The 204,495-nt window shown below is 41.6% G+C and overlaps 6 protein-coding genes across 7 annotated transcripts; 3 read left to right on the top strand and 3 right to left on the bottom strand.

Annotated features, from left to right (window-relative positions):
* Positions 1-30,649: 30,649 nt before the first annotated feature.
* On the bottom strand, positions 30,650-83,158 carry mtnr1bb (melatonin receptor 1Bb). 2 transcript variants are annotated; one of them, XR_003932346.1, is made up of 6 exons: positions 82,223-83,158; positions 49,079-49,197; positions 48,640-48,984; positions 46,869-48,026; positions 36,598-36,601; positions 30,650-30,660 (listed from the first exon to the last, which is right to left on the bottom strand). XR_003932346.1 is itself a non-coding variant. In XM_030101804.1 (4 exons), the coding sequence occupies exons 1-4, from the start codon at positions 82,428-82,430 to the stop codon at positions 47,604-47,606; spliced, it is 1,095 nt and encodes a 364-aa protein (XP_029957664.1). In that variant the 5' UTR covers positions 82,431-83,158; the 3' UTR covers positions 46,373-47,603. The 2 variants fall into 2 exon arrangements, 1 of the variants encoding a protein (XP_029957664.1); XM_030101804.1 differs by lacking the exons at positions 30,650-30,660; positions 36,598-36,601 and having other exon boundaries at positions 46,373-48,026.
* Positions 83,159-91,117: 7,959 nt separating this feature from the next.
* Positions 91,118-156,084, bottom strand: fat3b (FAT atypical cadherin 3b). The gene is made up of 53 exons (XM_030101819.1): positions 155,870-156,084; positions 151,829-154,815; positions 151,590-151,724; positions 150,989-151,190; positions 145,188-145,306; positions 143,625-143,823; positions 137,403-137,464; positions 135,953-136,267; positions 134,615-134,825; positions 133,767-133,838; positions 131,708-131,844; positions 130,862-131,137; positions 130,408-130,618; positions 130,107-130,321; positions 129,729-129,887; positions 128,600-128,721; positions 128,298-128,480; positions 128,103-128,217; positions 127,679-127,960; positions 126,961-127,311; positions 125,851-126,024; positions 125,181-125,711; positions 124,184-124,548; positions 123,734-123,887; positions 123,058-123,165; positions 122,771-122,954; positions 122,259-122,479; positions 121,301-121,753; positions 119,738-119,872; positions 119,237-119,630; positions 118,199-118,395; positions 115,880-116,033; positions 115,544-115,777; positions 115,158-115,336; positions 113,077-113,290; positions 112,616-112,830; positions 111,127-111,264; positions 110,796-110,939; positions 110,524-110,721; positions 109,685-109,962; positions 109,025-109,587; positions 108,548-108,679; positions 108,068-108,225; positions 107,396-107,927; positions 107,017-107,170; positions 105,205-105,361; positions 103,709-104,125; positions 101,511-101,766; positions 96,273-96,362; positions 95,508-95,567; positions 95,188-95,226; positions 93,940-94,005; positions 91,118-92,603 (listed from the first exon to the last, which is right to left on the bottom strand). Exons 1-53 carry the CDS (start codon positions 155,985-155,987, stop codon positions 91,852-91,854), a joined length of 14,517 nt encoding a protein of 4,838 aa, XP_029957679.1. The 5' UTR covers positions 155,988-156,084; the 3' UTR covers positions 91,118-91,851.
* A 249-nt stretch (positions 156,085-156,333) lies between these two features.
* chordc1b (cysteine and histidine-rich domain (CHORD) containing 1b) lies at positions 156,334-165,196 on the top strand. Its single transcript, XM_030101805.1, has 11 exons — positions 156,334-156,506; positions 159,900-159,949; positions 160,029-160,085; positions 160,215-160,375; positions 161,009-161,109; positions 161,414-161,472; positions 162,229-162,299; positions 162,575-162,680; positions 162,840-162,959; positions 163,052-163,114; positions 163,728-165,196. Exons 1-11 carry the CDS (start codon positions 156,443-156,445, stop codon positions 163,914-163,916), a joined length of 1,041 nt encoding a protein of 346 aa, XP_029957665.1. The 5' UTR covers positions 156,334-156,442; the 3' UTR covers positions 163,917-165,196.
* A 758-nt stretch (positions 165,197-165,954) lies between these two features.
* LOC115396060 (tyrosinase-like) lies at positions 165,955-169,012 on the bottom strand. Its single transcript, XM_030101821.1, has 5 exons — positions 168,188-169,012; positions 167,598-167,814; positions 166,772-166,919; positions 166,498-166,679; positions 165,955-166,319 (listed from the first exon to the last, which is right to left on the bottom strand). Exons 1-5 carry the CDS (start codon positions 169,010-169,012, stop codon positions 166,054-166,056), a joined length of 1,638 nt encoding a protein of 545 aa, XP_029957681.1. The 3' UTR covers positions 165,955-166,053.
* Positions 169,013-171,350: 2,338 nt separating this feature from the next.
* Positions 171,351-191,619, top strand: grm5a (glutamate receptor, metabotropic 5a). The gene is made up of 18 exons (XM_030101783.1): positions 171,351-171,542; positions 172,454-172,746; positions 172,836-172,969; positions 174,515-174,776; positions 175,299-175,413; positions 177,558-177,807; positions 184,339-184,574; positions 184,719-184,840; positions 184,919-185,043; positions 185,131-185,299; positions 186,786-186,912; positions 187,540-187,657; positions 187,963-188,149; positions 188,898-189,056; positions 189,142-189,267; positions 189,419-189,601; positions 189,704-189,873; positions 190,576-191,619. Exons 2-18 carry the CDS (start codon positions 172,549-172,551, stop codon positions 191,477-191,479), a joined length of 3,585 nt encoding a protein of 1,194 aa, XP_029957643.1. The 5' UTR covers positions 171,351-171,542; positions 172,454-172,548; the 3' UTR covers positions 191,480-191,619.
* A 3,818-nt stretch (positions 191,620-195,437) lies between these two features.
* rab38b (RAB38b, member of RAS oncogene family) lies at positions 195,438-200,972 on the top strand. Its single transcript, XM_030101814.1, has 3 exons — positions 195,438-195,683; positions 197,773-198,050; positions 199,602-200,972. The coding sequence occupies exons 1-3, from the start codon at positions 195,455-195,457 to the stop codon at positions 199,749-199,751; spliced, it is 657 nt and encodes a 218-aa protein (XP_029957674.1). The 5' UTR covers positions 195,438-195,454; the 3' UTR covers positions 199,752-200,972.
* Positions 200,973-204,495: the final 3,523 nt, after the last annotated feature.

Here is a 204,495-nt window from a genome sequence, read left to right as displayed (position 1 = left end):
AGTATTTGTATTTTACTGAAAGAGTCTCTCCTAGTGGTTGTCTGAGGCTGTAACTGATCGAAGACATTCTGCCGTCAAGCAATTGCAGTTTGAACATTTAAGCAGTTGTCAAAGGTATTTTGTTTCATCTTGCAAAAGCCTCAGTGAAGTCCCACCAGTAGATAACGGTTCTTAAAGCTTAGCAGAGCAAGGTGCTGATGGAAAAGTGCTATATTACTGCACTTATCCACAGAGTCACACATTTACCATGACAGTTTTCACCCGGTTCACCTTTTCCCCAATTGTTCCTCTTTGTATGTTTCACTGTTTTCCTCATTACTCCCGATGTTTGAAAGAAAGTTCAGCACATCTTTTGAAGAACAGACGGATGGCGACAAAAAAAGAGCGGCGATGACAGAGCGCTGGGAAACTTTCTGAAAGTATAAATTTTGTAGACTACTGGGAGTGGGAGAGTGAGCGAGTGAGGGACAGACAAATAGAGTGAGCCATTGTGTTGGATGAAAATGAGTTTCATAACGTGTCAGGACCATACACAATGGGCCTCAGAGCGAATGGTTTACAATGTTGAATGGTGTATGGGGGTGTAAGGTGGGATAGCAAAAAAAAAAAAAAAAAAACAAAAACGTGGCAATTTATTCATTACTCATTCAGTCACCCACCTCATAGGGAAAAAGTGACACAATGAGAAGCACTACCAGCAAAATGGCTAACGTGAACTCATCTTAATCAATATGGGATATTCAAATTGTTTTACTCACGGTTACACTATTTTCAACATATCATAGCCTCAAAACATGAGCGAGTATAAGCCTCATGTCTTCAGGGCCACCAAAGGAAAGTGACCCTAATGCAGCCGTTTGTGTCATTTTGATGAACACAGTTAGTTCTGCACGTGTGACTCCAAATGTAACACACCATGAATGGCAAAAAAAAAAAAAAAAAAAAAAAGCCAGCAGCAGTATGTGATTTTCTTCAAAACAGTCACGGAGAAGCCAAATTTCTCTAAATAATAAAAATGTAGTCAAGTATGTGATGCCTGTACAGATGGGTTTGGGAAATTGCACAAATTGTCATGGTTCGAGGCCGGCGGTGTGACAGACAATGAAAGCTGGATGAGGGGCAAAGGCTTTTTTTACTGATTTTTTTTTTTTTACTTGATTACAAGGCATCTCAATGGTGGTTCACACCCTCGCCTTTCAGAGAGAAGGAACTTTCTCACTTTGCCTTTTTGCTGATTGCTCTGTCTGTCAGGTTTTTTTTTTTTTTTTTCTAAACCAAAATTATTATTTCAGTCTCACAGAGATATGAAGATTTACTTCTCTTTTATCCCCAAAACAAATAATAAAATAAGAAAAAAAAAAAAAAAATCTGGCCACATTGAAAGGAAAAGTTGCAGCTTTTCTTTTCCTGATAGAGTTGTGCACAACTTTATCTCAGTCAAGGATCATGTCTAAGAGTGTCTTCCCTTGCTAGTGCTGGGATTTATGGCTCTTTGAAGGGAGCCGGATCGTGAGGAGCCGTTCCTTTCAAAGAGCCGTTCAAAAGACTGGCTCCTTAACCCGGACTCGTCACGCACACAAACGACACAAACGACACGTGATTCGTTACCCCTCACACAGGTTCAGGCACCACACAGGAAAATCCACCGGTCTGGATCCTGTTTCCTTTTTTCTTAGAGACCTAACTTAAGCATCTTCTCACAAGCCAGCAGGAAATAAGAACATTAAAGGTGCAGCCCCGCTGCCACCTAGAGGATGCACCCAGTGTTGGTTAATGGCTGTACAGCGTTATAAAATGAATACCAAGTTCATATATAAAAGTATAATTTGACTCAGCTTGACCATTGGTGTGTGATTGCACACTGAAATACAAAGTAAATTCATATGATTTTACTTAACAGATTCAACTATTTTTATTGAAATGAACTCTAAAACCTTGTACAAAACTTGAAAATAAATGATATGAGTGAATTTCTGGCAAGCAAATTTAGGTATGTTACACATGCATGGGTTTTCTCTGGGCACACCTGCTTCCTTTCAAGGTTTTAGTTGCATGTGACTCCATCTTGGACACACTTGGCACAGAAGATAGGTGGATTATTATTTTACATTTATTTATTCATTAGATTTGTGGGACAAAGATTTAATCATGGGTTTTGTGAGGTTCCTTGCACCTGTGGCATAAACATTGTCCATGGCAAGAAGCCTTCTCATCGCTGATCCACGGCACTGAAAACAGAAGAAAGACAAGGCAGAAACAAATTCCCTGACAGCTGACTCCAATCAACTGAACAGAACAAAGAATAAGGGAAGTTTTGTATGCCAGAAAAAAATATAATTTATAAAGTGGCCAAAAATCTAAAGCAGGCCTGCCGGCGATTTCCTGCTATTTATACAATCACTGACAAATTCCTACAAAAATCTACAGCTTGATTGAAGCAAATAATAAAACAAATAGTTTTCATACAAAACAAGGCTGATTTACTGTTGGACAACTTTACTTTATGGTCATTTGGTGCCTTCAAACATACTTCCCCCTGCCACAAAGCCTCACATTGTGTTTTATTCCAGGAAGCCTATAATAAAGCTAAACTTAGAAACGCATCGGTGGTTGTCTCAGCGTCCTTTAAAAACCATCAAAATGCCAGCTGAGAGCTGATAATCCCCAATTATCCCCTGGATATGAATAAAATATCTTTATCAAACAAAGCGTACAGGGTGAATAAAAGTGTGTGTGACAGAATCTTAGAATTTGAATTTGGTAATGTTTCTCTGCACAACAAAAGGAATGGCAGTGAGCCACTTTCCTCCAGTGGTGAAGAGGAGTTTATTTGTGGTATATCTAAAATTGTTTCTTGAGCTCCCGATGCCACTGAAAGAAGAGCTTCAAGTTGGATTTCCGCTACGTGAAAGGCGTGAAATTCTCTTATTTATCTTAATTCCTTTTATTCCCATTTTTTACCCCTGCAGTGGGAAGTGCTTGTCTTCTCACTGTCCTATGTATTTACAATGATCCCTGTCACAGCACAAAGAGATTTTGTTGGCTTGTACTTTTGTTCAGTTATAAGCACAATTTATTTTGCGGTACAACAACAGTCAGCCGTGTAATGAGTTGTGTTCACCGAAGTGCCTCAAAGTAAACTCAAAGTAGGCTACAGGAGTTTTGTTTATTTTTTTTAACAGTGTTTTTCTGTAATAAGGATCCCCATTCTTTAATATCTTGGGGCTCCTTGCTTGAATGAAGGTTCCCTCGGGAACCTGATTTCACACTGTGGAAGAACTAACCCAACAGATGAGAACCTCAGGCTCCAACTGTTAGTTTAATATACGCAGCTCTTTCACACACCTTCTCCTCCAATGAACATTTTACAGCGCCTCTCCCTCTAATAGCATGTTCTCTCCTCTGAACATCATCCATTGATTAAGGCTGTATGTGCTTCAACTCTCAGGAGACGTTCTTACCGCATGACGAATTTCAGAGTAATTTACCATCATTAAAACTGTTGCTCAACACCGGATCGGAACTCCCGCTACCATAAAGAATACAGTTTCTTTAAAGGAAGGTGGCTGATCTTATCAGTGGAAATTTTTCACCCACAATGGGCAATCAAATGAGCCTGAAGCTATACAGCGCCACACTCGTGGCGTTGAATTCGCTGAGACGCTTCGGCTTAGACAGCCGAGCTGCACGCTGCGGCTCTCGCTTGCCGTTTTACAGCCGGAAAATATAATGTATGCTCCAATCACGCGGCTCCCATGAACCTGGTTTCCAGCAGGAGCAGGCAGCTGTTTTCCATGAAAATCTAAGGTCGGACCTCTGGGCTTTGCCCGCCCAGTGAAGAGACAGATAAAGATAGACATGATCAGATATTTTTGTTAGGACTTTATGGGGAAAACTAAATAGAAAAGAGACGGGATTTGTTATAGGAAAAAAGTGTGCTTATATCACAGTGTGTTTCATCGGTGTGTAAAATGCCAGTGTTTGCTAATCCATTAGCCTTGAGGGATAATTTTGCTTGATTCTGAAATTATAGCATTTTAATGAACAGCGAATATGCAAACCATATCTATCCATCCATTCATCGATGGACGGAGTTGTTCGGGGCAGGATAAGCCCTGGACATATCCTCTGCCCCTTAACCCTGAAAGCTCTACAAAGAAAAGCATCCAGGACTGAAACTGGGGATATTATTGCTATGCAGCAAATCCACTAACCACTACACTGAGTGTGGCTGCATCTAGAGTGCAAAAAGCCTCAAAAACTTTTCCATCAATAGTTTTAAAGATCTGTTTATTAAAACACCCAAAGGCAGAAATTAGCTGCCTGGAATGGCCTTCACGCTAACCGAGTTAGGGACTTCCATTTGAAGATGCGTAAACTAATCAAATAAGAAGATCTGCAGTGCATTTTCCTTGCCAAAACCACAACAAGCCTCTTAAGAGAAAGACGTTTTTTCTGCTAATTAAAGTGAATAGCACTATTTAAAACACAGTCACCCACACACACCCACAAACACACACACACAGTGTTTGGATCAGACAGTTGTCACAGAGGTATCTTGCCTCTAATTATCTATAATGGCATTTTGAGGGATTTATTATTGTGACAGCTTGTCTTGAGACTCTGAGAATGCACACTGTGGATCAAGATGAGGAGATGAGGGTGCATTTACAGTATACCCATCATTTTAGAGGACTGCTGACAAAGAAACCCACTCTGCTCTTGCTCAGAAATGTGTGTATTCTCCCTGTGTGTGTGTTTTTGTGTATATATGTGTGTGTTTTGAGGGTAGCGGACAAGTAAACTACTCCCCAGCCATGTCAATCAAAAGGAAGCAGCAGTGTTTGCACAAGCGTGTTGGCTCCTAACTCATGTTACATGTGATTTGTTTTTGATGAAGTTTTCCATTTTATAGTGGCATTAGAAGCAGTGAACAAATTGTTGCAATGACTGAATGAAAAACATTTCCATTTGCTACAACAGAACGACATTAACAACCACAAATACGCATCTTTCACAAATTCTTCTCTAATTGTATTGTTAATTTTTGATGAGCTGAGTTTGTGATGGGATTCATCTTTGAGGTCATTCATTTGTTATTTCATATGCACATCAACACACTGGCATTGATACTCAGCCTGGTAAAGATTGTGCTTAAAGTTCCAATAACACAGAAAACAGTGTTGTTTTTTCATCACATTGATCTCCCAAAAGGTCCTCTCCCACTCTTTAACCACACCGTGTTAAATTTAACTGAAGAGACGGCACCTCTAAATTAATATAAAAGAACTGGCTTCAAAACCCTTTTCCGCTAAATAAAAGCTCGACAACCCGTATAGACATGAAGCTGTATCGCTGTATTCGTAATAAATGCATTCATGCTTCATGACTCCCTTCATAATTAATTCTTTTCTGGCTTAGGTTACATTACAGCAGTTTAGGTTCAAGCACTTCTATTCACATGCTTTTTACTTTAATAATTTGCTTAGTTTCATATCGATCAAGTTTGCATAATAGATGTTTTATAGCAAAGTCAGGGTCTGAAAAAAAAAATCCTAAAATGAGTGTTATGCTTCCTAACAATGATGAAGGTCACTCATTTCTCCCCTGTTAAAAAAAAAAAAAAAAGTAAGAAAAAATAAAGCTGAGTAGGCACAACGAGGTTTGTGTGGTTCATTAGGACTTGCAGAAGTGGGCAGAGAGTTGCCAATGAGGCCGCGGTGTTCGGAGTGGCATAAGGTGCTGCAGTGCTGGCATGGTGTAGCGGAGTCACATTGAGACATGACTCATTATCATGGTGGATCATTTCACTTCCACTTCTTCACAAATCCCGTCCTATTAGTCGTCATGATTGTCTGCACTTCAGCTGGGTCTGGCGGAGAAATCTTCTCTACATGTCAAACATCTTTTCTTATTCATACATTTCATTATGCGTGTTTTTAAAAAGCCTCGATGACAAAGCTTAGAGATTCTATTAAATTTGGTTTGAATCTGTCTGTTTTAATGTGTCTGTTGAAAAGAAGTATTCCACTAGTTCTCAGAGGTTGCCACAGCATTCATTTGTGCTTTGTGTAGAAGTGTTTACACTGGTTCCCTCTGCAACATGAATTCAAACAAATTTTGCAAAAAAAAAAAAAAAAAAAAGAGAAGAAAAGAAAATGTCAATTAAAAAAAATGTATTCTGCCATAAATTGATTTTGAATGGAATCAGATGAATAGTTTAAGTTAAGTTGTATAAAGCTCGAAAGTGCAGAACGAGATAGTTCGCAGCTCGTGGATATACCAGACAGTAGATGTTGGAGATGTTGCTGCCAAGCCGGAGGAGAAAGAAAGCAAGATCTCAAACATGATTTATCGTGGTAATAAAGGACTTTGAGACGTGTAACAGCAGAGAAAGCGGTGATAGGGTGAGATTGAGGCAGACGATCTCCTGCGGCAACCCCTGAAGCAAGCAGCTGAAAGACGAAGACGCAGTCAGCAGAGTTTAATCATTTCTAATCCTTATGTTAATTTCAGAAAAGTTAACAACATGGACAAAGCTTTATATTCTTATTTTTAACGTCATGTTTCTCCACTTTCCTTTTGTTTTCTTTTTTGTGGAAACATCAACTTGTGAAACAAGCATCACTTGTGAAACATCAACTTATGCAATGATTAGTACAGCCACTGGAGATGGTGTCAGAATTTAAAATGATAAAACAATGACTTTAGCTGCTTGTAATGAAGTCCTTTGGGTCTGTTTATATTGAGGCAGGAACGAGAATCACACAAGTCATTATGAATATCTGTAACAAATCTCTTGGAAGCAGGTGTTGAGGCGTTTCCCTTACACTCAGAAAGGCTGGGCAGCTCGTGGACATGTCTAAACGTCTTGGCAGTTGCTTGATGTGTTGAACCAACAAGGCAGAACCTGAATGCGTTCGAATTTCCCGAATATCAATTAGTATTTCCATCCTTACGTTGCTTTATTTGCAGAGCCTTTGTGTATGTGTTCAAAAGGAGGATCAATTTCCTTCTGACATGTGGGGGAATAAAGGACTAAAAATTGAACAAGTCCTTCCATCAGTGAATGAAGAGGGTGATAAAAGTCCTTGTTCACACTGCCGAGAATCCTACTATCAACAGGGCTCAGATGGCACTTAATGATAGTGTGTACTTTGTGATTTTCTTTACCAGAGGGGATCCTTCTTCCATGCCACATCACTTTGGAGCTGCATGCAGAAGTGTTCACGTTTGCGCTTGTGTTACACAGCAGAGGTGTATTTGGTTTGTGAAAGCAGATAGAGGACAAGGTGGAGTGGATTCATGCTGGCATCTTATAATTTACAAGTTTAGTCAGAGTTCATTTATGACTTGTTTGCTCGGAGGCTTCAAATCACGAACACAGTATCGACAGGTCACCAGTGTGGCTTTCCCCGAAGATCTGAAAATGTAAATGTAAAAGCACAGAAAATATCTGGCAGTGTTTCGAAGCAGGTACAACTTTAATGAGCCAAAAGCATCAGGTCTTTTCTAGGTTGAGCAGAATATGGCAAGAAGTGGAAGAAGCGACTTTCGAAATCTTAATACCAAATTGTCCTTTGTTTGGATTTTGTTGAGTTGTGAGCTTCAGTAACTTTGGAAAATTAGCAGTTCTTCACAAAATTGGCAGTGATTTGTTCTTTTACTCCAATAATTTGCTTCCCTTCTCGAAGTTTAGAATAGAGTGCACCGTTAAATAGAATCACAATATAACATACAGTACCTTGTGTCAGTTACATAACCTTCTGGAAACCGACCAACAAGATGTCACAAAAAAAAAAAAAAAAAAAAAAAAGTTAAACGGGAGCGTTCGTCTTTCTAAAAGCTGCCAAAGACAGCAAATGGGACGTCAAAGACGATTACACATTAGACATCTCAGTATTACAAAGCGGGAGCTGTGTCTGACTCCTCTACCCACACCAAGCCTGCTTATGCAACTACCACTGTTCTTGTTCAGGCAAACAGCCAGTTAGTTCATCTCTACAGCGCAGCAGCAACAGCAGTTCTGGTATCCACGCCGAGCCAGAGCGTGGCCGTAATATGTGCATCCTGACTTCCAGCTGATTAGCTGGCTGCTCTTTTTGAACTGTGGGCAACATGCCAGTGCAACAGACGGACAATAGGGCAGCCAGCTTACACACGAAACAGAGAGAATATAGTAGGGGTGGGTGGGGGATAAAACATTAAATACACCATGAGTAAGAAAACACAATACAAATAACTCCTCAGAACATTAAGGGATAAAATTGTTTTGTATTTCTATGTACACATATGGTTAGTGCTTTTCGTAGATTTGCTGTTTTTGGAGAAAAAAAAGGGGCAAAGGGTTGAGGTATCATCGTTTGCCTGCTTGTTGAAGATTATTAATGTACAGTATATCCCCATGTGTCGGCAGTGATAGGAAGAGAAAGATGACCATTGCTGCAAGATGATTTATAGACTTGTTTTTTTTTGGGAAATAGTTGAAAACAGCTGCATATCTTTGTGGAGCATTAATAGCCATTTGATTGTAAGTATGACCCATTACTGCATCTCAGATTGATTTATGGAGGTTGTTGTAAATCACTGCCTCACATACTGTGTGTGAAGATGCACAACGATGGACTATGATGAGCGTTACATTACGCGTTGGCCTCATAACTTCGATAATTCTATAATTCAACTTAGCAATTCATGGTTCAGATAACAAAAGCTGCACATATAATAAACATTTCTCTGTACATGATTCGCCGACTCGTCTCCTTCATATTAGTAACCCCCAGCCTCCGCTGAGACTCCGGATTGTGCTGTTGTGTCATGCTTTTGTTGTCCCTGGAAGTATCATGTGACGAGCCGTGGCGTGACAGGAGCTTGCTGTTGCACCGCAGTCCCAAATGCACTCAGTGCTGCTCCCCCACCAGGGCATGATCCGGCTGTCTCACTCGATGAAGCACTGGGTTAACTGCATGCAAGAGAATAACTCTTAATGAACTGTGCACTGTGGGATTGCTGAAGTGCTCCTCTCAGCCCTTCTACTTTCTGGAGCTGCTCTCTTGACTGTTGCTGTTTAAGTTCGTTCACGAGTCTTTCGGTGAACTTCACTTCTCATATATGTGACTGTACTTTTGCTCCAGTTATTGTTTACTCATACTTTTCCGCAGATACTTTTGTTTCTCTCATTAATATATTTATTTCTTTAAGTATGGAAGTACCAGGGGGCAGTATAGAGTACAGGGAGCATTTTCATCCGGGTATTGTCTTATTATTATTTTTTTAATAATTGATAAGCTTTGGGAGTGTGACGGAGTCACTCTGACGGTGGCCGCGGCGCAGCGCTGGAGCTCATTAAAACACACATTACACTCACCTGTGTCTTTTCTCCGTTTGTCTGCTCCGTTCCCCGCATAGTTGGACATTGTTATTCACCGCAGTAGTCGTGGGTGCACACTCGACCGCTGCCAAATCATCCTCCTGCCATAATCTATCACCCTGCAAACTTTTTCACCAGTATTCATGTCCCATTCACATCCTCCCACAGCCAAACCGAGCGCCGAGTTCACTTCCTGTTTATAGCCGTCAGATGGGGAAACCCGGAAGTGACGTCATGATGACGTCACCGAAAGGTGCAAAGTTCGGCATGAAAATAATTTATTTTTGTTTCGGGCCTATTTTGAGATGCAGTGGTTCGACTGTTTGTTTCTGTATATTTCTGAACAAATTACCATGAATTTATTATGGGGATTTATTATGTTTGGTGGGAGAAAACTGTGATTCCCTTGTTAATTACCTGAGGGGAGGGGCCTGTGGTGTTAAAAGGCCCATCTCCACCTGGAGAGAGAGTGAGAGTCAGACTTCCCTCTGACTGAGAGAGAGTGGGAGCCTGCCAGTGTTGGTTTTGCGTTGTTACAGTGGAGGTGACAGAAAGCCAGTGAACATTGTAAGAATTTTCTTTTTCCTTCCTATTCTTTTCTGTAAATAGTTTTTGGAGCTCCTTGTTTTTTCTGCACTTTGGGATTACGTTTGGTGAAATAAATCAACTCAACATCATCATCACCTTTGGCTGTGCCATCATTTCAACAACAGACAAGGATCCGCATCACATATGGTGGCAGCGGTGGGATGGCAAGCCGAAAGAAACGTCGATCCCAACAGAGGAAACATGAGGAGGAAGAGATGGCTGTCTGCGATGACAGTGAGAAGCCTGGAGCTGCTGCAGGAGCACAGGAACCGATGGGGGAGCTCCTTGGCCTAATGAGAACTTTCCTGACAGAGCAGCAGAGGAGAGAGGAGGGTCTCCAGGAGGAGATTCGCAACCTCCGCATCTCGCTCCAGCCAGGCAGTCCTGTTGGCAGCGATGCACTCGGGGAGGAGCTCTTTGATTCAGCCAGCCCGCGAATGACGCTGCCCATGAAGCAACCTGCAGGAGAGACCGCCACTGTGGACCAGCTGCAGCATGGTGGAGACTCGAGTGTACTGCAGTTGCAGCCACCTCCGGATCAAAGACTATACACCATGGAGCCGAAGATCCCACCGTATCAGATGGGGGAGGACATTGAAAATTATCTGCTGCGCTTCGAACGCATCGCCAGGACATGGAGATGGCCGGAGACTGAGTGGGCATGCCGCCTTGTGCCACTGCTGTCTGGGAAGGCACTCGAAGCATATGCAGCGATGGACGAGGATGAGGCGCACTGCTACTGGGAGCTAAAAGCAGCTCTGTTGGCCAAATTTGACATTTCCCCGGAAACGTACCGGCAGCGGTTCCGGTCCACCATCGTACCATCGGGAGAGACGCCCACAGAGACGTACCACCGGCTGAGAGGACTGTACAGACGATGGATCCGACCAGACCAGCTCACCAAGGAGCAAATCGGGGAGCTCGTTATCTTGGAGCAGCTTCTCCGGGTCCTGCCTGCTGATGTCCGCACCTGGGTCCGGGAGCATGAACCTGAGGATGGCCTGACTGCAGCAAAGCTGGCGCTTCAGTACCAGAATGCTCGTCGAGCAGCACCACCGCGCTACACCAGTTCGGCGCCGCGACCTCACCATTCTGCACCAGCCCGGCACAGCAGAGAGACTGGCCCCGATGCACGAGGTAACCTCAGCTCACCTACGAACCAGCCAGCATTAGGTAAGCCTCTTGTTTGCTATTATTGCCAGCAACCGGGACATAAAGCCTCTGTGTGTCCAGTACGGAGGGGCAAGCTCACTGGTGCCTGCTATGCACCTCGTTCGGAGAGTGAACTCTGCTCTAACAACGGTCTGAAGGAGCAGACACTGCGAACTGTGACTCTGAATGGCCAGCAGGTGACAGCACTGCTGGACAGTGGTAGCTTTGCCTCACTGGTGAGGAGGAGCTTGGTTCCTGTGAACTGTGTGGATTATCATCTGAAAACTGACATTGTCTGTGTCCATGGTGATACACACGCGTACCCGACAGCTGAAGTTACTCTGATAATTGATGAACAATCTTATCTGCTGACTGTTGCTGTGGTGGAGAACTTGCCTGTTGACCTTGTGCTTGGTACCGACTTCCCTGTACTTCTGAATCTTTTAAAGAAAACAGAATGTGATATGGGTGAGGTGAATGTGATTGATGTGGCTGATAAGGTTACATGCCCTGTGGTTACTCGGTCACAAGCTAAGATGGGTCTTGAACCTCTGCCAGACTTGGACGACAGTGTGTTTGAAGGGGGCACCAAAGGTTTTCGAAAATCAAGGCGTCAAAGGCAATTTGAGAAACAACTGGGGTTGAGCAAACAGGATGCCGAGAGTCTAAATGTGGGTGACTTGTGGAAGGTACCTGAAAATATTGCAGAGTTACAGAGGCAGGATGTAACTTTAAAACCCTGTTTTCAAAAGATCGGTACTAAAGAAAATGCAAATGCCAATGTCACGGGTAAAGAGCAGTTCCTTATGGTGGGTGACGTGTTGCATGTCTGTACCAATGATCAGAAACGAATGGTTGTCCCTGCATCTTGCCGACAGTTGGTCATGCACCTCGCACACACACTCCCATGGGCGGGGCATTTTGGGCGCCATAAGACTTATTTGCGTGTGAGTTCTCGTTTTTACTGGCCCGGCATGTATAACGACATTCACACATACTGCGCTACATGCCCTACATGTCAAAAGACTGCACCAACACGCAAATCGGACAGGGCTTTCCTTCATCCACTCCCAGTCATTACCACTCCATTCCGCAGGATAGCAATGGACATTGTTGGGCCGTTGGTCAAGAGCGGGCGAGGCCATCAGTACATCCTCGTAGTCTGTGACTACGCCACTCGGTACCCTGAGGCCTTCCCATTGCACACCATCACTGCTCCTGCTGTTCTCCGTGCCTTGGTTCAGTTCTTCTCCAGAGTCGGGATCCCAGACGAAATCCTCACGGATCAGGGAACTAATTTCACTTCTCGGCTGTGGCAGATGTTCCACAAGCAGCTGGGGATCACGGCCTTGCGAACGACACCGTATCATCCACAAACCGATGGTCTGGTAGAACGGTTCAACCAGACACTGAAAAGGATGCTGCAGAAGTTCGTGAGTGACACTGGAAGAGACTGGGACAGATGGCTGCCCTTTCTCCTCTTCGCGTATCGAGAAGTGCCACAGGCTTCGACTGGATTTTCACCCTTCGAGCTCCTGTATGGTTGGGATGTGCAAGGACCATTGGACTTGTTGAACAAAGCATGGACTGCAGAAGAACCGAGGTCCAGCGAGCGGGGGATTGTCCAGTACGTGCTGCAGATGAGGGACCGCTTGTCCAGATACCGAGATGAAGCCAAGGAGAACCTGAAGGAAGCCCAGAAAAAGCAGAAGACCTGGTATGATCAGCAGGCTAGACAGAGAGAGTTCCAACCTGGTCAGAAAGTTCTGCTGCTCCTTCCGTCCTCCAGCAGCAAGTTGTTGGCCAAGTGGCAGGGCCCGTACACCATCACCAGACGGATGGGGCCGGTTACTTATGAGGTGCAACAACCGGACAAGAAAAAGTCTAAGCAGATTTACCATGTGAACCTCTTGAAGGAGTGGAAGGAGGTTCCACGGGATACGCTGGATGCGGCATTGCTGGTGAGGAAGGTGGAAGAGGAAGAGGAGGACCCCGGTGTTCCTGTAGTGACCGAAGCCTCAGAACCTCTTGTGACCCATCTTCCAGCCAACCAGACTGCTGACCTTTTGAAGGTGTTCCAGGAGATGCCTGCACTCTTCAAAACAGAACCTGGCAGAACCACCCTCACCGAGCATGTGATCAGGCTGAAGGACCGCACTCCCATTCGCCAATGTCCGTACCGTGTCCCTCAACAGCTTGTGGCGCAGCTCAGGAAGGAGGTGGAATCGATGCTGGCACTTGGAGTCATTGAGCCATCAACTTCAGAGTGGTGTAGCCCAGTGGTCATCGTCTACAAGAAGGATGGGTCCCTGCGCATCTGTATTGACTTCCGCAAGCTCAATGCCATCTCGGAGTTTGATGCATACCCAATGCCCAGGGTGGATGACCTCCTGGACCGGATTGGCTCAGCTTCATTCATCACCACTCTGGATCTGTGCAAAGGTTATTGGCAGGTACCACTGGAGGCTTCCAGTCGGCCCTACACAGCCTTTCGCACACCTGCAGGACTGTTCCAGTTTATGGTGATGCCATTTGGACTGCATGGAGCTCCAGCAACCTTCCAGCGCCTGATGGACAAAGTGCTTCAGGGCTGCGAAGCTTTCAGTGCAGCTTACATCGACGATGTGGTGATTTTCAGTGGCACATGGGAGGAGCACATTCAACACCTAAGACATGTCCTGAAGAAGATACAAGCGGCTGGGCTGACCCTGAATGTGGCCAAATGTGCGTGGGCCCGCCATGAGACTCGGTACCTTGGCTATCAGCTGGGAAAAGGAGAGGTACGACCTCAAGTGGATAAGGTGGAAGCTATCCAGAAGTGTCCTCGTCCTCGAACCAAGAAGGAGGTGCGATCCTTCCTGGGCCTGGCTGGATGGTATCGACGGTTTGTCCCACAATTCGCCACAATTGCAGCACCGCTCACTGCACTCACCACGAAGGATCAGAAGAATCCTGTGACCTGGACCGAGGAGTGTGAAATGGCTTTCAGCACTCTGAAAACGCTCCTCTGTTCCTCTCCAGTGTTGCGCAGCCCAGACTTCAACCGCCGGTTCCTGGTGCAAGTGGATGCCTCGGAAGTGGGCCTTGGGGCTGTCCTTGCCCAGGGGGAGCAAGGAGCTGAGCAGCCTGTCCTGTACCTGAGCCGCAAGTTACTTCCCCGAGAGTCCAGATACTCGGTTGTGGAGAAGGAAGGACTTGCAATAAAGTGGGCCCTGGAGAGCCTAAGGTACTACCTACTTGGCAGGGAGTTTGATCTGGAGACGGATCACCGGGCCCTCACCTGGATCAACTCGATGAAGGACCACAATAGTCGACTGACACGTTGGTACCTTTCACTGCAGCCATTCAAGTTTGTGATACGGCACCGATCGGGAAGGAGTAACCTGGTCGCAGATTATCTGTCCAGGTTGCCAAAACTTTGTCAACCTCCGGGAGGAAGGGGATGATGTGACGGAGTCACTCTGACGGTGGCCGCGGCGCAGCGCTGGAGCTCATTAAAACACACATTACACTCACCTGTGTCTTTTCTCCGTTTGTCTGCTCCGTTCCCCGCATAGTTGGACATTGTTATTCACCGCAGTAGTCGTGGGTGCACACTCGACCGCTGCCAAATCATCCTCCTGCCATAATCTATCACCCTGCAAACTTTTTCACCAGTATTCATGTCCCATTCACATCCTCCCACAGCCAAACCGAGCGCCGAGTTCACTTCCTGTTTATAGCCGTCAGATGGGGAAACCCGGAAGTGACGTCATGATGACGTCACCGAAAGGTGCAAAGTTCGGCATGAAAATAATTTATTTTTGTTTCGGGCCTATTTTGAGATGCAGTGGTTCGACTGTTTGTTTCTGTATATTTCTGAACAAATTACCATGAATTTATTATGGGGATTTATTATGTTTGGTGGGAGAAAACTGTGATTCCCTTGTTAATTACCTGAGGGGAGGGGCCTGTGGTGTTAAAAGGCCCATCTCCACCTGGAGAGAGAGTGAGAGTCAGACTTCCCTCTGACTGAGAGAGAGTGGGAGCCTGCCAGTGTTGGTTTTGCGTTGTTACAGTGGAGGTGACAGAAAGCCAGTGAACATTGTAAGAATTTTCTTTTTCCTTCCTATTCTTTTCTGTAAATAGTTTTTGGAGCTCCTTGTTTTTTCTGCACTTTGGGATTACGTTTGGTGAAATAAATCAACTCAACATCATCATCACCTTTGGCTGTGCCATCATTTCAACAACAGACAAGGATCCGCATCACAGGGAGATTTTTGTTTTAAAGGGATACTTCAACATTTTGGCAAATTGGCCTATTTAGCGCAATTCCTTGGTCATTTCGAACAGCATACTTACTTTTTTTGTGAGGGCGAGCTATTGCTTATCCAGAGGTGAGTCGGGGAAGGTTTTCGGGACGGACACAATGGAAGTGAATGGTATTTTTGGTTCCCCTCGTCAAACTCATCAAATACAAAATCCAACAACGCCAAAACACTTTGGTGGACACGTTACAATCCGCACATTCACTACGCTGTGGAACACCAACAAATAATATTGTAGCGTTACGACACTGAAGCAAATACTGGGAACTACTTTTTCTTTTGAAATCACTACGCCCAGACGCCATGTTTAGTAAGTAGTTCCATCTTAGCAATCTTCGCATAAACAACTCAATCTGGTAATTTTGCATTAATATTTCACAGCGTAGTGAATTTGCGGATTATAACGTGTCCCCAAAGTGTTTTGGCATTGTTGGATTTTGTATTTGATGAGTTTGACGAGGGGAACCAAAAATACCATTCACTTCCATTGTGTCCGTCCCGAAAACCTTCCCTGACTCACCTCTGGATAAACAACAGCTCGCCCTCACAAAAAAAGTAAGTATGCTGTTCAAAATGACTAAGGAATTGTGCTAAATGGGCCAATTTGCCAAAATGTTGAAGTATCCCTTTAAAATGTCTGACATGGGCTTTCCATGACACTTTGCTGTCTATTATAATGCTTAAAAAAAGTTCTTACTTTCATTTTTGATTTGTACACTATCAATCATTTTCACTTATTGCTGAGAGGAAAATTGAGTGTGGATTCTTTGTAATAGTTTCACTCCATTCGTCAGTTCCCTGGTCTGAAATTTTGCCAGCTGGATCAACATTTAACATGACCTCTGCTCTGGATGGTCTTATACTTGAAACCATGTTTTAAGCTGCTGTCTTGGCCAAACTTCCCTTGAAAAAGAGATCACAACAGGACTAATATGGTTAAATAAGAGCTAAAATAAAAATACATTAAAAAAAACCCAACATTTTGCCAAAAAGATAATAATACTGTTAATTCCATCATATGTTTTATAATTAACACCATTCTTGTCGATGAAGGGTATGTTTCTTTATTAGATCCTTGTTTAACTAAGCTATCGAGTTTGTTGCCGGGTTCCTTTTACGTTATTTGTTTTCACAGAGTTTCTTTTTACAATAGAGGTTTTTACTAGTAATTATTATGTCTGTTATTTTTTTTCTGTAGCTCTTACGTCTTTGTTCAGTTTTTTTCTTTTATTGCTTAATGAACTACTTATAGAGATTATTTTTCTTTTTACTCACATTTAGTATTCCTTTTGTGAGCCAAGGGCTTTTTTATTTTATTTTCCTTTATACAGCGTTCTTCAGCAGGGCAGTGTGTGTTACACAGGGAGATCAATATAGCTGAGAAGTGACCATAAGCAGCTGTCTGTCTGCAGACTATACTCTGATCTCAAAGCATTAGATGACACTTGAATGTATTGATAGTTTCTTCAGTTTGTTTGTAGATAACTGTTCTGTCATTTTTAATTTCCTTGAAATCACAGCCAAACAGTGAACACAGGGGAGTGGTCAGTAATGTGACATATAAACAGGCCACTGTTGGTTTGGTTTCCCAGGATCAAGATGTGGTCTTTGATTGTGGCACTGCGTGACGGTATCCTAGTTGGCGTCGTAATTATTGGATGCAGGGAAATACTGTACATTGTGTTCAGGAAGTTGTCTATATTTTTTAGTTTCATTGGATTTAGTGAATCGATATTGAAATCTCCACAGATAAATAATGTGTTTTGGTTTACAGAGGAAAAATACAGACGTGATGATTATATTTTTCTTCTTTTCATTATGAATTTCTACAGTCAGACATTCCATTATTCCATCCATTGCACATGTCGTATTTGTTAAGTTTTCTTCTTGAACTAATTACCTCAAACACAGAGCAGTATTTATAACAAGGTAATTTATTTTTTTCTTCTGAGTTTCCCTGACATTTACTGAACATTGCTGAGACTGTAAGGAAAAAAAAACTCCACAAAAAAAGCCTCTGTTTTTCTAATGGACAGCATCAGATAAATGCTTCAAGCAAAGAACACTTGCTTTAATCTATGGTCAACAGTATAGCACCCTCCCTGCTCTGCTGCCTCTCAAACAATAGCAACATCTGGTCCCAGCTGGTGGATGAGAAAACATCACACTCAGTTTTACACCTTAAACAGGCAGAAGCTGTGAATGTTTGCACTTCCCTGACAGATGAACACGCGTGTGCCGATCGTAAGAATTCAACACCTTTGTCAACTCATACACACAGAATCCATTCAGATTATGCAACAGGCTGTTTATTCAGTTACCGGGTTCGAACTGTGAGTCAACATTCAGGGAAATAGAAGAAAGAAAAAAAAAAAAACGTATCGAGTGGGAATAGGCTGTTCCCTGACTTGGGCTGTAAAAACAACCATGTCCTCATTGATTGCTCAGTTCTTAACTATGTTGTTAGACCTGCGGTGAGTAGCAGCTGGGAGACGGGCTAATTTTCTTTGAAATGCATAAATCATGTTTATGTTCTTGTAAATTCTCCAGGAGACTCAGACCATTTGCGTGCTGGTTGATGGTCAGTGTCACAGGGAGTGATCGTAACCCTCGTCACCCCAGCGGCTGTGTTTCTCCTGCTTTCTTCTGTCCTTCACAGGTAACAACGCTCTCCTTCCTCCTCACACGTTTTCAATGTTTTTGACTCATTTTGTTCTGCAGCTCAGTTTTCACAAACTGTTTCACAATCAAGGAACTTCTAATAGAGATATTTGGTAAGATTTAATCTGAATTGCATAACTGTGACTGACGGAGCTGAGGTCAACAGTCACAGAGTATTACATTAAAGTGAGTGAAGTATAAGCGAACCAGACAGACACGTAAACCAAGGACTCCGCCATGGTCCGACACACACGTCTTTAACTTGTTCTCTCTCCCTCTTCACTTGTTCCTCCCAGTCTCCCCATCCTCTGTTTCCATTCTTGTGGATGCGCACTACGTGAGACCTGACCCGCAAGTCATTTATTCTAATTAGACTCCACAGTTAAGCTGGAAAATGCTTTAAATGCAGCGTGTGGTCTTTAGAAGATGATCAGAATTTAATCAGGGCTCCTAATTATGGACTTTGTTAATATCAGAGAGGCGCAGTGGCATTTTGAGGACTTGTCCCTTCTCGTTAGGCGTCACATGTTGTCCTCTTTTCATATGCTCTTTTTGCTTACTTATTCCTTACTTTCTGGACTTGAAAATACCCTTTTTTCGAATATTTTTTAATTTAGAGATTGAAAAAATTAAAACACTACTTTTTTTGTTCCATTATTACATTGTCAGATTTATATGCAGACCCTGCTCTCCCTTTACTCCAGGTGTCTTGGCAGTACACAGTGCATTGTGCATTGGAGCAGACAACTTCATGAAGGGAAAAACAACAATAATCGGCTGCTTTTGCTTAAGTGCTACCATGCATTACAGCTTCAAACACCTGCCGTTTCATCAAACGTATTACTAATTCACAAAGGTGAAAGAACTGTACCATTTTATCTGTTGTGGATTATCTACATTCAGAATTAATATGCAAATAGTGGAAATTTCAGTTTTGCACGCAGTTCCAAGGCACATTTCCTTAAAAAAAAAGTGTGAATTGGCACGTCAATCATCTGTACAAAGTTTAACGTTTGATTGTACAGAATTCATTCAGTCGCTGTGCTCATCATTTTCCCCCCTTCTCTGTGGCGATAAAACAAATGTGTTATTGTGTCAGCCAATTAGGTTTAGTCCTCCGGGTGCTGCCAACATCCATAGTCAGTCGGGCAATCAAATGCTATTCTTGATTTTTTATTTGAAGGGAAATGGAAGAACAAGGCGATCAGAAGGAAAGTAATTGTTGTTGCCAACAATAATTTAGCCATCGTCTTAATCCCTTTCTGATTTACAGTGGTGGCAGAGAAGCTTCATGAGAAAATTCCTAATATAAATGTATTCATATTACAGGGCCACAGAATACTTACTGTCAGTGTTACTTGAATTGCCTACTAATTTATGTTTAAATCACCTGTTTCCAAAATGACCGGACCTACAAGGCCATACTGTCGAATATATTTAGTTGATTAAACACCAACATAATATGCAAAGTCATGGCTGCATCACAGGAGTCAGTAAGTCTAAAATACAACTGTTCTGACAGGTAAATTGAATAAACTATCAAGCATCTTGTCCGTTACTCCTCTTTATCAGCAAGTTCATGGTGTTGGAAGTGAACTCTGCAGACAGAGTTACCAGTAAATTACACAGAGAGAGATACCCAACACTTCCACTTGAGAACATGCAAACTCTCTATTTAATGACTTCCAATAAAACTTTAACTAGGGATGTAAAAACCTGTAAACCACCGTCATGCTTCATTTATCAGTCTCACTGATAACATAAAGCCCTGAAGTAGTCAGAAACTGTTCTACATTTAAGTTACACCTGAGAACAACTCATTGGCATTCAACGAAAAAGCTGAAGCAAACATCAATCCGTTCTGTCACTTTCAATTTCAACACTTTTATTGTCTTCTCAGTTCAAAAATCAGTTTCACGCTTTCTTATTTTAACTGTTGAAAAGCTCCAAAACAAATTGCAGACCACCTGTTTAAGACATGCTAACAGCGAGGTGGTGAAGTCGTTGCAACATTTATCAGTAAAACAGTGTAACATTTCTCCTATAGGCTGACAGACCATTAAAAGATTTGTACTGAACTGTGAACCGGGCTCACATTGATCAGATGACTGCACACATTATTTTCAGTGTCACCTGCGATTACATCTTCCAGTCCCCAGATAGAAGATGTTTTGTGAGGGTTCACTCCTAGTTTGCTATTTGTGCAAACCTTTTTGTCACCTTTATTTTTTTTTAAATCTCATGGTTATGCCGCTTGAGAAACTGATCTTCAGTTTGATTATGGTTGTGGGAGGTTGGTAGTCTTTTATAATCAGATGAGCTGTAACATCAGATTGAGCTAGTTAAATCATAAGCAGCGGTCACGTTTGCATGGGCCCTGTATAATCGTATTGTAAATCTGTCATATAAACACCTGAGTGGATCCGCTTCACTCGGAGCGGATTGCATTTCGGATCCGATTGTGTTATATCTACGCCGGTCGATAATCCTATCGGTGTTTTATACGTATAGTCCTTGACAGCGAAGCGGATTAAAGGGGGGATTATTTGTTCCGCGCATGCGTTCCCTCGTACATAGTGACGTGATGACGTGTGCAGTAAACGGGAAGCAGGAAAGTGAAAAACTGAATATTTATTAATATCATACACATATCTGTATATTTGACGGTATCATTTGAACTGTTGTCTTCTGGCTGTTTTTCTGTACTTCCATATACATAAATAAATATACTGTATAATCACTCATTTTTTGTTTTTATCAATGTCTACTACATTGGACTCCTTGATTGGTTGCCAAGCGACTTTTCAGTACTCTTTACGAATGCATGTGTAATAACAATAATTTTGAATCCTAATCCTAATCCTATAAATCCCAACATAAAGGGCAACAGCCGGCATGTCACATCCAGACCAAATCAGTGTAACGTCACAGTGAATAAGCAGAGAAGCATTAAATTGCTTGGATTTGGATGATATCATGTGTGAGCGTACTGTAAATGTGCCATATGAATTAGGCCAGCGGTAATGTGGAGTCGGTAAGTGGCTTTCATTCAGTGATATGGAAAAAAGAGGATCATTACTAAAATATACATCTTTACAGTTTTCAGCGTTTCCCTTTTTTGCCATTTATCTGTCATTTGTCATTATATTTTTTATGCAGTTTTTTTTCTTTTTCAAGGCTACACATACGGAATTGACAATGACACTTTAACGTGACACATGCGTGCACCCTTGTTTGTCTCCTTGTCTTTGCTGTGAGTTTATGTAAGCGGGATTATGTCATGCCGTGGTACGTGTGTGCGCCAGTTTACCTTGTGGCTGTTATATGTCACAGACAGCACCACAACTAATTGTGATTCATGCTGTAAACGGTGTTTCTTATATTGTGTATATGTAGGACACACTCGAGCGTGCAAGAAACAAAGCAGGAGTGTGAGTCATACCCCCCTGCACACACACACACACACACACATTGGGATTCACACATGGATGTGTGCATAATAGTCACCCTGAGCAGATTGTCGCTGGCTGATTTCCTTTTGCCTGAGTAAGTTTTTTTGTCCTGTAATACACACGTTTTGTTTACCAAGCCTTTCTCAAAAGGTTTTATCTTTTCAACCCGGAAGTGCATATCTACCTTTTTACAGGTATGGATGACGCAGGAGTGTAAAAGCTGGGAGTTTTGTCACGTTTTTTTTTTTTTTTTTGCAGCTTGAAAAAAAAAAGCCGCATTCATGTACACTGCAAAGATAAACACCGCAGTCGTATTTACAAGGGTAGAAAATCTTCACTATTCTGAAGTTGTGAAGTCTGTACATTGGAAAGTTATAGTCGGATGAGGTGTAAATTCCCTGAAGTTCAGAAATGCAGCTGTCAGGGTTGCCGTGTGCGGATCATGTGGGGGAACAGGATGTCAGGGCTTTTTGGCTGTCGTTACTGCCGCCGCACCAGTTTCACGAATCTGAAATAGTTGAATTACATGGAGTGATTTAGCAAAACATCTTGTTGAATCAACGTATTGAAGGTCAATTAACCTTATTTGCTGACTTGATAGTTGATTTACGCCAAGCTTTTTTGTTAAACTAATTTAAATTAAATTGATTTGAGTAACCTTTGACATTTCAAATTCTCTTTTACATTGTGAATTTTCTTGTCTGGATCCATGGCAAATTAAAACATTGTGAATAAACTCTAAGTATCTGTGCTCTGCCTTCGCCCAAAAGCTGGAATTGGCATTTGCACCTTGAAACCTTAAGTTGAATAAAGCAATAACAAGATGGACGGGAAGCTTGCTTTTATTCCACCATTCATTTGCTTGTCAGTTCAAACACCTCTTTAATATTACTTGAAGATACCTGCTGGAGAATTTTGTCTCCTAACCCCTTCCCAAACCCAGGTTCTTTAAACTATTAAAGCACAAAGTGCACAGTCAGTCTGCCCTCAGGAATGAATAATGTGGGTTCACACAGTGGCGTCGTGGCAGCAGGAGGATCTGGGAAAACAAGGAAGATGCTTTGCATACTTCCTAATCTTTCATGCAATTTTCTTTGGCATTTTCTCACTCAGTAACAATCGAATCGTCTGTTGATACCGGAACAAAGACAGTTGTAATTACGGTTAAACACCCTATATTTCGATGACAATGACTTAGCATAAATATCCGGACCCTCCCCAAGTTTTATATTTACTTCCTGTAAAACTTGAGCAACTGTAAATGTTTCCTCTCCCTGCATAATGAAATTCTTTTCACAAGCGCATTTCCATTTTCATACCACAAAATCAAAATTGCAGTTGTGGAGTTTAATACTTCTTTAGAAATATCCTTTTGAATGAGGAGAAACACAATTTACATTTTTAGCAGCTGTCGCAGGTTGCTTCAGAAAAGCGTGTGTTTGTTCAAAGGAACATGAAACGGCTCCAGAGTCGATCGGGATGCTTGATTAGTAGCAGTACAGATGTTAGGTTCTGTCTTTTACTGGTCTTTTACACTTTGAACATTTACATGTGAGGCATGATTTTAATGGAACAGTTTGTTTAAAAAAAAAGAAAAAAAAACATCTGGCTAATTGTGTTAGCTGTAAGTATGAATTTGCCTCAGAATACTCAAATTGCGGTCATTTAATAAGAGACGGTCGCAAAGCCAAGCTAATTTGTTTTACACTGTTTTTAAGCATAAAGCAAAGTGTTTATTGTGACGATTCTCTCGAGAGTAAAATGAGAACGCACAGTGAGCCAGAGTGAGGTGAGTGAGTGATTGCATAATGACATGTCATTAATGAGCCTGATTTTTTTTTTCCTTCTTTGTCCGATATAATCCATCCTTTCATTATATATTCCTCCGCAGCTGAGGAGCTGAAAGTCACAGTTAAATACTGATGGATACCTGCAGAACGATATACAGCCCCTAAGATTAATCACTGAGTAACCTTGCTTCAGAGCTTAATCTGGGATTAAGGTATGATGCCTGCTGCCAGTACGTGACAGCTATGCATGAATTTAGGAGGTAATTTGAGGTTCCAAGACATTTTCTAACCACAGCAAGAAGAAATACTACTCAGTAAAAGCTTGTATTGAAGAATCGGGTTCACACTGAGTTAAAAGCAGCAAATACTATTAGATTTCTTCTCATTCGTCTTTACTTCTGAGTGATCTCTCCGTGCTTCTCTCTGACTCATAAAGCACTTATTTATTCAACCTTTACTAGTTCAAGTAGTTTATACAACTATGCTTTGGGTTCATGAATAACAACTATCGTTTCAATTCCAGCGTGAGAATAGATGGCACGTCACACTTGACATTTCTTGTGTGTACGTGGAGGACCACGGCTCACACACAGCCTCGCTTTCACCGTCACTTTGGCCGCTCCGATCTCTGAGGGTGTGTACGAACTCCACTTGATCGATGATTCCTCCACTCTTGTTTGTTTTTTTTTTTTTTGTTTGTTTCTTTTTGCTGCACTTTGTAAAGCTAGACAGTGTGCATCCCTATTTATTTTTCATGTATCCTAAGTTCGGTGACTGCCCAATGTCAACCTGAGAGATAGTCTAATCAGCCGGAACAATGAAAGGAGGAAAAGCAACGCCACAGTGATTGAACAAATGCAGCGCAAGTGAAAGCGGTTTGAATTTCCATTCATATGAATTTGGCTGATGCCGTTATAGTTATGCCCTTCTCAACTTGAATTCTAAAAATGAATCTCTTCTAATAGAACACCAATTACTCTCTTTTATCGCAAGCCTGACTCCTGATCACAGTATAAAATCACAAAGGGAGGAAATGTTCACTGATCAAAGCTGTTTTTACAGCTGAATGAAATCAATTTGCAGACATAAACTGGTTATCATGCTGGAAGCAAAAAAAAAAAAACATAAAAACTGCTGTTTGTCCTTAAGGGCAGAAAGTGAGGCTCCAGTGAATTAAAAAGCAAAAACACAATATAAGACTCCACAAGGGATATTAGAAGACACTTAGAACTCTTATTAATCTTTTTTTTTGTTTCCCCACTCTATTTCAGCTCAGGAATGGATTTTATAATATAAAGGAGGCAGGCAGCCGGAGACTTCCAGGCTGTCCTCTCTACTTCTCCTTCACCTTCACCTTAATTTGTGAATGAAATAAATCTCCGTAAACACCTGTTGGTGCAGTTCGCTCTTTGTCTTGATTGAACAATTGCTACGTTCCGAATCAGACGGGAACGTTATTTATTAAAAAAAAACTTAATAAGGAAGGCTAGCAAGTAGAATAGTTCAAATTAAGTGTAACACATGGAAGACAAAAGGGTTCAACAGTTGATTTATTTCATTCAGTAACCCGCTTGTATGACAGTTGAGTTCTGATGTGTCTTTTACATCTTTAAATCCAGCCTTTAGCAAACATTTATCCAGAATTATCGTTCAAGCATGCTTTCAGCTGGAGGCCGGATATGTTGACACGTGAAAACAGGCTTTCATTTTAAATCTGTCCTCAAAATATGCAGACATATGTTTAAACTGTAGGCATTACAAACACATTTAAGAACACCATCCTGTAATGTTAGGATAATAAGTAGATGTTGATTTTGTAACTCTTATGTTTATTGAATTTGGACTGTTGTTTCTCGTGTTACCTCTTATGTTTCTGTAATGGTTTCAGCTTAAGAGAAGGTCCAAACACAACATATTTGACAATGTTTTCCATAAATCAACAAATTCCCCTCTATTCGAAATCAGATTAGTGATGTTCTGGCAAAACAGAGCTGTTTGTTTGTTTCCAGTTTAAAATGAAAGGATTGAAAGTTTGTTTGATGCTGTGAGTAAAATTACGATATTGAAATCCCATTTTGGAAGCACAGATTTGATATATCTAAGATGTAATTTAATTTCTGCTTTTTATTCTGGAGTCAAGATAAAACACCCAATCCATCATCTGGCTTTTTCCACTACCTCACATAAGAGTAATGCCATCAGTACAAAATTGGAGGTTGTGTGTCTGTGTGGTCTTTTTTTAAGGAATAAACTCAGCTGGCCTGTGGGAATTTTCATGTCAAATCTCACATGGGCCACATGTTAATATTAGCTAGAGGTGCTGGAACAGTTGATAAAGTATGACCTGAGGATGTTCTGCTGCTTATGGGATTTGAACTACTTAGAAAAAAGTATGAATAAGCCTGAGGAGGAGCCCCTGCTCTATGAGTAGACACACATATTCACCTAGATAGAGGACACACACACACACACACACCCACACACACACACACACACACACACACACACACACACACACACACACACACACACACACACACACACACACACTGGGGGTCATTGCTTTAACTTCCATTGTTTTCTCACAGCCATATAACAGCTTTTGTACAGTGTTTACTTAATTTACTTAACACCACAGCTTTGTGATTTACAATAACTAGAATCTTTAACCGTCTGCAACGCTAGATCTGCATGGTTATAGTTAATTATTCTGGTCCCTCAGCATTACCGAAAAAAATATGATAATTAACTGAGAACAACAATAAAACTATGAGCAGAACCCCCACTCCCCCATATATGAGTGTGGTGTGTATCTTATTGTATTGCTCTTTCTTTCTTTCTTTTTTTGGGAGGGGGATTGTGGATAGGAATGGATTGGGACCTCTGTTTTTTTTCTCTTTCTTCTTTTGTTTTATGTCGCCTGTATACCCAATTCTGATGATTGCAAATGCTGAAGGAAAAGGGCTTTATTCTGTATTTTGTTCTCACCCCTCTCAAAAAAAGAGAGAAAACCACAAACTGCCACATCTGTTAATCTGTTTACTTCGACGGAATTAAAAGAAAAAAGTTCTGGTCAAATGCTTCAACACTGTAGCAGATTTTTAGGTTTTCATATTCATCAAAATGAATAAAACAAGAATAGTTTTGGATGTTAAATAATTTAATTGAATATTGTGTCATCTTACATTAATTTCCTGCTGCAAGTGTCACCTTGATTTTCATCCTGAGAAGGATGACGGCTACTCATAAGATGTTTTATTAATTTTATATCCCCACAATACAATTACAAATACATGTATTCATGAATTCATTGTCATGTGGCTTTTCTTAGAGATGTGAACATCATAATGATTCTCCCAAATCAAGAAAACAACTCTTTTCATAATTCAGTCTAAACATTTGTTAAGCAAAGAATGACAACAGTCAGGCTTTGTAAACTTCTGTTACCAGCAGGCTTCAATTAGAGGCTGCAATGCATAATATTTCACAATATTTATATCTCTTATTAGGCGTATTTTTTCCTCATTGACCCATTTTTTTCCCCCATGATATTGCCAATTCATTCTTGCAGGAAAAGCACAGACGTAATGAAACTGCTAACAATGGCTCACTGGGCTTATTTTAATTACATGGAGCAGAGCGCAGCCTCCAAAATGCACTTTTGGAGGAACTGCTTGTGTTTTTTTTGTCTAATTACAAAGCAAACACATCCGTGTTTGCTTTCACACCTCATTCGCTGAAGTCAGAAGAACTAACCGCGGCTTACTTTTTCTGACCCGCTCCAATGATGCATGCAAACATCGGGCCGGCCGCTGACAACTTAAGTCAATTAATTTGGTGCTGGAGGTCAACAGTGTGAATTTGAAGATAATTTCTGGAGGATCGGTGCCAGTGGAATGAAGAGAAGGTGGCAGCGCGCCGTGTTGAAGCACTGCTGCTGAAACGCTATTATGAGGCAGAGCACAACAGGATTATTTGACCACAAGAAGACAAGAAATCCCAATCCGGCGTGCTGTAATGAAGATTTTAAAGAGGCCCGAGAAAATCATCAAAAAATCTATAAGGAAAAGAATTGAAACGTATTGCTTCAAACCTGGTGCAATTCTATTTCCACTTTACCTTGATGACCTTATGATGCACAAAATTTACAGGCCTGAGAGTTTTTTTTTTTTTTTTTCCATTACCTCGTCTGACTCTTAACAAATAATTCAATTAGTGTCTTCATTTTCAGTCCCGTATTCAAGTGACAGCTACTTTGTCCTAACTGCGTCAGCTGCTGATTGGAAGGTGGGGCGCACAATAACAGACATCATTGACCTAGTTTGTATGTGGGAAGAGAAATGAGACTATATTGTTGATTAGGGTCCAGAGCTGTGACTCAACGGTCTCCTTTTGTGAACCGTCTGTGTCAAGATTTGTGCTTTTGTTCCAACCTATGTAACAACGCTGCAGTGTAGCTCAGGGTTGGAGTTTCTGGAGATATGTGTATTACCTGATGTTTTTTTTTTTTTTTTTTTTTTTTTTTTTTTCCATTGGATGCATTACACAAGGCTTCAGGGCAACACAACACTCTTCAATGCACAAGTTAAATATGTTTTTTTGTGGCTGTTTGTAGTTAAGGACACAAAACCTATTCTGTTATTCAACAGTGTCATTCATGGACACAAGCAGCAAGCAACGCTGTGCCGACTGCAAATATTCTTGTGGCTGTATTGAATACCAAGATGATATGCTGTTTTCAGTGTGAAGCTGTTATTTTAGCACAGATGTTTGCACTGAACCGGCGCAGGTAGCTGTGGCCACAGACACACACGGATCTCACTCAATATTGCACCTGCTATTATAGGTTTAGTTTAGTGTCTCTGCAAAAAGAAATACATTTCCTGTTTGCATAGGTGTGAATCAAGATTCAGCTCTTATCCTTCAGCAAAACTCAACTTTGATTACACCGGAAAACTTGTTTTATGCTGTCCAGTGGGCAGACATGAATAAAATATAACAAACATATTTTGCTTTGAGGAAAACTTTGGTGAAATAGCTCCCTGCTAGAGGTGGGTTATGAACTGCTATGCCTTTTTCCTACTAAAAGGAAAATTCAATCACCTTCATCTTAAGATATTTTGCACAGCTATGTATCACCTGATTGGTTATTTGCTTCCCAACATATTCCTCTATACTCAATTTAGTGTGTTTGTATGTTTACAGATATACATTTAGATGAAAATTGTGGGCCACAGATGTGATATCTTCTATCTTTTTTTAAATCCATCCATCTTCTGTACTGCTTCATTGTGTTCGGAGTAATTATGAGCGGGAACAGAGTACAGTCTGGACAGGTCACCAGTCCATCACAGGGCAAACACACAGAGACACACACTCACACTCACGCTGAGCTGTTGTTGGTCAGTGCCACCGCAGTACGCACCGTGCACCGTTTCACCAGGATGGAGCATGAGGCCAAGGAGGCTGCGAAAAGGGACTTTCAGATATCCCCAACCTGGTTCCAAACAAGTGTTCAAATGAAAAAAACCTCTGCATCAATCTTGTGGTAAGTTGCAGTGGGTAAGCAAGCTATTGTGGAATGATAAGCTAAATTAATTGGGGGAATTTGCAAGGAGCCCTGGGCGAGCCGTTTTTCAATCTGCCTGTACTCCAGGGCACCATCAATTACAATGTCCATTAGTATTATATCAAGCCCACCATAAGTCCGACTTCTGTTTAAAAACATACAGTGTGATGTATTATCCAGACAGCACTGAGCCGAGCACTTCTTTTGCATTCATATGCGAAAACTTTGCCAGCACATTTCCTGCAGCGTGCTGAAAGTGAGGAGCCAAAGAAGCAATCAAAGTGTGAATATTTTCCATTTTACCGTCTATTCTGCTACAGAAGGAAGATCAAACTTTCCACTTTATCTTTTTCTTTTTTTTTTTTTTTTTTTTTTATGATGAAATGTCTGAAATGAAACATCTGTTTGTTTGAACAGGGGGGCATTTCCATCAATTATAAGTTTTTTTTTTCTTTATATATACTGTACACTTTCTCCATGCCCTATGGTGCAAGTACTGGTCTTGATGCTTTTAATGTCTATTTGACACGCTCTTCACCAACTCCACACTGAATTCTCTCCTGATGGAACCCCCCACTATCACTGGCTGGAGGCATTTTTTTTTTCCTCCTTCTTGAGCACATCCTTCTTTGACATGAATGAATTTATTAGCATTTTTATACCTACTTTGGATACTTCTTAAACACTTCTGAATCTCTGATGGAAGTTCTGCTGGATCGAGTCGCCGCCTGTAATGATCTGACTTTTTTTTTTTTTTTTTTTTTTTTTTGGCAAGGCTGCGATGGATATTGATGGTCTTCAGTGTTGGAAACAATGGGGGGCAACTGTATCCCTGAGGTTACATTTCAATGCACATCTTTAACCCTTCATGTAACCGAGAAATGTGAAACGTATATGTGCTTCCCTGAGTGAACAATGTGGGAATATCAGACAGAGCGGTACAAAAATGTCTGATGTTTTGAAGTCAAAAGACAAAAGGCACGTCTGAAAATGCATGCTGCAGTGTGACGAGTGAACCTGAACATACAGCCGGAGTCAAACAGAGCCATCAGGAACAACAAGAGGAGCAGAGGGTCCGGGAGCAGATGGTATGGCCCCCTCAGAGCCTTCCCTCCACATCCTCCAAGTCAGTATGGGATCGCATGAAAGGACGGCTGAGATCTACACAACTGTTTTCAGAAATGCTCTGAACAAACCTGCCGAAATTAAGCAGTGCGTAATAATGTAGCTGTCCGGTCGCTCCTTATGTTGTTTTATTCACTGTTTTGTTGTTGTGTTACAGTTTCTGAACAAGCATGTGCAAGTTGGTCTAAAGTTATCTACATTTATGATCCTTTTTTCCTTTTGTAATAAGCGGTTAGAAAAACTGATCGGTACACAATCGACAAACATTTATGGATTGTTTTTTTTCTGTTATCGCACAGTTTCCAGGTTGTACTTGTTGTGGGCTGGTGGGAATTATTGCGCCACAAGTCAGATTCTGAGAGACTGCTGATGATGCCCGATCATCTAAACATCAATGTGTGGTGGGTTTTTTTACACCGTGTAAGAAAAAAAACAAACAAAAAAAACCTGCAATTTGTGGAAAATTCAGCCTGAGAATAAGAGAAAGTAGTCCTTGTCTTGTATCTGTTGAACAAATTCAATCTCTCTTCTCTAAATACTCCAAGCTTTTGAACAAAGCATTGTGATTGTGTCAGCTTTGGCAACCAGTCTTCGTTTTCGAGAGAAAAATCCACCCATTATTTTTCTAAAGATCCACAACTTTCTCCTTTACTGAGAACCTTTGTGTGCTTGTGCTCAAAGTAATACCTTCTTTTGATTCCAAGCTACCATCTGAAAAAGTTGATCTGAAGTTAAAAGAAGCTGAATCATAGTACGACTAAGAAAATACATCAATAAAAACGATAACACCAGTCGAGGTCTAAATAATTGATCAAATGCCTTAAAATGTCTATCGCCAATGGCGTGCTTTTGGCAAGTCTTGACGCATGTTTAATCTTTGAAGAGTTATTTAGTTGCGCTAAGAGAGCCTGCTACATGAGGAGTATTCATATTGGTTGCACCTAAAAGACAATAAAAGGGGAAATCATTTTCCAGACACAGGGGAAATGAGTTTCTTTGCTAACCATACAGACGGAGCAGGCTTGCTCAAAGCTTGCATGTGGCCCAAATTACCCTTTCCTTTCATTTCATTTTGCAGATGAGATGAGATGACAGACTTTTACTTGCATTGTTCTTTTCTTATAGTAATAAACCTTTTCTAAGCAAATGAACAGGCGGACAGACTGAGTGTCCCTCTTCAAACCTCTGTTCAACGCCTTCATATTGGAGATGAAATCTAACCTGAGTTAACTCCTCCGGTTTTGGTCAAAATGTAAACGGGCTTCACTCCCTGATGAGATGTGAGGCTGGTTTTCAGCCCACATGAAGCCCACATACGACCCACCTCCACTCGCTCCTGAGGAGAAGGCATGCTGCAATACTCACCTATTATTTTAATTTTTAAGATAACTTTGTACCTGGCTGGTAACAAGTCAATACCCAGTGGGGCGGATCGATGCGGGACTTAAAGGAGGGTTCAGTCATCATGAAATAATGATGTCTTTTTCACAACTGAGCCTCCTGAGATGCTTGTTAGGAACCAGCTCTGAGTGCTGCTGAGTTCACCCACCTGCAGGAACTTAAAACGTATTTTCTGCACTGTTGTCCTCACTGCAGGTACACAAGTCTTCACATTGGTAATTTCAGAGTCACAGTTAACCTTGAAAGAAAGTTTTTGGACTGTGGAAATAAAGTCATACACACACAGTGGACTGGTAACGGGGATAGTTGTTATTGTTAATCTGTTATTTTAAAACCTGAGTTCCCTTCATGAAAGGATTCATCCGTTCATTCTGCAACATTCTGAGTTGCCCCTCAAAGTCCTGCAGTTCGCCGGCAGGTTGTTAATTTTTGATGTGCACCTCAACGTTCAGTGGCGTGCAATAAACTCCCTCATCCAAAAAAGGACAAGATCTCATCTGGGGTTTAAGGTTTTATTAACATCCGCATAGCCATTCAGGTTTTCCATTTTTTTTTTAATCCACTGTGTAAATCCTGCTGAGCTTCTCTATTAGGGTGACATTTGAAAGTATCCACAGCCTTGATGCATGTACTGCACATCTTCCACTCAATCACCTTTATTATTTATTTTTCATCTATTTAGTCACATTATTTTCCCATCCCAAAAAAAAGAGTATTAATCACAATGCTTTTATTAAAGTGCTGGCACTCTTAACTGTTTCAATAGCGGCTAAAATGTCCAAATGTTGCATAAATCACAGTCATGTAAGGACAAGGACGCATGAGACTACATCCTGTTGTCGACAACAAGCTGAGTATCGTTAGATTAAACTGTATGCAATTTGGCAACAGTAAAAAGTATTACATGAATTGCTCTTCACAGCTTGAAAAAGGAAACAAAGTCCAAAAGCTTATGATGGAAATTCTCCATATGAATTGTCATGGCAACAATACAAAGAATAATATTGTCTCCCAGACAATAAAATAGAAAAGTGTTTCCAGATAAATAATGACAAGAAAACCGATGAGGTTATGCCGACAGTTCTTCAAGACACATATGAGAACCTTTTTCCTAAGCGGCAGTGTTGGTGTGTGTCTCAGTGTGTGCAGCTTTGCGGAGACCTTCAGTGGAGAAAATTGAACAAATGACACAAGTCAGCCAGGATTTTCTAAGCTTTCCTTTGATCCATATGGTCATTGGACCGCAGAGCGTGCTCACATCAGATTGATTGTCCTCTGTTATGTGCCTATATCTGCCTCGGCTGTTGGGTGGCATTCGCCTGTGATTTAGAGGTGCCAGGTCCAGACTCTGGCCATGCAGTGCTCTACAGTCTGCGGAAGGCCCCACATGAGAGTGTAATCAGACAGTTGGCCCTGACCTCCTTTCTGAATCAGTTAACCAGTCATACAGCTTTATTCTCCAGCCAAACAGTTAAGCAGCTTGTCCCTCGTCCTCTCTGAGCCAGTCCACCAAACTTGAAGTCTGATAGAAAAGCCAATTAGATGATGGAGTCCTCAACATTTTCAATAGTCTTCTTTTTTTCAAATCATGAACTTCCAAGGTTCCCCCATCATATGGCCAGTGGCTACTTATAGTCTCATAAGGCAACCTAATAGTATGGCACGGTATTTCCAGGAAACAATCAACAGATGCCAAAAAAGAAAACCCCTCAAAAAACGAATAGCAGTCAGGAAAAAAATGCAATACGACACATTATAACCGAGAAACCAGGTTTTTGCCACGCTCTGTTTTCTTGCCACAGCTTTTCAGCTCATAGTCACGGTTGTGATTAAACACAAGGGTGTAGATAGCATTTCATGTTAACATGCATGTTGTACAATCAAAAAAAGGTTTGACCAGATGTAACATGCTTACAAATTAGGATCTCAAATCACGTCACATCCTAATCAGGTGTTTATTTCTGATCATGTGTGAGGGGATCAAAGTCACGCGGCATTATTCATTTGCATGTGTAATTTGCATTATATTGTTATTGATGTATGTGTTGTGGAGTCACAACACCAAGGACATGATTAATCAAAAGGGACAGAGGTGGAATATTGAATTTGAGGAAGGACAAAACACAGTAAAAAAACATATTAATTTTTTACTGTTATTGTGGGAGCACAAGGGAAGCAAAATCTCAAAAATCTCCATAAAACTAAATTATTACATGTCTTCACAAGATAAGACAAGAATAACAATTTCTAAAACCATTTTAGCCATTTAAGATGTGCCGGTCTCGCTGAGGCCCGATTAGATAATAGCAAAAACAAATAAAGATTTAAAGTGATGCAGGTGTCTTCGGAGGGGGAAAAGACCAAACCTTCGATAAACGCTGTCTGATTTTGATGCTCTGCACCGGAGGTTTAATAATGAAACATGAATCATGCTCTGTTAGAAGTTAATTAGGGGAATAATTTGAGGAAACTGTTGGCGACGGTGCACCGTGGAGTGACCGGTTGACAGCTTCTGTCATTACCCGAATGGATTTTTTAACTACATGCACTGAACTGACAATAAAACTCGGGGATTGTTTCCATGGTCCGAGTTGCGCTGTGATGAACTGGCTGGTTTGTCCTGCAATCAAGAATTGAATTACATTGTGTCTGGATATATGGTTAGCTCCAAAGTTTACTGGCTGGTATGAGGAGGTTATGATATGAATGATTTAATGCAACTCAGTGACACTCATTGTGCTGGAGTCATTTAGCTCCGTCAACAGATTTCAGAGCCTCTCTCCCTTCATTCAACTTGCATAACTCATATCCATATTTCCATTTTATCAGGGAAGCTGTAATGAACAGATCTGAGATTACTGTTTGATGTCGTCTTTAATCCTTCTAGTCAGGCAACTGAGACACCTTCTGGACTGCCTCTGCTGAGCAGATTTGGATCAGGAGGGTTGGGACCACCTGCCAATCAGAGGAGGGAATTTTAAGGAAGTGAACACACACTCGCATGCATTTGAGAAAAAGCTTAATAACCCCGGTAGTCATATCTGAGAAGTTCCAAACATACTCTGGAACATCATGTTATTTGCAAACTGTTTTTGGCAATGCTGTTGGAACTCAGGTTAAACAAGAATCCGTGGACGAGCCGTACGATTTACCTGTGTTTTGTAGAGAATGAAGAGATATCCATTATTCATTTCACAGGTGTTTCCAGGGCTGGTTCTGCAGATGTTGAGATGGTCTCATAGATCTACCTGCATCCCACTGGCACTTAGCATGCCTGCATAGTAAATGGGAAAATAATGACAGCGTAATTACTACTGACTTTAGCTGTCATTTTGTGAACGATGAAAATGAGATGAAATGTAAAGTGTTTTCAAGAAGAGGAATTTCATATGGACATTCGTTTAATGATGTTTCATGCATATTTAATCCATGTTGGGGTCTAAATGAGACTGTGATGATCTATGATTATCTGCGGTGATCCCAGCTGAGTGGACATGGAAACTCCAAAAAAAAAACAAAAAAAAAAACTAACTAACAGAACTTAAAAAAAATACCCTGCATCTTTATTTTAATCAGGCACATTAAAACAAATTAGTGAAATTAATAAATCAGTGTTAAGCTGCAAAGAAAGTTTGATTGTCCATACGGCCTAATTTTGAAACTCAAGTCAAAAACATCAGATAAGACATCTAATTCTTAGTCTCGAAATCAGAAGAACTCTCTGAAAACTGGATAAGTTTCCACCATTGCAGCAGTGATATTATCAGTTTGTAGCTAAATTACGCCAGGCTGCCAGGTCAAAACTCACACAGACGTTCCTCTGCTGATGTCCATTTTCAGCAGCTTTTGAGTTATAGACAAAGGGGCCAAAAAAGAAAACAAAGAGAACTATGACACTGAAATAATAATTAAAAAAGCTGAACCTCTGAACCACTTTTTTTTTTTTAACCCTTGGTGTATTTCAAATGCATCTCAGAAATGAAGGGCTAAAGTAATTAAGCTGACTTTTGATTGAAATCTTTGACATAATGTTTCTTTAAAAAAGAAAGTATTTCGTATGTATTGAAAGAAGCGTAGTCATTTGCATAAGGTTTGAAGAGCCAAATGGACGTACTAAATGCCCTTCACACATATTTATTCAAAAAACTTAATCTTGGTGTTAAATCTGAAGTTGTACTGAGGATAAGAGAGGTCAGCGTCTAATTTAAATCCTGTTCAACTAATTACTTCACCTGTTCCTGATGAAGTTTTACATGTAGGTCAAAAAGTACACAAAATGCCCCTTTTGAGTTCACTTCTAAAAGAAATACATTCTTAACACTCTTCAGAGAGAAGCATTGATATGCATTTCACATATCGGTAAATGCATAACTCATGTGGCATACTGAGGTCTGCACTAGAAGTTGTTGTCCGAAATCCAAGCAAGAATGAATAATTAAGGGCTTCCAGTCCAAATGTCAAAACAAATTCTGTGTGGAGATAAACACATGTTGTCCAAGCAAACCTTCTGATCTGTATTTACAGCGTCGCTTCCACTGTTTTCAGCCACCAAACCAAGTTCTTTCTTTTCACGTTTTTTTTTTTTTCTTTTTATTGAACTGATATCAGATTCTTTCACAAAACATGCCTGCATCTGGGTCACAGTACAAGTCACTGTAATAAAATACTGCTGTGGCTAATAATCAAACATATTCTGCATGGCAAATAAAAGTGTTTGCTTTCCGTGATCCATGCTGTAGAGGAAGAGAACGAAGGGTGACGGAGTGGAGACGAGGCAATTCTCAGGGTGTGAAGTGGTTCTTGAAGAGAGAAACACTTTATTTAGGCAGAGAAGAAATTGTGTTTTTGAAACAATACCTTCAGTGAGTCACTTGCTACTGATTGCAGATATTTATTGTGAGCTCGATTAACAACCAGTTTACTTAAGTCGTGAGAGGTACAATAGCCTAATTGGTTCTGAATTAACCAAAACGTGCTTTTCCTTTCCCATCACACATCCATCCATTATCTACACTGTTTGTCCTTTTCATTTCAGGGCCATGCAGTGCTTTTGGCCGAGCATGCCTGAATGGGAGTGTACCCCCCGCTCTCAACCGCTGTGCTCACGGTTTCCGGTCTATCACAGCGAAACACAATCACACCTACAATTTAGGGCTCCCATTTCATCTGACCTGCGTGTCACTGGGCTGACGGATTGAAATGGTGCACCTGCTGGAAAAAGGCACATAAACAGCCTTCACAGCTCAGGAACATACAAACAGCAGCAGTGCTACTTTCCCACCGCTATATGTATTCCTTAGTATATATAACATGTTGGGACAGTGTAAGTATATGATTGGAGATTAAAGTCAGTGTATCCTGCACTGCCTCCTTTGCATCCTCGTATTTATATTCAATATTCTTTATTTTATTTTCTATCATATCACGCAGCCCTTCCACTAAAGTGCAGTCTTGCAAAAGCAATGATCATTCCAAACAGCTTTGCATTTTTAAATTCTTAGACTTTCCTCTGCACCAACACGATTGAGGAGAGGTTTTTGTCCTGCATGCGCATCAGAAGGAGCCGACTACGTGCCTGATAGATTTACACTGAGGGGAAATGTGCTCATTCATCAACAAGAATAAGAGAAACAGTCTTTGAATGTTGAGAATAAATGTGACAATCAGATGTCGTTTTTGGACAACCAATTATTTAACATCAGACAGAATATGAGCTAATTGACCCAGCCTGCAAAACAACAAATGGCAACAACAAGCTTTTTTTTGTTTATGATTTTTTTTTTTGTTTTTTTTGGGGGGTGTTTGAAATTTGAAATGGTACATTTTCCTCAGATGCCAGTGTTGGGGGTTTGATCCGCCATGTTGCCTCATCCATGTGTCTGAAAGGCCTTTGGGTAAGAACTGAACACCAGATTGCTCTTAATGAATGCTGAGCTGCTTTGCACGACCTCTGTCGATATCTGATCATGTGAGTGAATGGGTTGAGTGGATAACTGTCACTAAGAGTCTCACTTTCAATTTTATATATTAGCGCTGTTTTTGAAATAATCGGTGTGTGTGTGTGTGTGTGTGTGTGTGCCTATGAGACTAGAGGCCAAGGCTTTACACTCCTCTAGAAACATGCTTTTGTGTGCGTGATGATCACTCCCATGCGTTCCTCCTGTGATGGATTGGCGTCCTGCCCAGCGCGTTCCTTGGCTTTTTCCTCCAGTCAGCTGCGATCGGCTTCTGTCTGCTGCAACACCCATTTGAATAAAGCTTTATAATCGCAAACGGCACGTGTTGCTTTATTAGCAGAAAATCTTACTTCGCAGCAGCAACCACAAAGAGACCTCTGGTGGGGCCTGAGGTAATATTGATGGCACTGGATAGCAGCTGTGACTGCTGACTTTGACCACTGCGCTGTGATAAAACAAACTGAGAGCACATCGCAAGTGGTGGACTAGCTAATCGTCACCTCCGAACGCTCAGTTAGATTTAGAGGAGCATGACAGGTTGGCTGCTTTCCAGTTTCTGTTTGTTTAGGGACTGTTGATTTTGTTACAGAGAAGGGATGGTGTCGGCCCGTGTCTGTTGTCATGACAACCAGAGGGAAATATTGGAGGTCTCAGTAGTTATCAGTTGTCTTCAGGCTCTTGTTGTCCTCGGCGAAGAGCAGACAGCTGACTCTTGTAGCGGCTCGTCAGTGCACTCCTGGCAGTTGCCGAGTGGAGTAATTGACAATGTTTGAAGTGGAGTGGTGATGATACCGCCATGTTTGCCGTTCGGCGGCAGAAGAGGAGTCGGCTGGCACAAGCTGCAATCGTGACGAGGCCGCTCGGACTCGGTGGTTTTCGGACAGGGTTTTCTCTTGGCCGTGCTTGTAAAACTAAGTCTGGCTCTCAGAAAAATACTTCAAGTGCGGCTGTTAAGACTTGTCTACCGTGTCAAAATGCCAGTTCCGTCTCGAAAAAGACAGTTTGTAATAATTATAGTCATCCTGTTGCGGAAAGAAAGGCCATACCTATTTTCATTGTTACAGGTCAGACTTATTCAACCCCTATAACAATCTCTGGCGGACCGGAACTTAACCACTTCAAACTCTTTCTGTGCACCTGAACATTGTTGCAATTTCCTAACTGTCTTATGAAAGTACTAAAGTTTCTAAAGATGTCAGTTAAGTTAGACTGAAATTTAGAGTGAACACAAGAAAGTATAGACATAAAATTTTGTCTTTGAATTAAATATTTTGCTTAGTATAAGAATGTAATTTATTAATGAGAAGCTCACAAAGAGCATTTTCATATTGGTTTCAAAAGAGTTAAACAAAAAGACATTAACAGTTTATTAAAAAGAGACATTCTGATCTGTTTTAATTGAAACTGAAATGATACACAGCAGAACAATGCTAAGGTTGTGAAAACATCCACTTTCTATTTGAACATAGAGCTATTATGACAGGACTGGAAAAAAAAGGTAATTAAAAAAAATTACTCTTCTATTCCTTTTGTATTTTTTAAAACCTGATGCTGTCTTGCAACACATGGGAGGATCGAGGATGCTATTCCTGGCTTAAATGTGAAGGGGTCAAAAGGCCACACGTGTTTCTGAATCGTTAGAGCAGGGCTATTTTTTCCCCACAGCCTTGGTCAAGGTCAGAAATTCTCTCAGTTACAAGTAAATAAAACTTCTCAAGTAAAGAAGTCGTCCATATATTTCCACCGCAGAGTCTGTGACAATGTTACTGTAAGCACACGCTTCTAAATTATAAAACATGACAAATGGGTGAAATGAATACATGGATTAACAAAGTTAATCTAATGCATGGATTATCTTTGTTAATCCATGCATTAAGTGCAATTAAAGCCCCCCTTTACACATGAAATGTTAATCAGAATTATTAATGGCACACACAGCCAGTCAGTTAAGCCCGGGTAAGAAAATTGCCTGCCCAGTGGGAGACAGAGTCATCATTTTGAAATATGAGTGCGAACTCTTTGCTGATCTGTTGAACTTGTGATATTCACGGTGGCCTCTTGCCAGCAGACACTGCACACGCTCCCGCTTTTAGAGAGTGCAGAACAGTGGGAGTGAGAGAGCATTCAACAGTGGAACAAAATTAGGATACTTGCCCTATTAGCCACTTTAATATCAGGTGACCACGCAATCTGAACCAGCATATTGTGCTGTTGTGGTTTGCGGGAATGCGGTTCTATGCAAAGGGCGCCAATTATATGTGGAGCCGTGAGGATGTGAGATTAAAAACTGTATTATCACACCAACGGCAGAAATGACCATGTCGTCCTTATCCCGCCGTTCCATATGGGGAATATCTCATACGAGACGAGAGCTGCGTGACATCACGAAATTATTCTCTTGAAGATGTTGATTGACTTTTTCCCTCTAATATCCTGTTATAGCAGTGATATGTGTGTTGAGTCTGATTATAAGGATGAGTCAAGACCACCATCTGGATATCATCCCCTGCAATTATTCATCGGGAGGAGGAGGCAGTTCTCAGCACCACACCCTCCTTTCTTAATCATAGTCTTTGCCTCCGGTGCTGAATCACCTCCAGCCACTTGCCCGTGTCCTGCCGTCTGCTAAAATCTAATCTGCATTTACTTCTCCGGGAGCCTCATTCTGTCTGGCAGTCCTTTCTTCTCGCACACTCTGCGGAGTGATGTGAGACTGCAAATGAGCTGAGAGCATTGTGGATTTTTAGGGAGAATTCAGACGTCAGGTTTTGGGATGAGTACAGAAATCAGAAGTGAAGATTTGTCTTTCCACAGGGGTGAGCAGGCATGTCTAATGTGACCCAACTTTGCATGCCCTTTAACTCCACAAGTTACTTTCCTCTTTTTTTTTCCAAATCCGCACCTTTCTCCACAACTGAGGGCAAAACGCTTTCTGGATCAAACTATCTATCCACGTCCCAGAAAAATATAAATAAAAAGCAGCGCTGCAAGTGCAAAAGCAGCAGGGCCTGATGGCATCAGGGAGTTCAAAGTATGCACCACTAGCTGGCAAAAAGCTCTCTAACTCAAATTCAACCTAATTCTGAGCCTTAAGAGGGTACACCATCAACAAGTAAATTACCCACAAAAAGTATGGCACCCCCGGTCTATGAGGAGAAATGTTTTGGTTTAAGGAAGTCCAAGCTTTTAAAAAACCTTTCAAGCCTATACTGAGCTATAAAATATGAAACACAATGTTGGAAATTAAAAAAAAAAGAAAAAAAAAACATCCGCCTTTCTTGAGTGTTCTGCTTTCACAAATGAACGAATCCATTTAACTATGATTTATCAGATTTTATTTTTGTAACATTGTGTTGTAGGGCGAACTGTACACATAATGCATATCTTTTTACACATAGTTCATTTCAGTGAGACTTAGCGTCACGACCAAGTCTTTTGAGTGTTGAAATTTTTCAATTCCATTACATTCCACAGATTTCCCTTTGGTTACTCAGACCGTCCCCTGGGCATCCTGGCCCGCCCCGCTTCGCAGAATCTTATCAATGAACATCAGTCATGAATAACATCAGACAAGCATGCACATTCACACAGCCTCTGCGACAAAGAAAAAAAAAACAAAAAAAAAAAAACATTTATCATGACACAAGAAGTCAAGTGGCATAACGCCTGAAATGCATGTTCAGTAAATAATTTCCATTTTAATTGTTTTGTTTAGTCAGGCGTTCTTTACGCACACACACACACACACACACACAAAAAAAGTAATAAAGCTTTATAAACATTTTTTTTTCTTTTTCACAAAAACCATTGACGACATTAAGATACACACCCAGTTGCCACATTTAAGTTGTTACGAACCCTGTGAAGCCCACATCCTTTGGAATGGATGTTCTGAAACAGCATCAGGTCTGCAGGAACAGGATGTCACGTGTCGCATCTCAAACATATGATTTAAACATGGCAGAGGGGTTACAGCAGACGGACGGAAGTATCACCTGCGTCTGATGAGCTGCGCGCCGTTGGGTGGCCGCTGAGTGTAAAGCATAATCAGACGAAAAGCACTTGTGCTTTGCTTTAATGGGCTTAACAAACGAATGTTTTCAGGAGACGGTGGATCAGTTTCTTGATTGTAAACACTCCCTGGCATCCACACACATCTGTATTTCACTACATTTATGGTCTGTCACTGTATTTCTCAGGGCATTATGCTGTAAGAGTGTTCAATTATGTTCCCGAAGCTAATAATCTGACTTTCCGTTTTCATGAAGGTGCCTTGGACGTAATGTGATCAGTGGACCATGTTCTTGCTCCGTAACTGTCAGCTGGCGTTATCATGCTGTTATATAATCTATTGAACACGCACGCACGCAAGCGCAATCAAATAAAAGGCAAATAGCTACATAACATGTTTGTCCAGATCGGTTTGCACAGGACAGAACTAACAGAAGCCCCAGCAGACACTGAATCAACACGGTGTCGAGTATTTCTTCTCAGCAGCCTCCTAACTTCACCGTCACCTCAGCTGAACTGTGTTCGTCCCAACCTAACGGCACCTCAATTCATCCAGTTTTTCTCCATTCTGTCCTCATCAAGTTACCTGATTTTTTTTGGGATATCTACTGATATGTGGCGTGGCCTGTCATGAAAATATCAGTCTTTTTAAAATATGTAAAGTGAAGCGACTGTGTTTAGTTTAGCGGCTGAGTACGTGCTTTTCAAATGCAAAACAGCAGCTGTACCTATGCTACTTCTTCCTCAAAGAACCAATCGCAGACTGAAAAATAAAATAAAAAAAAAATTCGAAAATTATCAAGCAGTTTTCTCTTTTAAAAGGATGTGTTTCCATTCAGAAATCCCACATACATCATTTCTGGGAAGGTGTGAGAGGGACTTAAAAATCATAATGTGGATGAATTTGACAGGTAGACAGAATATGTCACCTTACTGAAAACAGCACTCAAAAGGGTTTAGCTGCATAAAGGAACTGTAGCTTTCTGAGTGACATCTTACACTTTTTACTTCCTTGGGTAGTTATAAATTGAGGCAAGATTATATTCCATCCATCCGTTTTCTGTCCCGTGCAGACAGCACAAGGTCATGGTGGAAAAAATCAAGAGCAAAGATGAAAAGAAGAGATTTACAGCATTAAAAACTGCTTTGCCAATTAACATCCCATAATAAAAGTCTTTTAGTTTGTTGCTTAATTTAACTAAAGTGTTAATCAATTTACACACTCCATAAGCCTTTTCTTGTCACACCTATTTTACACTTTGCTGCACGGTCTCACCTGGTGTGAACACTTGTACGGATTTATTTTACTTTTGCAAATGAAGCAACTCACACATTCCACAGAAAAGAAACAGGATTTTGGCAAATCAAACACAAACATCCTTCTGGTTTGAAGTCTGACATTATGAATACTAAGCCATGATTACAGATGAAAAACTGATTGTGATCATTAAAGTGTGGAATTTTGGATTTTGTTGAATGACTGAGTCGGTCTTAGTAAGTCATCATGGGAAATTTTGCGCGTACTTCTTGTGATGCTTTTGCAGTTATTAGCATATATGCAGTTAGCGGCCATAGATTGCTTAAGATTAAATATAACATTTCCTTAAAATGATTTGCCGTACGGACTAACTTTGAGTTGGCAGGATTGTTAATTTTCACCAGGAATTACAATTTAAAAAAGTGGGGGTGAATTAACTGTCTTCGTCCACTGAATTTATTGTCCGATGTCAATGATGGTGAGTTGTTTTAGAGCTAAATTATCCTGTTTGAAATGAACTTGTAGGTAAAATCACATACACATTTCCACCTCTCGTCTCACCATTGTATCTGAATTCAGCAGAACAGAGTGGAACAGACGAGACGAGGTTTTGTAGCCTCAAAATTTGCAGATTTTTTTTTTGTCATCATTAAAATTAGGACTTAGGTTGTCAACACCATTATGAAAATAAACTTGAAACAAGAATTAATTCCAATTTTGTGCACTTCTAGGAATAAAAACATTATGTGTCTCGATATTCAGGCTTTTAAATAGTTACCTTATTTGAACGCAGTAAAAACACAGTTATAAGTTTGCAAAGTTATTAGTCTCAATGAGTTTGTGCTGTTTGTGATGAAAAACAGTGTTTACATTGCAAAAAGAAGCTGAATATATCTTTCATGCTCGCGAGCAAGGTTTCATAATTGTTGGCATTGAGGATGGCCCCAAGTAAAGGCTGACACAGTGAGCTCAGGGAACATAAATGAACATAGTTACATAATTTTGCCATTGGGTTTATGGAAGGAATACACAAGAGAGAAAAAAGATAATATTTGTTCTTCTGTTTCGGCAGTTGAGTCTCCTGCCTGAGGTCTGCATATGAACTTCAGCGCAATGCTGCAGAGAAAACTTTCTATTGACACTTGTCCTGAATACATAAAGAGAAACAGTATGGAGGCAGGTTTCCTCAATGGGATCGCTGTTTACAGAACGTATGGCACTTGCCGCAATATTTTAAAGTTTGACACGATTGTATTAACTGTAAGGCAGTAGATTTCAAACAAAAAAGAAAAGAAACAGAAAGACCTTAAAGGACTGAAGATGTTTTAAAAATTCCCTCAAGCAGTCATCATGACAAAGTGTATGCCTACACCCACCGTCACATTTAGCGTTTCTTTGGTTTGAATTGAAGTCTTTTTCCCCCTTGAAGTGCATCTAAAACACACTCTGGATATTTGTACATCGGATTTCGTTGTGCATCTGTTTTTTTTTTTTCTTTCTGTTGTTGTTCAGCTCTCCTGCTTGCCTAATGGAGAACCGTCCTTCCCGAGCCTCTGTTGGCTGGAGAGCAGTCCCTCCCTGTATTTATCCTTTTGACAAAACCTTAATAAACCTGGCTCTTCTACCTTCCTCTGCACCACAAATTTTGCTTCCAAATATTCCTACATCACTCGCAACCCTCTCACATCTGTCCTATCAATATTTAAGGGTATGACTATTAACTTTGCATCTGTTGTTTTACGGTAGCATTTGTAATCTATGGCTTTGCACATTTTACCCTGTATTATACCCATGTGCTGCAAAATGAGTGAAAACGTTACACAGGATAGGAAAATCTAAACTGTAACATTTCGCAGTTTGTTTAGCTAGTCTCTGGTATTTAATTTGAGAAATTTGAAGTTGTTTATCACTGAAAAAAAAAGTATTTGTGGATATGTAATGCCTGTGTCAAGAGAGAGGTTGTTTTAGATGCACTTTACAACTGTAGTGGAGTTAATGGAACGAGAGGTTAAATATCATCCAATAGTAAACAGTAGTCATGTGGGATTTTCTGAGCTTCAGATATTAAAAAAACAAAAACAAAACAAAAAAAAAAACACATTTTGAATACATCTCCATTAACAATATACCACAAGTAAAAACCACAATTACACTAATTTACAAAATATTCTTTTGAAATGTCTTCAGATTCCCTCGAATGGCAGCTAAGAAACTGCAAATGTTTCAGACACTTTATATCACAACAAAATGTTCGCTAGGCACCCTGAGATGGGAATACAGATATGAGCTGTACCTTCTCCACAATCTACATCGTTACAAACACCATTCACTGAAGAGGCAATGGCTGTCACTTGACTGTTGAGTTCAATACAACAAGGATATCAGCTTCAACGAAACACTTCTGACAATGCGCTCTGCTTGTTTTGTTTCCACAGTGAAAGCAGCAAAACTTTTTCCTGGTGATGAGAACATAAGAAAATAAATGATTTACAATAAAAGCAGAGATTATTTTATCAAGATGAGTCAAATGGAACGCTTTTGCATAAGTATTTCTGAACTGGAATTGAAGTCACCACTGCGTAAGACTTGCACAGACTGTAGAACATATGATGAAGGAGGCAGAGGAAGCTTCGGCTAGTCCACACGACTTTCCGCATGTTCGGTCACTGTTTTTTGTTCTGTCGTCTTTCTCCGTGACAGAAGCTTTACAAACAAATAACAGCACGGCTGCATCCTGACCTGGTCATGAAACCTCACCTTTCTGTTGTTATGTTTACTACAGAACAGCATCATTTTCGCTCAATTATTAATATCCTTTGACATCTTTTTAAAATTCAGGCAAACTGAGGACGGGGAGTAGCTCGGGAAACTCTATAGTAAATATCAGATGCGGTTCGTGTTAGATATCTTGGATTGTGACTCCTGCTGTGTTTTGAATTGCATAGCAACTTTTAGTCTGCATACAGAATGATTCATGCTGCTGCGTGTGGCTAATCAAACAGAGTTATTGCATTGAGATTTCATATCGAACATGCTGTTGATGTTTTGTGAATATGCTATAGGTGGCGGAGGATCAGTATGAAGCTTCTACCTTACAACATGTTCAAAAAGATCAGTATCATCTTAATATACTTAAACATTAAAAATGTGTCATGTGAAAAAAAATCAGATTACTGTATGAGCTGTTATTTGTGTTTTAATATTCTAATATCTTGTATATTGAATCTGATAAAGGGGAAGGTGTCAGGAATGATCGACTTCATATACTGCTGGGTAGCTTGTGAATCAGTTGCAGGGAAATGCCTCAAACCTTCATGAAAGTAGTGCCAGGGTAAATGTCAGCCAACTTCCACACCAAAAACAATCAGGGTAGTTGTGACTTTAGGATATTAAACGACCCGCCGTTACTATTTTATTTATTTATTTTTTTTTTAATCCCTCTGCGGTCACATTGAGCTTGATGGAAGCAGTGGAGGAAGTCAAGTGATAAAAGCGTAACGGGGAAATTGGGAAGTGAGATGTGGGTTTGGATGGACAAAAACATAATTGAATGCCACAGTTTGGGTCCTTTGTAAAAAACTAAAGTCAACCTAAAGTCTGATTATACCAGCCAATGTTGTCGTTGTTTTGGTGGAGGTGTGTCTGTGGGAGCAAGCATTGAAGACATGCTGCTTCACCCACTGCAGCAGCCTCAGACCAGCAGAGATCATCATAAGCCAGCATAGATCCGCAACTAAATCACTCCTCATGCATGTGATGATATAAACGCAATCACACATGAAGCTCGAATAGTTACTTAAACCAAAGCTACAACGTTTTACAAGGAGTCTTGTAGCAGTTATGTGTTCATTATTGAAGCCGTGACAGCACAGTTGCCTTATTTCTTTCTTAAATCACAAGTGCTTAAATCCATTCATCCATCCATGTATTACAGCCACTTTAGCCCACGTAGTGCTGTGGGTAGCTGGAGCTGATCCCGGCTGACTGGGATACACCACGGGCAGGTCGCCAATCCATCACAGCTTATGCTTTTGTAATGGCCTGATGAGAGTCAGTGAAAATCAACCTGCTGTGTTGTTTTGTTACAGCAACGCTTCAACCTGTAGGTGTCCTCTACATGCCTCATCACATGCCTGCGTACTGTGGGACTTTCAGAAACGAAAACCGACATGTTCATCGGCACATTTCTCAGGGTTAGGTGCCAGTTTTCCGACAGCTTCATCCAACTCTCTCACCGGTGAATTAATATCCTGAATTGATTTGCTAAGTTTATTACTAAGTTTCTGTTTTTTCATTCTTTACAGTGCAAGAAGGTCAGACCAGGCAGTATGAAATGTCTGCTTCTGCAGCATTTAGGCTTAGTATATGAATATGACTCATTTTTATTACCGTCACATAAAAATCTATCAAACATTTACTGTATATCATAAGCAGACAGGCATTATCTCCTCTTCTGCAAGCATTCCAGTGAGGCGAGTCGTTTTCTTTGAGGCTTTTGAAGTTACTAAGGAGAGGTGCATGTTTGCCAGTGGTTTCCCAGTTTTGTGAAATATGTCTAAGAGTCTACGGCAGCAGACATTAAAGGATATCACTTTTTTTTTTTCATGTAATATTAATGTACCATTCAGATTGTTAGAGTAATAACAACATGAAACTGCAAAACATGGATCAGTTCTCCCAGGACAGAGCAACGCCTTTTAAGTCTGTGCTCTCTGAATGTAAATCGCAATTTGAAAAAACATTTTGCGCTTTAAAAATTCCTGAACTAATCTTACGAATAATAAATGTTCAGAAAACACAGTGTAATAATTACATGAATATGCATGATTCTACTGTAAACTACCAGAAAACAAAGCCATGTCCTTCAGTTTCATGTGTTATTTATTACTCTTTAGCTGCACAACTGCCTGGATATCACATAAAAACAGGAATTACCATATAACAGGCTCAAGAATCCCGATTTCATTCTTTGTTTACGCGATCTCTGCCTGACTCGTTGTTGTTCAGCGGCGGAGGCGGCGACTGCTTGCTCCTCATGCTCCTGCCGTCTGTGGCGGCGCGCGAAGTCTCTGTCACAAAGAGCCGAGTCACCCAGACCGAGGTGACGATGCGTTTGTACTCGTTCCTGAAATTCCTATTGAGCAAGCCGTAGATGATGGCGTTCAAGCAGCTGTTGAAGTAGGCCATGAAGTAGCTCACCACAAAGAGCCACTCCGGGATATGGGGGCCCACGCGGGACGGATCTATCGCCACTGCCAAGCCAATCAGGTTAAGTGGCGCCCAGCAGATGGCAAACAGCACAAATACCACAAACATAGTGATGAAATTCCTCAAGTCGCTTGGTCTGAGTCGTGGGCTCTCGTCGGTCTTCACCTTGCGTCGCACCTGAAAATGATGGAAACAGACTGTAATAAACTGGAAAAGGAAAAGGCAAACCTGCCTGTGCCTCACTGTTTTACACACATTTAAAAACACAGAAATGGCCACAAACGCACCCAGAAACACATTTAACTCACACTTATAAAACCCATTAAAGGATCTTACTCCTCTATCTGCCCACCAGAGATGATAATAATATAACTTAAACACAATATTTCCAAATTTTGAATAAATTTAGCTTCTTTTAGGGTTTGTTTTAGAAATGCGCTCACTTTGATAGCGATAAATGTTATCTGTCAAACAGATATAAGCTCGCAGAATGACATCATTTGTAAGCGTATTGTGGCATTTAGAGAATTTCATTCATGCAGCAACAGGTCAATTATTAAAGGTCAGTTTCAGAACTTGAAGCAACCATATTTTCTACATTACAGGTTCAACCTGGCTGAACCAGGAACACTGATTCCCACTGACCCGTCTGATTTCTGTCCTATTTAAAGCTCTTCGCATGGCCAGTTTATTTTTTCCCCAACAGCATTATGTCGCCTGAAAAGAATATTTCCTGCAAACAAAAGATGCAAAGACATTAAAAACCACATTGCAGAGAATTCAGACATACCTGAATCACTAGCACCCAAATGCGTAGATAACAGAAGGTAACCACTGCGATGGGAACCAGGAAGTGAACCACTACGACCGCCACTGTGTAGGAACTGCTGACATTCTGGGCGAAGGTGCATGAGTAGACCCGTGGGTCATAGCGCAGGGAGCCAACGAAGAAATTGGGCACGATGGCCACTATTGTGAGCAGCCAGATTAAGGCAACAAACATCAAAGTGTTGCGATAGCTGTACAGCCGACTGTAAGAGAAGGAGTGACAGATGTAGCAGTATCTGTTCACTGCAATCCCGGTGATGTTGAAGATGGAGCCGATGACACTCAGCCCCATAAGGAAACCGCTGATCTGAGGAGAGAGGAGGAGGAGGAGGAGGAGAGCAGAGCGTTTGAGTCGGACAACGTTGGCACGCTGAAATAAGCTCCGAGTGAAGTGTTCTTACCATGCATTGTGTGTCTCCCAGCGCCCATCCGTCATGGAAGAGAGCATAGAGAACAAGGGGGTAGGGGTAGAAGGCGACCACCAGGTCAGCAAATGCCAGGCTCACCACGAACACATTACCTGGAGAGGGAGACACCGAGGGACGGGGTCAGTTCTTTAATGTACAGGAACATTATCGGCTGTAGCATGAATCATGCTTTAATTTGTGACAGAAGCAATAATAACTTATATTTATTAATACCATTAAATTCACCCTCCAGTAGGGCATCCATAATTTCACCCGTTCTGTTTTAACCTCAGTGCAGTGAACTTCCCCACATCTCCTCTGTTTTATCTCTGGACACCTCCTGTTAGAACTGGAAAATGGTTCCACACATCACACTCAGTTGGAGTTGGAGTGATAAAGTTTTCGGACTTCTTGTCATTTATGTCACCGGCCAGTGGGGATAAGCCTGTCCAGCCTTGGATGAAACTATTTCGTATTGCTTTGTTTTAGACTGAGCATTGTCTCACCCCGGCAAATAGTCGCCGGTTGCATAGGATGTGATTTTCAGTGCGCTGGAAGCCTATCTCAGCACGTCCAGCATGGTGTGATTGTTGGCTGAGGGGGCCAAGATTACAAAAGGTTGCTAGTATCTGCCCCACGGCTGATTGCCTCGCCCCCAGACGAAGTTTTATCAAGACTGGCAGAGGCGCTGCTTTGACAGAGTGGAAGGACAAGCATCTGGACACAATCGGGTCCCATTCCAAAGAATAGTCGCTTCCCAAAATCTGGCTTGTGCGTCACAGAAATGACACGTTGCTTTGTCACAGCGAAACCATCGCATTTTCTGACTTCCTTCACCTGTGATTTGCCAGCTATTCATGTTGCCACAAGTGGCTTTGATTGAAATGTTTTGTTGATGCCAAACTTTTCCCAACTTGCTGATATGTTTGATGAAATCGTCAAAGCAAAAATACAACAAAAATATGTGTTCGTATTACAATGACATTTTATCTTTTGGATTTCAACAGTCAATTGAAATATAATTGGAAATTTCTCTGGAACATGGAAAACTAAACTGCACAGTTGCTGTTTTTTTTTCTTTCTTTCTTTTTTTTTTAATAATGTGGCACTATTAGGAATTTATTAATATTTAAAGGTACTCATTATTAGATCTCTATAGCTACTTGAGGAATGTTTCATGGCCTTAATTTATTTTTTCTTATGTTAATTCTTTTAATGTGTTTTATCCGTCACTTTTGCGATGATTATTGGAGTCAGCCCATATAACCTAATCTATTACAGTGTTGCTCATTTCAGCACTTTAACCTTTTCAGGTTATAGTTTCATTGACTGAAATAACTTTCTCTAAATGCTATTTGGTGAAGATTATTTCCTCCATCAGCCTCCTTCATGACTTATTGAGCTTTGCCGGCAAATATTTAACCATTCGCGACTTGCCTCTGACTGAAACACGTGTGTATGTAAAAGAAATTTGTGACGCAGAAATAAAAATACGCTAAAGTATCAACAGCAACTTTTTCAACTTATCAAAATGATTCACTTTAATTAGATGAGGCGGTTTCAATAGAGGAGTAGAAAGGAAGTCCCTTTGTGCACCCGTCAGTGCTTTTCATGCACCCTCGCCATAAAAACAACAACATAAATTATGTGACAGTAAAAACAAAAGAGGGAGACTTGACAAAGTTAAAACGACATGTGATGTCTAAGATAGGGGCATCGTGTAATTGTAAGCCTATTGTGGAAAGTGAACCACACTGACAGCGAATTCAAAACAGTACCATCATCTGAATCACTTTTTCAACTAAAGGTCATTGATGTTCTTCATATGCATGAAAACATGTGAAAGAAATGGTGTAATGTAATTCTTACTTTCTTTATAGTTTGATGTGCCTCATATACACTGGAATCAAAATTTTGCATTCAGTCCACCACTACTGACCAAATACCCAGAAAAAGGCACTATTGGAGACCGACCGAAGTGGTATGTGAGGCTGTTAAGCACCTTGAACTGTCACACAGCTGCTCCTCCATCATTAATTTTCACTTTTTATCTCAACACTGACCCATAGCTTCTAAGAGTGGTACTGCACTCTTGTCCTATAAACAGAGCATTCCAGGAGATTGACACAGTCGAGGCCAAGTGTGGACGAAAGTCTTGGGTTGCTTTAGGGTTGTCGGGGGCTTGAGCCAATTTCAGCTGACACTATGCAAAAGATTCTAATCTTCTTTTACCCCAAATCTCTGGGGGACACACATCCCCAAGGATGTGTGTGCTTTCATGACTTCTGCCAGCCTCAATGTGTCTCGTACAATCGTGAAACATTTTCAAAAGTCCATGATCCAAAGTGCAGCAAAGATTCATTTAAAGTTATATCATGCATGACAAGCTTCGAAACACGTCTTTTTTTTTTGCATGTGCACATATGGCTTAGAAATGTGGCCGTCAGCCTAGAAATGTCAAAGATTCACAAAGTGGGAGCAACAGTTGAACATGAGTTTTATTTAAAAAACAAAATGAGGACAGTAAAAGCATGTCTGCCAAGCTGCCGGTGCTAATGTTAGTTAAGTTAGTGCCATGTTTAATGTCAGCAACATAGGAAATTATCTTTATATTCCCCTGGCTTGCTCATCATATTAGGACATATATGTCATGTATATATAATAAAAACAGGCCGTTATATGCTGATATTCACAAGTGACTCCCATGATCAGGCTGATGTGGCAGCTAATAACAAAATTAACTGTAATAATACTGGCTGCTCTGGCTCTGACAGCCCGTACACACTTGATATCAGCCACAACCCACATACACTGTGTGTGTCGATAAGGAAAATATCTGTGGACAGCAGCATATGTGTGGGTTCACAGCAAATGCACCATGACATCTTCAATTACCATATGATAAGACTTCATAATCCCGGGCCGCTGATTCTTCCCAGTGTCTTTGAAAATAAATTAGATATCTGTGTTGAAAAGGGGGTCGATGTGTTGCATCTTTTTAAAATCCTAATATGGATCTTTTAATCACGAGGCTTTCCAAATGTGATAAAGGAAAAATGATCTTTTTGGTCTGGAAAGATTAATGTTCATTACCAGCGGCTTTGTGTGAGTGGGCACCAAGTCCCACACCAACAATTAAATTAGGCAATGAAGAACGGCAGCTTTAAATCATGGAGATGCAAGTATAGAGGAATACAGGGAGATAAATTAAAGAGAAGGAGAGCATTCTATCATTTTATAATATAGAGCACAGTATGGAGCACAGCATCCTTCCTCTGGAGATGAATATATATATAAATTGCCTACCTGATTATTCCTATATTTCTGATGCATGGAATGACTGATGTCTAACATGACTCCTCAAATACATGTGTCACAGTTGGTATGTTTTCTATTCCATCTTTTATCTTCAAGAGTTGTTTTCTCTTCACCCCCCCCCCCCCCCAGGGCCCTTGTGATTCAGGTCATTTCATGTTGTACGGGTTCTGGCTGTTGCCTGGCTTGATGCTGATGTCTCGTTAGGTTGTCATATTTACATTATCATTATGGGTTTCTGATCTCTTGTTTTGTTCTTTAGTCATAGCTCTGATTCCGATTTGTACAATTGTTTACACATAAAAGAAATTCGTTCTCTCTGTTCCAGAGCAGACACCGTGATTGATACTGTGCTGGACTTTTTTTTTTGCATGTTATTTGAAAATTATTCTGTGATTAATCAGATTCATGTAGAAAATTATACATGCCAGTGCTGTTCACTCATGTCCTCCCAGGTGTACTGCAGCTGTTTCTTGTGAGGTGTTGAACATTCTTGTTTATTTTGCCACCCTAGTTCTTGTGGAGTGTGTATCCAAATTATTGTTCTGATTTTATGCTTTACGATTTGTATTTATTGTGTTTATTTTTTAAGTTTCTGCTCGTGCAGGCTTCTTTTTATCTAGTATTTTTAGCTTAAGGTGAAACAAGCGGGCAACAAAGAGGTGAAAAAGACAGATAAACATAGAAATGTGTTTTGTTTTTGTTTTTTTAAATTCAAGTTGTCCTGATGCATGTTCCATGTCGTGCCTTTGGTCTGTGTTCATGTTAATGTCTGCCTTCAGGTTCCCTGTTTGTGTTAGATCTCTGCCCTCAGGTGTCTTTCTGCTCTGCCATCCATGTGCCTCACCCTGATTACACATGAGTGTTGTGATCTTTACCGAGCTGTCTCCCAACTCCCTGAGCGTGTATATATACACGTGACTTCCTCAGTGTGTTTTCAGTTGCCAGTTCATTTTGCTATGTTGCCCCATCTTTGTCCATGTTCTGGTCAGCGTTTTCAGCCTCCTACTTTTCCATGTCTGCCTATTCCTTTTTGAAGCTATGACCCTGGATTGATTTTGGACCATGGTTTGGATCACCTCTTTTGTGCCTTTGACTAACTGATTTCTTGTGTTGTGAAACTTCCTTGTTCTGTGGACTAAAGGCTCATTCATGGATTTCCCTTCATCCCTCTGTCCTCTGAGTTCATTATATCCATATTTCCATCCTTCTCTTTGAAGCTTATATATATATATATATATATATATATATATATATACATATGGATCAAACACTGCAGTTCCATTCTGAGTCACTGGCCAGTGTTGAGATTAGAAATTATCATGAGAAACAGCAGACGTTTTCAGCGAGCAGCTGAATCGACATCCCTTGAGATGTTTAATTGTCATTAATGTTGCCATGTTAGTTATTACTGATTTCCTCTCTCTGCAATAAATACTTGTAATTTGTTTGGTTTCTGGCCAAGAATGGTAATTTCAAGCGGGGCCCTCTGCTGGATAGTTTGCCAAACAGTCATTCCAAAGCAATTGGCATATTAAAGTATAAAGGCAGTGACCTTTGCGTTGTTTTGGGTGCACATATCTGTTTTCATGGGAACGCGGAGCATAAATGAGCCTTGAAAATAAAGTGCCAAAACCCGCTCTGTCTTCTGTCGCTGTGTTGGAGTCTGCTGTCCACGCTTCCTCCTTGTAACAGGTTGATTTTTCAAGTGTTGAGCCCCGCAAAATGCATGTAGTCACCTTTATATGCATTCAAAAAATAAGCACTCTGCTGGTGAAGCCATGTTTTCTATTAAAAAACAAACAAAAAAAAGCATTTAAATGGTCAATCGTGTGACCTTTTGATGACCTGCTGTCTGCTGCTTTGCCATCATGCTACATCATCAGTAACAAGGATTATATAAACCGGTATTTAGCTGCACAGCTTTTATGAAGCTCTTGCTCAGGCATGCTGGTATTTTTGTAACATTTTATAAACATGCATCAGGAATGGCATACAAACCCAAGCAGACTGAGGTGTAATCAATACATAAAAAACAAACAAGCTGAAGAACTTTTAGTGATGATACTAAAGCCCAGTTGGCATTAGTTCATGCACACATTGATAAACAGGTCCATGTCTGCATGCATGAGGGAGGTGTAGCTGGTCACTTCCATCAGCCTGATGGGAGACGGCCCACATCCCACATTTGACACAGCAGAAAAACCAGAATCCCGCATGTGAGGCGCGTTCACAGCTGCACGCTGACACACCTGTGAGAATTTTTGAACCATCTGTTCACTAAGCTGGAGATAATAACCATGATCGCATTTCATAAATTATTGAAAGACACGAGTCTCAGCTTAAACACAGATATGTAAGCTCCAAGTTTAGCCTAATAGAAACTATGGTTCGATTATACTACAACTTAATTTACCCAAAAACCCCTTGGGCATTTGGTATAATTTCAACAACCAACTTTTTGGAGACCTGGATTTTTTTTTTTTCTTGCTCTTCCTCTTCTTCTTCTTCTTCTTTTTTTTTCCCCCCTCAAATTTCCAGATGAAAGCACATACACGCTCTGAAGTGTAGAATTTAATTTGCAGCAGTAACATATTTGGCCAACACCAATCAAAGAGGAAATGAGCAATCTTGCACAGTACAGAAATAACATTAATTTGTGCACCGCTGCTTGTGTCCCAACCACACACACACGCACACACACACACACTTTTTATGCCTAATGGATGGATCAGATGTGCGTAAGACTGAGGTTTGGACAGCTCCCCACCAGATCACTCACATGTACATAATTGCACATGGGATTGTAGACTGAAAGCTAATTGACAAAAGAGTTGCGAGAATGATTACTGTAATGAACAATATCGGAACCAAAAAAGAGTTTTGCGCATTTTCGCTCCATGTCTATAAGGAATGCCTTAGGGGAAAAGATTGCAATGATTTTCCTCTCATTTTCTTTTTCATGTCTTTCCTGTGGGAGGACATGGAAGGCAGATTTGCCTTGTTTGCATTTAAATTTGTTTTCAGTGAAGGAATGGGGGCAAAAAAAAAAAAAAAGATGGTAAGGGAATGATGATAGGAATGGGGACTGGGTCCAGAAGGGAGTGATGTGGAGGGGGAAAAGTGGTCAAGCATGATAAAAGCTGCTTTTTCATGTGGAAATGCTAAAAGTTAAAAGTGGGAAGCCAATCTCATTTAAGGGGGCTAAATAATGCATTTCCCACAAGACATGATCAGGGCAATTAACAGCTCTGTAATTCTAGAATGGAGCCGTCGTCTCTGGTTATTTCTTCGGTCTGTTAAGTGGAAGAACGTGGCACCGAGAAGAAAAGAAAACAATTTCTCACTCAATCTGCCGAGATGAATGAACAAAGCTGTCAAGAGAAAAAAAGTAAAGTGATAAAAATGATTAGACATAAAAGAAGAGTGAAGGTCATCCGAGGATGAGGTTGTTAGCAGTGGAAGAGCAGAAGGAAAAATATGTTGATGAGGCAAACCACAAGATAAAGGAGTACTTTTCTCTCGGCGCTGCAGGCAGAGCACTAAACAATCTTGTCATTACCGCTACATGTCGTCCTCTCGGCGGCACATGTCTATCCATGTTGGCAGCTCTCAGCGCCAGCAGCTCCCTCCATCCACTCCACTGCCCTGCCAACTGCCTGGTCGTACAGATCATCCTCAGCCTGGCCGCTCTGCAGCGCTTCAGCCACTTTCTCTCTTTTTACTTGGTCAATTCATATGGCTGCAACTTATTTTCCTCAACAAAAAAACCCCACATTTTCTTAATAAGATACAAACCAACGCTTATTAATGGTCACCGTCTCATGGCATTTGCTATATTCCGCCTTGTTTTTTCTTTTCTTTTCTTTCTTTTTTTCATAAACTGAAAGTGTTTCTCTGTGAAGAAGTGGCGAGACACACGCTGAGATTATGAAGTGGCGGTCAGGCTGCGCTGCACGCCCAAAGAGGGTTGGAATGAAGCACCTGGCAAACGCGACATGGGAAAGAAAATGACCTTAAAGTGCAGTTTATCACTCTCTAGACATGTTGAGGAGTTTTCAAAAGAAGAGAATCACCAACATGGTTTTATACCTGCTTGCCTTCTCTGCTTGTTTTCGTGTTTTTATGTCTTGCAGTGTAAAGTGTTTTTGAGTGTCTTGAAAAGCACTACACAAAATAAATGTATTATTATTATTATTATTATTGTTATTAATACGGTTTTATCAAATCCAATGTGGTTAGAAAATGTATACCCTAACTGAATAACACTCATCACCTCAAGTAAACATTGCACTATTAGTTAATCTGCACATAAGCTTGCCAAGGGCTGCCTGAAAGTCCCTAGATGTATTTTATTCATGCCTCACCAACATATTTGGCTTGACGCAAATTCATTTGACCCTCAAGTATATTTTATCTAAAGTCAGCCTGGTGGAGTTAATTGGTGAAAACAGCCCTCAGGTCGCACTTTAATTAGAAATGTGTAGGAATTTATCCAGAAAGATGTAACAAGTCCTATTGATTTGGTTATCTTAATTTACCTGGAAATGAGTACTGGTCCCTGATCAGTTCAAATATGTCAAACAATGATGGTCACTGCACGGAGGCGGTACGCCAGCTTAAGATTATTAATAATGCTCCAAACTATCAAAGTAATTTTGCTTCAGAGGCTGCACACTCCCAAATGACAGCATGGTGACCAACAAACAATGACAAATGTTTTGCATTAATACAAGTCCCAGTATATTGAAAAAAATAAGAACATTTATCATACTTAAAAAATGTATGAACTTGATATTTCCTCTTGAAAAAGCTCATCGCTTCACCACAGAAGATAATGTCATTTTTTTTCTGGTAAAAAGGTGCTTTAAACAGTGACAATATCGGGAATGGATGTTACCTTGCTGTACAAATTATTTTTACATAACGTAGTACAGTTTCAACACTCTTGGGCTGGTTTTAGCTCACAGTCTGTTTAACACTGGATCATTGGGCAATTTTTTTTTTCAAGAACAAGAATCTGCTTTATTGAATAGGGGTCAAAGCACACTTACAGTGTCAACGTTTCTACAACCGCCTGCCCTCTTTTCACGGAAACTTTGCGGCGCTGTAATGACGTTCCTCTACATCGGTCTGTACCGCTTGCTACAGTGTTGCGTTGGGAGGGCGTATATTTCTTCAGATATCAATAACATGGAGCAGAGATAAATGCGTTTAAAGTCTCAAAAACATCAAAGCATTTCATAGATAAGAGTTATACTGACACCACTTTGATGAAGAACAGAAAGCTTTGCATGCAGAATCAATACCTTTAGATGTGAAACGTTACTAACAAATGACTCTTTTGAATTTAGAAAGGGAAATACAATTTCTATTTATTTATTTATTTTCATTTTTTTAATTGAAATGTAAAATCCTGTGAATCTCTTTTGGGAGGAGAAGCTCAGTTATTATTTTACCAAGCTCCAGTTTACTGGTGAGGAAGCCCTCAAACACTCCTGAATTAACTCAAACCTCCTGCTGCCGTCTGCATGTTGGCCGTTTATCTCAGCTGTTTTGTTGCTGTTCTCTCTCACCAATCGCTTTTCAAAATTCAGATGGGGTAATTTCTTCTAACTATCTGGCATAACTTCAGGCAAACATAATAATTTGAAGTTAGACTGGTCCACACAGTTATGTGTCGCAGTAATAATCTAGCAATATGCAGAACCAAGTGAAGGAGACAGTTTTGCGGTAAGACATAACTAGTTGTTCTCCAACACATTTTCAAGAAACAGCTTACAATTGAAATCAATTCTTTATTTTCAGTAACTTGCACAACACAGCCTGATAATCTTTTTTACAATCTTTTTTTTTTTAAGTCTGAAAATAACTTTAGAAAGTTGTGATGACTTTTTTTAAAGTTATATTTTGCTGAAAAACCACCAGCGAAACAGCAGAGACACACGAAACCTTCCCTTTCAAGTGCAGCGAGAGCGGAGCCGGGTTCATCCTTTGTTTGCCGGATGCCGTCTGTTGCACCGAGGTGCGCAGTGCGTCATGATTTACATGGCCGCAAGAGGTTGCTTGTGGGGAGAAATAAACAATAGTCACGTCAAGCACGCCAGTAAACACCTGACACTTGCCACTGTGCGAGTTCATGCCGACGAGTAGGCTGCAGAGCCGTTTCAGGCAGAAGCACCTCTGATCACCCCTAACATCATGTGGGCTCCATCACCTCTATCACAACTACTTCACTGCCACACTTCAGCACCGCGAGGTCAGCAAGTATTCTTAAGCTGCTGTTAAGTTACTGTAAAAGCTACGGAGCCAACAAACGCTCTTCGGCTGGAAAGTGTGTAGGAACTGGCTGCTGAATCTTTCAGTAAATATGATTCAGCGGTTGGTCGGCTGCTGCTTTGAACCCGGCTTCGCACTGAAGCTCTTCTTTTAACAGCCTCCCCCAGGTCCTTCCCTCTACGCTCGTCGCCTGCCTTTATGTGGCTCCGTCATAGATTGTTTACAACGTAAACAGCATTCAGCACTCAATGAGACGCCTCATTTGAAAACCACATTAGCCTGAAGTAAGCAGGGATGAATGAAGGCTGTGGTACGAGCAGCTAGCTGTGCGATATCTAATGCAACATGATGAAATTTGTAATAAACACTTTCCACAAGGGGGGCATAAATAATTTGCAATACCTTATATAAACATTAAAGTGCTTCCAAAAAATCTCCCATAACAAGCATAATGGAAGTTTATTTCTCTCATATTGTTGAAGCTTGATTTTTGGGAACTTTCTGTTTTTGCTTTTCTTTATGTCACGTAGATATGCGTTTATTTATTTATTTATTTATTTATTTATTTATTTTGCCATTTCACCCCTGAGGAACAAGGCCAACTTCACCACTGCACTTACAACAAGTGTAAAGGTAACAAAACACACTGACTGCACAAAAACAACTCTCCCGCTGTACTCTAATTAACTGGGAAGCAATTAGGTGTCTCGCAGCACAACCCTAGTTTCAGGCAAATATGCAAACCAGCTATTACTGCTGAGTATATCACCTTCATAATAATAAGTCGCAACTCCTGCTCAGCCAGACACCAAGAAGGTGCCAAGGATATGCAGGGAAAGACCGTGGAAGTGAAGCTATGGAGAAACTGGAGAAGTTATGTGGGGCGGTTTTATTGTGACATTGGAAGTGTGTATATATTGGATTTATCTGGAAACAAATAAACCCAACATTCTTTATGAAAAAAGTTGAATTTAGTTATCTCATTGACATTCCGACAGCTATGAGTCCGTATTTTATTTACCAGGCCCATTAATGTTTGCCCACTATTTTGCAACACGAGCTTTATGATGCAAATAAAATGATCTGTTTGCCCCGCTGCACAATTTGCATATTAAACTACAATCAATAGTTGGTTTGAGTCTTTGGAATTATAGGTCACTTTTCTGCCCTTTTATTCGGTTTTGCTCGGAGTTAAAAAGCCACGCCGACAACAGTTTATCACAGTCATTCATCGTCTTTGTGCAAGCATCAGTATGTGCTGCTCGTGGTAATGTTATCTTCCTGAGTCCACATTCGTCTGAATAGCAGTTTACACGTTGTGCCAGTGTACTCAGCAGTGGGCGTCTGTGTGTGCTTTTTTGCACAGTGGGGATAAACGGTTTGCACATGGGCTAAATTGCTCCTCTTAACGGCATCTACACGTACAATAAATCGTTGAAAACGCTATCTATTTATGTGCAGTGTGCGGAAAAAGACACATTTGTGGTATTTAGACTGCAATACTCTATTTCTCCACACTTTACACAACATTGATTTTCACCACGCAGCAATTCAGAGATAAGTAAACTGGCAGGTGATCAAGCTTGCTTTTAAAATGGACAGTTTGGAGCCTTATTATTAAACCACACACACTTTTTCCCCCCTCGGTAGTGAAACACATGTGCTACCAAACATCAGAGGTGGCGTGTTTTTTAAAAGTGACGATAACTTCCCGTGTCATGATTCATATTTTATTCCTTGTGTTCTTTTTGAGATTCTGACTCTGTTCCGGGTTCCAGGCTGTCTGACTTCCCCTCCTCGTGTCTGATTGCTGTGATGTGTTTCACCTGTGCCTGAGTGTGTGATTGTCTTCGGGTGGTGACACCGGTGTAGATACTGGGCGTCTTCTGTGTGTTCTGGTTCTTTCTGTAGTCTATCAGTCTGTATCCTGCTTTAATGCGTCTCAGCAATTACATGTGGAGTTGTTACTGGATGTTTGAATTTTCCCTTTCTCTTGCTGGGAATAAAGATAAACATGCATGTGAGGTTAATTGGTGACTGTATAATTGCGAACGTGAGTGTGTGTGGTCATCTGTCTTTGTTTGCCCTGTGATCAGCTGGCAACTTGGATGGATGGATGGATGGAACAAATATGAGGGTCTGTTCCACTGGTGGAGTTGTCTGGCATCCTGAGTCCTGCTCTGAGCCAAACTTAACATCCCATCAAAATCTGTCTCAAAAAGCTAAAATTCAGCTTGACGTTTTACTTTCAGACAAGAGTACATTAGTACAATGAATGATCCACATTCAAATCAAGATATCGGGATGACAATATTAATATATTGTTTTCACAAAAAAATTATGTAGTGGTGTATTGTGTTTTGTGCATTCCCACCTTCTGATGATTAGTTTTTTTTAATCAGCATATTAAGATTATTGTATTATTGTATCACAATCATTGCATTCATAGTTTGTTTGCACATTCAATTCTAAAACTTTGTGTTTAATCAGAATTTTTTGATTCAGTCCAATGCTTTTTAAATTGTGATCTGTAATAAAAACCACAACAACCTTTTGATTTCCACATTAATTGCACCGTGCGAACGGCTCATTTGTTTGCCACCATAAACATCTACCAGGAGCGCTAGTTCATTTCTGTGTCTATGTTTACACATTGTGAGCAGTCTAATCGTTATCAAACAAATGTTATATAATGTAACTTTTGAAGAACGCAGACAACATCAGGAGGACAAACAACACTTCCTGTTCGTGCCGTGAGGATCATACTTGATGAAGCACTGAGCAGACAGATGGTCCTGTAGCACGTCACGGCTGGAAAATGTTGGTGAATTTCCATATACATGAGGGCACACGGAGCTGGAATTACATCAGAGGAAAAAGTCTGAAAGTTGAATCTATGTTTTCAACTCTGCACTTCGTCAAATCAAAAACGTCCCCTTTGGTTTCAGCAGTCAAGGTGAATTGCTCCCCCATCTGAAAGCACGATGAAGTGAGGTGGTGTTTGGCCTTCCAAACACTGTCTGGCCATTGCATAATTAGTGCTGCCAGTGCATATGGCTGTTCTGTGTTGAGGCATGTGCTTTGGGGGTTTGTCTAGGCCGGGCCAACACACGCTTCACGCTGCACGAGAGCGTGGGCATATGGACGTTATTGGAGGAATTACGATACAGTGCAGCGGTGTGATAAAAAGCTTGTCAGGTGAAGGGATGAGTAAAAAGATTTACTGCTGGTGATTTTATTCTGCACACACACAAACAGCAAAACCCTCAGGAGCCGTGATGCCGAAATGTTTTTCTGTGTCACGGCCGCATTCTGTGATGTGCAAAGTGGGTTTCTAGTACATGAATCATTTAACCCAGCCTTGTATATGTTGCTTTGTTTATATATTTATATTTTTTGATATCATACAAACAAAGAGACTTTTCAAACAACTGCTGAGTCAGCATTCGCGTAGCGAGTACTCAACTCACTCGGGCCACTGGAGGCCGTCGCAGAAACAAACTGTTTCTACAAGCAGCACATTTTACAGCGACTCGAACTCAAAAAAGTTTTTGGACTCTGTGGTGTACATATGATTAGCGAATTGCTAATCAAACAAATCCCAGTAACGCAGTACACACAAGCTAAAAACTCCACCTCCAACGCATAGAAAGATGTTTTCATGCCTTTGCCCAGTAATGTAGGTCAGACGCATTATGTTTTCGGATTGTCAATCCCATTCTTGTCAGCACAAGAACTCCAACATACCTTCAGGGAATATGTGCAAATTTGTTCGCCCAAAGATTAACTGCTAAGATGTGGGCAGCTGAAAGCTAAAGGTTGTAGTCACTGTGACCTCAGATATGTTTTATCCTTAAAAATACAATATTAAAAGAAAACCTCAAGGGATTTATGTCCTGTTAACTTCTAAAACAAACAAAAGTCAGTCAGATTGTTAAAAAAGAATGTTGTGTGCTCATATTTTTTCTCCATTTTTATAAGTTGTGTCTGAAAATCAGCCGATGATACTTTTTTTTTATGTTCTGTTTCTATTTTCCATGTTAGACCAACATTCGTAACACTTGCTTCATCCAGATTAGAATAGTGCTCTATAATATGCCCGGATGAGAGCTGGATTACATCATGGATGTGTCTCAAGTCCATCACAGGGCTACCAGGAGTAAAATACAATCTTGAGGCAGCTCAGTGGTAAAGTGGGTCATCCTCCAGTCCCAAGGTTGGTGGTTGTATCTCCTATCCCGCCCTGTCCATGAGTGAAAGTGTTCTCGAACAAGACGCCAAACCCCCTGTTGCTCCCAGTGGTGTGTGCACGTCAGCCCCGAATGTGTGTTTGTGTGTGTGTGTGTGTGTGTGTGTGAGGGACAGATTGTGTGAATTGCATTGAACTGAAGCAATGAAAGGAGCTATAGAAGTACCGTTCATTTTCCCACACAGGCGCGCATCTTTGGCCAAGTTCGTCCCACCAATCAACCCTACACACAAATATCTTTGGATTTTGGAAGGAAGCCACTTTACAGAAAAAACAAAACAAAACAAAAATAAAGCAGGCACGTGGGGAACATACAAGCCCCGCACAGAACGGCACAGTCAGCCATCAGGTTCGATATGAGCTATATCAGTTGAAAAAGTAATATGACCAGCAGTAGTTTTGAAATAAATTACTCGGGGAATTTATTTAAAGAACTCAGGGAACAATCAGGGCATTATGTAACGCTCAGTAAAGCGGCTATATCACTTCTCGCCACTGAACAAATTTCCAGATAACCTCCACTTGACACCTAAAGACAAATCTCAGTAAGATAATTGCTTTTTCATTAAATGCACCTTAAAGAGAAGGTGAGAAGAATACCTTGTCAGTGTTTCTATGTTCTGCGCTGGGAATGTGTTGTCTCTTGTCAGGTACTGATAATGCCGTACGTGGCAGGTTTTCATGTGAAAATCCTACAAAATGGTTGCTGCCAAGTGATTTCTCATCATTTGTTCTGAGAAACCAGCTTGATATGAAAGCGCCAGCTTCAAGTACAGGGTGTTATGTAAGAGCAGCGGAGCCACTAAATACAATGAATGCCAGGAAAGAGAAAATGTTGAAAAAAAAAAAAACAATGTGGAAAGCGAAGTGGATATATTTGAAAGATGTCAATCATATACATTAAAACACTTTAAATTGTCTATAGTGCTGAAAAAAAATAATATCTGAGATCACAAAAACCAGTTGTTTTATCTTGAATTAACTGTTTATGATTTCGATGTTGACATATAGTGACTCAGTGCAAGCGTCACATATGGGGGACTTGTGGTTGATATAGTGTTATTGTAAAATCTATACTTAGAGGATGGAAAAAGGCGTGTGAGCGAGCTCTCGGTAAACTATCTGTGAAATTCAGAAGTTAAGAGACTGCAAAGTCGAAATGCAGTATTGATCAGGAGAATCAGTAAAGAACCATCCGACGTTTCAAGGACTCTGTGTTGTGAAGTTCAAGTTCATCCAGCGTGTGCACACGAAACTCGGCAACGACCAGACAGGAAGTTTAAGTTTATCGCCTTCTCCCGCTAACATCGCCACACTTGCCTTTCCTGGCTGACGGAGCACAGGACGGAGATAATATCTGGGGGTCTGAGATTAAAGCAGCTCCTCCAGACCCAACAGGCTGGGGATATAAGCATCGAGCGATACAATGCAAATGATGGATGGGAATTTAACGACACGTCCCTCCTAATGTTAATTGCAAGAGTGTAAAAGTGTTTCCATGCACAATTGGTAGACTGAAAGTGTCTTTCCTCAGAGCACTTTTATATCTGCACAAATTCTTGTTACAGCTCCCCCAATATAAACAATCCATCATTCCCACTTCTATTCTGTAAACACATTAACTATTTAAGGATGGGCTTTAACTGTGAAGAACTCTGCCTAAATATTCTTTAAGTGGTCGTGCTTATTGAAATACATTAATATAAAGGCATAAACTGCTTTTTATTGCTTTTAAACATCCTGCATATTTAATGCAATGGCTGCTATAGAGCTGTCCCCAATACTTCTTCATCCCAGTTTAATATGAGCCACTGATGTAAAGCGGTTTCACTTATGGTGAAAATGTTTATTTTGTGGCGTTACTCGCCAAATTAGTGTATGTTAGTGCAAGTGTATATTAAATTGGTGGAAAACTGAACTGCTTTTTATTGTAAATGTTATACAAGAATCAACAATTCTCTTGATGAATGAAAAAAAATTAAAAAAGAACATTTTCAAAGGCGAGCTTTCCTGTATATAAGAGGAGAAAAGAGTGTATGAATCCTCGAAGGCCCGACTCACACAATAACATTTTCAAGTGAAAATGAAAACTCGTTGGTGAACACAGCTTCCAGAGTGTAACTATCTGTTTTTTTTTTTTTTCCAGGGAAAATGCAACTGAAAGGCAAAGTGCAGACAGAAAATGCACTGCGGTCGCCACATTGATCAGTAACGTCATCAATTAAGATTATGCTCATAATGTAATGTACAGGTGAAGCACAGAGGTTAAGAGGAGTTCCACACATGTAGAACTGTTAAACCTGAGGGGGCAGCGTGTTTCCATTTTTTCATCATTCAAGGTGTGAGCTCCCCGCCAACCTCCAGAAGAATTATTCCTGCTTGCCTCTTGTTCCACTTGGCACTTTGTTTACTTTTCAGTATATCTTGGAGGAAAGTTTTGCACCCACCCCCCCCCCTCACTGTCACGCATGTCGGCACTTTTCTCTTTGTGCTGAGGTCAGCAATATAATTCAAAGAAAAATAACAGGTCATGGAGAAATTTGCAGCAACATAGTAATTTCTTTGGCAAGAGCGGGTAACTGCGGAGCGAATAGTGCCTGTCAGCTCTGCCTGTTAGTTCCCAGCCGTCCAGGACTCGTCAGCCTCGCCGAGGGCCCGGCAGGCCTCTCACCGGCTAGGCTAGCTGCTACCCAACCGTGGGCTGCAGCGTTTTAAACCACAGCCTTCCTTCCCTTCCTTTTCGTGCTGTGTACATCGGTGTGTTTTAAAGGTGGCACTGTGCCAGCTTTTATATATATATATATATATATATATATATATATTACAAAGTTTGATTTGATACCTACTCCACCACACTACATGTCTGTCTACAATATGTGCTGTGGACCAACGTCATCAAAACTGCAAAAATGTGGGTATTTCGAACATTGCCCTTCACTTGAACTGTTTTGTACTTTCAGTTTTGGGTTTTTTTTTTTGGTCCTCACCGGTGACTAAATGCTCTTCATGCTCGTCTGCCTGTCTCAACTGAAGTCAGTTTGGCTGCTGTGCAAAGCTGGAGCATCTCTCTGTGACAGTACGAGAACAGAGCGAGAAAAAGTAGTAAAGTTGAAGACTGGAAATGGAAGCAGTGAGAAACAAAAAGCAAAAATATATATTTGGCTTGTTTGCTTGCTTTTTTTTTTTTTTTTTTTTTTGCCACCCACATTCTGCTGCAGCTACATAAAAGCATTATCCAACCCTTTCTGTTGTATAGAGCCGGACAGATTCATTGGCTTCTCCGATACACAGTGTGAGGAGTTTTTGAGGGTTTTGAAATAAATGCAAAATGAGTCCGTATTGATAAGGGTGTTTGATAAAATACAGAAAGTCATTAATGACAGTAAATGTGTTTTCGCAGGGAATGGGTTTAAAAGTGAGGATATATGTTCAACTCAATTATCACGTTTTGATTAATTAGTCCTTCAAAGATGAAAAATTATCATTTTTTTCTATAATTTTTAGTTATCATCATTATTATTAATGATCAGTATTTACATGACCTCAATTAACCAATGGATGATGATTATTCTGCATGAAACGCAAAGAATCAATTAATTTTCTCACAACAGCGACTATTAAAGACTCACTCAAGTGCTTTGGAAATGCTATTATCAGAAAAAAAAAAGAGAAAATAGTAATTTCCAAAGACCATAAGGTAAAAACTGCATTTGAACAGCTAATTATGGGAGCTAATTAAGAAATCTAGCCCAGTGAGAAAAGTGTAAAGTTTCATGTGGACTGTGGAGGACGCGCACACACATTCTGATGCCCTTTGAGGACGTTTTAAAGATATATATAAAATACTCGCACAGCATCTTAAGGACTCCAGGTTGACCTAAAGTAGGGTGAAAAGCTGGTTTCAGTCTGTACCGTACATTGCACACTGAAATGAGCAGGATTTTTGTTCGAGAATGCTGAGGGCAACACTACTGAAGCAAAGGCAAACATAATGACCACTAATACCAGCAGCGTTTTGTTAAAGAAATCTTCAATAAGCTGCAGTCTTTTTGTGATAACGAACTGAGACAGAGTATGAAATGCATCTGTTTGTTGCCACAAAACGACGCCCTTGAGGAAAAGAACAACTTGTTTAACTGTTGACAGTAAACAGGAGTGGAAGTTCTTTCAAGCTTTCGGGCTACTTTTACTGCCTCCGGTACTACAGGCGCACGGAACGTATTACAGAAATGAAAGTAATCTGGAGATTGCAGAGACATTTTTGAACAAAAACTCTTACTCACAGCGCTGCGAAACTAGGTTTGAGGCAAAGGTCTTGGGTTTTTCGGCTGAATCATGACCTAACAAAAGCGTCAGGCTGCACAAAGGGATGCTTGAAAAATAAAATAAAAAGGAAAAATGGCAGTTTTAAACTGTCGGCAATTAGTTCTGACCTAAATTCCACAAAAGTAAGACTTTCAGAAAGCTGAAAACTGCAATTGCAAAAATGGACTCCTGCAAAGTGAAAGCAGCTTAATCACACGGCAGTGGAAGAGTGGCAGAAATTACCAGCCGACAAGTGCAAGAAATGTTTGAGGGCTGTGTATGGGGTAGACTTTGCACTTCAAAACACACACGTACACGAACAGGCCCATAGAGTCCAATGTCTACCATCATACATCAGACCCAAGGTGGTGGATTTGTCAGTGCCTGCCGACAACAACATCAGAAACAAAGAGCACAAAAAGGTTGATAAGCGCCAAGTGTTGAAGGAACAGCTGGAATACGGGTGGAGGGCGAAAAGTGACGTGGCATCCAGGAGCACTCGGGGCAGTGACCCCAAAACTCAGACAGTGGTTACAACAGATCCCAGGAACAACATCTGATACTGCACAGAACCCGACCTTAAGGATGACACAGATAGATACCTCCCCACAAGGCTGAGAGAGTGATTTTTTTCTTATATATTCTCCCTGCACCTAATCCCAACAGCAAGACTTTATAGATGTAGCACTTCCCCGTCGCTCACGACGCTTCACCTCCTCATATTATTCTTCAACTTGCTGTACAATGTACATAGGAGGGCCCCCTCAGAGAGCAGTTTGCCCTCTCAGCCTTGAATAAAAAGATGCACATGCAGTAGATAAGCATGTGAGCGTGTGCTTGTGAGTCTGCATGAGGAGGAGCACAAATGAGCATATGTCAGCGTTTTATTTGTTGATCGTGTGGAGTATCTTCGCTTTTCTTTCCTTATGAGGGATGAACGCGCATAGATCAGGAGTTCAAATGTCCCACTACGGGACGATGACTTTGCTGTGACTACCCAATGAAGAGAATCTGTCTTTTTAGCTGGCTCATCAAGACAATAAAACGTGGAATTATAAAAACAGCGCATAAATATACAGAGGCTGTTTCTAGAAAAAAAAAAAAAGGTATAAAATGTTGTTTTTCTCTTGTTGTTGCACAACAAATTCTGAGTTCAGCTCTGCTTCAGGCTGACCGTTCATGTGGACATCGCAAACAGCTTGACGGATACATGGAGCTATTGTAGAAAATATAAAAGGTTTAATTAAAGATTTACACCTTCCTTGACAACATCTCACAAAATCACAATGTCAGTAGCATCAAAGCCCAAATAAAACCTTGATTCTCACGGACTGAAAGGTGTAATGTTTTCCACTGAGCATAACGGAGTGTGTAATTAGTAATGAAATTATCTTCTGATCATATTCCTGTTTCTTTTTCCTACCACTCCAACTTCTTCAGGCATCAATTTTTTAATAGGCACCATGAATGGTTTATGTCATCTTTTCCAGTTCATTGTCGAGTGACTTTGAATTTGTTTCTTTCATGCATGCCACATTAGTAATGCTACTCTGCCACTAGATTCGACTTGAAGTGCGAGTGCAGAGGAGTAAGCACAGCCCAAAACTAATTCTTTGAAGTATCAATATATTCCACTGCCACATTGTAGGTACAAATTTGTTTTTCTATCACCTGTAATTAAACTCCATGTCCCCTCAACATGCAGCGGTGCCACATATAGTCCGCGTGTGCCCGGCAGAAGCTGTCTTCCTGTTGTCGCAATTGATGTGTTTTCAAACGGAACGGCAGACTCCTGAGCTGCGACTCACTTCCAGTGTTGGGAGGTGGATGTTTGTCAGGAGAATTAGCAGACTTCCTTGGCCGGGGCGGATGTGAGCAGGGATAAAATGCTCAGTCTGGTTCAACCAGTGCGTTCTCTTGCAAATCACCACAATTTGATGGGCCTGTGAGCATTTTTTTTTTTTTTTTTCCTTTTGCTTGAACTGATGGAAGACATAGTCTGTGCTCACTGTGCTGTTTAAAGCACACCAGGTAATTATATATGGATTTCATTTATGTCCGTATGGTTGAACACAAAAAGCCAGGTGATGGTTCATTTACACACTGGCTGAGGAAACACGTTGAAAAGCTTTCGTGTTCATTATAGGAAAGTGTTTTTGACATTTTACATAGTTAAAATCCCTGCCTTGTGTGACTTATCTTCCTGACGTTATTTAAGTTTCAGTCAGTCTAACCGGCTGTCACTTCATTGGCTCATTTAAGACTAAAAAAAAAAAAAACCTGGCGGCTTGCAGAGTTGAAAAGCAAACTAAAAAGTTATTGGTCACAGTTGCACAGGCTGGGGATATGGAGATGTTGCTGCCAACTGTTTATCTTTTGCAAAGCTGTTAATCCAGCGAAAGCTGCCTCCCAACCCAGATGAAATCTTTGAGAATATTTTGTACGACACGTAACATATGAGAAACTGTGCACATCGCGGGCTCACAAAAGATTGAGTTCATTTGTTGTCATCTGTTTGGAAGCTTTTGTTTGAGTGCAGGGATGAACTCAGATCAGGACAATTCACATTCCTGATGCACTGTGTGGATGCTTTGCCCCCGGGCAAACCGAACGCTCCGCTCCCCCCTCCACACATTTAGGATGCACAACGCTGGCCCCGGTCCGTTTTGCCCTCTATTCCTTCACATTAAAAATGCCGCTCTGTTCAGTCTAGCGGCACACACTACCAGGCAGAAGATACCCTCAAAGTTTAGAGACGGAGTGAGGCGTATTAGTAGGAGTTCAGGTTCTAGTTAGAAAATCTGATAAAACAAAAAGCAAAAAGTGTGAATTCTTCTCAATTGGAAGCATTGTCATGCAGAGTATCACTTTTTCTGGGCCAAAAATGTTCTCCGTCTGGACGACAGATTCTGGTAACACTGGACCAGTGATTTGGTGAAGTTGCATGCTGTTATTCTGTTGCATACTGGCTTTTCTTGTGAGTGCAGCAGACAGACATTAAGTCTGGTTAGTCCTCGGAGATTGACCTTTGAAGTGCACACTGAACTGTAAGGCAAAGCAGATGATTAAATCAGAAAGCTGTCTTAGCTCATCATTATAACAGTGAACACTGAGAAAATAAAAGTCGGTTTTAAAGCTGGGCTGCACACAGGGAGAAATGACTATTGGCATTATTGATTATGAAACCACCAAAGATGGTCTTTTAGGCAAAAGCTCTTTCATTATGTAAAATATCGCCTTTGTCTTTCCACATGATTACTTACAGAATTACGTCCAGCTGACCGAGCGCAGCCTTTGAAGGGCTTTAATTTCTCTGGGCATTTCTGTGTTTGATCAGAAAACTTGGCATTTTGGATGCTCGGCATTTCAGCGCTCAAACCGTCTGTCCTGACTGCCAAGTTATACCAGAGCCGCAAACACACTCTGATCGCGAGCTGTGAAACAGTCCAACAGAAACCCAAGGACATGTCGCCCTCCCAGGAGAGAAAAGTCACTTTGATTGTTTTTTTTGTTTGTTTGGTTTTTTTTTTTTTTTTTTTTTTTATATGTTTTCACTCTCAAATTCTGAAATCCCTTCTGCGTACTCTTTTGTAACCTTGGTGTGATTTTAGCAAAATTCGTCCATGAGCTTTATTAAATGTGTCTCTTTCTTGAACACGTCTTAATGAGCAATTAAATTAGCAATTATATTGATCTCGTTCACCGTCTATGCCCGTTCAGCTTCTCAAGAAAAAAAAAAAAAGTTACAAAACTTTTAAGCTTAAAATAAAGAAAAATTGATTGATACATGAAAAAGTTCACGTTTTGCCGCTGAAGTCTCGAACATCTTCAGCTACGCTTGAAAGACTGGACTATGCAAGGCTCAAAAATCAATAGCTTTTGATTAGGTATTCAATTCAGGGTATTTGAAATCAATCAGAAATGGAGCAGAAGCGGTAGTTCTGACAGGCACGGAGTCAAGCTGCTGGCCGAGCTCCCACGCATCAGGGGCGGCCTTACCACCTCACGTCAGGTGATCAGTTCCCCTCCCAGGCAGATCAGCTGATCTATTGGGTGTGTTTTTAAACCGCCCCAGTCTACCTGAGTGTCTGGCCGTCATCTGCACGCTGCTCGTACCCACCTCCTCCCCAGCTCCTCCTTGTGTTCCGACGGCTCATATCTATCTCCTCTTTCTGTCCCTGCACCCAACCGGAATAGCAGAAAACCGCCACCTCTGAGCCTGGTTCTGCAAAGGTTTCTTCCTGTAGAGGGAGTTTTTCCTTTCCACAGTCGCTTATGCTTGCTCATGTGGATCTGTTGGGTTGCGCTGTAAAGGTGTCTAGAATCAACCAGGTTGAAATTGGTAACTCATATAAGCTGACTTGAATTGGATGCTTGCTCTGTTCTGGGGGTTCTTGCTGCTGCTCTCCCTCCCTCGTGCCCCTCCAAGTCGGCACTTGGAAGGCAGGGGGGAGTGCTCTCCCTGCCTCAAGGCTTTCCCCACAGGCGTGGGGAAGGGGAGGGAGGTCCCAGAACAGAGCCACACCGCCAAGTTCAATTTGCTGCTTAAAGCTTTGTAATTCCTTAGTCATCTTTTACTAACGCAACATTATTGTCATGTTATCTAATGATGGATTGTATTTATGTTGTGCATATTGTTGTTCCAATGTTCATGCTTTCTGGATTGTAATAAAATTTTGACAAAGTGATCCTGGCAGAAATAGATTCAGTTCCCTTTACACACATTTCTCTCTGGAACAGACTTACAGGTCTGCGACGACATGCATCTTAACGGCTGAACTTTGATAAGGGCTAGTTGAGTGAAAGCAAAACACTTTTCATCTTTACTTATTTATTTATTTATTTATTTATTTTTTTTTTTGATGCAAGGCACTCAGTGTCATAAATACCAATGTGACACAAGACTACATTTGAATGATTTGAGCAGCGCTGGGGCACAACACATCAAAGTGACACCACTAATCTGTTACTGAGTGGGTTTTCTGTCAGTACTGAGCTTGAAAAAAACAACAAAGCTTTACATTTTGTTGTAATTACCGGTACTTGATGATTGTAAGATTATAGCTTCATGTTATTAGAATATTAAAGCAATCATAATTGTACTATGGGAGTTTTTTGAGCACTATGATTATGGCTGTTAGAGCCTTTTTCCACCTGCTAATAGGCTTAAGTATCGGACGCGACTGTTGCAGAGTGCAAGTGGGGGACTTTTTGTGCCTTTATCGTTGATTTAATGACGATAACAACAACACTGTCGCAGTTCGGTTCGGTTTTCAGGTATTTAGATAGCTTCTTCCAACTCAGACTTGAAGTGGGTTCAAGCCGGTCCCTCCCTAACTCCTTTAAGGGAATTTCGAGTCACCAATCAGCCTCAGAATCTGAAAGTAGGTAGAAAATGGAAAATCATTGGGGAAAAAAGCAAAAACAAACAACAACAACAAAAAAACCTCTTATTCCCAAATCAAAGCAGTGAAATTCTTACTGTGAGGTAAGAGTGCTAATTACTACTCCACCATGTGGCCCCAGTTAACTTTCACATGTATAATTACTTCAGCAAGAGTTTGCCTTTTTTTCCGGTGACACACTTGAGGTTTATTCACTCACCACACACTGCATGATTTGATTTCAGGGTAGATCGTGGTGTTCCCTCTGAAATTCTTTAACCAAACACTACTCAACACCTTCCTGCACACAGTAAGTACCCTTGCCGTCACTCCCAAACAACTAATTATTTCCCCTGCAGCCAAGCATGTATCTCTAAACAACCCCAAATACCTTCACAGATGCATTAAAAAAAATCAGCTTTGTGCTTTTCACATCTGGCCTCTAAGCCTTTATGTACATTCACCATCTTCATCTGCATCTCTGTCGGGTCGCGTCCAAGAGTGGATTACGAAGTGACTTCCCTCCCGCTTCTCTGTCTCTCGCTGCGCCTGCCTGCAAACAATCCGCCTGTCTGCCGTGTTTACGGAGTCGTCTGTACGAATACGGTTCAGCACTACTCGCCGACACCTCCCTCCCCCTCTTTCTACTCTCATTCTCTCATTGTAGATTGCCTGTGATATTTCATATCTTCTCTATTTCACCTCCCTCCCCCCTTTTCATTCTTTTTCCTCCTCCTTCTCTCGCAGCAAATCCCTTGCTTCTTCCACCTCTTCACCCACTGCTGCCGGAGGGTTTTCAGAAACGGTTACGTAATGCACTTCAAATTATCACAATGCATGCATTATGGATATGGAGTAGAAATGACATGATTGGATAAGGAATGCGAGAATAAAATGACCGATTGGTCAATCTATCGCTTTCATGGTAAGATTAAAGGAGATCACTCAGTCGGTTGCTGTGTGCATGTGTATGCGCAAACTTGTGCTACTGAATCATCCCCCATCCAAATACAAAAGTACCGACGACGGCTGGGTGACTGATGACACATGACAGTGGGTCTTACATTGTCTTGGCTGCACATCTCCAACGCTGCATCACTCTCTACTTCTCATAGTAAGGGATTTTGGTGCTCCCTTATCTAAATGTCGGGGATGTCTCTCTATATGTAATAGGCTGTGTCCTTATCATTTTGTTCTGTTTTTGAGCTGATTCTGAACCTTTCGTTCTGATTATACACCCTCACCCGCCTCTCCCTCTCTCCCCCCTCTCCCTGTCTGTGCTTGCTCTCCTCCATCTCACTTGTGTGAGCTCCTCCGGTTTCCTTTATCCAGCTGTCTGTGTTCAAGGGAATTACAGAAGTCTTGCTTCACCCAAAAGACACAGGACAGTGCCTGGGCACAGCTCAGGCAGGAGAGGACTCCCGGAGCACTTAATGCTGCTGAAAACATCCCCACCAGTCATGTCCAACCTTCACTTCTGCCTAAATACTCACTGGGTAAGACACTCACCCACGAAAAAAAGCGGAAAAAAACAGTAAAGCCAGATGATGAAAGAATTATATGGCGAAGCCTAACACATACAGAAAATCCCCCAAATCCCAGCAGACACTCTTCTCCCATGCATTATAGATCAGTGGTAACTCAGCTCCCCTATGGATTCTACATGAAAATACATAATGAAACCAGACTGAGTGGCTAATATTTGTCACAATGGGATGTATAATGGGATGTCAAATGCAATTTTCATGCGCAAATCCAAATGATTCAGTATCAAATAAAAATGGATTAATTCAAATCAAACTAGCAACAAAAGCCCCTGCGTCTAATCCCCCCTCCCCTCTTTCTTTCTGAGCTACAGCTTAACATTCCTCCATTTCCATTTCATGTGCTCTGTGAACTCTCACTCCCCACGTGCTTTCCTCCATCTCCTCTGTTTATGCACATGAAAAGGTTTCCGATAGGGTCGCCGGGTGCTTGTTATGAACCTGAATTCAGCTGTCTGGTCTGGTGAACTTTTTTTCAACTTCTCGCTGCAGCTCAAAGTTTAGAGAGCTGCTCTCAAATAAGGTACATCTGAATATAGCTGGCGACCTGTACGGCTGGCCTACCTCCTGCTTTGATTCTAATGAATGAAAATCCAACACTGAGTGCCCCCGTGGCAAAAAAAAAAGAAAACCTTGGTTAAAGGCATGAATTATAGTAGAAACCAGAATGAGCCGAGGATCTGAGAAGAATGCCTACTGGGTCATAGTGGAAAAGAAGGGCAAAACTGTGGTTTAAAAGTGATGAGCGGAATATTAAAATCCATTTTGAACCGAGGAGGTGAGGAAAAGAGGCAGGATCAGGCTGCAGGGATTTTTGCCCGGCTAAAGTCTTAGTTTCAGCAATTTGTACACTGCGTGAGATACGTGCAGTGGGAATAATAGTGGATATACCACTGAGGTGGCGAGGTGAAGGCTGCCAGTCACTGGTTTTGTGATACAAAATGCAAAAAAAAACACAACAAAACAACAACAACAAATAAACTAAACATTAGCTGCAAATTGAATCTTGTTATAATTATTTTACCAGTAAAATTGGGGTTGTTATCCACTTTTTTTTTAATAACATCTAATCCTAATTTTAGCTGACATTAAAAAAAAAAAAAAAAAAAATTACTTGTTCCTCAGTCACAAAAAGGAGACATGTCACTGTTAATTCTTCTGAAATCACTTAAGTCATAGTTGGAAATGGCTTCCTGCTCGGGCTGACAGTTAATGTACATGAAGCAACATTTATGGGTATAGACAGGGCTGCAGGGATGGCGTTAGTATTCAGGGAGTTTGTCGGCAGTAGTCTGCCAAAAGCTGTATGTCCTGTCAAAATGTCTTCGCGCAAGACGTAGAAATCCCCCATACTTATTCACTGGCAGAGACTCTGGATTAATGTGTCAGCTGAATGCCTAAAATGCAAAGATGTGAAATGTAAAACCAAAAAGCTGAATTTGTTCATTATCGACTCAACACAAGTCCTCTCCCTGTCTCGCTTGTCTCTCATCTTTCTCTGGTCACTCTTGTAAATTTCTCACATACCTCCAGCCCTTCAGATACATTTATAGGCAGTCGTAGCCATGAATACCTGCTTCTTTTTTTTTTTGAAATGGCAATAATAGGAGTTGTAAGAAAAGGTTGGTGTGACTTTAAATCAGACTGATCGCACATGTATCTGTGATTTTAAAGGTTTCTCTCTGCTGTATCCATATTTTAGCTCCTTTTTCATGATTTAACCATGAAACAATAGATACCTTAGACAAAGTCGCCGTGGGATTTACTGTACTACAGACTTTGAGTATTAATGTTTTAGCATAGTGAGGAAAGAGGACAGAGCAACACATTTGGACTTAATGAACTCTAAAGAACAGACGCCTGGATGATGCTCTATATGCAACTGGAGCAGCGGAGATCCTGCTGACATGGCAGCGCTGCTGGGACGAGGCTGCACCTCGGTCCAACTGCACAACTCCTCATTGATGCAAAAGCTGGAGCTGACGCCCGCTGACAGCCTTTTGTACTTGTGCGTGTGTGTGCATGTGCGTTGGTGGGGGGGGGGGGGGGGTCGTTTTAGCAGCTTTAATGAGATTAGAACTGAGCTATGAGTCATTGATAACATGGCGTTCTAGCCATCCTTCTTCTTTACTGCTTTGCCTGAGTTAGGGTCACATAGCGCGATACCAACTTTGTTCTGTTTTTTTTTAGCGACATTGGCTTTTACATGGGTGAGCCTGCAAAGACAACTTCAGTGCAAAAAAATAGTAATTCCAATCCTTTATATTGAGTTTCAACATGATGTATGTCAAATTTTACTTTTCATAACACTTTCTTCTTCAGGGTGAATATGGTGAGTATCTGGTAAATCTCAGTATAAATGTGAAATTCTCTGATTATTCCTTTCCGTAGCTCTTAACATAAAAGTTTTGTTTTTCTGCTTTCTCTGCGACACTCAAGTCAGGGTCATCTGTAGGCAAGTCATAATGATGTGTTTTTTTTTTCTTCTTTAAAAGCCTTTTGTGTTGTTGTTGCATTATATTTGAAATGGTTGTCATCTTGGACATGCAAGGCCTCTCAAGACTTAAAGCTATTCTTTTTATTCAATATCCAAATTTGCATTTATAGTACCATCTGTTATTGCCACTTCTCTTTCTAATGCCGGCACACTTCAATCTTTATGTTTTACATTATACAATTGAAGTGCTTTTGACCAGGTCTGTACAAACAGTGTTTTAATTTCATCTTCGCAAAGCACGTGCAGCCAGTATTCATCCGTCTCTCCTCCATATGCTGGTTTAGGAGCTATGAATTACTTGTTGAACTCGGGCATTTTACTTCATACAAAGCACTTTGTATAGCTTAAGGAGTCATAGTAAAACCAGTTTAGATAGATCATTCTGCCATCAAGTGTAAACCCATGCGTTTAGAATAATAAAAGAATCAATCGGCATTGTGACTGACTCATCACCGTATAGTTTTTAAGTGCATGTTGCATAAAAAATAAATTGTGTATGAAATCTGTTTCTAAAGACATTCCTGCAGCTGTTCTACTAGTGATAGTATAGGTTTTCCTTTACGGCCATATTGCACCGCCAGTATCGACACAGCTTTCATCTTTGACTGATAAAGCGTTCTATCCAGTGGAGTCGGTGTGTTGTGCAGCGTTGCTAACTAATCAGCCCGCATTGTCAAAGCCATATGTGCATCCTATCTGCCCACAGTAGCACACGAGCTGGCGAGCGGCGTGAGTGACGATGGCGTCTGCAGAGCTGGTCGAGGAAATTCCAAACAAACGCAGTGTATCAATATTTTTCGATCCAAGGCAGCAGAAACTCAGCAAAAATGACGCTTTGCAAGATGAGTCATGGAGCCATGGCTGTGGCAAGAGGATGTGCAACACGTTTTCACCAGCGTTTAAAAAACATCACTGGCATATTCAGTAGGGATGTGAAAAAATACTGATATGGCAACATATCGCAATGCTCAGATGCCCAATATAATATTTGTTTAACAGCTCGTATAGTTTTTTATATATATATATATATATATATATATATATATATATATATATATATATATATATATATATATATATATATATATATATAATGATTCATGTCTTAAATGCGCTGTGGATACAGTAGGGCTTCCGAACCTCCACTCTAGTGGACTCAGAACAAAACCCCTCATGTTTCAGTTACTGTGTGAGTTCGCTGTACCTGCTGCAGGTGATAAAACTTTCATTGTACTTTTCAGGAAAAACAGAATGACTGTTACTTTGAGACATTTTCAGTCAAATAGTTTGGGCTCAATTTGCCCTCTGTGAATGATCGATATCACCTGGTAATATAGTGCAACTTGTGCTACCTCTATTTCTATTTTTTCAGTTAACTGCATAGAATATGACTATACATCGTATTTTCGCGACCCAAGTATCGTGATGCATGTCATATCGTGACGCCTCTCCCGATACACACCCCTGATATTCAGGCACTTAGACACTATAACTAATGATGATAAGAAAACACTGATCAAGAACTCAGATTTGAGTGTTCAGCACCACAGATGCTGATACATGATTCAGGTTTTTCGGGCTTCAGCACCTTGGATAGAGGCAGGCGGTGAGCAGCTGCTTATGAAACTCAGCACTGTGTAGAAACATTTTTTTTTTTTTTGAAGGCTCAGTCTTAACTAAGGAATATTTTAGGCATGATTCTGTACAGGCAGAGGGCTTTAGAGAAAAGTAGCTGGAGAAGGAATTGGGGGTGTGGGTGGGAGTCGGGGGGAGGGGGGGGGGTTATGATGTAAATAAAGTCTCTTTGAAGAGAGTCTCTGTAATGTGTGATCCTGTCTAACGCTCTTTGAAGGTTTGCAACACCTAAGCGCCTTCAAAGACAAATCTCGGGGGACAAAAACCTCTGCCCCACACAAATGTACAAGGTAGTACATGAAGGCAAAATATCAAGGTAGCATTTGTAGCTTTGCTGTGTTGTATTTTCCTGAATGTGTTGTCCCCCCCCCCCCACCCCCCCCAAAAAATCATCCTGTGAAAGAGCTTTTGTTGAAATCACAACTTTTACTGTTAAAATGCGAAAAAGAAAAGATTTCATGGCAAGTGGCTCTAATGGATCATGGGAGCATGCTGGTGGCCTGTGTGTTTGTGACGCATGCTTGCTGATATACAATAGCACATGATGACAGAGAATGAGCCCTTAAAATCAAACAGAGAGGTATTATGAAAAGTGAGGAACCAAAAGGTAATGTGCTACTCCTCTTCCATCCCAAAGCAATTTGCATGAACACATCTCAGGGTCCCGTCTTCTGAGATTCACAAATATCTTGAATTATGTCTCAGAAGCATAGTTTAGACTGCATATATAAAAAGTGTGGCTAGGCAGGAATGTGACAGGGTGAGCGCCTGTTAAAATAATATACTTATCGGTTATTTTACTTTGTCCACAGTGCCGGCAGGGATTTATGCGAAGCGATGACACCTGTAGAGAGGAATCATATGCTACGCTACGCTCCCACTGTGACTGGTGAAGTACTAAGTCAGGTGTTTTCCCATCTTAACAGTTGAGTGGGTTGTTCAGTATACAGTAGCCGTCCTTTGAGTTCACGGATGTGGGTTCAGCGTGCTTTCTGAACTGCCGAGTGGGCAGCGTGAGTTAAGAGCGATCGGCTTTAAGGCAGAAGTGCACCTGTGAGCAGAAAAAAACATAAATACATAGAATATTTCCAAACATACCCGCTAAGGCCATTTTATTCGCCAGACTTTTTAACTATCCAACTGTCCGCGAGCCCCACCGTACATCCTGCCTTTTACAAGGCTCTCATTGTTCAGGTTTATGGCCATCAGCGAAGGTAATTACTTATATGAATATGAACATATCTCACTCTTTTGTTTACCCTGAGGGTGGGACATGGTGCAGCGTCCTCTCACAGCAGGAAGGCTTCTGGTTTGAGCCCACAGGGCCAACAAAGCCTTTTTTGTGTTGAGGTTGCATGCACTCTGTGTGCTGCGTGGGTTTTTTCTCCAGGTACTCCAGCTTCCACCCACAATCCAAACACATGCATGTTAGGTTAATTGGTGACTGTAAATTGGCTGTGAAAGTATGTGTGGGTGACTGCCTGTGTCTTTGTGTTAACCCTGTGTGGACTGACAATCTGTCCAGTCCAACTTGCTTTTGAGCCAGGCATTTTCTAAAATGTGGGTCACTCCACGAGCATGAGGAGTTCTGAATGCCAGGAACTCGTCTTGAAATTATGCAGCACAACTAAAGACCACTGCAAAGTACAACCTCAAGAAAGAACATAAAGTTGAGAAAAAAAAAAACTCATTGCGTTCTCAAGAAAAAACAATCTTTGTAAAAGCAGAATTTAATGCAGAAAAAATGTTCCTCACATCCAACTGAACAAATGTCCTGAATAAAGTGTGGTCGAGTGTGCTCTTTGTTGACTTTAGAAAGGTGCTAAAATCAGGAAAAGGATAAAGAAAGGTTGACCCATGACACCCGAGATGTCAAACTTAAATCACGTTATATTTTGTCTTGTGTGTTGAGTAAGCAAATTCATTAATTACTGATTAAAATCAACAAGTTCCTCAAACATGCAGCCGACAAGCACAAGTTTGGTTGACATTCATGCAGGACGGAAAATGTTGCCAATTATTTTCACCTGGGCCACTTAACTGCATTTACCAGTACATACTGTACACTGTATCATCGGAGCCTTCACTGAAGATTATGCACGTTTCACATTTCAAAAGAGTCTGTGGAGGGATTCCATGAGTAAAACTGACAAAGTGCCGCTGTTAATGACATCAAACGTGCCAATGGTTACAGCAATCAACAAGTCATAACCTCAGTCTCATTCACTGAAGAAGTGGGAAGACTTCAACTGGATTACTTTAAACTCTGTAAATGCAGCTTTTTAAAGTCTGTCACTGTGCGTAATAATCATTTACAAAATATGTTACGGCCACGGTAGTCAAATAAAATCACACTTTCCATATTGGCCCTGTAAATAAACACCTTTTTTTTCCATTTCTTAACTTGTTGAATTCCATTTTTTTTAACACCTCCAATCAATAAATGACCTTGATTCAGGGCAGTTCAGAGCTATGAATAAGATGATCCTTACCTAAACCTTAGTTTACAAAAAAAAAAAAAAAAAAAAAAAAAATGCTAGAGCACAGAATGTGGGAGTCTGAAAAAAGGGATGCATTCAAATATGCCAGTGATCACCGTGTCCATGTGACTGAAAGAAGAACATGCCCAAATAAAAATATTTTCTATCTGAACAAACTCAAGGACATCTTTACGTCGTTCTTAAATGAAAGGTTGCAGCTTTGACAAACCCATAGGGTTTTTCTCACACTGAATAAAAAAAAAAGGAAAACACATTCCGGGTTACATCTTACCAGCAGAAAAAGACTTGCTGATTTATGGAATATGCAAATAAATGCACAATTTCTGCCCTAATTGTTACCTGATAAAGCACAAAATAGACAGTCAGCACAGTGTGGCACACTAAACTGCATAAACCATCTTGCTTTAAGTCATCTTTGTCTTTAAGCATTTTTTTTCCCCAAAATACTAATTTATATGTGGTTTAGTTCCATCATTCTTACTCAGTTGTGTAATAATAATGGCAGTGAACCTCAAACAATAAAATAAAGTGCATGATTCACTGAGTTTATTGAAAAAGCATTGAAATGATTTTCATCTCTGTTTTTATTTCACCTGACACTGAGGGCTGGCTGAAAGAGTTCTCCCATGCTGTGTGATGGTAGATTACCTTTCACTGAAATGCTGCATAGGACCGGCTGCACGGTAATTTGACACATTCATGTCAGAATATGTTCATCAGACACTATTGTACCCCTGTTCATTTGAACTCAAATGTGCCTAACTTGAGTGCATTACAGAGTGGGGTGGGAATAAAACCTTAATTCTGAGGGCATATGACATAAATCTAGATTAAGAATCAGCTTCATTGAAATACTGTAGCTATACAGTTGTGGAGACATGTGGCCAGCAGAGCCTTACAGTACTATTTCAAAACTAGAAAGTGAAAATCATTGTGTCCACAAATATACCTTGTTTATGTGTCGAAGCCTCACAGCCTGAACATGACTCTGGTGGCAGAAGATGCTGCCAAACAGTCGCACTGTTACAGTTGATTTGATTTTTCAAGCAGGCGCATATGATGAGGTAGACACTGTCCACATTGTATACATTACCTGAAAAAAAAAGACCTGTTTTCTTTTGTGAGTTGTGATAAAATCTCTACTTGTAGTTTAGAGGCGGTGATAAAACACACACAGCGACATTATGGAGCAAAGCGCGCGGAGCGGTAAAAGCGCACCAGCAGCGCAGAGAGGTGAAACAAAGTAATGGACTTCAAAGCTTGATCTGCACTATATTAAACCACAAATTCATCCAAACATAGTAATGGGAGTGGTGCAGAGGAGCGGCAGTCTTTTTGCCCCCCTAAAATAATACGGGTGTTGAGTTCGTTCAACCTTTTTGTTGGACACTTGTAGAAAAATCGACCCACTGTCAAGCAGATCTCTTACCGGAGTTTCTCAGCTTACGGTTCCTGAAGACGGAGATGATAACCAGCAGGTTTCCCAGCACATCCACCACCGTGGTGAAGATCAAAACACTGGCCAGGATGGCTATGACCCAGGCGGGGCGGGCGCTCCCCTCCGTGGCCAGGGTGCGCTCCAGCTGGCCCAACCTCGGCTCTGTCCGGTTCTTTATGAGTGCTAACGCGTCCGGCATCACTGGCCCACAGCCGAAGCTGCTTCCGAGTCCCAGCCGTGTATTATGTCCCGCAGGTACCGTCGGTACCGGCGTGTCCCGAACGAATCATGGAGCGCACCCCGACGAGTTCCGCGAGCGCGCGTAAAGTCCGCTACTTAAAGGCGATGAAATGAGTCATCGATTAGTCCTAATGACGTGTGAAATGCACATATAAAGTTACACCGACTCCCGACTCTCTCAAGATCTTCTTGCAAAAGTCATCCATCCATCCATGTGCCGCCGAACGCTCGGACACGCGACTCTGCCACACCTCCTGCCTGGCGGGGAATGTAAATTACTTGTCGTTTAGACAGAAAAATCTAAAAGCAAACTAAAAAAAAGAAGAATAAAAAAAAATACACATCCCTCATAATTCATATCTTCATCTTCCTGGTGTCCTTTGCTTGCTCGTTGGCATCTCTAACTCTCACCGTCTGCGTGCGCCCACGTTGGAGGAGGAAAATAAAAAGGCGATTTCTCTTTAAAATGTCAAACCATTGTACCGCCTCGGGATTTCTCCTGATTCAATTTGCTATCCTCTGAGCAAACGGAGAAACAAACTGTCTTTCCTAACCATTCCTGATGCCCTTGCCATGCTCTGAAATACGCCGCAATCGCTGTGCTTGGCGAGGCAGCGCTGTAACAAATATGAGCGATGCCCTCAGTCAGGCGCACATCAGGATGTGGAGAAATCCACAGAGTGGGGACGCGGGGAGACGCGCTTTCACAAACAAAGCGTGCGATTCCGACTGGGCTTTAAGTGTCTCCCCAATTCTCTTTCCTCTCTTCCTGTTTGGACTTTCTCTCTTCATCTCCCCCTATGGAGAGGTGTGCCTGCAAACAAAGATTTGCCTCATTTTCCCCAGCCTATTTCCCAGTGTGACCTCCCAGAATCTGTCTTTGATCTGAGCACAATGCTGGGAGGATTCTCTATAAGTGTGCACACAGATGTAGGTCGGCCTGGGAAGTCCAATCAGCACACACTGTGACTTATGAGAAGCATACTGGCCACAGATGAAGGTAAGGACATTTCAGGAATTAAATAATCAAAGGGGGAAAAAAAAAAAAAGTCAAGCATTTTTATTTAGTAGATTTTTGAAGTTACCAGCAAGCACTTAAAAAGAAAAAAAAAAAAAACAGCTTTTATGTCCTCAAATTTTCATCAAAGCCTAATCATCAAACCGCTGTATTTCATTTACAACACTGTATTGACTGAATCAATATCTTTTCTGTGAATACCTCCAACAGGTTTCCGTGTTCGAGCCCCTGACTTTGATTCACTTTGTGCATACAGACCACCTTTGGGGGGTGGTAATGTAATCCCACTCATCCCCAGCGTGGGAAACTGGTGGCAGCTGCACGGTGGCGCTCCCCAACAGATCCAGACGATTCGTATGTCATCAATACTGTCAGTGCCGGTGGTGACACATTGAGGCCAGCCCCGCTCTCTTGTTTAACTCTTCTGCGTTGGATATGGCTGCAGCGGATGCCCTCAAGCGCAGCAGCAGGAAGAGATTAGAGTGGTCCACTGTCAGCCTCAAAGCAGGGTGATGTGTTCCAGAGGCCTGATGTGATGACCAGGAGACAGACAGCTCTGACTGTGGAGGTCGGCCGGATCGCCACAAACAGTTTGAATATCGGCAAAAAAAACCCTACAATAGGGACATGGGCTGGATGGCTGCGGTACGCCATCGGGAAAATCAATGGCCTTGATTGTATGGAGTCCAGTACATGGATCTTCTAATTGAAAAATTTACCCTCTTATATTACTAAGCTCACTTGGTGTGCTTCACTGAATCCAAAGTTACATTACAGTGTTTTCCCTCTCTTTCAATACACATCAGCACTTACTTATACCAGTGAGGCATGGTGTTGTGACAATGATCACCGAAATGGGAAAGAGGAGGAACAATGATCTGACACACTGTCCACAGCTACTCCATGTCATAGCCGCCCTGTACGAGAGCCAGGGCTCACTCGTCCCTCTTCTTTTGAGCTGTTTTCTGTGAGACAACGTGCTTTATTAACATTGATAACAGTCTTTGTTTTCCAAAGACAGAGTTCTGCTAAGAGCTTGGTGAAAAATCACCAGATGGTGCCTTCAAAACAAATGTCTGGAGAGCAGAGTGTAAAGAAAACAAGGGAAAATAGCCAGGCAGCACTGTTGGCATGTGCTGTATTTTCTTTCTTTTTTTTTTCCTATTTCAGAAGAGTTTTTGGAAGTAATGTAACAAGTGTAAGCCTATTTGAGTTGCAGGCTTGGATGCAGTGCAAAATAATTGATAAAAGTTCTGAAGCTGAGAGATGTTGCAGTTATTATGACACAGTTCTCAGATTAAAATGTGTTTCCTGAAGATTTGTGGCTTTGTGGGGATCTTTTGGGCAAATCTAGACAGAGATGAAGAGGCACAATCATTTGGGTTCACACATTCATTGTGTACAGAGAATGCAGAGAATGAATCTCACTGACTGTTGCAATCTCTGCTGGTTTCGCCTTCAGCCCCACCATTAGGTCGAAGTTGTTTTTGGGTTTTAATTAAATGTCTTGACAACTATTGAATGGATGCGTTTATTTTATTGCAGTTGTGCCAGAAGCAGTTCAGTATTTTCACTTAACGGCTCACTTTACTGTGCAGCTCGGAGTAGAACTGTGCCAAACTACTCCCGAACAGAGCTGCTCAGATGGCTGCTGGCTGCAACTGTTGTCGCGTTGTATTTGAGTGAAATTGAAATTGTAATGGTTTGTGCAATATTACTGCGGCTGGTGTATTCATTCGCCTCAATGCATGGATACTGTACAACAGCCAGAGCAGCTTTTTGGCTGCTTGCTCTTTGTCTTTATTTATAGCCTGATGTGGGTCAAATGTGGTGTCAGCATCATATATGAACTGATAATAATGGTTTGTTTTTTAATATTATTTCGAAACATTAATTTTATAAATAGGATCTTTGCCAGATCACATCATACAGGTCAGCATTTTATTTATTTTTTTTATCAGTGTGTCAAAAAAAAAGCTGTACTTTTTCATCTAATCTGACGCTGGAAATGATTGAGTCGTTTTTATTTGTAGTTATCACTCTGTCTTACACACATTCATGCACGTGCGTGCACGCGTAAGCCTGCACAGCGCGTACGCATGCATGCACACATTCCGACTGAGATATTTGCCTTCTCCATGCCTCCAAGGTGTGTTTGTCGCACAATGTAGTGTGTTAAGATTGTTCTCACACTGAGTCATCAGATGGACTGTAAAGGTTACCACCACAGGCATTTCACGCTTGCACAGTTCAAGGAGGACCTAATAAAAATCTTAGTCATAGCAAATTTAGCAAATGTAGATGTTTATTCTGCTGGTGAGCATTAAAAAAAAAAAAAAAAAAAAAAACCCTGATGATCAAAGCACAACACAGAGCAAGCCTCCTTCTAACCAAAATCAGATCTCAGCAATCTCGAGGGTGACAGCGTACCAATTCCTTCGAGCTAAAGCAGATAACAAGCTCAGCTCTGAGGGCCATGATGCAGCCAAATTTCTCAGCAGCAAGTTGATCCATCATTCTGTCTCACCTCTGTTTAAGGCAGCATTTCTTTACAAGATCAGAACAAAGTGAGGAGCGTTGTATTGAAGTCCGACAGCGTAACACTGAGGGGCTCTGTCAAATCAGCATATCGGGGCTCAAGCCGAGCCTCACGGAGGGCAACGTAAACATGTCCCGGAAAATGGGATTCTGTTTCTTTTTTTTTTTTTTTTTTTTTTGTTCACTTTTCATAATGTGCTAACTGAGGCTGTGTGGAAGAGGAAATTTCCTCAAAGTCTGAGGCAATTGTATTTTAATATTGTGTAAATGTGACATAATCCAGTGGCATTTATGCACTTTCATCACATAAGGAAATCCAATAAAAAACATGAAGTGCATGGTTAACTTCCCTGTCTCGCACATAGCGTTTTTGCAGGCATATGCCAAAGGATTGCCTTAGTAATAATCTCCTAAAACAGCAGGGGAGGGGTGTGATGGGATGGGACTGGCGCACAGCTTCCACGACAGACGGCTGAGGGCAGCGCTCTGATGTGAATTCCTATCCTCACGCATGTATATGGATGCCACATCTTTCCATTCGATTTTCCTGCCTCCTTTCCGCCTTGTTTTAGCAAAGCAAGCAAACTGTACCTGGTGATTTCCATCAGATTAAAGTGTAAAACACATGTGGCGAAATCGCCTGAGACACTGACCGCATTTGCGGCCGTTATGGTCCCAGGCCTTTTTTGCTCATGTATGCCTGGCGTCTGCATATTTATGTGTGTGTGTGTGTGTGTGTGTGTGTGCATGTCTGTGTCATCAGAGGCAGATGTTAGGCACATAGATTAGGTCTGGCTGGGGTGTGTAATCCTGGTGTTACTGAGAACAGCGTGGATTTATAATCACCCACACAGCTACCCCTCAACAAGCAGGAACGAGGGAATGGTAATCTCTCGTACTTTTCCCACTTCTCCTCTCATCTCTCGCTTTTCTTACACGATCTATCCTTCAATCCCCTCCTCCTTTATGTAACATCTTTTCATCCTTCTGTCCATCCTGTTCCCTCCCTGCTGCGTCCATCCAGATCTGGAGGAAAGTCATTGTGCAAAATATGAGCAGAGAAGAAGTAGAAGAAGAAGAAGAAGAAAATGAAGGGGGTTGTGGGAGTAGAGGTTTAAAGTGGCTTAGCTGACTTTATGGTGTAAATGCCAGATGGTTCAATATAAAGCTACCACAGCTAAAGGGACTGGCAGGTCTTCATCAGTTCTCTCTGATGCACGATGAATGAACACAACAGTCACTTTGGCAATTCTCAATTTCTCTTTACTCGCACGCACCCTCGTATTTGGTCTGACCCTGCGCCTGTCACTATAGGACAGCCGGCACGTACAGACGGCGATAAACAAGCATGGTAGTCATCAAACGAGTTTACCAGAGACACTGTGCAAGTTATTAGGACATGTTGCATAATCACCGCCTGGAATAATTCACGAGGCTCCAAATCAGTATGAATAAATTACTCGCAGTATTCCCCCTGTCTTTGACCGGGCGGCAGGGATGTTTCCACCTGTAGAGCGTTGTTTACCGTTTCAGATGCTGAGTCTGTGTGCACCATGCATGCACGCTGGCAGAGAGGTGATGTTATGTAATGCTTTTGCCCACTGTGGCAATGTCCTATGGGTAATTACTCTTCACTTTCTTTTATGTAAATTTAACACCAAAAAAAAAAAAAAAACCCCTCTAAAATGAATGAGGTGAATCAGAGAAAGCTGACATGCTATCTCCCCCTCGCTGTTATCACTTGAGGAATATTTAGCATATCATGCTAATTGAATCAATGTCATTTTCTGTGTTGCCTTGTTGTGACAGTTTACGCTAAGAAAAGAAACATAAATTCAGGTGCTGGGATGAAATTAGGGAGGTAAACTGGTGGATTATTTTTAGACGGTGAAGCTGGTAACAAGGTTTATAATATCCCTGCAGTCACGGGTTTCGTCAAGTTTTATGCGGATTTTATGCAGTAATCCAGAATTTTTGCTTGGGCTCAGGAGGAATAGAGATTTGTCTCCCTCGAGTTCTGCCTTGTACCTGTTTGAGTCTTTTGTGGTTCTTGGTTCCTGCAGGGAGAGAGAACAGAACTGGAACAAGCCAGCCAGCATTTAACTACAAACTATTTTCATCTACTGCACCGACACAAACTGGCATGCACCACAATATATAGATCCAGTCTTTCACTCCAAAATTATCTCTTATTATTTTAAAAAAAATGGAACAGAAAGTATTTCTGTCTTAGAATTACAACTATACCTGCAGCCATTATTCTGAAGCCATTTTAAATTGTGGATATGTTACCGAAATGTTGCAGGTAAAAAAATTCAAATCACATTTTTCACTTAACCCATGACAATCAGACAATAGTGCTTCCACGGAGAGCTGACCTGTGCATCCTGACCTGCCTGCATACTCTAAATAGTGCTTCCAGTTCATATTACATGTTTGCGAGTGGGCGAGTGGACAGACAACAGACAACTCTGCTCTACCCCCTCTGCGTCGTGCTGTATCTAAGAAGCGTGAACTATTTTGAGGGCAGGTGTGTTATCATGAACAGCAGCAGAAGGAAAAAAAAAAAATCCTGTACAGCTGTGAAAGCCAGGCCACTCATACAAGGGATACACACCTGGATACACACACACAATCTCTCACCCCCTTATTTGGTCAAAATGTGCTTCGTGTGACAGGGAATTATAACACTGAGGCGGTTATGTCTTGTTGCTATGGGATTTTTTTCAGGTAGTTAGATCGGCAGCCTGTTGGTGTTTATACAAGGAGAGTTAGATAACAAGGACAAAGTTTGTCTGTACTCCACGGGGGGTGGCGGGATGGGAGTGGAGGTGGGGAAGGGGCGCAAGAATAATAAAAAACCACAAAGGTTCCTCGCTACGTCCTCTACCAGCTGCAGAGGGTGCACATCGAGTATGTGGAGCACACTGACCACTGCATACTTTCAACCTTTTGTCATCAGTCAAACATTGATTCCAGATCGTCTTTTAGGGATTTCCATAAAGTTTTTTTTCTTTTTTTTTTATGTCAAATTAAAGTTTCTTTACTGCAGATCTTGCACACCCTCATAGTCAAGTGCAACACTTTCCATTGTGAAAAGTTGTAGTCTTCACGGCTGATGGCTGCCTGTACAGGATTTGGGAAGTTTTTAGCAGACATATCCGATTATAGATGGATTTTTCGGAGCCGCACACACTGCATAATTTTGTTATAGCGGTGGGACCGTATGGAAGAAAACTCACAACAATGATGAGTCCCACACAATGAGCCCGATACATTTATTCAAGTCACCAAACAAATCAGTTCCTGAGGTAAACAAAAAACGCATAATGTGAAGATTATGCTAAAATCTGCTCAACTGGTTGAGGCCAGAGCAATCTGCGACGTAATCGTACCAGCTTTTTCAATTGAAATCAAAATAAAGTTTATTGTTTGACTCATCACAGCATTTATCACATTCCAGAAGACATTCTTACGCCTTCATGTCTTCGTGGGAAATTGACGACTTTAAGCTGCGCTCAATGAATCTGCCAAATTCCAGTGGGGAGGGAAAGAAAAACATACAAGAGGCGTGACAAGACTGACTTGACAGGATTAAATATTTTATGGGGATTATTCATCTCACGCAGTCTGGGTTGAGATATTGCTAACCTGCTACAGCACATCAGGTACATTATCACCCAGAGGACACCTACTCCTTACTTTCTAATGCAGTGTGAGTCTGGCTGATTGGAGCTCAACCTCAAACCTTCTAATCACTTTAAATCTACTGGAATTCACATTCATACCCGATAGATGGCAATATCTTCGTAAAACACAGCAAGGATGGCTCACGTGTGAGAAGAGTTGATTCACAGTCTTCCCGTTGTGGGTTTGAAATGTCAGCCTGTGGAAGCTGCTGTTGTGCGTCGAGCTTGAATGGCCTGGCGGTATTCCCGCGGGGCTCCTTCAGGTGCCCCGGATTCCCCTCCGCAGTCCGCCGACATGCAGTTCAGCTGAACTGGAAACTGCAAAGTGCGCACAGGTGTGAACGTGTTTGTCCACGTGTTGACCTGTCAGGGACGTTTCTCTTCTGTCTGCTTCTTGATTTCAGTCCGGAAATGCCTCGGCGGTCCACTTACCCGGTCGGCCTGAATGACAATAGGTGAAATGAAGATGAATGGACGGGTGGACTCCATGCTGTGAGACATAAATGTATTAAGTGACATGAAACCTAATGACCGTGTTAAGGTCTAGCATCTGGCATGAGGCCAATGTCAGACTGCAGAGTGAATCAACACCCTGGCTTTCTTTCTATTAGACTAGCTTTTCTGAAACTAAAACTCACAACAATGTGACCTTGTAATTTCATCTCACGTAAATGTAGATAGTTTGAACTAATGCAGCATCGCTGTTATTTACGAGAGGACAGTGCTTTTTTTTTTTTTTTTAATCTCACCTATGTTTACCAGCTGATGTAGCACATGACAAGCGGGAGATGAAGGGAGGCCGGTGCAGCTGTTTCCATTACAGTGAATCTGACGGTTCACATCTGGTCTGGCTCGTTCCCAAACCACAATTATCTTCAACTGCCATTTTGAATATATTTACCCGACAAAACCCTCCAGTTATCTTCAACCGGCTTATTCTCTCCGTGCTTCGTAGTCGCTTAACACAGAGTTTATTTCCATTTGTATTTCCCTTTGTGGTGTGTGTGTGTGTGTACGTGTGTGTGTGTGTGTGTGTGAACTGGGAACACAGCAGCATTTCCACTCTTGTTATCAGTGAGCCAACCATGTGCACATGTCCTGGGTGAGTGACTCTGTACTTCACGGTTGCATTTCCACACAAGTCTCTAAGCCTTTCGGTACATAATGTTTGAAAACCCATCCCACATGTTAATACAAGGTGCAAAGTGGACGCAATTCTATCCGAAGCATATTAAACACTTTCACTTTAGTAATATATACAAAATCCTCGACGTACTTTGACTGTAGTGTTAGAACGGGTGAACCTGTGTACACATGTATTGTGAGTTACACAATGGGCTGAATCTATTGTTGATCAACATAATGAAGGCTGAAGTATTGTGTTGAGTCACAGTAATATAAACTGAATACCCAGGATGTGTGTGTTTGTGAAGAGGTGCAAATCACATAATGAATAGCAAAGTTGCTAAAAAAAAAAAAAAAATCAAAGAATAATTAAATGATTAAGTGTAGATCCCCTGGTATCAACATTTGCTAATCTTAATAACAGCTCTCAGGCTATGTCTGAGATGTGGGCGGATGGTTCTCTGTGAAACAACCCAGAGCGTGACTCAGAAAAAATAATAAATGCATTAGGCGTTACATGGTTGACTTAACAAAGCAATTGCCTATGCCCGTATGTGTGTGATCTAACAGAACGTGAGGTGAAATACACGATAACTTATGTGCATACGACGGTATGATCTAAAACAGAGACACATGGGCTCCAAACGACGCGCTTCAGCAACTCTAAATAATAAATGTAAAACAATTGATTCACAGCCAAACTCTCATGCAGCTCAGGTGAAGGCGTCTGGAGATCACATCTATTTCCTCTTATGCCTCCAGCTTATAAATGAGCCAAGGGATTGGTGTTGGATTAGCGTTTGTTTACACCAGGATAATAACGTGGGATAGTAAAAGTATATATGGTAATTTTCTTCTTCAATTATTTTTAGACAGTGGACCAGTTGTGTATTATTATAAATGTCAAGTATAATCAAAGAGGATCACACTGTCTCCTCTGAAACGTAAAGGGAGTGGGAGGAGGAGATAAAGGGATATTGAGTTTGTATGTTTTTAACAGACTGGTGTCTTCATTTGAATCCATCCCATCCTCCGGCGGGTTCAGATCCAGTCGACGCTCTGTTTGTTCGTGTGGCTCTCCTCGCCCGGAGCGACACCAGGTTCAGTAGTCTCTCCAGCTCGTCTCCGGAGCCGGTCAGATTGCTGGAGCCGAGCGTTCCGTGATCCTCCTCCGACTGCCGCCACTCGCCTGTCTGTAGATCCCACGCCCGGAGCGGAGGCAGAAGTTGAGCCGGGTGCAGGTTGAGGCCCGGCGGGCTGGACGGGTATCCTTCGTACGCCCGCCGGGTTGGAGGTAGGGTGTCGTAAAGGCTCTCCCTGTCTTCATCTTGCTCCGGATCGCGCCCCGACTCTCGGTATTCCTCGTAAACGGGCGAGGAGCTGTCTTCGCAGCTGTCGTGGTCGTGCGACTGCTTGCGATCCCGGTGTAACCCCAGGTCTCTGCTCCTGACACCTGCGTTCTTTCCCGCTGCGTCGTGCTTCCTCTTTTCTTCTCTGTCGACGGCGCGTTTCCTCTCCCACTCGCCGGACTGATTCCTCTCCCACTGGAAAGCCCTCCGCGAGGGCTCCTGTCCCGGCTCGCGGCCCCTGTCGCCGCTGTAGCCCATCACTCTGTAGTCCAGCTGCAGAGAGCGCGTGCTTCCCCCACGCCTGATGTTCTGCTGCGTGTCACTGAGGTCGTAATGCGACGCTGCTTCGGGCAGACGCAGACGTGATGGAGACACCCAGCTTGAAGTCTGACAGGAAGACTCCCACCGGTATGCTGTAGATAAAAGCAGCACCAGAAAATGAATGTCTTCTCAAAGTTGAAACCGTTACAGTGACAAACAATATATTTTAACTGCGAGTTAAGGGAGAAAAAAATGGAGTCTTGCACTCTCACTTAGCCTGCGGGTTTATTTCCTGGACAAACTTCTTGCTGCTTGAACCACTAGAAGTCTGTAGATTTTCACTCGACTGTATCGTATGAGACAAACTGCCTCTCGGCATTTCACAGTGTGAGTAAAAACTAGATTATCTGTTTAATAGGATCAGTAATTGGCAAAAGGTGCCATATCGATAGATCAACTGCACTCCTAAAACAACAGAATCATTGCAATCTTATCTGCAGGGAGGCAAAGTGGGAAGACATGAGTGAATATGTGTTTGTGTATCAGCTACTGGAGGACTGATTTTCACAGTTACTCAGATCAGTGCAGATACCATCTCTGCCCTTGTAAAACCCCATACAGAAGGTGCAGAGATATGGAATTTACTGCCTCCCATTAATCAAACTACCTTACATAAAAGTGAGGAAAAAAAGCAAGCCAATTTCCACGGCATCAAAGAGCAGCATGCATATTATCTGACTTGTGTTTGTTTCTATTTCTTTTCTCTTTAGTCTTTTCCTGTGCTTATTATCGGATCCCTTGATCTGTTTTATTTTTGCGGAAAAGTGTTGCTTGTTAGCTGCGTATGGGAGCGTGTGTACATGCTGCATGTTTGAGAGTTTGTGTCCGATGCAGCGGGATGCTGGTGAGTGGCGTTGTTCCTCACTGTGTCACTGTCGAGCTTACTCTGTGTACTGTGGGATCTCTCCTGCGTGTTTACACTGTGTAATCACTCCACTTCTCATCTCATATTTATTAATGTACAAATAAACTTTTCTATTTTTTTTTTCTTTTTTTTGTTTTGGCATTTCAGTTACAGTTCATGCTGTTTAAATGGACTGACACAGAACTCCCCGCTACCCCACAACTTCCAACAAACTACAGCATGCAAGCTGCATAATTCATGGATAGGTTAATGAGCTGTGAGTGAAAAAATATCATATTGATGAAGTGGGAGAAGCCGGAGGGGTCACCCTCTGTGTGGGATGGAGAGTACACTTCATTAGTGTGCTGGAGAGCTGCAGCTCCTGGTATATAATGCATGACACATGTGTGGACGGAGGGATCTAATAGACAGCCATGCCAACAAACCAAAAAAAAAAAAAAAAAAAAAAAAAAAAACATTTGGGAGCTCCGGCCTCCATGCTGTGGAAGTGTTTGTTTCTGTCTGAATTATTATCAAGCGAAGGGTTAAATGAGGGAGGGGAGAAAACAAATAAATGCTCTTACAATCCACAATGTACTCTTTGATGAACTCTACACAAATTTCATCTTTGCTCTGCAGGTGGCGACTTGCTGTCAGCGAGATGGAAAACAAAACAAATAGGACAAGAAAGCTTTGATGATGAAACCCGCATAAGAACAAGTCAGTGCAAATGAATTACACTGTTAAACCATTATGATACAGACGCATCAAATAAATGGCGGGGGGGGGGGGGGGGGGGGGGGCATGCAGTCATCACACACACACGCTGGGTCAATAACACAAAATATTATTTATTTCACTCGGTATGAAATAATGCTGCTTGTGCTCCAGTTGGTTGGCAGAGACGGGGAAACAAACACAGCCTTGCTCTGGGTACGTAACGAAATGCTTTGTAGACCTAGTAAATTACATGCAACTGAGAACAAACAGACTCAGTAACGAAGAGCTAATTAATATTGATTTGTAAGACTGTAGCATGAGCAACTGACAGGGACGCCGGGATCTTTAAGGACAGGTGCAATTGGACCGAGCCTCTGATGTCTGATTGAAGAAAAACCATGCATTTAATGAGATGGGAAAGCCTGTGTTCGGACTGTGGATGGATGCCCCATTTAGGGCGAAAAAAAAAAACAAAAAACAAACCCTCAGTGTTTTAAGCTGCCTTTCCCTCTGCTGGTCTGTGCAGATGTGAGGCTCGGCTCAAAGTGCCCCTAAAACCCACTGAGGCCCCAACGGCTATAGGGTGAAAGCTTTGCTTTGCTCGGACTGAGGACTACTGCAACTTATTAAAGCATCATCGTAATTCAAATTATTCTAATTAACCACACAGTAGAATACAGAACATAATAATTTTTGACCCAGTGTGTTTCTTTCATCATGGTGAGTTGTTGGAATGATGCAGCATTTTCATAAAATTCTCCCCTTGCAGGATAACTTTCTAGTTTCTATGTGAATGCGTTCTCGTAGTCTGTTTTTTGTATATGATCAAAATCCACAACAATGCCTGTGACCTGTTTGTACTGATGGATAGATTCAAAATGGAAGTAGCTATCAGAAACCCTCTACAGGGGTTTCTTGTTCTACGGCTCGGCTGGAAGCCGACATATTCAAACTCTGAAAACGAAAAGGAATAGTAATGTATATAGGGGTATGGTAGATAATATTGTAAAGAATATAAAAGGCTGGGTTTTCAGGAGCAAAAGCCTGAGATATAAAGTCAAAGGGAAGGCAAGTTAATAAGATGTTTTTCAGTTGCTTTGCATCTCGCTCACCAGGGCTGTTCCGACGCTGTTCTTTGTCCATGTTTGACACTACAAAGGGAGCGAGAAAGCCAAAGTCAGAGGAAGACTGAGACAAACAACACAGAAACCAAAGGGGAAAATTGAAACACAGAGAGATCCGGTGTCAGAAAATGACAAAGTATTAGAAATCTAAGCAGGATGGTTTATTCTTAATAAGAAAGGGGATTGAGCAGCAGAGGCTTGGCTGAATTCTGCACGTTGCATCTTTGTGCTGCTCCGCTGAGCAGACACTTCGGCAGAAGACAGACACAAAGGACATAAAGGAGTTAACGGAAAATCTTCTTTCATACCTTCACTTTCAATGTTATCAACAGCATCGTTGACGAGACGTATGACTGTCACTATGGAGGCTAGAGGGAGCAGAAAAAGAGGAGAGAACAGGAACAACGTCAGTGCGTTGATGAATAGGGTGAAGTTCCATTCGCAGGGTGTGACGGTGATGATACGGAGGATGTATATGAGCGTACGCACGCCGAGAACAATATGAGAGACGTGTTAGTCTCTGAAACATGTTTGCATGCGTGTGTGTGTGTGTGTGTGTCTGTATGTGTGTATGTGCGCATGTGTGTGTGGGAGTCGCTAGAAACACAAAGGCTACTTTCTGTGCAGCTACGCTAATTAGACAGGTAGGAGGGGAAAAAAACACCGACATGGATTTGCTGTCTAAAGAACACAACCCCACATACACACGCACGCACAGATGATCATTAGGGTGGTTGACTTTCACTCGCTTATACTTAGCCAAGAAAAGATCAATGGTATTGAGTTATCTGGGAAAAAAAGCACCCTACACAATTCAAGAAACTTTTATTTAAAGGATTACTTCCTTTCACAGAAAACCTTTACATTGCTTTTGATGTATGGATCCGGTTGCCTGAAGGTGGCTCCCAAGAAGCATTTCCACTGATTTATTGTCTGCTTGTTTTTCAGTATATTAATTAATGCCCTGTTGTTAAAAAAAAAAAAAAAATAACAGCATCCTGGGAGTGTGATCTCCAGCAATGTTTTCCAGAATTTCAGTCTGCAAGGGAAAGTTTGAGGAGTTCGAGTCTCACCGTTGTCGTCAAAAGACTCCGAGGTGTAGGAACTGAGAGACCGCTCCTCACAGGTGGAGTCTGACAGACTGGGCACCTCGTCCGCCAGCTCTGCGGCGTCTAGGAATCAAACACAGAATTTAACACCAGAGTCCAGCGCTAACCACTGCACCACCACACAGACTGCAATAAGATGTTCCACTCAAAGTTAAGCAAATATGTGTCTGAAGAGAGTCAGTCATCTTATTCATAGTCCATCTTTGTACTGGTGGAGTCACTGGACTTCAGGAGTTTAAAGTTAGTAAATTAGAACAGATGAAGCATTTCCGATGAATATGAATTCAGAAATATAGGACGTTTCGGTTTTTATATTTATCTTAATCCAATACAGATTTCCATATGAACATGTTTCCAATCCTTTATTTCAGCAAATGTGAAGCTTGGGAAGTCCAAGTTATCTAAATTGAGTTGACATTTTATAAAGTTGCAGTCGTCTTAATACCCTCCTCAGTGACTCAGACAGCTGAGGCTTTAAATTAACTTTGGTTATTCAAAATGAGGATATCTCCCACAGCGGTCATTTCACAACGGAGATGGATTGATGAGTCTGCCAAAACCATATTAAGCGGGCTCATGGGAAATAAATCTGAACTGAAATACGTCCACCTAGTCGCACTCCCAATTGCCCATTCATTTTCTTTCTGACTGACTAGTTGACAGTGAGTGTGGGGCATAAAACTGCCACTCACTCAAAGAAATCAACCAAAACTTTATGACCACTGTGTGTGTGTGCCTCGCTCAGGCGTTTGCAGTAGTTTCTCCCAGAGCCAGCATCCTGGAGTCGTGGCCTTCGAAGGCTCGCTGCTTCACGCCAGACTCGGTCCTGATCGAATGGTGTCCAATTCTCACACTTGACCATTGGTCCTACTTCTAAAGGCCTTTAATATGTTGCAAGAACAGAAAAATGTGTTCTTTGGCCAGAACTAGGACAAAGTTCTAGTTTGTTCTTGCAACCGAGAAAACTAATTTGTGTTTTTGTGCAGTGCAGGCACAAACCTAAACAACAGGTGCAAACCTGATACTGTACGCAAACACATGAGGAAGAATGTCAAAAGTAGTAGGAGGAGGAGTAAATGCTAATAGATTATTGTTCAAGTCACAAAGTGATCTACAATTTCTACAAATGTTTGCTCTGCTTTAAGAGGGAGAATTTGGGGGTAGTTGTATTACAAGATATTTTAGCTGTTCTACATCCTTTCTGAATAGTTTCTGTTGCTTTTGGTATTCCCACAGCTTCTGTTTTCCATGACATTACACTTCAATTTTCTTGTGGGTTCCAGTCAATCACGCCATACTGAATTCAAACAATACTGGACTGCAAAACTCACATTTTAATACCTAAAATCAGTACCAGTGTGTTTTATTTTCTAGTCTGTGGTCATAACGTTATGACTGATTACTTTATAATGCAAACTGTTAACGTCTAAAGAGACATCCTGACATCCCAGTTCGACCACTGCAACTCCTCGTCTCCTCATTTCAGGCAGGAAGTGTCAATGAGGGAGAGGGTCTCAAGTTGCTACATCCAAAGAACAGAAAAACTTCTTATCCTTGTTGTCAAGAAAAAAAAAAAAAAAGAGAAAGCTCAGGACGTTTCATACTTCACAAGAAACTCAAGTGCAGAACTCTGGACAAAATGTTCTGGCGGCTGCTTTCTATGAATTACCAGTCATTTGTTCATCTCTATATGCCTGAGAAGTTGTGTTGTATAGATTTTTGTGCTTTTTCAATCATTACTGAGTTCAACATTTCATGCCCGTGCAAAAGCTGCAACTCCCACAATTACTGCGCCCGCTTTAATTTTCTGACCAATCACATGATAGTTGTCAGAAAACATATGAGAACAAAGTTTTGCCAGGACAACACATTGAGAACGGACCCTCCTTCTCCTTTCACAGAACAAATGTCTCTGTTCTTGTGAAGTATGCATCGACTTTGACTCCTCCAAACAACATGTAGATGGTAATAACACATCCCAGAGAAGAACAAATCACATTACAAGGTTCATCTACTGCACTGTGACAGGCGAGGTGAATGTGGCCGGATGAAAAATGAGAAGCTGTTGCAGTCATCTGAGCCGGTATTTGAAGTTACAAACCTGACTTTTTTTTTTTTTTTCTTTGAAAGAGTCAAATTAAATTTCTTTTGCTGGCCTTAAGATCTCCAGACACCTTTAACCAGTGTGCCTGTGGAGTCCTCAATAATCCGTGTGATCTCTGGCTCTGTTTTTCTTCCTTGAGATGTTATTTGGAGGATTGGATCCTTTCAGATCACTCAGAATTGCCCCTGAGTGATTGTTTGTCAAAGCACAGCCAGAGGGCCAGAGCAGGTGCTCGGGTGTTACAATAACTTTAGATAATGGCATGTGGCAGTGAAAACTGCCCGAAACACGTCCCGCGAAGCCGCAAGAGCGCTACGATGCTGTACCTAATGGTCTAATCCAGCTGCAATAAAACGCCTAGTTTCACTTTATTGCTCAAGTTGGGAAAGAAATACAGAACAGCAACAAAGCAGAAACCATGCGCTCGAAAAAACAACTTCACTTGCAAAAAGAAAAAGGTAAGAAATAAAAGGTGGCAGGTTCAACGATGTGAAGTGAAGTAACTTTTAGCAAACTTCTGGCAAGCACAGGTATGTGTTGCCCCAGAGATTGATGAGAGTGATTGAAAAGAAAAACAAAATAAAAAAAAAACCTCTTTTTTGCTGAATCGAAATACACTTTGTAACAGAAATCTGAGCAGCAACACATGCGCAGGGAGAACATATAAACTTCTGGCAGACTCAAAATGCTGCTTGTGCTGCGAGAGTGGTGACAGTGGTTAGTGCTCTCACCTCATGGCCAAAAGGTCATAGGTTCAAATGCCCTTTCTGTGTGGAGTTTGCACGTTCCCCCCCAGTGTGTGTGTGTGTGTGTGTGTGTGTGTGCGCTTGTGTGTTTTTCTTCAAGCACTCTGGTTTCCTCTCACAGTCCCAAAAACATGCATCCGAGGTTAATTGGTGACACTAAATCGCAACAACATTTTCTGTTGCTTCCTACACTTTTAACTGCTCCTTTAAACTATTAGATTGCCTTCCCCTGATTCACACGGCTATAAACTGCAGTTTATTATGGCTTCAATAAATTTTGGGATTACATGTAGTTTCTCTTCAGACGTGAACACACATTTGCCTTGATAGTTGGATTTCCTGAAAAACAAAATCATCGATTTTATGCTTCCCTCAGTACATTCGGTGATTAGATTTCCTGGCCGTGGTCCACCTTGTGAGTAAAAGTGTTGTACCCGCAACCACATCCAGGAGGGACGGCACGTCCGGGCATCAAGTTTAGCTTTCGATGTCGGAGTTGCACGGTTACAGTTCAGTGCGTTCAGAACAAGTGAAACGCTCCCGCGGGAATATGAGCAGTAAAACGGCGCCATCAATCAAACTAAATAAGAGAGGCAGAGCAGCAGCCACCATCTAATTCGGCATGCCGACTCTATTTTTGGTGGAGTTTTTTTTTTTTTCTTTCTTTCTCTCGCATCCATTTGTGTCTTGTCGTGCAGGTTATGCGCAGTCATGTCAGCTTTCGCTTCATTGTGATCTTCAATCTAATACCCATCGAAGCCATAATTCTCTAACTAGTCCCAATTTTTATGTTTCATTAGTGATTTTAAAAGCAGCGAATCCTCACTGAGTCACTGACATTTGTTATGAGATTCAAAATAATCACACCATAATTCTACAAAAAACCCAATTAAGGTAAAATCACTGTTGATAGAATTTATTCCTCAGTAAAATATCTAGCTTGGCGTTCTTTTGTTTATTCTATTATTTTCATTTCTTCCCCATTTCAGGCGGTGTGTGACATTTTAATTGAAACACTTATCATTAACAGTAAGCCACACACAAGTCCAATCCTAACTCCCACTAGATTTAACACCAGTTTCTTCTCACCAACAAAAAAAAAACCAAACTGCTCTCGGTGATTGACAAAGGAAACATTTCTGTCTGAACTGGCATTCGTTGAAAGAGTTCACTCTGCAAAACATCTTGTATTTTGGAACACTGTTGCCAAAACCGAGCAATGCGGCCCTTGATTTGTTCGCAGTGTTTTCCAAGTATTAAATTATTCATTGCCGTTTATTTATTCATTCTGGCTCTGGTAGTGGCAGAAAATGACCGGTACGCTCCCTTGTTAGTCGGCGTTTCACTTGTTGAGATGTGCCTGTGGAGTAAATGTCTCGTCCTTACGTGTTAAGGGGTTTGCTGTAGTGTGAATTATGAGTAACTTAACAGCCTCCAATTGATTGGTAAAACTGGCACTTAACACATGAGTCATTAACACAATCATCTCGACGTCAGCTTGCTGTAAGATTAATTACGCTCCCGTTAATGAACTGTGGTGTAGCTGCGAGCTGGAGAGGGACGGAGCGCGAGTCCCTTACTTCTGCATACGCTCGGCAGGGGAGCAAAAAAATAAAATAACCTATTTCCCATTCCCACAGGAAGGAATCAATAATTAACAGGCAGGAAGTTCACGCTGCCAAGCTGTGTTATTCAAACAACAGGTCGGACAGACGATCGACGTATCGGACGTCTTACCTGAAACGCTGCGCTGTCATTTCATCGACTGAGCGGAAAATGTGAACAGTGGACTTATTGACGGAGTTGGCAGCGAATTATCATGCTTGTGGCAGACGAAGGTACATAAACCTTGGCCGAAAACAGGGGAGAAAACTTGGCAGAAAAGTTCACTATCTTTGTATGGAAGCGCTCCAGCTACTGGGAGTTTGACTCAACTTTTCTTTGAGCGAAAGTAGGACAAGACATCAGTTCTGGCTGATTACCCTGACCATCCAGACAGAAGTGCACTGGAGATGGGAGGGAGCTATACCAATACAGGAGGACATCTTCGCAAATAACTGCAGCGTAATATATTCCCAGGGAATAAACAGTAAAACGGAATTGAAATGATGGCAAAATATAAATATTACTTTATAAGTGCTCTTGCTTACTGTGGACCATTTTCTTTGATGTGCGTGATCAAAAGGCACAGATCGCTGTGAAATAAGCTCTCTCAGTGAAGATGATGGTACGGCTCCAACACAATGAGTTCACGGCCTTTGTACTCGTTGGCTTTTTGATCAGTTTAGAAGCGGCGCGTGCGCGCGAGCGCGCGAGCGTCGCGTCTGTGCGTGCGCGCTGTCGCAGTCTCACCCTGCGGACTGTTTCCTCTCTGTGTTCTCTCCAGCTCAAAAGCTCTCTGCCCCCACTCTTCCTCCCGCTCGTCTCGGGGCCTCTCCAGGCCCTTCTCCCGCGCTTCTTCGCCTTCCCAGGACACCTTGTGGACGGGGCTGTGTTCCGGGCGGGCGGCCGCGGCCGACGGCAGGTTGGGCGCCACGCTGCACACGGCGATGCCCCTCCGGTTCGCCACCCCTCGGATATTAGACATGTCTGAGAGGAAGCTGCTCATCTGTGGGGACGGAGGACAAACATTTTATTATGTTTTTAAAGTAATTAAAAGTCAATAAAATCAACAATGAAACTACGAACAAATCTGTTCAGCGTAAAGTTTGCCAGGGGAGATATAAATAATTCTCCCTTGTCTACACATAACACCTTTTTTTTTTTTTTGCATTATTGTTTTTATTTAAGGGGGATTATAAAAACGACCTCTCCAAGTTATTGAAGTTACTTTCCTCGCAGCCTCAACAAAACTCATAAATTATGTGCTAAACAATCCAAGCAGGGCTGTGAACTCTCAACTATCAAGAATTAGATTTATGCTATATGTTTAAACACTAATGCTTTATTTCTGAAGGCTTTTCTTAACCATGTTTCTGAATGCAATAATAGACATAGTCATATTCAACCAAAATCAGCAGAACTTACTCTTCACAGCGGTGCTTCTATTACTTGTATTCTCCTCAAACGACTTAAGTTACCAGCCATAGAATGCATTAAAAGTTGTTATTGCTCGCGGATGCTGGGATTCAAGGACAATAAAAAGCATTTGCTGATGTGAGCAAATACTTACGCCTGCAACTGTGGCACCTGTTATTGTTTTGCATGTCTAATTTTATAGCTCTTAGTTTGTTTTTATCACATTTAAGAAATATCTAGTTCTAATAATGGACTATTTACTGTTAATATTGCTAGTTTTACACTATGCAAATAGTTTTTCTAAAAGTTTTTTTTATTCCTCAAACGTGACATGAAATAAGTGAATATCTTCTACCACTGTACGTCTGAAACATACCCTCCTCTAGTTTGTTGAAAACTCTCACTCTGTATTTACATGTAGTTTGTTGTTGTTGAAATATATCTTTCAGTCCCATAGATGTCTTCTGTTGTTACAAATCTGTACCAAAGCTGTTATTCAGTGCTTTATTCCTTTGTCAATATATGTCATCAATCCCACATTGTTGGCTCTGCTGATATGAATTTAAACTGAAATCTCAAAGAAAAAAAGAATGCACATATAGCCCTCCTCCAGTGTCCGGCTGCTATTCAGAATTTACCACATTTTAAAAATAAAACACAATAATGCCCAACTAGTTGAAGCAGCTGATGAAGTAAGGATGTGTTTAATCAAATTTAATTTGGCTTGTGTATCAATTTAATCCATTCATTCTATAGTTCCCTAGCTGGACGAGCGTTCTTAGAGTTTGTTTAGTTACAGTATTTACAAACCAGAATAACTTGTCCACTGCAACTGTTGATCTCATACTGGAATTGATTGATTATAGTATCTGAACTCGGTCCTTTGTAGCCTCCCTCGCAGTGCTGGAGTGACGCCACTGGACTTCTTGCATGTGTTTCACATAAAAAGTCACCCTGTGTTCACGGCTGTACTGTATTTTGTTTGGAGCCTGTGTATTTTCTCTTAGCCACAATGTGGTTGTTTGTCCTAACAGGCTGTTTGGAATAAAAAGAGTAATTACAGGAAGTACTATTCGGAGTTTCTTTCACATGATAAAAGGAATCATCAAAATTGCAGAAGCACAGCACCAACAAAAGGGACCCAGGAGACGGAAGTTACGCTGTCACAACATACATATTGATATTTTGATGTAAAATTGATTTTGCTGGGAATTTTCACTCTCGTGGCTGCGTAATAAATGTTCTTATCTTAAAGGCTGCAGGACACTTAAATGATACAATGCCCGCATAGTGATCATGACAATAATTGTTTTGCTCAAAGATCCTGTCAACCATGTCTGTCTTTATCTTGGAGGCAAAACGATAACACTGACAGAATATTCAATTTTGCAGTGTGTTTGCTAGTGTTATGACTCCCTGCCAGTTAAACTGCCTTGGCAGAACCTTCCAGTCCAGTGAGGTTGAACATATCGTGTTGTGATGTAAGAGGCAAGGAATTAATTAGAATACATGTCAATGCGCTTCGTACACACCTGGCTGCTCTCGCTGGAAGTGGTCCTGTCTCCATCCCCGCCCCTCATGCACGGGTTGCTGATTCCTCCTGGTAGTGGGGAGTGGGCAGTCGGACGCACCATGACCTGCGGCGGACCCCCGGCGCCGCCCCCAACTTCCCCGTACGTGCCCGTTGGTCCCGGTGAACCTGACAGTCGCACGGCCTTGAACTCGATCCCCTCCGCCCCCATGCCGGTCTTGCGCAGCATGTAGCTCGTTTCTGAGGAAATTGCTGAGATGCCCATCGCGGCCTGAGCGCCCGGGCCCGGGTCTGACTCCTTCCTGAACTTGATTTTTTTCCGAAAGGCGACGAAGAGTATGAGGAGGAAAATTATGACAAAGCCCAGAACCCCGATGCCAATTATCTCTCCCGGTCCAACATACGACAAAGGCTCAGCCTGGGTGAGATGAAAAGGAGAAAAATCAGAAAGGCATGGGCAAGGCATGTCTTCTATTCTGAGTGTGAAAATGCAAAGTATATCACAGCCAGAGGGAAGCACACAACGTCCAGGGCCGGGTATTTTCTTAATTAAGATTCTCTTTCATTTAAACAATATCACACTTCAAACTTGGCCAAATGTTACCATGACAGATTCAAAACGAACCAATGTTAAGGTACAAATCAGAATTGTGGAGTGAGGTGGGCTTCCTTTTAAGTCGAGTTAGTCAGGCTGCCACATGGCAGTAATGGCGTACATGCATGCTTGTTAGAGAGCCTTTCACCGACAAATCTTTGTACCACATGTTGAAAGTGCAACAGCCTTAGCAACATCTCTGAAGGAAAATCGTCTTTTGATTGATAAAACAAACATGAATTTGTTGGCGTAAGCCTGAATAATGGAGTGTTGGAGGCATTTGCATTTTTTATCTACTCACTAGTGTGAAATATTACAGTGACACCTCTGAGCCTGCTGTCCAGAGGAAATGATTAATACCAATCCTCCCATTTTTTATTAGACAAGAGATGACTAAGCTTAAATAAAGTCAACCTCCAGCAAAACCTGTTTTATAACTTTGTCCAGTATTTCAGAAAAAGTAGAGCACACAATTAATTGCAAAAACAGTCCTGGTTATTTCTTACAAAGTGTGTAGTTACTAATCTATTAATTACATTGGTTTTAGGGGGGGATTACTGAATGCACCGTGCTTTTTAAAATATGGAACATTAATTGTGTTCGCACGCTCGACACAAGTTGCCACGTACTCCTCTATAAATGTCAAGAGCGTAACAACTTCAAATGGAAACCGTGATTTACCCATTACCACACTCTCATTCATCTGCCGTCGAGACAAAGATACAAAGCAAGAGTGTACGCCTTCTAGGAGGATGCTGCACACTCAGAATTCTCAACAGCATCACTCTGTATGTCAAGTCCAATTAGGAGTAAGCCCCAAGTACAAAAGCTTCTTCAAATAAACTTGAGAGAATCCCTTGAGGGTGCGTCTATAGAAAACCAGGTGGTGCTCGTGGTTTTACCTGCGTGTCGTCTCCCGGATCGCCAGGCGTCTGATCGCCACAGAACTGACCCTCGTATCCGTCTGAACAGTTGCAGTAGAACGACCCGAACGTGTTGACGCACGCTCCTCCGGCTCCGCAGCCGTCCTGGTCGCACTCATTCAAATCCTCGTCACATCTGTAAAAGGCGCAGACAAATAAATTGCTATGCATGAGAGCAGTGGAGATGATCCGTATCAAAGTGAGAGGGGAGAGTCAAAGATAAAAGTGTGCCAGCGAGTTTAAGAGACAGAGGGAAAAGAAAGACTTTTAAGATCATCTTTTTCAGAGAGCTTTTCTGTAGCTAAATAAGGGATTATCTCTGTAGATTCTTTTTGATCCGCGTTTACAGTGTGTTGTTCAGAAATATGGATATATCTCCAAATGTAAAACCCTCAACACATTCTCTCGGATAAAGGCTCCAACTCCGACTGAACATCATAAATGTAATTTTACTCCCCACACATACGTGCTCTTCTCTACTTGTCATTTCAAACACGGTGTCCTGCTGTGAGGGGGATAGAAAATACATGTGTCTCTCTTTTCAATTTTTTTTTTTTTTTTCCCATGATAGGATTTTCAGAACATTTTGCAAGAGTTGGAACGACGAAGGAAGAAAAAGCATTTTGCAGTATGCTTCAGTGCGCATCAGCTACTCAGAATTTGCTTCAAACAATTATAGAGTAAGAAAATACTGAGTGTAGTTCACTTATTAAGGTTTTAATCTGCTCAACAGTCACACATCACATGCACATTATTGATAACCAGAATAAAAATTGACAAAAAATGGAGATAGTAAGTTGCACATGCTATTTTCAGGGTGTATTTTATTTAAAATTGTGATTATGACAATGGGAAATTATCTTTTTTTTCATATAATTTTCTTTCATTTCAGGTTCACTGAATGCTCAGTCAAAGTAGGAAGGAATTGGAAGTATTAGTATGAAGATGGCTGAATTGATTTTTATTGTCTGTTTCACTGACTGTTTTTTCAACTTTTTCGTTTAGTCTTTTGCGTCCTTTTTCAAGGTCGTAGTACAATTCCAGTTTAACTAGGTCAAACTAGGTTTAACTAAGCTGTGTGTCGGTGTGAATGGTACAGTTTACACAAGGGACAAGAAAGTCACATGTGATAATAACAGAATTCATTCATTCTGATAACACACACAAATATAAAGCTGTTAAGAATAATGTATTTCTCTCGGCTGTGGCCTCAATCATTCAATTTAAAGGTTACCTGAATATATTTTGAAACTATAACCTATATGCCTGCCTTTCATTCACCTAAATAACAATTTTATTTGAACTCCATCATTCTGATGAAGCGTCTGCGTGGGAAAATAAAAGAAAACTCAGAGTTCTTTTCTCTTTTGAGTGAAACCTGCCCTCTAGTGGTGGCTCCACTGAACAGCCAGGCTGCAGCGGTTATTTCAAAGGCAATTACGGAGCTGTAATTAAGAAGGCAGTCACAGAATAATTAAAGGCTTTTCAACTGAAATTATGCTGAATTAAATTAAAACCACTAATTAATCCCAAACAGAAACAACTAAAACAACACAGTGGATACGGATGTGCAAATGTGGGCTAATGAATGTGTGTTTTCACCGAGTCCCCACCTGCTCTTTTATATTTGAATGAAAGAGGGGATGCAGATGTTAAAATGTGTCTTTGTGTTCATACCGTCTCCACGTTGCTCACTGCTCTCCATCAATTAACTGGTTATATTCATTTGTTCAGGCTTAAAAGTGCGTCTGTATGAGTTGAGGCTTTTTTTTTTTTTTTTTTTTTCCTTACACAATTCCCCCGAATCCTCCAGGACATCCACAGACAAAGGCAGAGCCCACAGGTTTACAGTCCCCACCGTTCAGGCATGGGTTTGGCATGCAGGACGTCAGTTCAACTTCACAGCGCCCCCCAGTGAATCCAACACTGCAACTGCACATGAACCCTGGAGAAAAGATCATTACGGTGTCACTTCATAATGCTATGTAATTCAAATTTTACAAAATATGTAAATATGCAGATTAAGACATAATCTAGGTTGATTGACACTATTGAAACAACTACTCAGAAAAAATTCTAACATATGATGACAGGTTTGAATGAAATGCATAAGTAGAAGAGCATAACTACACCCACACACATGCACATGATCTCCTGCATGCACACAAACCTCCAGAGGGCAGGCTGCTGCAGATGGCGCCGTTGAGGCAGGGCTGGCTGATGCATGGATCTGGATAGAGCACGCAGCCCAGCTTGACCTCGTTGAGCCCGGCTATTTCAGCGTAGCGGCTCCTCTTATTCTGCAGCGGCAGCTCATTACCGTTCAACATCAGCGAGCCCAGGCAGCCCTGGAAGCCGTCCTGAGCTCTCGGAGGACCCCTCGCCCCCCGATCGCCAGGTCCCGGCACCGCTTGGCCCCTGCCCGGCCCCGGGCTTGGCCTCTCGCCCTGCCCAATCAGTGGCCTCACTTGGGCCCCAAAGAAAAATGATGAGTCTGGAGCCAGAGGCCAAAGACGCACGGGAGCCCGGGCTGCTCGGCGCCGTTCCACGTAGCTGTCATCCAGCGACAGGAGGGTGTAGTTCCTGGTCAGTTCCAAGGCAACTGAATGCCAGAGGCCATCATTTATTGGCCTGCCAGAGATACCCATAATGCCAAGGGTGTTGTCACAGTCTAACTGGAACCAGAGTCGACCGCCTTCAATCTGTACAAGGAAGGAAAAAAAATAGAAAGACCTCATGACTAACATGCTCGTTTTCCACCAGGGGAAAAAAAAAAAAAATGACAGCGTGTGTCTGTTCAAGTAGAGAAACATAATACCAGTACATTCAATTTCCAGTTCACCTTGAGCATAGTGCAGGGATTAACGCGCGTGAACATAATGACGCCTCTTCTCTGAAGTGTTCGTATCCTCAGGCCGAGCTTCATCTCGCCGCTCTGGCCACTCGCCGTCACTCTGTACTTGATATAACTGTTTCCAGAGAAGCTCAGAGAGGTTTGGCCTACAAATTCCCAACAGAAACGTATTATGGATGAAAAAAGCTTCAAAATCGTAAGAAAGAAGTAACATTAGTTATAATGGAAAGCAGAGCTGTCACAGTCAGAGGTCAAAACCACATTTCATATGGTAGCAACAGCACAGTGTTTAACTTTAGCTTATTATTTTTGTTATTCAAGTCAAATCAGCTTTGTTAATGTAGTTTTTTTGTCATATGATTTTTTTGTGTTCTATATAAACACATTAAATCAAATGTTAATTATTGTGGCTTGAAACCCCTGATCGACACTGAGCTGACCCAGTGCGAAAGCAGATCCTGATCCTACCTGCACAATCGTCCAGCCTCTCGGGCTGACACTGGCAGACAGATGGTGCTGTAGGACCAGAGCGGACACACTGCATGTCTGCCGGACAGGACTGACCTTCACACAGCTCCACAGGGGTGGGGCATGTCCCTCCTGTTTGGAAGGAGACAGATACATAAATATCAGAAAGTAATTTGTTCTGGATGTCAGTATATTATAAATCATTACATAAAAAAGCTTTTAGATTGGCTCTAATGTATTCATACATCTTTGTAAACAAGTAAACAAGTTGTTTTTGAGCTGGATGGTTTAAAACCACGTTGACAGCTTTAAATTCTTAAACAGTATGAAAATTAACATTTTAAAAAATTAAATGTGTCACTGAGTATCCTTGTTTTATTTTGTTATTTTTCTTCTTCTATGACCTTGTCATTTTCCAGTGTGGCATCTCTCCAAATATCTATCATTTTAAAAAAATGCTTCCATTTCAGTGCTCACCAGGGCAGACGCAGGTCTCAGTGCGCCCGAACCTCGGCAACACCAAGCTCACCCTGTCCGTGCTGTAGGTCATAGGTGACCCGCTCTCCATTATCAGTGTGTTTTCACACACTCGATCCCCACACTCCAGCTCCCCGGAGCAGGCACTGCTCACCGCCACCGCCCCGGCCAGGACCCCTCGGATCAGGCCCCGCGCTGCTGCTTGCTCCAGCTTTGCGGACAGCTCCAGCGGGGAATAGAAGCCCCCGACTCGCCCGCCGCCCAAAGTCTCCGGCCTTTCCATCGCTAGGAGCAAGTCGGTGTCTGAGGTTCCCGTCACCGGCTGCAGACTGAGTATGTGGAGAGGATCTGGCTGTCCGGGTGACCATTTCCAACCTGCCAGTCCGCGTAACGTTAGCTTGATTTGGCTCAGGTAGCGACTGAGTAGGTTGTCGGGGGACAGGGAGCTGAACCGTAAGGTGAGGGCACTGCGCAGCAGGACGTCCGTCACCTGCTCCACCTGGACCGACACGTCAGCTATCACAGCAAACCGTCCATCGCTCACCGTCGCATTCATCTGATATCTGAAAGAAGACAGATAAATCAGTGTAGTTCCACGCCAGACCTTTTTTTTTTTTTCAGAATGTGTGTAATTTCCACTGCGCTTTGTTTTTTTTTTACCTGCCGGGCTCCAGACCCGGCAGAGCCACAATGCTGCCATCCTGCCTGTTGATCTTGAACATGCTCTTGGGCTGAGGTTTCTGAGTAAATGACAGGACGTCATTGGGGTCACGGTCGGTTGCGTAGATCCGACTAACTGGGCCACCCGGGAAGGTATCCGTAACCATGACAATGAAGATTTCTAACGGGGAGACGGTGGGCTTGTACTGACTGTTCCCGATGACTCTCAGGAACACCCAGGACGACGAGGCGAGACTCGGCTTCCCGGAGTCTCTTGCCTAAGAAACAAATACAAAGTTAATGTCAGACATTGAGCTGCTTTTGGTCGGTCACTGTGCATGCATGCTCTTTTCAGCCTCATTTTGTTTTTTGTTGGTATTTTCCCAGAGCTTCAAACCCTAACAAGTAGAGCTTGTTCTGAAAAAAAGAAGAACACTTAAAAGTCAATGTGGCTTGTTCCAGATTGTGTTGATATCGGAAGCTGAGCACATAAGGATGTCCCTTACACGCAGATCTGCCAGTTTGATCTGTTATCTGAAGCCGCTGTCAGTGCAGGAGACACACAAAGCTGCATTTCTATTGAATGCAAAATGAGAAAAGCCCCTTTGTAGGTAGTCGTCTCACATTTGAGAGGAAATATGATGTGGAAATTGCAAAAACAGAGCAAAAACAGTTTTACACATATCGAGAGAAAAACAACATGCCAAAGGACACCATGAACATGCATATTTTGCTTCATTGGATCTTTAGTATTTCATTTGTTTGTCGTCTTCGTTCCACATGTCGGCCATCTGCACGGCCTCCCTCTACGCCTCTACAAATCCAAACCAGCCGCTCACCTGAATTTCAAGAGTGAACTCTCGGGGTGCCTCAGGTCCCAGAACCCGGCTGGACCTCAGAGTCCCAGTTTGATCCAAGGAGAAGAAACTCCCCTCGTTCCCAGACACGATGCGAAACTCGAACGGAGGCCCGTTTCTGGGAGAGTCTTTATCGCTTACCGACAGCTTCAGCAGGGTGCTGCTGGCAGCTTGGTTTAGCTAGAAATATGACGAGAAAGGAGCTGAGATTAAACAATGACCGACGCGCAGGAAGCAAGCAGGCACGGACTAACCTGTATGACGGCGGTGGAGTTGGGAGGGCTGAAGACAGGAGGGTTGTCGTTAACGTCGGAGATGTCGATGTTTACCGTGACTGTGGACGACATGGCAGGAGAGCCGCTGTCGAAGGCCTGCACCGACAAAGAGTACCTGGATACCTAGACACACAGGGGAGGATACGGGTGCCACATCTGTATGTATCAGGGAGGCAGTGCTTTGTTTACTTAATATGAGACTTCATTAGCTGTTGACCTTGATGGGACACTCTGCGTCCTATCTGTGCTCAGCAACCAGAAAATTACGAGCGATTGTTTACGAGATACTGTACGTAAAATGCATCTTTACCAGCTCTCTGTCAAGCCTCTTATTGACTTTGAGCAGTCCTGTGACGGGGTCGATCCAGAAGTGGTTACTCCGGTCACCTTTCAGGATGGAATATGTGATTCGCCCATTCACCTGGCTGTCCAGGTCCTCTGCTGAGACCTAAATGACACAAAACACAGGGCGAAAGAGGAAACTTGGTGCAAAGAGGTACAAGTAATCTGTAAAATGTTCTAATTTATTTTTCAAGCTTTTTTTTTTTTTTTTGACAGACCACGAACAACCTGGGATTTCGTATGAAAAAGCAGTGAAAATGAACTCCTATCTGACAGCGTTTATCTTCAGACTAATGGAGGCAAGAGCCTGCCTCATTGGCCGCATGATATCTGCAGCTTTCAGCATGCATAATTTCACAATTCCCATTCACACACGTAGCTTTTACCATTAAGTTATTTCCCCAGCAAGTAACTATCTTTCACTGCTAGTGGAAAATACGGGGGCTAAAAGTGTTGCAGTCAGGTGGCAGAGGACTCGGCGCCACTCTGAATCACAAACATAAAAACACACTCATAAAAAGTTTTTGCTTAATTGGGAATCTTTCTCAGTGTTATTTATTTTAGTATCTGTTTATGAATCTGGTACTTACTGTTGTGAGATATTTGGCTAAGATTTATGGATAGTTTCCTGCTGCAGGCTAGGTGAAAATGGCAGATGGTGCAGGTGATGAATGTTTTATTTAACATTAATTGTGTGAATCTTGCTCCTTTATAGTGACTTGTCTTTTTTTTTTATAACAGAAACATTATTGCGGTTGCTCTTCTTCCAGTGTTTATGAACTTAACTTCCTAGTCACTGCTGCTTAGGTTTTGTGGCTGTTTCTCACAAGATTATTTTCATTAACAAATTTTGCATAATCAGACTGATTGACTTTAACTTCTGTAATCTGTAAATCTGCATGTGTTTATTTTGCCCTTTTTAATTTTTTTTAATACAGTATGTATTAACACATGTTTCCATAGCTCTACTAACATTTTAGGCATATTACTAAAAACTGCAGTGAGAACAAATTATGATAAATTATGATATGCAATTACTTAACTCAGAATATAAGTCTGTATTTGTTTTTTAAATATTTTTTTTTTTTCAAATTCCTTCCCTGCAGGTGTTTCTGGTATTGGGCTTACAACTTGATGATCTGCGGTTCGTACTGTGTATCTATGCTTTACTGCTGGCTGTACCACAAATTGCCCCTGAGGAAAAATAAAGTGTGTTCTGACCTTGACCTTGGTAAATCTTTCTCTCCTTATTTTCCCTGAACCTCAACAAGACGGGGCAGATGGCTTTCACCTTTGAGTCTCGTCCTGCTGGAGGTTTCTATCCCATAAAATAGAGCTTTCTCTTTTCACTGTTGCTTACGGTATATACACAGTGATGTGATGTAACACTGTTTTAATTAGCATTATATAAATAAAACCAGCCTAAGCCAACCAAAATGCGATTACAAAATTTTTACCTTTGTAATTGTCTGCCCAACGGACGCGTCCTCGCTGACCAGCACGTTGTAGATATCCTGACTGAAGGCCGGAGCGTTATCATTGACGTCCATCAGTTCAATAGTCACCATCGTAGCGGTGCTGAGAGGCGGGTTCCCATTGTCCCAGGCCTCAATTGTGAGGTAGTAATCCTTACATACCTCAAAGTCCAAATCATCAGCCACTGAAATAGATCCTTCACACACACAGACAGCGCAATTTAATATCATCAATTTAGCCGTTTCCCTGGCAGTTTTATTGTTGTTTGTTACTTGTGGGATTTTGATTCACTATGAATGTTGAGAGTGGCAGCCAAATCAAATAATTCATGCTCACTGAGGCCGGATTCATTTTAATTGAAGTCACTAAAAAAAAGGCAATACTTCACCGCAACATGCACTAAATTCTGAGAGTATCAAACCTCACATAGAAGCCAGCTCACCCAGTTTTCTGTCTATGGAGAACTTCCTCAGCTCGTTTCCTGAGCGGATGGTGTAGGTGATCTCTGCGTTCGGCCCGATGTCGGCGCTCGTCGCCAACACACGCATCACCTCAGTCCCCACAGCAACGTCTTCGGGAACGGTAACAGCATAGTCCCTCCTCTGAAAGACTGGAGCGTTGTCATTCACATCCAGCACCAGAATGGTCAAATCAACCTGAAGAAGACACAGAGAAAAAGACGCTGCATTGCTTATATTTGTCTCCCAACAACGGCAGTTCTGCTTCAGCACCACGGACAGTAACCCTACAACTGTTGATGGGGGGAAAAAAAAGTATTTTGTTATATTCACTTCTTGTCCTGTTTTGACACCTCGAACAAACTACTTAAACACAGAAAAGAAAAAATAAATATTTCATGACAAGCCTTTTTAAATATACATGGAATATTGAGTAATAATAACTAAAGTCTCTATTTCCTCTCCATCCATCCCTTTCTGTGCTTGATCTAACTCAGGTTTGAGGAGCGCTGACCCACATCGCAGGGCAAACATAGACACACACACACACACACACACACACACACTGACATGCCATGGACATTCAGAACTACTGTTATTTTTTTCTCATGAATTAATCTTAAATGCACGTTTTTGACTGCATAAGTGAAAAGTGGAGTAACTGGAGAAAACTCATGCGTGGACAGAGAGAACATGCAAACCCCACACAGAAATGCCCCCAAGACCAGAAATTTTATTGACAGATTTCATCTATGCAATGAAACTATCGTTTCCTGATCTGCTGCTGACATTTTAACCAAAGCCTGAGAAGAGAGTCGCGTGTCTTCCAGACTGATGATCTGAAATCTGTAGCATTATAGAATCATATAAATCCAAGTCTTTTTTCCGTGATGTCGACACTTTGTGGTATTATCGTGATCCCTGCTCCACTTACTGCAAATAGGATGCCGCTAATACTACTAGCTTTGGTCGCTGCACAGCTGTTGTGTCACTGCGTCAACTACAAATGCTGCTACATCCCTTAAAGCCTTTGCTGCTATTGCAGCTATAGCGTTTTGTATTAGTGGCGGTTGCTGTACATACTGCTGTAGATAGAAGAGCTCTGTTTCGGCTTCAGTGGTCAGTGAACCTCTGGAAGTCATAAATTCCCGCAGAAGTGATAACACCTGAACTGACTTACTGACTTCTAGCAGAGGTTTATTTTCAGCTTGTATTTGAGGCTTGTTTCAGCAGCATCAAAGGGCCTCAGGATGAGAAACCTAGTGGGTGCGAGAGAGTCAACACAGTTCAAGCTTTTCTCATATTCTGCTCCCTTGTTTCTGCGCTGCCTCCGTCTGGGTAAATCTCACCTCCTTGAGCCTTCCTATCCCCTCCGCCGCATGATTTGATGGCGATCTATCTTAATTAAAATCTAGCCGCTTCCTTATCAGATCTCCTCAGTAAACATGTTTTTATTCACTGCCTTTTCATTTGTTATTCCTGCAAATAGACAGAAATAGAGTGAAAATCACAAGATTGTTAGACTCCATGGCCCCAAAAAAAACCCTGCAGTTTCACATGTAGAGCATAAATTCTAATTATTTAATTCTGTGCAAAGGAGATAATTACCACAACATAATTTTTTTTTGTTTACTTGTTCATGGAAGTCATTTAGCTTAATGAGCTGATGAGCGTATTTTCTGAGAAAAGCATGATTAGATCATGTGAAGCATAAATTAATGTTGTGAATTTCAATGAGATTGAAAAAAACCTGCTGTTTCCTTCTTCTTCTTCAATCATACAATATGTGGTGTGGTGGTCAGTGGGGGTTGTTATGGGTATTTCTGCAGATTTTGCATGTTCTTCCTGTGTGTGAGGTCTTTGAATTTTCTCTCCATACTCGGGTCCAAAAGGTCGTTTGAAAAGTGTCCTGTTCAAAGCATTCGATCTGCCTCGGTGCCCTGTGACCCTCATTTGGCTCAGTCTGTGCAGAAGATGGATGGATCATCTCTCTTAACACATCCGGAATCAGTGAGAAGTATCGTAAATCTAAGATTGAATTTGTTCATTTGAGCTTCTTACAAACCTGAGAGGATAGCGCCCCCTGTTGGGCGGCTCGATCGGAGGCCTGGACGCGAAGACGATAAGAATCTCTGCTCTCTCTGTCCAAAGACTTCTCCAAAATTACTATTCCGGTAACAGGATCGATGGAGAACACTCCGCCGACTGAATCCAACAGGGAATAGATGACTGTGCGGTTAAGACCTGGGCAGAACAGATTATAGAAATGGTCTGTTTTACATATACTGCACACAATGTATCATTGTTTTGACTCACACCGTTGCCCAGATATTGATCGCTGAGTAACACGACTTGAACTGCATGTCGTGTAAAAAGGAAACGTTTCGTGTCTCGCATTGCCTCACATGTTCCACGTCCAATGAACAAGACGTGGAAGATCACCAGTCTCACCTTCGTCGGGGTCGCTCGCTTGCAATCGTGTGAGCAAAGTCTTAGGGGCGGCATTCTCATATGCACTCGCCAGGAAGTAAGAGGAAGAGAATGAGGGGGCGTTGTCGTTCACGTCCAACACTTTGAGTGAAATGTCAGACCGGCAGAACAGTCCTCCCCCATCAGTTGCTTGAGCGATGAGTTTGTAGGTGGGTGTCACTTCTCGGTCCATCGCCGTGGCTGTGCGCAACTCACCTGGGAACAGAAAAGGCGAAGTGTTGCAAAACTTTGAGTAAACTATGCCTCGCTGTAATTTTTTTATTTTGTTTTAATTACACTAACTCTAATTTGATGTACCCGTGTTTGCGTCCATGTAGAAATCTTCTACTCCAATGCCAAACAGGGAATACTGAATCTCAGCGCTGGAGCCTGAGTCAGCATCTGTTGCCCCCACGGTCAGAATGCCCTTGTTAGTGGGAATGTCCTCTGGAAAAGACGCACTGTACACCGCCTGGAGTAACACATGCACAGACACATGAGCACATGAAGAAACCTCTGGATGGATAGATAGATAGATAGATAGATAGATAGATAGATAGATAGATAGACAGATAGATAGATAGATAGATAGATAGATAGATAGATAGATAGATCGGCGCACGCTCTCTCTCCAGATGAGAAAGTGCATTCGACTGCAGGGCACAGCATCCATTATCCCTGCCACTAGAACAAGCTTCACAGAGCTCAACGCCCTTTCCTGACCCCGCGTCCACTACTGTCATTGACTGCTTCTACAAATGAACTTAGTAACCTCAACAATTTCAGCAAACACGGAACACACAGTCTGGGTTGCTCCAAACAAAGCCTGCTGCCGCTTCTGTTGCTGCTGCAGTCCCTAAAAAGAAAAAAACTAGACTCATTTATTGACTCATTTATTGACGTACAACAATTTGTCAATCAAATAATTAGATGGCTTTGCGAAAATAACAGCAAATATTTTAGAAATTGGATTTTTCAGGCATTGTGATGGAGAGTCTTTTCTACTTAATTGCAGCGTGAATATAAATGATTCAGCTGCTTGACGTTGGCAGACAAGACTTGCTGCTCATCCCACAAATGTGACACCAATTAAAAGTGAATTAATCAGGCTTTCCAAAGGAACAAGATTTATTCATGCAAAGCATCATTACAACAAAGAAATAATGTAGAAAGTTTTGACAATTTAATGAGAACTTAAGCAGGCTTTTAATTTGAGCCCTAAGATATTCAAGTCATCGTCAAGTAATTGTAATTGCAGTTTCACAATAATTTTGGATCAAATTTGACATTGCATTGCTCGTTTCTCACTGAACTGATCACTTCCGCTTTTATAAGTCAGAGAAAACCCACAAGAACAATTTACAAACGAGAATTACAGCGGAGTCTGACCCTTTGTGCTTTCTGAGGCATGTGATGCTGCTACCATGCAACATCAGGCTGAGCGCTTTGTAGTTTGAGAAGCTCTGCTCTCTGAGGACAGAGCGACCATCAGACAAGAACGGGGAGGCAGAAAGATTCCAACAAAATTATTAATGCTTTTGAGGGAAAGCGAAAGTTTCTCACCTAATCATGCAAAACTGAAGAACTTCAAAATACCACTAAATGGACCTCCAGTCTCTGTCTCTCTCTCTCTCTCTCTTGCTCCCCTGAAAACCCACTTTTCAAATGCTAAGTTAAATGTTAGAATAAGTCATAATGCTGAATAAGAAAGGAAGAGGGAAAGATTTAGCTTAATGAGATACACTTATCTGTCTAAGTCACTGATTTATCTCATTTTCTTGTATGAATTATGTAATTTGTGCCATTTAAAAGGCACAATCAATGGGTTTTTGGTATTTTTTCAAGGTTAGCGCTACAATATACACTTTATAACAGTATTATCTTAGAGTCAAGTTCGCCATAAAGTACAACAGATCCTCTGAATTATTGTACAGAGATAATTTCTCTGAATCGGTTCACACAGAGTTTGTACTTTGATACACAGTGAAACAGAGAATCAATATTTTAACCGAACAATTTCTGCTTTACTACGGCGGCCCCGGTCTTTGCTCTTCTATCAAGGTTATAAATATGCAAATTTCACCATTACTCAATATAATAACTTCCTGAGCTAAGCTTCCATTAAAATCACTAAAAAAGAAGTTCATCATAGTGGTAACTGGACCCGCTATGGTTTCTTGACACGTTGTTAATCAGGAAGTCAACACTGTATGACAGTGTATTTTGTCACCAGGTACTAAGCCATGACAAAGAGAATTTAAAAATATGATAGAATAATTAATTTATCCCTCGTTGATTAATGACTTACTCCTGCAATATGTTTGACATAAAAGAGAACGATAAAAAGAAATAGAAAAAGTTTGACAAACAGGCAATTAGGCTGTCAGTTTCACAAAACCGTAACTAACCTCTTCATTAATGGTTATTTTACTGTCTGGGATTATGAAATTTAAAGAAAAGGTTTACTCTGGAAATAAAATTTAAAAAAAAATCCAAAATAAGAGAATGAGATGCAAATAAACTCTTTTTTGCACATTCCACAAGCATTTTATACAATTTCAACTCTTTCTGCAGTGCTTAAATGTGCAGAGAAGAAAGGTGTTTTTAATCATATTGTAATTTTTCTTTATCACTAACCTGGTTGCAAATGGGACTGTTGTCATTGGCATCCATCACAGTGACTTCCACTGCGGTGCGAGCGACGTAGAGCCCGTCGCTGGCCGTGATGTTCAGCAGATACCAGTCCTGCTGCTCACGGTCCAGCAGACCGCTCACATAAACCTTCCACTCCCCCTGCACCAGAGCCAGGCCGAACACGCCCCGAGAGTTTCCCCCTGCAGGAGGTGAAACGTGGAAACGTGGCGAGGGTTAAAACACACTGAACTAAAATGTAAAAGGAGAAGTTGATGTATTGTAGCAGATGTGAACAAACTGGAATAACAATTTCAACACACACACACGCACGCACACGTACCCTTTGCAGCAATCAATAGCCATGTGCAAACTGAGCGATGGAGCAGCAGCTAGAGCCTTTTAAAGTTTTGAAGTTTGACCTTTTTTTGACCAATGCCTCTATTAGCTCAATCTGTGTTTTTAAATGTCACAACACAGGTTCTGACCACATCGTCTACTGTGGTCATTATCAGACAGTGTTATGTGAATGGAAAACATTATAGTCATTATCAAGGTAAGAGCTTGTTGGAAAGGCCTCACAATGATTTTATTACTCTTATTTAACAAAAACAGAAGAAGAAATGGAGTGGAAAGTGAATCCGTAAAAACACTGTTACTCGTTTTGGATTTTCCAGATGATAAATCTTTTGGAGCTCAGGCCTGGATAATTTCATATGGGGCACTTAAAAAACAAGTTCACAGTTTGGTTTGTTACAATTAACATTATGAACAACACTGTGAATGAATAGCATTGCTTTGTCACGCTTGAAATGTTTTAGTGGTATACTGCACACTATAATTTTAAAATAAACAGAAAACATCAGACTAAAAGGTTAGTTGCATCTGACATTTGAGCTAAAATTAATTTGAATTTTGACCTTTTTGTGATACAACCCCATTAGAGCAGTGAATAATTGTATGCAACACAACCTCATATTCCTCTATGAGGAACAATGCAGAATGTATTGGATTACATTGAGTTAGAGATCTCGACTTCCTCACCAGTGATATAAAAGCTGACCAGGCGGTTTTGATCCGTGCCGTCTCGATCCTTGGTTTTGAGGACGGCCACCACCTCGCCGAGGGGATCGCTCTCCTTCACCGCACCCCGGTACAGCTCCCGCTCGAACCGCGGCGGGTTGTCGTTGACGTCCGACACCGTGATGGTGACCACCGTGGTGGAGGAGAGAGGCTGTATCTCGGCCAGATCAAAGGCCACGACTTCAAAGCTGTAGCTGGAGCAGGCCTCGTGGTCCATCTGACTCACCGTGGTGATCCAGCCAGTTTTACTGTCGATGGCGAAGACTGAACTTGAAGTGATAGGCTCAGTGGGGGAGCCTCCGTCTTTTGTCAGGTCCCTGTTGTACGTTAGTAGAGGCCCGAGGCTGTAGGTTACCTGCGTTAAAGAAAAATACACGTAAAAGGTAAATCAAGAACAGTTATGTTTATTTCAAGTGAAAAACACTTTTGGAGAAATACACAAGTTACAGTTGTCACACACACCTGTCCATTGGAGCCCCAGTCTGGATCGAGCGCACGCACTTGAACCGCTCTGGTCCCTAACGGCATCCCCTCCATCACTGTGGCCACGTATGTGTTCGTCTCAAACACTGGCTTGTTGTCATTCACATCTAGAATCTGTAAAATAATCAACGACCAATGATTCTGACCAGTAAGTTCAAAAAAGAGAAAATAAATAAATAATAATAACCTACTGTGAAAACACAAGCTGGGGCATGATCAACACATGGCTGAAAAGATATGTGGTACTTGGTAGACTGTTTCAGAAGGTGTGCAGAGATTCAGCCATCTGCAGAATGTTCCTCCATCTAAACTTTCTAATCCTTTTAAATTCTGACCATCAACATATCACATCATCAAACGATTCAGAAGATCTAGAGAAATATCTGTGAGTAGTGGACGTAGCCGAGGGTCAGCATCAGACACCTGTGATCTTTGAAGCCTCGGGCTGCAATGTTTTATGACCAAAGTTAGAATGAGGACTGAAAATTTGGACTCAGTAGAACTACTGCTTCACTGCCACAAGTGCAATCAATAACAAGCAACAGTACAGTTGTTAAACGCTTCTAAAGTGAAAGTATAAAGTACTATTTAGTTACTTTTCGAACACATTTAATTGCATTTTGAATAATCTGCTCTGGTGGAACATCAAGCTAAGTCTTGAGCTTAAGCGTAGCGGACCAAGTTCGAATCCCACAGCTGCTAGAGAAAGGACAGCAGGTGTTTTTTGCATTTTCAGTAGCAGACAATTAACTAGTTTGACCCCCTGATTAAGAACAGAGACGATCCTGCACTTGGATTCAGTTACACTTCCAAAGATAATTGTCCGTAAACAAAGGCAATTCATCTGCAATCCACAAATTGAAGCGGTTTCATTCAGGAAGACGCCATGCAGTTTGTGAACATCTTCCAAACGCAGTGTCATTGCATCTGGGCCAAAGCTCATTAAAATGGATGGAGACCAAAAACAAACTGCACTATGGTGGGATGGAACTAAATCAGATTTTTTTTTTGAGGAAACCCCAGATGTTCCTGCTGATTAAAGAGCTGAGCGACCATCAGATTATCAGCGCACATGTTCAAAATCCAGTTTCTGTGTTGGTATATGTGCTTTGCATTACTGCCAGCGTTGCTGGCAGCATATGCACGAGGAAGGCCCTATCGCTGCTGGAAAAGAGCATTAGATGCTCCTATTCAGACACATCTTTCAAGTGAAGCTTTGCAGGCTCAGCGAAACGTTCCTCGAGCACATACTGCATCCGTCACAAAAGCACGGCCTCGCAGTAGAACAAAACTGGTTAATCTTGAAACAATAACACCGCAAATAAGACCCAGATGGCCTCCCACATCAGACAAGAATGAGCGAGCATCCATCTCCCAAACCTTCAGCAACTGGTCTCTACAATTTTGAGATGTTGAGACATTGTTTGTTCAGACATCTGAGTGCCATTTGGTTTCTGTTTCATTTTTCATTCGTCCCAAACACCGCATTCACATCAAATGAGAAAACTGTTTGCAGGCTTTGCTGCGTGTTGTGTCACCAACCTTAACCTCCAGGTCCACGGTGGACAGAGACTCGATCAGATCTCTCCTTGTTGTCGCCGCAACCTTGAAGCGGAAAATGTTGACTTGTTCATAGTCCAGCGGCTTCACCAGCCGGATCAGGCCCGTCTCCCTCTCCACCAGGAAGGTCCCGTCCTTGTTGCTGTCGACCGTCTCTCCTCCGACCACGGTGAAGAACCCCGTCTGTCCCGGACCCATGTAGACGGAGCCCAGGGCCGTCCCCACGGCGGTGTCCTCGGGGATGGTGAAGGAGTACTGAGGCTGGCTGAACGAGGGGACGAATGCATCGGGTGGGACGACGTGGATGAAGGCTGACACCAGCGAGTGTTTGGGCGGGGAGCCTCCGTCAGTGGCCTTGACGAAGAAGGACAGCACGGTGCCCTGGAGGTGATCCACTGTGCTTTTAGTCATCATCCAGCCACTGTCTGGCTCCACCTGTTACCAGCAAGACAACACAACCGACTATATCAGATCTGTAAACAAGAACAATCAGTATTTCAAACATCAGTAATATATTTCATCATTAATTTCATTATACTTTTGCAAATTGAGCAATAATGAACTATTTCAGATAAATTTGAAACTTTAAATGTAAATGCAATAACCAAAAGCTGTTAAATCCCACAGCAGGGATCTTTTGTGCTTAATTAATTTTTAATTATGTTAAAAAAAATAAAAGACCAAAGTATGTGCTCTAATGTAACATTTTTAGTTCAATGATTAAAAATCTATAATCTACACTAAACAGATGGCCGTGTATTCTCTAAAATGGGGACAGAGTGCTAATTGAAAATACACTGTATTCAAAGTAACTGATGCTGTGCTTTACTGAGGTTTTAACACAAGGTTTTTCTGGTTATGTTTTTAAGTTTTGATTCCATAATGACCGAGTGAGCTCATGAAAGGCAGGGGGAACGAATGAAGAGTGACATGTTCTGACCTCCAGGACATCCACCAGTGAGAGGCGCGCTTCACTGTACAGGGAGTAGGTGATCCTTCCATTAGAGCCGGCATCAGGGTCAGTGGCCTGAATTTGAGTGACCAGAGAACCTTTGGCAACATTTGCTTTAATGCTCATGCGGTACTCCACCGCTCTGAACTGAGGAGCGTTGTCATTCTCGTCTGCGAGAACCACTCGCACTGTGCAGAACGACGCTCGGCCTGAAAAAATTAGGATAACCTTTTAAAATTTAACCAACATTTCCAATTAAAAAAAAAAAATGTACTGTTGCACTCATTGTAAGTCTTTTTGGATAATGAAATGTAAAAATATTTGTAATGGATTTATAAGTCCTCAGGAGTGTAGGTTCATATTTAATACTCCATCTACAATGAATTTATCAGAAATGTGACCCTGCATGCATTAAGGTGATCTGACACTGGAGCTGTAAAGACTCATATTAGCTCATCTGAAGCTTCACTCAGAAGAGTCTAGTCGGTGTGAAACGATACCTCCGCCATCCAAGGCCATAACAGTCAACACCATGTCTTTGTTGAGAGGATTTTCTCTGTCCAGTTTTTGTAGAGTTGATATGACCCCATCTGCATCGATAGAAAACTGAGTTTTCCCCAGATCATTGATGAAGGAGTACGTGATCTGGCCATACAGCCCAGAGTCTTCATCTGTTGCACGGACCTGGATATTTGTAAAGAAATGAAGTGAACACAGTAAATGAATGAAATAAATTAAAAAATAATATCAAAATTACAATAGATACATTTTCTAGAAGTGAAAATACCTGAATGACCTTTGACCCTGGGGGAGAATTCTCCTGGACCTCAGCCAGATAAAACCTCTGACTGAAAACTGGGCTGTACAGGTTAGCGCCCAAGACACGTACAATGACCTGTGAATCACAACATCACGGTCAATCCATCACTGTCTGCTGATTCCAATAAACACAACTGATTCTCCAAACATGATCAAATCAACACGGCAGGTGCATCACGCTAACTAGCAAATGGACAAATAGCCATGAGTGAAAGTCTTACTCTGCATAACTGTGTGGCCTTCACAGCCTGCTGCAAGCGTAAGCTGTGTTTACATGTGGAAGAGGACTGGAAGGACATGTTACTGCTTACAGAAATGTGGGAAAGGAGAGCCAAAAAAAGGCCCCAAAGTGTCCCACTGGTAATTACCACTAAGAGACAGATGTGAGCATTTTTTCCAGTTGGCAGCTCATCCTCATAGTAAATCTGATACGGTACGACATTAACCTCCAACCGAGGAGCGGCTCGGTAGCCAGTAAGAAGAGGCAGCCGTTATACAGGACAGCTGTGACTGCCTGTAATAAATCGAAGCGAGGGCTCGCTAAAGAAGGTCATCCGGCTCTCTGTGTATAAACACCACCGAGGTTCAGAAAAGAGCAAATCGCTTGATGGAGCTAAATTGTACGTGTCAGAAAGTTTCCTCACCTGAGCAGTGTTAGTGAAGACTCCATCTGACACGGACACATTGAGCTGATGCGCCAGTTTCATGCCTTGTCTCCTCTTGTTAGACAGACGTAGCACCCCTGTATCAGGCTCCATCAAAAAAGTCATTTTCTCATTCCCTGAGAGAACACTGTACCTGGAGGCACAGAGGAGTACAGTGTTCTGCCTGATGCATAAAGTAATCCTCAGAAAATGCACGAATTACAAGCCTTTCCTTGTTTTGTGAAGAAAGAAATTATGACAATTGCAGAATAAAAAAATAATCGTTTCAACTGAAACACAAAAACTTTACCTGGTAAACATTATATCTTACATAATAAAACTTGAAAGTTTGTTCCAAAGTTTAACTGTCAAACTTTATTCATCATCCGCTGTAAGACAGCGTAACCGAGAAAACACAAAATCGAAAACTGTGCAAATTGTTTTTCTTACCTCAGCCTGCGAGCGTCACAGATGTCGGCGTCGGACGCCTGAACACAAGTCACGAAGTGTCCTCTCGGAGCGAGCTCGCTGACGAAGGCCTCGTACACCGCCAGGCTGAAGTTGGGCGGGTTGTCGTTTGTGTCGGTAACAGTAACGGTGACGCTGACGTCGCTGCTGAGGGCAGGCTCCCCGCTGTCCGTCGCTCTCACAATGAAGTTGTAGCGCTGGGTCAGCTCATAGTCGAGCAGGCGTGCCGTGAATACCAGCCCGCTGCTGGAGTCGATGCTGAAGTAGTCGGTGCTGTTGTAGATGTCAGACAGGATCTGGTAACTCACCGCAGCGTTTTTGTCTGAGTCTTGGTCCTGAGCGAACACCTGCAGGGAGAGAAACATTACATTCTGTGCTATCTTATGCATTATTCAAGATAAAGTCAGATTTGTTTAGCCTGGCACGCTGTAAAGCGACAAAGCCATCACTGAGGCTGCAAGGGAAAAAGGAGAAGTTCGAAGTTTTACTGAAACTCTGGACACATTCACTCCTAAAACTGCATTCAAACACGATCCAACGCTCAGAGCAGGGGACCAGTTTGGAAGGTAATGGATCATTCGGACTTGATAAAGTCTAATATTACTGCTAATTAAAAGGAGGCACAATTCAGGTCTTGGTCAGATTAACGTATGATTAAAGTATGATGATGTGTCCAAAAAATCCACAACGTGCATTTCCATTACCTGCTGCTGAATGAGTGAGTTCAGTAATATTTTCTGTCTTGTGGGAACTCACTGCAAATGGGCTCCTTTGTAGAACAGCAACGCCTCTTAAAGGTCAAGAGAGTCCACTGGGAAATTTCTAGGGAAATGTCACTCTATCGTCTCATAAATATACAATTTGACATTGAAAGTCCCTCTACAGCACATCTGAGTTGAGCCTTACGAGTAAACATTCATTCAAGTAGGGTACACATTGGGCTGACTCGATAAACACACACATACACACACACACACACCTGTAACACAGCTGTTCCAATCATGGAGTTCTCTGGCAGCACAGCAGAGTATGAAGTATTCTGAAAGAGCGGCGGGTTGTCGTTCACATCCAGCATCACAATGTCCACGTCGACCTCCGACTTGGCTCCGGTCAGCGTGTCCGTAGCTTTCACCGTTAGCCGGTAGTACTGCGTGGTCTCGTAGTCCAGCGGGTAAATCACACTGATGATTCCCGTGTCGAAGCCGATGTCAAACTGCCGAGAAGGATCTCCGTCCGTGATGGTGAAGATGATGCTCTGGCCCTCCGGACTGCTGGCGTTGATACACAGAACAGACGTGGCGACGGGCACGTCCTCTTTCACAGTGACGCCGTAGAAAGGCTTGTCGAACACCGGCATGGCTTTGTTCACTACGGTGATGGGAAGCTCCACCTCGCTGGACAGAGGGGGGAAGCCGCCGTCGGTGGCCACCAGGGTCACGGTGTACTCTGCAGTAGACAAGTCTGCTTCGAAGGCTCTCTTCAAGCTCAGCTCTCCTGTCACCGGGTTCACCTGCAGTTCATTTGCGAAGGGGATTTTAACATCAGTGTAATATCTTAAAGTACAAATCAATACATTTTTAAGCGCATTAAATGACACAGCCTTTCCATGAAATGAAGGGAATTTAAAGCAGTATGGATGCAACTGCCACCTGAAAGTTCCTGTGCTGCTCCTTCAGGCTGTAAGTCACTTCTCCGTTCAGGCCGAAGTCTCGGTCTGTGGCCGAAACCCTGAAAACAGCTGAGCCTGGCTCAGCCTCCACCTGCACTACAGCGTAGTAGGGAAGGTTCACGAACTCTGGGGTGTTGTCGTTTATGTCCTCCACCTGTACGGAGGCAGTTCAGAACACAATCAGGCTGGGAAAACAGTCACAACCGCAGAAGCAGGAGCCAACATCGTTGTTGAGAACAAAGTACCGTACAATTCGGTCTTAGTCCTCAATGCACCAATTAATTGACCAAGCTGTCTTTTTTCTACTGGGCAACTTCAAAATGTAACTGTCTGGTTTATTAGAAGCTCCTGATAACTGTAACTGATTCCTCCTAAATGGGATCAATACAGCAAAGTTAAACTTCATAATTTCGGTATTTGGAACAAATCCATTTCATTACATTCATCAGCCTGTAAGGTTGTTTCACATTTCAGCTGAGAAGCATTGCAAAATTAACAAATCTGTGACTAAAGTAAGAATGGAGATGCTTATCTTTACTTTTCTGTGCACTCATCCTACACTACTGTAATACTTGTTTTATCTTTAACACACGAAACTGCCATGAACCTTCTCCGAACTGTTCAGAAGGCGGCGGCTCAGCTTTCAAGTAGTCACAGTTTAAGATCTCACATCGCACCAATTTTATCCTCCTTCCTTTGGCTTTCACTCCACAATCACTTTAAAATTCTGGTGGTGACGTTCGGAGCCTCACGTGGCCTGATACGCCAGTAAATTCCACCTCGCCTCCCCCCCTTACACACTTTGTGCACTCAGGTCTGCTGATTTAAAGCCATTATTCGTCCCGTGGGCCCCTTTCAAAGCCCACAGTGACGGTGCCTGTAAACCGTGCTATGCCCTTCTCTTTTTCCCGACAACCTCTTCAGTCAAGTGACAATTTCACAAGACGCCTGAATAAATGTTACCTTTGAACAAGTGTTAACCTCGGGTATTTTATCAGGAAGTTACGCTGAACTGAAATTTAACCCTAATTTAACCAAACAGAAGATATTTACGGGTATATCGACACACAGAGACGGTTCGCCCACCCACCTGAACTTGCACCAGCACCCTGGCCACCCTCAGTATCTCATCTTCTCTGCTGACCTCCACCACCAGTTCATAACTCCCCCTCTCCTCCCGGTCGAACGGCACGCCGGTGGTGAGCACCACGCCGCACGTGGGCCGGATGGTGAAGCGCCCGCCGGGGTTCAGCAGGTTGTACTTCAGCGGCTCGTTGAGGCGGTGGCCAACGGTGTTGACGACGGTCACTAGAGTGACGTTGGGCGCGTTCTCTGGGATGGAGGCGGAGTAGATCGGGAAGGTGAAGAGGAAGCCACTGTCGATGGCTTCTCGGACAAGCACTGTGACCGAGGCGATGCTGGAGTAGCGTCCATCCCAGACCTTTAAAAAAAAAAAAACAAGAGCATCATGATGTTGTATTACATCACTGATGTAGCTCATGTGATTATTACAAGAGCTTCAGTGCAGCATTAGTAAGATGTTGAATATATAACCCTCTATATTTTCTTGGATCCAGAGCAAAATAATCTGGGTCATAAAATGCTGCATCGCGCAGCTGGAGCGCACAGCATTAAGACATTGAGTAAATACAAGCTCGGGGTGCACAGCTCTGCTGCTGACCCAGTGCTCCCAACTCTCCGTGAAAATAATTGTTACATAAGTGAACTGAAGCCAAACTGTACGCTTGTTATCTAAGACGGTGCCAGAACGCAGACATTCTGAGGATATGTTAGGTCCGGCGGCGTACCTTCACATTGAAGCGATAACGGTCTTTACTCAGACTTTGATTGATGACGGTCACGACTCCAGTGTAGCGCTCCACTGCAAAGTACTCCACACTGCTGTCCACCAGAGAGTAAACAAGCCGTGATGAGGTAGATTTGTCAGAGTTCAGGCTGGGGTCGGAGGACATGTCGGGGTCGAAAGCCTCAACCCGAAGCACCTCGACTCCCACGTATGTCGGCAGCAGGAGCACCGTCTCGTACGTGTCCTGGAAGAACTTTGGGGGTGAATCATTGATGTTGATCACCTAAGACGGAAAGTGACAGAAACGACAGAAGAGGGAGAAAATAATGTTTATAATAATAACTGCAATAACATGGGAGTCAAAGTGAGTCAGAAATGTTCTATGAGGCTGCGGAAGCTGAATCATAGGTTTGTCATTTGCTCACTTTTATAACCACTTCTGCTGGGCTGTCTGCGGTTCGAGCCGGCTGACCGCTGTCTCGGACGTGAACTCGGAACAGGAACTCGGAGAACGTTTCGTAGTCTAGATTGGCGATCGTTCTGAAATTTAGGAAGCATTTACACACCATAACTCAAGAGTTCATGAGCGGGTGCATCTGACCAGCCGCGACGCCGCCTACCGAATCGACCCTGTCCCGGAGTCCACGCTGAAAAACATGCGGGCCGTCTCATCTATGATCTGGAACACCAGCAGGGCATTGTGATGGCGGTCTTTATCAGTTGCTTGGATGACCAAAGGGTTGCCGTCCTCTCCAAGGACCACACTATTGACCGGAGCAGCTTCACTAACTGCACCCACGTACCTGATGGGGAGAAAACAGATCGTTGCTCCACGATTATAAGCGATCGACAGCAAACAGAAACAGTACAGCTTGTCATTGATCTGCTGTTCTGCCGCTGTACATTCGACCAGCGTCGGTACCTGATTTGCTGGAACACAGGCGGGTTGTCGTTCACGTCGCCCACTTGGACAATGACAGTGGTGCTGGCCTCCACTCCAGCCATGCTCAGGGCATGCACCACCAGAAAGTAGGATGTTGTTTGCTGCCAAAACAAAGAAACAAATGACTCCAAGTGCTGAAAATCATCATGTACATAAACTATTTTTAAAAGGTAAAAAACTATTAAATGTGTATATGTATTAAACTTGACTTACACAATCTGTTAATTTTGTAATTTAATGCAAACAAAATAATGCTAAATACTCTGAATTTGGAGAAAGGGCTCATATTTGGTTGAATTTTTTCTTGATCTAAACACTCCATGCATTAGTGTAAATGTGTGTTTGGGTCAATATAATGCTATGCAGTAAATATAAGACTCAGCATATGCCTCCCATATGTTAATATTTTGAGTTCCTGAACGTGAGGAATGCTCTGTAATAATAATAATAATTTTGTGTGATTTGTGACGATCAGCAGTTCTGGTGTATGAGCAACAAGCACAGAAAAATACATCAAAAAATAATAGCAATTTCATTAAAACACAAAGCTTTGAAACTCAAATGCTTCATCAAAAAAAAATTATTGGAATAAACAACTTCATATAATACTCACAAAATGAAAAAAAATAATACCAGAAAATGTTTCACATGCGAAGGTTGTGCAGACATAAAAAACTACTTTCGAAGCCGTCATCCATAAAAAAACGCTATTTATTTTCTTATGGATCAGCTGTTAAAAAAATAATTTGCTCTTTTGAAACCACAGGATATCTGGTATTCGGCCAAAATTCACCGCTTGGTGTGAAGCAGTAAGCAGCCTGAATGTGAGTGAACTTTTAATTGCCAGAGTGTAGCTCTTAATGCGTGAGAGGTAACAGCTCTGCTTTACTGAGAATTAAAGATATTTGTTTGACCTTTTTCAGTCTGCTGGTGAAGTAGCTTTAATCACAAGGCAGGAAGATAAATTTTATCCCCGCCCTGCGGTAAAACCAATTCAGCAGTGGAGGGGGGGGGGGGGGGGAATAACCCACCTCTGACCTCTGGTAAATAGTCCACACTTAACTATGGCAAATGTCACAAAAATCCGCATCTGAGCCACTAAACACACCTCAAAGTCGAGCAGCTTGCGAGTCATGATCACGCCGGTATGATGGTTGATGAAGAAGTAGTGGCCCTCGTTGCCTCTGGTGATATCATAAATAAGGGCAGAGCGGCTGAGAGCACTAACGGTCGTCACATGTGTTCCAATCTTGCTGTCCTCCATTATCTGAGAAGAGAAAAAAAAAATGACACCAGAGAAAAAGATTTGAGGCACTTCAGTGAGTTATGCCCTCAAAATTTAATTTAAGATATTTATCACCTGCACATCTGTCAAGAAAGTAACAATCCATCTTTGTCTGCCCCCCTTCAAGCATGTCTTTATTGCCGCGCTCTCTCTAAAGGTGGTGGCTAACCCGCCCTCCCGTATCGGTCTCATTCTCCTCACCTCAGCTTGATACTCCTTCTGAGAGAATTTGGGCTTAGAGGAGTCAGAGAGCACCAAGGATATTCGAACCGAAGCCGTGGCCATTAGTGGAGGAAATCCGCTGTCTGATACGCGCACGGTGAGGGTGTAAAATCCCACCAAGGTGGGGTCCAGGTCCCTGGCGATGACGATAAGGCCTGTGGCATTATCAATGCCAAATACGCCACCGGTATTTCCTGAAAGTACCAAAAATATTACAGATATCAGCACTTGAAGTCAATATCCCTTATCTTTTAGATTGTAATTTATTGCCGCACCGCACCTGCTTCCATTGTGTAGGTGAGTTGCCCATTAATGCCGTTGTCTTTGTCTAATGCTGTCACTTGCAGTACAGAAGTGCCTGTAGGAGAAGTTTCATAAGCTATGGCATCATATATGGTGCTCGTGAAGAAGGGGATGTTATCGTTGGAGTCCTCCACCGCCACCAGGATACGAGCCAGGTCGCGGTTAAATGGAAACTCCTGATCCTTGACCTGGGGCAACATCGGGCAAAATGAAAAATGAATATGGATAGAGCTGTAGGAGACATTAAATGAAGCAAATCAGCTAAAATTAAGTAAGGCGGACGCCGTTGCCAAGAGGAAGATCATTTAGTGAAGAGCACAGGGACACACACACATGCACACTCCCATAAAAACTCATAGAGAGCGCCAGTGCACCGCACACACACACACACACACACACACACACACAAAGTGATTTTCCTCTCCTCTCACCATAATAGTGAGGATGTGCTGCGTTCTGGCCTCATAGTCCAGTCTGTCAGCAGTGTAGACGACTCCGGTGCCGGGATTGACCCTGAACAGCCGCATGCTGGCCGGGTCCACGCTGCCGTAGATGGAGAAGCTCAGGCGGGCGCGCTCGTCCATGTCCGCCGCTCGGACCCGCAGCAGCTCCATGTCGACGGGCACGTCCTCGGAGACGCTGACGTCGTACGCCGGCTGTGAGAAAACTGGAGGGTTGTCGTTGCTGTCCTGTATTCGAATAAACACCTGAGTGACAAAGAGACAGATTAGGGAAGCTGCGAAATCAGCAAGAAAAAGTACAAACAAGAGCTGCACACAGTACAATACCCCCTGACATTGGGGATCTAGTGTATAATTAGTTTTTGTGACTGATGTAGTGCAGAGGGAAAGCTCCCACCTGAATTTTTTATTTGCTCGGTGAGGATACCATTAAAACGCCATTCATGCTTATGATACTCTCTAAGCTGGACAGTTTTTCAAGAGGAACACAAGCAGTTTTAGTATTTATCCAAACGCTTGACCTTTATGTTGACATAGTAATCCCCTTAATCCACTAATATCAAGGGGGATCCCTTGCAAGAAACACCTATGAGGCCAGCCAAGACAAGAGGAGCACAGGGAATGTAAGAGACACAGCAACAAAAAAGAGATTTCATAGTCAGTGTGAGATAATTTCAGAAAAAGGGAGTTCAAGCGTAGGAAGGAACGCAGAGTGTAGACAGCTCCCCGAGGAAAGAGGGAACAATAATTTAATTTGATGCGGGTCTTGAGTGTATAAGAGACAGTGCCAGTGCATAACAAATCAAAACTCTGTACCTGCGCTGTGGCAAAGTTGGTCCCATCTGTCACTTGTATCGTCATGTTGTACACAGATTGCACCTCCGCATCCAGGGGCTTGGCCACGACCAGAGTCCCCACCCCCACTTGAAGGTCAAACTGCATGTCAAAGCTCCCTAGAATGGTGCACACACATACACGCAGACCGTCAGTCGTTTAGTATTCACCAAGCGTGCTAAACTCAGGTGCTCTAAGTTATTACTGTGTAATTGTTTTGGCCAGGTGCCTCCGTCTGGAGCTGGAGGGTCTGTGAAATAAAATGAACTGAAATGCAATGCGATGTAGCACGGGGGCCCACTTGGCAGCCCGAGAGCTGTTAACAGCCACACAAACATCTGTCTTATCACTCCAAAACACAACCCATCTCAGAGATCAAAAACCTGCAGCGGGGTCTTTTCCACGGGCGGTGAGTGTACAGTTTAGTTTAGAGGCTTAATGTTTGATTAAAGCGAGGGAGCGGATTGATACGTGTTAGGTATTCTGTGCCATCCTTCGTCTCATTCCAGCTTCTCTCTCGAGATACTTGGGAGCTTGAGCTCCCCTCAGCATATGAATACTGATTGGGCATTTTTCACAGGAGCACTGATGCGTGTTGAGTGGGAGCAAACCACAGGGACACACACTTTTTTGTTTTCCTTTTTTTTTTTTTTTTTTCCTGATGAGGCCAGTCAATATTACACTACAAGGGAACAATCTCATAGCATTATGGAGAAAAAAGTATCACAGTATGTGGCCTAATAAAAAGAAGAAGAAGAAGAAAAAGATCTCTCTCTCTGATTCTTGTCTGATTGGGACTTGGAGGGGGGGGGGGGGGGAGTGGTTGTTCGTGCATCACATTTATTTTTGTAGCCTCTCAGTATTTTACAGAAAACCACAGAGCTATCTAATCTCTAATTAGAATTACTGTACTCATCATAGAGAAAGCTTTTAATTATACTCTGTCTGGTTGTAAAACAACCACCGACCGTGACTGTTGTCAGCAGATGACAGCCATGATTTACAACTTTGCACAAGTATGACGAGGAGATTTGGCTCCACTGTAGTGCTGCTGACCGCTTTCAGTGAGTTGGACCCTTTGATTATTTGTGTCATATTTTGTACCAGCAGGCAAAAAAACATAAACACCATCATTTACAGAAACGTAAAGATATACTGTACACGCCACGCATTATAAAACTGATGGTGAGAACAACTTATTCAACTGCTAAACAAGTGTATATTTTGTTTTTACTGTCATGAATATGAACAAGCTGCACTTGGAATAATGTTTTCAGCTGCTTTGGAAGAGTTAATGTCGTCATTAACTTTATAGTTGAACTCATTAACACAGTTGTTTATGCGCCCATCCAACAGTTACAAACATCATCAGCATTCTGAGGAGCGGTCACCTCGCAAAACTGAGGCAGCAGTAACATTCCTTTCAGCCGTGGTTTTGGTCCCAACCAAAATACTTTTTCACTCCAGTACAACGTATAAAATTATGCAACAGAGCAATCAGACTTCCTGAATTCAGCAATGTTTACGGCTAAACAAAGTGCTAAAGCTTTATGCAGCTTTCTGAAATCAAAGGCCATCTGCAAGCCTGTGATGACAGCGACAGCTTTCACATTACAGTTAGTATTGAACTATAAATTAGCGCAGCTTTAAGTGCTATCTAAAACTGTGGAAGGATCATATATGTTTAATCATTACCTCAACATCAAAACAAAATCAGGAGTTTTATAAAAAGATGTGCTTTCATCTGCAAAAGTCTCTCGGAGGAGGGAACGTTACAGTTGGAGGCAGACTGCATCACAGCCCGTCCGCATGTAGTTTGTGTAGCGTTGCAGCTGAACTAACGACATAAACCCATGCTGCCCGGGCAGCGATAACAAACCAGCGCTGTTTGAGCGGATCTATGTGAGAAACTCAGATCAATCAATACTGCCTCGGGTTAAACAAGGTCACGGCCCCATGTGCTACATTTCCTGAGTTCCCGAACTTCCCCAAACCGGGGGCATTTGAGGAAAAAGTGTGACAAGCTTAGCTCAGACCAGACCTGTGTCAAGTGAGCAGTTCCTTCCACACGCATTCTGCGGGATGTAGAACATTTCTCTGGCGAGACGTCCCCCTTAACGAGAGAAAGAAAGAGAGAGGGAAAAAAATGAAAATGAAATTATCCATATTTATTAAGTTAAGATGTTCTTGTGATCAAAGGTCTGACTCATCTATATACAGCTCTACGAAGTTGACCTCTTGACTTCTTTCACATTTTAGTGTGTCATTAAGTAATGTAGATGGACTTTTTCAGCAGAATACATTTGCACAGTGTGGGTGAGTCGGTGATTGGTCGAAAAAGTCTCGTTCTTAAAGTTTTATAGAATAGATAACTCTCCCCATACTTTTACTTGATGTGGAAGATATTATGAAATAATAATCTCCTTGTCTGTTACAATGATTCTGCTGACATCAGCTTTAAAAGTGGAAAAGGACAAAATCTGCAAAATCTGCATATTTTTCTTCTGTCTGCATGACCTGTGTCACTAAAAAAAGAATCAACCACTGATCCAAGGAACATTTCTGCAAACATATAAAACTGTTGAGTAGCAATTAATAATAACGAGCTAATCACCAATTATGCTGTCAGAGAAAATTCTTATTTTGTGAAAAACCTGTTCTTTGGTTGAAGTTTATTCAAAACTGACATGAAGTTCAATCAACATTAAACAATTTAGTGTTTTAAGTGTCATGAAGCTAAAACGTTCATTCAGATTAATGTGACCACTTCCTACACCAAAAGAGTTCACGAACTGGATGATTTCTATTTTTATATCCAGCTCATAAATATTCCCATCATCTTCTGTATGCCCTGATCTGTGCCATGTTAGGATGTTAAACGATTCTTACCAATGATATTGAACCAGACAGGTGTGCTTGACTGGCTGACAGCCACAACTCCCACCGGCTGGGCGACCACAGCCGTCTCTGAAATTGAGAAGTTGTAGTGCCTCTGGGTAAACACCAAGGGCAGTGTGGAAGGGACGGGTTTACGGATCCATTCCACGTGGAGCTTGACGGTTGACCATAATGGGGGATCACCACTGTCCTCTGCTTTTATCTGCCAGAGAGAGAGAGGAAGAACAATACTGAGAAAACAAGACACTAAGCTGATACATCCAGGAGCCCACATGGCTGAAGGAGAAGGATTTATCACTTACTGCTTGATCTAGTGTTAGTATGTATGTATTCATGCTGAGCAAACACTGTGGTATTAGAATTCCGCTCCTTCCACTTCACAGATTGTGAGGATCAATCCTGATCTCTACACTAAGACGGCACCTATGGCACATCGACTGCAACTAGACTTCAGCTGCAGTATCCCAACTGAAAGTGCATTTTTCCAGTCTCGAAATGTCACAGCAGCAGCTGCTGTTTAAACTCATGCATGTTTGGCTTTTGGGTTTGTAGTAATGAAAACCAAAATCCATAAGTCAAAACTACAATATTTGCCTGGAGGCAAATGTTACGTTGAAAGCAAGGAAACACAATTAGAGAGGAGAAGATTGCCGTGGCTGCTGTCCATGTAATTGGAGGATGTTGCCTTTGCAATTCAACTATGACCTCTTTTTCACATAACTAAAAACAAACAAGCGAATGGATCTGTTGCTGCATGGGCGGTACCACTGAACAAGTGTGAAAAATTAAGCGAGTGTAGGGCATTTGTAAAAAGGATGTGAGAAGAATTTCATACAGATACTGCAATTTGTGCTCATGCTGGTGGTAAAAGTCTGCGAGAGGGGAAACATGAGCCCTGCATCATGCCAGGATACAAATGCACCGTGCCACCTGATGCATGTAAACATAACGGTGCCATTCCTCTCCTCCTCCTCACACATTGGCTCGGCAGTATTTATTGGCCATGGGAAAATGTGTAAGCTCAAATATCTGGGCCTGTGCCTGGTGGAAAAAAAAAAAAAGAGCAGTGGAAAAATGACTGCAATAGAAGGAATTGAAAATGAAGCGCTGAGGAACAGCTCTCCCAGAGAAGATCACAGTCTTTTTCTAAGTAAGCTCATTTGTAGTTTCCAATTAAGATGGCAAATTGACATGTGTGCTTAATCTGATATATGTATTATGAGGCATGTCTGGACCAAACAGCATCTAAAAAACACCCTCATTAAAGCATATTCCATAATAATAATACATTTTATTTGTAAAAGACTTGCTTGTTCTCATGAAACTCACGGTGAGGATGTCATTGCTGCCCGCTGTCACCATTTTCTTTGACGACACCATCGCCGTCCTGGGATCAATGCTGAACTTTTCATCCTCGTTACCATCTATTATGCTGTAGGTGATATTGCCATTGGCCCCAAAGTCACGGTCATAAGCGAAGACGCGGTAGACGGGTTCACCGCGTTTGTTGCGGTCTCGTTCGGGCAGGCTGATGCGGTAGGTGACCTCCGGGAACGTGGGCATGTTGTCATTTTCATCCTCGATGTGAACTATGACCCACACAGTGGACTGGCGGGTCGTCACTGGGCCATCAATAACTGTCACCTTAGGAAAACATACAAGCACACGTGCACACACTATCTTTTGGAAAAATGGAGGTACTTACTGCAGAAGTAAACATCTTTTAGCAGTGCGAACGACAAGCATGACATGCTGAACTATTAGCAGGGTATCTGGGATATTATTAGTGCATGCATACATGTATCGACACCCTAAAGTCTTGCTGGCGCTCGGTGCCTGCCACTGTGAAAAGCAGGGCCACGTGGGGCTGAGCTCACGGGAAATCTCTTTGTATTATCGATCCCCTGGAGGCAGAGGCAGAGGTCTGATCGCTGATCAATTGGATCAGATAAGGCTGAACATCATTGCTGCCAGCCCGACTGCTCTCTAGACTATTAATTACACACAGGCAGCACAGACTGGCAGGCAGAGCAGTGGGTGGCCTTCATGGACTGGCATTCCTCTTCGAATCACAGGACAGAGGGATGAAATGACAAAGATTTCTCCACCCCTAATTTTAAACTGCTATTGGACATGAATCGTCAACATCGGTGAAGGCTCTCAGTGCCTTCACACACCCCTTTCTGCTTGGCTCGTGGGAAAGTCCTGTAGTTAAACAAAGCAGCGCCAGTCCCGACAGGTCAACCGGCAATTCTAAAGTACAATACAATACATAACAAAAAGGTCAGGCTGCAATGCTGAGGGTCAACTGCAGGTCATTTCATTCTATTCTGCAGGAGGGCAAAGTGCTTTTAGATCCAACAGCATTTAATAAGTTGTACGAAAAGTCCAAGGAAATAGAAGTTTGCTCATGTCTCTAAAGTCAAGAATCTGTGATTATCAGGTTCATCTGCATGCAGAGCGGCAGGAGCAACAGGAATGGTAATCACAAAGCTATCTGTATGCCCAGTGTCTGCACTTCAAATGCCGGGCAGCACAACTCCTCTCCTCCCTGTTCCCATCCTGAGTGGAGAAGATAACCAATGATGAATGATTACATTTAGAAAATCCTAAACCTGGGGCCCAAAACTACAGTCATTCATCACAGTTTATGGAGCCTTGAGGGCCTGCCAGGGTTGTCCTCCACCATGTCTTTGTTAATAGTGGCCTGCAGCAGGTGGCAAGACGGAATAAATTATAATATTATGAACCTATGAACACTGTCCAGGTTTTACTGTACCTCTAAAAAGTGTTCCGCTTGTTGCTCTCTGTCCAGTTTCCTTGCAGTTGTTGTAATCAGACCTAAAAAAAAAAATAATAAAAAGAGATATTTTTACATAACAAACACAAATTATGATGTTACAGTTGTAGTGTCTTTACTAATATATGAGCTTAAAACACTTTGAAATGTGTTTGATGCAACATTTATCGAGAAAGCTAATTCACATGAAGAGCCACTGTGATGATGAGCAAATGCCCACATGTGCATATTCACATATTGTTCCAAAAAGCCACAGCCTGCGGTCCTGGCGCAGGCAATCGCATTTGGCACATTCATATGGTACAATTTAGCTGAGGGTCACACACGTAGCCAGCGTGTCACCAGATCAGAGGGAAATGAGCTGTGCGAGCTATTAATACATTTTTGATTGGACAAGGGTATTCAGATGACGTTTAGATGGTTTGACAAACTCCAACTAGCTTCACTGGGAATCAGAGGGAATGACAGCTCCATTTGCCACTGTCACTTTTTGTTTTCCCTTTTGATTTCAGTGTTTTCGTATTGTGTCATTTGCTTGCTGTCTCACTGTCACCGCACAGCTACAAAGGCCCTTCTCACCCACACACACAGTCATCTTCTGCGACTTTTGAGGACATTGAACCTGTTTCTATTAATTTCCTCAAGATGTGGCCTGAGGGAAATCCTAAACATTAGTTTCAAACTTAAAAAAATATTGTATTTTAACCAAAACCAAAGTTTGACTAAAGTATCCATCATGAAATATAATCATACTATCAAGAGAGTATGTTCTGTATGAGTTAAAAATAAAAGGCAATCCCCCACAGTGTGGAAATGTAAACAGAATAATTAACTTATAACACTGTTTCTAATTATGCCTGTGAGTTTTAGTCAGCAACACTTTTCAAGTTAAACAAATCAAACGCTCCCATGCTGTTATTCTGTTGTTATATACGAAAAATAAAACAATAGAAAGCATTAATCCAAAACCTGTCAGCCCATTAAGATGCTGGAAGTCGACTTCAGTTTTCAACAACTTTTGCAGGAACTTCCACTGTGTTCAACAACTCAGAAAACATCCAGAGGTAAACGAGGATGGCTCTGCCATAAACCAGCCAAGGAAAATAAATGCCTTGATGTGGTAAAACCACAGGAAGAAAACATGTTTTTCCTCTTGTATCAGACACCAGAACATCTGTTATTCGCAGCCTCCTTATTATCATTCACAGCAGACACTCACAATCAGCAGATAATCACAGTATAAACACACGCACATGCAGCTGAAGACATTGATATACGCACAGGCACACGTGAACATTAACACCACACAGTGTGAAATTATTTCTGCGTGGCTTTTAATGCAGAGTGATTACAGTAAATGCGCTTGATCTTAAATCACGGTGGCCTTTTTTTTTTTCCCTTTCGATGCACTGAAGCATCACAGTGATATAGGATTATTTTTCATGGCTTAAATACTGTGCAGTGGGCGCTAAAATCACAGTGCACACATTCACTCACTCATACATTCCCAGGCTAGCACATATCACAGTGTCACCTTGAGCTTGTTACGCAGGCTAACTTCAATTAAGCAAATTAGGAGTAAATCTAGAGCAGCGGTCACAGGCTGTAGGAGAGAGAGAGAGAGAGGCGGGGTGGGGCTTGTTCAGCAGAACACACAGCGAGCCGCGACTCTGATAAAAATCAATGATCTACAGGCTCAGAGCACATCTGCAGTTGGACAATACTCCACTTTAATTGGGCATGAGGAAAATGGTCCTGTGGCCAGTGGGAAATATTATTCAAACGTCTGTTAATAGCTTTTTTTTTCTAAGCCACAAACGTTCATTTTCATTTTCCGGAATGATGCAAAATAAATTACACCACAAATAATACTCATTTGAATCACTTTCCATTTTAATTGTAAGACTCCTCAGAGAAATAGTCCAAGTATCAGTGGAGATGTTGCATGATCATTCAGTCACCTTGAAGTTTAATCACCATATGGTTCATTACAAATACTTGCATTTTCAGATCTTCCATTTCTTTTAGAGGATGAATAGAAATTAACACACATCTGAATAATGGGTGTTTTCCTCTGATAGTAAATGAAATTCAAAGTAAACTAAAACAGGGTAAAAATAGGAGTTACTATTGGTTAAAAACCAACTTCCATTGCCACAAGGACTATGACGGTGTAAGCAGCATGAATTTACCACAATATCAGAAATGCCAAAGTGTCTAACCAGTTTTGTAGCATTCAGATGGAAACCATCTCCTTATCTTTGATGACCACTTAATCCAACTTTAATTGAGCGGGAGCTACAGCTGAACCCACTTAACGCTGGGATGGAAGCGGAGTACACACAGAGACCTACAAGCAGTTTGGAGTCACAAATTAACTTAACATGCATGTGTTTTGATTGTGTGAGGCGGACCCAGAGCCTGGGATGTTTGTTCTCGCTTTAAGACAAAATTATGAATCCTCTCAGCACCATGCACGGTCTCACTGATAGATGTATTATCTGTCAGCACCTGCAGCAGATTTCCATTGTGTACAGTGTGGATTAGGATTTCCTTGGTGGTCGGAGGGAGTGATAGCTTTCCTTTCTTACTTCTATTTTTCTAAAGTTGTATTCTCTTGCTTGTACATGATAAGCTTTTGCAGGTGTCCACTGGTATGTGACTGTGCTAATATAACTGATAAATATGTAGAATAAATATGTGTTGTTTTAGAATTATGACAGAAAGTCAGAAGACGGTGTTGATGATCCAAAAAAGTCCAAGTGTCCCTGTAAAACAAAACCAATCCAATAAAAAAAAAAAGGTCACATTGTCATGACTGCACTCGGCAAACATGCACGCTTACCCAAGAAGAGCACCATCTCACACCCTGTGTCAACACTTATCTGTTGTGTTTTCCTCCCCAAAGGAGGCAGACTTCTCTCACACAGCCACAAACCAACACACAGCACTGTAAGCTGTCACAGCACATTTACACACTTTGCACTCATTCAAAGTTCTGCTTCAATACATTTTGGGAATTGTTGTGGTACCTCAAACCCATCACGCTGACACTTTGAGAGTGAACTTGAAAAATGAACGAACCCAAACCTAGTTTTAGAAAAACAATTTGAAACTTGAAGAAGTTTTTTTTTTTCTTCCTGATTCTCCAAGCAGAAGTGTTGCTGACACTCGCTTTGTAGAAACAAATCAATCCACTGGATTCTTTTTAAACAACCTATTGAAAATAATCACTCTTCTACAGGAAGTTTTTGACTGGATAAACAATGAGGAGTGATTCATATTGAGCACATCTCCCATTCTCACATATATAATCGTCAGACTAACAAAGTGAGGCCGTCAGTGAAATTATAATTTAAATTATGACATGATGATATATTTGAATTCATACTGTGTGACTCTGCTTTTGTGAAACAGCCCCTAAAGAAACATAGGTCGATGTTATTTATGGAGCTTCGGTTTGCTTGGGAGAGGGGGGTGGGGGGGTGGGGGGGAATCCACAGTGAAGCATTACCCCAGAGAGAAAAGACTTCTCGAAACGGTAAAAACCAATTGCTGAGTATTGTCGTAAAAGATCATTTATCACCGCTTGAACAATATCATGATCAATATGAGCTCCCTTGCATAAAATTAATGACAAACAGATAACAAAATAGTCTGCGTCCTCAGCAGAGAAAAAACAGCAGGGCTCAGATGGCTAAAAACTCTCCCCTGTGGTACACACACACACACACACACACACACACACACACACACACACAACCATGACAGGCATGGAACTGCACACACACACACACACACACACACACACACACACACACACAGACAGACGCGCACGCCATAACGGCAAATTATTTTTATACCACTGTGTGTTGTCGTCATCTTCATTGAATCATTACAAGAGAACTTCCATTCCTAACACAGTGCTGAAACCAATTAATGAATTGATTCGACAGCAACACAGAGTCTCTCGATCAGCCGCTCTCGTTCCCACATGGACGCTCGGTCACAGACACAGGACGTGCGTCCAAATCTGCTGTAACACTGATGGACTCAATATAATTTTGAATCTGCATTAGTAGAAGTTATGCCTGATGAACGCATTGCAAGCAAGCACACTGAGCCACTATGACAGGTAAGATAAGATATGCGAGGCAATCCCGGCATGTTGGATTCAGTTTACATATTCATGAGTACGTGTGTGAGGACCAGAATGGCTGTATTGGAATCAATATTTGCCTTCTCGCCATGGTTTAGTCCAGTCTGCTTCCCTGCAGAGTGTCAATAACACAGCCATAATGCACAAAAGTGTATTCAAAGAGAAGAAGAAGATGATAAACAGAAAATATTTCTCTTTGATTTGAGCAGGGACGGCGTGCGGCAGCATACCATCAGGATATTTCTGCCGTCATGACTGGCATGCTGTATGCTGCATATAGGCCATCGGTTTCCGATCATTATATTGACATTACTGTGAATCACAGCACTGGTCCCTGTAACCACTGAAATGTTCATATTTGTCTTTTGTTGTTTATTGAGAGGCTCATAACCTAATCTAGGGCAGAGACAGCAAAGACTTCACAATATTTTTTTCTTACTCTGGGTTTGAATAAAACATTTCACCTCTTCAATAATTCTTTAATGGTAACTTCAAGCAGGGCTTGTTCTGCAAATGCATAGGGACTTCCCCAGACTTCAAACCTTGAAGTCAAAACTGAAACACACCAGATTTTTTTCTCTCACTCTGTCACAATGTCTGCATTTTACTGAGTTATCCTGTGGTTATATTTCTTTTTGTTTCCCAATGTGGCTATTTTGTCAGTATCACCAAATTATTAAGTGAATTATTGGGAGGATTTTTTTTATATATTTTGATATTAAACCAAGGCGGTGAGGAGTACGGGATCAAAGCACACTTTGACAGGGATGATATCTTTTTACACAGAAGATTCAGAGTTTAATATGACAGTCAGGCCTGATGCTGTGAAACGATATTCGGTTCAAAAGCTACAGCTGCAAATCACCTTTTGTGAGAGTATGAGAATTGCAGATATTTCTATATGATCACGTATAAAAATGTGCATAACTGAAATTAACATAAGTTAATGAAAATAAATATTAATATTTTATGAGAATTAAACAAATGAAAATATTATTCAAACGGTGCTATCACAAAAATACACCACTTTCAACATTACCTATGAGTTTGATGTTTTTAAAGGTCAAATTAAGACACAAAGTTCTATCCTGTTAAATTTTACTACATTATTATAACAAAAAACATTATTACATGAATTAAAAAAAAAATCATAATTAGCTTATAAATCAAAGACTGCCTTACCTATTTAAAACTTTATTTTCTCCTATTTGTTTTCATACTTTTTCACATAGGTGATAAACAACCACAGGCTATCTGGGCATCAGCTTGGATGTTAAAACCCTGCCTTGATTTAATATATATTGGAGGGCTTACATTATGAACCCCTATGGTGCTGGGGTTAAATTTCAACGTAATTGCTAATCCAAAGTAATACTCTTGAAACACTGAGCCAACTTATGTTTTGGAATTTTTTACATTTTTTACCAGACTGGGAAAACCATGGGCTTTTTTTCCTCCTTGCTAATGTGAAAATCATTACAGGCTTTAATTTATACTTAAAAAAAAAAAAAAAAATTGAATTTGAAGACATTTTACTTTGCAATGTTAATAAAACAGTAAAAGTGTTCTCACATCCTGTTAGGACCTTAGGTGACATAAGTGTACCCTTCCCTTGAGAGTGAGTTGCGATGTGAGTGTGTTTCAGATGATCCCATCATTTTCCAGACCCTTGACTGATGAAATGCAGTGCGATTCGCTGAAATACACGTGGGAAACGTCTAAATCACATCTAGCGGTGGAGGGAAAAGCACACAATCATCACACCTGGTGTGGAAGGGATACACACACACGTTGCCTCAGGTTGTAATCGGTTCAGCATATGGCAGAGAGCTTATGCGTTTCTGACTGGATGTGTGACTGTGTGGAATTAAGAGGCTTCTCTGCCTTATTTTACAGGCAGTGAAAACATTTTGTTGAATGAGACGTAACTGCATTTATCTAAAAGTACAAATGTTTGCTGTTTAGAGAGCTGCATGAGCAACTCCATCATTACATGATGAGTGCATACAAATGATGTGAAATCACCTTTTTGTCAGTCTCACCTGTTTTGGGATTGATGGAGAAGAAATTCTGCGGGTTGCCTGCAGAGATCCGATAGCTCAGCCGGCTGGGCGTGGCAGTGAGGTCAGGGTCTTGTGCCTGAATACGGATGACTGACACATCCTTTGGAGAGTTCTCCATGATGACTGGGTGGTAGATAGGATCTGAGGTGAGGGGAGCATTATCATTGACATCCTCCACCTGAAGGATAAAGAAAAAGGAGTCAACAAAGAAAAGAAAGCCAGACAAAGAAGGGGGAGAGAGGAGGAAAAGGCAGGGGTTGGTTTAGGGACTGGAATAAGAATTGCCTGTAGTCTGTTTAAACTGTTCCTTATATGTAGATGGGATACTGCTGATAAAATATAACCTTCAAACTCAGCATGTATGATAATATCCCACTGGTGTGGGAGAAAATCTATGTGCAGATTTTAGTATCTTTGTTAATCATTTGAGACACAGCCTGAGCTGATCGGCTATCAATCAAGAAATGGAAATTTATTTACCAGAAAATGTCATACATGTCACACTTTAAATGCGCCGCAAATTAATTTCCCTTCTAACAGCATAGATCTGGAATATTTATGGCAAACAGAAGCTTGATTGAGCATTTGCTGGGAGGCACAGAGAGCCAAGATGGTTCAGCCGGTGAATGAGAAGCACCTGCGCCTGATTAATCTCCCCCGTTTTGTCTGTGATGAAGAGGCCGGGAGTAAAACACCCAATCACACAGCCACACGTGAATATCCTGAAGCCAGAAAAAGGCTGCTTTGTTTCATTTTTTTGTTTCTGTTTTTATCCACGGCTGAACTCTTTTCTTGCACTGGCGTAGCAGTTATGTGTGTATTTCAGTGTTTAGACCATGGACTGCTAAGTGCCAAAGAAATTGGAATAAGTCAGAGTAGAATTTCTGTAGAGTGTATCTCTGATTCACAGACTGAGCACTGAATCCAATTAGCAATACTTATTCTTTGGCAGCATAACTTTAATTTGGCTGTGATGCTTCACAAGCCTTTATAACACAAGCTTCCAAACCTGTCTATAGATATATAGTCATGAAAGATTTTGAGTAACAGACACACACAGCTTTAACGTATCTTATCAAAAAGTTTTGAGTTATCAAATATGACATTTTTATCTATAATAAAGTTACGAGGAAAAAATGAGCTGAAATGAAGCATCTTAATGCTAATGTGACTTCAGAGCGTGATTGCGCAGGAGCTGCTTTAGCAAGATGAATGGTGGCTATAAAAACGTGGTAACTTAAGTAATTCAAAGAGATTTGTTGTTTCAATCAAGATACAACTAGCATAGTGTCAGGACATTCGTTTTAAGATGATGAGTTTGGTCCCTACGTATAACTCAGATGGCAATAAAAATAGCTAAATGTATTAGTCAAAGCACAGTAATTAGTTTTTATTTAAAAGTGAAGCAACCACACGTCTTCAATGCTGCACACTGCATTTAAAAATTCATACTTAAGGGTTAGGCTGCCATCATTTTTTGCTGTTTCAGACCTCTTATGCATGCACAAGATAAAGTGAATATTGGCAGGTGAATGTCAGTACCTGTATGAAGACCTCAATAGAAGCAGACAGGGGTGTAACCCCTCTGTCTGTCGCATAGACAGTCAGCCAATACGAGTCTTTGGACTCACAGTCCAGAATACCGGCGGTGTAAATCACCCCTGTTGAAGCAAAGAAAAAGATTAATGCACTTGTAACTTGGGTTTGAGAATACAAATCAATTAGATGTGCGTACTTGAAGGAGCAGGGCAGGTGTTATCAGCAAAATACATCCTTTAGAAAACTCATGGGAAAAGTCTTTGAATACTAAGTTTCCAGAGGCAAAGACACAAATCCAGGCTCCACTCTGTGTCCCGGCTTCAGTGACATTCACAGGCATTAGCGGCGCCGCTGTAGTCACCTTCAATGTTTCAGCTTCTCTACAGCTAATCACAGCTGACCAAACTGCTCTCAGTGCTATTTGCTTAGTGCTAAACGTACCCTGAACTGCCCTACACCAATAAAGACACACACACACATGCATCAACAGCCGAGCACCGACACGCAAACACCAAGACACTCAAACACACGGACGGGTGTGTGCTTGGTGGCCTTAAGGAAGATGAGTAGCTGACAGCTTTGGTGACCTCTCGAGGGACAAAGACAACGCTCACAATGGACGACACGTGGGTTCCCCTTTTGTTAAATCAGTCATGCAGGACTGTACGAGTAAACACTTCAGAAATGACCCACACAGCCTACTTTATATTTTCCACTTACGTCTACAAGGTGCACACAGCACTTAAATACAGCGGTACAAGGTTATGAGAATCACATATCGTATTTAAAAATGAAAATATCTACAAAAAAAAAAAAAAAACGCATTGATGTTAAATCCTTTTTATCAAAGGGAATGAGGACAAGTTAGCTCGGCATAAATAAAGTGGACTGATCATAAGAGACAAGATGTGGTTCTGCTGAATGCATGCCGATCTTTTCAGGATCATCAGTTTTCTGTTAAATAGAGACACTTTGAAAAGACACACGAGTCTGTTACTGCAACTCAGCCGAAGAAACTCACTAAGTGCTGAAACGAATGAGTCTGTGCGCAGCATCTGTGGTCAAGTGCACATCCTATTAACCCCAACCAGATGCTCAACGGATCTCAGAGCGGGCATGTGTGCAAGTAAACATTTACTTTGGCTCTTTTACGGTGAGTCAACCTGAAAAATTGCGATCATGCAAATTATCATGATTACACTTTGAATGAAATTTTATGCTTTTAAAAAGACTTATGGTGTTTGTAGCATAATTAAACTGTGAAAAAAAGGAGGAGGGTGCAAAGTAGTAGAGGTACAGATAGCTGATTTGCCAAATGGCTGATATTCCACAGTCACAATCATGTGACTATTGTAGAAAAACAACTCGTGTGGTACTCACAATACAAAATGAGAGCATAGAAAAACTAAAATTTGATTAAAAACTGTTTTCCTGTTATACAGGACTGCCGTTCTGTCAAGGGTGTGCCCTGCTTTCAGCCATCGCCCAATAGGATTAGCCCTGGAAAACCTGTGTTGGACAAGACTGTACTGAAGAAGGATGGATGGACGATGCTTCTCTGGTAAAACGAGACCTCAGTGAGTATTTTTATTATGATCAACACAAACAAGCGAAGGCTCCGGAGTATAATTCAGTAGCGACACAGCAGCCCAAAACAAGTCAAAAACATCTCTTCTGAACATGTAATTGTTAATATCCTCTAACCATAAAAAGGTGAATTTCATGTTAATGTGTTTTAGTGGGCGCTTAAAAAATATGAATAATGTATTCCTGCAAATCTGAATTTTGTTTGGACCACTGAAGAACCACATAAACATTATGTCAAGCAATCAATAATAAAATGCATTTGTGTAGTGTTTGTTCTTGGGGGCAAGAACACTTTAAATACTGTAATCTTGTTGAATAAAGGTCAGCTGCAGCTTAACTCTGGTTTTCACTGAACCACAAACTCTGTCCACTCAGGCATCGATCAAGAAACCAGCTGCTGCAGGTGTGGTGGTATCACCAGGAGTGTGTTACTGTCAGATTATGACTAAGCAGCTGCTGGAGGCATGCACAATGCATAGTAAAAGTGTTTGCTGAAACACATCCTTGCCCTGTCGTCCTTGACCGTGTCCTTTTCAAACCACATCTCATCTCTGTCAGAGCACTAGACAGGGAGACAAGGAAAACAGAGCTGGCTGTTTCAAAAGCTCTTTGAACTTTTAAGACCGACAGGCAGTATTCAGTGGATTCGATCTAAATTTGATTTGACAGCATCCATTCTCACCATAAATAACACACTTCAAAGAGTGAACAAAAAATTGAAGGGTTACGGCACATTCTCCAGCTTCGAAGTTCACGCTACGCTGGGGTTTACATCCATCTGTCATGTCCAAGTCCATTCAACTTCACACTTATTTGTGAAACAGGCTTGCGAATCACATTCCAATTAATTCCACAATCACGTTATCAATTCCAGGACTGAAGATGAATTATTGCGCGAATTTCACTCTTGAACTGACTACCACTGCGTGTGCTTTCAGAGGCGACATCAGAAAAATATAGCCTATTAATATTTTATTAATGCAGAATGACTACTTTTAAAACGTGTTGGCTTGTAACTTAGAGAATGCTTTATCTTGACTGTGACAAATCCTAGAGCTTGCAAGCCCTCTAATAGAGGAGCAGTGCCTTCTGACAGCTGTCCAATGAGAAATGCAGGGCTTGCTTTTCCCCTTACCAATGACAAGAATACCAATTTTTGTTCAAAGTGCAAGAGAGTTAAGCATATAAGCCAGAGAAGACTTCTTTTTGGAAAGCTTTTTTCTTGTACTTTAAATGCAGATAGTATTGAGTCATTTTAAACAGTCTTAAATGTGAAAAGAAAGGTCTGCATTCATAAAAAGCAGCCGTGACAGACAATGAAGGGTGACATGGCTACACACCAAGAACCAATTTACCAAATCCAAGTGGGAGGAGGGATAAGAGGGCGCATAAGTTAGGACCACGCTCAACAAAATGGATCTCTCATTCTTTCTCTCACTCACTTTGTCTCTTTCAGTTTTTCTCAAAGTCTGTCTTGTTCTCTTTTCACATGCTTAGCGTTGGCACTAAGAGCCACGGATTGACAAGCAGCCAGAGCGCAGTCACTCAACATTGCACTTAAATGTCCATGACCTGACAACCCTGACTTCTAAACTATAGGATTAAAAATTAAAACAAACACTTAATAAAGCACTACTGAGCATGGTACTTTTTTCTTTATGATTTGCCATCATGAAACAGAAATACATATGCACATGTACAGCGTACAGCATATATAGCATATGGAGGCTTTGGAAGGAGAAAGCATTATTTTCTTCTGACAGTTTTTATGTACTCCAGACTCCCCTGCATCCTCTTTCTTCCCCTCTTTGCTTCACTTCCACTCCCCTCTCCCTTCACTTTCTGCTCTAACAAGCAGTCTGATTTCCCCTGGAAAATCTGCACTCAATAAACGTTCTCACTGGCTGTGATGCTCCTTACTGGAGTTTTAATACTATAGTGAAAAACTGCACCAGAAACTATTACAAAAGACTGCAGGGATCTGTCTGGGGACTGTAGAACTAATTTGTCTGCATGAGGGTATAGTGATACATATATTTATACGTAATATGAGAGAGACGTAGGCAAAGGAACACTATGACGATCCATCTGTTTCTCTCGACAGTCAATACTAATTACCCTGGTTAAATGTCAATACTGGCCTCCAGTGTAAGTCATGTACAGTAGGGAACCAGTACAAGAGGTGAAGAGAAAGGCCAGAGGAGATGCACTGTAGTTTGTTCCATAAACTCAGTGTGCCAACAGCTCACCTAAAATAATCCAACATGTCCATTCACCAGCAATGCTAATTGGCTAATTCCAAGAAGTCATTACTAGTGGCTGCTCCAATACACAATTACAAGCTGTGGGGCACAAAGGCACCTTCTTTGCTCTCCTGAAAAGCAATTTGAGGAAAAAAAGTTAGCCGTGCTGATCATTTTAACATCATATTTTCTATCTGCTGGGTAACCTGATGTATGTTTAATACTTTATTCATATGTGACTTCACTTTACTCGTATATGTGACACATTTGTGTTTGTGTAAAACACTAGAGAATTTTTAATTTATAATTGAATTTATAATTGGCACAGGTCACAGATGTCAATTTGAAACAACCATCCCTTTTTTTTCCAGAGCTGGAATCATCCAACTTATCATATAGCAAACATTAGATTTTTTTTTTTTTCCTTAAAAGACATGGATATTAAGTCGCAATTCTATAATCAAACTAAGCTTTTTGTTGTCATTCTACTAGTTAAAATATAAATACGATTGTGCACTGCAATTCAAATAACAATTAACAGAAAGTAATTTATTTTTATTGATATAATTAAAAAAGCAAACTAAAGTAATAAAAGCATGATAAGCAACCTAAAAACATGTCTTACTTTAGTAACTAATGAAATTATATTGAGCTGGGCAGTCTTTGGGGTAATTGAATCAATGGGTAAATAGTGAGTAATAATGAATAAAATAATTGATATATTAACTACTATGAATGACTAAATAGCTACTGGAGCCAATGGCACTGCAATAATGTCAATTATCTAGTCAGACTTCAACAGAGAATTTATGCTAACCACTACTGGCACGACTGTCTTAAACAAAAGAGTGACTTTGACCTTGGGCTTTCAAAAGTTCTTCAAATCTCACCATGTGCATTCACAACTGTGTTATATTAATTATTCGTTCCAAAAGAGTTCCACAAAGGGAAAATACAATGATCGAACAAAGGAATGAGTTTGACATTTGAAGGTTGGAAGTTTCAGCACCATGGAGAGAGACACACTGCTAAACATCAGGTTTAAAAGATTCAGGACGACAGTCGCAGCCAAAGACTGCAACAAACACTGAAGAAACAGAAAGAGTTCTTACTGACATTTAATTAACAGTCAAATATTCAAGCTGTTCAAAAGTCATATTTCTCTGATTTAAAATATGGCAAATTACAAGATCTTATCTATGAGTTAATGCAAATGTCTTTCTGCAGCTCATTTTTCTCAAAATCCTTTCTTCTGTTTTTGACCCAATTCAACCTAATATGACCTTCTATCCTCCCCTGCTTTTATCATTGTATTTGAATAATTGTATCTTTCATGGCTTTTTTGTCTGAATTATTATTTCAGCTGCAATCTGATGATCTCTTCACGACAGTCATAGACTGAAAGTTTATTTTGGGTCAGATTTCTTTAAATAAGTAACAGTGATTTCTCCATACTTGGAAAGGATGGAGCCAGTGGGTAGGAGAGCCTTGATCAATGTTATCCACACAGCACTGGATCAGTTGTACCGAGAGCGGCCTGAGGCCCAGCCAGTGTAGCTGCCATGCTGCCCTCATTACAGTAATGATCTCCCAGTACGCAGCTCCCACGTGAGAGCCCATCAACACACTGGCTATGGCTGCACTTCACTCACTCTTCACCTCTTTCTGCCCTACTCCAAACATACATATTCAATCACAACAACACGCTGTTAACTAGTGGTACTTCCTGTGAATCACCTGCAAAGCAAAACTGCTCGAGGACAAAAATCACAGATAAAAGCATCATTATAAAGAGTCAGACAACAATTCTCCAGATGTGAAAGTCAGCATCAGTGGCATATGGAGGAGTGATATTTCCTTTTAATATGCATCTATTAGCAATTCAATTAGCTCTTGATATGCTACACATGGTGCTGTACATTATTGAATTTTAACTTTACATAAATAGGCTTTACAATTGATCTTGTGTCACACCTGTGTCTTCGTCAATGGTGAAAGTGCCCAGGCCGCTGCCTCCACGGACAGAGTACCTCAGCACACCGTCTCGTCCCTTGTCATCATCCTTCGCGCTGACTGTCAGGACACTTGTTCCTGCACGAGAGTTCTCCTTCACTGAGCCCCTCACAGCAAAGTCAGGGAAGTAGGGTGCATACAAATTCTCATTGACATCCACCACCTGAAGATGAAATTGCTCGCTGTAATTATTTAGGTTTGAACAGGTATCTGAAGCATGCAATCGCCGTCACCACTTACTCATGCATATATCATTTAAAAAAGAAAAAACAAACAAACAATCGCAATTGTTTTGGAAAATAAAAGATTTAGTTGGTGAATGTATCTTTTCAAGCCACTCTAACCAAATGAATCTGAATTATTAAACATTCACGATTTCTTAGATGTATTTTTTATTTGTGTCGCTGCTTTCTTAAAGGCATTTAGTGAACCTTGATGTAATTACTTGGATGAAGTTAATTGAAAACTAGTTTTGAAAAAAGAAATTATTAAAGCATCAATGTTATCAATCAAATGAAAAAACTGATCATTACAAAATGTTAACTTATATTGTGCTACCCACCTCTACTTCCACAAATGTCTGGCTCTGGAGGCTGGGTATGCCTCTGTCTTCAGCAAGCAATGTCAGATTGAAAAATTGTTGCTTCTCAAAATCCAACTCCTTCCTAATCCTCAGTACTCCACTGATGGCATCGATCTGTACAAATCATTGCATCAGAAAGACTCTCATGCATCATAAAATGTCAATTAAAGCTGCTTAGCATATGCAACAGTATTGATACACGCTGTAATATCACCTACCTCAAAAGTGCCGTTGAAGTCATTAGTCAAGGAGTATCGGATTTGTCCACCAGGACCGATGTCCGGGTCCTGAGCTTGAACCCAGGTAATTACTGTCCCTGGTGGGAGGTCCTCTAATACTCGGGCATTATAACTGTTAGGAATAAAAGCTGGAGAGCAATCATTGACATCTTCCAGTATTATGCTTAAAGTGGTCACTGATGACCTTCGAGTGCCTCTCTCAGCTTTGTCTCTCACTTCAATCTTCAGTGTGAAAATTGGGAATGCTTCTCTGTCCAGGTGGCTTGCAACAAATACGCTTCCAGTTTCACTGTCAATACCAAACTGAGGGATACTGGTCAACATTACGTAGGACAGCTGTCCATTAGGACCCATGTCTATGTCAAAGGCAGTAATGGTAATGACTTCCATGCCGATGGCCGCGTTTTCGGAAACAAGGGCTGAGAAGCTGTCCTGATAAAACTGAGGGTCATTGTCGTTTGCGTCCTCGATGATCACAGTCAGTAGTCTCCAGTTGGACATTTGTGGTACCCCCTGGTCATAGATGGTGATATTAAGAAAGTAACGGTCCAATCGCTCACGGTCCAGTGGCTGTAGTACAGTTATCAACCCATTTTCCATGTTGATATTGAAGCTATTTTCTTTGTTGCCATCAGAAATGGAAAACAGCACGTGTCCGTTGAAGCCCGTGTCGCCATCTCGTGCTCGTACCTGAAATACACTCGCACCTGCAGCAAGGTCCTCTCTCACCAGAATGCTTGTTGGTAAGGCCTCAAACTGTGGAGCCTGTTTGTTTGCAGAGAAGAGGTCCACGTATCTCTCATCTGATCTTGATCTCGCCATAGCAGAAGCTTTAGAAAGCATTTTTTCTGCCAACAGTTGGGCTACCCGAGTCTCCCTGCAGTCGAACCCCTTAGCTGGCATCCTTCCTCTTACCACTGATACATTCACAAATGTAGGATCAGAGAACAGCTCTCCATCCGTTGCTACTATCTTCAGATTGAAATTCCCACTTTTTAAACTATCCACTACTAAGGATTTTTTCAATGACAGAGCACCTGAATCTGGATTTATGTTGAAAAAATCTAACTCATTTCCAGACAGTATCTTGTACATCACCATTTCAAGTTCATCCATGTCTACAGCAGACAGTGTGACAATAGTCTGATTGACAGGGAAATCACGGCTTATCATCCCTCTGCAAGACACCCTCTCAAAAAGAGGCTGGTTGTCATTGATATTTATCACTCGAATGGTGATATTCACCTCACTCTCTCTCCTGTAGGGTGAACCCCAGTCAGACGCCCGCACTGCGAAAGTATAGATATCATCTGATGACTCAAAGTCTAAATCCTTTGTGATTCTCACCTCTCCTGTGTCCTGATCTATGGAGAATGGAAGACTTGGCTCACCACTGATGGTGTGAGTAACATACCCATTCTCTCCTTTGTCAGCATCCACAGCAGACACTGCAAGGACTACAGAACCGACAGGCAAGCTCTCATTGACTGCAATGTCATAGGATGGCTTGTTGAATACAGGAGAGTTGTCATTGGCATCCTCTATGGTAATATGGATGCTTGCTCGCTGCTGGCTAATAATGTCCAGTACCTCCATTATGATGAAATCTTGTGATATCTTTGTCAGCTGCTTTATGGTCATGATAACACCAGTCAAAGGATTTATATCAAAGTACATTGGATCTGAAAGGCTGCTGAAGCTGTAATTGACACTCACTGGAGCTGGGGAGATTTTCACCACTTCTACTATCGTGCCTGGGGGAGCAATTTCACTCAGCTTGACTACATAAACATCTTTCTCGAAATTCGCCGGCACAGGCTCTGGCTTTGTAACCAACAACTGAACAACTTGGGTATTGGAAAACTTAGGAGGTATGCCCCTGTCTTTAGCCTGGAAAGTTAAGTTGCAGCCATAGGGGAATGCATCCCAGTTGACCAGTTCTGATGCTTTCACCCTGTACTCATGCCCAACAGGCGATCGATCCAGCACAAACTGTTCATAGGTGTCACCCTCTATGATGGACACCCACTCTATCTCCCCGGACACCCCATCATCTTTGTCCTCTACAGTCACTATTACATAGAATGGGTCCTTGTCTTCCCATGATGGAACAACGGCAGCTGCAGTGAGAACAGGGGCAAATTCATTAATCTGCTCCACCTTTATGACCAGCCTGGCAGTGCTGCTGATACCGTTGTTTCCATACAGTTTCATTCCTCTGTCGACCACCTGGACCTCCAGCTCATATCGGTCTTGTTTGTCCATCCTGGGTCGACCTGTCAGGGTGATGACTCCGCTGGTTGGATGAACAGCAAATAGGTCTGTTCTGTTCTTGAAGAAGTAGTAGAACTCTCCATTGGAGCCCACATCAGCATCTGTGGCTGTGACACGGCCAACACTGGCACCCAGGGGGGCACTTTCAGAAACAACAAATGAATAAGAGGTAGGGGAGAAAAGGGGGCGAAGGTCATTTGTATCAAGGACCTTGATATATACTATGGTTAAAGCCTCCAGACCTCCTTTGACAGATGCCTTTACTGTCAGGGTGTAATTGTCCTGTACTTCCCGATTTAATGTTGCACCGCTGCCTCCATTCGTGCATATCCGAAGAAAACAAAAATCTCCCATTACGAACTGTTCAGTCTGGAAGATGCCTTCACCATCTCCAGACTGAATAGAATATTTAATGTCTAAAGTCCTTGGTGGTCCGAGAATTATGCCCATCTTGACATCACTTCTGGTATACGTTCTTGCAGCAGAGTTCTCAAAAATGGAGGCATTATAGGCAGGCTGCGTGAAGAGCAGCAGCCCCTGTCCTGCTTTAGGTTCTGACAGGAGCTGGGCATAAGTTGATGGGAAACAGAGGAAGAAGGAGAGAACAAAATGGAAAAGCAGAAAGATGCTGGGTAGAGAAAACATTTTCTCCCACCGATTAAGCTTCATCATTATTCCATCTCCCAGTCGCCCTATATTTGGAAAGAATGAAAAAAGAAAAAAAAAACTGGATTCAGTCTGTGACTCGTTTGAGACAAGTACTTTGCAAGCTGAAAAATTTGAGGACCCTGTGACACAAGTTAGAGATATTTCTGGAGACATGATTATCACTACAGGAATATGATTGCACATTCAACAGTGGCACCAACAGTTTGCAGTCAAACACTGAGAAGCTGCACCCAAAAGGCTCTGAAGCAGAAGAATGACATGTCTTTAAACAATCCCCGTCTCAGTGAAAAATATCATGTCATCCAGACAAAATAACAAATATCAGCAACAATCGTTATTTTAAAGCCGCCTAAAAGTCACAAGACAGCTATTTTGCTGGAAATGTGACACGAGTATAGATGAGAAAAAGTAGAACATGTTCTGAGAAACATCAACATCTTCTTACAAATAAAATCCTGGGGTTCTTTTCAGGAAAGAGTTTCACCTACACGTTTTGATATATATATATATATATATTTTTCATCTAATCTAATAATATAATAAAAAAAGAGTTCTCATCAGAACAAAATATATAAACCAAAATTACATATCAGAGAATAAGATCAGAAAAGGAAACACAAAAGTATTTTCTTTTGATAATTATAAATGCTTTATAAATATTGCATTATGCTGTTGTGTGCATCCCATGCAGATCATGCATTATACAGTAGCGTTTTCCTCTTGGAAATTTCAACTTCATCACAATTCAAACAAACATCTGATGATGAAATTGAGCAGAATAACTCTCCGAAAATGATTCAGAAAAAAAAAAACTATTATCGATTATCATCAGCATATCTAAAAGGCTGTCAGAAATCAACCACTCGTATCAACATTCCCCTCTGCGAGACTGTCCCAGGAGATCTTGGGATGCACTTGTCGTCTCCCATGTTGATGCAGATCCACTGAAGCTCGCCTTCATTGCAAAAAATTTACGAGTTTATCAACCTCTAGGCAGCATCCACCTTCTCTCGCTCGAGTAACACTCAGTGCACGAATTTTCAGACTTCACCCGCACATCGCAAAGTGTTTTCTTACCTTTAGAGCTGATATCGGTGGAAGTAAATCCTTTTCCATTCTCTTCTCCACATTCATTTAAAATGAAAAATAAAAATTTAAGAGTCGGTGGTGATGCGCGGAGCAGAAAATCGCTCATACAAATCCCGACAAGCAGTTGTCTACTTGACTGCAGCCATCCTCGCAAAACTATAGCTATTGCCCCAGTTTGATTCACCTCACTACTGTAACCCTGAGTGCAGCGTGCGTCTTTGTCCAGATCCGCAATAGTTTGAACAAAACTGGTGTTTCGGCTGTCAGATGTTCGTTTGCTGGAAGATGAAGCTTCGTGATGAATGTGATACGAAGAACGTGTCGCTTGAGGCAAGTTTAAAAGCGGTCAGCATCAGTTGTCGCTTGTATGGGACCACGGTGCGCAGGAGGCGGCGGGCACTTTCCGATCTTTGCCGAGTGCAGCCGAAAACACCCGGAAGTGTTGCCGGTATCATGCACTGCACTTAAAGGCATCGGCTGCGGCTCCGCATCTCTCTCACACGCGAGTGTGTGTGTTCAGTGGTCATTCTTAAACTATCGAAACTCTTTTCAATCTCCAGCATGTCTGTTTTGTGTTATAATAAGGGCTGTGGAGAGCGTTTTGATCCAGCGAACAACCCGGACGGTGAGTAGTGTTTTGAGTTCACATCGCTGCGTTCGTACCAGGCTACCAGTGAGCTAACCTCTGGAAATTTCTATAGCAAACAGGCCTGCTGGGCCCACGAAGCTAACTCGGTGTTAGCATGTCCCACACTGTTACAACTTCATTCATGAACCCAACCACAGGCAGCTGAAAACACGTGGAGCTATGGTGAAATATTAGCATTATCGCTGCGTTGATGTTAGCATGTGAAGCTACAGTAGTTAGCAGGAGGGCAACTCAAGACTCTGGAAAACTAATGTCCTGACAGGACACACCGTTAGTGTGTTAAAAGTTTCAGAGGGACGTCGACTTGTGCTTTTATTGCTCATGGACGATTTAATGCATATTTCAAATGGTTACCTGTGAGGAAAGCAATGTGCCATTGAGAAACATAATAATCACTTTGAGCACCAAAGTCAAATCAAAAAAGTGTCTCTGGGCAGAAAAACAGTTGTGCACACCACGCAACAGTCAGTATCGCAGCTAGACTCCCTTTCATTAAGTTTAAATTTCAATTCAAGTATAGCCCAGTAATGTTGTTGTGGAAACTATCGTTTATGATGCTCAGTTAATTTCACCTAATATATAAGACAACTATTGAATGCTGAAATAGCAAACACAAAATGCACCAGGATTTAGTTTGTGGTATAAATGCCATAGTAGGGATTTTGTTTATATGTATCTGTCGTATAATTTTGATTATCCTTCTTTCTAAATGAATTATAAAGTGGTGATGTCTTTTAAATGTTTTTTATGAACATTTTTCTTCTTATTTTACAAGTTCTTTGTATTATATTTACTACTGAAAAACTCAATATCCTCTTAAATTTAAAGAAAAAAACCCCCCAATAACTAATAAAAATAGAGAAAAAGAGACTTTCTCCTGGATTCTCGGATTCCAGTCCAGAGATGTATCACACCTTTAAAAGCCACTGCTGTACACCAAAAATGCTACTGTTGTCCCAGTCACAGCAAGCAAAGATGGCCTGTAATGACTGTTTTCAACTGTTTTATTGTTCTGTGTTATATATGGCAATAGCGTCCTGAGGTCGAGAAGTCAAAGTGTTTATGTAATTTCACCTGTAATGAGATGTGCTGGGCAGGTGAAAGTAAACTAAATATTGCAACAGATAAGAGGCCCTTTATATACTCTGCAGCAAAGCGTTCAAGTAAAAACTAAAATCGCTGTTCACTTATTGACTTTGCAGAAGTTACGGAATTGATAGTGGGTGGCCTAGAGGTCAGCAAAGCGAGCAAATTTGAATTGAACTGTGGACGAACACCACCGTGGGTCCCTGATCGAGCCCAGACACCCCGGCTGTGCAGGTTGCTTCAGGAAAAGCATCTGGTGTAAAAAGAGAGCAGCCAAAACCAGCTCTCTCCTCTCACAAAGAGCCTCGACAGAGCCACAGATTGTGGGCCATTGCTCACAAATAGGAAAAACACTTGTATATACATACATGTCATATATTTAGCGAAAATATTTGGAAGCTTCCCCATTTTCTGAAATCTTGACACAGGCGGTTCATAATCCATATTCCTCTTAAAAACAACAGCTACATGTCAAATTGGATCAAACAAAAAGGACTTTGGAAACAGAAGCACTTTTAACATCAGCTTTATATTTATTCATTCAGCTTTGTGTTTTAGGTGACAAATCATAGTGCTAGTGCTTTCAGACTCACACAATTAAACATATTGTCTTGCTTGTAATTTGCTATTGCTGTATTTAGGATTAGTGGACACCTCTTGAAGAGTAAATAACAAATTGTCTTATTTTTTAGAATTGTTGTTAACCTTATAAAATATACACGAGCAGTTGTGTAAAGCAACAAATTCCCAATGTGACTGTAGAAGTGGAAGTCCAGTCCCATGATAATTCTCTAACATACATTGTATTTCCTTATTCAATTTCATAATGAGTTTGTTTACTGGATGATATATTGTTGCTATGGAGGTGCTGATTTAGCTCTAATTGAACATTTAGAGTAGCATTGTTGTTCTCAGCTCCCATGATGGAAAGCAGTGAATCCCTGCTTTTCTTTCATTAGACTTGCTGTGTGTCTAGGAGTGATACAGTATTGTGCACAGCCACATACTTGATGCAGGACTCGAGTCTAATTTCCATTTTAATAGGATTCCTCTTTTTCACAACTGTGGAGTATATTGTTATCTTTAGGGGTATCTTGGAGGTGTATCGATGGCGCTGACATAAAAAAGACACAACTCAGGCCGCCCTGAGGCTTGATTTATGATTTCCTCTCACAGTTTCCTTTTTTTTTTTCCCTCCAAATTTGTTTCAATATGATTTGGTCTTTTAAGAAGCTTCACTTTTTATTTAGCTTAAATATTGATAGCCAAATAATTTATGTATAGTCATAAGTGGCTTTTGGCTGTTTGCCACATACCATTAAATAGCCATGCGTCCTCCATTTTGGAGGGCAGTGGTCATTTAGAGGTTAGAGAAACTGCCTCTGGATCAGAGATTCACAGGTATAAATCCTGCTGCTGACAGGTCACCACTGTAGGTCCCTGGAGAAGGTCTCTGACCTCCAGTAGCTTCCCGTGTGACAGATATTTCTAGTAAAGGCAATATTGGGAACCTGAATAGGAAATGCAGTGAAAGAATTTCCCCAAGGGGATCAATATCGTATGCTGTCTTTCTTTTATAGAAGGAGGGTAAAATTCATTTTTCCAAGCTCATTTACTATTCATGTCTGTGTGTGTATTGCATCGTACTCCACTGTGGACAAATTAGATTACTTCTTTGCCTTTGCTGCCGAGTTAAATGGAATTCAGCAAAAGGAAGTTTCTGAAGGAAATTCCTGGATAAGTTTAAAACATGAACGTACGATCTTGACAGGACATTAACATTTCTTTTTTTTCTCTCTGTTTCCGTGATTTGCTAAGTCCGTAGAACTTAGTTGTCGTCATTAATTATAATGCCTCAGTCTTTTTGATGCTGCACTTTCTCCAAAGAGTCTCTGAACACAAAGTTCTTCAACGTCTTTCCAATCAACTATGAAATTTCCCTCGGTGAAAGGGAATATATACATGTTTCCTTTCCGAGATTTTATCCTACCAGTGTGAAGGCAGCGCAGTCAGCCCTGCTGTTGTGATCCGTTCCAAAGAAAGAGTCATCAAATCGGTTAGAAGTGACTTGGGTTTTTTTTCTTTCAGCATGTTGATATTTTTGAAGCGCACTGAGATCTACACAGACTGCTTTTCCACGGCTTAACGCAGCCCTCTGTAAAATAAATGTGCAATTTGCTGCAGAAGCTGTTCTGGATGAACTTGTAAACAGCCTCCGTTTCCCCACTACCACAACATGTTTTTCTTCCAAGTTTATCGAAGATGTTTGTTTTGTTTTGGCAGACGGCTGCACCTATCATCCCGGAGTCCCAGTGTTCCACGATGCCTTGAAGGTAAATTGCCTGGAACTGCACATGCTAGCTTGTTTCCTGTTTTCCCAGTCCAAGTGAATGTCACCTTAACTTCCTGCAGGGATGGTCTTGCTGCAAGAGGAGAACTACTGACTTCTCAGACTTCCTGAGCATTGCTGTAAGTTTCCTGTTTGGGTCACACGCTCCCTCTATTCCCCACGGTCTTTGTAGTCTATTGTTTCATAGGTATTGACTGCCACGTTTTGCTGTGTGACATGAAGTCGTATTGTTCACTTTCTCCACACAGGGCTGCACAAAAGGTCCACATAACAAAGAGAAGCCCCCTGAGCCGGTGAAGCCAGATGTCACCTCGTCGGGAGAAAAGAAAGACCTAGAAGACCAGAAACCAAAGTTTAACGAGTACATCATCTCTGCACCAAAACCTCAGGAGGCCATCCACAGACCGAGGTTTGTTTTTACACATACTATTGTAATTTAATCAGCACAATAAGGATGTTCTAAGCTCCTACCATTTGTGCAGTGTGTGCCAAATATAGACGTGATTTGAAATGCAATTGTTTGTCCTGGCGTCGTCGTTCAGATTATAATTGAAAGCAATAATTAGAAAGGTCCTTGTTTCCATTCATTGCATGAAGAAGGCTTCTTTTTTTTTTTTCACTGTCTTTCTCCTTTAGATCACCGATCTATGTTGTGCTCAGCTTTTTTCTGTTCTAGTATTAAATGTATGGGAAGGTCAGGTACAGAGTCAGAGGTATTAAATCAGCCCGAAATCATCAAACGTACACTGAGCGGTCACAGGATAATCTGAGATGTTCTCCAGTCTTTTTAACCCGGCTTCAAAAGAAAAAGAACAGGCAAGTGATGAAGCGATTACTGCTGAATAGTAAGTCTCCTTTCAAGTGGAATATTGGTCTGAGTCAGGCTTTGCACAGGAGATCTGGTTTTGGAGTGCCGTTGCCAATAATGTAGTTTTAACTCAAGCTGAAAAAAAGATATTACTGTGAATAGTTTTAAGAATCTCTTTAAAATATTCCTTCTACACTTGCTGAAAGTTTTGTTCCTGGTGTCTTTCTGTTTCAGCGCCGATGAACCGATGGTGAGGTTGCAGCATAAAGTCTCCAACTCTCTGAAGCAGGCTTTGGAGAAACTAAAACTGTCTGAAAATGCTGCAGAGAAGAAAGGTGAAAATAGAACTTAATCTTCCCCCTTCTTCCCTTTACTCCTGCACCTCTGTTTTTTAATCTTTTTTTGTCATCTTCATCTTAGAAAACCATCCATCCACAGCTTTTTATAGGCGACAGGAAGGTCATGTTGACAGTAGAACTTAATGGATGGCCACTGGGAGTTTGCCATCACCTGTGTCATTCACATCATGGCAGTGGAGTTAATGCTGACAGGAAGAGGACAATGCCTTGTTTCTGCGGGAGCATATTTAAATTCTCAATCAATCCTTTTGTCTTTCCCCTCCCGTCGGTGACTTTTTAGAGGAAGACAGCGACGAGATCAAAATTGGAACATCCTGTAAAAACGGGGGCTGCACTAAAGTAAGTAATTCAGCTATTGTAAAGTGGGATATTCTGGAGGACATTTATGCGGTGCTAAATGAGTGACCAGCTTTTATTCATCCTGCTATTATCATCATCGCATAACTTTGGGTTTAATGTTTGAAGTTTGGCTCAATTTTTCGCAAAAAAACTTAAGAAAAAAATGTTTACTGAAGTAAATCTAGAACAGGTGTAATTAATAATAACATTTGATAAGTACTCAACTGGGTGGACAAGGCAAAGAATTCCTTCCACCTCCACTTTTCTGAGGACTGATATGGCCCGTCAGAGCCAGAATCCAAGATTAGAAGCTAAATGGTGAAGAGAATCTGCACTGACATGTTTGGTAGATACTTGGAGTGGGAATTTACTGATTTACATAATTGCACTTTAACTGATGTGATTGAAAGCCATAAGACAATTTCTCCAGGGCAGCTTACATTCAGTAAGTAGTAAGTTTGTAAGTTGGGGTCTTGGCAGAGGTAAAACTTCTACTTTTGGGTCTTTTAATGGGGAATTAATGGCTTTTCTAGACAGTGATACATTGATCTTTGTCATCGTGGTAATATTGAAGGTTGTAAATCTGATTTCAACAAGCATTACGCTAAAGGCCTGTCCTTTTCATCCCTCCATGAAATTAACAAAAACTTCTGCAGCTATCTTTAAAATGCTCTGCGAAAATAAGCAAAGTGCTTTACTTGTCGGAATTGTGCCTAATTTGTAAAAACCTGACGTCGAGTGTTGTTGTGTCTTCAGAGCTTTGATGGACCTGCCAGTGACTCGGATGTGTGCTCATTCCACTCTGGAGTTCCCATCTTTCACGAAGGGTGGGTGCCGGTGATAGTCTTACCACAAAATTGTGCAATGAATTTTGATTTCAAATGTAAAAAGGGCCCTTTTCCTTCCCCGAGTTTGTTTCACGACAGGATAGAGGAGATATTTCTGGAGCGGTAAAAGACTCCTGCAGAGCAGCACTGATGTTTTACTGTTGTGTTTCCTGTTAGTCGTGTTTACGGTTTCTCTTGAGTGACAAGCTCTTTACTGCCAAAAATAAAAAAAATAAAATAAACCAGCGAATGTTCTGTCCTTCCCACATCTCCAGGATGAAATACTGGAGCTGCTGCAAGAGGAAAACCTCCGACTTCAACACCTTCCTCTCTCAAGAGGGCTGCACCAAGGGAGCACATCTATGGAGGAAAAAAGACGCGGTACGCGCCCCGTATCCTCAACAACCAATCGTTCATCAAGTCTGTGTGAAACACCTCAGCTGTGACTCCACCTAGCGGCGTGTGGCGAACGCTCACACGGCCAACGGAGACGATCTGTGCCGTATTTTAAACACGGCGCCGTCTGAAACCTCTCCGCAGGGTAAGAAGGTGGTGCCGTGCCGTTTTGACTGGCATCAAACCGGGACGCAGGTCATCATTTCCATCTACGCAAAGAACGCCGTCCCAGAGCTGAGCTTTGTTGACGCCAACAGCACCACGGTGAGAGACGCTTTTGTCTGTCAGGTAAATAAACGGTTTTGTAAAAATGCATTTTGTCTCAGTTGACTGTTTTCTCATCTTTTCTGTTTTAGCTCAACATCCACATTATATTTGAGGGAGAGAAGGAATTTGAGCAGAACATCAGCTTGTGGGGAGTAAGTACCCTCTCACTTTTCCTCTAATATGAAAACGCTCCTGATTCTTGCATCCTGCCAGTTTGAATTTAGATTTCATTGCTTTTTTGCCCTGCATTCAAAATATCCTAATTTAGCATACTGACATGGATGATATCTGTTTGTTTGTTTCCACTGATATTTACTAGGATCATTTTCAGGGCACCAATACTCCCTTTTTGTAAAAATAAACACGAGAACTTAAGGCCGACTTTGAACTGCTCATAGCACAACTGCACAGTCGGCTCTAGTCTTTGAAAGTTTTTTGATTTATACATTCCGCATGTGTGTGTTGTGGTCAGCTCCCTCCCTCACAGAGTCTACATTAAGGGTTTTTCTCGTTGGGTCTGAAAGCATGTGATTGATTCTAACTGGTTGCTTTAAAAAAAATTCCCCGAGGTGTAAATGCGCATGTGACTGTCTCTCTGATGGATGTGCAGCCTGTCCACCCCGCGTTTGTCCCTGATGTTTATAAGATGAGTGAATGTTTGTGCGGGAAAACTACAAAGTCGTGACAATTTGTTCATTCTTCAATGAGCAGCGCTGAGCTTATTTCCACATTTCTCTTTTATTCCACACCTTTGTGTCATTTCAGGTAATCGATGTGAGCAGAAGCACGGTGAACATGATGGCAGCCAAGATCGAAGTCGCCATGAGAAAGTCCGAGGCGATGACCTGGGCTCGTCTGGACCTGCCCCCTCCTGTCCCCCCTCCGAAAGAGAGCGAGAAGAAAAAAGAAGACGACGATGAAGATGACGACGATAGCGAGGATGAGGACGAATGATGGATTTCGAACTGAAGAGGTAGAATGTATGATTAGCTGTATCAAAGGCAACACGAGTCTCATTATTTACGAAGAATTGCCACTAGCTGTGTTGAAACTGTCGGCCTTTACATCTCTACGTCACAGTGCGTCCTCTCCCGCTCTCAATCATCCGGAGTGCTCCACTCTGACTATTTTCTGAGCTTTATTAGCTGCGATGCAAGTTTGAATGCTGAGGGATCATTTAGGATTTCTACAACACTTTTTTCACAGTAATTAAAAATGTCCATGCGTTTCTTAAATTGCACTGAAATCTCTTGGGGAACCACATCACACAATAAATATGAGTTAGCGGTGATCCTGCTTGTCACCTGGTCATATCGGGGATCAAGAAACCTTACTTCACTTCAGCCTTTTTCTTTTGTCTGTTATTAACTGTATGACAAATGCTAAACTGTCATTTTTTTAAAAAAAATTGTTCATTCCATTCATTGGGTTCATGAATTCATTCATCGGTTGTTTTGTCTCCCTGTGTCAGATCGGTTCTAAATACGTCGCATTGCACTACTCAAAACCCCACAACCCCACTGTTTGCTTTTTTTTAATTTTATCTTTCATTATATCACGTCCTGGTATCAAACCGGTAGGTGGGCTTGAACAATGTGCTTTACACAACCATGCCTTCTTACTTTAAAACAGAACAATCAAAAAACACAAAAAAATAATCTTAGCTATAGTCATTCCTAATTCCTGGAATCAACACAATACTGTCAAACACCTTAAAGGGTGTGAAAGCTTTTTCAGGACCGTCTTGGTACATGTATTCCAATTTTAATCCAGTGTGATCAAAAAGCAGTTCATTAGATTGAATTGGAAATGTGTGTTGTTAAACTGTCATTTGTATAAAATTGGATCTATTGAGGAAGAATTATTGTTATACAAATTAAAAAATTTCCTTGGGACTCATATGTTAAGTTTCACTGTGTTCCTTATTAAAATTATAGATTAGTTCTGTTTTTGTGTTTTTTTTTTTTCCTGTCAGATATGATGTATACGTTGTACAATTTTGCATTTTAATGCTGTATTTATCTTTTTTTTTTCTGTCAAGACAACATGATATGGAGTTTGAGTAGAATGTACTGTATTTCCTGCAAATGCCATTCGAATACATTTTTGAGCCAAGTACTGTATTATATAAAAAAAGTTATTCTTGACAGCATGTGTCCAGGCTGAGAATGTATGACGTGTATTTGCTGATTGATTCCCCAACTCAAGATTAAATGATCAAGAAATTATTTATCTAACCAAAAACTGAACATTTGACTCGATCCTTAAAAAAAAACTTGGTATGCATCATGATTTATACTGTATCTCTCCATGAATCTGAATGCAGTCCCACATTCTGAACAGGTTTTAGTTCAAATGTCAGATTATTTCAAACATTTGTAAAATGAAACACTTGAAAAAGTTAAAGTAGGTTGACTTTTCAAGTTAATGTTTTGAACTGCGTCTGCTTTTCACAAATGTCAAGTTTTTATTTAAATTTGGCAACTCCAAGGTCGGGATGCAGAAGGAAGTCCTCGTGCAGCTGAGGCCTCAGATCTTGACTTTCAAGTAGAGATCATCATATTCTCTCTCTCTCTCTCTCTCTCTCTCTCTCTAAAAGCATCACAAACATAAATCAATTCAAATATTAATCAAAGTGCGTCTTAGTCGACTCCCACACGAAGATAATAAAAGACGGCTCCCCAAGGCATCTGTTGATGTCTAAATATTTTTGTGGTTTTTAGTGATTGTTTGATACTCTTTGCCTTGACTGATGCAACACATTGCAGCACATAGTTTTTTTTTAAGATAATCTGCAAAGAAGAAAAAAAAAGCTGAACTCCAGAGAATAAATTTGTGAAGTCTTGATGGAACATACACGTGACAGGCAAGTGTGAAATGATCTAACGGCTCAAGTTTGACAAGTTACATATTGTGGGAGGGAAAAGGTTCAACATGTAAATCCATTTAAAAGAAAAAAAACATGCTGCTGCTTCTTTTTTTTTCACTTTTTTAATACAGTTTTACCTTCAACAATACTTGTAGATCCAGGCAGACTTCAAAGTGCTCAGTAAGATTCATAAATGGGTATTTCCCTGCGCAGGCTGTACCTTCACATAGCTGTTTGGTAGTTACGGTGGCTGGTTTCCTCTGTGTCATTGCTCCAGATAAGTGGCTGTCTTTCAGGGAGAGAAAATAAGTTTTTCCAGCTCCTCCCCGGCAGGAAAGACGAGCCACCGTATCGCCGTTTTGCAGTTAGGACCGCGGCTGTGACGGCTATTGCCACAATCCCGCCGCAGAGTGCTGCCAGCAGCAGCCAGGGCCACGCCGCCTGCAGCTCCTCCAGGTAAGGATGCAGAGATTCCGCCAGCCTCTGGCCTAATAAGAACAAAAGTCACAGTGAAGTACCTCATTATTATTTTACAGGGACGATATCGTTAGATGAAGAATATATATCTGTTCCATCTGTAAATTTTCTGAAGGGACGAAGAAATTACAGACGAATGAAAGAACCAAGTGATTGTCTGAAAGTCAAATGAAATGAAAGTGAACTTACTGGCACCCAGCAGATTAGAGTATTCATATCCAAGATCCTTGCTGGAAATGAAGTATTCTCTGTTGCGATGCAGGGGCATGAATGGCGCCATGTGATATTCTGCATTGTGCCCGATAGGAGCATTGGACCCTGGGTACTGGGACGGTGACGGCCTGTGCCTCCTGAGCCACTGTTCATAAAGGCTTCCATGGAGGAAGAAAGAAGTTTTATTAACACTCCCAATGTCTGCAAACAGATACGTTTTGTAAACAACATAGATACGAACGCGTCTCACCTGTCAACATATGCGTGGTGGAGAAGAAATATGGGGTCATTTGCGGAGCCCTGCACCGAAGACATGGATCCATTCATGAACACATGCAGAGCAGCATGCATGCCCAAACGAGGACTGCTCCCTAAACCAGTCCGAGGGTCCCCGAATCCTGCAAGATGGAAAATATTTTAAAACCCAAGCAGCTCAGGTTTCATCTCATCTAAAGTACAGACTGGAGTTCACCTCAGATAACAGATAATCACTGAAATCTGGAAGTTATGAATGAGAATGGCTCCATTTAAATGGTCAAACAAGAAAAAAAAATCATCCTTAAGTGAACCTTTAGTTTTCTGGGAAATAGATATGTGAATATTTTATGATCTGGTGGGAATCTAGACAGGCCATCAAAGCTGCAATAATATAAATGGGAACATCTAATATTAATATCCTGTCAATACACTTGAAAATAAATGTTTAGGTTAATTATGTTAGTTGTCTTCCTACAATAGCTAAATTTGATTAATATCTAAGTCCATGACAACTATGAAATAAATTCAATCCAGCCAGTATAATATAACTATACCATTGAGATTCAAATGTGTATTTTAGTGAAGCACAATTTAAGCAAAGAGAACATTTCAATACTCGACCATCTACATTTAAGATGAGAAGGATTCCTTTGCAGTATTACAAATTCACACAATGTCAGATTGGCTGGGTGCTTTAAAGGAAAATGAATAGTCAGAGGACTCTTCATCTTGGAGAGTAACAGAGTGGTGGTTCAGGGTGGTAGATCTCAGAGAGAGAGAGTGTGTGTGTGTACTGTATGTGGTCAGCCTTATCTGACCTTCCAGAGTGTTCCGGAAGCTCATGTTGGCACTGCGGTCCATTGCCCCGGTGTCATAGTCGGGCAAACTGAGAGTGAACTCCACCTCTGCTGAAGTTGGGAGTCGTTCCACCAGGTTGCGGTTGTGGTTGCCGGGGTTGCGACGCAGTGGGCCTTCTGCCCTGGCATCACACAGCACACCTCTGTCGTTGTAGTCAGTGGCTTGAGAGCACAGGACCTGCAGATGCAGATAGACAAGAGCCAAAACACATTCCAGCAGCAAAGTGAACGCCAGGACAAGTGAAAGTGAATACAGAGGAAAATATCAATTTAATATGTGAGCTTTTTATTGCTTTGCTGTCACTCAAATGCAAGGACCCTGGCATATTCTGTTATAACTCTGATTCTCAAACAAAACAGAGAGACAGCTTGAAATAGGTGTGGGGATTTTTAAAAGTAAAAATCTGTGTTAATAATTTAAAACTCCTTCACGCCTTGAATGTTTTAAGAGAGAAATAATTTTACTCATGAACACTGCGGAGAGGAGCAGACAAGAAAAGACAAGCGGAAAAAGAAAGAATTCAGATAAACCCTGGTTGCTGGTTCATTACCCTCCAGGAGGAAAAAACCGAGCCGGGGCTGATCAGATCGGGGTCCTGGGGACTCCGGCCCCCCATCAGCTCGTCCGTGCACACGGCGCACTCCCGGGCGTCTCTCCAGTCCCAGTACGGGATGGTGAAGCTCGTGTCCCCGCTCAGCTTCCTGATCTCGTGCTCCCAGTGCAGCAAGTAGACCCGGTGCCAGGGGAGGAACGCCGGAGCCCAGTGCGCAAAGTCCACATCCGTCCACACGTTCCCGGGCCCCCCCAGCAGCGCGTTCCTGGACACGTAGTAATGCATCCACACGAAGACGTCGTACACGGACACGTTGGAGAACATGGGGTTGGACCCGTTCCCCATCTCCAGGTAGGTCCCCGTGGCCACCACGTAGTCCGCGCTCACAGTCTGCTTCGCCAAGTTCAAGTAGGACACAAATCTGATCCTCTCGGACCTGGACAGGTGGAAAATGTTCCTCCTGAGAGACTCCCTCCTCTCATTGCAGTTCTGTCCAAAGTAGCCAAACTTGCAGTCCCCGCAGTTGAAGCCCATGAAGTTCCCCGCGCACTGGCAGGTCCTGTTGTAAAACACCAGCGGCCACTTTTCTCGGTCGTCCAGTCCGGAGAAGGGGTACTGCGGTCCGTCGGGCTGATCGCTGACCTCCACGTCCCGACAGAAGCCCCGACCCGAGCTGGCTCCGCAGGCCGAGCCGTCCCCCTCCCAGGCCGGGCAGCACTCCTTGGCGCGCAGGGCCTCCTGGGTGGCGCACAGACGGGGGAACTGCTGACGGCTGGGACTGAAACACAACAGGAAAATGATGATGGTCTTCAGTGGCCACATCACAACAGGTTAGGGGTTTTTTTTCCACTCGGAGGCTCCGACCGGTCCCACTGAAAGAAACCATAAAATGCGTAAAAGTTGAGAAGTTGAATATGTGAAGAATTCTTGGCTTAAGTTCCTCTGTTCCCACCCTCCACCCCCCTTTTGGCTGAGGCAGTCACATGCCCAATTAACCCCCGACTTAGTGCTCCAGGGGAGGGTTTGGAGAGAAATCACCCGCAAACAGTCTTCCCAAGATTCTCCTTTGAAAAAAAAAAAAGTGAATTTCAACAAAATTTTATTAAACCTATATTTGTGTTGCACAGTGCTCTCAAAAGAAAAATTTACTTTCTGATTGTTATCAATAAACCCCGCAAAAGCACTAAAGGGCCCAGCTCAAAACACTTGCTTGACATTTCATACTTGCTGGTTTCACTGTGGTCTCTGCTTCATAAAAACACACTGTTGTAGATCATTAAATCAACACACTTTCTCGGACAATTACTCTTGCCTTATCACAATCAGATTTCCTAACCACAGCCCTGCTTACAGTGAAGATATCTTCATCGGAACATCTGACAGCTTGAGTCCTGCAGAAACAGGTCCCCACAACATTAGAAGTGTCTAGACAGCACACCCACATCAAGTGAAATCACCATGGCAGCACTGGTACCAAGAGTAGTAAGAGAAGCTCAGAAGGAAACGCAAACACATACATTCATGTTTTTATTATACTATTATTTAATTATGTTATTGAGTCCAAACTAATAACTGATATTCCCCATATTTATGGTTTCGGACATGTTTGTTTCATATGAATAATCAGACCTATGATTTAAAGAAAACAAATATTAAATTTAATTTTATATTAATTCTCTCATTTTACATTGTGAATATCCCTCCAAGAATTGTGATGTTGAGCTTTGGTGGTCTGACGATCAGATGACTTCAGCCTATAGGACGTCATCTGAAGACCATCTGATAATGAAGGGGATGCCTCCAGCCACTTCCTTGATTTTTTTTCCTTCAGAAGAACAATCCTTTTACTGCTGCCTCACATGCCTCTTTATCTGAGAGTGCTCCCAGTGTGCTACCTGACCTTTAATTCCCACTATGACTTTCACACGTGATGTTCATGGGGCCACATTTATTCAGAGACCACCCATCTATCGCCACCAGAGGGCGCCATACAGTCATTATAAATTCCATTTCTAAGTCCACATAAATATTTTTCCATCTCCCCATAAAAAGAAAATTTAACTCAGACAAGCCATGTCCAAAGGTAAGTGTCCACCACACCTCTTTGAATTCTCCAAACATACGTTGCCTTATTTTATTTTATGTTATTTTTATTTTACTCAGAAGACATTCTCCCAATTAGATGTTCTCCCAACATAATTAGATATGTTATAAACACATCCACTGTGGTATACAAGTTAATTGTACTCAGAGGTGTCTGAATTTCCCTATAGATATTGCATGATTTTAACTCAAAGCTCAGAAAAACTCAAAGCACAGAAGCACTAATGTCCAGTATAACTATAATCTGTGTGTCACTATAGCTTGCTTTTTTTCCCACCAGCAGCTTACAACACTGTAACACATACTGGATCTCATTAGCTTTCAAAGACATGCACTGAAGTAATGAACGAAGTTGTCTTTGAATGATATTTGATGTCATTCTGACCCAAAGCAAAACTAACAAATATCTCAGTGAATTTCCTCGTTTGGACTGTACATGTGTTTCTGAATCCACAGGAGATAACGACAATTTAATGGAAAACACAGAGAGAGAGAGAGAGAGAGAGAGAGAGAGAGAGAGAGAGAGAGAGAGAGAGAGAGAGAGAAAGAAAGAGAGAGAGAGGGAGAGAGAGGTCACGAAGCAACAAGCTGAGCTGAGGGTTTATTAATTTATTTGTTTTGTGAATGGGGGTCAAATTGACCTCGGGCAAAACAAAATGGATATTAATTTACCACCAAGTCATTGTCAGCAGCTAAAATTGCCTAATGAATTGGAATAATCTAATTTTACAGCAATGACTGGAAGGTGAGAATAGACAGCGTTATATAATGAGCTATAATTTCCCATTTCGATCTTTATAACAAAAAAAAGATATTTACATTGCAATTTTACCAATGACAGATCAAGCGAAGTTTGTGCATATGACTGTTAATACATCTTTATTTGCTTCATTTTTGATTTGCGATGGTTAATTTCTTTCCTGAGAGTCGTGCGTCTGCGGGACTTCTCTTCTTCATTTAGTCACTGCTGATGCTCCATGTTTTCCACTGTTTTGGAGGAGGATGAAGAGGAGGAGGAAGATGAGGAGGAGGAGGAGGTAGATGAGCAGGAGGGGGGCTGTGGTGTGCGTCAGTAAGTCAAACATGTTCCAATAACAGGCTGTATTATCTGCTGCTATTTGCAGTTTGCTGTAACTAGGCGCCTCACTGAGCCCGAGCGAGAGAAAAAAAAACAAACCTGCAGCGCTTCTCTGGAATGGAAACGATCTCTGACGGGATGATTTCTGCATGCTACCTGCAAGAAGAAAAGGTAAGATGAACTTATATTTTCTTTGCTCACTTCTAATGATTGTATTGCTAAATCTAAATGGAAGAACTGGAGACTTCGCTGAGACACCAGCTTCACTGTCAGTACCAGCGAAGTTGACGTGATATTTCAGCACCACGGACAGCAACTTGATGTCTCACTGAAAGTTTACCTCAACTGGCATTTAAGAACAAACAACTAAATATCATCTAGATGCGCTCACTTTGAACCTGAATGTAATTGAATGCATTTTTAACGAGTGGGGGGGGAGGAGCCCCACCCTGACAGAGCGGGAAAAACCTCCCCCAACTCTCACCAAGCACATTAGTTCCCATGTTAGGAAGTACTTGATGAAGCTGCTGGAAATGGGAATTTCTCTTGGAGATCAATATGAAGTAACTCAAGGGTGGTTTTGAGTATGATGTTTTTATGTGAGGATAATGTTGAATGCTTCTAGATTTCACAGGTAATGAAAATCTCCAGAAAAAAAAGAAATCTATAGAGAGGACTTGTAAACTCCATACAGAAAAGCCCCAACCCAAACTTGAACCAGGGACATTCTCACCAAGCTGAAGTACTATCCACAAACTTAGTGGACAAGCGAAGTTTTCCATTCAGCTGTAAATTGTGATTATTGGTAAAATCATTACGAGTTTTGCCTTTAAGTTCATCTTTCTGTATTGTTAGTATTATAATAATTCCTCAAAAACGAAAAATGCTGCTGGGAAACAGTATCACCCCAGAGTCCAGATGTTTTCTGCTGCTGTGTCCTGAATCTCTATGCTGCCCCACACTTGGAAAACCACTGCCTTACAGGACGGCATTATGTCAAGAAAAACTTAAAAAAAAAAAACGAAAGAAAAGAAAAACTTGGTTACTCTAACAGCTAACTTCTACAATATTGCTCTTTTCAGGAGCCTAACCTTTACCCTGGGCATCCCAAGCACCTTCATCTAAACTTCAGCTCTATGAGGGTCTTCTGCTAGGATTTGTCAGGCGCAACACAGAAATGGAAAAAAGCCTGAGGTTATACGTGAAGGTGGTCACAGTGGTTGTGTTACTGGGAGCTGATCTGAGCCCGCTGGCCTTGATGGACCACGTCGGAGTCAAAGCCCAGAACAATGAGAGACGGGTGTTGGCACACATCCCTGGTGATATCATCATAGGAGCTCTATTCTCTGTTCATCACCAGCCACCTGCAGACAAGGTATACGCTTTGACATATGCATGAGTGTGTGCTTACCTTATCCACACATGATCAATAATGTGAAACCACTTGATTGACACTTTGTTCAGGTCCATGAGCGAAAGTGTGGTGCAGTCCGTGAGCAGTATGGGATCCAGAGAGTGGAGGCCATGATGCACACTCTGGATCGAATTAATGCCGACCCCACTATCCTTCCAAATATCACCCTGGGCTGTGAGATCAGGTCAGCAAGTCCACATATATTAATATTATTACTATTTACTGTTATATAATCCATGAGTGAACCACAATGTTTCTATAATCAGGAAATTTGATGTCAAATGAAGGACGGGCTTATCAATGTGGTCCATGTGTTTATTTACAATCCCGCCAGGACTGCATAACCCATGTGTTGTTCTGAAAAGTAATGTTGGGGGTGGCATAATACCTGCTCGATTGTAATACTGTCTGTAAACAAACAAAACAAACAATCAAAACCATGATCAAGGACAGGATAGGGAAAGAATCAAATGTGTGTCTGAAGTGAACAGATTATTTAAATTGTAACAAACTACAACTAATCTCTCGCTGTATGAAGTACACTACCTTTTTACATGCTTTACAGAATGCTTTCCAGGGACTCACACAAATTATTCTAAAACACTGACTTTTTGAACCTTTTGATAAAGTTCCCACTATCCAATTATGTCCAAGGTGAACATACTACCTGCATGCACATCTTGAAGAGGTCACTTGGAATGAGTACAGCAGGGGTAGACAATATAGATCATTCTGAAGGTTCAATACCAGAGTGCTGAATTGTGAGTAAACACCTTGACCACAAGCATTTATGAAAATTGTGTAATTTATTGAAAACAATCATTTCTAAGCCTATCATGAAGAAGTCATAAGGAAGTTCATTTGATACAAATATTCTTAACATGACCACGATCCTGCTCTCCAATGATTTATTCATGTCTGGAAATTGGGAAAGTGGGCCGCTGAGCATGGAAATGGGGAGCTACAGTTGGCCAGTTCTGGAGTTGGAGGGTCTGGAAATAATTGGAAAGATGTTTTTAGGAAGGAGGGAATGAAGACAGCATGAGTGCCTTGATGCTACAGGAAACCCTTCAAGGAGGTTGTGTGATATTAAAAGGCTGAGCTACAGATAAGGGACATCAAGTATTCACCGTTCTGGAAGATACACTCTGACACAACATGAGTTAAATCAGACAGGTCTAAGCATTAACATAAATCAAGCGGGGAGTGAACAAGCGGTGGCGAGCTGTGTTCTGGTTTTCACAGATAGTTGCTGCCTAGAGACAGATAAGGAAAAAAATCACGAAAGATAAAGTTAACCTTTTTTTTTTATCAGTCAAATCATCTACAGCACCCAAATGCCACACGTGTGTTTGTACGACTTGGCAGCTACAAACACTCCTCCTCTCCATAAGGGCTGTGAAATGATCATTTTAAAGTGCAACTACTCTGTGACAAACGGAGCAAAATCTGCTGCCTTTGTTTCATGCAAAAGACATTCTGAAGTTCAGATGAAGCGAATGTGAGGCTGTCATTGCCAATGATGTGTATTTTCCCAGGCACGACTTTGTATGCACATAAATTTATTACAACCATCGTACCCTCTATGTCAGGTTAGCGACACTTTGGATCTCACAAAATGAAACATCTTCTTAATCAAGTCATTAGTCAAAAAAACATGATTCACAGAATGTGCTCAGATCCCTGTGATTCTTGCCAAAACACTGCAAACTCTCCCTTTCTATACCAGAGACTCATGCTGGCACTCTGCAGTGGCACTGGAACAGAGCATTGAGTTTATTCGGGACACGCTCGTGTCCAGCGATGAAGAGGAGAGCCAGGGCAGATGCACTGCAGAAGCAGGAAGCTTGCTCCTTCAGGGAAAGAAGCCCATTGTGGGTCTGATTGGACCAGGATCCAGCTCTGTGGCCATCCAGGTGCAAAATCTCCTCCAGCTCTTCAACATCCCACAGATAGCATATTCTGCCACCAGCATGGATCTCAGTGACAAGGTAAGGCTGGTCAGCAAAACCGAGTGGATAGACACAGTTTAAATCCGTTTTTTTTTTTTATTTTGTTTAAATGTCATTTAATTGTTTAAAATGTAAAATCAGCTGCCTAATGTGAATGAAAGAATGACTAATAATAGCTGAATAAAGAAATGCAGAAAGTGTCACAGCAGTATGTCAGGGAAAACACATTTTCGCAGAATCCAGTAGTGTGAGAGCAAAAAGTTGTTGCAGACATGATTAAATATCTATATTTTCTCTCATATTTTGTTTAAGGAAAGCTGTTGAGGTCTTTTCATTTCACCACAGCATCATCTGAATGTTGTTTATTGGAAGTTAGATAAAACCAAGTCACTTACAAATCTGAAATTCTCCAACCTGGTTGTTCTCGAACCAAATTCCTCTTGAAGATTTTCGATGACGGTGTTTGTTTTGAAGATATGAAGGAAATCAGCTGACAGGATTTTACATAAAAAACACGCAGTCTCCTTTTGGACTGATGAAGACAGAAATTCTCTCCAACAGAGCCTGTTCAAATATTTCATGAGGGTGGTGCCTTCAGATATGCAGCAGGCCAGAGCCATGGTGGACATTGTCAAGAGATACAACTGGAGCTACGTTTCCGCAATACACACAGAAGGTAAGACCGTGTTACCGTTTCCCATTCATACTTTGTGATTTTCCCTTTGTCTCATCTCTTGCTGGTATCAGTTTGAATAAATCAGACACCGTAATATGCTGGGAGCCAGTGTGTTGAATAGATTTTACAATTGTGTACAATAGTGCTAAATTGAGTCTGTGTGTCAGAAATGTAGGCATGTATTGTTCAGGAACACTTAATTCCATTTTCATTATTATTATTATCATTTTAAGATTATGGACTGCTGTAAAATAGGCCCAGCTGATGAACATATATCTTTACGAGAAAAACCTTTTCTGCAGCAGGCTTACTGGGGCCAGAACAAGCTGTACATAGATACACGCACGCACTATTCATACATGCTAATGCACTTTTCCTTGTCTCCTCTCTGACTTTACCTTTGAAGCAAAGTAATTCACTGTCAAGCCTCCGTGGGTGTTTGCCTGCAGTAGATAGCATTGTGCCGGCTCAAATATGAAACTCATATTAATCTAGCCGTGATTGTGTTTTTTTTTTTTTTTTAGTAATCCTGTTCATTAAAAAAGAAAAAAAAAACAGTTTCAATGGAACTCCTGCCGCACGCTTTCAGCTGTACGAGGATAAAACATCACTGTCCAGCGATTTCAAGAAGACAAAGGTCACAGAGCTCATTCTCGCTGCAGAAGCGGTTGTTATTCCTTCAATTCCTCCTCTCTAATGCACATTAAAACAAAACAGAATGAAAGGAAGATAAAAAAAAAGGTACAAGAAATAGGGCAATAACTTTCAGCTTTGTCACTAATACATTGCAATTCAGAAGACACAACCGCCTAAATTTGTTGGGGGTTTTTTCTCCTTTCTGTCCCTTCTATATGACCCACAACCTCTGCTATGCACATGGAAGCAATGTCAAGTTATTGCAGCTTTGTTAATAACTGACTGAAGAATATCGGTTTTTCAGGAATAAACATCACGAATCCCTAATATCATTCCATCCCATTATCATAAATGCTCTGCTTGCCGTCTGTTTTTAACAGAGTAAGAGTGAAATTCTTACTGCATTTCTCAAGTTAGTAAATACCAAAGTTTTGAAGAACATGATTTGAAATAAGGGCATTTAACTTATAAATATTATCCACGATAAATTTTAATGGAGTGTGAAGCCCTGTTTTTTTAGGGCGGGTAATTCTTTATTGTTGTTTTAAAGTCCATGTTTAGTGAAAAAACATTACATTCACTCTAGTAATGCAAATGTACTAGCTTTATGTTTCAAATGTAATGTTGTTTCTTACATACAACATAAATGATCAATGCATTCAATTGTATTTGTATGTTATGCTACAGATTTGTTTTTAACACTATATTTTCATACTCAGTTAAGGCTTGTTTGCCTCTGCTGTTCCTTTCTAGATTATTTAAAAAACGTCAGTATGAGAATTGCTCCACATCTTTAAAGATACAACAGTTACAGCACAGAATTAACTGTACCCAGGTGGTTGTGGGTGTAATTGTGAATCAGTGAACTGCTCCGTAAGTTTTCCATTACAATTTAATCAAACAACTAATAGCAGCTTAGTAGCTTTTGAAACGTTACCCAGTAGAAGTCTTAAAGGCTCCTCAGACAGTGTGAAAGCCATGAAAGGAATATTAACGAACAGGAATGGGAAAATTATGCAAACATCACCACACACAATCAACAGAGGAATTTATTGAGATGAAAACATCATTTCAGGAATTAATGGCTATCAGGGTGAATGTGTAGTAATGAAGAAGATACATCAAACAGTGTCACCCACAGAGAGAAAATTTACTTGCAGAAACTAGGTGACCTTATTTCTTGCAAAAAAGAGGGAAGCCTAACCCCTGATAATTGTCAGAATTGGGGCAAAATTGCTGAAGTCTCAACTGCTGTGCTGGCATTACTTTCTTGAATTGGCTTGTTTACACTGAGGACGAGTGTTTGCAAAATATCCCTGCGTATGTATCAGAACAGTAGAACATTTGTGCTGCGGCGTGAAGGTGTGAGGAGCACCACAGTCTGAACAATACCAAAAAAAGGACACACCGGCTTGAACAGACTTTATGATAAGCAGAAGGCTTCGTAAAAGGGTTGCGGCAAAGACAAAGAACTTAGCAACATTTCTTCCTTGTTATTTCTTCTGTAGGTAATTATGGTGAGAGCGGTATGGAGGCATTTAAAGACATGGCAGCAAAAGAGGGAATCTGCATCGCCCACTCAGATAAGATATACAGCAATGCAGGGGAGCACAACTTTGACAAGCTGCTGCAGAAACTCCGAGCTCATCTGCCCAAAGCCAGGGTGGTGGCCTGCTTCTGTGAGGGCATGACAGTCCGAGGCATCCTGATGGCCATGAGACGGCAGCGCCTGGTGGGGGAGTTTCTGCTGGTTGGCAGGTGAGGTGTGAAATCTGGCATGCGAAATGTGTTGCTGCTTGAACTGAAGCCTTTGAGGAGAAAAGAAATGGCCGAACTGGGCCACCTCGGGATTTTGAATTCCAGACTGTTCTCAACCGTCCAACGCCTTCAGACTAGATTCTGTTTTCCAGTTGTTGATCATCATCATCATCATCCTCATCATCATTATCATCACAGTCCTCTTCACAACATCCATCAACTTCACAGTGGCCAAGTACACTCAAGGTAAGTTTATAAAAAAACATGTCACATGCATGGTTTTACACAATCATGACACTGACACTGTGATGTAGTCTATTAAATTGCAGAGTTTTGCAATTTCTGTGTTGTTTTTGCAGTTTGTCCTGATACAGTCAATAGATCCATGTCGGGAAAATAGACTAATAGTAAATTAAATAGTAAAAACCATGTTGTTTTCATCATTGTCCCCAAACCTCAATTAAATTATTCTGCTTCAATCTAGTAAACCATGTCAGTGACACTGTGATTCTTTTAAAACATGATCAAGCTCCAACATATAAAATTTTACCACTGCAACTTGTGCATGCATGCACACGGACACGTTCACTGCAGCCACACCCATGCTCCCACACACACACACACACACACGCACGCACGCACGCACGCACGCACACACAGATATTTGTCACTATTATTATGATAGTGATTATGAATTGATTTGACCTGTCATAGTGACCAAGTTATTTATGAAATGATAGAAACAATAAACTGGATGGATGTTATATGAAATACTTTAGATTCTATTTGAAAACAAATATTTTAAATGACCATCTGTTTTTGAAACAGCAACCAAGTCCAGTCAGTCAAATGTTATTGATATAACTTGATCACTTTTAAGGTCTGGAACCTATGAAGCATCAAATATTGATAAGTGTTTTGATTGAAAAGCTGACTTATCATTCATCGAGTCATTTTTTTCATCATGTAAATAATAGTTTGAGAGATGTTTGTAGTCAAAAATCAAGTGTAAATTGAAAAATCAGAAACATAAATAATGAGGTATTGTACAGAACAAACTACAGAGCTGTATCCAGTGCAATGCTGTTCCCTTCTCATTAACAGATGCAGGTTACACTTTTTAACATTTTTTTTTTCTTTTTATCAGACTCTAAAGAGAGGAGGGACAATCCACCCTGTCATTAGCTAAAAGATCTGAAGCCAAAGTCAGGCTCACATTACAACCCACGCTGTGTGTATAAAGCTGCTGTCAGTACTAAAGTGGGAAATTAAAAGTAACAAAAAAAAATTCAGAAGAATATATACGGTACTCCGCTTGAGAAAACTTCTAAGCATTGTCCTTCTCACCACACAGACATTTACAGACTGCTATAAGAAGGTGGAGTGCTGCACAATAGTAAACACGGCTCTGTCTCAGGATTTTTTTTAATGTGTTGTTGCCACTGGATTCACAGTGAGCTTTTTTTTTCATGAAATGTTAAAATGTCTTGCTTTCACTGTCCTACCTTTTGTCTGTGTGAAGAAAATAGGGATTCATTCGAATAATCTTGTTTTTAATTCACATTTGACACATTGAGTCAAAAGTACAAAGGAGAGAGTATGCAGTTAAAATCATACGAGGAAAAACTCCCCCACCCACCTACCCACCCACTCACTCACTCAGTCTCTCTCTCTCTCTCTCGCTCTATCTCTCTCTCTCTCTCTCTCTCTCTCGCTCTCTCTCTCTCTCCGGGAATAACATGTTTTATTTTAAGGTTTAGCTCTCTGGCTCACTCTCATCCCTGGTGGTCTATAAATGCCTTCCCTCATTAGGAGCCACATATGTAGGCTGTCGCTCAACTCTGACAGCAGGAAACATAAAATAACCTTGAACTAGATCATTTAAAACATCTTGCTCTATAATCTTTATGTTCATCTATTGCGTCCAATCATTTCTCTAAATAAAAGTATATTGTTTATTTATTAAGATGTGTTTCTGTTTCAGTTTTGATTGGATAAAAGATGTTGCTGTTTTAGCTGATTAATCTGCCTTTGTCCTTATCCAAGCTGTTCATTAGCTATTATCTATATCAGTGTTTTCTATAGTTCTAATTGAAGTTGTTGGTTTTTTGCTTTTCTTGTTCCCTCACTGTGCAACATGAACACCATACAAGTCAATCAGGCACATTTCTAAGCAGGGTTGTCACCATAAGTGGTTCACTTAAATGTTTTGATGTTGAAAGAACAAAAACTATGAATCTAATTATCGTTTGTTGTTCTTTTGCTTAGTTTTTTTTCTGCCTTTTTCACTGAATGTTATAGTTCTTTCTGTCACGTATCACTGTCAAGTTCATAGACAGGCATGGTATTTGAAATGGTGAGTTTGAATAACCAGTAGGTGTGAACGTCTGTATTCATGAATGTCTTTCTTTTTTGGCTTGTAATCGTTCACCCGATCAGGATCCTCTCAGGCTTTTGCAGTGTCAGCTGTGGGAGGATTGAGTGGTGGGTCAAGTGAGTCTTAAATATGAACGGATAGAAAGCTGAAAAACTAAATCCTAAAGTCAGTTGAGATGAGATATCCCTCACAAAAGATTGGAGTTGATTTCCTAATTCTTTGAACAAGCAAAAATGACATTAAAAAAACTCACAGTTCACTTCCATGTAATTATAACTGCAGATTAGAGTGTAACCTGCCATCCTACTAGTGTGCGTGGTTGACTGTCTCCCTCTGTTGCCCTGTGATGGACAGGCAACCTGTCAGGCCTGTCTTTGCCCGGAGTTAGCTGGGATTGTGCAACAGCGATTCTAAAAAGGATAAAGTGGTGTAGAAGATGGATGGATTACAGCATCGTTTGTATTCTTCAGTTAAAGAACTTCCAAGGAAGCAGCCGATATGTTACCATTCCTTTAATTTGCATTCTGGCAGCGAAGCCCAAGTGGGGTTTTGTAGAGGGAGATGTCTGACTTCTACATCCACACAAACAGAGTAAAGGTCACTTTGAAGCTTTTGTGAGGCAATTAAATCAACATGGGAGATAGCAATTATAAATCTGTGAGTTTCTGTGCGCAGTAAGAGTGCCAAGTACCGGCATTTGACCTGTTAAGCATTGGGTCAACAGTCTGGATAGGATAGCCTAATCACAACATATGGCACCAAGAGTAAATAAGCTCTGGTGATCCTGAACACGTTTCAACAGCTGTGTTTTTAACACAAGCAAATCTTGTAGATTAGAAGTGATTTTCAGGAAAATAAATCTTCCGTTCTACTTGTTTTATTGTGACTCATCAGGTTGAATCTTGATCTGGAGCGTGGGGAACCTTGGTTAGGAATCAATACAGTTGTTGTATGAGGGACTTATTGAATTAAATCTAGCCAAGTCAACTAAGAGGAAGTCGCAACAACTGTTTGTAGTGCCTCCTAAAAAAAGTGAGTAGTCAAATAGCCCGTCAGCACAACTATAGTGAGGATATAATGTGTGGTAAGGCTGAGCCATCTCATTAACTTGGATCTTGACCAAGACATTCACAACCAAACATTTGGAGTTGGCAAGGCAACAGAATCCCGAACAGGCAAAGGCTTCCCCTTAGAAATTACTGCCTTTGGTAGTCAGCGCGCCACCTGAGTAAGCAGGAGACACAACAGCAAATTAAATCAAATTGAATCAGAACAACTGGACTTGCTCATATGACACATGCGTTCCCTCAGAAAAATATCTGGCTATAAAAGTTGTCCAGCGATGTGCTGCACCGTGTAATGAGAGCACCACATGTGTGTCTGTGTGGGCGTGGGTGTATTTGAGTGAGCACACACTCTCACACTTGTGTGTGTCTTCGGGCTTGTAGGTGGTACAGCAGCATGGAGCACACAGCATATTGCTCTCCTAGGTCGATGTGTGGGTTTCAAAGCTCTCGTTCAAGAGTGATTCAAACCATCCAGAGTCAAAGCCCTCCATGCTTTTCATATCCATTCCTGCCTTTTTTTTTATGTCAGTGTACAAATTCTGTGCTTGCTTCTCTAAGGATGTGTTATAAAATGATCTCCTACCTCACCGAGAGAACCAGGCATCAAAAAAAGGAAAAAGAAGGAAAAAAAAAATCCCACCCACACCAGTGTTGTATAACTGCAGCTTCTTGGTTTGCAAAGTTAGTCTAGAGAAATGACTTCTCTCGCTTTTTTGTCTGTAAGGAGGAGAATAGTGGGCTTCTGTGTGCCAGTGAAGGGTGCGTTTTACATGTATGCACGTTTGTGGAGGTGTAATCAACCTTCTGTCTTTGTTGATTTCAGACAAGTATCCAGAGGGAGACACAACAAAAGATGGAGTAGAAAGATTTTCAAACAGTTCACTGATGAAATAGCTTTTTGAGTCCAAGCCCACGCTGTTTATGAATAAACAACATGGCAGATGTGTCTGTATATGTTGTTCTCTGGTGGAGATTGTCAGGTGTCGTGGTATCCTTCTGTAAATACAGCCGGGGGGCGGGGGGTTACTAAACAGGTTGCAAAGATTATTATTACTCACCTGAAGAATTTGCAATAACATTTTTGAATTCACATCAGTGTGAGTCTTGACCATTGCATCATATTCATCTGCATTAAATATAGTGTGAATCAGTATGCTCCTTATTGCACGTGTCTCTCAGAGGAATTATCATATAATGAGCCAACTGAGATCCTATTAAACAAGATGCACAGAGTGGTTATGTGGCCAGGGATGTAAGGTTTGCATTATAAAACCTAAACTTAGAACCAGCTGAAAGTGGATTTACCTGGACACACTATTCCAGCCAACAGAATCATCAAGGCACATCTCCACTGAATTTGTCTTAGCATTCAAACTCATTCAAGAAACCTTATGATAAAACCCAGTTGGGACAAACCTGTTGGAGAAATTGAACTGGATATTCCGAAACTTGAATAATGGAAAAATAATTTTGCTAATAATTCTGTTGCACCATTGACCCTTATGTTAGTTCTTCTGAATCTTTAGTAAATATTTTAATGTCCTTTTTATTCAGTCGTTCGTTTTGTGAGGTGCAATCTGTCATCTTTAGCCTGTGCAGTGTTCCAAATGATCGTAAGCAAGGAAGGACGAGGCAAAGCAAGGCAACTTTATTCATTGAGCACCAGTCAGATATAAGCCTGTTCACAGTCTGTTGCACAATAACTACAGCAACATTTTAAAAATACACAGCAAAATAAAAGAAATATGCTAAAGCAAGAAATTAAAAATCTTAATCTTAAGCAATTAAGAGCATGAAATACTTCATGCCTTCACTCATACCTCTCATGTTCTTTTTCACACACTATCATCCTTTTCACTGGATCGACTTTATTATGCACTTTTCTCGCATCAGTATTTGACGTCTCAAATCACCCTGAAATATTACTGCCTAATATAAGCTGTAAAGAGTTGTGACAGGTCTACTTGCTAATTTGATTTATGCCTCCACTCAGCAGGCATGAGGGGCTGTGGCCACTGGCTGAGATTGATAAATAGAGTTTTCTGTCATCTGCCTAAATAAAAGTGGTCCAAGGATAGAGCCTTGAGGACCCCCACATGTGATTTTCCTTCGCTCAAATTCATAGTTATTGACATAGAATTGTCATGACCTTACAAATAGGATTCAAACCAACCTAATGCAGTGCCAGAAATTCTGAACAATTTAAAGTCTGTTCAGCTGTATGTTGTCTTCAGCTGTATGAAAAGCAGCACTAGTAGCACCAACCACTGTTCTTTACATCAAGCCACAACGATTCCACTATCATCTATTTATCCGTTCATCAGTCTATACCGCAAATGTCCAATTTATATCTTACAGGATACTAATGCTAATGCTCGATTTGATTAGTACTGTGAAATGTGTGATTTTCAAAGGGAGACTATCCCGAGTTCCCCAAGTACGCCAGTTTCCTCTGGTTCATTAGTAACTTTAAAATTGACCATACGAATGTGAATGTGAGTGATTATATCTGTGATTGTCTGGCCACCTGTTCTCAATATGACTGGATGGATGAATGCTTTGGTATCATTTCACTCTGGATTTTACTGTAACATTGGCTTCTGGGACTGCTACCAGGCATTTTCTGCCACTCTCCTAAACCTTTCCCCCACAACATTCTCAGGTCCAATCTTTAAAGTTCTTACTTATCAAATCTGAAGATGTGCTAAAAGCAAATCTATTTCATAACATGTGTAAATGTCCCCTGTTTCTTCAGCATTGGGTGCCAAGTTTACCAGCTGTTGTTTACAGATATTAAATACAGTCAGACATTTTCCACAACTCTTGCTGAGGTGGCAGTGCTGTCTAAGCAGTCACATCCTGGCGTGGGCTGCAATATTGAGGAGCAGCTATCAGGCTGGAACTGGTATACAGTTTATTATAGATATAGGATGGTTTGAGTATTACAGCTGTCTGTCTATCTATCTATCTATCTATCTATCTATCTATCTATCTATCTATCTATCTATCTATCTATCTATCTATTTAGCTATCTATCTATCTGTCTGTCTATATCTAATTATTGTTTTCTCTATTTCTCCTGTTCAGTGATGGCTGGGCTGACAGATATGATGTGACCGATGGCTACGAGAGGGAGGCAGCTGGTGGAATTACAATTAAGCTAAAGTCTGCTTATGTGACCTGGTTCGATGATTACTACTTGAACCTGAGGCCAGACGCCAACCAGAGGAACCCCTGGTTCCCCGAGTTCTGGCAGCACCGCTTCCAGTGCAGGCTGAGGGGACATCCGCAGGAGAACACCATGTACAATCGCACCTGCACATGTTAGTGCGGCATTAAGTTCACGATCCAAACATGAAATTAGAACTTGAATTAGTCTGTATTAAAATCCATAAACCTTTCCCTTATTGTAGATCACAACGATTGCAATGCGTCACTTGTTTTGAGCAAGTTTCTGTTCCCTGCAGGGAGAGAGTCACTGCGGCAGCACTATGCACAAGACACCAAGATGGGCTTTGTCATAAATGCTATCTATTCAATGGCTTATGGTCTGCATGCCATGCAGCAATCACTCTGTCCAGGATATAAGGTATGAAATTAAAGAGCGCTGGTATCTACATGGTTTCTGTCTGTTAGTCGCACTGTTGACAGCTGTGTGAATCCTCAGGGTTTGTGTGAATCCATGCGGCCGATCGACGGTCGGAAACTGCTGGATTTCTTGATGAAAACCAACTTCATCGGCGTGTCCGGAGAAAACATCCACTTTGATCAGAATGGAGACTCACCTGGCAGGTAAAGGTTATTGGCGGACAACAGGAAGGAAAGGATGAAGCAAAGTGAAGCAGCGGCGTGTTCAATGTCTGCACGTATGTGTTTCAGGTATGAAATCATGAATTTCAAGCAGATGGGTGAGGATGAATTCTCTTACATCCATGTGGGAAGCTGGGATCAGGGTGGTCTGAAGATGAACGATGAAGAAATATGGAGCGAGAACAGCGACATCATCCAGTCAGTCTGCTCCGAGCCCTGCCAGAAAGCACAGATCAAGGTATATAATTACTCCACTGCAATCACTTTTATATTGTTGTGTTTACTGAGCATGTGTTTTAATTTGCCAGTTCACAGAAATTATGCTGCACCTGTTTCTATTTGCATTCAAGAACAGAACATTGTTTCAGAACGTTTTTTTTTAAATCCATATCCTCAGAAATTGTTTCCATTTGCGGAAATTATATCAAAAACACAGCTTTCTTTATGTTCTTGAAGGCAAACATTGAGCTCAAGCTGCACAGGAGTCAATTCTTAAGTTCTTCACACAGACTGAGCTCAGTCCGCTGTTTGAAGCTTTCATCATCTCCCATCTGGATTTGTTAAGATCCCTCCAGTCCATCCAGGCTGCAGTGTCTCTTCTCTGCATCATCCGAAAGGCTCTCACATTAAGCCTTTATTTAACAGTTCATGACGACACACTTGTTGTGAAAGTGTACATTTTGAAGCGTTACCTTTTGTATAAAATGTGAAGGTGTAGAAATTTGCATCTTCAAGTTTTGTGTCCCAATCCATGTGCACTGCGTCCCCTCTCCAGCGAGAACAGATTGGAGTCACAGCAATGTATTACTTTGAAATGTATTTATATAAATAACTCATGTATCCTCTCAGTTTCCTCTGCTTCTCTCTGCACTGTACAGACATCATCAATGTTTTCACTCTTTTCTCTTCATGTTAGCAGATCAGAGTCACTCTCTCTGACTCTTTCATACAGTTGAAGGGAAAACACTTCCCTCTCACTTTCATTGTTATTTTTCCTCTTTGTTCTTTATGCATCTATTAAAATAATTACAGAAAATTGTGAATGGAATAAAACTACTTTTAGGGGATATTTTAGTAACTGCAGTTGTAGTTTCAAATTGTTGCATAACAAACTAAATATTTGCAATGAAAACTATTATCAGCAACAACAAAAAAAAATTGGATGAAAGTTTTTTTTTGTTTGTTTTTTTGTTTGGATGTGCTAATGACGCAAATCCCAAATACTAGAAGTAAATTGAGGCAGTATACCAGTGTGGCTGTTACTTTCCACCGCTGACTGCCAATCATGTTCATTCTCAAGCGTATTGTAAATGTTTCCTAAAATACTGACCTGCATGGGTTTAGGGCTGGAAGACTGTAGCACACAGGGAAGCCCCAATCCCCACACAAAAAAGCAATTTGTTGAGATGTGGGTGTTGAACTTTTGTTAACGGCCAACCACTGGCTTTTCACTTTTCAAGCAAGAGATTTTTTCTTTTTTTTTTTAACCATGGTGAGACTCAATGACCTTCTTTAGATTTTTTACTCCTCATGATCCCCTGATGGACAAATCCTCATTGCCTTTCTCTACAGGGCAGTCAGAGTGTAAGATTAGCTACAGAACTGCACCGTTAAGAGATTTCCCTGCCCTTTCACACTGCTGTGTGTGTGTGTGTGTGTGTGTGTGTGTGTGTGTGTGTGTGTGTGTGTGTGTGTGTGTGTGTGTGTGTGTGTGTGTGTCCCAGGTGATCCGTAAAGGAGAGGTGAGCTGCTGTTGGACCTGCACTCCCTGCAAGGAGAATGAGTTTGTGTTTGACGAGTACACTTGTCGGGCCTGTGTCCTGGGCTCCTGGCCAACAGATGATCTCACCGGTACACGCTTTATCTATGTCTGCTGCTTATAAATGCATGATTTCCAAGCAGGCCAGAAAAGCCATCAAATCTGGGTCACGCACTGGAGGTGCACCCACAAATCCCCTTACAACTTACGCACTACGCGCACATTGGCCGCGCAGACTCGCTGCTCTAAGACGCCCTCCTGCACAGAAATCAACACAAATACCAATCACTAAACACCAGGAGAATTCACATCCCTGCCAGAATGAAGGATTTGGCAGAATCCAGGTTTTCTAACTCTAAAGTCTTGAAAAAATGTCTGAGATCTTTTTATTTTTTTTGTAGGCACTTATTGTAACACACAAATCAGTTTTCTGTTGCTCTCATAGGAAAATACAAATTAGGACCAAAACTTTTTCTTGCTATCAATTCATTTCATTCATCATCCATCTTCTCTCACTCGTAGAGTTTTATAATAAACTCAATCACATACTTTTCATGACTCCTAATGATGAATAAACCTCTGACACAACATGGATTTCAGTATTTGCTCACATAACAGTCTTGTCGCTGAAGCTCTTTTTAAATTTTTTTTTAAATCTCCCCCACAGTTGTGTGAACTCTAATTTTTAAAGGATTAACACCTTTTCGCATTCTCTTTAGGCTGTGAGCCAATCCCGGTGCAGTACGTTCGCTGGGGGGATCCAGAACCTATCGCTGCCGTCGTTTTTGCCTGTCTGGGCCTCTTGTCGACACTCTTTGTTACTTCAGTTTTTATCAAGTAGGTGCCATCTTTAATGCAGTGATATTTAATACGGTGATATATTCAACAGGACAGCGCATCAAGTTCGGCCTCGGGAAAATATTGTTTTGACCTGGTGTAAATCCAGACATCCATCTGCAGCAGCTGTGACAGCGGGTTTCACCCTCCACAGGGTTTATCTGTATATCATATCCTCTTTTATCCGATACACACTTTTTAGTTTTGTAAGGCACACAAAAATTGTACAACAATAGTGTGTATAATGTGGTCATTTTAACATATTTGCTGCGACTTTGATCTCAGACGTTTCGGTGTCTTTGCAGGTTCTGGGACACTCCTGTCGTCAAGTCCTCCAGTCGTGAGCTCTGTTACATCATCCTTGCAGGAATTTGCCTGGGCTACTTGTGCACTTTCAGCCTCATCGCCAAGCCGCATATTATCTACTGCTACCTCCAGCGCCTGGGAATCGGCCTGTCGCCTGCTATGAGCTACTCTGCTCTTGTCACCAAGGTACTTTTTTTTTTCCCTGCTTAGTTGCTAGGAGATGAAGGAATAGTCATGCAAAGCTCAAGTAAGCTAATGCCATATCTCACTTCCTAGAAAGAGTTTTGTGTAAATGCACATTTTTATTCATCTGAAATAGAATAATTCATTTAAACACTGAAATGATTGGATCGGACCTGATTCACAGTAATCTATATAACGTTCTTGTGAATTTGGATGCTGAATGACAACAAGGATCATTGAGTGAACATCAAGAACTGAACTGAACAGAAAACCTGTGAACTGCCAAAAAAAACGGTCATGTGAAGAGAAGACGAGATGTCTCCACAAATGTAGATTCAAGCTTGATGTTTTTCAATATTAAATGCATACTGCAATAAGTAATAATTCAGTGGAATTTCCTCAAGATCCTTTCCAAAGCTTTCTCATTTACTTTTCCTGATCCAACCCCATCGCACACCATTATGAGAGGAGAGAGCGCTTCAGCCACAATTATTCAGCCAGCGTGGCTGCTATTCTTATCCCACATGCAGGGCCAGGTAAGGAGGAAGGGTGGAGTACAAGAGGCACTTCCACAGACTGTGTAGCTGTCAAATGCAACGGACGCCTTGCAGAAGTAGATGGTCGTGCGTGTGGGCTGAGGTTCATGTTTAAGATCTGGGAAGGGGATTATTGTTATGAATCACCGCAGAGGTATTATCCACAGTCGGTGTAAATGAAGCCTGCATAACCATTTGATCTATTTTCGATCCAGACCAACCGTATAGCTCGCATCCTGGCAGGCAGTAAGAAGAAGATCTGCACCAAGAAACCACGCTTCATGTCCGCCTGCGCACAATTGGTCATTGCCTTCCTACTGATCCTTCTGCAGCTGGGGATTATTGTGGCTCTGCTTATCATAGAGCCACCGCAGGTGCGTGTGTGTGTGACACCTTCTGCATTGTGAGGCATGTTAATCTTCATTTATTCATTCAGTGCCTTCCTCGCTGTCCTTTTAGGTAATTCATGATTACCCCAGTATTCGCGAGGTACATCTGATCTGCAACCTGACCACTCTGGGGGTGGTGGCGCCGCTGGGCTACAACGGCTTGCTTATCCTCAGCTGCACCTTTTACGCCTTCAAGGTACTTCAGCATATTAATAATTAATCATACATGACTGATATAAAAGGCTGGGTCATCGCGTTAGTGAAGGCTTATATAGACTTTTCTTTGCATCGGAGATTCTCTTTTCACATTGCTTTTAAAAAAATTCACTCTGCCTCCTCGTCTACAGACTCGAAACGTCCCTGCCAATTTTAATGAGGCCAAGTATATTGCCTTCACCATGTACACTACCTGCATCATCTGGCTGGCGTTTGTTCCGATTTACTTTGGCTCCAACTACAAGATCATAACCATGTGCTTCAGCGTCAGCCTCAGCGCCACAGTGGCTCTCTGCTGCATGTTCGTCCCCAAGGTACGACAAACTGTTGAAGCTAAAACGTTTCAGCTACTTTTGCTGTCAACTTGTTGTCTTTTTTTAATCTTTTTCCCTAATGTTGCTCGTTCTCCTGGTCAGGTGTACATCATGCTCGCCAAACCTGAGAAGAATGTCCGCAGTGCTTTCACCACTTCCACGGTTGTACGCATGCATGTCGGCGATGCCAAGAAAGCTGCTAAGACTGGCAAATCCTCCAGCAGCATGGCCAACCTGTTTCGACGGCGTGGCTCCGGCCAGGAAAATATAAAGTATGCGGCAGACTTTGCTTAGAGTTAAGCTTTGTGAATCTAAAACTATATTTTTTTTCAGATATTCTTCACTTAACTTCCTTTCCATCACAATTTTCTTGCGAAACAAACCTCTCCTCTTGAGTTCACTTTCATTGCTGTTTCATTTGCTTTAATAGTAAAGCTTGATTGTAATGTTAAAATACCTGTAGATCAAATCCAGCCACACAGTCCTACTTTTCCAGTCTGCTCCAGTCCTCTAGGCTACCTGCTCTGTTTTCCCTTGAAGTCTACTCTCTCTCTTTCTTCCTAAACTGTCTATATTAAGCTGAATCTATTGCAACAGGCAGACTGAAGCCATGAAAAGCTGCTCCCTGAGCTGAGGGAAGGCTACCTCATTTGGGTTAAATACTCCCAGAGGAGATGCTCTGCCTTTAAGGATTTCTCTTTCGAGGGAAGATAAAAGAACATGAATAAGAACTTAACGTCTCACAGAAAGTAAGAAGATGAACGTCAGTGCAGATGGCTGCAATTCTCTCTTTTTTCTCATGTTCCTGTTAATAAAGGCAGTAAACTGTATATCTTCACAGATGAGTAACAGATGACACACTTTTTTTTTTCATGATTCTTAATGCTTGGGAAAAAATAATGAAAACGCTGCTGAATGTATTGATGAGTGTGTTAAATTAATTAAAACTTTTCACCCTTTCGTGCGTTTTCCAGTTCCAATGGGAAATCGGTAGCGTGGGAACAGAATGAACGCAGCTACAGACCAAACATCTGGAAAAGGATGTCATTTCACGTGAAAAAGAAGAGCCCGGTGGAGGTTAACCAGACCGCCATCATCAAGCCGTTCTCCAAAGAAGGAGACATCCCCTCTGACAACGGCGCCACTGAGCAGTACGAGGAGCCGCAGGTCTCCCAGTCGTTCGCCTGCTCGCCCTCCCAGTCGCCGTTGCCCAGCGTCAGCCAGCACGCAGGCGGAGTTCCGGGAGAGGAGGACGGCGGGGACGCACAGGCTCTACCGCCCTATGTTCCGGGTCACCAGGTCAGGAGGAGAGTTGCAGACGGCAGCCAGGATGCTGGAATGTTTGACGACGGCGACATTAGCATCATCGGCGTGGGAGACATCGGTATCGGGATGATCGGAGGCCAGACTCAGGGCGCCACCATCATGGACCAGATCAGCTGCGTTGTTAATCGTTTCACTGCCAACATAAGCGAGCTAAACACCATGATGCTGCCAGGCGGCGTCGCCGTCGGCGCCTCCTCCGCCGCCGCTCTGCCCGCCGCTGCCGACGGCGCCCCGTGCGCAGCTCAGTACCTCACCCCCAGGAGGAGAGAGGCCTCCTCCACTGTCACCACGTACGCCGAGGTGACGGCCGATTCCAACTTCTGTGACAATCGGCAGGCGGGCAAGATTTACGAGCACCTGGCCGGGACTTGCATGAGCGGCAGGAGGGCCAAGGATATGGAGGAGCTGATGGCGCTGACGCCTCCCTCGCCGTTCAGAGACTCATCCCTGAGCTCCAACAGCAGCTCGCCACAATCCCTCTCCCCGGCCTCCGAGGCCGAATACGACCAGCTGCTGCTGAGACACTACAGCCAGAGCTCCTCCTCACTATAAACCCGCTCTCCAAGCAGCGTAGTCTCATTTTTTGTTCTCTGTTCGGAGTATTTTAAACTCCATGAGACAAAGATTTGAACGGGACCAAACTCGCTGATGCCTTTTTTCCCCATGTGGATAATATGAACATTTAAGCTGTTTACTTTGCAAATGTATGTCTTTATATTCTGATAGAACTGGTTGAACCAACACATCCTGCCAATGAGAGATCTCAGAAACAAATACGTGGAAATAAGTGGATTTTTCACATGTGGCAAAAACTGCACCCGTCAGTTTCATCAATGGAGTGAAAACAACCAACGAAGCATGCTCCTGGGCATTTTAAAGACTTTTTGATGGTTTCCTAACACATTCCAAACTATGTAATAAACTCCAAAGACAACAGTGATAAGCTGAGGAGACTTACATTTTTATTAAAGTGGATAAATGTACAGCACAAATTTATTCACCTTTTCTTTGGATCATTCCAAAATTTTATGTAACTCTAAACATAGCATGTTATCTTAAGATTTTTTTGGAACTGAACTAAACTGCTGGTGTCATAAAAACTACAACTTGTTGTTTTGGGGTTGTATATTTTATATCTACTATATCATAAACCTAGGACACATAATTGGTTCTTAATACTGGTTGGTGAACTTCTGTATATGATGTGATGTTTTTGTTTTTGACCAGTTAACCTTACATGGATTACTTGTAAACCCACCTGGAACTAGATTGTAATGGCCTGAAGACTTTTTTTTTTCTTTTTTGTAAAATCAAATGACTGGAGGTGAAAATATCTGACATGTCACATTTCTTTCACCTTCTGCGAGTTGTCAGTCCTGAAGATGGGACGTAATTTTGATTTTTATCAAGGTAAATATGGAAATCAAAGGGATTTTTTTTTCACCCACTGATCACATCTTTATTTTATTTTATTTTTTTTTTTTTTGAAAAAACAAACTCAGAATCACATCTCTCCTACCCTGTGAGGATAAATAACCCTTTAAGTGTCAAGATTCAGTGGACAAAGTCATCAAGTCTTAAACAGCTTGTGGATTCCCTTAATTTAGATATGACTGACTTGAATGTATTTAAAAAAAAAAAACTGGTTTCAGACCAAATGATCTTCCACCTCAGGACATGTCTGAACCAAATTTCCCTTGAACTTTGACCCTTACTTTGAATGAGTGTTGCATGAATTCCAGATTTGTTTGCCATTTCTAAGCTATGTTTTTTCAATGAATTACTTTTCAATGACTGTAAAGTCAAAAAATCACAATAATTAATAGCTACAGTAGCAAAGTAATGATCCTAGTAGTGATATTGGTGTGTTCATAAGATTAATTTTAGGAGGCGCGTGCCAGATTGTCTGACACATCTTTTTGCAAAGCAACTTGTTTCTATGGACTTGGTTTTCATTTGCACATGTGTCAGTGTCTCGATGCAGTGTTCTACTGTGTTTCGAGAAACTGGGTCGCAGCGAGAATCCAGCTGTCAGCTTGTTTCCGTTTAAATTTCCTCTGCTTGAGCATTTCAGTTCACTTTATTTATTTGTTATTTGTTTTTTTTTTGCTGTTGTGTGTGTGTGTGTGTGTGTGTGTGTGTGTGTGTGTGTGTGTGTGTGTGTGTGTGTGTGTGTGTGTGTGTGTGTGTGTGTGTGTGTGTGTGTTTGCCTCTTTTGATAATATAGGTCAACTATATGAATAAGCTTGCTCCTTTTCAGCTCCTCGGCTGTGACAGATAATTTCCATGTGCTAGCTTTCTTAATGTTTGTTTATCGGTCTTTTTTTCCGACTGCTTTCATTTGTACTTTTTTTGTTCATGTTTACACGGACAGGAATGTGCTTTCTCAAATGTGCAGTATTTTATACCAATTTTTTGATGTAAGAACAAAGTCATCTTAGAGAATTTGCGTATTTGCATGCAGATTTGTGCCACATCAAATCTTCCAAGACCATCATACCATGCTTTAAGCCGCTAATGTGCTTGTTTTCAGAATGTTTTTCTGATCTCTGCATTTTCTTTTCAGATAGCCTGAAATTGCAACTTTTGCCACTTGTGCTGTATTAAAGGCTGACATTTAAAATATCATACCTTTTTGTTTTGTGTGGATAGATACGATATTCATGGGCAGTGTACTTTCATTCATCCAACCATCTCATCATCTTCTGTATCGATCTACCCTGTTTAGGGTCACTGAGAAGCCGGGTTTAATCCCAGCCGACAATAGTTGGAGTTGAAGGGAGGGTTCATTAGGTAATATGCAGAGTTATTGACACATGTTTTGGTCTCTGTTACTTATGGACTTTTTCTAAATAAGGATTTAATAGTGTCAAATCACCGTGCGATAATTAAACAGAGAAACAGGGTTTCTGGGGCACACTTTAATAAACAACATGTAATCATTTCTGGTGCCGCAAAACGTGGACGTGACTTACGTGAAATTAATATTCACATGACACCAAGCAGAAGTTTATTCATAGAGAGACAATGTTTGATGAGCTCGGAGAGAAACCGAGGCCTTAATGGACCAGCTTATTGTTGGCTATCAGCTCTCCAACCTACAGCCCGAAAGTGTGTTTGAATCCATATAGTTCATCAGCAATGATACATGGTTACAGAGATGTAAATTGCATATTTCAAGGTGATATAGAACAACCATTTCTGGAGCATTGCATCAGCAGCGTTATCTCCTGTGACTTCCTACATAAAACACTGAAGCTTTAAAAGGTGCAAAACATGTAGTCGTGAACATGTAAATCGTGTATTCAGTGCAAATAAAGTTGTGGGCTTTACTCAGCAAAGAGCCCTTCAGCTCTTTTGCTTCTGTTTGCTTTTGTAGAAGACAGTGCAAAGCATGTACGATACTCTGTAGCACAGCAGGTGTTCAGACTGACTGACTGACTGACTCTTCATTTCTGGCAAAGGTGGAACTAAAGACTGGGACACTGGGGTCCAGCTCCTCTTTATTGGGAAAGAGATCAAATTATCCATCAAAAAGAATTGTTTTAAATGATGAAATGTATTGAAGTACTTGCTCTGAATAATCCAAGTGATACATTTAGTCTACGGTACATCCCTTCCAAAAAGCAGCAGTCAATAATGATATTTTGTTGATACTGACATAAAAACCATTTATCTGACATGCTGACCTGTGCACTCTGCCTTCGCCCATTGTCACCGCTGAGCGGCTGCAGAGCTCATGACCCTGATTTGCAATGAGATAAGGTGTTTATATACAGTGTAACCTGGCATAACTATGCTGTTATAATGTGTTATGTACTTTATAAGCCTCTTTCAAATCTTAAGAAGTTTTAACATTAATAAACCTGCTCTAGTTTAGTCACTTGGAAACACTCCAGCATGATATAACACAGGTTGTCTATCATTTTCCATTCAGTATGCACACACCAGACATTCTATGATGTGATTTGGACAGTCTAATATGACTCACTGTGTTATTTCTGGTGATGATTATTAAGCAGATTACTTTGTAAAGTGGAAAAATTACAAAAACTGAACCTAAACTCTTTGGTTTTTAAATAGAAGATAACTTCCATGTTGCAGAGAGAATTTTAGAGCTTTCTGCAGAACCAGACCGCCAAAATAATTACAATGTGGATTCATTTGTTGCATTTGAGCTGCAGCTAAATAATAAATTGAGCTGTGCATGGCCCTCAAAACTGAGACGAGTGTGACAAACCTGATATACAACAGTAGCTGTATGGGGCAACAAGTTAAATCATGATAACAGGCACATGGTTGTTTCATGACTCTCGGGAGGTGAAGTAGCTTCTATGTAACTGTGCACAGTTTATGTTGCAAAAAAAGCGTGCGCACTTCACGTTTCTCCAGGCGGGGTCACAAGGTCTCCGGCATGAGCGGCGCACACTCCCTCCTCCAGCGGGAGGGCGGCACCGAAACCAGGAGCGCACAGCAGAGCAGTGTCAACACACACACACACACACACACACACATCCGACAGGTGAGATGACCAACCACCCGTCCCACTCCAACGGCATGCAGAGCCTCCGGAAGGAACACCTGTACAAGGTGCTGGTGATCGGGGACCTGGGCGTGGGGAAGACCTCCGTCATCCGGCGCTACGTCCACCAGACCTACTCCAACAACTACCGGGCCACCATCGGGGTGGACTTCGCTCTCAAAGTGCTCAACTGGGACTCCGAGACTGTCCGGCTCCAGCTGTGGGACATTGCAGGTGGGACAGTGAGTAAAATGTGGTTTATTATGTCTGATTTAGTTTGTAGGGATGTAAACCAGACGGAATCTGAAGTCAAGTTGTGCGTAAAAAGAAGCAGTTTGTTACTTAAATTTCTGTTGTTTCTTGATTCGTGAAGCGACGTTGAAAGGAAAGAGAAATCACGTGTTCGTTTTGAAACTGAGAGTGAAACAGGACTGCTGTACAACTGTTAAACAGCAAGTGAAATATGCGGCGCCGCTGTGCACAGCTGGGATCTGTTATTCAGATGCGCGCGAAGAGGCGACCAGCGCGCCTTCGTTTAGTTATTCATTCAAGGTATGATGCTGCATCATGTGATCAGGCCCATGTGAGGGACATTTAAAGGCCAGACACAGGAGTGTCATTGTGGGGTGAATAAAAAAAAAACAGAGCACCCTTACCCAATCTCTCTCTCACAGACACACACACACTCTCTCTCTCCCTCACACACACAACCACATGCCTTCAAATGAAATTAGAAGTCACATCTGTATGATTGACTCCTGCCTAACCTGCTTGAAGTTCACCCAGAGGAGCTGCAGGGTTCATTTGGCAGGAGAATTTCAGTTTTCTTTTAAACTTGATGCGTTATACTGTGTATTTATGAGAAGATTTAAAATTGGACCGTGCATTTATCGAATGACACTTTGTCAAGTGACATGTGACGCATCTGTCTCCTGGCACTGCAGAGAGGAGGGTTCCTTAAGAGAGATAAAAATCACTCATACAGTCTTTTTGCACAAAAAAGAGGAAGCAGCCTGTCCATGCGCAGTCAGATTTTCCATTTCCTGCTCCTCAGTGGCGCTTTGTCCTTGTCAGAGCACTTCTTCAAGGCAAGAAATGACATCGTAGTCATTAATATTCATAGGAAATGTAAACTTCTCGGGAAAGAGGAGGCGTTAAGCACACACTCACAGTCTCACTTTTGTTCCGAAACATACTCACATCAAACTGCAGGACACAGCCTGAGGAAATATGTTGACAGATTACCTGCTCCTCAAAAAGCCTGATTTCCATTCACTGGGGAATCCACAGGAAGGAGTAGCCTCACATACCTGCAGTGTTTGCAGGCCTTTTTTCACATTTACAGTCCAGTCCATCTCTTCTTGGACAGTAAAGCTATTTTCTATAATTTTCCACCCAACCATCATCATTGGCATATGATGAATATAGAAATTACAATGATAATTGTAATACTTCAGTCCCTGTATTTTGTCTCTATCTGTGATGATTGGACAAATTAACATAAATACCATTATTTTTTCATGGATGCCAGCCATTTGTTTTCAATGACGGCATGAAATCTGGAATCACTGGATATTGCCAAGTGCTCAGTTTCTTACATGGAGATGCTTTGCCAAGGCTTTACTGCAGAAACATTCAGTCACTGCTTGTTGTGGACACTTTGGTTTTGTCTTTATGAGGTAACAGGCACGCTCAGTTAGGTGACTGGCTCGGCTAATTAAAATAACCTTTTCTTCGGAAGATTGCAAGATCACTTCACAGAGATTTTGCTCCATTATTTACCGGTGCTTGTTTCAGACAAGAGGATTTAACAAACACTAAGTCTGTTTCGAAACAGTTTGGCAACTCAGAGCTTCAACTAAACCCGCTTTGCATTTTGGGCCTCTGGACTTGTCTTGCAATAGTTTTCGAGTGTTTGATTGATATTGGGTCAAAAATAAAGCTTTGTAGACTTCAGAAATTATTGTAGTGCTGTTATCTGCTGTCACATTTTATAAACTTTATTGTCCATTTCTTTAACAACTTCTCGTTCCTAAATGTTGCAGTATTTCATATCATTCGGTAAACGCTGCATTCACATTTCTTGACCGCAGACTTCGGTTTTGACAACAAGCACTTTCAGCGGTCCGCTGTTTTACTGCGACACGGTGGAATGTGCTGCTTCTTAGGGAATGCAGCCACTGCCGGCTGTCAGCAGCATTCGTTGTTTCCCTGCAAAAACGCAGGAAAACAATGGAAACCTGTTTGCAAACGGCAGCCCGTGCACAATAATGCGGCCACACGAATGAGTGAGTCTCACTGTGTGTCTGTGGGTTCATCACAGGTCAGGAACGGTTTGGGAACATGACGCGAGTGTACTACCGTGAAGCCATGGGAGCCTTCATCGTGTTCGACGTGACACGGCCAACGACCTTTGAGGCCGTCGTCAAGTGGAAAGAGGACCTGGACTCAAAACTGATGCTGGCAAACGGACAGAGCATTGCCACCGTGCTGCTGGCCAACAAGTGCGACCAGGGCAGGGAGCTGACCAGCAACGGCATCAAGATGGACCAGTTCTGCAAGGACCACGGCTTTGTGGGTTGGTTCGAGACCTCTGCTAAGGTGAGACCAGAGCTGCCCTGAATCACTCTTGTTTTCAGTCATCTGTGGGGCGTGAGATACTGAGTAGCGACAAGTAATGTAATAATAACCAATAGTGTGATGAATAACAATAGTGCAACAATTTGGGCCAATTTTATTGCAGTGAAACCAACTATGTAATAACTTGTTATACAAATTATGTTTTCTGTGAATTATTATCACAGGTATGACATCCACTATGTCTATTTTTGATAAGTTAGCTGCACAAAAACTGTACTGAAATGTTTGCTTTTAAATGGAATATCCAGAAAACGATAGGATTACTTTTGACGTTATTGTCAAAATGTTGTTAAAAAGCTGTAAACACTGCATACATCTAAAATCGCTAAAGCTGTTAGGAGAACAATTCATTATTGATTGTGATGAGGTGAAATTAAGTTTCTTGTGAGAGTGTTTTTTTTAATCACATTTGGTAAGGTAGATTTTATATATATGCAACTGAAAAAGTTAGACCATAACCATATTCTCAGGTGGGATTGAAGAAGCAGCGTACCTGACTGAACCTGGCTCTATTACAGTCACATGCAAGCCCTTCTCTGCTCTTGTTAACTGTGTCGTGGTTGTAACTAAGCTCACTCCTCAACGTGTTAATACTGCTTCAGGATCATGAGTGATAGATGAGCCAGAGCGGTAGGCTGTCGCAGCGATAGGCTGGCACGCCCAGGGGAGACCTCCTCCCTCTTCAGCTCTCTGCAGGCAGCAGCAAACATCCCCACAGAGCCAACTGGAATTTCATATGCTCATGGAAGATGGCTCCACAAGATGAATTTGCAAAGCTGGGTCAGAACGAGTTATTAAAGTGATTATGAACTGCCCGTTGCTTAGGAACTCCTGTCTTGGACTGAGTTCTACTGGACTTTTTTTTTTTTTTTTTTTTTTTTTGAAGAAAAAGTTTCTGAATCGTGCTGGTTTAAATTCTGTCCTTGAGCAGATTCAAACTTATATAACCACTGCCCTGTGACACCTTAGATTTTGCATGCGCTTAACCCGGTGGGTCATTGAAGCTTTATTAAACTTCTAGAGATTAGGAGAATGAAATTAAGCATATGAATACTGTAGAAATTGAGATTTGTAGTGCTTTAATTTGTCATGTATTTCTCATACCACTTACTGTGTTTGTGCCAAGCCTGGAAGTGTTTTTTTTTTTTTTTTACCTCTGTGATGTGCACAAGCTTGTATTTCACATCCAGAACAGCATTTGCACATAACCTTAAATTCTGCTAATGCCTTCTTCATTTGCACATCTGGCAATGACACGAATGTGCCGGGGCGGCCTGAGTGAGCTCTCCCCTTGTGGCATCGAGACTCAACATTCTGAAAGGTCAAAGTTTATGAAGTGCTGGTTCAGGCAGAAGTGTCAGAGGTAGGCTAAGAAAAACAAGAAAAACATCTACTTGTTCATCTTCGTTGGCAAGCTTAAGCCAAAATGTCCTGAAAATGGTTTTGTTTGTTTTTTAGACTTCTTCCGAGAAACTAAATACTGTATAACTACATTCTTTGAAATTCTTTTAGGACAATCTCAACATCAGCGAAGCTGCCAACTTCTTGGTCAAACACATCATGGCCACGGAGAATGACATCCTGAAAAGCGTGGTTCCAGACACCATCTCCCCGCAGCTGGACTCCAGCAGGCAGATGAGCTGCTCCGGCTGCCTCAAGTAGTTCAGTGCAGGCAGAAGAGAGAATAATGAACGACAAAGAAAGACGATTTCACCACATCGGAGATTTCAAGGAAGCAGAACCTGATACTGTTTGGTTTCTGTTTAATATTTTGCTTTATTGCGCAACTGTGGAGTGAATTAAACACTTCGAACTGAAGTCTCATAGACTCAGAAAGCTGCACTTTTATGTAACAGTGCAGTGGAGTGTGGGGACTTGAGATACTGTGACTGTTCCAATGTTGCCTTATAAACAAATATATTCTCCAGATAAGTGTATTATCACTCGCTATGCTGTTTAGCATTATTTAGTTTATGGGCAAACAAGCATTTTTAACACAAAAGCGGTCAGTCTTAAAGTTTTTATAATGATACACTCAAAACTGTACAGACCAGACTTTCTTTAAGGTTTCTCTGCACAAGTCATAAAAGCAATATTTGTCTTGAATATTAAATCCCAGCTTGTGAAATGATGTGAATTTTGCACATACATTTTTTTTAATTGATTTTAAATTATTTTCAGCAGGCTTGTCTCAGAGTGAAGTTAGACGTTAGTTGACGTTGCGTAGGTTAAAATTCACACCACAACTGATTACTGTGTTCAGCACTAAGAGTAACATCTTTATATGCTTGAGGAAGCAGTTTCGGAGAAATATGGAGCTTCGACAAACATCGTGGAGTTTGTCTAGTGTAACTATTTTTCCATGGCCAGTGGGCAGGTCTCTCTGAGCAGTTCATGTTTCAGTGAACAGAGGAGACACGTCGCAGACATTTAAGGGGTAGTTGTTGTTCTGTTTGAACTTTAGTTCGATTAGTATATGGCTACAGTATCTTATTGATTGGATTACTGCTGTTAATCTTGTGCGTTTTGCTTTCCTCTGTACCGACTGTCGGGTTGCATACTAGACACGCTCATTTGCCAAAACCTAAGCCTCAGTATCCATGGTAACAAGAGTCTTTTTTTATATGGTTATCCTCTAACATCTATGTGAAGCTTTGTCTCAGCGTGCCATGCAGACAGACGCGGTGCATATCCACATATAGAGAGATTTCTCCCCGCTCGCTATTCCTTTTCGCCTAATCTTTCATCTCTTCATCTGCTTTGTCGTCTGTTATTATTTCCAGTTTTTTTTTTTTTTTAAATACTTAACCTGCCTCTCTCCATTTGCTTCTTTTCTGATGTCTACGTACCGTGCACAGAATGTTATGTAAAATGGTCTGTATTTTTTGTGCCTTATTCTGGGAGACAGTTCACATTTGCATGATTTGCCAGTAGTATTAGCAGGGCAAAGTCAAAACTTTTCCATTTTCTCACAGCGATTTAGGGGCGACGATGACTCCTGATTTATATGTGCCATCGAAAAAAACGTACAAAATCAAAATTTGTTCAAATATTGTGTTCTGCTGCATTGCACACAAATATACAGCAAATGTGCTTGTGGCACGGGTCACATTGTCTCCTCCAGGTCTCTGTTTTTTCTGATCCTTATCCTAAAAGTCATGTGCTAATGTGTGAATCCTCATTGGCCATTCGTGACCTGGATGTGATCGAATGAAACAATCCTTTCTTCTCAAGGCAATTTCATGGAGAGGTTATGGCTTGAGCTGAGAGTGTCAGCAGGGTGTCACACTATAGACTTCTGAGCAGAATATGAATACGCTTGTATTCAGTCGGATAATAAGAGGAGATGATTTGATGTCTTTGATAAGTGGAGTTATAAAACACAGAGCACCCTGTTATCAGCTGATTATACCACTGGCAGATTATACTTATTTAATATTTATTTTAAAGTCATTTAAACAGTTTACTGTTAACCTTTGGTTACTGTTTTTGTACTCTACTAATGTAGTGTGGCTCTGTAGTACAGTCAGGCTATTTGAACTGCTCAGACTCTACAATGCAGATTTTAATACTCAGACTGCTTTGATGTTTTCCTTTAGGTGTGTATATTTCAAGGTTTTTTATCGTCGGGGTGATGTTCCAACTCTGTGCAACGCGCTCGTAACATCCTCTGCCAAAATTGAGTGCAACCTTTTCCTTCACTGTGAAATAAGACGCGGGAGAACGCCGACCTCATATAAACTCAGTTCGCTTCCTAAAGAGCGTGAACTGTGACCTCTGTTTTCCCCCCACCTGATGGCACATGTTTCATTGTTTCCTCCGGCCTTTTACAACAATATCATGTGAGAATGCACGTTGCCAATAATTTACAGCATTTACGGGAGGATGTTACAGATTCAAACAAGGGTTTTGCTTCAGGAGAGTTTCATGATGCCTTTCTGTATGATGTTGATGTCAGCATGTTTCCACAATATAGATTTTTGAGCCAATTATGAACACATTCATTTAGCAAGAGATTAATATTGTCTCACAGGCACACACTACCTGACTGCATCCCGCCAGCCGATTATACCACTTGTGTATTGTACTTTATTTATTGTAAGTCGAATAAATTAACCATTTTTACATGTACATCCCCTGGTTGCTGATTTGTTCTAATTTATGTTTGACTTTGACGATTTTATACACAATTACAACTTTTACTTGGCGCCAGACATTTTTTTCTTCCACATGATCGCTGTGGTAATTCAGTGAAGCTTAACAGGTCACACTAACAGACAATAAATCAGCTTCCAAGGTTTATTAGTTTACAGTGAGAAGTAAGTGCACGTGTGTGTGTGTGTGTGTGTGTGTGGGGGGGGGGGGGGGGGGGGGGGGGGGGGGTCTCTCATTAGGAAGGCACATGACCATATGGCTTACTTTCTGCTTGGATTACTTTTGGTTGAGTCCTTTTCTAGCTGAGTGACTGACACCAGTTGAACAGATGAATAAAATTCGAGGTCATCGACAAATTTTAGGAATGTAGGTCTTATGCTGTAAATGGGAGTTTTTGAATTTTGATTACATTTCTGAGGATTTATGTTGAAATAAAGAAGTAAAATTGAAGTTCTTTTTTCATTCTGGAGCAATGTTTTGGAACAAATTGCTCAAATTTTGGTCTATTAGCTCATTTTGTAATGACAGCTGGCACAGATTTAACTATTCATTACTGGGATTATGAGCTCAAGATACCATGCTCTCTCTAGTTCTCAGGCTCTGCCAGGGAACCACCTACAGAAAACGCTCGCATCTTCTGAGACAGAGCGAGATAGAGAGAGGAGAGAGAGAGAGAGAGAGAGAGAGAGAGAGAGAGAGAGAGAGAGAGAGAGAGAGAGGCATTTGCTAGGAGAAGAAAATGTGCAGGAGGAGATGCAACACTTAAATCTAACAGAAACAAAAGGTTACTGACAACTCATCTCGGGGTGCAGGCAGGTAAACACAGACAGACACATCAAAAGGGTCACCCCAACTGTCTTTGAGAAAGACAGAATTCACACAGTCTGCAAGTGATAACTCTCCATTAGATCAAAACAAATTCGGCCCGCTCCATCGCACAGATCGCAGACAAGAGTTCTGTGGCAAATTGCATAATGCAACTGAGGTACTCAGGTAATGACAGCAGGTCTGATCTCATGCTTCTCTTTAACATTACTACTAGAGATTGTTCATGTGGAGCCATCTGTTGTCACATTGGTCACACTGCAGGCGTTATATTCACTTACTGCTGACATTAAAATTCATGAACAAATTAAAGATGCAGTGTGAAAACAAATCATTTGAATGAGGGATGTGTTAGTAATAATTAACTCATTTTTACTGAATGATAATAGGAGCGCTTCTGGCTTAATAAGGTGTCACATTAAGAGAAATGGGTCTGATAGGCTTCACTTTACATGTCTAATTGCTCTTAAAAATGGAAGGAAGAAAAACACATCGGTGCAGACACAAATCTTAAAGTGATGTTCAACCACTCGCGAATGACAGGATTGCTCGGAACTTAATCGCATCGTGTGAACATGCTTTCCCAGACAAAAAGTCTCCTCCATCAAGGTGATTTTCTCATCTTTAAGCCTTTACCCATCACTGACTCTCAGTTCTCACCCAATCCATTTACCCAAGTTGACCTCTTTGACCTTTGTGCCCCGGGATCTTCCTTATTCCTCTCTCATTCTCAGATTGATTAAAGTGACAGCATATACGGAAATGTTGAAATGCTCTGGCGAGCATTATGCTGCATATGTTCACACAAGAGAAACTGAGGGCTTGAGGAGCCTAATCTCTTCTCCTAATTTAAGCAACCTTGGGATAAAGAGAGGGGCACCAGAGTGAAAATGAGGGGAAACTGAAAGGGAAAATTAAAAGTAATGCAGGTGAGAGTTAGTGGGAGAGACTAACAATTCGGGAGACAGAAACATGAAAGATGAAGTGATGTATTAAATCATTAATATATATGTCCAGGTTGAAAGATGAGTCCTCTGAAGAAGGCGCCAGTCTCACTGAGCACTGACACATTTTACATCTCATTACCATACACTAATGGTTTTTCAATGTCTGCATTGCTCTGGCAAAAACCTCTGAGGATCACTGCAAACTTTTCTTTTCTTTCTTTTTTTTTTTTTTCTCAGCATTTCATGGTTGGTTGATTCATCTTTCATTGATTAATTTCCACAGATGTCCAGAAAATGCAAGAGAAGTTTGGACGAATGCACAGAATTACACGGTCAGTTTGTAGATAATTAAGCATAAAAGAACATTACGCAGCAGGGGCTACTTGTGTGGTGAAAACTGCAACATGTGCATGTTCTAGTATGTGATCAGACAGCCACTAGAGGGCAATAGGGACCAGTGTAAACATGCATTGCATCTG

This window comes from Salarias fasciatus, chromosome 10 (genome assembly GCF_902148845.1).
Source record: "Salarias fasciatus chromosome 10, fSalaFa1.1, whole genome shotgun sequence".
Classification (NCBI taxonomy): domain Eukaryota; kingdom Metazoa; phylum Chordata; class Actinopteri; order Blenniiformes; family Blenniidae; genus Salarias; species Salarias fasciatus.
The sequence above is the reverse complement of the archived record's forward strand: the minus strand, read 5'-3'. Positions and strand labels throughout refer to the sequence as shown.

Bases quoted from the DNA above. Each gene is read 5' to 3' on its own strand.
- mtnr1bb (XM_030101804.1), bottom strand. From the start codon at position 82,430: ATGCCGGACGCGTTAGCACTCATAAAGAACCGGACAGAGCCGAGGTTG. The intron at 48,985-49,078 runs GTAAGAACACTT...CTCTCTCCTCAG, and splicing joins TGGGAGACACACAATGCATG to ATCAGCGGTTTCCTTATGGG. The intron at 48,027-48,639 runs GTATGTCTGAAT...CATCATTTTCAG, and splicing joins TTTGGGTGCTAGTGATTCAG to GTGCGACGCAAGGTGAAGAC.
- LOC115396060 (XM_030101821.1), bottom strand. From the start codon at position 169,012: ATGTGGCCACTGAAGACCATCATCATTTTCCTGTTGTGTTTCAGTCCC. The intron at 167,815-168,187 runs GTAATGAACCAG...CTGCATCTGCAG, and splicing joins CGGTTTTTTCCTCCTGGAGG to GTCCTGTGCTCTCAAGCCAC. The intron at 166,320-166,497 runs GTAAGTTCACTT...TGTTCTTATTAG, and splicing joins CTCTAATCTGCTGGGTGCCA to GCCAGAGGCTGGCGGAATCT.
- grm5a (XM_030101783.1), top strand. From the start codon at position 172,549: ATGGAAAAAAGCCTGAGGTTATACGTGAAGGTGGTCACAGTGGTTGTG. The intron at 189,268-189,418 runs GTACTTCAGCAT...CCTCGTCTACAG, and splicing joins GCACCTTTTACGCCTTCAAG to ACTCGAAACGTCCCTGCCAA. The intron at 189,874-190,575 runs GTATGCGGCAGA...TGCGTTTTCCAG, and splicing joins TCCGGCCAGGAAAATATAAA to TTCCAATGGGAAATCGGTAG.
- chordc1b (XM_030101805.1), top strand. From the start codon at position 156,443: ATGTCTGTTTTGTGTTATAATAAGGGCTGTGGAGAGCGTTTTGATCCA. The intron at 160,086-160,214 runs GTAAGTTTCCTG...TTCTCCACACAG, and splicing joins CAGACTTCCTGAGCATTGCT to GGCTGCACAAAAGGTCCACA. The intron at 160,376-161,008 runs GTTTGTTTTTAC...TTTCTGTTTCAG, and splicing joins GAGGCCATCCACAGACCGAG to CGCCGATGAACCGATGGTGA.
- rab38b (XM_030101814.1), top strand. From the start codon at position 195,455: ATGACCAACCACCCGTCCCACTCCAACGGCATGCAGAGCCTCCGGAAG. The intron at 195,684-197,772 runs GTGGGACAGTGA...GGTTCATCACAG, and splicing joins CCAGCTGTGGGACATTGCAG to GTCAGGAACGGTTTGGGAAC. The intron at 198,051-199,601 runs GTGAGACCAGAG...AAATTCTTTTAG, and splicing joins GGTTCGAGACCTCTGCTAAG to GACAATCTCAACATCAGCGA.
- fat3b (XM_030101819.1), bottom strand. From the start codon at position 155,987: ATGAGCGATTTTCTGCTCCGCGCATCACCACCGACTCTTAAATTTTTA. The intron at 126,025-126,960 runs GTGGGTGGGCGA...GCCTCCGTACAG, and splicing joins GGGTGCTGGTGCAAGTTCAG to GTGGAGGACATAAACGACAA. The intron at 122,955-123,057 runs GTATTTTCACTT...ACAAATATCCAG, and splicing joins CAGGGTCAAAGGTCATTCAG to GTCCGTGCAACAGATGAAGA.